This window comes from Aptenodytes patagonicus, chromosome 19 (assembly GCF_965638725.1).
Source record: "Aptenodytes patagonicus chromosome 19, bAptPat1.pri.cur, whole genome shotgun sequence".
Taxonomy (NCBI): Eukaryota; Metazoa; Chordata; class Aves; order Sphenisciformes; family Spheniscidae; genus Aptenodytes; species Aptenodytes patagonicus.
Genome location: NC_134967.1, coordinates 7,603,015 through 7,853,684, shown reverse-complemented (window position 1 = coordinate 7,853,684; position 250,670 = coordinate 7,603,015). Strand labels below are relative to the sequence as shown.

Sequence of the window (250,670 nt, the reverse complement as noted above, 5' to 3'; positions counted from 1 at the left end):
CTTGCTGCTTTGTCCCCAAGAAAATATACAGCTGCCAACTTCTTTATTATTAGCCAGAACTGAGATGTATTGTGTCCTTTATCAAATATATGATCAACTGCTATGTATTGACCAAAAGATACATCAAATCCTGTAATCAAAAAGGCTTCATCCTTCTCTGGACTTTCTAGATTTTCTCTCTTCATTTGCCCTCTGAAATATGCTTTTTAATGAGCAGAAAGCCTGGAGTATGAAGTCTTTGTACCAGTGGACCTTGTTAACCGGCCATTTGTGAAGTCTTTTTAGACTCCAGAATAATGAGCTACATTTCCTATTGATGTAATGGCAGCTTTCACTACGAAGAATCAGTCTTGTGCTTTCAGTTCACTTAATCAAGTTTTAACAGTAGGCCTTTTCTAGGTTAGCTAATTTTGAACTATATGCTCTAATGTGTCTTTTGGGACAATGAGAACTACACAAACTATGTCTCTTAGAAAAGCAGGATTCTCTTTTTCCCAGGCTATCTGTTTAGAAGTCTAATTTTCAGGCATGTTATTTAACCTTGCTAGGTCACTATCCCTTTCTCTGCTACCGTGCAGACACCAGCTCAATCAAACAAAGAAAACAGAAATTCCTGATAATTCTTTCCACAGTGACATTTGTTGGATCGTGTGTTTTGATTAGGGAAACTGTATATAAGGGCCAAGATCTCAAAATGTAACAATAAATGGGATGTTTTGCTATTTTGTAGTATTTCCATGTGGGTTTCCTCCTTGTGGAAACTGCATGCTGCTATGTGTTAAGTTTGAACACTTAGTGTGAGGGTGAAGGGGGAGTAACAAGAAGTTCTGCAAGACGAGAATATTTAGTGGCTTGGCCTTTCATGTACTAATTTACTATATGGCACTCTGTAAAACCCCTTTTTTGAAAATTACTAATGTGCAGACAATTTTAGCAACAAGATTTGGATTTTGTTTTCATGTAAAGCTTAGGCAGTTTGCTTAGAGTAATGTTCCAGGAGAGTCCCTGGTGGGAAGCAATTGCTAGCTGTTAGTTCTATATCAAGACAAATTTTAAAGTTAAATTTCTGAATCTCCTGCTGACTACCATCTTTCTTGAGATTGACAATACTCACAAGTAGCAAGTCTCTCCTTAGCGTGGTAGATGTGCAAAATGGATCATTATCACACAGTATGCTTTAAGACTCAGTACGAAACAGGAGAAAACTCAAACTGATGTAGGAGACACAGCTACATCACATTTAAAAATGTCCTTTAGAGCATCATAATGCAAACAGTCAATGTGTCTCTTAGCATCAATATACAATTTTTTATGTACAACTAAGTATTGTTTTTATTCCTCCTCCTTTGTTTAGTTTGTCATAGTTGAATGCAAAGTTGGGCCTGGGGGGGTTATACAACAAATAATCTGTGATGTTTAAAAAATGAATGACCTTCCTATTTTATAGTGATTTTATAGGATTACGGAATGTGCAATTGAAGACAAAGCCTCCTTTCATGTACACACCCCAGTGGTGGCAAAATAAGACCACAACTAGTGAGAGAATCACTTATTCTAATCTTGTAAAAAAACTCATGGGCTGTGGTGATCCAGAAATCATAGGTCATATTAGCTGCATTTTTATACCTTTAAAAGAAAGTTTATTACATCGTCTAGTGTATTTGGTGTAAATTCTCCAGACAACGATTGCTGTGTGAACTGTACTGCAGGTTTATAGTTTATTAAAATGTACTGGGCCAAACCCTGATGTCAATGAAATCTGTTAAATTCCTCCCAGATATATTTTTTTAAATAGATAATGTAAAACATCTGCTAAGTAATCTGTTTCTCATGTCAGTAATTATATTTGTATAGACATAGGTGAAATCTTAAATATGCCATCCTCAAGGAGCTGGCATATTTTTAGAAACAACTTAAATGACCTTTCATCTCATTGTTTTTGCTTTTTGTTCATGTTGTCTCCTTAGTTCCCCACTTGGAATTCTGTATTTCTGTATATGATTATCCTACTTAAAATGGGATCTTCATTCTTAATTTGAGTCTCTAAATACTACAGTATTACAAACAGCGTTTGACTGTTTTACTGTTTCTAACTTCTACTGTTTTTACCAACAAAAATTGTACTCTTAATGTGAAGAGTGCTCTTCAGTGTACTTGAGTGTAACTCTGTTCCCATTCTATCCCACAAACACTCCTCACAGATGACTTTTTCAGAGATTTTGAAGAGAATTGGTAATTTCAGTGTGTACACTTTGAACAGATACTTATTGTGATAAATTTAAAAAAAAATTATCTGTATATTCTATATTGATCAAATATTGAAGTAGGCATAGGGAATTATGGTTTCAGAATGCACATGCTTCCTCCATTGATTAAACTGATCGAATTTTACTGAAGTTAACAGCATTGTATGAAATCTTTTGTATTTGGAGCAAGGATTTGCCTCTTATTCATATGTAATAAGTTACTATTATATGATATTCAGTGGAACTACAGTAGTTTACATCTGCTGAGGATCTGACCTACCTATCTTAAATTCATGCAACATCCATGTCCTTTAACTCTCAGAAATGTTTTTTCAGCTTCAGATGAAAAAACTGAGGCAGGGAAAGATTACTAATTTTTTGATGGATAAAAATATAAAAATGGTAAAACTGAAACAGATACCTATAAGGGTGCTTTTTGGTTTTTTGGTGGTTGTTTTTTAACCATTTCCTACTTCTATTCCTAGAACATTTAATTTCTTTTTCTTCTATCTTTATCTTTTTTGTTCATTTTTCTTCAACAGAGTTGAAATTGGCTCCATTTTGTGTTCTTAGCACAAAGATTGTTCTGTTAAGAAAACAGAAAGGCAAGGAATTATGGCACAGTACTGGAAGTTACCCAAGCTAATCCATACTGGATGCTGAATATTTTTTCAATTCCAGCAAAGCTAGTACCAGTTCATTAATAGAAATACTCTGTGGGAGATGCAATAATCTGTGTTTAATCTTAAAGTAAATCAGTAACTAGCTGTATGTGTGTACTTTATGGCATTGCAATTCTCTAAATACTATTTCGAGAAATCAGTCACATCTAGGATAGTATTTCTTTGTACTCCATAATTTTAGTGGTAGTTGTATAGATTTGCAACAGAATAAGAAGGAGGGATTCTAGCAGGAAATTGTGATGAAGATGACCTTGAATTTGAAGTCTTTTTGCATTTTTATAAGCATTTTCCCCATCACTATGGGGCTCAGGAGTGAAGAAGAAAAGTGAAGGTAGTAAGAAAGAAGCCGTTCTCTTTGTTTTCCTGTGTACATGTGTTATAATGAAGGTGAACCGAGAAAGTTATGTTTAATGTTTTCCTGGCTTCTTCCAGATGTTGATTTTTACTCTTTCAAACCAAACTTTTATGGAGGAATGTCCTTATTTTATTACAGATAAATACAATTTATCCCCTAGCTATCAAGGTGACCAATTCTAATATGTTTAGAATTCCAGTTGCTTGGATCCCATTTGATTCTTCAGTCTTTGAAAAGGCCAGCAGGTAACAGTGTTCAGGTTTTTTACAAGAGTTTGATTTAAGGTTTTCTTAGTAGTTTAATGAAATACAGTTATTTTTCTTCCATAATAGAAATGTATTCTGTAGCCAGTCTCTCCCTAATTGTAGGTCTCAGCAGGGACATAAGGAACAGATGACACGGTTTGGCTTGCATGACAAATCGTGGCTAGGAGTATGAAAATACCTGAATAAGAGACCTCATTTGATCAGCAATCACCTAGTTTGAAAAGTAGTCTGTTAGCCTATAAATGGATTTACAATGGCCCAGTGTGGGGGATGATTCCATCTGTAACCCTGCAATCAATGACTGGAAATCTCAAATGAGTTAGTTCGGAAAGTAGGAATTTAAGAGTGTACAGATACCACTCTTTCCTGGCCATATGGGTAAGACACAGTGGCAACTCTAGATAGCATTTCAAGCCATCAGGTCAGAGGAGATACAATCAACTAATATATCTGTCATGGAAGAAGGGAAAATGAATATCTTGTTCTGAAAATCTTGATAAAGATAGGAGTCAGATGGCAGTTAATTCAGGAAATTAAGCCAATGAAAATCCAAATCTATACAGAAATGGTTTACAAGAGAATAGGCTGGGTTTTTTCTCTGGCAAAATTTTTCATTCAGTCATTTCCACAGTATTTCAACAAAACTTTTGCTTCTTTCCTCCCCTTGGCCAACTGTAGGCTACTGAGAATGTGACACCATTGAGCAATTTATCTGCTACTTGGACACTTCTTTAAGGATAAAGTCTTAATTTAAATGTCTCTTGAGAGTGATTCCCTTGATAGTGCATCAGGGATCTTCTGCACGTTGTTAACTTACAGTATCAGAAGCAATCCTCTTTTTTTGACCAAGAAAAACTTAGGACCAGAAGAACCCCAGCTCCTTCCATTACAATCCCAGAGCCAGAGGAAAGAGTATACAAGCCAAGAAATTACAGCATCTTTTCTATGAAGCTGTTTTTTCTCTGAATGTCCATGCATATTCCCTGTAGTCTTTGGACCTGGCACTGTCATTTCAGAATAAAATATTGTTTTATCAATGAGCTTCATTATGGTAGTAGAATCTGTAAAGGAGAGCTTAACTCTTCCTCAATTTTCTTTAGTCCTGCAGAATTTATTGAATACTGAGAGTCCTATAGTAGTATCTAGAAGACAGATTTCCATATATGACAAGATGGTTGTTGATTTGAGAATCTTATGTTCCAGCAGGATGATGTATTAAAAAACGATATAGTCCACAATTTTTGAAGTAACTGACAGCATCTGTGCACCCAGCCACGATGTCCATATAATCCAGAAAGATAATAGGAAGCATAGACACAATAATTGCCTCTTTATCCCTTTAAGGCACACAGGATTGGAAGAGATTTTTGAAGAGTTGGAGTGAAACCTTTAGCTAAGAAGTACTGGTGCATTGCACCTGCAGAATAAGGTTTTGTACAATGCCGTTGAATTAGAACATAGATAATATAATTATTGCTTAAGGCTCAGGAACGAGTGTATTAAATCTGGTAATTTTTCATTTTATACACATAAATAAGTTAGGATGTTCTGTTTTGGCGGTACCTAAATGCTGGAGTCCTCCATTACTTAGAGATGAGCATGAATAGTTATCCGGGCACTAACATGTGTGGGAGATGTGGTATCTTAATCCATTCTGGTGCTTGTAGAAGTGGTCAGGCTCAAACTGATTTTTTTAATGAAATCCCTGTGATCTCAGTGGAATAATAGAAAATATAAATCGGGAGTGAATAGGTGGTACTGATTGAACAGTACTAGCTGAAAGCAGTGTAGCTGTTTTTTGTTGTTTTATTAGGCACCCATTCATGAAGCATAGAATCTTTCAATTGAAACCAAGATTGTTCATCCTTAAATTTCTTACAGGCTGTAAAAGACAGTGTTAGCGTGCTACTGTTCTCCTACAGTAGCCTAAACTATGTTAATCAATTTAAATGTATGGGGAAGTTTTAGCATGCTGTTTGAATGACAGCCAGCCACCACAGAGGTAAGAAGCAAGAGGGAAACAAAAGGTACGAGTGGAGCAGGACAAACAAAGGGGAGTTTGCAAAGTACTTGGATGCTGCATCTGCCAACACACTTAGTGGCAGACTTGTCTCGTTTTATTCTTCCCCTTTTGGTTGCAGTCAACAGTAGGACTGTAGAAACTGGGGCAAAGTCTGGAATGGCATTTCTGATTGTGTTGATTTTGCTGCAAGGATATACTCTGCCCCAGAACAGCTTCTGTCTCACCCAGATCACAAGGCAAATCCCTGATGAGGAAATTGTCACTATCTTCTGGCTGTTTGGTTGAATAGAATTTTTTATCCATAGGGTTTTGTGAATGTGTTCTGAATTTCAAGTACTTACCTAAATAATAACTTATTCAGAAGTCTTGAAGAAGGTAAGGAAATACAGTGAATTTGGTGACTTTTGATCTGTTTTATTCTAGGTGGGGAAAAAAACCAAAAAGTTCTATCTTGTTTGCCAAATTCTGACATCCAGAACTACATAATACTATGAACCTGAATGTCAAATATTTGGAGACATCTCAGATTACAAAAGCAGAATTCTAAAAAAAAAACTAAGGTTAAAACAACCTAATAGAAGAAAATAGAAAAATAGCTTAAGATGAATGTCCAACACTGCAGCTGATTATATTGGCATAGTTCAGCTGACTTTAGTAGAGATGAGGCTATAGCACAAAAGTTTCAAAATACAAACCTCTCTTACTTATTAGGCTTTCTAGTACAGATAACCTTGTTAATTCATATTTGAAAATTACAATGGAAACCACCATCCTTTCTCTTCTGATCCTTTTCTGCTTCTATGAAAAAAATAAAAATAAGAGAAAAATATGTAACAGAGAAAAGCAATAAATACTGTTCCATAATGATTAATGATGAGGAATATGTGCTTGGAAACTGGGAAACAAACTGTTCCAGAAGCATGATTTGACACTGGTTAGTGCTTTTCTATAAGGCAATGCTTTTTGTCTCAGTGGTAGCACACGGGTGCTGTGGTTGCCATGGTAAGGTACATGTTTTGTTATGAATGCTATAAATAGTCACATCATTGGCCAGAAGCGTAAGCGAAGATCCTGCTCTGGTCATGTTTATTGTGAGTTTTGATCATGGTCACAGAGGCTTATGTGATGATTTACATGGTAAATTAAATGGGCATAAAGACAACCATCTTTGCGTGTTTCTGTGATGGAATCTGCCACATATGTAGTCATTCTCTCATAAATCATAAGTACTTCTGAACTTCTAATTTTAAGTGACTGTGAATGAGATTTTGGTATTGTCTTTCCAACATTCTGTCTCTCAGACTGTATCCCTGACCTAAGGAGAACAGACTGCTGCGTAGATGTACACAGACCAGAACTGAAATTTAGAATATGTGACCTTTGTACCTAGATCTGCCGCAGATGTGCTGCTGTTGGGTAATTCTCTATATTTGAGAAGCAAAAGCAGTAGAAAAGGGTAAAATATCCCTGTATTGAGATGGAAAAGCTTAAGTCTTCAATGTTTCTGTGCATTTTGAGATCTTTGGGAGAAGAATTCAAAAGATTACTATGGCACTTCTTGACATTGTGCATTTGGACTGTCCTTGTCATTGTGTACGTCAGGTTTTATAGTAGTATGGATATAAGGGTTAAACCAGGATTTTTTCAAAGTTTTATGCAAGTTGAACTGCACTTTAAAAGCAACTGTTGTCAGAGTAATTCCAAATCCACTTGTGTTAACAAATAGCACATAACACTGCAGTTTGATTGCTCTAAGCAATGGCAGAATTGCAGAGTGAGCCTTTCGAAACACTGCTACATTGCCTTATGCTATAGCCACACTCCTTTGATTATAAAGAATTGTATCAGTTTTCCTGTGTAATTCAGTCAATTTTTTAAAATTTGGCATCATCGCAACCTAGTGGGAGGAATTTTTCAGGACTGAAAAAGTATGATGATGGTAATGATGATAAAAATAAAAAAAATTTAAAAAACCCAATCCCACCCCAACCCTCTGTTCCCCAGTTAGAGCTTTTACTATCTAAGTTTTCCTGTGTCGTTTGGAAACATGGCAGACCTGGATTTTCTGTCTGTATGTCAGTGCTACAACTCCTGTAGGAAATTCTGTAAATGTTTGTTATGGAAACATTTGCCTAATCATCCCTGTAAAATTTTTGAAAAGCTAAGAAAACAGCCTGCCACTTAATGCATGACATGGCAATACAGACAGCCACACCAGGAGAGAGATCCTGTTCTCAGTAATTGAATTTCTGTTAGAAAACACATGCTCACTAGAAAACACACATGGAAAGATTATGTCCTCTTTGAGTCCTAGTGAACTTGGTGTAAAATTAACAGTTTGTGATGATTCATGGGGTACTTTGGAAAACCTTGGGGAAAAAAATTTCCTAAATACACAATCTTTTCTCAGTTACACCACCTTTAATTCCGAAGTAACTCCATTGTCTGTCAGGCTGTCATTTAGTATCAGAGAGCACAGTCCAGAGTTGTAAGAAATCTTTTTCCATTACTGTAAAGGAAAGTTGCATATAAAACAGTTCCCTGTGATTCAGTAGAGTAATTACTAAAAAATAAAAGCCCTCCTCGCAAGCTGTCAGTTGCTGGGTGCTCAAAGTAGAGCTTGAATGATAAGCTAAGGCTGAAGAGATCTTTGCATTCCTATAGGAGCAGTAACTGCATAGTGTCCTGGCTGCCTTACTATTACAAAATAGAATATACGTACAAAGTTAAAGAAAATGGAAAATGGAGCTGTGTGTGATTCCTGGGGACCTTGCTGAAGGAAAAGGGTGAGATAATTAACAGCTAGGCCAGAGCAGCACAGATTTAAAAAGGTTCTGAAGCAGTCATCAACACTCACTTTCTAGCCTAGTGAAACTTTCTAGTGATATTTCTCATTCTGATACGCCATGGTGAAAATTTGCCTGTAGAGGAGGTTTTACACTTCAACGGTGGAGAGTTTACTAACTGAGAAAATAAGATGGATGGACAGATTAATTCCTTACAGAAATAGGCATGTAGATCTGACATTGTTAGCAGCTTTGCAATCGTATGCTGTGGCAATAGTGTACCTAAGATAATGATCCCCAAGCAGTAGTCTTTCTCATTTTTCTCTTTGTTGCTGTGTATCAATGAGGTAAGTGACTTTTTCTTATTTGTCGAAGTATTTGGTATTGTTTCCCACACTACGTTCAGATTATTGCTTTACTAATTTCCTTGCCTTCCTTTCAATTTATTTCAAAATAAACCAACATCAAGTGAAATTTTTGATGTTTATAGCAATACAGAAAATGAATCAACATTTTTCAACTATATGCACTTAGCCTGAAAAAGCTGAAAGCACAGGAAACAATTGCAATATGAATGCACACATCTGTTCACAGAAACTGTCTTAATTGTTTATGGATTTGTAACTGCAGGAGTGCTCGGCAGTGTTACATGATGCATGCTCTCGGGTAATGCTGGTGTGACAGCTCCGGACACTCTTTCAAGATATTTCAAGAGCAGAAGCAGAATAAACTTGTTGTTGCCACCTTGGAAAGTTCACTTTGCTTTTGCTGTCGAGATTGCTAGCCAGACTGCTTACCAGTGCCAGTATGGTATAAACACCTCTTAATTAGCAGCTGGGTTGAGTTCTCTCAATCATTGTAAACAATCCACTGAATATCCAGCAGAAGCTAATCCATTTCATTTGTTACTGAATCTCTTTGGTTAACTAGCAGCAATACCCATTATCCAATTCTTACAGTCCTTTGGCTAGTAGAATCCAAGTCAACCTTCTGTCTCCTTTAATTCTGTGGCTACCAATAGCAGTTCCCTTTCTAACACAGGTGGAAGGAATGCATAGGAATTACAGTTTTAGGAGCTTCATAATCTGGAACCATCATCTTTCTGCCACAGTTACTACTCTGGCTCATGTCCCTCTTTTTCTGTCATACAGAGAGTGTATCATGTAGAACAGGTTATAGCTGAAGGCTTTCTGGTTTAGAATGAGATTTATGTACCTCTTAATATTAAGCTAGGCAATGAAGAGAAAGATTGGGAAATGTTACAACTGTGATACTAGTATTTTGAGAAGTGCAATGAAAGCTTTATCCATAACACTTCAAATATTGCCATTGTTAATATATTGTGAGGGAGAGCTGAATGCAGATAGAAAAAGTTTCTTGGGTGTACAACAGTAGAAATGCTGTCTGTCTGTTTTTCATTCTTTGCAGACAGGACGAGCAGTTGCTAAAGCAGTTGCTTTAAAAAAATGAGTTAACAGCCTATCTGGAATATATTTTTCAAAAGTTTGGAGTGTTTCCATTAGTAAGTAAGTACCAAGAAATATATCATAAAAGCCAGTTGGCCTCACAAACTTTGAATCTAATACCAGTTAATTGTATCAAGTTGCAGTTGTTTTAATGTTTTCTATGTAAGGGGTCAGAGTTCCAGCAAACATGTTTCTGGAGTTGTTGGCAGCTAAAAGAGAAAGGCTGCTTTATTGCTCTTTCATAACTGTTCTGATTTCCATAGCCAAGAAAGCACCATTAGAGTTTTTATTATTTTTAATTTTAAAAATGCTTTAGAAAATACATTACACAAGGACACCTGCAGGAGCAGAAAAGTTCTGAAATTTTGGAAACTAATTCTGCTTTGGAAAGAGACATTTTCTTTTATATGCTAAAGAAAACACAAAATTTCAAAACCTGTGTTTGTGGCATTGTAGCAATGCTAAACTTAATAAGCCATCTTTCTGTTTCATATCATCTGGTCACATCTTCACTGTGCTTTTAAACCAAGACTAATCTTTGCTTTCATTGCATCTTCATTCCTATTTATGGCTTTTAAGAAGTATTATTAACCCAAATTTGATACACATCCTCAATTCCTAATACACATGTGACGTTTTCCCCTTAAATTTTTGATCTATTCCATGGGTAGAGTCAATAACTTTTAAGAGAGACTGCAGATGTAACTGTCAACTCCTCTGGTCCCATATCAAGACGGAATTATGTAATCACAGAAATCAGAGATGGAAAAAACCTATTAGGTCATCTTGTCAATCTCTTCTGCCAGTTCATAATGACTCCCTGCAGTATGTTCTCCAATGAGTTCTTTAGCTTCGTTCTGGACAGTTCTTTTGAAAGGACTGCAAAGCCTTTCCTATGATTCTCAGTAAGTATTTTTCACTTCTCTGTTTTTAGTCTTATATGACAGGGCCAGATTGTATCCATATTACTCCTGTAATTCAAATATTATTAGTAATAATAAGAGCAATTGGCATTTCTGTTGAATAAATTATTTGGGTTTTAGGACCAAGCCTACATCTTCTGGTTTTGGTAACTGGCTGAGGAAGTAAACGGCAGCTAAGAACTTCTGCAGTAAATTTTGCCTGTTCTTGTATCTTCTACAAATAGTTCATGATTTCTGCACATTCACTGGCAATTTGCTGAATTGTTTCTAGGAATAGTTCTTGGTCTATGACTCTTTCACAAGCAGCTTTGAGTGACCCAGAACTGAAATGACAGCTGGTTTGGGTAAGTACCGAGCATGTGACATTTTATATGCCCTGATAGGTTAAAATTAACCCAATTTAAGTGACAAACATGGCAGCAGGGAAAGAGCGTGTCTGGCAACTAATGCAGGAAGCAAGTCTCACTTTTAACCCTGGCCACACTATTGAATCATAAGTAATTTCATCTCTTGTGACTCAGCTTGCAAGCTGATATGTGAGTACTGTCAGAGGATGAAATGACAGTGAAGTTACTTTTCTCAGTAGGCCTTTGTGAACGTGTAGGAGACACTGAAATTCCTGGATAGATGGTGCTAAAGAACAGTGATCGTCACCGTTGTCTGTAAGGATTATTTAATAACTTAAACTAATTGGATTTGAAAATTTCATCTCCACGTTCCACTCTGCTGCTTAAGTGCCATAGGAAAGACTTTATAACCAGTTGCGTGAGTACTGCTGCTCCCCAGACTGGCAAGTGATAGTTGTCCATTATGCAAATGTTCCCTTGTATGGAACTGCCTCTCTTTGCCTTCGCATTAAGCGACGTGTTTGCATTATCGTATTGTGTTGACCATGTAGAGGTCAGAGAGCAGAATGTAGAATTGCAGAGTCCCTCCTGTCCACTGGAAGGGGAAAGCAAGAGTGTGAGAGGAGGCCAGCAAAGGACTGCAGTGCAAACAGCTAGACATCGTTGTTAAATCAGATTTTGCAATACTTGACAGCTCTCCATACAAACCTACAGGACACTGAGCTCAAACAAGAACTGATAAAATTTTGTAGAGTTTGGTTCCAGTGTAGCAATTACATATTAGAAACAAGCAGACTGTGTGAGAAGACTCAAATGTAGCAGATTTTTGTAAGACATGGAGGAGTTGGGGTTTGTGACTTGGAGAAAACAGGCCTATGAATTCCCTTGTTTCGATCTGCAGCCATATGTTAATTTTCACATATTCTGTGAGTAGGGCAGAAATGCCTTCTTCATAGGGTATGCTAATTTCCTTCCTAGGGATCTTTGTGCATCACTTCTGTGAATGTAGGGTTCATCTGTCAGAATTTTTCAGACGGGAAAAAAAAATACAGCTTATGCTTTTGAGAGGCAACGGACACAAACTGAAATATTTTTTTCTTACGTGTAAGTAGAATTTCCTGTATTTTTACTGTGAGTGTCATCGAACAGTGGAACAGTTTGCCCAGAGAGCCTTCTTATGAAGTCTCTGTCCTTGGAGATACTGAAAATATGACTGGACAAGGCCCTGAGCAACCTCCCCTGTTTGATTCTGCTTTGAGCAGGGAGGTTGGACTAGAACTCCAGAGGTCCTTTCCAACTACAACGTTCCTGTGACTTTGTGATTATCAGAAAGGCCGCAAACTTGGAAAAACAGGGATTTTTCTCTCTGAAAGGGACAGAATTATCCAGATTTAAGACAGCTAACTTCAACTTTTGGATTCTCTATATCTGTCTTTCTGAAAAACATTCTGGCTAAGTCCTAGATTAAAATTTGGGGGTTCAAATAGAATGACACCCTCATTACATTGTTTTTACTCTTCAGTCTCATCACAAAACCTAGTCATTGCCACTCATCTTAATTTCATAAGTTTCCTTTAAATTTCTAGACAAAAGAAACAGGCATTGGCCACACAGCGCTGCAGTGAACCTGTTATCCCTGTATCAGCCACTCATTTCTCGAGAAGGTCCTCAGGATTGCTGGGTAATTGTTAATCTACGGGCGCCTGCTCTCCTCTCTGTGGTCCAACCAGTCATGAGAGACCACAATCAGCATTGCCTTTTTTTCTGTGAAACCACATGTACATAGTAAGAAAGCGAGGGAGGAAGAAAGTCTGATAAATCCAAACCTATGCTGCTGCTCAGCAGCAACTGCATTTTCATAAAGCTTGTGTGTCCATTATAGGCTACTGTAACATCTTGCAGAATGCAAGGCGATATATAAAGTAAATATTTATTTCATTAAAAATCCTTTATGTTCTCATTAAGCAGTCATTTTGAAGTAGTGAATTATACAGTCTTCATGGTCTGTTGGAAAGAGGAGACTTTCACTGTTTAAAAAACAAAAACAAAACTCTCCTATAGGGCATTGTGAAATGATAAATAAGTAGGTGAAAGCTTGCCCCAGGAGCTTAGCTTCTGGTTGGGCTTAATGTCAGTGCAATAGTCTCTGCAACAGGAAACAGGTTTTTCCCATAATGAACATTTTTCCAGTAGGAAGAAAATAAGACAAGTCTCAATCTTATGAACACTTGTAGACTTTTATGGCCAGAGTGCTTTAATTTTTTTCCTTTCCTTTCTTTTCCCTAAATATCTAATTTAAGTAGCATTATTCTGAAACGTAGTAAAGTACAAATGTGATGAATAGAAGAACTCTAAATGAGCACTCATAGTTCACCCGCAGAGAAATGAACAGCTGGTTTACTTTGGCCACTTTCCAAAACCCACAAAGAGTTAAATTGTATTAACTAACTTTACAAAGAACCAAGACATTTGTCTTCACTATGACTGCAGTGTCTTCTCTTGAAGAACTTACTATTTTAAGCCTCTCTATGCCTTTTGAGATACCTCTGGATCTCAGTTGGGGACGCTAGCCTAGTAAGAATGTAAGGAAGACATTGCGTGGGAATTGTGAAGAACAATAGGTGGTTCTGCTTCTGGAAGAAAAAAATTAAGAACAAACAAAACCCCCCTCTTCCTACTATAACTTTAATTCTGATTTATTTATATGTTTACCTAATAATGCAAATCAGAAAGGATTTAAAGAATTGATGGGGTTAAACTGGGAATGCTCTAATTACTGCCTGGAGGGGGAAGGAGAATAGACTAGTGTGAGTGTGTGTGAGAGCCATCTAGCATTTGGCTGCATCCCAACCAGAGGGTACAAGGCTCTTGCTGTGTTTCCTGCCTAGGGTGGGGTCACCTCACATGCCTTCTCTCTCTTCACTTTCCCTTCGTCTTGAAATTGCTTTCGGTTAACATCTGGAACTTTTTTTTTCTAATCAACATCATTTCCTTAGCTAGAGCAGAGCATTTTCGTGATTGGGGAATTCCTACAGTTTGAGATCAGCCAGAAAAAAGTCAGAGAGGTTTTGGCTTCACTTCCCTTCTCTCTCTTTTTTCTAATATGTGAAGAAGTGTGTCTGAAATTTGTATCATGCCTAGTCTTACTCCACTGAAAAATTTAAAATTCTGTAAAAGGAATACAGCAAGTTGAAGGTTTTACTAGGAACCTTTGTTTATCTTTGGGACTCTAAAAGCTATTACACCATACACTCTTAGGGACATCATAATATAGTTTAGTGTCTGTAGCAATTCAGATCTGAAAACATGAAGCATGTTGTGAACTCCACTTATGAGTCAGGACTCCTCTAGGAAAGTGTGTGAGAGGTATGCAGGGATCATCCACCGCTGAAGGGGAAGGCAAACTCTTTTTAACTTCAAACACAAATGTTTAAAACAGAGTGAAGAGTCTGTGGGCTTTGGGATTTCAATGGGAATGTAGGAAATGGAATGTTTGTTACATTTGGAATTGAATACTGAGCTGGAAACCCAAACTTTTCATGCTGTCACTTCTTTAATAACATCAACTGGTAATGAATTTTTTGTTCTTTGCACCCAGAAGGAAGCCTTCCCTAACCTAAGTTCCTGTGAGTATGACATACCACAGCAAGAAAGAGTGGCCTTTATTTAATAATACCATATCTTGTTCGGTCTGAAGACACTTTCGGTGCCTTCTCTGCTAGATATAAGCCAGTGTTCCATTAGTCGTGGTTACTCAGTTGTTATTTTCAGAGTGAAACATACTGTACTGTCTTGATAACAATCTTTTTCATGCTACCTTTTGGTGCAGTCCTCAAGTGTATATTCTTTCCACACAGAGAATTTTTGCTGCCCCAGACTCAACTTTGTTGCAGTTTTGCCCTCTTTGTGGTTGGCATATACAGTTGTTGGAATGTAGATGGCACAGAACTCTGAATACTTCTGAAAATTATGTCTGGGGTTTCTCAGCCATCATATATTCCTGGAAAGAGAGAATGGTCTGAGGTATATAACTGGGCTTCACTGATAAGGAAGGGATAGCCTTATTGGAAAAGTCTCAAGTAGAGAAGAAACCTCAGCAACTGCTCATCTCCCTCAAAACTGTATTTTAAAAACTGTCTCTTTTTGCTCACCCAAATTTCCCTGTTTCTTTAGCTAGTAATTTTATTTGTAGCTGTGCTGTTTGAAGTTCTGTAGCTATGAGATGCTGGGAGGTTTACACTGTTACTTGGCTTGTTCTGGGAGCAGAAGATGGTAGTCTCTGCAGTTGCTTAATAAAAATCAATTAAAGTAGATATACAGTGATACTCCATCCCACAGTACCTTTTCTTCAGCTTTGAGATAGCAGTTAACGTAGAAGTATTGAGATACAGACTAATTTTGTATGGGATCTGTTTTCTTATGTGAGCCTTTTCAAAGTCACTACATGGTTTTTAACTAAGCCTATTGCTAGTACCTTGAAAAATCTATTGCCCTCATTTTCTCCTTCACCTACATGCACATACACTTTTCAATTGTGGTGTTCTAGCAACCTACAAAAAGCAACGTATATACAGTCAGCTTGGAAACAGAGTTAAATACCAGCAGGGAACTGCCCCACACAGTATGCCACTCCAAACAAAATAATCCTCAACCTTGAAGTTGCACTTCTTATCATCAGTGTGCTATCGATACAGTAAGCTATTTGAGTATAAATAGCTCAATAAAAATAAATAAAATAAAAATTAAAAAATAAATAAAGGAATATTACGTAGCTTTTATAAACATGAAAGCAGCACAGGAGATGCAACATGGTATGTCTGAGGCTGCAGAGGGGACTTGGTAACAGAGCTGGTGCTGGAGTTCAGAGATTATTTCAGATGTTAGGAACTTCAGCATAGATTTGCCAAATCATACAAGGAGGTTGGGAGCATCAGTCAGGCATTCCATTTTGGTGACTTTTAGGTAAACCATCTCATGTCTTTGTGCTGTCTGTGAATAACACTAGCCATAGTACTGATGGGAGTACTAGTACACTTGTTACTGTTTCTGAGTGACCCTATTCTGTTTGACAGTCTTGATACTGTTAGTACTTTGACACTCTCTCTAAATCTTACAAGTAACTTAATAAATACCTGCACACTTCCAAAAGGAATTCAAATTCCTCTTGCTTCAATGATCTATTTCCTAAGAGTGAAATGATCTTAACATTTCTTTCCAAGTGCTTTTTAGACTCTGTTCCTCCTTGGCTTTCCTTCGTTGTGAAAAGCTGGTTTTGGTTTCTTGGCCTGCTTTTTCACTCACATAGTTAATCTTCCTCTGGCTTCTGATAAGCTGCCAAATGTTTAAAATCTGCTTTGGTATTCCCTTGTAAAAGACATTGGATTTACCAGAGTTCAGCACTGTAAGCTATTTCTCAATTTTCAGTGTTTATTTTGCTATAAGATCTTTCTAGCAAATGAACGAACAAACAAAACCCCCGTTTTACTGGTTACTCATCATCAGGCATATGAACTGTCATTGCACTTCTAATGAATTCCATCCTTTCCTCTAGCACAAACATTGCTCTCCGCATTTGTAATGATTTTGTCCAGACTCAGTAGGACTCCTGTCTCTGAGCTGTTGCAGCTATTGGCTGTTTTTGTAGCTCATCAGATGTTGCTAGACAGGCTACATGCTTTATGTAGATGGTTCTGGAAATACTTCAAATGAGCTTGCTTCGTATCTCAGTCAGGAAACTCTGCTCCTAACTTCAGACTAAGATTCAGAATTTCTTCACTGGAAGGGGTGCTTTCTACTTCTTTTACTGTACTGTTGCAGTACTCACACATTGCAGACATGGTTTACCCACTGTATATTAATTAGTACTTTGCCTTTTGCTATAGTAAATGAAACTCAAATTTATAGATCTGTACCTACAGGACACATTTATCATTGCCTGGTCTGACTTTCTGCAAAGCACAGGCCAGAGATTTATACCTAGGTACAGAATCAATTAGGAAGATACTTGATGAATAGGAATCTGGGCAAGAGGGGTAGATCCTTTCATTGGATTTCATTAAAAACCTGGTCATTTGTCACTTGTAATTTTGCAATAGTACTGATTTATAGGTGGAAAATACTGATGTTGGGATGATAGATTTTTGGGTCTTCTTTGTGAATGATAAGACTTCCCTAAGGCATATTTGTCAGTATGCTAAGTGAATATAGAGTATTGTAAGACTATTGATGCCCATGATACTTTCTGCGTGTTTCTTCTACGGGCTAAAAGATTTGACGACCAAGTCAGGAACTGGTCATTCTTATCCTATACCTGAATATTCCTATGATCATCCCATTTCATTTTTATAGTTCTTTGTGAAAAGCTTTCTTACTGTGTTCAGATGCATGGTCTTGCACTTACAGAAAAAGGTCCTGTTGCTGTCGGTTAATTTTTCTTGCATTATATATGGGTTTGTGCAAATGGGAGTTTGCTCAGCCTCTGTGCCTGCCAATGTATCCTGCCTCCTGTGGTGGTGACTATCTCTAACAACCAGCAGCACACATGCATGTGTAATTTGCCTGGACAGCAACTTGGCAATGCAATGATATAGTCCTTCTGTATACCTACAACATCTTTTATAGCTGGCATCGTGAAGTTACCATCATACTTGCAAAACATCTTTTTCACAATGATATGCTTCACTAGTTCCTACTGAGGACCCGTTTATTCTGTAGGCAAATTCATTAGAATAATTCCACCATTTGGGGAATATTCAGTTTTGTGAAACCTCCGGGGTACTTTTTTTTTTAAAGTGGCAAGCATTTGCAAACATTTTTAATGTATTATTTTTAACTTCAGTTTAACTTAAATTATTTAATTTGTGAAAGAATATTTTTTAGAAACACAAATCTAATTATAATAGAAGCCTGTGCTGTGCTATCAGTAAGATGTCTAGCTGGAATGCCACTGCTGAGTTGTCTCCTAGGAAAGTCCTATATTTTATGAAGCAAGCATATAGCAGGGAGCCTCCCTGGATGTCTTTAGTCACTGCAAATTGCACTTTTTTAGTCACTGCAAATTGCACTTGAACACCTGATACTTTTACATTTCTTTCCAAATCCTCTTTTCAGAGGCTTTTATATATCTATAGACCATTAATTTACCTTTATTCTCTGCAGTAGCGTTTTCTGTTTGAAAACATTGCATGTTTCTACATCTTTGCTGTCATATTTTTGTAATACAACATACTTGACTTTTACCATCACAACAGGTCAGTGCTGCTGTGCTAATGCACATGTAAATTGAAATTGTATACACAGAAATGGAGGACTGGCTCTGAAATGAAGGTCTGTGAGCTAGGTTTGGCATACAGTTCTGAGCTGGGTGAGAAGCGGCCTAGAAATAGTGTTTCATTAGGAACTAGTCCTGCTCATATGCAATTACCCATGTGAATAAAGGCTACTTAAATGAGTTTGCATTTGTGAGTTTGGACTTCGTGATAGCACAGGTTGGCCTGAGTGGATAAGCTAGAAAAGCGAGAAGTTCCCCTCCACTGGTTAAGGAGCATGTCTGTAGTGATAGTGCCCTGCTGCTTACTCAGAGGTCTTTGCCTACTTCATGTCTGTGGCAATAAGCTGCCTGCCTTTGCCAAAGCAATTGTGATTCATGAGTCTAATTAGTTTTCATTTTCTCTCCTCTTTGTATTATTGTCTATAGGATGATTTAAAGAAATGCACAGTCGACCAGTCAAGTGCATAATTCATTTTTATTTGGAGAATACCAAAGCTGGAATAAACCAAATAAAATTAAATGTCCTTCATGGCTCCGCAGGCATTGCTGCCTTCTCGAACAGCAAAGGTCTGACTGCATGTGCAAGTTACCATGGGATAGACTATAAATAAATCTGTGGGCAGTTATGATGGGTAGTAAACAAATAAGCTCATGTCTGATTTACTTTCAGTAATTTAGGTAATTGATCCTAAGAATTAAAAAGCAAAACACCTGCACCAGAACTGGTGTAATTGGCTTTGTTACATTGTTTACTTGTAACAGCCTGGGACCCTGAGTGGGATCAGGACCCGATCTCTTAGACACTGGAAAACTGCATTGCAAGAAACAGTTTTCTTGCATTTCTCCATGAACATAATACAAAGAACAAACGACATACTGTGCATCGTGAAATGAGGCTTCAGTGAAGTAATATTCCCTTAGAATAATGAGTAAATATTTGCAGAAAAAATAGGAGTAATGCAGCTTTCTAGGCACCCAGTAGGTATCCTGGCTCCTTCAGGGTATCCTGGAAGACTTTTTCTTGCTCTTTTAGAATGAAGGCATTACATACCCTCCTTAAACTGTTGTGGATATAAGATTTTTGTTTGTGTGTGGATGTATAAACTGTGCACAATGTCTGACTCTTACCATTATTTATTTGCACACAACATGATCCCAACTTCTTTAAGTATTTTCTAAGCACTTACAAAAACTGAGAAAATATCTGCTCTGTCCTCAGCGTTGTCCTTGTGCTGTGCATGTTCAGATATGGAGACAGTGGGAAGCTCAGTGCCTCTCTGATACCTTTAACCTTTCATTCTCAGGAAGACAGTCGGTCTCTATCGTCTTTAAAATATCCCTACGTTATCCCCATACGTAACTATGATGATACATCCTCTGGTTTTCATTAGCAACATATTCACTTACCAACTATTGTTTCTAAGGTTTTGAAATGGCCTAGATTGATGTTTATTATTAAGGCCTGCAAATATTGTTCAGCTCAATGCTATTCTTTATTGCAAAAGAAAATCAAGCGGTTTCATTTGGGAGTTCAGATTTCATGCACGTTCAAAAGCCTGTTTTTTAAGGTTTATGTTTGAAGAAGGTTTTTTGTCTTTCGTGGCACGTTTCCTTTCCTTTCCTCTTTATTTAGAATATTAGCTTTATTGGAAAGTTAAAGTTTTTAAAGTGCCTTTTTCAAGTGTCTGGGACCCAGTCATCAGCAAACAGTTGAGGTTCTGGTTTAAAATGTCTTTTGCTTCTGGGCTGAGAGAATAAAAGAAAAATTAGTGGTATTCTCAGAATTCATACTGCCAGAGCCAGCTGCTAGTGGATTTTTAACATTCCTTGTTTGGTTCTGAAATGTATAGTCATCCAGTGTCTAAGATTCTTTTTACCTATTAGTTTGTCAAGTAGCATTTTGAAAAGGCTTAGAGCAAAAAGAAAGTTGTGTGTAGGTAGAAAAAAAATTTGCCCTCTGCTTGCAGCGACATTTTAGGAACAGCCACCTAGCATTTCTTCTGTGTTGTTGCTTTTCAGTGTTCTTTTTGTGAGTCTTTCACATAGCAACAGGGTGATAAAAACATTTTTAATAGGCAAATGCAAATGTAAAATAATAAACTCCAGTTTCATCACCTGGTGCCAAATGAGAATATTTATTTCATTCAAATTTGAATACTGACAAAATGTCAAATCAATATTGGCCATTTTAATTTTGAAAATATTTAGTTGATATTCTGTTTGACTTCTGCACATATGGAAGTCATGTGGCCCTAGAAGCTAAAAATTAATATCTTATGGGAGAGTATAATCCTGTGTTTCCAGCATAAGACAAAAACAAGAAATACAGAAAATAACACCGAAGAAGAAAGACATTCAGGAAAATGAGAGAAACGTTAAGATCTCAGGATTTTCACTGTTGATTAAACCTGTAAGGTTTTTGAAGTTCATACAGCTGTAATTATACTGCATACTTATGAAAACAGTTTCTGCCACTAACAAATGTTTTTTCACCAGCACTTGATCCATGAGATGTGTCCGTTTTGCTATCTAACAAGAAAGAAGTGCTTATTAAGGGAATCTGTAAGATCCACCAAAGTACAGAAAAGTTTTAACTGATGCATAGGGTGTTGTGTTGATTCTTTTACATAAATGTCAAATTCAATCCATGACCTTTTTTGTTAACAATAATCTAAATTGCTAAGGGGAAAAATAGAACCCATGCAACAGTTTCCTCCTTTATTTATGATTTAAGAACAGTTTTATCAAATAGCCATGCTTGAAAATAAAAAACATCTGGTTGGCAGAAGTGCCCTGTCAGCAGACAGCAGCAATTACACTGAGGCCAAATAACATCTTAATTAGTTACAAGGCAGCCCAACTGACAAAGAGGGGAGTTGTTCAAAGCTAAATAAATCTGTGGCTAAATTCATCCTTTTATTTAACACATTCCCCTCCCACCCTTTTTTTTTTTTTTTTAATTTAAATCTCAGGCCAGAAGAGGTTTCACCAGAAGTGAAATCAAGGCTAAACTTTGACTACCAGAGTGGACTCCAACAGGAAATGTTAATCTGTATTAACATTTTTGCTTTTAATTTATCTTGCCATAACATATGCAGTGAGTCCCAGCTATTTGAGTGAATTTCGGTGAGGGGCACTGATGGGATGACAAACAAGAGAGTGTTTAAGCAAAAGGCTACTTACTTAGCCTGACAATCTTTCCATTTTCCTTTTCCTTTTCTGTCAATACCTAATATTTGTGGAAGAACTTTCGAGCTTGTTTGGCTCTTTCTCCAACTTACTATCATCTACCACAGCTATCTATACATATAGTCTAACTGCTGTTGTGTCAGAATATTGTTATGTCTGAGATGGCTTTTTTCTTTGCTGTGTCCCTGTCAAGACTCACCAAGTGGCTTCCAAAAAGTCACTCAGGATCTCCATGACAGAAACGTGTTTTCTGAACCACAAGCTAGCATGCAAACCAATGGACACTCCTCTCTCTTCATGGGGCGGTATCATCTTATTCTGCTATATTTTATATATATATATATAAAAAGAATACCATATATGTGTCAAAGATGAAAAGACCCAGATGGGCTTGACACATTCGTACCCATTGCCAAATTTCATTTTCAACAAAACCAATGGGGTTATTGTAATAAATTGCACACACAACGAATAGTGGTTTGCCAGGCACTGTGTCCATCAAGTCGCTGGTGCGGAGTCACAGATTTTATAGTTATTGACTCCCTCTTTGGTTTTGCTTCATCCAGCAAGGGAGTCTTGAAAGCTGTGGGAGTTTCTCCTCCCCTGGGACTTGCAACAAGTTCTGTATTTTCTATTAGTAATCAGGACATATGTTGGCCAGATAGTGAGTATAGTATTTTGTTCATGTTGTTAAGGCCCATATTCTTATAATAATTCAGATATCCAATTCATAGGTATTTCAATTCATATTAAGATATAAAAAGCATTAAAATTTTGGATCTGCACCCTCTTTATAACGAATACAGATGAAAACAACCTGTTGTTAGATGATTGTTATGAAGATAATAAAAGGCATCATTTAATGTTTGAAAAGATCAAATTAGCATCTAATATTTAGAATAAAAATCAACATTTTTATCTTGTATCTTTTGTCATCTTACATATTTGTACAGCACCAAATAATATAGGCTTTGATTTTTTTTGTTTAGGCAGTATTGCAACTGTAGAGACAGTAATCTAGAACCTGAATTCCATGAGTATCCTGGAGTGCAGCATCTTTCTTCCAATCCAGAAGATGAAAGCAATGACTTTTATCTTATCCTGTGTGTCTCTCCCCCGCCCTTTTTTTTTTTTTTAAATGATGCAGGAAGGGCAGGAACATAGCTTTTATTACATCTTAAAATATACAGGAAAAAATGAGTGGGATGTAGATATTGAGAGCACTCTTGCCAAAACGAACTGGAGGATGTAAGGGAACTGCATTCTGTTTCTAATGTTGCTGATGATTTCCTGCCCTTACCAGTGCTCTCACCAGACACTTAACCCCTAGCCACCAGAAATAGTCCTGATTTTCCCTTAATTCTGGAGTAAATGAGAAGTGACCCAAATCCAAACACTGTATTTCAAATTTTGAATTTTTCTGGCTTCAGCTTAAAGCCATTGCTTCTTCCTAGGCTCAGGAGTCATCTGATGCCTAATCTTTTTGTCTTGCATGCTGTATTTAAGCTGCCTGTCAATCTTCTTTTTGATATATTAAATAGCTTGCTTGGTCTAATAATTATCTTAGTACAAGCTATTTTCTCCAGACCTCAAATAATTTCATCCTGTGTTAGTTCTTTGTGTTGTTTCTAACTTTTCAAATATGGTTATTGGAAAGTTTTATAAGATATGCTAGTATTAACAGTGCTCCATATGAAGTTAAAATCATCCTTCTACTGCCTATTTCCGTATTTATACATGCAATAATCCCATTAGCTGTGTTTGCTAATGTTTTGTTACAGTAAAAAAAGAACGACATGAGAAAGGACTGAAAAGGGAAGTGCAACAACTGTTTTCCATTTAATCTTTATCAATGTGTCTTGAGAAATGAAATTTTAAATTTTATTGAAGACTTTTTGCAGAAAATGTTCATCACTTATAAGCCACTTGAATATTAAACTTAGTAAGTCCCTGTTGTCTTCACTTATCCATGCATTCAGTTATGTAGAACCCTTAAATGGCTTCACTGAACATGCTAGTGGGACAGACCTACACATGGCTGGAATCCGGATCATCCAGAGGCTCTGTAATTGACTTCAGTCTCTGTAATGCAAAAATTAATCAGAAGTGATATGTAGAAACCAGATCTGCTCTCAAATTCTGCTGATTCCAGCATATATGGAATGTAACATAGTGGCAGTTAGAAAGCATATAGTCATGAGTTTGTTATGATAATATCGCACGCTAAAGGAAGCCTAGTTCTCTAATAACAATGTAAAGCATCACTCCCTGTAATACATACGTGTGTCTGCTTGTGTTCCAAGTGTCACTGGGTGGGGCCATAAGGAAAACCAAGAGCAGCTGTGGTGGTGAAACAGAGTAAATAAAAGTTTGAATTATTGTTAACATATGTACAACTGTAATAAACCCCCAGTTTGATCACTTACATGAACACAGCATATTGCTGAATAAACCCCCTCTGGATACATTTGTATTCCAAAACATGTCATAAGGAAAGATTAACGGTTTTGGAAAGGGATCTTTTCTTTGGGATGAAGATTTCATTTCCTTGCCTGGTACTCTTGGAAACCTTTCAAAAAGCTGAAAGCAAAATAAAAAAAATCATAGGATGGTGTGTCAAAACCTGACCAATGTCTTGTTTAACTAGCATAGCAACCGAGACCCAGGGAGCAAACTGCAAGCAAGGCATAAGGTTGTGGTCTTGGAAAGGCCAATTTTTCCCTGTGAATTATGCTAAAAAAATTTAGGAGTTATTGCACTCTGGGAAGTCTGCAGTTTTGCAACAAAAAAAAAAAATGCTTTGGTCTTCTCAGAAAATTTTTTTCCTCTGCTATAAGGAAACGGTCTAAAACAATTTGCTCAAAATATTAAGAGGTTGTTTCTGTTGTACAGGATTGAAAGAATTTCCCTTTCATATCTGCCTTCTGCCCTTTTATTGCAATCCCTAGAGAAATGTTTAGGTCTTTCTGGTTTCATCTCTCAGTAATATCCCACTGCCCAAATCCTACCCCAACACTCATACCTTGCAAGTCATGAAGACAAACCTGCATCTAGTGACAATAGCCTGAATAATTTCAGGAGATGAATGAATGAGAACAACTTACGTCAGTGGGACTGCAGGATTTTTTAAACCAACTGAAAATCATGTTTAATCAGTTTCTCAGAAGGATATTTGAGACCCCAGTATGGCCTCTTTATTGAACCATATTGCTCTCCAATTCTTCCTCACTTACAGATCAAGTAACCACCTTCTCATCTACCTCGTTCTCACTAATGCTTAAGAAGAGCAAAGATAAATTACTGTTGTGGACTAGTTCTATAGAATGAACTGTAGCCAAAGGAGTAAAATGCAAAGTTAATTACTGTCTTACAGTCAAGCCGGTTTTCAAGGGCTCTTATAATGCTCCTATCAATCATAGTATAACCATGAACAATGCAGGAGAGATGTTTTCTTGTGAGTGGGCTTACCACAGCATGCTACATTTCAGATGCGTGACGTGGTATTTAAAAAAAGTGCGCCATGCTTAATTGCCATTAGAACTGAGGTATTGCATTAACCCTCATCCAGAATGCAGTGACACTCAGCAGATTTTAGTGCAGCCTTTTGAATGATAAAGGCTGAAGACTGCACTAAACGGACTAGCAGAGAGGATTTGGGCAGGCATGCTTGAACGCTAGCACTATTTGTGTACATTGCTCGTCCCATTTTCCAGTAATGATGCAGCTGCACTTTTGCTAGCAGCAGCATAGTCGGGCTAGCTACCTAGTAATTAATAGATATATGAATTTTAAGACCAGAAAAGACTGTTGTCATCATTTAATACGATCTGTTGTGTAATTTCTCTCCATTCATTCCTGCCTCAGATTTGGTAGTGATGCTGGAAGTGGAATGTGGTATTGCATTAAGAGCTCATCTCTTGCTGTTTCTCATTGTTTCTAAATATATAAGCCTATACTTGAATACAGTGAAAAATTTCTTTTTCTGTATAAACCTTACAGAGCAACTCCTATGTTTTTGTTATAGGTGATAAGTACTGTTCATTATTCTCCTTGTTTCCTTTTGTTTCCGTTCTAGATTCTCTACACTTTCTAACTCTTAATTTATAGTTGTTGCTATCAGTTTTTTATTTCATCTATGCTTTCTGTAGAATTAGCTGTGTGATTACTTTTGCATCCCTAGTGTTTTATAAATGGCTCTATCTGGTTTTAACTAACTTAGCTTTTTTTACTGTTAGTGAGATTACATTTTTTTCCCAATAAGTAAATGCTCTTACATAGTTTGCAAATATTATTCACATTTTTCTTTTATTTCCTCTAAGCTTTTTTGTCTTATAATTGTTTTTGTCATAGTGAAATTGTCCACTTTAAAGCAGCAAGTATGTGTGTTATTGATTCAGCCTTTATTTTCTCGAAGCAAACACAATCAAATAATATTCCAACACCACTAAATTTTTATTATTAAATAAATTTCATTTCTCAAAAATTCCACTATGCCAGATACAATAGTTGTTGAGGGAGAAAATGATTGGTATCATTTGTAAACAGGAATAATTTTTTGTTTGTGTGTTTCTGGCAGCATGAAACCTTCAGCAGACGGTACAAAGATTGAAATCACTCACTGTAATACATTTTTCCTACCCATTTCAAACAAATTATTAAGAAGTGGACATTTATTTCTTGGGTGTGAGGAACTGTGAGTTCTCTAGTGTGGGGAAACATGATACATGGGGTAACAATTCAAATATATGATGATGAGAAGGCAATGCTAGCATGATGGAAATCAGTGATGGGATCCTGTATAACAGCTCCTCCCTTGGGTCATAAATGGGATTGAGCTCTTGAGCTTCAGAGCTGAAAACCTAAATCCTTACCTCATGAATTAAAGAACTCTTGCCTCCATTATCAGTAGCAAAATCTTACCCCCCCATCAGCGAAGTAACAGTAAGGAAACTACAGGATGCACGTTGTATTAGAGCAGGAAGCATTTATATGAACAAGGTGCTTTTTCGGGAGTGTTATTCAAGAGTAGAAAATAGGAATCTGTTCAAAACGTAAGAGTGAATCAAAACTGAAATATGAAATTGAGAAATGAAAGAGGGGAAAGACAAAGGAACACACAATGTGTGTTATTTGTCATATAAGTAACTACTCAGAGCAGGCATGTTTGCATAAGCAGACTTACTCTTAGTTAAGTGCAAAGTGGGCAACAGAGGAAGCGGGGGGGAAAAGTAGAGAATCACTTCAGGATGAGTGTAGGAGCTGGCAATTGTTGTGGTAAAAGACAGGAAGGCAATACGAAAATGTAAGTTCAGAATTGGCGTCACACTGGATAAGCCTTGAAATATGACCTACTAGCTACATGGGCAGGATAACATTCTAAACAGAGAAAGCGTTATCAGTAGCTTCTGAATTTTGTCCAATATCCTTGAAAGTACCATACAAGGAAAGAGTCAGCAGTATCATGTTTGAAATGTGTATTATTTGTTCACCACCTCTCTGTCAAACACAGCCTACTTATAAAGGTGCCATCGGCATTCAACTGGATAATTTCTGTTCTTTTCGTTTATCACTGCTCAGAATGATCTCAGCCAAGAACTGTTTGTATATGGCTGTAGACACAGTATGTCTTTTGTTTTCTGTATATCACAGCTGAATACTGTACTTGTGGATAACTGGTTCATTTCCATAACTTACTGTATGTTCTTCTAAAAGAGAAACATATATATGGTCACTCTCCTACAAAGTGCTACTGGGATCTCTCTGGAGACTTTATGTCTACTTTACTGTCATTATTTTTCTTAGTCTAAAATAAGATATTTTTAATTGAAAAATGTGTATTTTGTTTTTTGCTGTGAAGGGAAACAAGTGGTCCAGTTATAAGGGAGGAAATAGTCTCACCGTTTCTTTGGATGGCTGTGATATTTGCATGTGGTACAGCAGAAATTCTGTTCATGGCCTTAAATCTCCTTCTGCTTGTGTACACACTTACATTGCACCTGCAGTCTGCAAGGCACCTTCCTGCTAGCTCCAGGGACTGACCTCAGTGCTGCTCCCATCAAGCAGGTCCTGAAGGACCTCAGTAAAACCACAGCTCTATTCTGCTTTACTGCCTACCCTGTCATGACGATGTTACTTCTGTAGGCATGATAGGCAAATAGGCATCCTAAAGAAGGGGACTAAGGCATTTCGTGCTAAAGAGACAGCTACTAGCTAAAGTCACGTTGTTGCCTGAAATGGAAAACTTCTGCTCAGTTTTCTCTTTGTTCCTTTGTTTGTTTGAAAGGGGGCTTAGCTGGTGGAGGCAGGTGAATGTAATGAATAAAGGAAGAAGGAGCACACTGAAGACAGAATGTAAGCAGGAAATAGCAGAAAAAGAGGATAGCAAGAGAGACTGCAAGAATAAGGATGAGGTGAAGAAATAGTAGTAGGGGAGGGTAACACATGGCTAATCTTAGGCTAGTCAAGCATGCATTGTGTGCTGCTACATGAGCACTGAACTGTCCCTGTGCTTGGAAACAGCTCAGTGTATTTAAAGGAGAAAAAGAAAAAGAGATCATAGGCTGGCCAATCCCTGATGAAACAGTGCATGTATTGTTTTTGTACCATTCTGAAGAGCAGTCTGTGTATTCTCTTGAAATGGAACAGCCTTTTTATTGACCGTAGTTCTGTGTGAACAGCAGCTCTTCCCCTACACTTGGTTTTCTCAGAATAATTTATGCTGCCGGCTGCAGTGAAGTGTAAAAACTCAATGTGCTTGTAAATAATGGAGTTTAGGTATTGGAAGACATCTAACCACATTACCACAATGCTCCACATGCGTTAGTTTTCCTAGCTTCTCAATGCTGTGCTTGTACACTGAACTCCAAGTGTGCTGTTTTGCAGCACTGACACACCCTTAGGAACGAAATTCATCCATTTTCTGGGTGCAGTGTATTTCATAATCAGCAGCAGTAATGTCCTGAAATTAGAATAATTAGAAAGTTAAAATAGTGTTGGACCTCATCAGTTCTTAGATGAGAAAACAGCCTTCAAGGGAAACTGCAGAGATTATTGATAACGGTGCTATTTTAACAGGCCATGCTCTTCCCTCCAAGGTTATAAAGTAGTCAATGCCCTAACGAGTTTGGGGGGAGTTTGTGGCAGACTGGTATATAGTATAACTGAGTGCTGTTAAAAGCTTCTGCTTTCTGTCCCAGAGGCAACTAAATATCAGTAATGGGAGAAATGATACCTCAAGTTTATAAAGCATGGGGTCTTCTTTTGGGATCAAAAAAGCAGTGAAATTCAATGCTCTTTCTTGGTCTATTTTTTTCTTTTTATTTTCTATCTATTTCCATGTATACTCGTCCCCCTCCTCTATCCATATAAATTGTTAGAAACCTGTTTGTCTGTCTGTCTATATATCTTCCTGCAGCGTATTGTACATTTAGAATGTCCTTTGCAACACTGACCTTTCTGAAGGAGCTGTGGATGTTTTACTAGGATTCTTTGAATCTGAACCTTGTGAGACAAGGAAGAGACAGCAAGCAGAAGCTTTCATGTGTCTCACAGCTGCCTTCCTATCAGAGTCAAGATCTGATTTCATTCCTGAAAGGTCCTATTGTTTTCAGTAAGGACTGTGAAATAGTTACTTGTTGAGTGACAGTGAATGGAAGGGCAGCTGGGCAAGCAGGGATGGTTCTCCCTGAACAACTCACAGCTGTGCACTAGGATGGCAGATGTAAGGATTTGACACCCCCTTTCCCCTCCAGGACAGAGTATGGGAAGCTGCTGTTGTCAGCCTAGATGAGACTTTGCATGGCAAATACCTTTCCAGATCTGAATAACCTCCACTTTCTCAAAGAGGTAGTCAGGTGCTCTTTCATACAAGTTATTCCCAAAAGAAATACGTGTCAGATTTTTGATCCAGGTTACTGACTAAAAAGAAAAATTTTATATAACATGGACAGAATAATGCAAACAGTTGTGGCTGAGAACGTGTGCACAAATCAGAGAGCTTTGATAAGCGAACGGCTGGTAGCACATGTACCTTCTACTTGTTTTTCTTGACTCTAGGAACCACACTTAGCATCTTCAACCTCTTTTTATGAAAGTAACTTCTGCACACAACTATAAGATTTCTAGCATTTATTAGTTTGTCCGTAGTTGTTCAAGTGACTAGTTCTTTGTCCTTTCCAATGGGAGACTGTTCTACTAGCTTCAAATACATTATTCCCAGTAGTCATACTGAGATTTCATATTGCTTTGTTTCATTTCATTGCTCCTGAATTTATCCTGTTACATTTTCATTGAGCAATACTACTCCTTTTTTTTTAAGACATTACACACTTACTAAGTTTATATCTTACGGTTTGTTTTCACGTCTCTCACATTATTTATTGGTTGGCTGAATAGCGAGCCAAAAGTTAAAGTTTGAGGCTTTTTGACATTTGGACTAATTAGTGGGAGGGTAAATATGTTAATGCACAAAGTAAAAGAGCTTCAAATATCACTCAAAACTCCTGCAACAAATAAGGAATAAATTTTAAGGGAACAGTTCAAAGTTCCAAGGTCTCACAATCAAAATTTAGAGACAGACAAGACAGGAACAGAAGAGAGACCGAAATTTATTTCACATCTGTTTTGGAAATGAACAAAGTGGTAGACAGCTGAGAGCTTCCTTAAGTTGCACTTCATATTTTTCTGGAGTTGGAGTTTGTGGGAAAAGAAGAGTTAGAAATTGAGCAGCTGCTAATGTCCCAGGCTAATGTCCCAGGCACGAAGGGCCTTTTGTCATGATCATCATGTTATACCCTATTGAGGGGTCTTGTGTTAGAAAAAGTGAGGAGTGAAAATTGCATTGCACGTTATAGAGCAGTCTTTCTGTTGTCCCCAAGCAAGTGGACGTATCTCATGCAATGTGTTACTTGAGAATGTAACACCTTCACCTACAGGAGCTTCACAATTCAGTGACCACACAGCTTGTTCTAGCCATAAATAGGGGTACAGTTCCAGACTATGACTAACCACAAGCTTCATACTTGAAAGAATCCTAGTGGTTCTAACTAAAGTGTGGAGGCCAACCATTGTGGAGTCAGAGGTAGAGGCAGATTCTGGAACTTATTTGATACTGCATTCTGTTGTGGACAGAGCTTTCTTTCTCTGTCATTTATAATTCAGGTGTACATACATGCACTGTAGTCAGTACAGTATGTAATAGCAATAGTGTTCTTCTGTAGCTTTTTTGAGTTCAAGTATCTCAAAGTAGTAAACATTATGTTGCACAAGTCTCTCTCCCACCACAGTAAATCCTTTCTCCATTTGACAGATGGGGAAATTTTGTTGAACAAAGATAAAATGGTTTTCATGTTCTACAGCACCTGGGTAGCAGACACGACAGAAGAATACTGATTCCCTGTGCTTTACTACTACACTCTGGGCTCTATACTCTGCCCTCTGCTAAGCAGTAGAACCTCCTATTATTTATGAGGCAAAGCTATTTTCTAGTAAACTTTCTCAGCCTAAACTGGTAAAAAGAAAAATAAGGCTGGTGCAAAAGAATAGGTGATTATAACAGTAAGTTAAACTGTGGGGCTCACGGTGGGAAGATCATCAAATCTTTCTTTCCCATAACGGCGTGTTCTTATACTTCAGCAATAGGATATTTGAGAAATGGTCTAAAGCAAAAAACTCCAGCTGCTCTCTCCTAGACAGAGGAATGCTCCAGAAATACAGCCAGTGGGTGGCCCAGATTCTGTCACTTGCGATACTGATGTTTTCAAGCAAGCAGGCTATGGCTAGCACCTACTGTGGTGACTCATATATTGCTAGGTATATAAAGACACCACAAATGGCAAGCCGCAGTCTCTAGACCTTGGGGGTTCAGGGAGAACTGGTAGGAGCAGCACAAGCTGTCATTTGGCTGGGAGTAGGAACAATTGCGTTTTCGGAAAGCTGGTCTTAGTTTTATAGGGAGGGAGTTCCCGTTGAGAATGAATGCCATTTGCATGCTACTTTACCCTGGCCATCAACAGCCCATGGTTATTTGAAGTCTATAAATAAAATAGGACAAAAGCAGCTACCTGCGTGGAGTCTGTAAGTGCTTTTAGGAAGGAGAGTAATTTGTCCTCTAGGCAGACAGACCTAACATCAGTATCCATCACCCCATCCCTATTCCCAAAGCCCTTGAGTCAAATAATCCGCAGATTCCCTGCCATAGTCCCAAGAGAGTTCTTGAAATCAGGAGGTTTAGATTTAGAGAGACTGAGATCAGGGCCAGACTTAGCTGTTCTTTTGAACCCAATTCTGAACTGCTTCCAGCAGGTTGTTATCTCCCTTCCTGGGCCTACAATAAGGGACATCAACTCCTATGGCCCAAGTAGCTGATTAGTTCAATGGCAGAACTTGAAGATCAGGTGTAGAATAGGTGTCCATAAAAAAGCACAAACCCTTTAAGAGATACAGTTCTACATGTACACACACATGCACACACTTCAAAATATTTGTCTGTACATAAAACTACATGCAGCAACTACATACAAATAATGCTAATTTTGCCCAAATAAAAACAAGTACATACCTGTAAATGAACACACACCGACACACACAGCACTGCATAAACATACCTGATTCCAGGCTCACAGTCCACATTCTCATTTGCTTTCCGCAAAGCCACTTCCAGCACACAAATAACCAAATCTCAAGCTGACACTCAAACATGTGTGTTCTTGTCAACAAAAATACTTCCACAAATAACTATATGAGCACATTCACATTCTGCAATAAAAACGCTCTTCAGCATATTTACACATACAAAATCTTACTGCTTGCAGGAACAAAAAAACACACAAGCAGTGCATACATACACACGCATACACAAAAGACAGGACTCACTCAGCAGCTATAGTGTTTATGCTGGCAGGAGAATGTCAGTCACTGAGCAGCCTGCCTCCAAACAGATGTTTGATTGTTTTTGGGTTGCGGTTTAATTGTTGGATAGTGTTCCAGCACTCAGAGGGGATCGAAAATACTCCAGGTCTGCAGCTGCAGCAAATGCCAGCCTTAAAACAAGGCGGATTCTGAAATCATTGCTTGGGGGGAAACTGCTTGCACAGGAAACCTTAGCCAAGCTCTGCATTAACACTACTTTGAAGTCAGAAAATTAATCTCTGCCATTTAAAAAAGTTCTGTTTTTTCAGGGCCTTTTGTAAGTTTATCTAAGACAAGCCAATTCCTTCTGGGCAACTGTGACAGTTATTGACTTGCCCAGGCTTAGAGACTTTATTGGGTCTCTCTTCGTTTTCCAGAAAATCTTTCCTGGATTCTGTCCTGCACTTCAAGGCTCCTGGTGGAAGTGAGAAGCAGCTTATTAGTCAGTCCCTTAGTTGCTAGTCAGTTTTTATTTCATTAAAAGACTTACTCAAAATAATTGACCTTTGTCAAGAAGAATGAGTATGGCAAGACTGCATCTCTGCTTCTCCAGCCACATAAAGTAGCAGGCTGCATTATCTGGATATGCCACTGGAAATAGATGCTGGGACTTTAAGATTGGTGGTAGATGAAGGAGTGTATGGGATACATGCTCCACATTTAGCTTAGATTTGTGGGAAGAAATAAACAGAAGGGAGCGTGTAGCTGTTCTCTTGGGGACTAGAAATGAGAGACATTGAGAAACTCAATGAGGGGTAAGGAGATATTCAGACGATCCCCCAAAGAAAACTTTACTGAGGATAATAAAAACAAAAATCAAAAGCGTGCATTTGATGAACCAGTTTGGATTCATTTAAAAGGATAGTTGCATCACTGACTCTCTTGACTCATAATATTCCTTAGGAACAGTTTCTTTGAAGTAGACAGGACAGTGTTGGGCCTGTCGTTGTGAGGTTTCTGGCATCCTTAAGAAGATCCTACGAGTGCCTGCTGCAAGAAAAGCAGATGGGATCTGTATCCAATAAGTGCTATGTCTTGCAAGTAGCTTAGGATTCGGAATGTTGTATAAGAACTCTGTTATCTACAGTGCAAATGTAGAGCAGGTAACTGTGGGTTCCTTTGGCATGAAAGACACTAAATACTTGCAAGTTCTTGTGACCATTGTAAATATGAATGAATCCTCTATGTGGCCTTTTAATAATATAAACATTGTAGAATTAAATATTTTTTCTCTATTCTTTTGAAATTAAGGGGATCTTTCCTGCAAGACTGCAGAGGAAAAGTATAGGCCCAAGCCCAGAAACCAGCTTTCCAGTTTCATCTGGCATTAAACAGTGCATACAGAGGACAGATAGTAAATTATTCCTTTTGGTTCTCTAAACCAATCCTAGAATATATGGAGGAAAAATATCCTGAAAAGACAGCCGAGCAAAGAGCTTCTGTGCAGGGTCTGCCTCATTCCCAAAAATCTACATAGATTCTGTTAGTGTCCAATGCAGTGCTACCTTGACAACTCCAAACTCAAAAGCTGTAGATTTAATAGGTGTCAGGAGCAAGGACTGGAGCAACAAACTAATTTGATGGCCCATCAGAGCAAAATATGACATCATGGAAGTTGTTTGGACAGCCCTAGGTTAGGTAAGCCTCAGCACAGCTGTCTCAACTAGATTCTCCATTGCAGACTTCCTCAGCTCTGAATTTTGGGCCGTATATGGTTTTCTTCACTGACATTTTTCCATTTCCGTTCCCCTCCTTCTCTTGGAAAAAAAGAACGACTATAATTCCAATATTTGTTCCAGTTTCTGTAAACTACCACTCCTGCTGAATTGACCTGTCCAGATGGTGTTCCTTTCAGCTCACACATGCTAGTCAGGAAAGTAAAGAATTTGAAGTTTAAACCTATTAAAAATCTATATGGTACAGTTTGTGGGACAGATGAAAGCAGTGGTGGGCCTGCCTCAGAGCCATGTTATTTTCCCACTGGATTTTTACTATAGCTTGCTTTATCTTCCTGTAGTCTGATATTAGATGATAATTTTTTAATCTTTTCTGAGGCAAAACCAATTTTCTTGTCGTATGTATGCACACTGTCAAACACAATGATATATTCACTTCCAGACTCGATTAGAATACAAAATAAATATATTCTTTATCTCTTTCCACTTCATCCAACATTCTTTCCAGGCCTTGTGACTCTCCCAAATCTTATTCTTGACCTCTGTGTTAAGTCCTTGTTATATTTCTTTTCCCACAGCTTTTCAACTAGGTTACTAAGTGTCTTCTTATTAGCATCCATTTGCTGCCTAACATCAGTTTCAAGATTTTCTGCAGAATGCTGAAGGCTCCTTCCTTGTTTCTTTCTCCTCAAACTGTTTTCCATGTTGTGTTAATTCTTCTCTGCCTTTCTGAAGCCCTTCTGGAAGTACTCTACCATACTATTTAAAACAGTCTCCTAAACCTTACTCCTCTAACAGTCACAATCTATGTAAATCTTCTAGTTTTACAAAGCCAACTATATTCATCCATAAAAAATATTTCACTGATTTAGTTTGTATGTGATGAGCTACCCTGGAATCACTCCAGTTTAGACGGCAACCTTCTTTGAGCAGAGACTACATTTTCTTCTCGCTGCATTGTGTTGAACAGAACCCCTAATACAGTATTGACTTGAACAAAAATGAAGTTTTGATTCAGGTAATGTTGGATGGGTTTTGATCCAAGCTGAGTTCTACTCCTATTATGCAGATACTGCCAACTTGATCAACACTGGAGGTTGCTCCAGTCTAAAAACAGGAGTCTTCCAGTTTGTACTAAATGAGAAGTCATTCAAGCAAAAAACTCTCATACACCCCAATTTTCTGTGGTGAAATTCAAAGTACACGGATATTTACTGGTAACAGTGGGTTACACTTCTTCAGACCACGATTAAGCTTTTTAATAAGAGCAATTAACTATGTAGGTAGATGCAACTGCCAAAGAAAGATCTAAAGTAACAAAGGTGTAAAACCAAACACAATAAAGCAGTCAAGTTATCTTAGCAGTCTTACTGGAAAACTTATGTAATGCAGAGATGGAAAGGCAGAGGAAAGATCATTGGTAACCAGGTAGAGCTAGTTATCTGCATGCGACAACAGATACTTGCGAACTTTGGTGCCAAAACCCAGCAACAGATAGAACTCAAAATGGAAAATTCCTGGCGTAAGAAGAATAATTCATTATCTACTTAGTACATTTTCTGAAAGGAGATTTCAAAACAAAAATGAGCAGTGGAGGAAAGGCTAATCCTATTGCATTGTCCCTCCTTGTGGGAAGAATGGAGTGATTCACTGATCTAGGACTCCAGCAGAAGAGAAGTCAAGTGGGTCTCAGCCCTGTTACCAGTATATTTTGTAATCACCTGGAAAAATATTATCACTTCTTCTGTGGCTTTTCAGTCAGGCAGTGTCCAAATACTGTATAATAAAAGCCAAATCTCTAGATAGATAGCTGGGTAGGTTAAGGTTGAATGGTCCACTAAGGTCAAGCTTCCCTTCTTCTCCTGTTCTTCCAGACAGAACTAGGTGGAAGGAGCCTGCTAATGCTCAGCCTGATCTGTGTTCAGAAGCTTCCTAAGGTTTTCAGTCTGTCACTTGTAGCAAACTTATAAAGCCCGTCTAATTAGGAAAAAAGCTGAAGGAGTTAGTACAGTTTACCTAATTTAGTTCTATTCCACCTCTTGAACTGAACTAAAGCTGCTAAACCATGATCCTAACGTTCAAGTGTTGGCTTTTGTTTAGTTAAACAAGTTCAATTGAGCTATAATTCTTGGAAAAAAACACCTTTTTTCTAGTCTAGACAAAACCTAAGGGCTTTAAAAACCAAGCACAAAAGGACCAAGTTAAGACAGGACAAAGTTAAGGCAGGACAGCTATGATTCAGGCATAATTACTATTTTTCCAACTGCTTTCCTTAGAGCATGCCTTAAGAATAATAATGAAAAAAAGTCAAACAACGTATGTGAGAATTCTGCTCTTTTCATGTGGCTGATTGTTTTGTTAAGCCAATCACTGAAAGGAAAGGAAAAATAGGAACCGCATTCTTTTCTGCACAAGCTCTCTATAGGTAGTTTTCCAGGAGCATATATGTTTTTTAAACAATTACTTCTAATCCTAGACTTGCTTTATGCTCTGACAAGCCATTTCAGACATGATTCCCTACATAACCAGGGTGTTTCTCCCCCCTCCCATTTTCTCCCTCCCTCCCCTCCGCTACCTAGTTCAGCTGTGCAGCACTGTTCTTTCAAAGTTTTCTTGAGGGAGTATCCTGCATCATCTTGCCAAGCGATGCTCTGCTGTGGTAACGTGATGGAGCATTAATGTGATCTGCCGTTCATGCCAAAGTCTCATCCAGAAGGGAGGTGGTGTGCATGTGCTGGCTGCAAGAGAGTTCAGGGAGGGGAAGAGCTGAATAATTTATGCCTTTTGCTTTACAGCCCTATCCAAGGCCCTTTTAATTCTTTCCTGTTTGTTTCTCTCCCTCCTGTGGCAGCATTTAGTCATCTCCTCACAGGGAAGGGAAGGGAAGGGGAAGGGAAGGGAAGGGAGGAGAAGGGGAAGGGGAAGGGGAAGGGGGACAAATGGAGTGTTTTCCAGGAAGACATACCATTCTTCCCAAAGCGGGTTATACAAATTACAGCTTAAGCAGGTCAAACCTCTGGGCTACTGAGAATGTTGCTTACAACAAATGCTGCTATAAGGGAAGGGATAAAGTCACAGCTAATCTCTGAGACTTTTTTCAGAAAATATAGTGTCAGCACATATAATTCTTTACTCCTTTGAGACATGTTTCCTTCACTTTATTTGAAATTGACTTGAGACAAACTAGTAATGCACAGAAATTTGGAGAACTGGATCTAGACTGTAAAGAAAGGAGTATGCATGAAGTAAACTTGGAACAGACTAGCAATTAATCCAAGCATTCATCCTGTCTTTAAAAAAATCACAACCACCCAGGAACGGGTGCTATGTGCAGTTCTTACTGGTAGTGACTTCTGCCAATAATATTAGGTCATATTTCTACTGTAATGTAGGGTCTGATCCTCCTTCTAGTGGTATAAAGATTCCCCTTGATATTTTAGTGTCCATGAGCTGAGGACTCCATCTGAACCTAATAAATAGGTACAAATTGTGCTGGAATTCAGTTTCCAATCACTTTTCTCCAACTCTTCTTATGCCATCCATGCCAGAACACCCAGTGAACCTAGCACCCATGATGGTTCAGACTTGCTTTAAAGCCACGTAAGTAAAACACAGTCTTTAGGGGAGACTAGTAAAACATTTTTTAAAAATAAACAAGAAATGTTCTCACTGATCTCAGATATAATTAACTGTGTTTGCATTGATACAAACATTCTGTCAGATTTAAATGAATATAAATGGTTGTTCAAAAATAAAGGAAAGGATTCTTTTTTAAAAGAGCATAGTCTGCTCTAATGGGATCTAATAACTCTTAATAGTGCTCCATAAAAGTAATAGTGTACTTAAATCTCCACTTGGCAATAATCCGGGGCAGAAAAAAGTGCATTTTAAAAATGGGAACAGCTCAAGGCTGCATGTTCCCAGCCAGCAACGACAAGCTGAAACAATACAAGGAATCCAGATAATGAAGCACATATGTCTTTCCAGTACCATGCGAGTCAACAGCTTCCTCATTTACGCAATCAAAAGGGGAAAAACAGTCCCCCATTAATCCCAACACCTGAGGTGAAGGGGTGAGGACTGCAACACTAAATAAGCTCTCATATCAGTATTGTCTAAGATTTACAGAAGTGAACTCACTTTGTGCTTTGATTTCTTTTCTCTTTTTCCTTCTCCTCTTTTATTTCCTCGTATATATGTTTTCAAACCTAGGGACTCTGGGAAAGCAGATTAAAGCCAGCCCTAGAGGTTAATATAAACTAAATGAGGCACATGGCAAGATGCCTGGCATGAAACATAGGGCCCGATTCATAAAATAGTTCAAAAGCGTGTATATAAAGTTTAAAATGGGGGGATCTCTTGGCCATAGTTGTAGCAGAGTTTCTCAATAGAGCGCAGGCTGCTGTGCCACTGAAAGAAGCCCTTGAGGCTTCTATTTACAAGGCAAATGTCACATTTTACACAGCTGGAAACTGAGGCCTAAGTGACAGTGTACTATATTAAGCAATCAGCGTAATGTGCCTAGAAAACAGAAGGAACCTGTATCCGTGGTTCTTTCAATACTTTGAAGTAACTCCCTCAAGGTTGTTTGTATTGATAGTGCCAACTATAGGGCTCAGACCTCTTGGCTCATAGCGTCCAACTGTAGCCTTTGGAGTGTGATATATTGCACCAGCATAAAGGTTTGATCTTTGCCTACTGTTGCAAATGGCTATAAGACTGCATTTTAATTTGCTAGCTGTCTGCCACACTGCACAATACCTCTTCTAACCCTGGATATAGAGGGGAGAGATAAAAGCAAAAAAATTGAGAAAAAAAAAGGTATTTCTTTTCAGGATGTACTTGAATGAAAATGACCACATTTTTCATTTTGAGTTTTAAAGTCATCTTTCATTTGTAATCAACTCAAAATACTCCCGAATCTGCTAGTCTAAAACAAAAGAGTAGCAACTTGTGGTCCTATATTTAGGAAAATGAATTCCATTTGAATTCAGAGTGATTTTTTTTTTCATAATCGGAATAAGAAATCCCCCCAGACTGACTAATAGCAGATCCCATTAACTGCGAAGGCCAAAGGGGAAATTGACAAGTGAATGATTTGGCCATGAAATGAGGTGAACTAATTTGCAGAGGAATGAGTATTTCTGAGCATCTGGTGGCTGGCCTGCCTATGATAGCATGGATAAACTGCACGCAAAAATGAGTATTTGGCTTGCTTGATAGTAGACAGCAATGGCCCCAGAACTCTCTAGTGATTTGGAGCTTACAGAAATTCTCTGCATTACCAAAGATTTTCATTTTTTTCAGCTAACCTCTTCTTTCCTACCCAAATGTGTTCATAGCTCTGTTCAAAGTAGTAGTGAAGAGAGACTATTTAGGCACACAGTCACAGATGTTTCCCCCATTTGTGTGATCTACCTGAAGCAGATATTATTCCATGCCATGTTATCTCAGAGATTAATGATGGACAAGTTTCAAAAGGTTTGAAAATTGCAAATAATTGATTTGGAGGAACTCCCACAACAGTGGAGCTTCTTTGGATCTTACCAAAACTCTCTGTACATAGTGGATCTGTACTAACAGCCAAAGATGACTGAAGCAGCAAAGGGAGCCTTCAACCCCCTGCCAGAGCAGAAGGGATACAAGTTAGTCAAGCAGATAAAGAAAAGGAAATCACTTCTGTGGAGGGAAACTGTTTCAGAGAATTATGTTCTCTAGGAACATGTGCTCATTTTCCAGAATCAATTTGGTTCTGATTTAGTGAATAAAAAATTGCAATTTAATCTTTCAAGCGTTGTCATTTTATTACCTGAAGTAGACTTGGATGACTACTGGATTTTTCAGGTGAGTGACCTTACCAAAAAGTCAGGAAAAATATCTCTTTTCTGTTGAGAAGATACAAGGAAATTCAGTGGAAATTTTGATGCTTTTTTATTAAAAATCCATCTTTGGAAAACTAACATTGTTTTTTTAACCAGTTATTTTAAAGCAAGTATGTACAATACACCTGCCGAAGACTCTTTCCTACTCTCAGGCAATAAAACATATTTGAAAGTAATAAAACCATATGGAAAGTGAAGTTTACATAGTGAGAATTACATAAAGAAGTAAATTGTGCATGATTCTTCCATATTTTTTAACCAGTAAGTGCTTTGCATCGTCGACAGGGAAGATGCTCTTTTAGTTTGTTTCTGTGTCAGGCTCTAACCTCCCAGAGAAAACTAGTGAATTTGGCAACACTCCCTCTCTTCTTGCATGTTGACAGATCTTGCTATTGAAGCCTTCCAGAAGGGACCTTCTCTCCAAAAGTGAGAAGTTATTTCCCTCTATTCTGTGAAAATACCTGAAGGCCCTCCCCACCGCTGATCCCTTTACCCACAGCTAAAGGAGGTCCTTTCAGTATTCTCTGAGAACAGTCAGGGAGCACATACCTCAGTTTCCGTGTAGCTGTACAACAGCTGAGTTGATGACACTCAACACAAAGAGTTGTTATGTGATGACTGAAGGACAAGTTGAGAGAGAATTAGGGATAATGTTGCTGAGTGACTCAGTTTCTGTGGCCATTACACAAGAGTTAAGGTTTGTAAGAATGAAGCCACAACAACATTGAGATTGCCAGTTGTGAACAGACTGATGGGAACGTTTCTTTCCAATTCTTTGCAACTCTCCATACCCTGACCTATTATTTAGAGTACGTGCTAAATTCCACTATGAAGACAAGGGCAATTTCTCAAATAACACCTGGATATTCACCCTTTGTGCTCATGGGGATTATTTGTTGCAGAACTTCAAAGCAGATGTCTGGACTCAAGCAGAGGGGTAAAATTATAACAGCAGAAGCTCACCCAGAGGAGTCTTTTAGAGATGTCCCTTGAATTAACAACGATGAGGACACAGAGCCTGCTAATTAGTTATACTGAAATGTTCTTCCTACATATTTTTGTTTTTGGAAAAGCAATGGAGTGGAATTATGAAATGTGTAGTCTTGTTTGCTAGAATCAGCTGCCTTCTTTCTGAAAGCATTTTATGAGAGAAGGGTTGAAGAACATGAGAAATAACAGGCTTTACACTGGGAGTGTTAATTGCCATTTCTCATTTGTTGCTATTCTCCTGCTAAATCAGCTTGCATACATAAAATCATAAAATCCACATTTTTAAAAGTTGTTGCCATTAACTTTTTGTTTTGTGGAGGTAGCTAAATGGCAAAAGATAGAATTCCGAAATAGCTGTTAAAAGAGAGAAGCAAGGTCTTTAAGGAGAACTATCTTTTATAGACCAAGTATCACAATCAGAAGCAGCAGCCAAGTGATTTGGTACAAGAGGACAGAGAACCAATTTGGTATTTGTATAAAATGGAAAAAAGGAGAGCCAGAGCAACTTCTCAAAGTGATGTAAAGCTGGGATAAACCTTTTGAGGCCAAGGAAGGTACAGCAAAATGGAGAAGATGAGAATGAAAACCATAGGATGTTTTATCTCAGCCAATCAGTTTCATTCATTATTACATACTTTTATCTCTTCTTTCCATTAAAACAGACTGTTTTCTTTGTCTTCCATGATTATAGAGGACACATTACTTGCTCAAACCCTTTTTTTGCCTCCAACCTCCATTGCTCTCCTGCTGCGTAATCTGTACAGTACTGGGTTGTGCTGCTGAAGAGCATCGTTGTTGTTGGAGTGCTGTAAAGTTTTTTTTCCTGTTCTCATTCTCAGTTGCATTGTAAACTGTACTCTGGAACCATGACAGAGAACTGCCGATTGCATGGTTGCTTTCTCCTTTCGCCAGTGAAACTATGTGACGCTGTCTTACGTCAACCAAATCTTGTTTGCAACATCGGCATCTACCAGCCCCCATGCAAAGCCTCTTTTTTTTCCCACAGCTAAGAACCAGATTCTCCAGTTCATTGGCCCAGCTTCATCCACCTCTTTGCAGGCAACCAGTTGGATGAAAAAGTGGATCTTTCACTGTCAGTAAACTTGATTACCAGTGGACCAACAGGAAGAATGAGTTACATAATTGCAAATGCATTTCCAAAGACTAAATGTATTAGGAAGATGAGTTTGTTTCTTTCAGCTGCTGTCATGAAGGAAAGCACTGTGTAGGAGGACAGGCAATGTCTTTGAAAACTGTTCAGCCTGTTTACGGCCCCTGTCAAAGTCAGATTAATGATTTTATATCAAAATGATACACAATAATTTTTCATTATCCTTGTAGTTCGTTTAGAAATAATAATCATGTTGAGCTCTGGGTTTGCGTGTCCTGGGGCCTTCGAAGGGAATAGTTGTGTTTCAGCGCCATGAGAGCTTTAGTAAAGCTTCGTGGATTTAATCGAATGTTATGTTATAATTTTACAGTGCATTTAAACTACTAAGTTTCACAAAAATTCAGACCTCTAATCCAAAAATGAAGAACTTTTTTTATGGCATATCTTGTGTAGTCATATTTTTTTTAGTCAAAGTAAATGCAAAATGCCACTCCTAATATGAATTCACATTTTTATTATTAATTTCTTATATCCCTTTTGTGCAATTGAAAATGATGAAACAAAGTGTATGGCAAAATACTGTGCAACCACATATTTGCGCCAGCCCAACAAAGCAGATCTGCTAATTTTGCACAGCTTTGGTCTATAGTCATGGAGAGGTATGTACAGTGAAGTGTGCCACGCTATGTCAGGCAGCCTCTCCCACAGTGATGCGCTGTGTCGTCTGAAGAAGTTTCTGAACGTGTTTAAGAATCACCAGCCTGAGGACCCTACCACACAATTTTTACATAAATTGCATCGGAAATAACAACCGCCTAAAACTCCACTGCATCTCCAATAAAGGCTCGAGTCCTGCAAGATCAGTGATCCTGGACTCCCACGGAGTCTGCTCGGATACTAGGGAAAGCGCCACTCCTCCTGATGGCTTCACTCCTTGTGCTCTTGGCAGCAGCACTGTTCAGGAAATTGTAACAAACCAGAGACATAACATAGACATTGCAAAGAGAACTGTTTACATTCCCGTAAAGAAAGCTGCAGCAAAAACTGTCAGGACCACTGATGAAGATACTACATAGCTCCTACATTTAAACTTTTGCTCGTCCATTTCATGCAGACATCAGGTGCTGCTGTGGTGGTGCATAGGTGCTCTCAGTTCAAGCATCCTAAGTGATGCCTTTTCACTACTGAAGTCTGTTATGTTATGTTATGTTATGTTATGTTATGTTTATGTTATGTTATGTTATGAAGTCTGGATATGTTCCAGACTTCGCAAGTTTTATAGGGCTCAAGTCAGACTTTGAAGTTTAGAGTGGTGTCTTCTAGAAGTGGAGCCATCTAAACCAGGAAGAAAATTCCTGAGACAAAAGCTAATTGAGGCTATGTCTGACTGTCATTATGTGATTTTACACGCTGTACTTTTCATATATAGGAGAAGATATATGTTATCAGCTGTATGCATCTCAAAAGTCTGATGGGGCTGCATCTTAGAAAAAAGTGTGGGTTGTTATGTTTATTATTTTATATCAAAGATTCTATTTTAAATGGGAAGGAGCACACACAACAGAGAATTGTTAGATTTCTACTTGCCATTCAGTATACCAAATATAACTGGTTGTTCAGAATTTTGTAAGGCCTATGATTGCTTCAGAATCATCCATGTAATATAGTGTTAGGAGTTGTTGTGTTTCCAAGAGACAGATTGGTGGGCTACAAAGTACAGTATAGAGAACTTTGAAACAACTCTCCTCCCACAAGTATTTTACTTACACATCTCGAGTACCTTGCAGAAGGTCTTGTGGGCCATGGTTATACATGTTGCTTAGGAAAAAAGTAGGGAGTTCTATCTTCTCAGCATGGTTAAATGTCCCTGTTCTCAGTGTAAAGTGGCTGGTGGTCCACTTTTAATAGTCCCTAGATGACATGGTTACCAACTGTAGATATATGGGTACAGACTTTACTGGTAGTGATTAAAGGCTATGCCGTACCTCTTTGCTGAGAGGTAAACCTCTCATTTCCCCATACACAGGCAAGGACTGTTCTAAAAACCATTCCCAGAGCTGTGAACAGCAGAAGTGGTGTGACATGCATGTGATAACATCCTCGTCTTTCCGCTCCTGAGACTTTACATAGGTCGTCGTGTGACAGGGATGTGTACATTCATGCAGCCAGGCTACAGGTGTGAGATGTCATAGCTGCATCAACAGGCTACATCCAGCAAGGACTCTCTGAATGCAGCCCCCCCACTAGTTAACACAATGTGAAATTGTTCCTTCACTACACCACAGCATCTATCCTGCTCGATAAGCTCTCCTGCCAGGGGCAACTGCCCATCAGGTTTAAGACAGGCGAAGTATTTGTCTCTGGTGAATGAGGTTACAGCAGGAGCATGGTCACGGCACTATCTTGCAGATGTAGGAAATACAGGTGACTATAGCAGTGGGATGTGATGTGTGGGCTAAAAGAATGTTGTGCAGAGGATGTATAATGTGTTTGTAACGTGTTTCAGTGGGTCTGACCATGTCAGAATGTGCAGTGGAATGCTTTGGACTCGTATTGATACAAATGCGATACAGAGACCAGAACATCATCTATTGTTCGCCTGTGAAGCTTTGTTAAAATTTCACAGAGTCTTCTCAATTTACAGCACCTAAGGATTTCACATTCTGTCCAGAAAACAGGCTCAGCTGTCCAAGGCTGAAAACAAATGCTTTAGGTCATGATGCCAGTTGCAGCAAATGAACTGCAACTTATAAAAGTCAGTAGTTATAGTAGTAATACCACTAAGCTGAAAGAAAATGGAATCTCTGAAGATCCATTTAGTGTCAAACAAAATCAAACAGATTTCTAAATTAATTTTTATTAATCCAGCTCAAATTCAAATGTTATCATCAATATATCACCTTTTAATCTTGACGCACTTGAGTTTTGTACTTTCTTTTCCTTCCTAGATTTATTTCCTTTAAATTTCACAAATTGAATGTAGATCTGAAGGCTTCCCATCCTCCATTGTCTCAAAAAGAGACAGAAGGAGTTTAATACATAAAATCATATTTGAAATTTTTTATAACTAAGATAAAGCAATGTGTGTGCTCATGGAAGTTCCCCTAAGCAGTCTCTGTGGGGGTTTTACCATAGGCATTAGTTGAAAAGGCTCAAAATCAAATTCTGAAGACTTGAACCTTAATTTTCTATTTAAATTAATTTAATTTTATATTTTTAGTCAAATTATTGCAGTATCTGGAAGTATAAGCCAAAGAACAATTACTCTGAGGTTCTTTTGTGAATTCCAGGCATGGGTTACATTTGTATAATGCTTGTCACAAGGAGGGCAGTCCATCAAGGACTGCTTCTACGGGTAGTTACAATATAAAGCATCACTTTCAACTGCTTTGTAATTTCTTTGTTTGCACTGTTAGCTTCTAGCTATTTATCCAAGATATGGTGGAGACAGTAAAGAGGTTGAGCTGAAATTGTGAGGAAATTCTGTCCTGGTTGCTGACTCCTGTACATCACAGATAATCAGAGTAAAAGTTTTAAAGCACTGAAAATTAGTAGCATATAACTTACAGACTGCACCAACTCTGTAACCTTGTTGTACTTACATAAAGTAATGTCATTTTAATTGCCTATTGAATAAGTCTGATTATTCTTTAAGAGTCACTTTGGAATGGAGCCTGAAGGTACAATATAAAATAATTGAATTGAGTGTAAAGTTCCAGCTGGTAACCTTGTCAGTAATTTGAACAAAGATCTTGCATCTGTAATTTAGAGAGCTGTAGATGTGAATGTGAAGTGGATTCTACTAATACTTAGGAAATTTACCCCCTCCTTTTTCCCCCCACCAGTGTAACTTCTGTTCTTACCAACAAGCTCATTTTAATCGAATTAACATACCAGTTGACGCCAGCACACTGGAATTAGAACTGTATGGTTGGCTCAGATTTATTTCATGCTATATCACAGTATGAACTTGAGGAATGATTTCCAGGAAACTAATTATCACATTGTACTGAACTGCACCGTAACTACAATAAGTAGAGCGACAGGATTCTGTTTTATCTTTTCTAAGCTATTTGTTGCAATTTTTGAGCCCCTTAGTGAAACTTTAAAAAAGAGGAATCCTAGAGCTGTAGCCAAATGTTCTTTAAGAATTGACAAAAAGTATTGCCACTGAGGTCCTGGAGTATAAAATCCAGACCCTCAGTACTTCTGAAAGTGGACTTGAGTGTGTTCATAATTTGAGTTTTGATAGCTGCTGTCCCTGGGCCACATTCTGTGCTGCTCTGTAATGAAGGTGCAATCATGAGGAATATAGGGCAGTGGATTGACTGTAAGACACTTCAAGTTTGTCTTGCCTGTAAATTTAATTCAGGGGCTCTTCAACAGTTGGTGATACTAGCCCTTCAGACTTGTCCTCGCAATACCCTCTCACTTTACAGGTGGTGTATTAAATCTGGACAAACTGGCCTCCAAGGATATAGGCAGGAGTTCAAGAGCTCTTCTACTTACTAGGACAGACTGTTTATTTCAAAGTGAAGCTAAAGATGAAATCACCTGGATGCTAACTGTTATCCAGTATTTTCTCACAATTTTATTTTGTGCATAAATGAATGAGAAATTTCTCTTGCAAATCCAAGCAGCTCCCTTTTCAAATTCTAAATTATTAATAACTGCAATAGTTATCTCATGGAGAAAACAATATACTGAGGAATTGAAATATAATGTGATTTAGCATATGAAAATCATGCACAATTTGTTTTGTGTTGCTTAAAATCTGTATTCAGCTAGAAGTAAGTTTATCAATCTTTTTCCAAAATTTAGGATGTACTTTTTTTTATTGCAGAGGCAGCTTCCTTAGTTAGACAAATCCAAACATGGAAATCAACTTTTTGCAAGCATCAGGATAAATGGTATGTTACTATGGCATTTTGGATGCCTTCTTATTTACTAAGCTTTTTAGCCCTGTGTTGCTAAGATGCAAGGCCGATGCACAAAACAATAGGCCATCCTAGTCTTCAGATAATAAGGTCAAACTACAAAGTCAGTAGGATGTAATTTTCCACAAATGGAATGTGTTCTAATTAGAAAGATTCGATTTTTTAAATACTATTTGAAGTAAATGCTTTAAATTTAAAAATTTAAATTTGCCAGCTTGAAACATGCTAAAAACACACACGTGTGTGTGTGTCTTTTGTACACTCCTTGGCCACCTGCCATGAGCCATAGCTAGTGACACCAACACCTTGATTTACCGTCTCTGAACTATGTCTCATTTCATGAAATGCCTTAAAGAAATGGTGCCAACCATTCCATGATGCTGTTATACCTCCCTCCTCTTTTGATAGCTCCCTTCTTATGTCCCAGCTGGTATTCCTTGGAGCTTTGCCTTTGGTAAACTGCCATATATTCTTTGCAAATATGCCACAGCTATTCACTTTTCCTTCTACAAATGACTCGCATTAGCTTCTATTGTTGTTGCATGTCAGTGAGAATATAGTTCCTTCAACTCACTAGCTGTTATTATTTTTCTCTAGCTATTTTCCATTAAGATGCATTTCCTCCCAAATGTTATGAAAATATATTTTTTTTTTCCTGTTTACTTAGAGTTTGTAAAGCTTTTCCCATAGATAAATATCTCCCACAGGACTGACTATAGAGAATGTGAGAGGTTGTTGTTGTTGTTGTTTTCCATCTGCAATGCATTTCCCCCCCTTAAATTTATGTACGCGCCTGCCCCCTCTTTATGGATATGTGTGGGAAGTAACTGTTACAGGAAAAAAAGGAGTGTCTAGTGATAGATACATATGTGTTTGCAGAGAAAAGGGATAGTTTTGGGAATATCTGTGGATAGTGCATTGTGGAGAAAGACTTGTCCGTGTATATGAGCAATGGGAGTGGGTAAAAGTATATGCGTTCCCATCAATTCTGATCTACACTGGTCTGATTCTTATCCCAGTTAACATCTATATCCCGTACACAATCATATGGGTTTCAGTTAATTTCCTTTGTGCTTTGCAATGATGCTTCTTTTTTTATGTCGCTGTGGAATTTCAAATATCAGAGGAGATGTACTTTTATATCTCCAGAAAGTCAGAGGTGTCTTTTCATCAGTATGAGAGGACAAGCGTTCTCACAGGATCTTGTTCAGTTTGGCATAGCATCTATACATTTGGATTGTGACGTGAATTATTTAACCCCTTTAAGTGTGCAAAACTGGGAATCTTACAAAACAAAATTGCCTTAGAATGAGTCATAAGTTTTCTTTTTATCAAAGTCCACAGATATTTCTATAAACTCGTATTTCTCAGAGGATTTAAACTTTTCTCTGTTAGCAAACAGATGTAAGAAGGTATATCCCAGCCATTTCACAGTGTGACAAACAGGGTAGCTTGGATCTGGGTCTACAGAAGGATAAAGGGTCCTTTTTGCCCAGCTAGTTGCCCTTTCTTTGTGACTGATGATCACTTTATAAGCGTTAACAACTTGAAGAGGTTGGGCAGTAAAAAATGAAGATTGGAGTTGATAGCTCAACAGCTGGGATATAATTTAGTGGAAGATCTGTTCATATTGTCTCCATCTAGCACTATTAAGAATTAGGGATAGTTAAAGAAAAAAGAAATAGTTAAAAGTATTTTTAAAATGTAAGTATTTTTTCCCAACAATGACTTTTTTTTTTAACACTCTTCATAAATTACATTTTAATGATGCAGAATTTTGTTGCTTTCTTTTTGTCAATAAACATGACTAAATAAAAATACCCTTTTTTTTAGCTTGCCCTTTTTCTTTCTGTTGTGCCCTAGATGACTTTGAAGGAATTTTACTTGAGTATGGATTGCAGTATCTGTCCTGCAGCATTTATGCTGTACTTTTAAAATCATATTCCAAGTTCTACAAGTTTGGAATTTAGACCATGATACCAAAAACAGAGTGGGAGATAGTAGATATCAAATAGTAGTGTGATATAGATACATAGCTTCAGCACTATAATCGGGTAATAACCTGACCCTCCCTCCTGCATAGCAAAGTCCAAGAAGTCTTAGCATTAATCTCTTCCATAGTATAAACAGACACACTAGGATTTTTTTTTTTTTAAGATTTGCTTAAGAGTAATCCAGCCAGTTCTACTAAAGATAAAAATTCCTTCTGAGGGAGTTGGAGAGGTGAGTTCCACACGGTGAAGGACTCTCAGGATTTCTTTCAAGCTGCAGGAAATAGACGATAACTACATTAAAGCTCAAGATTGTTTTCTGCACTGTGTGCTATCTGAGGTGTGCCAGAAGAGCTCTGATCCTCCACTGATACCAGTAATGCAGAAAACAAACCTCACACAAGAGTATGTTCTGAGGTAGTGAATCAAGTGAGAGTTTTCAGAGACAACTTATCTTAAGACTAACAATGGAATATGCCTTTTACCCCTGTGTGAATAAACAAGGATATAATGTATGTGCCATAACTTGGGCATAGTTTGTTGATTTAAAAACACATGCTTTTCACAAGGCTTATGAAAACATTTGCATTTTGGAGGAAAGATAATTTGTAGAGCGTTTTGCTGGAACCTAGGAGCTCTTAGTTTCAACTTCAGTTCTGGCACATACTACCTCTAGTACTGTATCAGTCTGCCGTAGCAATACAGCTTGTCTTTTGTATTCCATTCAAAGTAGAGGGAAGATATGATGGAAATAGAAGAGTTGCTCTTGAAAGACTTTAACACACTAGATAGCAGAAACAGTGGGAAATCAGTCTATCAAGTGAGATTTCTGCCATTTGGAGACCCAAATTTTTTCACATTGCTTCACAGCAAATCACTGCTGGTTGAACACTAGCCCTCAGAAAAAGATGTTGTAGCCAAAACTGGCCTTTGTAGCATAGCCTTGAATAGAGAGCCCATGCAGTGCACTTGTGGCATATAAATTCTACTGCAGTTTTGGCTGCATTGATTATTGGTGCTTGTGCTATGAGTCACCTAACTTTATGTTGTCACAGCAGTATGTATATTTTTAGGATGTGGAAAAAAATAATAAGAGCAAATATTTTATACAAATAGCATGATTTCAATTCCTGTCTTGAATATTCAATCATTACATTAGTCAGGTAAGAGGCACTGTTATTGCAGCTGAACAGTAAGGATAAAGCAGACCTCCTGGTAATGTAGCAAAAAAGATACATTCTCTACTTAGATTAAGCAGCCATAAATTGGAAGGGAGGGAGATGGAACGATTTTTCACATAACCATAATTGTGTGCTAATTATATCACAGAATGAAAGCAATTGCCCAATTATAAGACAATGTATCACTCTATCACAGGCAGCGCTTTGAAGGTTTATGTACTTTAAATTACCGTGACATTCCCAAGGCTCCTCTGTTTACACATTTGTCTCAACATCTTCTAGCAACAGCAGTACTATGACTAAAGCCATTAATTAATGTATTCCCTGTGTCTTTGCAGAAGTTACAGAGTCCTGTTCAGAATGAATTTATGCTGTTTTGTAAAGTAGCTTGATTTTCCTATTACACTGCTAATGACCACTCTGGGTTTGATAACTGAGGGTAGATGAGGTAGGTTTCCTGCTCTACTCTCCCTGCAAATGTTTTTCTGTCAGTGCACCCTCTATATTACTGAATTTTTGTTCCTCTCTGAATTTTAATATGATTGTACTCCCCCCATGACAGCAGATTCTCCAGTCATGACAGTATTACTTTCTTCATACCTATAATGAGTGAGAGGAAAATCTTGACCAGTAAATCTATTTTCTTCTTTTTTGCCATCAGTGGGAGAATACATTGTACGTTGACCAGTATTACCATTTTATTTTCAGTTAGTTATCAATAGGTGTTCGTCATTGCAGGCAGGTAAAATTGTATTATACGCAAGTCCATAACAGCATTAATCAAGCTAGACTGAATAACAACCACAGTGAACATTCAGTGACAGAGACTTCAGCGTGGTCTGTACAAACCTGACAAGAACCCCAAGTGTGTGGTCAGATACTGTACAGATACTGTACAGAAGCTTAAATGTTCGCATCATCCCAACTATTGTTGCTTATCCTTGCAAGATTAAACCTGATGTAAAACTGCCTGTAAAACTACATAGGAGGCAAGCCTTTATTTGCCATTAACGATTTGTTCATTAAATAGACAATGAAAAGCTGTCCCCAGAGCACTGGGATTTAGATTCTTTTTTATCCTTATCATGAAAAGACCCCATCCTTATCCATCATTTGAAATACATCCCACTGGTAAGTCACGTTGTATCTGCTAATACACCTTTCCTGTACACCAGCCTCTGAGCCCCAAAGCATAGAAAATCAGTGAGGGCACAGCAGCACTGCTTCCTCATACACTTTCACGCACCTTCTAATAACTAACCATATGACAAGTTAAACCTTACTCTACTAGGCATTGCAGCATGCCTAACAGGTCATCTAATGCCTATTACTTTGGACCCTGAAAGAGGATGGATCCTTCCGGGGAGTGGTCACCCCCAGAGCACCCTTATCTGTAGCAGCAGCATATGAAGAGACAGAATCTCTCAAGCAAACGGATATGAGGTTTTTCTGCATACTATTGGTCAAAACCAAATTGTCAAACCCCACATATAAATCAGTAGGCTGTCAACAGAGATCTTGGCGTGCTGGGAACCAGTTAATAAACAGGCTGCCGCATTCTATACCAGCTTCAGTTCACAGATAGATTTAAGGTGCAGCCCCAAGTACAGCACACTGCAATATGCCTTGCTGTCAAAGTAAAAACTAGGGAGTGTTGACTTATTCAGCAGTTTCACACAAGGACAGGCTTGACAGGTGGCACCAGAATGTGAGGTCTGTTTCAGATTGTTTCATTAATTTTTTGCAAACTTTAGTGGCTTTTGAAAGGAACCATATTGATAACACTAGAGGCTGCACTCTTCTGTTTATCTGTAAAATATAAATGGCAAGGGATAGTGCAAGCTTACCTGTTTGCTAATTTTCGTGACTGAAAAACATTAGCTCTTCTCTATGACGTTTTGTGGGAGTAAGAATGCAGTTGTCTCATTCATGAGGACATGTGCACAGAGCCACGTAGGGTAAAATGACCTTTTCTGGCCTGTAAGTGTTTCAGTGAGATGTAATGGGCTATGTGTCTCTATCACTGACTGCCCTGCTAGGGAGCCAGGCAGGGCCAATATATTTTTTTCATATAGGAACCCTTCCGCACAGAGAAGTGGGCTGAGACTGAAAAAAGTTATTTCACAACTAGCAGAGAGCACTGGTCATGATTTTTGGTAACTGAATACCAGCAACACTTGCCCCTCTTTAAAGGGGACAAAGAAACAAACTGAGGCCTGATGATCACCTTGCTCCTGAAACAACTTCCCAAATGCTTCAAAAACATTAGACTTCTGATTTGGTTAAGGACATTGAGATGCTCATCGCAGTTAAATAATACCACAGTCTACAAAACTGGGTTAGAACAGAAATGGAAGTTAGTCCTTGCTGACTGCAGAAATCATAGAAGACTTCTCCGGCTATTACAGCCATTACATGTCCAGGGCTCACAGAAGTCAACTGCATCAGTTGAAAAACTCCTGTGGACTTACAGGGGTTTAGAATCAAGCCTTAATAAGGATTACCAGAAAATACAGAGGCAGCTTCAAAAGGGTCAGTTGACAGGACCAACCCTTGTTCAAATTTCTGATATTCTCTTCAAATTATTTTCTCTGGTTAGGGGTTCATTAGGGGTTTCTGAACTGTTTCCTTTTATTAAAATACAAAAGGAGACTCGGATAATAATATCTATCATCTTCATTGGAACTGCTTGTCAACTATATGGCATCACTTTGTTCCATTTTTTTCTCTTGTTTTATTTTTAAAGGTATTGGTCTGGGTTTGTAGTTATTTATTTTGGATGTTTATCAAAACCTGTTGGTATCTTGCCATTTTTGCCATTCTTTGTGAAACGAGTTTTATGGATCTCGTTACAGTATTAAATGTATGGCTGTCTGGACCACAAAAGTCACCATTGAAAGTGCTGGTAATTGGCACCTTAACATATATTCCCAGCAGAGGCCAAGGCCCAGATAGTTTCAGAGATGGAATGACCATCTGCCTCTTCTTGGTGGTTCCTCATGGTTGACTGAGCAATGTCAGGAAGGCTTGTCTGCTTTACCTTTTTTGGGGACAAGTCAAGGATTTCTCTACTACCCATCTGGTACCTGATCTTGGCATTATATTCTTTATTATTTTTAAGATAATTTGTCTTCCTCCCCCCTCTTCCCCATGGCAAAGCATTTTAATCCCCTGCCATGCATATTTTTTTAAGTGGCACCTTAGGCGGTGGAGACAAATGCATGACTTGCTGTCCCCTATGTTTTGCTTCCACAGGTGATGCTAGTGGATAGCCTAGTTCCCTGATGCAGTACAGCTTAGGTGTTTAGCATCTCTAAGTACCCAAGAACTTGGTATCTTCCTTTCCTGCACTGTTCTGATATTAATGCTTTGGCACATAAAAAATGCCAACAGATGCCATCAAGTGTAAAGAGACAGGTGGTGTCAATGCGTCAGAGGAGGGACTTCCTCCAGAAAGATGGCACTTGCTGAGTTATGTAGGCTGCCCATGCAAATCCTTACCCATGTGACATCTATCTCCTTGTGAGACAGTCCTAATGTCCTTGTGAGCCGGCACAATGCCATTCGCAGCCCGTGAATAGAAACGTATTGTGGGTACTTCATAAAAAACAGATTTTACATGGTAGATTTGTAAGTGATGTTTCATGCTGCATCTGTGTATCACATGGAAGTCAGTATGACACAGTGGACTGGGTAAAAGTCTGCGAGCTAGGTAACAGTTTAGTCTTTGTCACTGCTGTATGCGTTTGGTAAAGTGGCTGCATCTTCAGGTTACCATCTGTAAAAAGTGTTGTGGCCAGATTTCATAAAGCCTTTCTTTTTTGTATTATGCAGCTGTAAGGACACTGTATTGTGTCAGAGATATCAGCCAAGAACTCTAAAGACTTTATGCATACACGTTTACTGTTCTCCCACAATTTTTTTCACTCTTGCCTTCATGCCAGAGGTTTTCTGTATTTCCTCTTACCTCTTTCATATTTTGCTTCATATTTCCAGTCATATAATGACTAGATGAACTACGAGCCCAGACCTTTTTTTTTGGCATCAAAATCCTTCGACAGATAATAGGCTTAATTCTCTAATATGGGCAGACAGCTTAATGAAATATCTAATCTCCAGACAACGAAAAAAATGGTTTGTCTGGTTTTTTGTTTTATGTCACTGCTGACCTTTTATATAACTCACTGTTTTATCACCATTCTCGTATGTTAGTTCAGGGTTCTGGAATCCAACATGGAAGGTATGGTTCTCTGTCTTTTGTATCCCTTATGGGTCAAGTGGCCCAAATGTCATCCTTTTAACAAAGCAATGCAGATGTAGTTGACCATACTTCCATTCTATACCTGTAAGTTATTACTATATGGCTATATTCTGTCATCTAGAAACCTCTTTCAGGATCAGGATGGTATTACTGCAAACACAGAAACATCATCCTTGTTTCTGGAGAGCTCACAGTCTAAAATGTATGACCTACTGAAATTGATTGGGAGAAGGCTAAAATCAAATAGCGTTGCTTTTACACAAATATTTGCCTTTCTAAAAATACTTTAAGGTGCCACTGAGCTCACCAGCCCATCAAGTCGTGATTAATTTTCTGACAGGATGTATCAAGGGTGCCAGTTCTATGACCTGCACGTCAGATATGCTCTGCCAAATCAGTCTTTGCATGTCCCATTATGCCTGCTAACTGAAATGCATCTTTTCGTAGGGTAGAGGGTTTATGACTTTGATTCCAGATATATGAGCTTCTAGTAAAATGACAGCAAAGGGCTGTGGTCTGTGGGCTGTGGTTTCCTTCCCTTTTGTACTTCCATAAGAGAGCTGTCCTGCCAGACATTTAGATACCAGTGGGTTGGTATCTAAACAGAATGAATTATTTACACCCCGCCATAACTGAGTGCTCAAATATGGGTCTGCATATTCTGTTTGGAAGCCAATCTGCTCTCAATCTTTCACTAACCCCACTTTGTCTTTTCTGAGTGCGAGGGGCAAACTCTGTGCTCGGTTTTTACATTCTTTCTTTACAACTACTGAATGCTTAAAGCTAAAGGGGGGGGGGGGCAGGTCAGGAAATATAATTAAAGGCAGAACTTGTCTGCTGTAGCTTTTCAGGGAGATAAAGGGCACTCCTCCTCTCCAGAAGGTCTCTATTCCTTTCCCAGTGATGCTGTAATCTGTTGCTAAGGCAGTGGCTGTGCTGTAACATAGTGTTCTCTCTCTCATTGTGTTTATGAGCAGGTGGAGCAGAAATTGCTTGGTTTCTACACAAATAGCTATAGAACAAATGTACCAAAGGAAATGGGGGGTGGGTGGAGAAGATCCACAACACGATTAACATGAAAATAAAAGATGTGAGAGCATGCCATATTTGAATGGTAAATATATAAATAAAGTTGATTGTTGAGCACCTTCTCAGTGTGAGGCAGTCCAATTCACAGAGGATCAGACTAAACATCGGGAAATCATAATTTTATTCTTAGCTCTTCCACTAGCCTGCTGAATGGTTTTAGCCAAGGTATTTTCTGATTCTGTGCTTCAGTTTTTCCATCCTCATAGAGAGTTGCTGATTCTTTGTAAAGACGTATGAAAGCTGGTGTAGAAAAATACTGGTTGACATCTGGATTTTACTGTCACAAGAAGTAGGAGTTTGGTGACGTACTAGGAAGGGCTATTGCTAAAGATGAGTTCAGAAGGACACTAGGAAAAGAAAAAAGTATGCACCAAAGAAAAATGATTCAGTGGGGAGGCTGTATTCCTGTTTTGTATAATTTTACAAGGCCAGAGAAGTGGAATCCAAACCCTCTCAAGTCCATTTACATCACTGTACTGTATCTGCAGACGTCGTTACCTTGACATTAATGTATAACCATTCACAGTGCTGGCGTTAGCACAGCACGTTTTGCCATGTATCAGACACATTGCACTGCAGAGGAAAACAAAGGCAGATGAAGTGAGAAGTGGGAGTCATGAATCATTTAAAAAGAAATAGCACACACAGAGCCCACTGTAAAAAGAATGACAGCGTCACCATTCGGAGCACTGCCAGCCGGTGAGAGTGCAGCCACCACAGCTCGGGGCGGGGGGAGAGGGAAGGCATGTGCTTTCTGAAGTTGAGACAGGCACCTTCTTTCATTAACCATCCTCATAACTTGAAATTAGGACTTCTGTAACATATTCAATTAACTTCTACCCACATCCTTCGCAAATGCTGAGTTTGTACAGGTACACTTGCACGTGCACACACAGACTTGTAATGCTCTGCTGCTATGTACCCTGTGCTGGAGCCACCCACACAGTGCTCCCAGGAGGTGGAGAGAATCCTCTTTTCTTAATGTTTTGTATCTACTTTGCATATTCTCTGGAGGCCTGATTCTTACTTCACTTTCATGAGTTTTACACTGGTATGACTTCGATGATTTACACGGTTGCGACTGTCATTGTAAAAGGGGGATAAACTTTAACATATGGTGACAGGTAGCATAGTTACATGCGTAGCTCTGAAATTCTCTGTCGGGCCCCAAGCGCACTAGCAGCCCCTGTCTCTGGGGCCTCCACCTGCACCCCTCACCCCTCTACCCATGAGCCCAGAGGCCCCATTTAAGCAGAGGGCCAAGCACCCAGTCCGTGCTTGAGCTACAGCGTAGGGGTACCTGGTTTTAGCTGTGTCGCAGGCTATGCCTGGCTATGGACCCACACGTACTCTTGTGTATCATGACTTCATATCGACTTCCTGGCTTGACCTCAGACCTGCCTCATCACCGTGAACCTGCCACCCTTGGGCCTGCCATGCTTCCTTGCTCGTGCACTGTGGGACTGGCCCTGGCTGGTGAGGCCCCTTGCCCTTGCAGGCTTGTTATTGTGCTTGGCTTACAAACCTGTAGGGAGCAGTGGGCTCTCATTGCTCTCTGGCACTCTTATTTACTGATAATGCAGGGTTAGCATTTTTGTCTTTCAGGTCTATACTCTGCTTGCTCTTTAGAAGAATTGCTGTTGTCCCATATCGCTTTGGTTTTGAACAAATAAGCTTTTCCCCTGGAAACATAGTGGTGCAATTCACAGATACACTAATGGCTTTTGATGATTATGTAGTCATCGTGCTCTGGGCTGGATGAAATAGTGAGTCCTGATAAAAGTGGGTCACTAAAATCAGTGGTTCTGTGACTCTCTCCTTTTGAAATCCTAGGCTATTAAAAGCTAATTCTTTCATCTATCCTTAATGAAAGAATTTAAAGTTCTTGATAGTCTGCGTTTCTGAACTTTGTTTTTTGTCCTGAAGTATGTCCTGGAGTTCCTGTTCATAGTATGGTAGCCTATACAGGTATCCTTTGGCTTTCCTCTCGCATAAATGCCTTCTCCTGAATGCTGAGTTACTCAAACTTTGCAGGTGATTGTAAAGCATTTTTTCCTTTTTATTAGCAGGGGGTTAATTCCAATTAGTGTTTTTGAATTGTTGCTGCTTTTCTATTGTAGCCTATCTGACATTTTCTCAGGTACTGAGCAAATCGTGAATTTCATTAAATTCACACCATATTAACTTCTGTAGAAATAATCATTCACTACCACCTGGGTCCACATAGGACTCTTTCACCAGAAGTGATGAATGTGCAATTGAAATTATGAATCAAGCACTGTTTTAGTTAGGAACGGTCTGGGCCATCAGAGAAAGCAAGTTCAGTGGTTTTTTAGAGGGTTTTAGAGACCATGAGCATAAAGTGAGTATTCTTGCATCATAAGTAGACTGTAAAGCTTTAGTCATTTAATGATTGTAATGAGTGAAAAGGTAAATTGGTGAAAGATCATTTAAAAGAACCTGACTTGAGTCATCACAAAGGGGACTTATCTCACAGACTGAAGTCTAGGGGAACTCTTAGGCTCAAATCTTTCATTCTAAATAAAACATGCGTCTATCTTGCTTTTGTATTTAATCCCACTTTAAAGCAATTTACTATATTTTACCAGCGATGACCATAAGTTTCAGCAAAAAACATGCTGAGTTTTGCAGAGTTTATATAGTTAAAATACAATTACTCTTTGAATTCATAGGTTAAGTGTTGGGTTTTATTTGAAGTGAAAGAAAAAAAGCAGGTTTGATTACTAAAATGATCCTGTTTCCTTGACATACTGTAGAAGCAAATAGAAAAAAATCAAGTCACTTAATGCAAAAAAAAAAAAAAAAAAAGCAAGTGCCAAGACAACATTTTTAACACTTACACCAGACAAACTGTTGGATTTCAAATTGGCAAACAGTCTGTTATGACAGGCCTTTGATGGAGCAATTCATAGAAAGAAAACTATCAGGAAAACTCCGCTCTAAGCAAGTGGGGCTTCTAATCAAGAAGATGATGCCACTCAAATCTAGATCAAAAAAGAGTCACAGAAATAAAAGACTTGATTCCACAATGAAGTTTGTGTGGGCAGAACCAATTGCAGGGTAGAATCCTAAAGGTAGCTGTGATGATGCAAAACAGTACTGAACTGCGCTGTGTGTGCAATCAGTTATACATTTTTATTGGCTCCTGGCTGAAGTGTTTTAGCACTATGCAACCTCCAGTTCTCTTAACAATGGTGGGAATACAGTCGTTTTAAGCAACCTTTGTTTTCTACCAGAATGATCCATCCTGCATTCTAGAACCCAGAGGACTTATTTGGGTAGCCTTGAATAGTTGCTTAACCTAAAGTAGCCCAAAGTAATAAGCATCACACAGAATTGCTGAAGGCTTCTGCTGCTCCTTGGTGCCACTTCTATATGCCCTCACTTGTGAGAGTCTGTGGCTTCGTTCCTGAACCTGTGTACAGTGGACTCTGCAGTGCAAGAGTTACGGGAAGAATCCTGTCACCCATTTCTTTCAAGCTTTCCCTTTTCTTAAAATACCTTCAGGTATTTTAGGATTTGGGCTTTTTTTAAGTTCAGTATTGCCAATCTTATACTAATAAAGGCATAAGCCTGTACTTCAAAATTATGAGTGGCGTAATTATGACTTTAAAAATAGAACACTTTTTCATAAAGGCTGAGGTATTCAGATGACATTCAAGCAGCTGCATCTTCAAGAGAAATAGCACATATTATGGTATTGCTAATAAAATTGTAAGTACTGGCAACACAGTACTTCATGTAATCACAGTCTTCAGAATTTGTATTCGCTACTTGAATTACTTTGAACTAACATATCACATTGCATGCAAGTACATCTAACACACAAAGCCTAGTTTGTGACCTGGCGGCCACCTAGTGATTATGACGCTAGGCTCCAATTTAGATCTGGCTCTTCTTTTTGTCATGGACTTTTGTTGTTACCTTGAGGAAAATCAACATTCAACCTCAACTGTAGAACCCATGTAAACTGGGAGGTACATCTTAACTCCTCAGTTAGATCAGTGTTATGGACAGAGTGTGCCATATCTCCCACTACACTGCCTGCTAGGGGCATAGAAAAACTTTCCCAAATTGCCCAAAATTATACAGATTCAGGTACTGTACTTCACAGCCCCAGCTTTAAAATAGGAGTAACAAGCACTGCCTTATATCACACAAACGTTCAGAAAATTAAAGACTTTGAAGCTCTTTGAGATCTAATCAGAAGTGCTACAAAGTGTTGTTAATTATGGTTAATTTGTTCTTTGACTGGCTGTACATAATTTGTAGCATGAGGTTCTCTGATACAATGATAATGAGGACTAAACAGGTATCTTCATATGATTTTCTGTGATTGTCAATATGAAATTCACTTGCCATGTATTTCCAGCAAAGTGTGCATAAAATTAACTATCACAGCAAAGAATATTCAACTAGACATATTGGAACAAAAGCTTTAACTAATGCTTGTAATTGTGGTATTTTCTTAATGAGTGACAGGTGCTCTTGTTTATGTGCCATTCTCACAAATGCTCCTTTTTCATTCAAGTAGGTTGATTCACAAAAACGTGCACTGTTTGTGTAATCAAACAAGTGGTTTAAGAAGAAAGAACTTTCCAGATTCCTGTTTGGCTCTGCTTTTCTCTTTAAACTTTTTTTGTTGCTGAACAGCAGCAAGACTGCTTAAACTTTAAATCACTTAAATGGATGTGTTACACCTACAGCTGAATGAATAATTCAGTTCCTAGTCACTGTCTGAATTTGATAGGAAGAAAAGGGGAGGGTCCCTAAGGGTCTGAATGTGTGAGCAGAGGGGGAAGGGGAAGGCTAATTAATTACACATTTACAGTGGGGAATACTTTAAAAAAAACCCACTTAAGTACTGGGTTTTTGTTACATATTGCTGATCACAGCTGAGAGCATAATACCAAGGCAACCATATTCTTGAAAACTTAACTCTTTAAGGGCTGTTAACAACAGATTGGAAAGAAGGGAAAAAAACCAATCCCAAACACCAGGGTTATGTTTCATTAGATAAATGCTTCAACTAAAGAATGATTCATCACCTGCTGATGTCAGATTCATTACTGATGCAATTGCAATGTGAATTTCTTTTCTTCTCCATGTTATTTTCAGAGATTTTCTTTCTGAAAGCAGCGCTGAGCTGGCTGCATCTCCCGGAGCGTTAAGGCAACATGGTAGTATTACCATTGACACCAGGGATGCAAATTTTTTTTCTCTTGGCACAAGAAAGATTTTTGCTGCCAAGAGAACTATCTCTAGATTAAGCTTTTTTTAAATACTGTAAACTATTTTGGTAGCAGCAAATTACTGTTACTTGGTGGTACGTGATCTCTGACTATTTTTAATGCCCCTGTGACAGAACTGCAACATGCTTTCCAGTGTACACGTACGGTCATTTTCTGAAGGAATCAAGGCCCCTTTTATAGCTAGACCATTTCCATTCTCTGCACAACAAACAAGAACTGCAGTTGGAATTGATTTTTTCAAATAGCTCTGGAATTATCTCTCTCTAACAAAAAACTACCAATTCAGAAGCAATTTTTAATGACTGCTTTTGTTTCATATTCCCATGTGGGTTTATTATTCTTTGTCATTTTCTTCTCTAAAAATTGAACAGACTTTGATCCTCCATTGCTCTGCATCTTTAGTAAAGCAATGTGCTTTCTAAAAACCTGCTTTATTTCATTCCAGAGTTGGTCATGACATAATATGTGTTTGGGAAGATGGTGATTATTGAATGTTTGTGCATTTTGAGGCATTCCTATATCCAGCAGGCAAAAACAGTTGGAAATTTACTGCCATAGGTCTGCTTCCTTTACACCATCAGTTGCCATGAGTATCTCCACAGATAGTTCAATGCAGTGCAGCCAACTAACAAGGGTGTAGGCTGCTATACTTGATCCGTGTTAGTTCATTGTGGAATTGTTTCCTTTCATAGTAAATGACAGATGATTGAAGTTTTGAACTACTAGAACTTACCACTACTGCCTGCTATCTACGAATATGGAGACGTGGTAGTTCTCATATCATTTCCCATTCTGTCTCCCAGGGTGGGGTCAGCAGTTCGTAAAATGTTTCAGAGTCCTTTGAGTGAAAAGTTCAAATGTTTTGGTTTGGATCCTCCAGTCCAACTGCATGATATTTATCGTAGGCATCAGGGAGAAGGAAAAGTCTAGGCCTTTAAGCCTTGTAGGAAAAAAGTCCACCTAAAGCACACTAGTTGCCAAACTTTTCTGTCCTCCTGAGACTTCTTTGTCATCTTTGAGGCATATCACATTCCTGTTGTACTCTTCTTGTTGGAAAACCATTCCCATCCATGCTCCTGCTTTACTCTCCCACCTTGTAAAAGGCAAAGTACGAGCAGTATAGAGCCTGGTACAGCACCCTTACACCCCTCTTCAGGTAGTAGGAATCCTGCGTAACTAAATCACGCTGGAAGGAAGACCTGCCTATTAAATACAACAAAGTTTAAAATATTCGAAAAGGAAAAACACTTTTTCCAGCAAAAGATTCCGTGGAAATTAGTACTCTTCTGGAAGGCATAGTGCTATGAGACCTTTTCAATTTAGCCTGAGTTCTAGCATCAGGAAAAACAAACGCATTATCAGCACATCCCCTAAACTTGCCTACCAACTCCAGTAACAGGTGGAGTAGAACAGACATTATGCTCTAGCATTAGTTGCTTCTGGAAAGAAATGGCATTTTGCTTGCAGATACCCTTTCCCCCCGTATCTTCCAGATTTGCCACTCTGAATGACAATCTTCTGTATCCAGCAACTCAGGAAAATTCTTGTTTAAAAACAAGAAAATTATTTCCAGTTTTAGCAGCCCCTCTTTTTGAAACATTTCAGGACTTTTCTACCTGTTAATCTTTATATCAAACCTGAATACTGGAGTTTAATGGCTAACTTTTGGAAAGTGGTATGGTCTTTTTAGACAGTGCATTCCTTTGCACTCTTTCTCCAGAGTACAAAGACATCTCAATTTAGCATGGCTCTTCACTTAATTGTCCATCCTTTTTCATCCTCAGTTATCAGTTGCATAATAATACCAGTGAAACCGGTGAATGAAAAATTCTGATTTGGTGGCACGTAACAGATTTATAACAGCTGTTTCCATCTTCTGCCTTTGACTTTTTATGGAACACTGAAGAAGATTATTCCACCCTCTGACTTGGTTTCCCCATCTGTAAAGTGGAGTCAATAGCATTTATTCAATACTGTTACCTTATTTTTAATTGTCTGATGTGATAGGATACTACTCTGCTGCAGTACAAAGTAATCCAAGTTGAGGATAATTATTAACTGGAGAACCACATCTATGAACTGAATTACAGGGTAGGGGTCTTTTTTGTTTCTCACATGCAATTTTTGCTCATTTAAATAAGCTTCTAAAAACTGGGAGAAAGTAGCTGTTTGCTTAAGGCACAAGGCTGTGATTGAAGAAATCTGGACTCTTCCTGGTACTGTCACAGACTCTGTGATCTTGGGCAAATTTTGGTGGATAATCATCCTTCTGGCTGTTTTAAGTGAGAACAGTATTTTTTAGTAGTGTCAACTGAGGTTTTAGGAGATGCTGTAACATAAAAGTTTATAAGAATGTTCAGAGTAATTTAGTTCTGGATTAAAATACAGCTGGCAGGAGAGATGGGCAATTACCTACTCTTTAATATAGAGAGGGAATGTATTCTTCCTTCCAGCTATTATTGTCCATACCTATTATTTCAGAACTACTGGACATGATCGTGCCTCACTGTGGCGCAGCTTCCACAATGAGGTCACCTGCAGCTTGGAAGTACAGCTGTTTCCCTTGCCTTCATTTTTAATTCATAGGCTTGTTGTGGGTGTTGGTTTTTTTTATCTGCTGTTTATTCTGCAAGGCCCTTTTGGGCACATTGATGCCTCCAGCAAGCTTTGTATGCCAGTGAATTATGGGTCCAGAGATTCTGCAAATCTGCATCCCAGCCAAAGCTTTTGAAAGCTGCTTCTTTTGAATGCCATGCATTTGGCTCGCACCCCTCCTTTCCTCTCTGTCTGTCTCTCTCTCGCTCTCTTCCTCCCTTTCCCCTCTCTTCCCTCCCTTCCCTCCTCTTTCTCTCCCTCTCTCCCCCTCTTACTCCTCTTTTTTCCCCATCTCCCTCTCTCTCCCGCCCCTTCCCCCTTTTTCCTCCTGCCCCCCTTCTCTCTTCCTCCCCTTTCCATTCTCCCTTTCCCTTGCTTTTTCCCCTCTTTCTCACCTAGTGATCCCCTCAGTAATGATGGGAAACTGTGCACCACATGGTGAACAACTTGGCTGGGAGGAGTAAAAGGGTGCTTTTCACTTCATAGAAGATGAGCTAGAAGCCTTTCTACACAATGATTGAGACTGTTCATTGCAGTCTGTGTGTGGACTAATGTCTGTAAGGTTGCATGTGCTCTACAAATTCCCACCTGAGCACCCCCAATATGTCAGATGGCTTGAGAAGGTGTTCTGATGTTCAGCTCCTCCATCACACCCCAACGATGTCTATCTCACTGCTCCATCAATAGGGATAACATCCTTTCCCTTCTAGTTCTTTTTTCCTGGCTCTCTCTTTTATTTTTAAATATTAAAGCGCTCTGGGTTTCCCTAGTAAATCAGTGTGTGTGTGAAGTGCTGGTTACTTGTAGCTGGAGGCTGTTTTCCCCCTCTGATGGACTGCAAGCATTTTTTCTGAAACTGTCTCTTCTTCCCATCGCTCCTCCCGTCCCCTCCTCCCCCGCCCAAGCCTCAGCAAGCTCAGCTGCACATAATGACATCCAATCTGTTCAGGAAAAGAAAAAAACAGGAGGGGGAGAATATTTCCCTTTGATTTATACAGAAGCTGAGTTGGCAGAGAACTCAGCTCAGGGGTGGGTGGAAGGGGAACCAAAAAGCAAATTTGTGATGCATGGGCATACTCTCCCCTGGGGTGGTGCCAGTCAGCACAGCAGCCAAAGCCGACAGAGAAGCTTTGCAGGTTTCATGTGTGCGCCCAAGGCATCCTCCTTCCCAACGCATTACTATCACCATGCAAACACACACCCACAGTCTGGGGTTAATTTAATTTTAAAATGACATTAGAGATAACGCAGGCCGGCTCATTAGCACTAGACAAAACACATAGATCCCTGTGTAAAGACAGACTCAGGAAGAGGGAGAGGTCAGCAACCAAATGCTTTTCTCATTCCAGCAGTCAGTCTTTGAGCCGGGGTCAATTCTTAAATGAGAAGGACATGGCTAGGTTCAGAGTGAAAGGATAATGAGAAAAAGGAAAGAGAATCTTGTACTGCAGTTCAGGCATTGCAGTGGGATCTTCTGGCAAAAATCACAATGTCAGGTCAATGAAATCATATTGATGTATGTCATATCATAGAGGATGCTCCCTAGAATTTCATACCCACATTTTTCATTCATATAAGACAACATACGAAAAGAAATCAAAAGAGGCCCTAGTTTTATATTTGGTTGCTTTGGGAGTGATTATGAGTGGAAAGGACAGCAAGACGTAGATGCAGGATTTGTAGGCTGGTTCCATCAAGTCCTGATCAAGTATATAGAATCTCCTACCTCCATTTTGAGCTACCACACAACTCTTCTGAAACACTTCAGCTCTGGTCTGTTATATCCTTATTACTCCATTTGAAACCTGCCTTAAACTCACACATATGGAACTTTATTAATGCACACAGATTTCGACCTGCAACAGTCCTGCACTCCCACACTTGTACACAGATGCTGCTATGTTTGCATCACAGATCTAACCATCTGCTTTTCCAGTATTTGTGCCCCTTCCTGGCCTTCCCATTGACCTAAGTCTTGTTGTTCACCTATTTTCAGCCTTCATCCCAGGTTGGAGTATTTCCTGCTGTTCTAGACCTTAGACCTGTTTTGATTGAAACCTATTAGTTACACTGAGGTGTGGTGATCTCTGTTCTAGACAGTATTATTATACAACAGTTAACTACCAGGATCAAACCACAGAATTCATGGGTGCCTCCAAAACAAAATTACTTTAGTCCACTGGATAAACCGATATCTGTGCACCATTTCATTACAATACTGGATGTATCTCATGGACAGAACAGAAAAAACTTAATGAACGCAACAATAATTTGCCATGCATAACCCTGTAGTGAAACTGATACTGGCTTGTCATTCAGTTAAGTTTTGCAACAAGGCAGGAGGTGTGGTACAGAAAATAGAAAGCGCTGCAGACCCCAGCAATGAATGAGAATGGGTGTCTATTTTATGGGGCAGTCTCCATCGATTCTGACTGATTGAACACATTCCAGCTAAAATGGTAATTCGGCCTAGTCTGAGGGCCATGGGGGGTGATAAACACTGGCAAGTGAACTTGATGTCGACAGCAGAATCCAGATTGCCATAGAAATTAACAGTGTGTGTCTGTTGTTATTAGAGATTTAACCAGATGACCTGACAATAATTAATGGAGAGCTAAATTGAGAAGGTCTGTCTCCCTTTAGAGAACCATCCCTGCAACCCAGCTATTCTCATCAAGTATACATATGCTGCATACTCTACACAGGAGAGAGCGTTTGCACTCCTTGCATTTAATACCCAAACTGATGTGAGAACTTGGTGGGATGTGACTTCATGTCTGCCCAGAGACGGTCTCCAGGGAAGGAGTAGGAATGCGTATGTTCCAGGAAACGATATGCATTGCAAGGTCATTTGTGACCAACTGTAAAGAGGTCATGCCAGAACAGTCTCATTGGCTGAGCTTTTCCTTGGCTCAGACCCACCTGCAGACACAAAGCCAAGCAAAAGCCAGGGCTGTCAGTTTGCAACAGGCTCATCTGTCCATAGTCACTGTTGAGTTTCCAGGTTAAAAGACTTTGTGCTGAACTGATCAGCAGTGGCTGCTCTGGCACAGGAACACAGTTCCTCTTGCATGCATAATCCTGATGTCTGTGTTCTCAGTGCCTCTGCTCCAAAGGACTCAGAAGATTCCACTGCATTTCAGTCATTTAATTCATAACCTCTAGAAAGATAGGTGAGCATTCTTATTCTCTAGATAGGTCGCCAAGGCATTCAAAGGTGACATGGTTTACCTAGGACATAAAAGACACAGAGTATGGACTAGAAGCCTGACTTCATGTCTTCTGGTGATGTTCAGAAATACCTATTCAATTAATTGTGATTTTAATGGCATTTGTAGAGCCATTAGCAAGTCAGGCCTCAAGAGCTTGGTGACTCTGCAGGTAAACACAGCCAAGCAGATGTTGTGTATTTAGTTCTGGACAGTTCTGGGCATTAAATTCTGTTTCACTGCAAGGTAGGGCAGGGGATCACACATGACAGACATGAATACATAGACTGATGTAGAATAATTGAGTCAACCCCATTTTATAGGTTCATTTAATTGTTAACAATATTAGAATATAAACTAAGGATCCAAAAAAGTCAAAACTGCTGTGCTGCTAAGTGCTAAACACACAGTGAAAGGCAGTCCCAGCCTCAACAAACTTGCAGTCTAACTAAATGTACAGTATAAGATAGAGGGCAGGAAAAGACGCAGATGTTCAGAGCTCTGCCCCCAAGGAAATGGAACCAGGCTTCCCTGGGTCTCTAGCCAGGACCACATGGCTTCTCAGCTTCCCTTTAAAATTCTCCTTTTTGTTTGTCTCTTTTCTCTAGCATGGTTTTGTTGGGTCAGGGTGGTTGGGGAATGGACATGGCTATAAGCCTGGCTTGCTTTTGAGAGAAGAGTAACCTGCAAGCTTAGTACTTAGTTTTTCAATTTCTGAATACCTCAGTTCCCATTTATGCCACGGTGGGCTGACACCTGTCCTGGGGACACTTTAGTTGTCATCTGCAATGTCCTGTGGGGACTCAAGCCAATCATAGCCAGATGGCCTGTGGCCAGAATTGCTGGAAAACTGAATCACTAAAACAATCCCCTTCTATTTTACTCCTCACAACAGGTATCTAGTCTCAGCACCCATCTGGATGATAATTAAAACCCTAGTCCTAAACTCTCCCTTCTACTCTCTCACAGCTCTTCCCCTGAATAAGATTTCAGTCTTCTGCTATCCCCTTCACTTGCAGGGTAAGAACAAATTAGTTTACAGTTTTCTACATAGGTTTGTGTGTGTTTGTGCATCTATAAATAAACAGACCAATATTCTGGTAACTGAATTGCTACCCTCCCCTTCCCTGCCTCAGGAGCATCTTGTTCCCATCTCCCTCCAGCAGAATAGTGAGCCAGAATGAAACGCCTGATTCCTAGTAAGTACTGTCAGCATAGCAGCTGGGGAGAAGAATATCTGAGGGAAATGCACAAGTGCACTGGCATTTATTTATTTCCTGGGGATATTTATATAGGACAGACCTCAGAGCACAAGTGCACTTGATTCTTCTGTCAACTAGGGAGGGGAAATGAGACTGTAACACAGGCTGTACTGTGCATTTTTTGCTCACAGAGCCCCCGTTAACTGCCATGGATGGACCCAAAGCTCTGAAGGCTACTATGATTGAATCATCATGTCTGACTACTGCTTGTGGGAGGCAACCATGCAAGGCTGACACTGTAGAACAAGATTAACTGTGATCACTGATTTGATTATTGTGCTAGTTCTCAGGTCCATAACTCTTGAGGACCACTTAGCTCATTGAGCCCTAATTCTATAACTGAGAAAAGATTAATAAGCAGCTTACCACAAACTACTACCCTTCCTCCTCTCTCCCTACAGTGTGCACAACCCTTTGAAGATGACAAGCACGGGGGAAACAGTGTGGTCTTCTGCTAAGACAAGGCAACTAGCAGTCTTGGGTCTGTTCAAAACTGCCACTGGTTCTTTTCATAGCCTTTAGTAAGTCATTTAGGGGCTTCAGCCTACCCAAGATGTGCTTTATGTGAGGTAATTAGCACTGGAAAACCTCTAAGGTTTAGAGAAGGCTACCAAGAAGTCCTTGTTTCCTTGTGCCTTTAATAGACTGTGTGTTATCAACGCAAAAACCAATTCTGATAGATGCTCAGAATCTCATAATCACTCTCTGAATGCCTCTCTGTAATTGTTTATGTTGCAGAGAGCTACTTACACTTTCTAGGACCCTGCATTTCTTGGCCCACTTGCTTATATCTGGACTTAATTTTCTTATGCTTGTACAGTGTTTCATATGTTGGATCTAAACCAGAACCACGCAGTTAATGTCACTTAATATTCCCATGATCTAGTAAATAGGAACTTTATCTGAACTGGCTTTTCTTTTATTCTGCAAAGTGAGTCTACAGCTGATGAAGTTTTGCATGAAATCAGCAGCCCAGTTTTACTTAGTCTGCTGCCATGCTATAGTTCCTCTATGGAGAGCTAGCTTGTCTGATGAAGATTTAGCGTGCTGGGATCACTCAGATATCTGCACCATCCTCCTGTTCCCTTGTTAGGATTATCAAAACTTGCCAGTGCTAATCCAGGATTACATATTAAAAGTTGAATATTGTTTAGCTGGTTATATACAAATGGCAGGGACCCTGTTTGGTTGTTCTAACTGCTTGGTTTCTATAACATTTCCTCCTTAAGGAATTAACACACAGTTCCTGGAAAATGAGATTTGTGTTTCTACCATCAGATGCAAACACCAAAGCAGTGAAGCTTCTTTTGTTTACAGTGATGAAAAAAATGTTTTGCTACTAGCTAACATGCAGAGGTGCATGTTAGGACACCTAGCTTTTTGTGGAGCCTTGGGGAAGTCATAGCACCTGGGTGTCTCAGTTTCTCTCTCTACAGAATGCACAAAAACCTCCCAGGAAACATTATTATTATTTACAGTGCGCTTTTCTCCTCTAGGAAAATTCCCTGCAAAAAGGTAGTGTCACCATTTGTCAAAGATACAGTTCTTTCTCCTTTACTAAGGCAGATTTGCCTTGACTTCTCTGGGAAGTTTGCCTGAGCAAACAGTGAGGAAAGCCTAAATCAGGTTTTAATTGTCCATGACTTGCAGTTTCTGGATTTTCCCAGCTCATTCCTCCCTAAACACTAAACATCCCCATGCTCCCATTTCCTGTAAACTTTTCAGAGTTTCTCTTTCCACTTAAACTTTCCATGTTCTAAAGAGTAAAGGTCCAATATTCAGAACTGGGTACATGACAGCAGCATGGATCCCACTATTTAATTGCAACTCCTTTTCCTGGGCAGACACCTGGCCCTGCACTCATAGGGCTAAAGACAACTGCTGCTGTACAGCGTTTCTACAGGAAATGAGCACCTACGTCTGTCATCTTGTCTCATTCTTGTTTCACACAGAAACCAAGCCTAATCCTACAGAGACCTCGCGACGGCTGCTGTCTGAGACACTGACTGCAGTTATTTCTTCTGTGTATGCACCTGGGCCCATGAACTCAGCATCTGTCTGCTGTGGGGGAAGAGGAAGAGGGAGGAAGAGGAAGGGCTGGGTTAGTGGTCATGCAAGAGGCTGGTTTGCTTCCCAACTTGCTGCCTTCATCAAAGTGATGGGCTGAGTAATTAACAGCCCCTTTCCACAGCTAGCAACACCAGGCAGGGGAGACCTTTGTTCCTGTTTGGAGGACGAGGGCTACAGGAGAAATTAGGAAACACAGAGATGAGAGCAATTTGGCATTGTTCCACCAGTACACACTGTTTTATTAATAGGAGTTGCACATGTTTCTGAGCCATGGAGCCAGCCAGACACTGCAGCAGCAGCAGCAAGCCGGGACTGTCTACTTACTGCTGTCGTGCAGTAACTTGCCACCAGTGCACAAAGCAAGTTGATGCCCTTCTATGAGGACGTAATGGAAATGAAAAAGGAACAACAGTCCTGAAGTTGTTCCAAGCAGGAATTTATTTACTAAGAACTGGTCTTTTAGGGTAGCTATTTCCTAAAGCTGTACTGACTTCAGTGGAGTTCTGGGCAGATGATTTGTCCCTGAGTTCATTTGCATAGTTGTAGTTGAATGGGCTATTATTTCTACCAGTGAAATACATACGATCTCTATTGACTTTGAAGCTCCAGAACCAAAAATACTAACCAATTGTGAAAAACTTCTGATATGTGAAATTGGACTTCTCAGACTTTATACAGCAAGCACATTCTGTTTGGTGGCATTAGAGCACAGAATGCTAGACTCTGATAACCTTATTCTGCCATTTCTTCAGTACATGCCCTTAAGCAAGTAAGACTCCCAGCCCATGTCAGGGGCTTTCATGATCCTCACCACTATAGTGCTTGACTGTCTCACAATCTATAATGTATTTACCTACTCCTTATCCTTGTTAAATAGGAGAGAATTGTTCTTTCAGCATTTTAGATAGGAATCTGACACCCTGGAAAGCTAAATCAGTTGGCAGAGCTTATATGGAAGATCTGTGTTGACAAAGGAGAGAGAATACAGCTTTCCCAGCTGCTGCATTAGTGTTGTAATCATTGCACCGGCCTTCACTGTGCTTTGCTAAGCAGCTCTCACACTTCAGCAGCAGAGATCTGAATTTTAAAAATGTTATGCTTTTTGAATGCTTCAGTTTGTCCATACAACATTCTCCATAGGTGATAATTTACAGCAAATATGGCATCTATACATATTGTTAGTTATTTATGTTTCAGTTATGTCAGCTTCTTTTTCACAAGTAAGTTTCATTTACACCAGAGTTTTTTTCCCAATAGGTTTTATTCTTCTACCTTTAGGTAGGTATTCAGATAGCCAGTCAATTGTTAAAATGAAGCAAGCTCATCTTCCTTCATTCATCTTTTTTCCTATTTGCTTTTTAGAAAAAGTTATGATAGGTAAAACTGCTAGCAGTATCCCTATGTAATTTATGTTAATTCTGTGCAATTTATGCATTCAGACAAGTTCAAAGGAGAAAAAGCCATCAGTAGCCCCCTTTATTTGTAAGGAATTTATCTTATTGATTAGTAGAAAAGGCAGGGGCATCCAACTGTTATTAAATTGCTCAGTATTCCTTCTTCTGTTTAGGAGCTGTTATTGTGGAAACAGCACTCCATATCCTAGTTGTTTTTTCTTCACAGCTGATATGCACCAAATTGTTTCTGTAATTGACATAATCTGTATTCTGTTCTCATTAGGTTATTCCCACCTACAAATATTCTTCATAGGTCTTCAACCATGAAATGACCTGTGATAATACAAGCTGTCCCAGTGAGCCCGCTGGAACTGGTACTTCCATGAGTAAGGCTTATAGCACTTGATCCCAAGCTATTTAGACTTTAGTCACTCAGTTACTGTCTAGTCCTACAGGGAGGCAGGATGGCTGTATACGACAGAGCAAGCTAGGAACATTTGGTTCACCATCACAGATTCTTTTGCCCATGTCTGCTTATTTGATTTAAAAATATATACATGCCAAGGGGCTTGATATGTCTCTTGTGCCCCATTTAGCATCTGCTGAGCATCCCGGAGCAGCCTGCAGTGTAACACAAGTCACTGGAGGATAGATTTGATAGAGGGAAAAAACAAAGCAATTGATACCCTCAGGCTCCAGAAGTCTTCAAACTGATTCTTGCTGACTACAGGCAACAAAGCAATTTATGGCAACATGGTTGAAAGTTCCTTTTATTTCAAAGCTGCTAAACCCTCCCTGGCACTTAAAGTCACTTTTCATAAGGCAAACCCAGTGAGCTTGCTGGGTTCCCAAGATCTCAGCCCCAGGAAGCTTTTAACAGGAGTCAAAAGAGACATTAAGCACTGGGGAGGAATCAGGGAGACATAAAACAGAAATTAGGGTTTAACACAGGGCCATGAGGAGCTCAGTAGAGAAGAGGCAATTTTTTCATGTGTTATTTCCTTTCTATGGCATTTCCCTTTTGGTCAGACCTTCAGTATAGCTTTTTCTGTGAAAGTGGCCCACTTTGTCCAATGAATGAAGTGCACTCTGCAGATGGAAGCTGGGGTGTTTGGAAGCGGGTGTTTGGAAAGTGGTAGCCAGATTATTTTATTTTAAGGCTCTATTGCAGCAAAAGGCAGGAAAACAGACAGGGGGAGAGTAGTGAGTGGTTCACTGGCACCGATTGTCTACCACAGCAGGTTCAGCACTTAAATTTGAGTGACTTCTCTCTCCAGATGGTTGGTGGGAGCTGACTACCCAGATCTTTGCATAGCATGCTCCATAATGAAAACGTATGGCATCACTTGCTATCTTTTATAAGCTTTTTTCTTCAACCCAAGTATAGCTCACTGTATTATGGATCCCTTCTTTGCCTGATGCGGAAAAAATGGGTATCTGTCATACGCCTAACCAGGGTATCTGAGCTAGGAGTTCCTTTATTTCAAGACAGACTAGCTCATGCTTTTACAACTGCATAATCCTACAATAATGTAAGTGTAATCTTCCTGTCCTTTTGATGCTGCCACTGCTGCTCTCTTCACTTCCACTTTAACTGAGGCTTGTTTCTCTCCTAAGTCATGTCATAAAGTTATTCTGAAAAATGCACAGGATTTACACTGATTAAAACCCCTGTTTTCTTAACATCCAGCTATACTGATTCTCAAAAAACAATAAACAATGTAGGAAGAATTACCAATTGGAAGCACCCTCAAGAAAAACATGTCACAGAGAAATTGATAGAATGCCCTTAATTTTACATACTATGTTGTCAGTTTGCATGCTTTTCTGACCTAAATATTCAGTATAACGGGTGATTCATATACAGTCGCTGATTCTATGAGAACTGAGAAATTCAAGTAATCTAAAGAATGTATCTTTGTATCCTCTCACAAAGCAACAGTTATTTTATGGAAGGCAAACAGACTTATAGAGGCGTCATCTTCAGAAATGCTGGATAGACAACATTTGCAGTTATTACAGGGTGCATACCAGTGTCTGGCTTTTCTAGAAGTGCAGTATAAAGTTACTTGCCCAATAGTACCTAGTGATTTTGCCTGAATGAGGAACAGAACTGTATTCTTCTAGGTTCTGGTGCCCAAACCAAACTACTTCCCTCAATATTGTAAAACAGAGAAAAAAGTCAAATAGGTTTTGCTCCAGTATAAACTACAAGCTGTAATTCATTGTAACTCAGGTTCAGATAAAATTATCATGTACAGACCTTTATATGTATCAATTCTCAGTGACACCTTGACTGCTATCTTGTCTGAAGCACCCAGGTCACTAAGCCCTGCCCATGTTCAATATAAAACTATTTCCACATTCTATAACTTCATTTTCTGCATATGAAAACCCACAAATCTGCCTTCTTTAATATGTCCGCAGAGTCTTTGGAGTAGTCCAGTGACCTTGTTTGTTTGTTGTTTCTCAATGGTGTCAGGATTTTGCATCTAAATCATTAGACGAAACTGGGTTAGACTGGATTCTGCTGACTCCTTTCCAGGCAAAAGTAAGTCTAAGTTCCTAGACAGCCATTCTCATGCTCCGGTTAACCTCAGCTTATGTGTTACACATAATATGTGTGACGCACTGGATTCCCTTTGTTTCCCCCACTTTTTATTTTCCATCCGAGATGTGGCATGAACTGGGAAATGCAATCAATGAGAAGAATATACAGGAAATGGAAGCCATAAACAAAAATGACTGGTTGAGTCTCACTGAGGTCTGGAGTACAGTTGTTGAAACAAACCACTGGTGACCCAGAAAGATCTGAAGCTAAACAGAATGCTTTCAAGATGGAAATGTGGGACAAAGATGGCATAGATGAGTTGGTAGTGGTCTCATCTTTTCTTTTGTAGGCTCTATTCCAGATGTAGCTTTAAAATAATAGCAGCATGTTGGACCCACAAAAGGGCAAGCCTGAGAGTTAGGAAACCTTCATCTATTGTGAGACTCACATTGTGACTTTGCCTTTCTAAACCTGGAGAACTATCTTTTAAAAGATCCCAATAGTCAGAGCTGGAGGCACATTATCAGAATAATTCAGCTTCGATTTCAGGACTTGTAAATACATACCTTTACAATCTATTTGTGGGACATATAAAAAGAAGAAAATACGTCATGCTAATGTCTGAGATATGCTACACAGGAGAGGCTCTTCTTCCCAGCCTTAAAAATCTATAAGCCTGTGTAAGTGTCCAGCTATTCAGCAACCAGAAGCTTCAGGCTTTATCCATTAGCACAAGGTGAACAGGGAAATTGTATTATTCTCAAGAAACAGGGTATAATGAGGGGATATTATGTGTTGTTCTCAATGGGAGATACTTGGTTTTGAACTTTGGAAAATCTGGATGCTTCTCACAGATGTTAAAAAGAAAACATAGGGCTTTGGATTCTGACTTATGGTGTAGATGCTAAGCCAGCTTGAAAATTTTGGCATCAGTTATCTCAGGTTTTAAACAAGGGCTAATGAGATTCTTCCTCTTTTTTTGAGGCTAAATGCCACTAAATGCCAAAGTTCACTACACCTAGTTAAATTAAAAGTTTATTATTTAAACAATAAAGGCAACAGCTAGAACATCCTTCATTGTTTCATGCTGGCCAAACCATACAGAAAAAGTTATCAAGCAGGTATTTGTAGTTTGCAGGAGGTTTGAAGCAGCCATACATCACAGTGACGATGTGTTTTCTAGGGTTTGTGTGACAGGCCTCCTAGGATCTGCTCGCAGTTCTGCCTTTCATTTTGCTGTTTGATCTTTGACAAGTTACATCGCTTTTCTGCCCCCATCTTCACAGCAGTGAAATGCAAAGTGTACATTTGTATCTGTGAGGATATCTGGGATCTGTGAGGCCTAAAATTAAATCAGCAAAGGGCTCTGATCATTATGATAGTATTCCAGAGTGGGATACTATATACAGGGACAGTGCCAAGTTTCAGTTATTTTCTTTAAGTAATAGACAGCATAATGGTAAAAATAATCTAGTTATGATAAATTGAGATGGATTGAAAACTGGCTGCATGGCTGGGCCTAGAGGTCAGTGGCACAAAGTCCAGTTGGAGCCAAATCTGTAGTGGTGTACCCCAGGGGTTGATACTGGGGCCAACAGCATTTATCATCTTCATTAGTAACCTGGAGGATGGGGCAGACTGCACCCTCAGTAACTTTGCAGATGATAACTAGGAGTGACTGGCACACCAAACAGTTGTGTTGCCATTCAGAGGGACCTTGACAGGCTGGAGATTTGGCAAAGAAGAACCTCATGAAGCTCAACAAAAGGAAATGCAAAGTCTTGCATCCAGAGAGGAGTAACCTCAGGCACCAGTACATGCTGTGGGCTGACTGGCTGGAAAGCAGCTTTGCAGAGAAGAATCTTGGGGTCCCAGTGGAAAACAAGCTGACCATGAGCCAGCAATGCATCCTCACAGGAAGGAAGGCCAACATCATTCTGGGCTACATTAGGAGGAGCGTTGCCAGCAGTTCAAGGAAGGTGATCCTTTCCCTCTACTCTACTCAGCACTGGTGAGACCACATCTGGAGTACTGTGTCAAGGTCTGGGCTCCCCAGTACAAGAAAGAAATATACTTCTTTTGTTCAGTCTAGACACAAGAAAAAGCTTTTTACTGTGAGGGTGGTCAAATGCTAGAACAGGTTGCTCAGGCAGGTTGTGGAGTCTCTATCCTTGGATATATTCAAAATCCGACTGGACATGCTGCTGAGCAAACTCCTGTAGCTGACCCTGCTTGATCCTTGTTTGCATCGTTATGAGGACTCGTATGTGACTCAAAAATCTTTCCGTTCTAAGAATTTGAGTCTTAACATTAATTTAAATGGGAGTGAGATCAGGTTCCAAGATGTCAGAATGGCAGAAAGCTCTTTATCTCATAAAGCTCCTGGGCCCCTTTTACTGGAACTAACTCTGGGCTTTTTTCCCTTCAGATATTCTCCAGCCTTTGCAAAGGAAACTGCAGTAACAAATCAGATTCTGCAGTAACACATTTTAAGTCCTGAAGCAAAATTCAGCAGTTTTAGAGGGACAGCATAAAAGGGAATGGGGTGGGGGAAGTGGGGTGGGAAGTATTTATAATCCCTTTAATATTTTAAAATTTAATTATTTCCAAATTGGGTTAGCGAGACTGACAAGAATACTGCATCTAAAGCATGGAGCCCAGAGGCAGCACTGGAAAATGAGAGGAGAAATTAATAATAAAAAAACCCCTATTGCTTCAAGGCAGCAGACTGGAACACTGACATTCCATTACTCCGTCTGTCTGCTGAATTCATTTAGCATCTGTGGCCTAAATAGGCTAGTTTTAAAGAGGCATGCTCCGGTTTTTATGTTGGAAGGGGGCGGGGGTTGTCAGAGGATTTTTCTTCATTGAAATCTGTCTCAAAAAGGCATATCAGATTGTAGTTAATAGGGTAGAGTAATGCTAACCTCTTAGCAGTTGTAGTTAAAATAGTATCTTGGAGTGTTTTGTAATGCCTTGCAGACTGGGGTCTGCATCTAGCATTTGGGCCACTGCAGTTAGATTTCTGAGGGCAAAGCTGGAGCAATAATGTTGTGTTGTAATTGAAGCACTAGGTCTAAATCTGTAAAGGCATGACATCAACCATCACTAAAGTACAGCCATTTCCAACATCTCTGTACTCAAGGTATTAAAAGTGCAGGTTGTCAAAATGCTCTCCTTACCTCTTCTCTGAAAAACACGGCATTGTCCAGCAGCACAGCACTCCTTGACAAAAACTGTTCTCTTTCAGGAGTGCCACCCCAGACATCATTGCAGCAATTGCTGCAACACACATTTTCTTCCTCAGGATGCTCCTTTTCAACTGCTAGCTCCATCCACCTTTGCATGGCTTTTGTAAGATCTAAGATCAAAAGCCTGAGGCAGGCTGTCTGCAGTATTACAGAGAACTTCTATGCATGTACTACAGGCTAGATAGATGGCTTGACAGCAGGCTGGAAAGGAAAGAAGAGAATGATTCTCCACTTTATTTCCTAGAAACCTACAAGTGTTTCACTTCTGGGTATTTTCTGAAACATCTGGATACCAGGAGTATAAAAGGTACCAGTGTAACCTCCCAGTAAGAACAATTGTTTAAAGCTTTCTGTGTATTTCCAGTCTTCTTTGGCTTCCTTCCCAAGATTATAGAAACAGGTCTGTGAATTTCCTTGGAGTAGAATATAATATATTCTGTATAGTTCTATTTTTTCTGTTTCCATTTAATGCAAATAATCTTTGATTCCCTTTCCCCTAATTTATCATCTTCAAGGTCTTTGTGTAAATTATGCAGAAAGGAAAACCATGGATTTTATGGAAAGTCATATATAAGCTGTTAAAATTGGCCCTTTCTCCTTCTTCTTATTGTTTTTTGCTCTCAGTGTGGATTTTATCAGAAGTTTTTGTCGAGTTTAATGGAGATTACCCAACAGACAGAAGGCACGATAAAAAATTTTACTGATGTAGTCTACCATGAAACACGGCCGTGCTTTTTGATTTCAAGCATATAGGGTCTTATCCAGCAAGCTTCTCAGAGCTACCAAGTCTTCAACTCTCATTAGCTAAGTGAATCCCTGTGGGCTCTTGGACCTTATTAACTGTCAGCTGGGAGAGAATGACTTTGTCCAGTCTTGAAGGAAAAAGGAAAGCTAGACCCTCTGATTTCTTTAGGCAGTGTGCTGGGAGTAAGACCTCATGAACTGCCCATAGTTGCTATCTAGTTTGCTATCAAGGAGATACTGCTGATTTCTGAGAAAATTTCATCTGGTTAATATTTTGGATCTGAAGAGAATCTTGTCTATTGTCATCCAGCCATAATCAACGCTGACACAGGCATCCTCCAGCAAAATCCATCCTCCTACCCTAAAAATGTATTGACAGTTTTATTCCTTTCACTGGCATTTTTTGCCATCACTGAATACCATCATTGTCTTCTCCTTTGGTCATCTTCTGCTTGATTCTGCAGATACTGAAGTCAGAGCTAAATTGGTTTAAGAATGTAGTTGCTAAGTGTAAAGATTGCATTAATGCTTCTTGATATCATCCTCTTACAGCCTCTACCTTGGCTGCTACTCAAACTGTGTACTCTGTAAACTTTTTTGCTTTGTCCTGAACTAGTTATTTATGCTTCCAGGAGGGCTATCTTTTTTTTTTTTTTTTTCATTTCAACATAACTGAAAATAAATACCTGGCTTGCATCTTCCCAAGCATGTGTGCTGCAGGGAAGTCTAACTAAGGGGAGCCAGCCTCTGGAGAGTTGCTTTTAAAAAATTGTATTATTCTTTCTTTCTCCCATTAGGCAGCAGTCCAGCCAAATTTACCTTTGCTTTTACTTAAACATAGTTCTTTTCTATCCTTTTTATACAGCAACAGTCTGGCCTTAGGCAAATCTCCTGGGAGACTTGGTTAAAATGCATCTGTGCTACACAGACAAACATACATTACAAAGTTGATGTTGCTCTCTCTTGGCTAAAACAGTAATATTTCACTATGGCTCACGCGCCTCCTCACAGTTCTTAAGGGATTCATCTCCATCACAAAGGAAATGTCCTGTAGTATTGAAAGAGGACTTAATTTCAGTTATCATTATTTCATAGAACGAGAACTGTACAGTTATAAATCACCAGAGAATTTTCTGCGGTTTTCATTGAATTCTTTCTGCTTTGTGCTCACAACTATGTCTTCCAACTCACAGCCTTTTCTACTAAGCTTCCTTCTTTCTTTCTTTAACCTCTCACCTCTGCCTTTCCTTTTTTTTTCTCCATGTAGATAAATAACTCCCAATTAGACCCATGCCCAAAATTATCCAAGGTTGCTTGTTATCTTCTTATTCCCTTTGCTTATGTATCTCAATGGCAGTGTCTACCTTGTCTGTGTTGATAACAAACAATTCTGTAATCATATCAAAACTAGCACAAGAAGACCTATTTTTGGTAAGCATATACATATTACTGTTAGAGATGTGATTATTAATGGTAATAATAAATCCTTGGTTGCAGTGATTTCACTGACTTGTATTTAACTTATATTTGACAGGTTCCATCTCTTTAAGAACTTTCCTTTAGGGAGTAGTTTAGTTCATTTTTCTGAAAAGAAGCAACGCCCTCCCCCAGGTTGTTTCTTGACTGAAGTAATTGCTGTGACTCCTCAGGTCCCAGGCAACCAACAGATAATTAGTTCCAATTAAGTTCTCTCACAGGTGCTTATGAAATTGCCATTTGAAAGCAGCAGTTTCTCCTGAAAGGTGAGCTGAACAGTCGGAAGGGAACACCAAAGATCAGAGCGAGATGAGAAACAGCAAAAGATCAATCCTGGTATGGTGTTGCTTTTTGTTTAAGCAGGGGTACGTATGAGGTATCTTTTTTACTTTTAGAGATGTGACTGCTCAGTGTGGGTCCTTGTGGGGCTTCTCTTCCTGTTTGTTTTTTTTTTTAAAAAAAAAAAAGAAAAAAGGCAATGAAGAAGTAATCTTAGAGTAACTGCTGCGTGAGCTATGCTGAAGAAAAGTCCAGTGAATACATAGCACTTCAGTTTTATCATGAAGTAAGCCAGGCAGGATCAGTCCTAGTAGGTTACTGACCTCACCTGGATCACCTCATAGTAAGTCTGAAGTGATGTGTTTTTCTTGTGGAGAGTTTGTGTGTGTGTTAGGTAAGTTGAGCTTGAGTTGCCTAAGAGCTCCTAAGTAAAGCATAGGGTGCGACCTTTTCTTATGTTGGCTTTTTACTGGTGTAACTCTGTGTTCGTCAAAGCTGCTTTTCATCCTTATCTGATGAAGAGCAGGATCATGTCTCTAACTAGCTTTAGCCTGTTGCTTTATGTGGGAGGCAGGAGGGAGTTACAGAATCTATATTTAAGGAGAAAAAGTATCTATAAACCTGACGTGACTAAAAGCACAAAAAAAGCTGCAGGTTTTAATCCCTCTCCCAGTTGTCATTATTTCTGTTTGTCTGCCCTTAGTGGTGGTGGTTGTTATGCTATCTTTCTAATTCTGTACTGGCACTTTTTTTTTTTAACAAAAATGCACTGTTTCAGATTTGCAGGTTGCAATGCATGCTGTTCTGTGCTTGCATTTAGTTATTGTAGGGCCTGTTGCACTTAATTTCAGTTTGTGGCAGTAGTTTGAGCCAAAATAGTGCTTTTTATTGTAGGCTGCAGAAAGTAAGTGTATGTAAAACACTAGCAATGTTAATCTCATCCCAAAATAGTGCCAGCATTGCTTCACCTGCTATCGTAGTTAAGCAATATGGACTCCTCCCCCCATACTGTTTTCAGGAAGGCTTGCTCATTTTCACTTACGCAGCTGCAAAGAGTAACTGCTTCAGTGGCAGTACTTACTGAGTGGAACTGCTGGGTTATATAGGAAAGAGGACTAAATGCCCTTGAAGATGCTCTCTAGACCTGTTATCTATGAACCTAGAAGGCCCCTTTGAGCTCTCTGTAGCTGCTATAGCCACAGCACTTTGTTTGGGCTATGCAAGTATACTGTATGCTGTGTTATGTAAGTGGACACCCTCTGGAAAGATCAGAAAGCTTCATGGCTGTATACTTCATGGATTCAAGTTTTCTTCTGTCTTTGTCATCCATAAGCTCCATCAAACCTTCCGTGGTTTGACACAAAAAGAAAAACTGAATATGTCTTCTGAACTTTGAAGGCAGGGCAAGCTCTGACAGCAGTTTGTCTCCCACTGCAATTGAAACCACGAACCCTACCAATATTCAACAAGTAACTGATGAAACCTCAGACAACTATAATCGTCAAAGCACTAAAACAAGTTTGGGGTTTTTTTAAATGTATTTCTAATTGGAAAATGCGTAGGAGTAGATTAACTAAAAGATATTAGTCTCTTTTAGAAAAGTTGCCATATCTGGCAGGATTTTTGAGACCACCTGGGATATCTTACTGTCCACTGATTTTTGGTGGCAGGTAGGTCCCTGTGTGCTCTTGAAAAATCTAAGTAGTATCTACAGGTTCAGATGTTTAAACACTTTTAAAAGCTACGCACTTAATCCTGTGCCACTTGCCTTGTACTCTGCCTCATTACAAAAGTGGAGGATTGCTACAACCCAATCAAAATACTCTGGTTTGCTTGAAGATTAGAATATTAAGATAGTGCTTATTTTAATCCAACTATTTATCTGTAATTTATTCTGCATCTATATTACATGCCTTCAAGGGTAGTAGCAAGTTAGCCCATGTAGTCAGTTTAGCTCAATTTATGCATCTTTCTTACGTACATTCAAAGAAATGGGTTTGTGATCCATATGGAAATATCTTCATGATATAGGGATTGTGTATGTTGCCTTTGCAACACAACATGCAGTGAAATCTGTAACAACAGATTTCTGTGGTGGGAGAGGAATGAAATGCCACCTATTCCAGTTGTTTGTGACATATGGTCTCTGAAAAGTGTTTATTTTTTCTGAGAAGAAGCATTGGACATATCTCTTACCTAGACGTAATACCCAGCTGTTATGCAATTATGTTTTCTTGCTTATGAGATCTTTAGTTTATTGAGGAGAAAAGAAAATGACACAACCTGTCTTGTGATTGCTAGTTTGTTCTTTTACTCTGCCTCAAACTGGCTGTATTCCTTAAAAGACAGTCTATATTGCATGGCTGAGATCAAGCAGGAATAGCAGATAGGTTGTTAGTAATGACTGAAGCTAAATGTGAATCAGCTGAGTAGAGGGTAAGTTCATTATATCATGCAAATGAAAGAGAGACCTAGTTTTATATGGTGGTTTTTGAGGCAGCAAACTGTTGCTAGAAATTGTATCCTATTCTGCCGCTCTTGTTTCTGTGTTGTGCTGCCTTCTCTTATGGTATAATATCCAGTTGTGAGAATGAGAAGGAAGACATACGGAGAATGCAGTTAGGCAATCTCACTCTCGGGTGAAAATTATACAACACTTTTTCCTGTTATTTGTATAATTAATTTCATATTACAGGCTTTACTTGTATGATTATTTCTACTGACTTCTGATACTTTATTCACTTGGTTAAAGACACATTGAGAAAATAAGTGTTTCAATTTACAGACTTTCTTAAAATTGTAGTGTACTTGAAATTGTTCCTCCATCTTTGTGTTCAGCATGACAAAGAATAGTAAACTTTGCCCAGGCAAGGACAGGCATATTTTGAATACTGTGCAACACTTTGTTCCATCTTATATTTTCTATATGCTACATCCTGCAAAAAAGAAAATATCTTTTAATAGCTGGAAGAATATTTACTAGTTTCCATCTTCTATCTATAAATCTAGAAACTTGATTACTGGGAGTCTAAGTATATGGGCTGCAGTGGCAAAGGAAATGTAAGTTGTTTTTTTTTTTTTTAAAAACTTCTGGGGAGGGGGGAAAAGTATATCACAATCTATTCTTAGCCCAAAAGAAAACCATTATTTTTCCTTTTTTTTTTTTTTAAACCCAGGAATATCTCTTTCTAGTGATATAACTCAGCCACTTCTCATCCCGACTGTGTGTAGATTTTTGGGCCTTAAACCTATCACTCTTCTTAGATTGCAAAATTCCTAACTTTATTCACAAAATGACACCGGCCTGAATACAAAGTGCCACGCTTTATGTGGGAGGAGGAAGATGGGGGGGGGGGGGGAATGTTGTGGCAAGTGGCTTAAAATAAATAAGAATAAACCAAGCTCTATTTGAAACTGCTTGGAGGTTTGAAATGTTTGAAGCAGTCTCTGTAAACCTGGGTTGCTTTGAGAGCACTTGTGAGAAGGTCAGTTGCAATTATCATACAGTTTTGCAATTTTTTTGCATGGATATTATTACGAACAACACAGTGTGTGCATTTGCATCCTAGGAGATACATAAACTAACCTCTAAATACCACACCAAGACCCTAGTTATAAATCCAGATATAGGGTACATATCATGGACCTTTATGTTAAATATAATGCACCTGAGACTAGGATTTGGCCTTAAAGCTATAGTTTTACTTAAGTTTTTCTCTGCCTGGATTATAATTTTAGTAATGTGAATAAGAAACTGTGCAGATGCTAACCAGATGCTAATATCAAACTGTAGTTCAACATGTTTCCATGTAATAACTACAGTGTTACTATGGTGATAACAGATTCACTAGAGGTTTGATTTAATAAAGCAGGATTGCATGTTAGTATCTGTACAGTTGCCATAGTTATAGCCAAACAATTGTGCTTCTTCTGACTGAATTGATGGTGTTGCCGCTGAGCTTAGTTTCTCTTGTAAATCTATTTTTCAGGAATAAATTTGCTATATAAGCAGGTTCTAGTGTATTGCTTTAATTGAGCTCTTTTCTTTTTTGCCATTGGAGAGAATAGTTTTGAATACGAGCACAAAAGCCATTTTGCTTAGAGGGTTTTTTTTTTCTTTCCCTCTTTTTTTTTTTTCCTTCCAAATGTTGCATTTGACTTCAACTTTAAAGATATTTGAGCCAACTGCCCAAGAAAGCCTAAGAAGTCAGAATAAGCAAAGAATCAAAATTGGCTTTCACATGAGATCACCTGTATTTGCAAGTGGCAGTAAAGGATGCTCAGTTTTATTGCCACCCATCCAAGAAACCAAGTGATAGGCACTTTTATATTGTTATTTTAAGCTAATAAACTGCAGTCTGATAGATACCGAAGGCCAAATTCTGCTGTAAGATCTGCAGTTACCAGCTCAACAGACTTGTGTTGTTGGCCTGAATGCACACCAGGAGAACTGCGTATGCTTTCATTCTTGCACCTTGGTGCGAGATCTTCCTTGCCTGGCATCCTGTCTAATCACTTGCAGATCTACAGGGCAACTATCAGCACTGTGAGAAGAGAAAGCAATAGAGTTTCCCCTCGCAGCGCTCTGTATAAGACACAGGAAAGTTAGGTCCAAATGAGTCAATTTCTTCCCTGACCTCAGACCGAGTGCTACTCCTTTTCTAACTAGCGGAAAGCTTTGTAGCTTTTTATGGTGCAGGATCTTCTTAACCCTCTGTAGCTCCACTTAACAGCGATATGGTTGCATGAAATGGAGGGCAGTGCGTGAGTCAGAACTGGGAACTCATCTGTTTTCTATGAGACCAAGAGGAGCTTTTGGCTTCTTTTATGTCTTAATAATAGAAGTAATAATAACAATAATTAATAACTATAATGATAGTGACAACCTTCCAGCTGAACATGTGCAATTTGTACTGCCTCAGCATTATTCCCAGGCAGAGCTTCATTGATATTCAGAGCATCGCCGTGTCTGTCACTGCTCTATGCACTTTGGGTCTGGAATCCTTGGGGAGCCTCGCAGCTGTCAGATTGACTTCCATCATTTCTCTCCGAGCTGAGAGACAAATTACCCAGCCAGCCATCAGACTAGACTTTGCAATCGAACTTGCAGTCTCTAAGTGATAAAATGCTGCCTCCCCGTTCAGACAAACAGTTTGGCCTGTGAGGAGGGGGGGGGCTGGCTGGGAGTATTGATGCAGTTTGTTTTTCGGTGTCCCTTCTTTATTCTTTAGAAGCTGCTATTGGGCTGCCTTTTTTTTTTTTTTTAAGAGGTATTCATGGTCTAATGATCCGGCAAGCGCCTGACTGAGTCACTGACATATGTCGGCTCAGAGCCCCGTTGGGAGCGACCGCTACTCCTGGGCACTGCTGGCACGGCTCGGAGGCTCCATCGGCAACTGCAAGAGCGCGCCTGCTTAACGGCTCCGCCGGGGCCGTAGGAAGACAAAATTCACCCCGTGGCGGGTCTGGGACAGTGGATTGGAAAGGCTTTCCCCGTTCTTCACTTGCTGTAACTGCAAAGAGGTGGTGGGGAAGTTTGCTCTAGTTCGTCAGAAAGCCGTTTGGGAAGAGCCTTAGTCCCCCTCCCCGCATCTGTGCTCGAAAGACGGGAGCCGTGGCTCGAGAGCTTTCGTCAGGGTGCCAGTCCTACAGAGCAAACACAGACCCGAGCTTTTCGAGGCTGAGCGATTTCTTCCGCACCCGTTTGTTTCTGAAAGGGGCAGGTGCTTAAGATGGAGGTGCGGCGTTTGGCGGTAGTGCCGGGGCCCGTGGGGTTTTAATGAGGGAAAAACCCGTGGGTTGGACTCGGCCGCCGTAAGAACCCCCGGAGGACCGCCGCTTCAACCGCGCGGAGCCCTGCCGCTGCAAGCGGGGAGAGGCTGCCGCCCCGCCCCGTCCCGGCAGCGGCTCCGCTCCGGGCGGCTCCGCGGGAGGCGGCAGCTGCCGCTCGCGCCCCGGCCCCGCAGCGCTTCCCGCAGGGACGTCACCCCGCGGCGCTCCCTCCGCCCGTCTGCGGCCGAGGCGGCGGCGCCGCCCGCCCCCCGGGTGCTGGCGCTGCCCCGGCTCCTCGCCGCCCCCAACGCCGGGGGAAGGCGGGCGGGGCACCGAGCAGCAGGCTACGGGAGGGGACGGGCGCCGCCCGCCAGGGGGCGCCGCCGAGGCTCTTAAAGGGGCCGTCCCTCCGCGCTGCCGGTGAGGGACGAGCCCCGGTGCGGGGCCCTGGGCAGGGGCACCTCCGGCGGCAGCGGCTCCGCTCCCCCTCTCGCCTCGCCTCGCCTCGCCCTTGGCGGGACCCCAGCCGCAGCGCGGGTTTCGCCGCTCCCCTCCCCAGCTGCGGCAGAGCGCGGGGCCGGGCTCCTCAAGCGCGTGAACGCCTGGCGCCTGAGGCGGCGCGAGCGCCGGCGGCCGCCATCTCGCCGCGGGCAGAGGCCGGCCGGAGGGCCGGCTGGGCCGACCGGAGAGCCGGCTGGGGAGCAGGTTCCGCATGTGTCGGTGCTCGTCGAAGGCCGCGCAGGGCCCGTTGTCCGCTGCTGCGGCGAGGCCCCTTCCCTGCAGGGCTGGGCCCGCCTGCACCCCGCACCGGGGAGGTGCTGGAGGAGCGATGTTTCCAGTGCTGCGCTTGGCGCTCTCGCCAGAAGCAGCGTCGCTTTGTTGTCTGCTGAGGGGCGTGAAGGTGGAGGAAAGACGGCAGCTGTGTTTGGAAACTGATTGTGCATGGAAAGATGTATGAAAGTAGCTGAGCGGTTAAAAAGGCCTTTCCCTAGGAGGGAATCTCAGTCGCACTTGGCGTTCGGTTGAGAGCTGGGAGAAGCCTACAGCGAAGCAGAGGACTTCCTTCTCTGAAAAATCTGCTGCGTGTGGTGCCGGGTTGAGAAGGAAGCACCGCTGAAGTGCCAGTGGCCCGTGCACCTGCTCATGCTCTCCCCACAAAGAGGCCGTATACTGAGGAATCTAGCTCAGGGCAGTGCTTTGACCCGTCCTTCCTCCTCAAGGCAGTTTATGGAAGTTTTTCATCATGAGAGGAGGAAGTGAATCGAGGTGAGGTTGACTGGAAGCGTACTATTGGAATCAACCTTTGGGTTGTTTTAGAGGCAGGCAGTGAGTTTTTATGTCTAGAGCAAGAGATAGCTCAGCAGTTCTCCAGCCACTTGCATTTTCCCCTAAAATAGAGGTTGCCCATGTACTTGAAGATCAGACATATCTCCTAAAGCATGACGTACTTCTCAGTTTATCTTCTTAACAACGTATGTGGATGTTCAACCTTTTAAGCAAGCTATCCAACATCAGTCCCCTATGCCCCTATCTCCTCATCCTCCTAGGTCTTTCTTAGATGTTCGGGTTCCAGAAAAACAAACATCTTTCAATCCCTAGGAGCTTGTTGTTGGGAGAGGAAGACAACATCTGGGTTTCTTAAGGTAGCAGTCCTCCTGGGGACAACATTACATGCCATTGATCAAGCTGCCTTTATCAGTGGAGCGTGCTTTTCCCTAGATCATGTCTCAGGTCAAGATTTGACCCGAAATAAAAAAGTCTATGAGAAAACAGCACCTCACAGAACTGACTTGTTTTCTTGGTGATCTCCCTAATGGTGTTCTTTTTCCTCTCCCTGTTCTCTGGGGATCTAGGTTAAAAACAAAACAACACAGTGCTTCCAAACCGTTTTCTCTTTAGCTTCTTGATTCTAAGTAGCTGCTTTTAAGGGCTGTTTTCTGTTCCATTGAAAAATTCTTGACATGAGTTAAAGTGTAAAAAAAAAAAAAAAAAAATTTTATTAGCATTCTACTTCTATGTGATAAAGAAGCAAAGTGTCAGCTCATCTGTTTCCTTATGGCCACATCATGGCCATAGCACATCCACTGGCTGCACGCAGGCTCCCAGATGGAGGTCGGTTTGACCTGTAAAGTCATAAGAGATGAGGATCTGCCTTGTAGTGATTCAGCTCTTTTTTTGTATGATCCCATTACTGTTACAATCAGCTGTGTTTGGGTGAAGCTGCAAGCAGATCTGCAGGCAGGCAGTTTCCTGGTGAGGATTTTCTTCGGCTCTTGAAATACAGCTTGCTCCTTCAAAATAGCTCAAGTTTTGTGCAACTAGAGATGCACTTTCAAGTCCGTGTTTCCTGATGGTTTTATTGTTTCTTTCCTCATTTTGCAGTTGGGATTGATTGCTGTTCTACCTTTTGGTTTTGTAATCATCATATGGCTATCTCTTGAAGATGGCCAGAGTTGGTGATAAAATACTTTGCATTTAAATCTGACATAAATATGCAGGAAGTTAAATAAGAATCTACAGTATTTCTTTTTCTTCAGAACATTCTGAAGTCAGTTAGCATTGGTATCAGGTCTAAAATGCATTCATTTTCTGCTTTCTACCACCTGAGCTTTTAATTATGGCTGTCAAATAGAGTACAAGCCAGACATGGCATTTAGCAACCTAATTCTACCATCCTTTTTCTCCGTTTCGTTTCCTTTCCTATAAGCATCCACAAATGCCTATACCAGTGGGTAACTGACATTTCCAAATTGCAATTTGACAGTGTCAGAAAGGTTCATGAATTATTAAAATGTCTCAGCATCATAGAGGTTGGAAAATTACATATAATTTGACAAAACAAGAACACACGGAAAAAGAAAACCCCACCCAGGCATTCCCAAATCAAGAGAGCACCTTTAAAACTTTCCTTTTAATTTGCTTAAAAGGCTTGAATAGTAGGAGAGATGCATGAGTCATTCTCTCTCCGTCTCTCTCTAGAACAGGAAAGCTAGCAGAGGGTGGAGGCATGTCAGCACATAGTGTGGTACGCTTTAAAATATCAGCTGAAATGACTAGGCTGAAGAAGTGGGAGGACTGATATTAGTCACACACTATTACACAGTTCAGAAGATGAAGGCAGAAGGAATTACTGGACAGGCATATGCCACTTGGCCCAACCTTTTAAAACATGTATCTTGACTTCAGATCTCTTCCTTCGTTCTTCAGAATGCCTCTGTTTGCCTTGCATTGTGAGTGAGATTCGTTATCATGGCCACACAGAGAACAGCTGACTGTTCTTAAGCTGAGATGTTAGAAAAATGGTCAAGTTTACCACATAGACAGTATCAGCAACTTACATTCATAATCATTTTGCTCAAGCCTTTTGTTCCTTGTCCCACTGGACAAGCACAGGAGCTGTTGCAATCTTCCAGCTCCGTGAGCATTAGCAGGGAGGATGAGGATCTGTGTGGGAGGCACCAAGATCATGGAGAAATCTTTGATACGGTTTCCTGCCCTGCTGCAAGCAATTCTGTGTTAGCTGTCTGCACAGTGAAGTAATATATTCTCCGTTTCTCAGGCCCTGTACCTTCGCCATTCTTGGCATTTACAACATTATGCAGAGTTGGCCTACCTTGCAGAGAAATAGACTGCATTTTTTCTGGTGACCACAATACATAGGCCAAGAACTTGGATGTAAGCACTACATCAGGCTTTGTGATTGCAGTAGTAACAGAAATGAATTTGGTTCAAGGAAAGGGGCAGTGTATCCTTTGGATGTGTGAATTTCCCAGTTACGATGGAAAAAAGCTTTTTGAACACCAGAATCTTTCTAATGTTGAATATTTACTTTTCTTCAGTGTCTGCAGCTGAAGGATTTTGAAGCACTTTACAAACCTCAGTTCACCTCTGTGTGCTCATCTTGCTCTCCCAATGCACCTGAAACTATTATTTAAATCAACTTTATATGCAGAAATTAGGGTAAGTGACCTGTCGAATTTTGCAAGAAACAGCCACAAATTGAGCTCAGGAGTTACCTTTTCCAGTTCATGTAAACTGTCCATGTTCACTTTTGATATACTGCAAAAAATCTTGACACCAAATAAATAATAGAAATGCAGATCACACAGCATGAGATCTTGTCTTGTCCTGGGTTGAGCGTGGATACTTCAAAACTTAACTACAAGGCTCTGCATGTCCCATCTTCCCCAAGCTATCTATTTTTGATAGTTTTTAAGTCTAGGCCATGTGCCTGGTGCAAGGCAATTAGTTGTGCTGAGCAGGTCTGGAGGTCAGTCTTTCTTGAGCTGAGTCATGAACTGCTTTTGGTAGTAGGACAGAGAGGTGATCCCTGTTTTGCCCAGGTCTTAGTGTAGTATGTCCCTCTGCTCCCGGTTTTATCCAAAGATGGGAAGAGGTTTGTACTTGGATAAACTCGTCAATAAATACAAACAACAGTTTGCTGGTCAGGCCCTCTGCTTGGGCCTGTAGAGGTTTGCAGGATACAGCCCTGTTATGTAGCTGAATTTTTAACAGAAGGTGTTTCATTAAATAGCCCAGATCTTGTCTCTGTTCTATACTGCTTTATCTCTCTGCGGTACATCTGATAATCTTATATAGCACATTTAACCAAGCCAAAAATAAAACCTGCAACAGACCTTCCTAGTTGTCTGTGACTGTCTTGAGAAGTACTTCCATCAGCCCTGTGAACCATTGTGGATTTGTTCTTACCCAGATTTCAGCCTGTTTGCCATGTGCAAACATTTCCTTAGTACCAATCCTCAAGAAATATTTTAGATGTCAGATATAATACCTTTTTCTTTAAAAGGCAAAAAAGAGTCATGATAATTTTCTCTAATTTTCTGACAAATTCTGAAATTAATTACTGGAATTGTACCATTCCTCTGCCCTAATTGGATAGCTGGAAAGTGTCTTAACAGCTGTCAAAAATTCTCAAGTGAGTAAAATACAGTGCTAAAGCTTATGAAAGTTTTGTAAGTGAGCTATACTAGCTGATGTTATTAAATCATTTCATTCGTTAGAACATCCAGAGTAGTTTACCTTTCCCTCTGGTTAATGCGCTCTGTAGGCTGGCCACACCTTTTTTTTATGGCATATATTGAAATATCCTTCCCAGAACCATTATTTTAAGGATAGTAAGGGCAATAGCAGGCAAAGAAAAAAGACCCTCTTGCTTTCACGGTGAAACTTGGCTTACTGAGTGCATTCGTTTGCTTTTTTGATTTATTTTCTTTTCATCAGAACCATCTGACCCTCGTGTTTAAAGGAATGTTCTTTGCAGGTTTGAAGTCTGCCCATTATAACATCAATTCTGCAACCTGCAGCGAAAGGAGCAGGCAGATGCATACTCAGCTGATACTTAACAAATCTGTCTCTCTTGGCATGCAGAATCCACACCTGGAGCATAGCGGCAGTGTCCCTGGTCCTTATACAGGGGGCAAAAATCCACGTTGCAGTTATAGATTCCCTCAATTTGTCAGAATTTTCTTACATGTGCAAAATACTGTACAGAGTTTTCTTGCATGAACCTTTCCTCTTAGTGTTTGGAATGGCAGCTTTCTTGCTCAGTTTGAAATACATTTTCCTCTCCTCTGCACGAAAAATATTCCCAGCCTCTCCATTACGCATGCTGTTTTTAAAGGCAAAATCAAAAATATTGGATGCTAAGAGAAGTGCACCCAGCAGCATAACAAAAATGTGCTAACAAGTCAGCCAGTATACACCCATTTCGTGCAGAGAACCAAGATCAGTGTTTTAGCAGTGAGATCATGCAGGCTTCAGGAGGAAACAAAGAGAACTGAGATGGGGATTGCTGTGATATGTGGGCTCCATATTTTATGTTCCTAGTCTCCGCTGTCAGAACAGAGCAGTAGACGGTTTGTGTTTGGTTTATTACAGAATGTCAGAGTAGAGAGCGAAGTAATTCCTTTCCTGGGGCCGTGTTTCTTGTTCTTTGAGAGTGCAGTTTTGTTTGTCAGCCAAGCTGGTCTAAATGGGCTTTGCCTCCAAATTCTATCATCTTGCCCCTTTCCTTTTGCAGGCAGTCATGATTGTGCAGTTGGTCACTGAGATGAGGAGGCCGAAATCTAAAGCTCTTTTTTTCCCTTGCCGTATCAGCTCCATGACCTGGCTGACTGCTATGTTAAGGCTCGTTTGGTTCAAGAAAGGAGGCAAAAGCAGGAGATGATGGGTCCACAGCTTTTGACAGCAGAACAAGTTACTGGTTTAGTAGATTGTGAAATAATACCTTCACTGCTAACTCCTGATTAGTGTTGAAAGAGTCTGTTTATGCTTAAAGTTTTATCGGCTTTCCAAATAGTAAGTTCTTATGAAAAACAAGTCATTGGAGTTGCATAAAGAGTCAGAAAGCACCGATTCCCTGTTTTCTGGCAAATGAGCTCTCCTTTTCTGTTGATGTGAAACCTCTTGGTTTTGCCAAAATACCATTTTCCTACGGACCAGAAGAAATCAGAATACAGTTTCAGACTAGATCTTGTCCCATGCTTTTTTGGTAATTCAGCCATCCCTTAGGTACCTAAATGGGGAGTTGAGCTCATTTGGAAAATTTGTCTTAATTTTTGGTAGTGAACCATGCAAATGTATTTTCTTCTTTGTGAAGAGGTTACTAGTCAGAAAGAATACACTTGTCACAAAAATTGCTGCTTTGGGTTGGAAATTCCTGGCTCTTAATTCAGAACTTAACCTCCTCTGAAAATTCCAGAAACTTTCCAGACAGCCATTCACGAGTTATTTAATTGTATAAATACACCCCTGGTTTAATTTCTGGTTTAAATTGTTCTTATTAAGGAGTTACTTTTGACTTACAGGAGTCTGAGGTTAGAAACTGACCCTGATAATGTTTATCCTTGTGTGGTTTGTGTCTGATTATTTGTGCTTTGTAAGTCTCTCCTGTAAACAAGTAATGTATTAAAAGTGAGCATGGTTGTGTGTTTAGCAAGTTTCTAACACAACCTTGTACAGGCAATACTAGAGAGGGCTGTGCTAACTACACAAAGATTTTACTGCAGTCAGTGACCAGATAATGGTCTGGAAATGATTCCTAGCATCTTATTTCATTATCAGACATAAAATAGGTCACTTTGTGGCTTTGAATTCTGTAGTGAGTCTGTTCAGGTGACCTCACAGCAGCATCCTACAATCTGCCATGGTGGGTTGGAGCAGCAACAATTTCTTCGCAGCATGAACCTGCCACTGCCCTTCCTGGTTTTTCTTTGAAGTAGGTCAAGTCTGTGAACTGCTAAGACTCTGTGGACCCCTCATTTATTTTACCATTCTAGCTTCCAGAATGCGGAGTAAAGAGATCACCTACTTCATTCTGTCTGAGCACTAGCAGCTTAGGTGCAGAAAACGCAGATAGCGCATGCTAGGCCTCAACCAGAAAGGCTCTCAGTAGCATCGTACTTCATCTTCAAGAGGATAATCTGGAAAGGGAAGCTCTTGATGGTTGGACTCGATGATCTTAGAGGTCTTTTCCAACCTTAATGATTCTATGATTCTATAAAAGAGTGGTTTCTGTTCAGTTGTTTACAAATTACTCTTTTCATCCCTGTTCTCTAACTTTTCTTTGGTTTTCTGGAAGCATTACTGTTGTATCATCTGTTTGAATAGATTTTGTAAGTTGCATAACCACATTTAAGGTTTTACTTTGGGCTATCTCGGTCTGCACAGCTTCAGGAGAAACCCTTATATCCAGGAGAGTCATCTGGGATGCCATGCTCAGAGAGGGCCTACTCAGAGCACAAAGGTGCCAGTGGAATTGTGTTGAGGGAGAGTGGGGCAAGAGACAGGGAGACTATTCCAGTATATTTTGGTCATGGGTAGACAAATCCTGTAAAGACTTGAATGACTGAAAATATCTCTGCCTTCATCTGCATATTTCTAACTGGGATACAGGGTGTCCAGCATCTCCTCACTAACTGACCTGGATGTACTACACCTGCCTTGTATTTGTCTCGTTGCAGTCTCACTTGAACCTGAGCGGGTTAGAAATCAATTCCAATTACCTAAACTTTACTCATTTTTTTCCCATAAATATCTAGCTTATATGTGTGGCAAGCTTTCCATTCTGGACATCATACAAACATGGTTTTCATAAGAAAATTACTTTTAGTAAACAGCAGTATCATTATTTAACGCAATTAAACAAAACAATATAGATTACCTTTTCCTTACCAATGAGAAATATAGAGTGCAGAGCTGTAGTGTAAGATCTTTATTAAATGTATTTGAGTGACCCATTTGAAGTGCTGAGGGTCCTTTGAGCATGTCCCTATTTGTCATATGTTTGTACAGCATCTAACACAATGACCTGTAAATTGTATGTCTTCTACCAGAATAAAATAACAACTACTAGATGGACCTCTACCTACCTTCCTCAAAAACTCATTAAAGCAAACTGTTCCTCCTCAAGACTTCCTTCAGTTTTACCTATCGTGCAGTGAAAAGCTTCAGTCTAGCTTTTGACTTACTGTTTCTTTTAGTAAATTGTTGACATTTGAGGAGGGTTGAGTATGAGCTTTGATTTTTAATTTTTTTTTTTTTTAACTTTTTTCCACATTCGTCTTCTAAATTCGCGCTTTAACTTCTTGCACGGCAACTTGTCATCTGCATCTTGGGTTTTTAGTTTGATTGTTTGGTAGTCTAGGTTCTGTCTGGATGGTAAGGATGGTCATTCATCCCTGAGTGGAAACAATGGATAGTCAAGCTGTGCCCATAGTTAGGATATGCTGTGCTCATTCTTATCTTCAGTTTCAATTAATTTTTGGATGAAGTCATGTTTTTCAAATTATTACTGTACATCTGTGAACCAATACTTACTCAGAACTTCAAACAATAAAATTGTAATACACTTTTCTCCTTTATAGATACTTCTAATTGGTTTCACTGCTGTCTTCAAACAATTCAAACATACAGTGTTTTATTCCCCTTTCAGCTGTGTAGTAGGGGATCGTTTTGATATTTTGTGGCAACAGTGGCCACAAGGGTAAAAATACATTCTTTCTGCTCTATTTTCGAATCGTTCTCTAAAATTAAAGAAGGGTAAGTGTTGTTGATAGTGCATCTTGTAAGACAAAAACCTTGTTTATTACTTTTAATTATGGATTAATCTTGGAGGACATCACCGTTTCATTAACTAAGCCAATCAAATAAACCATGTGATTAAGTATTAGTAATAAAATGGTACACTGTTGTTGCTACTTCAGGAACTTTGCCCTTTTCTTAGGAAAAATTTCAAGAATTTTGTTCCTACATACTGTGTTAGAATTGGTTTATAATTCACTATGCTTGATCGCCATCTAATAGTCCACTGTGTGCAACTGAAAAATTCCTGTCTAAACTTCAGGAAGCCTGACAGCAACTGCTGTTGTCTTCTCTAAAAATTACATCTGAACTTTTCCTGAAAAGTGCCAAACTTCTTTTTAGGAGTGTCTGTCTTGACTTGTTAATTTGTAGTTACCAACCATGTGGGAAAGTGATCTAACCAGGTAAATAATACTTTAACCTTACTATCATGAGCATGTTGCTTACTTTCACGCTCCATGTATGCTAAGTGATCAAATCCTATATTCTGCGTCTCATATAGGCATATTTAGCCTTTGATAGCATCAGTGATAGAATCATCTTCAGGTACCAAGAATGTATATGACAATCTTAGTTGCAGACAGAACAGAATTATAATGGAAATACATTTCATCTATATGATTTGGCATCACGCTGTCAGTTGAAGTAATTTTTATTTTATGTTAATAAATGTTGGGTCCTTTTTTCTATCTTTTGTCTGCATGTGTGTGTGCACACAAGTTTTGATCTCAAGCATATTGTTTGGGGAAATACAAGAACTTTCAGCAAAAATTGCTCAGACCCACTCCAAATAATAGACAGAATTTGAACTAGGACTCATGTTAGCGGTGATATTCTGTCTCTTACTTATGTCTGACAGGCTCAATCCTGAACCCTGACCCCAACACCTATTTGTACTTTGGGCATGTACTTCTCACATAGTGATCATCTTCATGTATAACTGTTTTCTATTGTTCTGACATGTTTGGGTTCACACATAACCCAAGGCTTTAGTAGGATTATGTACAATTACTTGAAATCATTGCCCATGTGTCCAGAAGATTAGCAGAAATAAAAAAGCAAAAGCTTTTTTTTCTTTTCCGTTTCCTTGATGTTTCATGGTTTGGCTATGACCTTTCTATTTTTTTTCCTTTGAGTTGCTACCGTACAGCTTTTTATGTAGACCTCTTTGGAACTGTTCTTTGATATCTAGGCTATTTAAGCCAAAATTCTGTTCATATTTTCCTGGCGGCAGCTACTTCACAGCAAGTACTTTAATTAAAATTTGTGCTTGTTAAAGACTATACCTTCAGGTTTTTTGCCTTAGTAGAACGAATCTTTTCTTTAGCCCAACTAGACTATCGCAGTACAGCCATAGAGACAGACAGTATGGATTCTGAGATGTAAAGAACAAAGTATCACCCTGGGAGCATCAATTTAAGCCTTATTGTGCTTCTATGCCCTTATATGGGCACCTGGTTTGTAATAGTGCTGTTCACCAACATCTGCCATATTGAACAGATTTGAGAAATTATTATTTTATACTCTAGATGGTACAAATACACATAGCTGTCAGAATTGTCCAAGTCATTTGCTATCAGTCTGACACATGAACTGAAAAGTTCCTCGTGCTAAAAGATAGTTGGGATGGAAAGGTGGGGAACATTCTGCTGCCCTCATGTTGAATGATCGTTCTATCCCACTGCCAAACTTTTCAAAATCCTCATTTACCTTTTTTTAATCTCTCTTTATACTGTTTCTTATTAAGATCCTGCTTGATACAAGCATTATTTCGTGGCTTTGAGTGGGTGATCTAAGGAAATCTGCACTCTACAAAGTTACTTTTAGAGCAAAATCCAGATGATATTTAACAGAAAATCCATGTGTAATTAAGTCTTGGGGCCTTACTGGAGTGTCTGTCACTGAGTTCTGGGGTTGGTTGGTTTGTTTGTTTGTTTTTTCAAAAAAAGAAAGGATTTTTCCTTATTTTTCTCAAAAATAAGGATTTTTCTTTTTCCTTATTTCTCAAATAAGGATTTTCTTTTCACATCTTTGAGTTGGATTTACAAGCTCGTAAAAACAAGTACTAAATGTTACCACTGTTTTGTTTCATTTTTTATTCATAGCAAGGGAAAGCAAAGTTTCCTGTTAGAACAGGTATTCTCAAGTTTCACTAGTGAGTATTGGATGAGAAACCTAAAGCAAACGTGTATAACTTTGTCACTGATATGGATGGGAATATGTCCCAAGATACTTGGCAGCTGGTCTCCTCCTTTATTAATGATATTGCGCGATTAGCTATTACATAAAGGTTTGTCATTAAATGCATTTCTAAGGAAAGTATATATAATTTTCCCCATTTTAGTGACTGAGGAAGTTAAGGTCTAGAGAAAGGAAGTGATTATTCACAGAGCCTGGAGAGGAAATTGAGTCCAGAATTCTGTATAATAGACCATGTAGACAATGTAACATGCCCTAAAATAACCACTGCATTTCAGATATGCCTGTCTTGCTCTGCATTCCAAAGAAATAAAATATCTGTTGCTCTTCTTTTTAACCAACTTTCCCTCTTTCTTTCTTTTTTCCAGCTAATATCTTGCAGGATGTGAAAACAGAGATGACTTGTGCCCAGCAAAATTCTTGGTAAGTCAATTAAATTTCAGACTTGAACAAAAGGGTATGATCAGTGATCCTGCTGTAAGGCTTTACTTACTAGTCAATTAGTTGCAGTAGAGCAGGAAGCATACAGCTGTTCAATCGGACATTACTGCTAACATGCTTGTGACAACAGGTGAAATTATGGCTTTCAACAGGCTAGTAGGGAAGACTTAGCCCACTGCAAGGAAGGTGCAGAGGAGGAAACAGTGCTGGGAAAATGGTGTCAGTGGAGCCAAGAATGCAGAAACCCCTTTATTTGCTCTGTGACTTCAGGTCTCAGCCCAGCTCTTTGAAACTGCGACTGTCAGTACTCGGCAGCAGAGTAATAATGTGTTGCCACAACAGCATTATTTGTCCCTGTTGATGTCCTTGTGCAAAACACAAATCTTAAAACAGCTTGGCTCAGAGCAGCTAAATGAAATCATTCTCCTCTGAAAGCTCTTGCCTCTGTGGGGCCCTTACACAGCATGGAGACGCTGAACCAGACGCTGACAGGTCTCTTGTTGTGCACAGTTTGTGTCTTTTTTTGTTTATCTGCCGTGAGTAAACTCAATGGTCCTCGTCTTGTTCTTGTCAGACTAATCCCGTCTGTGATGGGTATTCTCTGAGGTCAAGGGGAGTTGCCTGTGCCTAGTAGCCTTCAAAGCTTAGTCCACTGAATTCAGGGAGGTCTTTGCTGTCAACTGTTCTGGAATCAGGAGCTACAGCCTGATTTTGTTTACTGCTGTAGATAAATCTGAGTAGGGAATCCCCATATTCATTCATTCTTTCAATCCATGGGTACTAAAGCAGGCAGCATCAGCTGCAAAGCATTGGTTAAAAAGACAACTTACCATTGACTGTAAATCAAGATTGCCATGGTCAGTTAAAGTCAGAATATGGGACGGTTGGAGGAGGGGCGGAGAGGAGGAGGGCTTGCGGGGTCTTGCAGCTGTTTTCACATCCTCTCTCAAATAGAATTTCTTCAATTAGTAGCAAGGGTTTTATGCAGGAAAACTTGGAAGAAATCAGCTTGCACAAATGCTTTTTTTTTCAGGAGCTGCCATAAGTTGCATTACTGCATGTTATTTTATTCCTATTTTTTCTCTCTCTATGGAACTGCAAAAGTGACAGCGCTTTAAATGGAAAGATTTGCGGCAAGCCATCAGTCATTGTGCATGGAGGATATATCCCCTGGTTTAGTCTTGCTTGTGCTTCCATAAATCAGCATAGCTAAAATATTTGTGGTTGTCTGTAGGAGATTTATGCAGGTGGGAGATTAGAGTCAGTCTGTCATTTTTGTGGGGGAAGTGAGAGATGGAAGGGGCTGGGGAATGCTGGCTTGCAGGAAGGAAGGATTTATAATGTCGGTGGATATTTAGGGGTTCCATAGAGACAATTAGCAAAAAACCTGTGTGTGTACATGTGTACACATCTCTCTGATTTGGAAACAGGCTGTTGTTTCCCTGCATCGTTTTTTAGTTAGTCTAGTCAGAGAGAGACGTTATATGGAAGCATTCCTTTTCTCAGATCTGCCTTCAGACTTGGTTTTCTTTTTTCTTTTTTCTTCTCCTCCCCCCCCCCCCCCCTTAGGTCCAAATTGTTCTGTATATGGGTTATGCCTTACTTTTGCTGGCATCTGCCTATCTTGCAAATTGGCTGTATGAGTAATTGTGTCAGGTTAAAAAGATCTTATAGACTGCCTCTCGTCACACAATCACTGAATGTAAGCTTAGGTACCTTTGCTAATAATCGTGACTACGTAAGTTCGTCTGAGCAGGGGATGAAGAAGAAGGAGGGGCATGAGAAATATGTATTCTAATATTGGCAGCAGAATCCGGGTCACGTTTTCAGTTGCTGTAACATTGTATGACTCCACTGACCCTAATGTTTCACTAGTTCATAGCAGCTATGAATGTGTCCCCTGACTTCCGTGGAGATACACTGATTTACACCAGCTGATATTCCGACACTATTTCCGTACGACAGAAGCGGCCCACGAGGAGTGCTAAGGATGGAATAGCTGTAAGTGTCCTCCAGGCCTCTGCCAGTTAATCTTCTCTTTGCAGTCTCAGGCAAAGGCCAGGACTAAGCTGTGTGAAGGTCATCACTGTAGCTTCTCTTTCGCCTCATTACTGAGATCAACCTTGTTCCTAAGTGCTTGCTAGTTTAGGCAAGGTTCAGCAGGCAACGGGGGAGGCTGCAGAGCCCCAAAACCTTGTAAATACATTTTGGAAAGCTTAAAAAAAGTGCTGCATAAAATATGATACTCAAAAGTTCTCTAGCCTTCTTTCTCCTTTTCTCCAATAGCGGGTTTCTGATTTTCCAAATACCTCTGTTTTGCTCCCTCCGATTCTTTTTTTTTTTCTCCCCAGTTTTACTTCAGACTGAGCTGTAATACAATACAACCAGTCAGCAGCAGCCAGCCTGCCTTCAGAGCATAGCCTAGGGAGTCCTGCGTAATTCCAGCAGACAAGTCTGCATAGTCTGTCCGGAATACTTTTCTTCAGGATTTGAGGAAGGGGCAACTCCACCTGCAGGACTCCCAAAATCAACACACTTGACCAGTGGTACCAGGACATGACTAGGTGAAAAATTATCCCCTAGTTCGTTAAGCCAAAATGAAAGTCTCCAGTGCTTTACTAATAGAAGAGAGATGCTTTGCCGGTACTATTTGGGGCAGGGGGGGGAAATAATTAAAGGAAGTATTAACAGCTTTGTTGAAGTAGCATTGCTGTGCTGTGTCACTATCGTGTATTCCATTAAACTTAAGTAAAAATAATTTCCAGGGATGTGTGTAGTATGAAGGGACAGAGATACTAGTCTTAAACCATCTTTGCCAAGTCCCTATAAATCTTTGCAGTTGTAGAGACAGCCTAAAAAACTGCTAACATTTTCAACTACAGAGCATAACACTGAATAAGGATAGTTGAAAAATTTCTGTCAAAACTGTGTTTAATGGAAAATAGAGTTTTGATAAAATAGCATTTTCACCGAAAATAGCTGCTTTCCATGGAGAATGTTAGTTTTTCACTGCAATATTTTGACAGAAATTTTAAAATCTTGGGCTGAAATATGTACAGCTGTTCAAGTCCGTCTAGTGCCACTCATATTTCTTCACCTCTTCAAATTTGAGGTATTTTGCCAACTCTTTGGTTTTTAACATTGTGATACTTGGGAGGTTTTGTCAAGCTCACCTCTAGATTCATGTCATAGGACTATTAGCTTCATGTTTAAAAAGCTGAGTTTCCATGGCTTTTGAAGTTGGAGGAAAAAAAAACTCTTGAAAATGTGATCCAAGTACATCAAGAATCAAAGGAAGCAAATGAAAATTTTGTTTTCCTGTCTCAAATAACTCTCAAGATTTTTAAGCTATTTAAAAATATTTCTCTATATAAAGTGTTTCACAGTCTGATTAATTATTTTGAATACATTTCTCTGATAGTGTTTTTTTGCGTAAGTTTCAAATGTATGATTTGTTAACCAAATTATGTAAGGAATGTTAAAAAAACACAAAACGAAAACCACCATAATTTTCTGCTGTGAAGTGAATGATAATGATGTCTCCCTTACCAGGCTGTGGTAAAATTTATTGGAAGCATGTAAAACATAGTGTGATCTTAATAAGTCTGTGTATTAGTTGTGTTTTGTAGCACGGTTATGCAAGCATCAAACAGCTCCGTTCTAGCAGATCTGGATTAACTGCAGGGGTGGCATAGCAGGAGTTGGCATAGAGACCCATTGCGAGGGGGACAATGCACAGGATACTTACTCCATTCAGTAGGCTGTGAGGAAGCCTGTGATACCAGCTCCTTACCACTGTTTCTCTCCATGCTGGCTAAATTAAACCAACATGACAACAGATACACAGCATCAGGCAAAAGATTTGTCTAGCCTAATATCCTGCCTCAGAGAATTGCTCATGTCACATGCCCAGGGAAGAGTAGGAGAACAGAGCATATATGTAGTGATACCGACTCAGTATAGACTCCCAATCTCCGCGTTTCAAGGTCTTGAGCCAAAAGTGCTGCTTTTTTATGTAGGGTTTGTTGATGTTTCTTCTTCTGTTTGTCAAATTGCTTTTTGAATTTTAGCACCCGCAACATGCTGTGGCAAGGAGTTGCAGTTTACTTAACTGCTTTCTGCATAGAAATTGTTCTGTGTCTTTACCTATCCTTTGCTCTGTTTTCTGTACCTTCTCCAGTTCTACTATTGCGGGGAGAGGGCAGTACTGGATCTGAATGTGGGCATACTCATAAATTTTCCTAGTGATGTAAAAATGCTATCTGTTTTGTTTTCCCTTTCTAGCGATTGCTCACATTCTGGTTGCCTTTCTGAACGTCATTGAGTATTATGCTGTTTTCATAGAACTTTTTGTTACAAGCCAAAGATGTAGCTGCATGGCAGCTAGAGTTGGCTTCTCTCTGTGTTAAAATGACACCTTTGTTGTACTGATGAAAAAGGACTAAGAGGGTGAAAAGGAGGAAAAGGCAAGCCTCAGAGACTTGTGGGCAGGAAGCATTGTTTTGTTTGTGCTTTCATTAGCAGAGACACTTCTTAATGTTTCTCATTATAGCTGGTATTGATCAGTGCATTGAGATCCCTTTTTTAATTCCAAAGTTAAGATCTTCTGCCAGTGGTGTTTGAGTTGAATCTGCAAGCTGTCTGTCTAAAGTACTGTTGTCATTGTTTATTCCAGGACAATAGTAGAGTGAGGGTGTAGAATAAAGGTCTAATGAGCATACAACTTTCTGGCAAGTGCTAAATGGTGCTTGTTCCAAACTGGACCCGGAATCCCTTTTAGGAAGTCTTGTTAACCGTAATATTCATTTCTGCCATAATAAAGCCTTTTTTGTTTGTTTGTTTTGTTTTGCATGGGTTCTCTGTTCAGAAGATAGTGTCCAAGTAGCAAAACTTTATTCTAGTAAGCATCTGGAAATCTTAGGCTGTGTCCATACTAGTAAAATCAAGGATGCCTGGGAATGTTCCCAGGAATGTTCCTCAAACGTGGAACGTGATACTGTACTACTGAAGTGCTGGAATGTTTCTTGGCAGAATTTTGGCCCATGCCAGCTAGTATTTTTCTAAACTGTTCCCAGGTATGGTTTGAAGTTGGAGACCATTCCCAATAAGTAGTTTATATGCAGTCACCCTGTTTCACAGACTTAAGAGAGATTTCTAATGTAGGCGTGAGCCATTCTCTGTCAGCTGCCCTTAAAGTTTGGGAACATTCCAACACACATTTAACTTACTAGTGTAAGTATCTGTTACCCTAAGTTAAAATCTGACTAACCCCCCGCCCCCTTTTGCTTTTCTTGTTACCTTTGCTTTTTAAAGAATGTGATAGTACCACTGAACGTATTTCAGGAGGTTGTTTACATGGTGTTTATTTTAAATTATGCTCCAGCAGGTGTCATTGTAGCTGATTCTGTGTTCAGTAATTTCCTTTGATCAGGCAGAAATACTTATGGTGATTCAAAATGGTGTTCCTGGGCATGAACTTTATGCAGCGGTGTGTGTGTGAATATGTAATAAACTTTTGAACAATATTAATTATTTTGTGATGTGCTGTCTATAAAGAGAGATCAACGATGTACTTTTCTAGAGCTATGTTCATATGTAGTAGGAAGTTCCCACCTCCAAAATACTACAGTTTCAAGAGCTAATCTGCAAAAGAAGCATCTTAGGTTCAGCCTTTTGTTTATTTGAGGGTCCAGGAAACACAGGGTAGTGGCTAATGTAAAATTCAGGCATTTGTATGCTGTAAAAATGAACATGTGAAATAGGTATGGGCTCAATATATAGATTGCAGGTATCTTTTTTTTTTTTATGTGTTCATCAGAAACTAACAGTTACTGTGGCTCTTCATTTTACAATTGTTTAAATTTATTACCTTGATTATACATAGCTAGATTTACAGATAATATAATTGTAAGATATAGTCATATATAGCTTATAATTATAATAAATAAGATGATGATGATCAAGATTTTGCTTACACATTATGAATAATTTGAAATTTGTTTGATTTGTCAATAGGAATTAAAAATGAGTGCTTCTGTCTTTGGGTGCTGGGGTGTAAATTTGAGGGTTGACTCCATGTTAGTGTCTGGTAGAATCTTAACCCAGTAACAAAGAAGTGGTAGTCAATGGGCCTGAGTGATTCTGGTGAAGGAGAGCATTGGGTGCATTTAGAATAAACGATGTACCAGTAATAGAGCAAAGCTGGAAAGCAGAATGCGTAATTGAGACATGAAAGAAATAAATGCTCCAATGATGGGAGCTGCACGCTTGCAGGAGATTTTCCTACCCCAGTGCAAGCGGCTTCACAGCTCCTTTAAAACAAGACATCAAGCAGATGCCAGTTTACTGGTTTCCCTGGTGACTGTTACTCTTATGTGCAAATGCTGTGACCTCAGTGATCACTTGAGGACTAATACAAGTAAAATTGGTAAAGAGTTAGGTCCGACACTGTTGCACTGAGACCTGCACACCCTGTTTTTATCTGGCAGAAGGGAAGAAACTTCAGCCCCTGCGGAGTGGCTCATATGACATTTCACATAAAGTACCCCAGCCACTAACTCAGCTTCTGATCAGAGAGAGGATAGTTGTCCTCAACCTTAGCTCACAGAGTACTTTCCTACTGAGTCACTGGCAAAGTGACAGTCATTAGCAGTTTGAAAATTTGGAGCCCATGAACATTAATGTGAGTCCTTCCAGTTGCTTCAGTGGGCTCTAAAATCCAGCTCACAGATCAGAACTTTAAAGGCCAAGCTTCCATACCAAAATCACAGAGCTTGTAAAAGAAAATTTCCCAGACTTACTTGAAACCAAGTTTTTGCATTGTTTGAGATGAAACGCTTATGAAGGTTTACAAGCCTTCCTGGTAAATTTTACCCATGTGTCGGGGGAATTCCCTGCAGGGGGTGGTGGTAAATGTTGAGGAAAGAGCTATAATGTAATTGTGAAAGCATGAGAAACCATAGAGGGTTTTTCAAATGAATTTTCAGGTTCGTTCACAGCTTGGCTGAAGAGCAGCTGTGGGGAAACAAACCTCCTGAGAACTGAAACCACTGAGTCTAGCTCAGAGTTGCAATTCTTCTGTATAGCAGGGAATTTAAGCGTTTCAGTGTTGGGGAAGTGAAACTGGCCAGTGCTCTGTTTCACTAGGTGAGAAAGCAGGCCTTTCTGTATGGTTTGGACTTCATTACAGAGAAGTTTTCAAGATAGGAAGAGGAAAGAGTTATTTTAATTTCCTTTAGCCCTGACATGTCTGAGAAGGGAAATATTTTTGTTTAAAATTTCAGAACTAATCATTAGTAGCTTAATTTAGAGAGACGTTGAGCATTGTTTTTGAGAGCATTGGGTCCCTGTAGCTGCCACTGAGTAAGCTGGAGAGAGACATGGGTGTTCAATCATGTGATGAACGAACAAAGATGTCTTAACTGTTGTCACACTCCAAACTGATGGGCTTATATTCAGTGCTGGGATCCTGCTTGGAACTGGTATTCTATCATGGAAGCAAAAGTACATGAAGACTTTTCATACCTATCAGTGAAACTAGGGGATCCTGGGATAGAAAAAAGCCTGAAATATGATCTGGAAAACAAAATTAAATTGACCAAAGAAAGTTTGTAAAGCATTTTCATGATGTTACAGACACTTATTTAATCAACTTTGTTTTAACAAATGAGAGGAGGACTAGCCCTTTCCGTGTCTTTGCCCTGTTACACTAAGTTACACAGTGGTGTGAAACTGGAGATGTGCGTTATAAAATCTAAGATGTTTCTGTGCAGCATTCCATGGAAAGTAGCATTGTAGAGCTGAGCCTGCAGCTCCTGAACTGTACTTCTGTTTCCCCAATCATGTGCAGACCACTTCTAACAGAAGTCAAAGATAACTCTGAATTCTTCCCCTCTTTTAAAGCTCCTTGAGTAATCAAAGCTATCTTTGCATGGAGCAATGAATTCAAGGAAGACAGATGCCAATATGGTGCGTAATTGCATATTTGCAGTTTGTTCTTGAGCCCAGTGGCTTGTGAGATTAGCTTTCTTCACTAATTCATGCTCCAGCCTTGGACACTTGACAGCGCGTTCTTTCCCTGCATCACAGCTGAATTGCATCCTAGTGAAAGGGTCCATATGAGGAGCATTCAGAGAGATACGGTGCTTTGGATTTTTGTTACAAGAAATCTAACCTCAGGCAGCCACACAGCCATGCAGTGTCCTTTTTCTCAGATTGTATAGGATGTTTTTTCTAATGGACCTTTTACCAGACTAGCTTGTATTTTTGCTACTTATGCAGACTCCCCGAGCACATGTAAACAATTTCCTGAAATATGTCAGTGGCACTATCAAATTAAGGATTACAATATGCTTTCTAGCTGTTTTCTCTGTGTGTGGGACAATATGAAATATGGAGCATGCTTCCCTTATGATTCTTCCCTTTATAACCTAAATTTGCAGATTCATTTGTTCCAACAACTCCTGAAGAATTAACGTAGCACAGACAACTTTTTTGAAAAGTGTATTATAAATTTGATCGCACTTTAAAATCAGTGCCATTAGGATTCAGATTTTCAAAGGCTCTAAGTGCTTTACTGTCCAATGATTTAAATTGGAATGAGACACCTCTACATCTTTTGAAGGTCTGCAACTTTATCTTTTGATTGCCACTATAATAAAGAGGTGGGGTTTTTTTAAGTCTGCCTGTCGTTCTGATAACCTCATCTTCTAGCGTCCACCCTACAAGACCTCCCCAGCTTTTATCTCTAAAGCACCAAGTTCTTTGAATGAATTTTCATTTGTTCTCAGCTAGATAAGCGGTATCCTTGTAATATCCACTTGCTACACTGTCTTCGTTGACGCATATAGCCTGTGTGGTTAAGTCTTTATCAGATTAGCGCTTATCAGACTGCACAAATGCAGCCTGGACACACTTCTTGTATCTCCAGGGTTACATTAAAGACTAATCTGCCCTGTAGGTTAACACAGTCTCTATTCAGGAAAGTGTTTAAGCACTTGCTTAAGCAAGTGAATAGTCCCATTTAGTGGCAATACGGTTACTCTTTTGCTTTGTTAAGAATATGCTTAAACATTTCCTCGGATTAGAGCTTGAGGTTGGCTGATTTATCATATAAGTACTCATCTGTACGGGAGCAGAAAGAATATAATTGTCAAGATGGAAATAGGTTCTGATGTTGCATAATTAAATGTGAAAAGTATGCACCTATTGCAGGTGACATTATTGAAAGTATCAGTTTTCCTGGGAGTGCACAAGTAGTTTTGAAGCATGAAAAATGTTGGCAGAGGAAAACGTTGTGGTGAAGAAAGTGCTGTTGTGCAGACGCACTGTATTGTAAACTCTAACTAAATCAGATTTAATGCAAGAAGATCACTTATGTAATGGATAATTGAAATATGGCATAAGTGCACATGATTTGAATTCATGCTGAGGAAACAAAATCCACAGAAAAACCCAATCAATGGGCAGGTTGTTGCCAGGACAAAGTAATGTTGCTTTTAAAGTAAAGAGACATTTTATATTTCAGAATGCTCTTGGGTAGAAACCCAGAGATGACATCAATGCTCACTGCTAGCACAGGCTGTGCAGTTAGCAATCAAGGCATAACTTTAGTGGAAGGAATAGTAGGTCACCTGTTCTCTTGCCCTCCAACCTGAACTGCTCAATATTTCTGTAACCACTGATATAACTGGGACTGACAGCTAACCAACACCTCTGGAATTCTTACGAAGTTGTTCTTGCAGAGGTGACAGACATTCAGCCCCATGAGGGGAAAATTTCACTGCAGGATTTTTCCAATTTGTAATTGAGTTTGCTTTGGGGAAGACAAAGGGAAGAGAAAAAAGCCCTGGAACATTGGCAATGGTTGTAGGTCATGACCTGTGACAGTGAGTCAAAAACATGCCTTGGTGATTTCTGCCAGATGGCTTAGGGCTTTGGTTACCCAGAATTTCAGCTGCTTGCAAGAGATAAAACCAGGTCTTTGGTGAAAAGGGAGGAGAATTTTTTTTTTTCCCGAAAAATTTCCCTGGATAAGGTACCTGGCTTCATGGCTGGTTGGAACACAAGTCTCAGACAGATAATAAAAAGACACATGTGTGTCTGGTTTTGTACCCTGGCTTTAAAAGGTATCGTTCATGGCATAGAGAAGCATTTGAGGTGTCTGAAAATACTAGTACCTTCAGCAGTTTGAGTTCACTTACGACTTTCTTACTCATCCCACTAAAAGTGGCAAAGAAATAAAGCTATTCCTTTGTATCCTTCCAAAGTGGACAGGAAATACTCCCAGATGTTCAAGAAAAGCATCAATCATAACAGGATGCCCAAAATTCAGGGGACTTGAATATCCCTGCCTTTCTTCTATGAACTTCGGTGCAATCATTTATATCCGTACAAATGAGTGGTTAGCATCTGGTTGCTTTGGTCACCCAAACTGTAGATAATGAAAAATCAGGCCTGAGAAATTTGATATGTTCTTGAAGAAGTAACATTTTGGTTCTTTCAATGAGGAGTCTTAGTGAACTTCCCAGTATCGGTTGTAGTTTTGTGGAGCCAACCTGTGGTAGGCGTGAGCTGGTCACAGGTTCTTATTGGGACTCTTAGCTGTTTCTAACCTCAGGTGTATGGTTAGTCTTTGAACTGCAGAGATCCTTGGACTGATCTCCAGTGTGGCAGCCAAGATAACAGCCATTATACATAGTAATGAATTATACTGAGTTTCAATTCATATACATTTTGTAAGTGATTAATAGCTGCTTTAGTAAATAATTGTTAACCCTAGCATGTGTAGTGCCCCATCCTGTAAAATGTTTATAACATCTGTGAATAGTTTATTGCCTCCATATAAACTGCTTATAAATGGAAACTTAGTATGACATGTGACTAAGTGCAGGAACAGAGAAGGAGAGGACAGGGTGTTTGGCCTCTGTTATTAAGATCCACTGGATTCTCATGACTTGGCAGGGATGCGAGATCCTATGTAGCTCTGTGAGCAGAGGCAGAAAATCGTTTCCCTTAGCACTTGCTCTGTTTAGTGTACGTGAGCTAGAATTTGTCAGAGCCCTTTGGTCTCTAATGCATATGGGATTTATCTTGAGAATACGGATGAGAAGGTATTATGATGACTGGCAGCTGGAAGAAAATGGGGAAATGCTACCTGTTTCAGTGCTAGAAGGCACTGGATGGTTCTCAGAGGAGGTGCGTTGCATTTCCGTTGCTGACTTGTGTGGTGTTGGAAGAGTCAGTTCCTTCCTTTCACAATGCCTTTCTTTCTCTAACCACTTGTGTTTGACATACCTATCTACGTCACAAATCATTTGGGGCTGGGTCTGAATCTGATACTCAATTCGATCCTCCAAATTCTACCCAAATGTAAATAATCAACAAAACATAAGTAATAAAAATCACAAATATCTTTCAGTATAATTGTGATAAACGTGTTTTCCTTTATTTTCATTTTCATCTTTTGTGATGCGTTTGTATCTGGCTTGAATCACCCATGTTTCCTCCATTTGGATTGGCTTCTGGTGTGAAGTTTAGCAGCTGTACCTTTTTTTTATGTGTTCTCTCTCACTGCTGTAGTATGTGAAATTGCAGCTTTCTGTATGACAGACAGTTTCTTTCATGACTATGTTAGCCAGAAAACACTGCAATATCAAATAGACAGAAATCTGTACTGTTATTATCTGGGACTAGAAGACCCCTGCCCCACCCCTCTGAAACCCAAAGCTCTGAGGGAGCCCTAAGGATATAGTAGGGTTCAGTTAAATCTGAATTAACCCAAGCATCCTGGCATTTGTGTTTGTTTTTCATGAGCTCTTTTCCTTCCGCAGGCCCATTCATGGGGCTAAAATAACATAAATATAACATAGGCCTAAAAATAACATAGGATCTCTTCTCTTGATCCAGGCTTCAAAAATGAGATGAACATGTTACACAATCATGTGAAGGCCACATTAGTTTGGCCCTGCAAGTGACTCCCTGAGGCATATAAAAAAGCCTATGGAAAAACATAAACACAAATACTAGGAGTATCATAGAATGGTTTGGGTTGGAAGGGACCTTTAAAGATCATCTAGTCCAAACCCTAAATATATTTTTCCTCATGTTTTCTGCGCTAATCCAAGAGCTGGCATGTGGATTTAAGAGAGAGCAAGGTGAAGTCTCTTTTTCTGATGAGCATCCTATTAGAAAAGTGTGGAAATTTCTGATGTCACAGGTTGTTACAGTTGTGATGGTGGTAGACAAAGCAGACAGACTCTAGCTTCCAGGTCCAAAGGTAAAGTCTGATCAAAATGATAATGTGTTTTGAAAAAATGAAGCCAATTTAAAGTAATGGGTAAAATTCTGTGGTCTTTAATCAGTTCCGATTCATAGATGAAATTCCAGATTTACATTTAATCACACATGATTCTGAAAAGAAGTACTCCTATTGATAACTTGCATGAGTAAGACCTGTGCTACATAGCTGTATGTTACAGGTGCTGTTTTGAGGACTTCCCAAATTGGTTTTCTGTTTTTCTGTTACTATATATAATACAGATTATCGTGTCTACTTATGTTCTAACGAAATGGGATCTGAGTTCAGTCTGAAATAAAAGGGCAATATCTCTGGAAAACTTGGAAGTTGGGACCTGAATCGTTGGAGAAAGTGTGCAAATTCTTAGCTTCTCAAGCATTTCTAGAGTTCTTAAGTACAAAGCATTGTTGGGTTTAGTTTGGTTTGTTCTTCTGTGTGTCGTCCCCCCCAGGCCACCTTCTCTATCTTTCAGTCTAAGTAACTTCTGGGAGCTCACATGGATGTTTTGTGCTGCATCATATGCACAGTAGAATCTATGAGAAGCAGAGATGCCAAAATGACTTAGTATCTGTTTTTACTGGTTGGTTTACATTTGATAAATACCTGGATTGTTGTGCTGCTGAGTCTTTGGAGAATGGAGACTAGGAAGGAGGGAAGGGTTATGAGCAATTCTGTGCTTTTTTTTGGGTGCAGTTTATTTAGCACCTCTGCAAGATTTAACATGATAACTCTTTAAAACTTAGCACGCTACTCAGAGAGGTAAATGTCATAAAGGTGTCTGGTAAACAGATGTTCCAGTCTTTATAAGCTGCTGGGGAAGTGTGCATCATTCTGAATAAATATGGAAGCAGCTACAGCTCTGGAAGCTTTAGTTTCCTGAATAACTACTTTGGACATCTATTCCACTTTGGCAGTTGTGGCTGTGGTGATCTAAAGATACAAGTAAAGCATAGTTTACAGTAATAGACAATATATTCTATTAAACCAACTGATAACATTAGAAAAATAGATTAACTTTCGGGCAGTTAAGTCCTTCTTTGGATTTATTAATACTTCTTCAACTATTGCACCTAGCTAATAAATGTACATAATACAGAGGGAATCTTCTCTATTGTAGGTTTTTGACAGTTGAGTACGTTTTCTGGCATTCTCTTACTAGTTTAGCTCCTTTAAAAACCATTATGATAAACAAGAGTAGAAGTCGTCTTGGGAGGGTTTCATGAAAGTGTTGATGATACAAAATCCAGAAACTTACAGTAAAATCAGTAACTACCATATTGTCAAAACTGTCTGAAATTAGATTAGTGAAAATGAATGTGTATAACTCTCAATCTGACTTTTCTTTTTGGAAGGAAACCATTAGTACCTAGCAATAATAGATCAGGATAGTTTGCTGTCATTACTCTCTTTTTACTGGTAGTGAAGAGGAGTTACATGCTTTAATAATGGTGATATACATCTCATTGCTGCAAGATCACCATAAGATACCTAGAAGTAAGAGTTGCAAGGCTTAACAACAGAGTAATTCAGCAAGATTATTAGAGGAAGATGTTTTGTTTAGGGTATTCACTTTCTGGCTTTAACTTGAGACACTTTAGGCAGCTGGTTTTCAGAAAATCCGAGTGGCTGAAGCTCTTATCATTATGTTGGATAGCCAAAATTAGCACCTGTCTTTAAAGAATTTTTTTTAAAATAAAACTTGAAATGGGCATTCTGCCCAAAATCATGCTAGGAGTTTGCAAAATCCAAAACAGAACTCAAGACTCTTGCTTGAGCTCCCAAAACTGTTATGATGTTTAAATGAAAAATACGCAGGGAGGAAAGAAATGCCTTACTGGATGAGTCTTATGACATGTTCTGTGCCGCAACACATATGCTGAGCGGGGTGAGCTAAGTGGGGATTTCCACCATGAGTAAAACTCCTGCTTCTTGGAGGTACAATTCAGACTTTTTCATTATCTGATCTCTGGGTTGGTTCATCCTTTTTCCATGTAGCTGGCTATCTATCATATTTGACAGAGAAATTGCTATGACAAAATGCTAAAAGCTCTTGCTCTGGGCTATTTTTAAGCTACTGTAGGTGAAAGATCAGAACACATTTTTGGAAGATTTATGTGTCGTACCCTTGTGCTGTGCTGGATAGGATAAATGGGAGTTGACAAACTACAGGACACGAGTTTTAAACCATTGACCTCTGACATTAAGAGTCATCACAACTGTATGTTACCACATTTATGTTCAGGAGTTAAAGGCTTTGCTCTGAGGGAATCCCGTAAATGCTTAGCAGAGGTACAGAAACACAGTTCTTCTTCAGTCTTTAAGCTTTATTGTTGGTGATCAGTAGTTAAATCTCCTCTCGGACCATTGTGGATTTTAGTGCAGAATATTTGTAAGCAATCTGAGTCTTTGGGATTTTTGTGCAGAATAACACATCTCTGTTTCTTGAAAAGGGCGTAGCTACTTAATGACAGTTCAGCTTGAGCAGACTCATCACTTTTTGCTGATCCTTTAATAGTCCAGTTTTTCAAACTACTTTCCAACTCTAGGATCTCTGTTAACTGTGTCCATTTCTGAAACAAAAGCCCTACTAAAGCAAAAAGACTTTGGGATGTATTTTCAAATCAAGTATATACTTCAGTGTTCTGCTGAACTAAGCCCCAAATTTCTGCAGTGCATCATAATGCAAGAGAATAATAGGGGGAGGATGGATGCATGCAGCTGCTCCTCTGCCTGTATGACAGATGTCATCTAAAACACTATCAAACCTTTTTAGAAAAGAGGGAGGAGAGGAATGAAGAAGAGAGGGTGAAGCTGATGGAGTGGAAGGTGAGTTGAAAAGTGATGGCTGAAGGGAAGGACTGAGCTTACTGCAGGTTGAGGCACTGCTCTTGACAGTCACCCGGCTGGAACCTGTCCCATGTAGAAGATCACGGTATTTCATTGTCTTTATTGCTGTCTTGAGATTTTTCAGGCATGTGTTGCTGACTAGCTGACCCTCCAAGTTCAGATGTAGGCTCTACGCAATATTGAGTGCAGTTCACAATGTTCATCATGCAATGCGTGCTTCCTAAATTATACATCATTATGAGGGGCACATAACCAATTAGTATATGGATTTGTTCTGCATGTGCAAATCTTTTCTTGGGCTAAGGAAGAGTCATACAGAGACTTGGCTGAAGAAAAAAAGAAAACAGTTTAATCTTAAATTGTAATTGTCATCCTCTGGCTAATGATAAGCAATATTATGGCCTGCATATCAGCTGTAATTAAACAGTAAGACACAACAAGGTGTATGTTACAGAGAGATAACACAGTGCTTAAGAGCCAATGACCTGCAAAGCACATTATCTCCCAGCTGCACAAGCCCTACAGAGTCAGTTTGTACATGTGTGGTAGCAAATCCACTGTCCCCCTTCCCCCACCTTCATTCTGCATTTCCAGGTGCAAAAATTGTAAAGGATTTTCATATTACTTGTTGTGTCATATGATTTTTAAAAAAGCTCCCTTTTTATATTAGTCAACTTCTGCACATATAATAAGCCAGTATGAAACATTCTAAGTTATCATTCACTGGAGTTCTGGGAAATTAGTGTCACTTAAAATGAGGCCCTTGAGTGTTTTGTTAGACAAGGTAGGTATGGAGCATGCAGAGAAGGATTCTTGCTGATGATCCAAGCACCAAACTGACAGCAACTCTTCATTTGCTCCAAGAAAGGTTTCATGTTGTTTTCAAAGATAGCAGAGGGAGCTTTGAGCTGGAACATAGTGTTAGATGAAACTTGTTTCAAAGTAGAATTGATCTTTGGTTAGAATTAAAGATTGGAAGCGTGAAGCTTGTAGTGTTCGTACTAAACATGAAAACCTTTCCAATCAAGGTACCATTGCCCATGTAAATGTCCTATATAGACTGACCAAACTATGATACTGCATGAGTGACTGAATTAAAACCAGGGCTGACAGTGTGGCACAAGCACTAAAAAATTACACATGAAGAAAACGTAAGGGGATTAAAGTGTCTGAGTCCCGTTTCTTTGAGGAGAATGCACAGTTTCTGTTGTATGGGGTAGGAATCCTAATGTAAAACTTGTGTTAGAGGAAGAAACCCTAGTGAATGAGACCTGCCAAATAGTGACAGAAAATATAGAACAGGATCTGTTTTCCCTTGTTGAGTCCTATCAGGGTGTCTCTCCGATCAGGGGAGAAGGTCTGCTAAAGGAAAGGGAGGTGGTGATAGAGAGAGGCGTGTGACCCTTCCTTGCGGCATTCACCTCTCTGAAGAAACTCCTGGAAAGAGGGCCAAGTGCAAGTATCTATGTGCGAAGTTTTAATGGCGTATTCGTGGTGCAGGATGGATGTGTATCTATGATCATAGGCAGATACCGTGAATGTTTAATTTTTGAACAATCAGATACGTGTTTTGAGGCTTATTCCTTATGTTACCCCTAATGAAACTTTGCAGGGCAAAAAACTTTGTTGATGTTGATCAAATTTTCAGTTTAAGCATCATGGGCATGGATCTACTGCCTCTTGGTGTTGGGCAGCTACGTATAATTGTACAAAATTAATATAAAATACAGTAGAGGAAATTGCTTAATTTTGTTCCTATGTAACAATCTGTCTCACACTTACTTATTCATGTTTTTTGTCCCCCCAGCCATACAAATTGAATTCCAGATATCAAATTAGAATGTCACTGTGATCTTTGTAAACAAACTACTGACAATTTAGGCTAGGCAGAGTGAGAAAAGCAGCAGTAAGCTGAGGCAAGGAGAGAAGTGTCTTATTTAATGTCTTTTAGCCAATAATTGCCAGAACAGAATATGTATTTTTTAGTTTCCCAATTTTTTGGTAATGTCACCCATTGAAATGGGTGGATACTTATTTAGCCAAATGCCAGATTTTAGCAGTATGGAAGGACAATCCTCTTGTAGCCTGAGTTGTGCTGTACATTGTCAGAAGCAAAAATAGGTTTTTAGGGTTTGAATGGCACTTAGCCCATCTGGACCCTGATTTCAGTTGGATGTCCTAGATATTACTGTATTAAAAATATAAATAAATAAAGCCAGGCTTAATATAAGAATAGAAAGGCAAGGCAGAGGCAACAGAGACAGCTCTCTCTTCTGCAGAGTCCTTCTACTGGGTGAGACTGTTTCTGATTACAGCTGCCTGCTAGATGTCTGGTGATAATCCATTCAAAGCAATTACAAGGCATCCGTCACCAGCAGGGTCTGAGCCACAGGCTTCTTATCTGGGAAAATTGATGGAAGAGAAGGGGGGAGTGAGGGCAGAAATCAATGCCTTTCACCAATGTTATCTGCCAAATTGAATTAAGCAGCATGGGATCCCTGCTTTACACACTGTGAGAGTCAGAGCTTAAAGAATCTGTTTATAGTAAGCTCAGTTCATGGGCAAGGCAGGTGGGGGAGCTACGCTTTACTTCTACTCGCTTCCAATTTCTTGGGCATCCACTAACATCAGTGGGACTCGTGTGCAAAAGGAGCTCAGAACGTAGCAACATACAGAAGCTTTAACCTAATAGCACCAGTTCCAGTTGTGAACCTTGTGTCTGCTTGCTGTCTAATGTATCGTTCCATGTTCTTTTTCTTTTTTTGGTGTAGCCGAAAGTATCTCATTGCTCACCACATCCCAGTTTTTACATGCAAAGGATTGTAGAGAAAGCAACTATGATGACACAAGCAAAGATACAATAATTGCATACTTCAGAGGCAGTGCTAGTAAAACTGTTGCTTAAAAATGATGCATGTGTTGACTCTTTTGGCTATGCAGTCGTGCTGTATAGCGTGTAATCCAGTACTGAGATCTACTGAAGGTCAGTGGGTCTTGCGTTCCGGGGCAGGGGCAATGCCTACAGAGGTTTTGGGTAGGGTTTTTTAATATGCAAGGAAACGTAGCGTATTGCTGTGGGTTTTGGTGTTTTGCTTTCATTAGTATATCTGCTTCTCACTTCACTTACTTTATGGGTTGGAAAGGTAAGTAAAGTAAATTTGACTTCTGTATGTCTAAGTGGTTACTTTGCAAAGCAATGTTGAAATCCAGGAGCTAGATTTAGGAGTGCTTAGCAGTATTACCATCTGTAAAATGACAGTTTCCCTTACTGGGCCTGCAATCGACGTTGCAAAGGCCACCAGTACATCTATGGAGATGTTTGGTAGGTGCTTCCTACTTGGTATATGAACAAATAAGAAGGTAGATCCATATATGCAACAGCAGGGAGGTTGTCACTTGGGGTACTACAAAAGAAGAATCCATTTGTGCTGGTCAAATCTGTTTCATCTGTGGGCTGCGTGGCCAACAGCTTTGTTAATGCATTGTATAGTACCTGTTTTTATACCTTGGCCACATAAAGGTAGGGGTTTAATGACATTTTTTGACTCCAGTAAAGGAGTTCCTGCAGCTCAAGAGCATCTAGAGTTACAGGTCTTGGAATTGAGTCCTGCTGACAGCACATGTAGCTGCTCTTGTTTCGTGAACTCAAAACAAAATGTAGATAAACTGGGTTTATAAATGTCTGTTTGTAAGCTTTCTTCCCAAGATAACAATGATCACTCAAGTGTACAGTCTTTATGGTGTTTACAGAAATGAGCAGATTTTGGAACAAATCTGACCTCCTTTGAAGCAGCAAAACCTCATCTTCCTTTGTCCCATGTAGGTTGTCCTACCTCTTGTCCTGTGGGGTTTTCCTCCTACAATTCGTACATACAGGAGATAGAAGAGTAGTCATTTGGGATAAGTGGTAGAAGGGCAGAGGACTAGGATAGCTGGGCCAGAATAGGCTTTGGGGAAGTACTTAAAAGCATGAAATTCTCAAGGTTCCAGATTAAGGAGCTGACTCAGCAGAAAACAAATAAAAAAGTAAATTCAAAAAGATGATCCAGAAAACCCGCAGATGCCGTACAGAACAATTCAACTAAATCAGTTCAGTGCAGAGATCTGTGGAAACTTTTTTCCCTCCCAAATAAAAGTGTGTGGGAATCTGCATTCAGGTCAGGTATACTTAAAGTGCACATAAGCCATCTAATAAAAATTCCACTGGAGTGTACGTCATACAGCTGTGTTTTATTATATTTGCGCTCTCTTCCTACTGACAGTGCCTTTGTAACTGGATTACTCACATATCATCATTAACTCTGACACTCCTGGGTTTTTACTGCTTCCCTGGCTCCTATCATCTTCTGCAAGGTTTTTCCCTTCCTTGCAGATGTGCCAAGATGTATTTCTTTAACATCTTTTCAGCAAATGAACGTGGGAGCACGTAAAAAGTATGGTTTGGATACCATGGGCAGGAGCAAGGGCTCATAATTTCTACCGAAAATCCCTATCAAACCTCTACTCTGCTACGTATGTGTTAAGTTTTCCCTTTGCTCCATCTGTTAGGTATAAATAAGGGGTGCTGCTTACAGTGAAATGGAAATGACTGAGGTGCAGCACTGAGCTGTTGTTTAATCCTAGTTTTGATATTTTGTGGCCATTTCTTTCAGTTGTTCTCCATACAAGCATTATAATTTACTATGTATATACCATGTTCAGAATGAGCAGCTCTAGGAGTGTGTGTGTGGGGGCTTTGGTTTGGGGTTTTGGTGGTTTTTTTTTTTTCCCTGGTGGCTGAATAACATAAGCTATTGAATAAGACATGAAGATGTTTTACTTCAGGCCCCAGGAAATTTGATTTTTATTCCTGATCTCCAGCTGCTAGTTTGAGCTTGGGTCAGTTCAGCTCACTTTGCTGTTGATTCCCCCCCCCCCCTCATTCTTTGTTGGTCCCATTTGAATGAAAGTTCTTTGGGGCAGGGACTGTAACTCACTAAGCATTTGTACAGAACAGCACAAAGGGGGCTGGGGCCTCTATTAGACTTTTTAACTATTTCTACTTTGTGAAATTAAGTTGAACTCAAGGGGTACTTAAGCATACCAAGTTCTATGAGTCAGGTTTCTGTGAACATTGCCAGCTTGAGCTGAACTCAGAGTATCAAGTGATCTCAAAGTATTTTTATTGTGGTCGAGAAGAACGGATCCCTGGATTTTTGGTTGTGGACTGGGCTACAGCTTACTGAGCCATGCTCATTCTTAAGCCATTCAGATTCCCTGCTGGAGCTTGCCTGAGGTGCTCAACATACTCCAAGCTTCCCACTCGAGAATGCCCGGAGCTCTGCAGGAGCCTGCAAGCAAGTTTAGCGAGCTCTTGCTTCCATGTGAACAAGGATGGTGGCAGGTGGGTCAGGATGTGACAATAGGTTACAACCAATCGATTGACCGGTAGCGTACGTACCTGTAGGACTTCCTGCAATATGGAAAATCTATTTTAATTATAGCAACAACTTGACAGCCAGTATATGCAAAAACATTTCCTCCAGCGCTGTTCCTGTCACGTGGCTTACACTGAGAATGTAGAAAGAGAAAACATTGTGTTGATACTCAATGAATCAGTGCAGTGACAATGTGAATGCGCTTTTGGTTTTGGAGGTACTCAGAAGTGTTCGACTGAGTAGGTTCATATCTGATTCCTAGTATTTTGGTTCTTATATTAAGTAAATTAAAGTTATTCTGGCAGAATAACTAGAATTTTCAAAACCCAGTTACCCCCTTCATCATAAACACAAGACAACTTGACTGGTCTTTCTTACCACATGTGTCGTGGCACTCGGAGTTCCTTGGTGACAGAGTACATAATGTTTTCAGCCTCTGCTATTAAGACTTACCAATCAAAAAATACTCTGTTTCTGTAACAGGAATAGCATGAAAAGTCAGTCACTCTGAGAAGTAACACCAGGAGAGGTGGCTCATCTCTTCAGTTCAAAGTTCTGCTCTAGACATAGCCAGGTTCCTCGAATGGTCACAAGTGCCATGTGATTTAATATAACATGTTAGGCAATAAGAATTTCTACGGAACTAAATCCTCAAAACAGACTAAAGAATTCTTCATTAACTCTTGTTTAATTGTTGAACAAGCAATGCCAAAGGATTTGCTTCATTTTCCTGTGTTCACTATGTAATTTGCCCTGTATTTTAAAGAGCGGTTGTCTTGCTCTGGTTTGTCTGTGCAAATGGGCATTTCAGGCAATACATTGATGAAGGTAATAGGTAGTGATGACCTTTGCATGAACTGCAGCTGCATCGGTAGAGGCATGTTGCCAAAAGAAAGACTATAAAAGTCCAGAAAAGGTGAGGAAAATGGAGTAAAAGAAAAGCTTTTCATGAGTGACCATGAGTGTTTTGGACAACTCAATTTCTTGCTGCCCAGTGAGAAACTCTCTGACAGGCACCTGACTTAATGCCTTTGGAAAATACAACTCTTCTCAGTATGTCCCCAGCTCTCTGTTTAGACTCACAAACCACTTCTGAACACCTAATTTACAATGTCAAATTAAACTGGCGTCCTTGATACACAGCAGTAGCTGGCAAATTAGAAGCTCTGGGGTTTTTTTGTGTGATTTCTGGTTTTATATATGAGCCAGTTGGGGGGGGGGGGGGGAAGTAATTTTGTGGGTCTTTTCAAGTTTTGTCAAAATTTACCCCTAGCTCCGTGGGGATCCATGACAGTCGTCTCGAGTACATATCTCCCATCTGAAAGTCTTGAGTTTGGGACAGTGGAGGAGGCAAATGAAATAGACTTTTTTTTTTTTCCTTTGTGTGTTTGTGCTTGTAATCTAGGTCAGTTAAATCAGAGCTCCTAGAATACAGAGTAGCCAGATAAATTTGGGACAGCTGAAAAGGGATAGTCCGAGAATAAGGAAGGTGTCCAATAGGACTGGATAGCTGGATTCAGGCATCGGAGATTTCCGTATGTGAGGCCAAGCCTTATTTCCAAGTTAGCCTCAGCTAACTTTAAAAAGAAACTAAGACAAACAACGTTTACTCCTAAATTCTTTTGAAAACTCTAGAAGTGCTATGTCCTCCTTACCTGAGTTGGCAACTGGCAGTAACCCAGGGCTGATACAGATCTGGTTCTGTCTATAACGGCAAAAATACAACCCATCCTCATGGGGGGGAATCATCATTCTCCTACCAGGAAGGGCTTCTTTTGTACAAAAATGTTGGCCTACAACAGTACTGTTTTAGCACTGGGGGTCGAGGGAGCTTGAAGCCATTTTCGTGGTCTGGAAAAATTTGTGTCTTGTCTCTGTCTCCTTGCATAATAATCTTGAAGTGTTCTTTTATCAGTGTAGGGGTAGTAGGATCTGTATCTATGTGAATTTGAGTTAATTTACTGATTTGCAGTAGAATGGTAAATGCAATTTTCCCCCGTGTTCCTAGTTGAAGGAATTCTACTATTTCAAGTTAAGAAAATGAGCTGGTGAATTCTTTAAAGAGCTGGGAGCATGACTCCTGCCCCTTGTGATAGGAGAACATCTTCCTTTCTTTAAAGCCATTTTGCTTATACCCAAAATGGGGTATTTCTGAAGATAACTAAAAATTTCAAAGAAAACATCGATGTGATGTGCTGACAGAAACACAGCTGGTCTTCCTGAAACTAACTGGCAACCTGGTCTCTTCAGACCTATTTTTTGAGTACAAAATCTGTGGAACAAAGTTACTTGAAGTGTATTGCTTAAGTATATTAGAAAACTTAAAAGATTTGTCAGCTGTATACTTTAACTACAGAAGGTAATTGTCAATAGAGGAAAGTTATTTGAACTTTTGTTTTTAATTTTAGAAACCAAAATCATAGCAACAGATGTACAAGTGAAAGGACATGTATATGAATTGTATATGATATTTTTACAAGTGAAGGATGTGGACCTGCGTTTAGACTTAAAACCTTACTGATTCCACTCGGTACCAAAAATGGGCGAAAACACCACTTCCTTGCTAGTCATTTGGGGGCAGGAATTACTGATGCAGTTGCATCCCACTCTTTAAGGCTTTAGACACGCCAAACATATAAGCGTGAGTTGAAAAAGCTGGACAGCTTCTGTGCACTTACTTGGATACATTGGTTAGTGTTTGCAGATTCCAGCCTTAATCCCTGTTCACTTACGACCTCTGGGAGTTGAACCTGCATTGGTTCTAAATTTTTGGAAGTGTTAATGGGTCGATTCACCAATGGTCCTTCAGACAAAGTTCTTGGTATATATTCAAATTAATTGTGTCAGAAGACATTATATGCAATGTGTATAAAGTTAACTGGTAATGCTTTGTCATTATCTTATTGCTGTCTTCAGGTTTTTTCCAAGGTAAGTTTTTGTCGTCAGGCTATTACAGGAACCCTTTGCTCCACAACCGAATCAGTCCCCACAACACTTCTGGGCTGTTGAGGCCTGTACATGTCTCCACTTCCAGCAAATGCACTGGTTTTTGTTGGTTTTTTTAAATTTTATTTTATTTTAAGTTTTCCCCCTGTTGGGAGCAGGCAAATGAAATTATCTATTTGATTCCCAATACTCCTAAGTGTCCTTTGGAGTCACAGATAGGTGGGAAGCGTTTTTGGTAATGAACTCTGCTTTCACGGGCAGTTCTATGCTGCCCGTCGGCAGAAGGAATTAAGAATAGAGCATTGGAGAAAGCAATACAGGTGCCAGAAACTCATGGGCTGTAATTATGCTACAAAATTGAGGTTTCAGCAAAAGAGACTTTAGTGTAGGAACAGGAGGCCTACAGCAGAAAAGACAGAATCAAAGTCTTACCGTTTCAACAGTTTTCTTTTGGGCTGTAGGGTTTTAATGCTGAAGAGAAAGGGTCCGACTTTTCTGTGGTAAGCATTTTGAATTTAGGCTAAATTGTGATGTTGGGCCAATAGTGACGAAAATTAGGTGCTTTGCTGCAGTTTGTCCGTGTTGAAGAAAACTCATTCATAACGTGCAGTGATTGAACACCGTTAGCGGCAAGTTCTAGCAAAACCACGAGCAAGAGGGGCATCGCTCTGAACTCTCCATGCGGAATGCAGCGTATACTGATGTTTATCCAAGAGCCTGTTGTTAAGCAGGTGGCTTTAGACTTCAAGCCTATAGTTCCAGCATCGTTTGTGAGCAAAGTTCCCGTTGTTTCATTCGCGCAGAAGATAGCAAGAATAGTTGGATCAGTTTTCAGTCGCTAATACTTATGACAAAATAGCTTACAGGTTTTTATGTCTGTGCTCATTTTGTCAACAAGGGGACGGGGGAGAAGAAAAAGCCAACAGACAAGTGATACTCCGGGGTGTGTTGGAAGAATACAGCTATAGCTTTATATCAGTGTGACTGGCCAGGAATGTTTGTTTAACAACTTTCACCTTCTGTAGAGAAAGGGCAGCAGCTCAGCCTGGTTTTGCCCACTGTTAATATCCAGGTGGTAGAAACAGGAAATAAACCAAGCCCATAGAAAGCAAGGCTGCAATGAGGCAGAAATGTGAAGTAGAGATTTTTTTGGGTTTTTTTAAGCTGTCCGATCTTTTCCAGTGTTTTACAAGGGCATGTTAAGAAATGTACCAGAGCTGTGGAAATTCTGTAGCCATTTCTCAGAAAACCATGAGAGAATTACTTCAACATATGTTTCCATCTTCTGCTTTTTGCATTTTTCCCCTCTTGTATTTCTTTTCCTTTGACCTGCTACAAACTTTTATATGCTTACAATTCTCACTGTTCAGAAGAAATCTCACTTCACTGTTACAATTTCCCCACAAAGTGGTACGCATCACTTCCAATTAAATTCCTTTCTCCTTACAGTATTGTCACATGCAGACCTGAAAATGATTGTCTGTTTAAATGATGCCTTAGAGAGTCTTATTACTAGGCTGTCCAGGAAACAACGCGAAGAAGGTGCCGTTTTAACTCTCAGCCTCAGGTGGTTAGTGTGCCTCAGCACATCTAAGGTGATAAGGCAGATTTTTTTTGTTTGTTTGTTTGTTTTGGTCTGCCAGAAAAGCTAAAACATGGCAGGCAACCTGAGCTTCCCTCCAGCACCTAAGAGAATGTAATGCTGCTTCCACCTATAGACAAAATGGGGTTTGTTGTTATTAGCGGGGGGGGTGTTAAGAGGATGAATGTGTGGATAAGTCACACTTGCCCTGCAAGCTAAAATGGGCTGGACACTTTATAAAATATGACTTGGATATGCATGCCATAAATATGCATCTAGTAGTATTAGCATATAATAATAAATTGTTCTGTCGTCAGACTTCTGAGGTGGCACATGTCACGGGGAGATGTCTGACCAAGGCTAGCCTTAGTTTGTCTCTGCGTGTCTGCGTCAGCCAGCGGCCCGTTCACTCATCTGTCACCACTGGGCCACAGCAGGCTGAGCGGTCCCCGGCCTTAAACACCTTTTCTTGAGGTGGTTCGACAGTGTCCCAATTCCACCGGCCCACAACCTCATCTTCAGTCAACACGGCTGTTGCCCAGGAGCATCTTTTTAGGCTGCTGGGTGGAAGGCATTCCCGGAAGAAAGGGCAACTGGCACTGGATTTCTTTCCAGTGGGTTTTATTATTGTTCCTGTTACTGCTGCTGGCACTTCAGGTACAGATACATGTGCAACCTGGGAAATTAATATAAGGCAAGTAACGGTATCAGTCAGTTGTGTGCATGCATGTGCGTAGCGGATTTTCTCTAAGTTTGTGGTGTTTAACTTAAAAGTCTTGACTTTTCAAACAGAGGTACCTAGCACTTCTTCAGATCCCTGTACGGTCTCAGAAGTTTGCCTGGCCTGAACAATTAGGCCACAGCTGCAAGCACAGAAAACTCAAAAAAACATCCCATGTCTATTTATTTTTTTCTGGACAAACAATTTTATTTTAGGTAATGCGTCTATACACTGTACATTCAGTCACTGTGGTATATAAGCATAGCTATTTTCATACATAATCTCATAAAGTCCTTTATTTTACAATATTATCTGCTTCAAGGGGAGGGGATGTGGAAAAGGGGGTGGAAAAGGACTATCAAGGTACACAGCGAAATAGATAAATATGCCAAGCTTTTTTCTTATTTTTTTTTAAATCAGGCATTTATAAACAAGAAAGCATACATTACTTACATAAAAATAGTTCTAGAATAGTAGAGTAAGTCATAATATTGTCATTAGCAGCAGCATAGGAGAGACCAGGATAACAAAAATGTGCTGAAATGCTATTGGCTATTATAAATGTAAAGATTTATTTTTCTTCAATTGAAAAAATGTCATTTCTGTGAGTTCTTTTGATTTAAAAAAAAAAAAAACCAAAACAAAACAACAACCAAACCAACAAAAAACTTCTCTCTAAAACACATGGACTGGTGAGAGGGCAGAATGGAAAGAAAACCAACCTTTTGGTAATAAAATACTTTACAGTGAAAATGAGGACAAATAAAATGCAAACGATGGAGAAAGATTAACCCACATTTAAAACTTGCAAAAAGATTTTGTTTTGTTTTTCCTAACAGACAGCAAAGGTTCTTCTTAGTTAAAAACACAACTCATAAAACAAGACAACTACCAGGTAAGAAAGAGTTTTGAAAAAGTAAACACCATATACACTTATAATACAACAGTGTAAAATGAAAAAAAGTATTTACATGTTGAATTTACTTTTAACTTTTTTTTTTTACATTGGCTAGTTCTGTTTGAAAAGCAGAATATTCTGTATACTAGTTAGCTGCTCCATAGATATGAATGTTATTGCTGTTGGTTTTTTTTTTCCCTTCGTTAAGTCTTCTTTCAGTAATAGAAACGATGAGTAATTAAACTGAATATACAAGTATTAAGTAATATATTTTTAAGTACAGGGAGAGTCAACAGCCTGTATGAAACACCTCTTCTCCCTTTTAACTTCTTAAAGGAAACTAAAGAGCAGATGAAACGAGAAGATGTGACTTTACAATTCCTATGCTCGCAGGTCAGAGCGCAAATGGAATGCAGCGGGTCTCAATGATAAGTCAGAAGAAAAGCAATTCCACCTGAACGGGCTAACAATTGTTTTACTGAAGCGTTGCAGACACAGAAATTACACACAGAACTCCCTCACCTCAAGCACCTGCACAAATTTTTTTTCTCTGAAGACCCCCTCTGCTTTGACAGCCCTTGTCTAGAGTTAGTGTCTCTGCAGCTGTCTTCTGACAATTTTAAAATCAATTACATGCACAGAAATTCTGAATTAGAAATAAACTATACGTTCTGCAGAAATAATTAAGATTTTATTGTTAAAATGTATTTAGGAAAGACAAAATTCTTTAAGATAGACTCCTATCCTGTACACCTCTCCTGTTGACGAACTGCTGGTGTAGAACGTTTGTTCTCAGTCTTCTTGCACCTTATTTAACCACACTGATTTTAAACCTTAATTTATAGAAATGTTTTTACTAGGATGTTTTAACTCCTGAGGATCAAATACTGTTGAGTCTTAACCTCAAACATTCTGAAGTTCATTTGTCATATATTATGCTTTATAGAATTACCGTAACGCACGGCAAAAGAAACCACGGTTTTGTAACAATAGTTGCAAGTTCATTTTGGAGACTTCTTTCTTGCGAATCTTACGCCGTTTACCTGTGAAGCACAGGTGATGCTGGCGGTTTGATGGGACTATTTACTGTTCTATTTTTTGCCTTTGAAAAAAAAGAAGACGGCATTAATTTTGGAGGATAAAAGCATCGTATGCACAGGAGAAATTGTGCCAGCGAATCGGTATGCTTCCCTAGACACAAGGAAGAAAAAGGATGTCACGTGCTGCAGGTAAGTGGACTGCTTTTCCTGTAAAAAAAACATCTAGAGATGGACACGTTGCCCTTTTTTGCTGAGTCATAAGGGGGGAGACACAATCGAAGGTCAGGGGGAAAAACCCGAACAAACGCGATTTGCAAAGTAAGGCTTCAAAGAAGCTGAGAGTGGGGGTGGGAATACATTTGTTCTATGTGTAATTTCTTCACATGGCAGTAAAGCTTACCCTAATGAGACTTCTGAAATGCACAATGATCAACTAAAGCTAAAATTATTTAGTTTCCCTTGAAGAAATAAGTGAATAATACAGATCTGGAAATCATAAGGCTGAGAACATTTTTATGCATACTGCATAACAAAATAAACCCTTTACATAAGACAGTAATAATGCCCATTAATGAATATACGTATGGCAGAGATTTTAATTCCATGCATATGATTTAATAATCGCAGAAAAAAAACATACAAAGAAGCAAAAAAAAAACAAAAACAACAAAACACCACGTTAAAAAAAAAACCTGCTTAAGCATAATCAAAATTCCTTTTGCATTGCACTTTAGAAGAGGAGATCTGCATCTAGACTCAGTCTCCAGCATCCCAAACACACAAGGGCAAACCCCTGTATAAACGGACAGTTTCATGTAATTTACTTGGTTTAGCTGTTTCTTGCTCCCAACAGTTTTACATTGTCCCAGTAATTCTACTCCTTTTGTATTTCTTCTTTTTGTACCTAAAACATATATATGAACTTCTTTGTTAATGCTCACAGTTATTATAATGGTTATTATAATGGTTTCAAGCAAACAGCTCTTGTTTTAAAAAAAAAAAAAAATCTCTAATGTACTGTAAGTAAATACTGTAATTTTAGGATTGGAAGCCGCTTTCTGTCTACTGGGAAATAATTTTTAAGCTTACATAGTTTGCATTAATGTCCAAAAGCAAATACAGGTTACTGGAAATATGTTTCTTCGTTTAGAATAACTTCTGTGTATGATGATGCATAGGGTTTTCTTTTTTTTTTTCTTTTTATTCTTTAAGGTAAAAAAAGTGTCAGCATTGCCTATATAAGATGCTGAGAGGAAAAATGAGCTGGAAGGCACATCTGCAGCCCCAGATCAAATTTTCACTTCACGCTGATCAGCTTGAGTGTGTAAGAGGTGAGTGTTTACGGGTGAAAATCACTTTTCTCTTGTTCAGTAAAGCACCAACTCTATTGGTTGAGCACTTCCGGGAGCATCTGTACTGCTTCCCAACTTCTGTTAGATACAAAGCCACGCAAAACAGGTTTAAAACTCAACCAGCAGTGCACTGGTCTGGTGAATTCATATTTGGTAGCATTCTATACCTGCCGAATCCTCATTTTGTGTAAACGTAAATGATGATGCAAGGTGTTGCATGGTGGAACACTGGGTTGATGATTTTCACATCTATTAGGCAGGGTAGAATCTAGAATGCTCAACTTGTAAACTTTAGAAATCTGGAATAAAATGCAGAGTAAGATTCTGACAAAGTGCAGGTTTTAAAAAAAAAAAAAAAAATCAACACCACCACCAATAAGACAAAGTGATGATGGCATGCTGCATTTTTATTCCGGGGCTGCGGCTTGGATCCCAAAATTAAAGTAATTTCTTTTTTTAAAAACAAAAAAGTTTTTTTTAAAAAAGATGTAGGCTTATTCACAGCAGCAAAAACGTTGTTTTTCTTTTCTGTAGTATCCAACAATGCGATGTTGCACTCCCCTTGGGCACAGAAATCCTGACTGAGAGTTCATGATAAGAGCAGGTAAATACTGAATTTATGGTAAGATGGTGCAACAAAGATGAGTTTTCCAGAAAACTGAAAGCTGAAGTAAAGATTTTGGAAGGACTTCAAAACGCACACGTCTTCTGCTTTATTTCTCAGCCGACTTACAGAGCCTCCGTCTCCTTCCTTTCCTTCCTTTCTTTTCCTGAAGCTGAAGTGCTCTTGGATGAAGCGAGTCTTTTGAACACATCAATTAATGAAGATGTCTTTAGAAAAGATGGCATGATTTGCAAACACTGAAGTCTGTAAGGCTGGGTTTATAATTCTAAAGCGTACGTCTTCTCTTCCCATCCCCGCTCCCACCACCCACCCCTTTCCAATCCCGCATCTTCCTTTCTTCTTGTGTTCAGGACAGGAAATGAAGATAATTCTTTCCAAGGAAAAAATCAACTTTGAAAAGCACTCTGAAATTCTCATACAACCACGTGACAGGATTAAAACTGTGATGGCTTCCTAGATGGCTGGAAAACTGCTGATGAAATGGCATCATCACCAGAGGGCTTCTACGTTAAGAATCCCAAAGCCGATAACAAGTCATTAAAAATTGTGCATCGAAGGTTTTTTTTTTTGTTTTGCTTTTAAAGGTTCATTATAAAAATCTTGTTAATTTTTTAATACCGAGTCTGTGTAATGAATTATTTTAAATAGCTTATAAGAAAAGTTTGTTTGTTTTTAAATTCCAAAATGTTCCAACAGGCAGAAGGGCAACATAAAAACACGGCCATGCTTGCCTTTTACTCTGATTTTAGTTGGACGATGCTGCTTGCTTGGAGTTTGCCAGTAGAAAATTTGCTGTGGACTTAGAAGTATTTTGTTTATAAACACTTTGTGTTTTATAGGCACAGTAAGATGTTGTGCTATATGGATCGGAAAAAAACGAGGCGTAATTCAGTGCTTCTGTTATAAAGAGTAACATTTGCCTTCCAACTAATAAGAATCCATATTCATAGATCTGTGTGCCAAGACACAGCTACGCACACATGCACTTACACACGTACCCCACACATCCTCCCTTACTGTGCATATATGTCATTCTGTAGGTGTATTAGATGATGTGGTGTTTGTTTAGTTCTCAACGTTGCTCGTTGTGTTTTCACTGCTGGATTGACTGCTTGATTTAGGCCACAGTTGTTCCTGAAGTTCCTTGACTACTTTTTCCAAGTGTTCTCGAGCCTCCCGTTCATGCATCAGGTCAGCTCGGAGCTGCTCCCTGTCAGCCTCTGCATGCTGAAGCTTAACCTGTAGGTCCTCAATCTAGAGAAAAGCATATTAAGAAACATAATAAACTATTTTAATATTTCTGTTCCGTCATGATTTTGTAGACTTTGACACACACTAGCACCTTAGCACAAAGTGAGAAGAGTAATAAAACCATGTACGTCCAGACATAAGATTATCAAAGTTGATAATGAGGAAGGAATTCCCTTTTCCCTACTTTTTTCCATACACTAATGTACAATTATGCACATGTATTGCATGAACTGTTTAGCTTTGAGATTCTTAAATATTTCTATAAAAGTTCCAGCAAGGAGGGTGAAAAACAGAATAGCGAAGAGTGCCTTAGGGTAACAGAACTCTGGTCGCTGTGCTTAAACCATTACAATTACTTCTGTAGGCAGGCAGCAATTTGGCAAAGTCAACTACAAGTGAAGTTTGCACAGGTAGAGTAATTTGCTTTCCGATCTCTTACAACTGTTATTAATATGAGTGACCAGAAACATACCCAGTTGCCTACATCAAAGGCCCATGTCTCAGCTATAGCTTAATGATGTCCAACAAAAGCAACTGTAGTATCCTCTCGTATACAAGAACCGCTATATCCTTCATATCAAATATAAGGAACTGTAAGGAGGCAAGATGGGCACGGAGGATGTGGAGGTACAGTGTAGATGGGAAGGGGATTGTGAATATGGATGCCAGAAAGCTGGGATGCAGGGAGCCCTCTGAATGAGCAGAAACTCCCCAAGAAACAGTGAAAATTAGCACCATTTCAACTCACAAATAAGCTGGACTTTAGAGGGCAGGAATGGGACTGAGCAGGTCCTAACATGCAGCAACTTGGCGCAGAAATGGACTTAAAGAAATACATGTTCCAAATAGCCTTAGAAGAGATCACTTGCTGAGATCTAACAGTCTTTTTCCAAGTTACGGCAAGAGATGCAGATGGCCTCAGCCTCCCCAATGGCCTCAGCACTCAATCTTCCTATTTTTTTACTTACCGATAACCAAAGGCAGAGAAAAGCCCCAATATTCAAGGGTGTAAACACTAGAAAAACTGCACCCGTTTGAAATAATAGGCAATTTTAGGCCACAAACAGGTAAGATTAGCAGTTATCAAAAGATCGCCATTTAACAAAGGAAAGGAAAACCTGTATGTCTGGGGCTAAAATGGAGGCTACCCCACCACCCCATCCATATTTGGATCTCTGTATCAAGGTAAGAAAAAAGGCAGGCATAAACCACACTGATATTCAATAGGTATTAAGCATCTAATACTTTACGCTTACACAAAGACATTTACACCCCTGAATTTGTTGTATTATTCCCTCTCATGCTTGCCCAATGCTAGTTTTCTCAGACTAAGCCTGTCTAGAGAATTGTGGTTTCCTCAAAAATAAGAAGTGAACACAACGTAAGTAAGTGACAAACTTCCTGTGTGCACTCCAAAATAAAGACAAAAGGATGTATAAAGCTTTATTTTAAAATTTCTTACGTGACTGACTGACTTAAGAACTTACTTAAGTCTTGTAAAATTCAGACTTTGATGTTACTTAAAGGTATTTTTCTATTAAGTAAGTGCCATGCAGAAATCTCTGAGGTAGTTGCTAAATAAAGCGGCTATTCCAGACCCTGAGACATCAGTTGCCATGTGACATTTTGCCCAGGCACAGCAGTAATACTGCATTTGGGGCTTAATGAGCGTCCTCATGCTGCTGCACTGCACTCTGGTGCTGTAACAGCAAGCCTGAGTACATGCAACAGGACATTGCAGTTGCTGCTGCAAATGTGTCGTTAATGTCTTTAGAAAAGACAAACCTGCAGAATATTTGGCTACTTGAGTTCTTTTTGAGGTGATTTTAACCTTTCATATTAGGAAACCTCAGTTATTCCCTCCCAGGGAGGGAATTTATTAGGAGACTGAAAACCCACATCACTGTCAAAAACTTCATGCGCGTCACAAAGCAAGGGAGGACACACCTGCAGAGTTGGAAAGCTCTGTGTGGTACGTATGGCGCTGACTTTTATCTGCACTTGCTGTTGCCTTGCTTTTTTTTGCTCAAGTGGAAGCCAACTGCCGGCAACGCCCAGTGCAGCAGCTCTCAATCTGGTTATGTTTAGTCTGGACACCTCTTATCAGTGAGACATCCTGTGATGCTAGGGAGGAAGCCCACATCATTTCCTGCTTCTGGTCTCCTGGTTAGACATGTCTCATAGCAGTACAAGTGGACCGCTCCCCTTCCCGTTATTGAGAGCCTAGGGTTAGAAGAATTTCTGGTTGCTATTGCTTTTTCTCTTCCTCTCCCCCTGCCTCCCTTAAAGTAACCACGCCAAATATTTGCAGCTCATGCCTTAGGCTTAACACCACATTTATGAAGCGTGTGTTTAACAACATGCGTGGCAGAAAAGTTGCTATAGTAAACATGGTCTAGCAGAGTTCCCTTTAACATTAATTCAGGTATGTTACAACATGCAAGTTGATCTTGTGACTGTATGACACCTATGTGGCATTTCCATGCAAGTGATACATCTCTGCTCTAGGGGTTTAAATTCAGGCAAGCATGTCCGATTTTTCAGAGACTTTCTGTTGCTAATGCTTGCTGACCCTTGCCTTTATTTATGCATTTCCCAGCCAGGCTTTTAGCTTGGGAACCAGTGATGGGGACAGGGGTTTGGCAGAGGGATATTAGGTGGGAGCAGGTCAGGGCAAGACTACAGGGGAGGCAGCTGTGGCAAGGAAAGGAGTTAGCCTTAAGGAGAGGGGCCGTTTGGGAGCACCTCTCCATAGAGGAGGGGGGGTTTGAGGGGGTTAACAATGGGTGTGGGACCATGCCCTTTTCTAGGAAACGCATTACTGGACAACTGGGATTGTTTTATTGGAGGAAGGGGAAGGCAGGGCACGCAATGGATTGCTCTTCAGGGCTATTTCTCAGGGAAATCCAGGACGCTGCCATTCTGCTCTCAGCTCAGCCTGTTACGCTGGGTCGTTTCAGGGGGCTTGGAACAGAGGATGGCCTTGCATTCCACATGCCCTGCAACACCAAGATACAACGACTTAAGGATGTGCAGCCTGAGCTCTCGGTTCGCTTGGCTTTGGATGGTTTAATAAATAAACTTCAGAATCTTTTACTGCAAGAGAATCTGACGCGGAGAGGGCGGGGAGAGATTTTTAGTTCGGAAGCTTAAAGCATACGAGTTGCTTGTAACAACACGTTCCAGCATTCCTAGAACTTTCACCGAGATCAAACTGGAAGTCTTTTCTTAGACCTGACAGTTTGCTCATCTTGTGCTTTACAACTGTAAACATCACTCCTTCCCAGCACTGCAGTTTGCTTATTGATGGGCCTTGGTTTCTTCTCTTGTTTTAAATAGTTCCTGTAGGTCTAGCCTGATCTTCAAGGAAAAATACTATTAGAGAAAGTGGCTCTGCCTAATATTTACAGTATTGAAATGGATCCCTGTGCATTGGCAGTGCCAACAGAGTATTAGTGGAACTGAAATAATGACTAGCACTTGTCTTCGTTCTCTGTAAATGGTGATTTTCAACTGACAAACGTGCAAAGTTCTAGGCAGAACTGTGGGACTGATGTAGGTGGTCAGGTGGAGGCAAATCGGTAACACCTTGCATTAGGATTAGGGTTGTAAATTGACATGACAGGGGCACAGACATTCTATAGATAGCAGCTGGACTCATATCAAATTAGACAAAACAAGGCCACTGGCATTAGAGGACAGACAGACACTTGAAACTAACCCTGAAAACTGCAGAAATCGTGAGCTTACTTGCTATTATAGCTTTTGGCGGTCGGGTCTTACCTGGGCTGAGTACTTGGCCCGGAGCCTGCCTGCTTCACAGCCCTTGTCACAAACCCGGATCTGCCTGGCTTGTTCTAGTTCCCTCTTCAGTCGTATCCGAGACTCATTGGCTTCCTTCATTTTCTTCTCATTCTCAGCTCTCAGACGTTCAATCTCTTTCCTTAAGTTGCGCTTCGCCTCTGTTGCTTCTCTCAGTTTCTCCTTCTTAGCCACTCTTAGGAACTCCAGCTCCTAGAATACAAAAGCAGTTAACTTGTGAGAACTGAGGAGCAGAGACTAAATTAGTGCAAGGAAACAGAACTGTAAAGGAAGCGATCCAAACTAAATTCCCACCTTCTGTTGGTTATGACCAAGAAGGCTCATGTCTAAACCTCATTCTGAACTTTGTACAAGCTTTCCTCCTTTAAATCAGCATGAGATCCTACGCGCAAGATACCCTGAATTCTTGGATAATAAAAAGCTATATGCTACAGCCACATTTTGCTTTGTCAAGCAAAATAGCTGTGACCATCTGTGACTGAATAAAGATGAAGTGCAGTTGGAAACAACTACTAGCAATGTGCTCTACACTAGCTCGAAGTTTCAAACAAACCAACTGTAATGCCTGCACTTTAATTGAAGATGCTGAAGATACACTACGTTACGATAAATGCAGTTTGTGAGTGCCCTTTGTGTACAGCAAAGCTGAACAAGAAAATTTACTACTTGCTGAAGAAATCAGTAAGCAGTTCCATTTTATCAAGCCCCCAAATACCCACTTAAGGCAAGTATGAGAAAAACCAAATTGTGTGTCTTCTTTCTAACTCTAGGCAATTTTGCTTTGCTATAGGTAACTGGTGTGTAGCCCTAAGTCTCTTGGCAACCAGCCAACGGACTGCTCTGTCACAACATCTGGAAAACGGCAGGCTAAAACCTTAAGCTAAATCGAAACCATGCTTTGCTCTGGAAATTGCCACTCCCACTGTCCAGGTTCTTAATAGGAGCTGGTACCTTGAAATCTCAAATCCAAGAGAGAGCCATTAACTGAAGTGATAATGATAAGGAACCTAAAGGTACAAAGGAAGAAACTCGTAAGTTTTTAAAAAGCTGGTTAAAAGACATGTTCATCATAAGCACAAAAATGTGGCTCACTAAAGGTCTGTCTCCTAAATGGTTAAATTAGAAACTAAAGTTCGATCCGCACCCCCCCCACCCACCCCCCCCAGAAGCAGCATTTCCTCTCTGTCAGAGTCGAACCCTCACAGCAACGTGTTTCTGTTAAGTAACACTGCAGTCGGGTCATGGGAAATTCACTCTTTTGACAATCTCACTTCCCAGCCAGGCCATTGTTAGCTCAGCCTTGCCTTTGGAAGCATGCACACATGTACTTTCTCTGCATGTGGAACTGGAAACCCACAGCTGCCCAAATGGAAAATGATGGCCAGATACCATATTCCCTCTCACTTTGACATGTTGCTTGATTTAATGCTTCAACACTCAATTCTGCTTCATCAACTACTTCATGTAATTCCTGCTTTACTTTAAGTACACACTGTGTATTTAGTTTAGATATTTAAAACAGCTTGAAATATACATTGCTTGTATATGTTTACTTTTACTTTTAAATACATAAAATAAAACACGTATTTACTGAAACACAAGAGAATGAAGTGATTTGCTCAAGGTGACAACGAACAAGCAGCTCAGTTGAAAAGACAGCTCTCAGCCTCCCTCCTCTGGGACCTGGGTCTGCAGCTAGTACATAACAAGCCATCTTCACCCGAGAGGTGTGCACACAGAAACTGGCTCGCTATACTGCAGCTCTTGCAGAAATTTGAGTTTGCAAACTTCTGGTAGAATTCTAATTGTCTACGCACCTAATACAATCTCTCTTTCACCTCCTCCTGCCTGCTAGTAGAATACTTGAATCTCCTACTGGGGTTTTGAGGATTGGGGTTTTCTGGTGTTTTTTTAAAACACAGCAGTCACATCGTACCCAAATCACATCTGTGAGCTACTGTCCTTTGTTTCATTCCCCAAAGAAACAAAACGCATTGTGCCAGCTAACAAGACTGCATACCTGCTTCTGGCCAACAGTACAAGTACTGGTTTTCTCTCTCCCATGCTAGATGAAACAAGGCCCTTATTTTACAGCTGGCACCCCAGATACATCTAATGGATTACACTTCTAGCTTGGTTACAGCTCCACATGCAATAATCAAAGCGGACATGCAAACCTTCTACATTGGCTCCATCTTCCATTTCCATGTACTGCTTTTGCCCCAGCTCAAATAAAAAAGTTCACCCGCCATTCTGCTCAGCCACTGTGATTCGCTAATGGCCAGTACGTCTCCGCATTCAGTGAAGCACGGCTAATGGAAAGCTTAACAAAGATCTGCAGTTCAGCTCTTCATCAGAGCTTCAGCAAGTGTCTCCGTGTCCCAGGAATACCCGCCCTCAGCTGGGCAACGGCAGGATTTATACAAATCTTTTAGAACTGCAGATAAAGCCTCCGTAAGGACAGAAACGTTTCTAGTTCAGTGAAATTAAAACAAAATAAACCGTGCTGGACTAGAAGATTTTTTTCAGTAATGAAAAGATGTTGATTTTGGTAACCATGGATTTACACCCTAAGGCAAAAACAGGTGGCAAGCTTAAAAATGTAGGAATGGTTCCTGCATACTTTGGTTTCCCAGCTGAATTTACAAACAGTACCCCAGTAAAGGCTGTTGCTATTTGGGAAAAATGAGGCAATTCTTTTTTACATGACACTACCTAATCGTTTCTACCTGGAAGAGTATTTGCAGACAGTGGTAAGAGAAAGCTATTTTTCAACATTACCTGATGTAGACTGCGTTTGGCTTGCAAGGCAGCATTTAGCTTCTCTTCCTGCTTCACTCTCATTTTAACAACTTCATGGAGGAATTTTTCTTTGGCTTCTTTTGTATCTAGGCCACTGTCCAGGGCCTGCCTTAGGTGCTCCAGCTCGGCTTCCAACCCACTGCTGTGAGAGTCAGGATGTGTTGCAACCTCATATGAACTGTTGACTGTGACTGGGGCTTGCATCCCAGGTGAGCTCATGTCCTTTGCAGAGCTGGATGAAGTAAAGGATGGGGAGGAGAGCGAGGATAAGGAGGAGGTGACTGAAAAATAGAAAAATCAAAAATTAACAAAAAACGTCTAAAACTAATATAACTCAAAATACGCTGAGGCCCTTTTCTACAGAGGAGATTCTTCCCTTTTTTTCATTGAATATTGAGTAAGAAAATACTCGTTTTATACTTTGATACTTGAAATGTGATGAAAATGCAAAGCTGATTGACTTAAGGGACCAACTTACAATTCGCTTGAATTGTGACTTTGGGATTTATGTCACAAACAGTGTTTTCTCCATGGGTGTGAAGAAACTGATTTCTTCAGGGAAACCTACATGATCCTGCTGTTTTCAGTGGGTAACATTTCTTCTTTTTACATAAACTGCATGCGCTGAGTAAAGACTGAACATAGGGCAGCAGCAGAATTATCTAAGTGACATTAATGAGGTGATACCAGTGTCTTCCTTCATCTTTTGCTGAGAGGCCCAATATCGGAATACTGTTTAAGAATGTACTAGCTCTTGATCTCTGCTTTAGGTATTCAGCTCCATGGATGTGGTAGTGAAACTGTGTGACCACATTCTTTGTCTGACACAAAATTCCACACTTGCATGTGTGTGCGCTCTGGAATTTTTACGGGCTATTTGTGTGTATCCCACAAAGGCTTTTATAGAAGGCTCTTGATCAGATAGCAAACCATCAGTTTTTATTTTAACACCACATACATTTTGTCCTCTGCACAACACTTGCCTGCTCTAATAAAAGACTCTAGGTTAGTGGACACCTGTGGTTCAGGTGCTTCTTTCTGTCAATGCACGTTCCTTTCCCAGCAAAACGCACCCCCAACTTATGTTCCGTTCTTGGTTTTCATTATTACTTAAGGCTGTATTTTTACATCCCCTTGAGGTATTAGGCTTCCAGAATTATATTTCTGTTCAACAACAGAAGTTGAACAGCTAACTCCTGTGGATTACTGAGGAAAATGGAGCACAAATAAAACAAAATAAAGGCAGATGTAACTGTCACTTACATTCTTCCCTGGTTTCTACTTCAATTTCTGCTTCCGATTCCTTATCCTCTTCAGTGGCAGTAACAGTGGCCGCAACAGTGGCTGCTGCTTCTGGGATAGCTGTGTTCTCTGCAGCAAGTTTTCTTTTCCGTGGCTGGACAGTGCTGCTCAGTGGCTCACTGCTCCGTGATACTACTGTGGCACAGGGGGGGTTGCTGACAATTTTCTGTTGGGCTGGAGGTGCAAGTGCCACATTGGGGGCCACAGCATTCTCAAAGCTTTTGTAGGAGTAAAAACTGTTTTAGAGGGGGAGGCAAAAGGAAGGAGAAAATAGTCATATTCTTGGCTTTAAAATGCTTCCCAATCCATGTGTTACACTGAAACTACAAGACACTTACTGGAATGACAGGGTAAGTTCCACTGATTTACACCAGCCTATATATTTATGTATATATTTGCTTTGAGTGTTTTGCACTCATTTAAACATGGAGATGATTTATACAGCTAATCTCCATCCAGTTCAGAAGGGATCATATTCGAAGTGCCACATATTCTAAAAGCACCAAAGAGATGAGATCTCCCAGAATCTGAAAATTATAATGATGTTTCGTCATGATCTTCATGCATTATTGTTTTACCTAACTGCACAGTTTTACTTCTGTCTATCCACAAATGTTTCGTAAACTTGGAAACAGCACTTCCTTAAGAAAGGCCACGGGAGTGCAAAAAGCATTTAATTTTTTGACACAGCGTGCATCTGAGTGCATGTATGTAAAACCACAGTTAAAAAACCCAACAAACCTATGTTAAATGACAGTAATATTGTTACGTCAAATACACAGAATTTTGCAAAAAACATAGCAAAGACTGTCTTTGCAACTTCAATTCAGTATCTACTACATGATGTATCTTTAGTCATGTATTAAAATATATTAAAATTTCTCCTGAACCTGTTGGAAGGTGGTTTTTTTCCCAAGACTTAAATCGGCCAAATTTCTCACAGGGATACCAAGGGCATACTTTTACACCAGTTTAGCCTTTCTCTCCGTACCTAGCTGAAACGTCTGTTTAAAAGCAAGGATATGCTGGTATGCTTTCTTTTCTTTTCCTTTTTTTTCCCTTAATCAATCCCCAACAGCTTCTAAGAAACTTGTTCATAAGGGCAGCAAAATACATTCTCTATAATGCTCCCTAAAAACACCTGGCCACTTTAGTCAAACTTTCCAAAGAAACCATTACCCTTAGGCAGAAATCTGGCATGAAGATTTTTCAGACTGAACAGTTCAAGTCTGGCAAAGGAATGTATAATTGCTCTGACACTTTCCGTTCTAACCGTGACACCAGCGGTCCCACCTATTAGAAGTGGTGACTCATTCTTGTACCAGTTTAATTATGTTCCTATCCAAGAGCAGAATCTGGCCTATAACATCAGCTTTCTGATGGGTCTTACAAGCTGAGGAGTCTTCCGCAGGCTCTCCTGCCCAGTGTGCTCTGCCATGACCCCCCAGGACCACTGGCCATCAAGAGGGAATGGGGTAGCCTGTGCAGCCTATTCACTCCTTCATCTTCCAATGGTACTGTCCATACAGGAGGTAGCACGCAGCTGTGTTGGCAACATGCTGAGTGGCCAGTGTTACAGAGCTGCTGCAGTCACCCATTGGCAGTTGCCTGGAAATAGCTGGCTGGTCCCTGACCACCTGCCCTAAGAGAATAACTCAATCTTCCTTTAAACAGTGAAGCTCAAGAACTTCTGATGACTGTACCCCAAAATGATCATAGGTTCATAGAAGCAGCCTTCATTTCAGACTTTTATGGCATGTTTCACCTAAGAAAACCTATTTAATGAATGCACAAAATATCAGTACTTTTTATTTCCCTTCTGCAAATTAAAACACTGCAGCTGCAAATGCTTTTTAATCTGATACTAGTGGACTGACTGACTGAATTACAAAGCCACCAGTTAACAGTGCAAGGGAACAAACATAAAGCAACTTGCTGTCAAATAAATCTCCACGGCTGTTAACCCCATTCTCCCTTCAGTTCATGTCTCCTTACCTGTCTCGGATCAATGTGGGAAGATGGGTTGAGAGCTCTTTCTCATTTGCTGATACAGCAGGGGACCAGGGCCGGAAAGCTGAGAGACGCTGACGGGGATGGACACAGCCAATACTCTGGGAAGGAGGGGAAAGAAAAGTAAGTAAATACAAACAATTTTTAAACTATAAATCACAATGGAGTGCTAGTGATGCTTTTCAGTACACATTCTGCTATCTCTAAAACTGCTCCCCTGCTGGCTAGGACCTACTTACTTAGCAGATTCCACTGGAAGAGGTGAACTGTACTAATGTAAAACCTCACACGTTTTTTCTTTGCCAATAAGTTATATGTAGATGGCAGAGACCACAAAAGGCTCCTGAGTCTTTCGGGATACTTGTACCTCAAAGGCATGAAGGATTTGCTTACTTCATTGTCACAATCAAGGTCAGTGAACACTGGAAGATGGCAAAGAAACTGGGAGGACTGTATAGCTCAATGTTTACTAGAAAAAGGATAGAAATGTTATTAATTTAGAAAACCTGGGCAAGTTCTTTCTCTCATTTTCTCTTCTGGTTTCAGTAGAGGGATGCCACATGCTAATTTGACCTCCCTTTTGATTAGAAAATATTCAGCAATCACCTTATTAGATGAACTGGATAAGGACCGTAACCAACTGGACTGTTTTTCCTTCTCAGTAGAAGCTGGAGATTGGGAAGCAGAGTCATCTATTTTGGGCTTTTTGGAAGCGGGAGGATCTGAAGGGACCTGAAACAAAGACAGGCAGGAAAAATCAAAGACAGAATTACTCATTTTGCAATCAGCTTAGAAACAGGTTATATAAGGCAAAAGCAAATTTTGTATTTAAAAGAAAGAAACACTGGGTTTTTTCCTGCGTTTTTAAACCTAAGGAAAAACAAAGGAGTGAAAACAAGGGACAGACACAAACTATGACATAATGCAGCTTCATTCCTTCATTTAAAATACTTCGATAAAGTGTAGATGGTGCAGGAGTGATAGGCAGTAATGTAAGTGAGACATTCACACCATGTTGCAGAGAACTATCTGCGTTTTATTATTTTTGTATGCAGAAAGGTAAGGTTTAATGTGGTTGCTGAACTGGAAAGATTATTTTAAACGAGAACAGAACAGACTTTGTTATTCTGTTTGCAGTGGTTGTTATGCCGATGACTTCACTACCCCACAGCTGCAGTGGATTCTGGGGGTGCTGCCAAGAGCTGCTTTGCCTTTTCCACAAGTGGCTCAGCTTGGCCCATAAATCATCCTCAAGCATAAGAAAGCCCTTTGGCAAGCAAAACCCCTTTCCTTCAACACTGTGAAGGAATAAAATTCCTATAGTCCCAGCGTGGCTTGCAAAAAAATTGGTAACTACTGGTTTAACTGGTGCAGTGGGGATACCAGCTTGAAGACTTGCCAGTACAAACACGTCTATCAGCAGGGAGGGAGAAGGTTCTGGACCTTATGCTGCCATCGTGACTAGAAATAATAAGAGAAATATACCACCTCAGTTTCTGTTCTTTTTTTTTTTTTCCTTTTCTTTTTGCAGTTCCGAACTCTCTACCTTTCCATATTCCCATTCAACCTGGTTCTAAGCAAGGTGGCAGAACCATGCTGCAATAACTAGTAATAGCTCATATTTGCGTTAAATGTTTTCATCCTTACACCTTACTGTGATTTTTGTGGGCAAACAAGTATTTACACAGGTGTGTCTGTAAAACACAGGCATGGCAACATTTGGAGAGCCTGAAATGCTTCAAAACCAGGTCTATTTGCCAGTGAAAGAAAGGATCTTCTTTGCCAATGTCTTGTGTTCTGAAAATCAGTCCCCTTCAAGGCATCTTGAATTGGGAACGCAGAGACTGCTTCTCCAAATGATTATTCACTCCTGAAAATTGTGATCTAAATGACTTTACCTGAAGAGTACATGAGGAACTGAAAGCAGTATCATTAAAACGCACTTCTCCAGACTCCCAACTGACTTCCAGGCAAACCCAACAGCTATGTAACTAGAGCAATGCCATCCCTTTTGCACACCTTAATTAGGAGGAAATTATGACCTCATGTCCATGAACAGTCTACTACTTTCATGGAAGCAGGGCAGTAGTGTGGATCTACGGCTCAAGCTGCTGACTAGCTAGCTAATACCAGTTCATCTGGCAGCACCCACCACTTGTACCGCTTCTACAGCCCAGTGTACATAGTAACATAATCAAACCAAGTCTGGAGGTTTTAGTAAAACATTCCCTGGCACTCTGGAGCTTGGAGCAGCTTTCCACATGTAGCAGATGAAGAAGAATGACATGGGTGTGTATATGTGTAACTCCAAGTACAAAATCAGCCCGTGCCAGTGCCAAATGCCAGCTTCAATGGATTTGCAGAGGATGCTTCGGTACAGCTTCAGGCGTCCCTATGGTTGACTCTTGTAGTGGCTATGGCATGGTCCCTCCCATCTAACTCAACTAAGAAAAGGCATTTCTAAATGCTTTTTGTAGAAAACGCAGGACAATGCATTGGAAAAGATTTGTTTTTGCTTTCAGAGATGCTGTCTGTGCAGAATTAGTGACAGCATTAGAAAGGTATTTGGCAAGTGACTACTGATCCCAACCCTATCCACTGGGGATGGTGAGCTGTGTGGGGAGGGGAACTTGGGGTGGAGGGTGGGGAGGAAGGGGGGCTTGGAATGAAAAAGGCAACAGGTGGCAAGACTCAGCATGGAAACCCGTTCCTCCCCCCGACCATCCACACTCTGCTGTCTGCAGAACATTCTGTTCAGGCAGGCGTGGAGACGGCCATCCTGGGCCCGGTACCCTCTCTGCCACAGCGCTCACACAGCCAGAGTGGGATCACTACCACGGGGCACGCGTGAAAACAAGCAGCTTTGGGAAAAGGAGAGCAAGCGTTAGGTTTTAGAAAGGTCTGAGGAGAGATATTTCAGTAGAATGATCTCATTTGCATTTTTAAAGAAATCATTTCTCATCTCCAGCTTTCTCCACTGTCCCCCTTCTTTCCCCTTTAAATCAAGGCTGACACCTACGATCAGGAGGGCTCTGAACACAAAACATTTCAGCAGACCTGGGAAATGATGCTTAACCTTTTGTTGCCAGGAGCCATTATTGATCTGAAAACATGGCTGCTGCTAGAAAAAAACCCCGCAGTAAACAAGGTGTGTGCATGGGGGGAAATTGGCTTGCCTTCCCCACAAAGAGATGGAAATGGGGTGAAAAAAGGGGGAGAGAAAAACAGGTGCTAAATGGGGTGTGTGGATTTTTCTAACTTCAAGTCATCTCCCACCACAGGACTCTTCAGTATTCCTAACGAACTAGTGTGTCTAAACCAGTAAAGCACTTCAGCTGGACTTAAAAGGGGACTGCTGCCAACATAATTTTTGAACTGCTGTGATGACCTCCGCCAGTTTTCTTTCCATCCACTATTCCATTTTGTTTACACAGATCATCTGCTGGTTGAGGCAGGAATTGCCTCTCAGTACATGCTTAGAAAAACCCACCATGCATTTAGGTTCCATTTTAACACTGTAAAAATGTAGTTGTTCTGGTAGTTTCCCACCTGATCTATGAAATACTGAAACACTACATGTTGCTGTTAATCAAGAAATGTAGCTTCAGCTCTGAAACTCAAGAAACAGAAGGCTTCTGACTACAACTTGTAGTCATTTGATTAAATTTTTGCTCTTGTATTTTTCTATCTGCTTGGACATCCCACTGAAAATACTTTTGTCCCCCTCCACAGAAATACTGTGGCTGTGTCATAAACTCCTCAAAAATTCCACCTATGAATACCCAAAGCAGGTCAGTAATGTACTGTACTGCACTTCTCTTGTTTTGTGCAGCCTTCTGATGCTGAAAGAGGCAGAAGCAAATTTGCTCACAACTATAGGAAGATACTTAGATGCGGAACAAGACTAGATACTGAACACAAAATCATCTTCTCTTCGTATGATTCACCGATTACATCCCACTCTAGGACAGATTCCAGGCAACAATATACCCCACTCTGACACTTCCAACCCAGCCACAGCAGCCAGCAAACCTTGCTATTGGCTCAAATATGGATGATTTTATTTCATTTTCTCTCTTTGCCAAATAATGAAACATACAAAGTTGCAAAAGAAATACTGAAAATCTGATGGGTTTTGCCATCTTCATAAATGACTTACGAAAAACCTGAACCCCAACCCTCGAAGACTGAAATAAGTATTTCCTTATTTCCTATTCAGTTTTTCTTCCATTGCAGGCAACGTAATAATTTCTTGTCAAATGGGCTTTGCTCTGGGCAAAGTGATTTGCTAAAGTATACATTTTCTCCAATCCACAAATGTAAGAAACTTCATGATACAAAGTGGGCCCAGAAATGCTATGTGAAACATTTACTTAAGCTTTTCGACTGTTGTTTTCTGAGGCAATTGATTCTTGAGGAAAAACAGATACAGAAAGATTTATAAAGTTACTAAAAAAAGATTTTAAAAGTACATTCCAAAGGGAAGTTTGGGCACGTGAACTTTAATGTCAGCCATTTTAAGGCAAACTGAAATTAAGCAGCCCAATTTGGCCTCTAGCCAACCACGGCCACATTTGACATGTCAGATCAAATTGTCTACTTCAATTAAGTATTACAGCAACAAACCATGAGACCAGTAGAAAGAATTTTTGACCTTCTACTTCTCAAAAAGACAAGCTTTCCCCAGTGCTCAGTACCATGAACAGAACCAGCAGACCAAGCAGTACCAGGTCAGCATGATACCCGAACGTTACTTTTCGTTGCAACATAGAATGGAAAATGAACCCAGAAAAAATTCTTAAATTTTAAGATTTGGGAGCGCTCACAGATACGATTCTTGGTGCCTGAGGATCTACCAAAATACATTTCCTGAAGTATTTCACTTTCTTTTCCCTACCTTATTTCTAACACTATGTAACTGGGCTTTTGTTCTCTCCTCATTCTTTGCTTTGTTGCACCACACAATGACTGCTGTATCTTTACGACACTCTGTGATGTGAGCAGCTATCCACTAGGGGATAAGCTAAGACCACTACAAACAGGACAGCACTCCCTTTTGGAAGGACAGAACACTAGTACAGGCCAAATCCTGCAAAATGGTAAAGTCAATGGAACTGCAACCAGTTTTATACAATTGACAGTCTAAACCTACATAAAGGTGTGTATTGCCAAATGCGTGCACTTCCATCTTGTGTAAAAAACCAACCAGCACTATTGAACAGAGCTAAAACTCAGTGCAACCCCATGTTCACAAAAGACCAAGGACCCTGTTAAAATCCTGCAAACTTCAGTTTGCTCTTTGTCAACCCAGGTTTTACTATGTTGCTCAGCTAATGTGTAGTGATGCATGTGGTAGTGAAAAATGGGCTTCTTTTGCCTTGTTAAGAATGGAAAACATTTGGTGAAAGGAGTTCAAAATATTTAAGAGGTCTCCTTGCCTGTGGAACTTTTAGCTTAGAAATGTACCTTCAGAAAAGCAGCCCATGCTCCAAATTCTGATCTATCCTCTGCCGAGAAAACCTCCCCATAACTGGGTCTAAGTCTGGCATCAAATTCCAAAACCTAATTGAAAACACAGACCTCTGTTAAAACGGGGTAACGGCGTATGTTTATCTGTGTTTGTAACCTTTCCCAGGCTAGGTGTGAATGCATTTCCACTATGTGTGGTGAAGGATATGAGTGAAAGAATAAAAACTCCAAGCTTCTCTGCTCTTCAAATTCAGCGATGCAGTGCCAGCCTGGTGCTGTAGCGGCTACTGCAGCTTTGAGAACATCTGACAGGCTGGGAGCAGGTGCAGTGACCCACACTGCGTGGGGCTACTGATTCATCTCTGCGTAGCAGACTGTTCTTCAGCAGCTAGACAGTTAAAGGGACAGAGCATGCTCTGTGCAGATACTTTGATGAGGCTGGGGAATCCGTCCCTTGGCCCAGTCCACTCCTTTTAAAGATGGATTGGAAATGCTGATACCGTACCAGCAGAAATCATGGCATCCTATGTGGCATCTTTAGAAATGAAAGATTTAATGTCCCCAAAAGCTATCAAGCTACCCCAACACACAGACATCTGTATTTCAGTCTCTTAAAAGAATTAATTGGGAAAATACTGGGCGGCTGGAGAATTCAATTTCATATTCCTAACTCAGGTGTAAATCAGAAACGTCTCCATTGAAAACTCTGCAGCTAGAAAAGCATGTATAACCGGAGTAGGCAAAATAAAAAAAAAAAGGGCTGTAAATCTATAGATAGCATACTATCATTTTGTTCAAGCTGCTGCTTCTGCTGCTAGTTCATGCAAAGAGCTGAGGTCAGTTATACCATGAGAAAGGGTGGGGCTTCCTGTCTCATCTGATACCCCGTCTGGGTGTGAAAATTAAGCAGCTTTCTTATTAGGGGCACAAACCACAAAACCAGACACCGGTCTGATATAAGCATAGAGAAACCCCAGAGAGAGACTACTTGGGCCCAAAACGTGTCAGACATCAGAAGTTAAAAATACACTGAAAGAGCAAAAAGCTGATAGTGAGCACATTTTACCACTAGCATCAAATGCCCATGTTCAGTGCTAAAGCTGCAATCCAGGCTGTGCTGCAGTAGTACAGCACCACGGGCTCAACTGGTCTGCACTTGAGGTTCACTTAGGGTCCACTGGGTGAGCGGGGTCTTCCCAATAACTTAGTGAGCCTTTGATTAAAAATTATCTGGTTGTTATTTAATATGTTTTTCCTGTTAAAAACTATCATCTGACCATCTCAGCTCACATTTACTCATTTAATCCAAGGGAATCTGGAATTTATGCAAACACCTAAACCAGCAACTGTCCTACAGAGAGCGGTAAAGGTGCAAGACCCGGCTGGTGATGAACACATCTGCACCACAGGCCATGGAAATTCTGAAAGACTAGCCTAACACCTGTTCTCAATAAAACTTCCCTCCTTAGGTAAGCTGGGTAGGAAAGATGATTCTGTAGAGGACACAGGGGTGAAACACACAAACAAAAAAGGGCTTGTGACTCCAGGTTTTGCTACTGATTGATTTATAAGATCCTAAGCAAATAAATTTCCACTACTCTCCCCTAGGAAACTAACACTAATTCTGTTCTACTTCAAAAGATGTGTCAAGAATAAAACCCTCTGACACTACAGATATACCAGTAAAAACGTTACAAAAGTGCCTGAAGATTTTCACCTATTTCAATTTATGGATACCAAAAGTTTTCCAGAGCAGTGAAGAGCCATCTCTAGCAAATTCATGCCAGCCAGCAACAGGCTTGTTTTTCTTAGCTACTTTATACAGACCCATCCGTTAGGTCCTTGCTCGGTTACAAGGAATGGACTGGACAGGTACACATCTTATTGGGAAAACTCAGCATCAGTTTAACATACTCAGGGAAGTCAAGGACCAAGTGGGAGTTTAGTCAACAATCTTTCTCACCCTTCTGAGGTCTTCCTCTATGTCAGAACTTAGGTAGGACGGATGGCATTTTCAAAAGCTCGTAAGCTGTACCAGAGCAAAAGCACATTAAAAACCAGGAGGAGTCATGCTACTGAGATGCCCTATTTATTCTCCAGGTTTTGCCAAGCTTATTTTACCAACACTAGCTTGCTCGTAAGAATAAACTTATCCAATAGCCAAAAAAACCCTATACGCAATGAAAAAAATGGATTGGAACTACCTTTCCAGGCAACTGCACTGCATTCAGTTATGGCATCTGCAAATGAAGCATATGAGAATGCTGCTAGTGCTTCTTATTTGACTTGGCAACTTAGCTGCTAACCATTACTGGGACAAAGCTTTTAATATTCTATTAACGTTTCCTTGCAGAAAAGGTACTACAAAAAGTGAAATGTTGGGAGTCGAAGCACAGCAAGGGAACAAAAAATTGTGGAGATTATTATTCTCATTACCTGCACAACTATTCAATAAAATAAACTAAGTATGAGAAGCTCTGGAAGCATCTATCTATAGGAATTTATGGCTTTTCTTACTCAGTGATGAAAAGCAAATCTAAGCAACTACCCCAATCTGTATTTCATGCTACTAGTAATGCCTGAAGAGCCCTAGGAAAGTCTCAAGAAAATATTTGCATAGACCGTTGCTGAGAAATCAGAGTATATGAGTTCTGTTCCTACTCCATGAAGAGTGCATTGAGTAATACAAGTGGGAACTGAAAAACAGAACTTTTAGGTTCTACTCTAAATGGCTTTACTTGTTCACTTGTGTGACCGTGGACCAGTTACTTAAACTCAGCTGACCTGTAGATATAAAATGGGTAGTATCACTTACCCATTTTTAAAGGGTGCTATGAGGTTTATCTTCTACTTTTACTTGGAAGAAAAGGATGCAAAGTCTTATTTTAAGCACAATGAAGTCATGGCACTGTGTAGTAACTCCTCCTCTAGTAGTACCCATGTAATTTTTTTCTTCAGAGCCCTAAGACTGGTTCAGGCTCCTGCTGGCACAATGATGGTATTATGTTGCACAGCCTCGTAAAATGGCATTTCAGAAGAAATGTACCTTTACCAGTGACAAGTATTCAAAGCTACTTCTGGAGGTTACCGAGACCACAGTTCCTGAACTTGGGAACTGAACTTAGAATTCTCCACAGGGTGCTGTTATGAACCGCAGGCTTGAGTCTATCTAAGAACAGGCTGAACCACATGAGAACGGAGTGCGCTCTGTGCTCCTCTGGTTGTCTTAAGACTTCTTTCAGATTTCTACTTAAACTCCAACTAAAAAAATGCAAAATGAGAGGTATCTTCAATGTGGGAAGAAGGGCCCTTTATCTGCATCCTTTAAGCCTTCACAAGCACGTCAACTGTCAATGGATAGAACACTTGCTTCCTAAAGCCCCTTTGTGACGTGGTCCAGAAATGATTAATAAGGTATTAGAGGTCTTTATAAGGACTGCACTTTCACATGGATTAAAAAAATAAATATATTCAACTACAGATTGAAAGCAATGAAGGGTTGTCTCGATAATAAAAAAAGCTAAAAATAATGCTGCTCTACGGAGCTGTAAGAAGATTTACTGCTTGTCTACTGTACACATTTAAAAGAGAAAAAAACTATCACATTGCAGTGTCAGTTCTAGGGAGTGTATGTAGCATTTGTTTTATTTTTCTTTTTTACGATTTTGGTTTCATTGGGCAAGAGTCCAGACTTTCCATCTTCCCGTTTTTCACTGCTCTGGTAGAAGCATAAGTACTCATTTTACCCTGTCATTTTGGGACGTGTGATTACGGGAAGTATTTGCTTTCTATTCTTGCCTTCACAGCACACATGCTGGCTGCCAGTGTGTCCCCCAAGTCTGACCTGTGGGGAATCTTCACAAACCACAGTTGAGAGCGCTTCGGAGAGCGCCTGTTATGCACAGGCATAAAAAGGAGCTGTGAAAGAAAACCTCACTGGAACTAACCTGCTCTCCCTTCCTACTGATGAGCCTACAAGGACTCACTTTGTCTCTTCCTGAGAGGCTATCTTCTGGTTGTACAAAGGCTTGATTTTACTTCACCCATAGCAATGTAAATGCAACTTCCCAGCTAGTCTAAAAGAATGCTATGTAAAGGGGTAATGTCTTAGTCATATGGTAGTACAGGAAGTTCATCTTGAAAATTGGAAACTGAGTTTTTCCTTACACCTGTGCAAAAATCTTTAATTTCTATGGAATCACATCCAAAATTTACCACAGAAGAAGTGAAAAGGGACTGAACTATTTTATTTCAGACACTATCTCAGTGTAAAGCAAATTTCTACAGCCTACCCTTTGATGAATTAATTTTGAAAGACAAATTTAAATTATTTTCTAGAACACTCTACATAGCCCCTGGCATAAGTCATCATCCATTTTCAAAGTTTCTGGGCTAGCATAAAAGAAAGAAAACTTTCCTTTTATTCTTTTAGTACGAAAATTAGGCCAGATGACATCTGATGTTTGCACTTATCCTAAGGAGCAAACAGTAAGGCATTTCTAGTAAGTTGTGGTATAGCAAAACCAGCAACAACCTCCCAGGTAAACCCCAGATTCAGAAACCTGATTTTGAAATGGAGGGAGGAGATGCAAATAATCTCACCACTTTTCTATTTCACACAGATTGGTAAGCCTTCTGGGATTCTTCTGGGCCAGTGGAGACTTTACTGCAACTTGCTAACTTTCTCCTGGGTTCAGTATTAGTGAAGCTTGGTTAGCATGAAGATGCAGCTAGTGCTACCTGGAAACTTGCATTGAGAAAAAAATGCTCAGCCGGTTCAATTAGCTGTTTAATCTCCAATCTCAACAATTACTCTTTTATTTCACTGTTCTGTTTGTAAATCTATCGTATAAAACTACTCTTTGATACAGATCTGATCCTATAAATCCTTAAAACTCTCCAAATCTTCTACAAACATTGACTTTTTAATAGCCATTCTTCTAGTCTCAAAATTCTATGAATCTTTAGTAGTTGCTCAACAAAATCAGTATTTCCCATTCACAGTGATTCTGCTTCTCCGATTCTTCTAGTTGAAATCCCTCTGCTGTGGGCAAGCATAAGAAGCACAAAACCATCGTAGTATGATACCCACTGCACAGATGGGAAAACTGAAATAAGCCAGAAACAAAGTAAAAGCCATGCATAAATCTGGCTGTCAGCTATCTCAATGTCAGTATTAAATCCCTCAAATAGAGTATCCCCCTTATTTTTTTTATTTTTCTTTTAAAGAAACATCTGAAAAGATAGCTGATTATTTGTTACATGATGTACTTGCTTTTTGGCTCTTGGCTGATGCAACTGGAAGCCTCTTTTCCATTGGCTAAGAGTCTGTTTTGCCCTTCCAGTGGAAACTAAAAGTTACAGCTTGAAAAGAATTCCCTGCCCTGTTTAAAAAAAAACAAAACGAAAAAGTTCAACTCACACTTCCCACTGGTTGAGTAGAGCCAGTGATCGAGACCAGTATAAACCAGGTCAGAGGGGCTAAGAAGAAAGAATGGCCCCTTTTCCTTTGGTCGTTTTTATTGGCAACAGTTGCCTGAGAACTCTCTGATGCCCTGTCAATATGAAGGGAAGGAGAGTGCAACTGACTGAGGAAAACAAATGAAGCAGGCATTATGTGCCTGCACACACACGTGCATGGGTGTTCCAGGAAAACAGAAAGCAGGTTTGGCAGTTGGAAGCAACGAAGGGCTCGGCTCCTGTTGTAACTGAAGCTGAGGGAAGTTATGCCATCAGATTCATCAAGGAAAATCAAAATTTCTTCTATGAACAGATTTGCTTTGCCCAATCTTTGCTGAATTGTTTGTGGGGTCACGGTTCTGGTAATTAAAAAGCTGTTTGCGGTCAAAATTTTCTCCTCACATTTTCTTTGAAATGAAACCAGGCTCTCTTGCTGTAACTGCACTTAAGTTCCAGCTTCAAACTCTCTCCAAGGCATCAGTTCCTGTATTGTGGAGACACGTCCACTCTGCCAGCCAAGAATCTCATTTTAGTTTCAAATGTTACATAAAAGGACAAGTATCCCCCTTGTGATTTCCACTAGTATCAGCTCTCTACCAGGCATGGTGTTCTTCCCCAAGTACCAACTAATGCATAATGAACTTCAGCAGCCAGACAGTTTACGAAGTCAGGAAAGGGGAGAGGGGGCTCTAAATTGATGGAACACAGATGGGCTTTTGGTGCTCTTTTGTCACACTCTCCTGCAGTACCTGGGCAGGCAGCTGCCAAGCTCTTGACTGCCCTGATTTGGGTTCTTCCCCAACTCCTCTTGTGCCTGCAGAGCTCCCTAGGGCACAGAATCTGCCCTGGATTCAATAGGGTGATGCAACTATAAAGCTACCAGCACCCTACCTTTTTTTTTTTTTTAATTACAAGGACAGGCATTTGTTAATGGAGACCTTTTTGCTCTTCAGAACTTCTTCCTCTTGGGTTCATCTGACTTTCATCTCTCTTACTTTGGCATCTTTCCCAAGCACAAGCCATACTCACAAGTTTTATGACTATTAGGGTGACATATTATTTTACCACTACAGTTACAAAGTCCCACCCTCCTAGAATCTGTGTCTTCACAGCACATCTATGACAACATATTCGGTTTCTCCCAGACAAGTCCAAGAACTGTGCATATCTGAAGCCATGACACCTTCAGTGCAGTTAACAATCGCAATGGTGAGCTGTCAGGGCAACTGTCTCCCACCTATAGTCTTCTGTGCCAAAACTTCATTAGGCACCTTGATGTTAATCCAAAACCCTACCACTCTTACAGCAGTGCACATCAGGCAAAAATATGATCAAGATCATATGGATCAACTTCATGGATAGTTACCAGATCTATGGCTTCTTGAATAATTTTGTATATTTAGTTGACTGTGCAATTTTTAAGACAAAGCTCAAAGGTCTGTGCTTAGTTTTAAATCAGAGTAATTATGGCAGGAAAAGAAAATAGTATATAAAATAGCAAAGTTGATAAGCAGTGTATATTTAACAATCTCTCACAATTCAGTTGAAAAATAAGGCCTTCAGTCCTCGCCCCACCCTTCCTCTCAACACCTAATCTGACATTTGTGGCAGGTTGGTTTTCTTTCAAGACCTTTTCCAAAAGCCTGGCACATGTGTGTAAGCATGTGACACTGAGGGGTGAGGGCGATAGAACAGAGTCTTTGGTCAGCCTAAACCAGGGACAACAGTCTAAGGACACCATGATGAATTACTTCAAAGTCTGCAGAGCCAGTGGAGCATAGCAAATACAACCCCACTTGTCTGTGCTGTGATCCATACTTACCTGAATTTATTTATAGGGCTCTTTCTGACAACCTGCTCGGCATCCCCACCCATACTTAATGAAAATGCATTTTATCAGCAGATCTAGTTTGGTTGTAGTATCATTTTGGTAATCAACAATACACTAGAATAAATACTCTATGAAACAATTGGGATCCTCAAGGCTGCAAGAAAGGCAGCACTGCCCTAGAGCTGTGGTACATTTATTTTTCACTTGTGCTTAATTTACTTGAGATGACTACAAGAGAGCTTGAGGCTATTCTGGAAGATACGGCCTATGTGTCTCATGACAGGACTGGGAGCCAGGCTCTTTGCTTTGAAGCCCAGGTACAACAAGGTATAGGGAAACAATTGCAATTAGCTCAAATATACTCACAGTCACTGACTGAATACAATGCATCACCAGTGAGTCTGAATTTTCTGTTCTAACCAATGGACAATGCAGTTTTTAAACCCAAGACTGCTTTAAATATGTATCAGTGAAAGTATACTGTCAATACATTGATCGTGGATTAATAGTTACAAATCCTATTAAGGTTAAAAGAGAGTGCAATGGAAAACCCCTAGTCCCAGTGAAACAAAACGGTGCAAGGCCTCAGTTATCTATCCCGTTCTAGTGGAAACTACCACCTTGAGCCTTTTTATCAAAAGATGACTACATTTTTGGCTGAAGGAGAAGAGTAGTAACCATATAGTTAAGGATATTTTAGGTGCCAATAGCTTTAAGCAAGATACTGAGCAAATGTAATCGCATTAAAAGGAACTTGTTCTTCCTTCCTATCTTTTCAGTCAAGGCAGGCCATTTCTGTAAGAACACACTTTTTGAGGAGTAACTTCTCACTATCCATATATAGAAGACAGGAAAAACCTAAATTCTTTGCTTACAAAATGTTTTCAAAGCTACAGACAGGCAGATGCTTCCTTAAGCACCCGACAACTAATGTGCTCTACAATTCTAAGCAAGTCACAAGAAGCTCTCTACTTTAAGTAAGTTATTACTTCTGAAACCTTCCCAGAGCTCCAAGGATAAAGGCAGACAACCAATTACAGCCTTAGACTTTCAAAGCTTATTTTGCTGCCTTTAGAAATAAGCATCACATGCTCTTTCCACCAGATGCTGAGTTAAGGGCGGGGGATGTGGGAGGTGGCTTAAGAGGGGAGGGAGGGAGGAGGAGGAGGAATGAAGGAGAGGAGAGGGCCCTTTAGTTTACTCCTTCTGGCAAACCCATGCAGCAAATCAGTCCTCCTCTGTCAGAAAGGGTTTGCTTTGGAAGAACCTTTTACATTCCAGTGAGTGACTTGCCTAAATAGAACTAATTTTAGCTAGGACATTTACCATGCAGGAGTGATACACTTAGAAGAGGACTTTTGTCCTTCAAAAGGGCTAGTAACATTGAGAAAAGAGAAACATTTGCAACAGTTACAAAAAAAATTAAAATAACTGAGCAAAATATTACCCCCTACACTGGGACGATCAACATGAACACCAATACTAAAGAAGAAGCCTTTAGCAAATTGTCTCATTCAATATAAAAAAATTTGACAAAAAGCCCACCCATTTTTTCTTTTTTTCCAACGTAAACTCACTTTTTGTCTACAGGTAAGAGATCTAAGAGGAAACGCCCACAGAACGTATATGAAAATGTACAGAGAGAGTTACACAACATATTTCAAAAAAAACTATTTTGTGTAACATCAAATGAGGCAGCAAAGGATAATTTGAAGGGAAAACTGGAAGGAGAATGGGATGGACAGGAGGGGGAAATCTGGGACACTAGAAGCCTTTCAGTTCTTGTGTAACGTGATAGATTTTAAGCCTTTAGGGAGAGAACTGGCTAAGCAATATTACAGTGCAGCGTGACTGCGCAGCCACATGGGTTGTCTCTGCTACAACTCTATTAATAGGAGAGAAGATTAGAGAGGTTTTACTATATACAGTCTGTATCTACCAATGTAATTCCTGCTTTCTCTCCCCGCTGCATTTCTTCTCATTGCCACAGAGACTCCTAGGGACATTTGAATGTGAACATCACCCCAAAAGGGCCCACTGGAGCAAACTGCCACACAAGACTGGACCTTACTCAGTTGAGTATCCCCCTTGAGGTACTTGCTGGCCCCAGTTCAGCCTTCATACCTGACAAAGCATTCAAACTTTTGTTTACATCTATTCAAAATTAATAGGCTTTAAACACAGATTTAACTTTTAGTACATAAGTGAATTGCAGAATTTAGGCCTCAGTTGGTGTATGTATAATGAGTTATGTTTGTCGTGCCCAAATAATAAATATGAACACCCACCGGGCATGACATGTACTGGTTTTTTGCTCTTACTTCTCACTTTCTTGTTACAATGTGAGTTCTATTCCACATCCCCATTCTGTGTGTGTAATGTGCCTGACCCCTATAAAGATGGCCAAATAAATATCTGGTGACCTCACAAGTATGAAAATAAGCTTATTTGAAAGAAAAATTATATCTTCAGGGGGTTTGGCAGTAACTTTCAATTATTTTTAATTGCCTGGAAAATTAAAGTAAGAAAATAGTGTGGTATAAATGGTAGGGCACATTATTAAGCCGTTTTCATAATATCTTAGCCATAAGCTTAATAGACAAAAAGGGGTTTTTTTAAGCCTCGGTCATCTGTTCAATATGAATGGACTGTCTGTTCCCATACTTCCTCAAGGGGTAACTGAACTGAAATATTCATTGATAGAAACCAGATTCAGTTTGACCTGGTAGGCAACGAGAACTCTACAGAACCTTCAAAATTTGGGTTTAATTAGAAACCACCATGGAGTCTGGACTGCAGCCTGAGATCAGAAATACAAAGAAAGGAGTTGAGAGAAAGTCTGGAGCTATAAACGCCAACTTCCCTTCCCCCACTTTCCTTTTCTTAAACCATGGGATGGATTTTTTTCTTCTTATTGTCAACACAACTGACTTACAAACTGCAAAGTAAGCAAGATTTCCAGTCTAAGCCTGCCTTTCTTTCTTCTCGTGGAGTTATGGTATCACAACACTGACGCTGCATCAAATGCATCATGGGAATCAACACAGAATTGAAATTCAGCCCTGGTACCGTGATGACTTCAAAGTCTCATATTTTATTTTCTTGTTTTGTCTGAAACTTTGAAGCCTCAAAACCAGTTGTGAGTTGAACTTCTCTAATGAAGTCTATAATGCAGTGATTGAAACACACAAGACTTCAAGAAGTATTTATGTTAAAAACCATCATGAGCAGCCTAGCCAAAATGAAGCAAGCAAAACCTTACATAAGCATAGGTTTGTCGCCTTCCATATTCTGGGAAGAGAACTGTGCTGTATTTTTGCCAAAGCTGTGGTATAAATTAGCAGTAAGTGCCTGACCCAAAAGTCTTGGGTCAAGTAAAAGACTGAATCAGGCCCTCACTCCATGAAAGCAAACACCATACCGTCAGTATGAGCAGAAGGAAGAAGATCAGACTTGTGCGAAGGGAACATAACTGCTCAGTAACACAAACAGCTTCACAGGGTCTGCATTTCAATGTGGTTTTCATACATCCAGTATGCAACAAATTTAAAAAAAAAAGTATCAGAGAAAGAGATGGCGTGTATCCATCTAGAACAGGGACAGGAAATCTCTGTCTAATGACAGAAGCTGAAGTGAGGGTGGATCATGCACAGAAGGGAACTTAATAACCATAGGCTGAGTCCTGTACAGGAAATTGTGATAACATAGATGAAGGGCTTAGATCTGTGGGGTGGCATGAGAAATGTCAAACATCTGCATTCAGACACATGCTCCCTTGCGGGCGGAAGGAAGGAAGGAAGGAAGGAAGGAAGGAAGGAAGGAAGGAAGGAATCATAGAATCATTGAGGTTGGAAAAGACCTCTAAGATCATCAAGTCCAACCGTTGACCCAACACCACCACCCACTAAACCATGTCCCTAAGTGCCTCATCTACTCATCTTTTAAATACCTCCAGGGATAGGGACTCAACCACTTCCCTGGGCAGCCTGTTCCAATGTTTAACCACTCTTTCAGTAAAGAAATTTTTCCTTACATCCAATCTAAACCTCCTCTGGCGCTTCCTTCGGAAGGAAGGAAGGAAGGAAGGAGAGAACTACCGGTCATTTTCAAGAGGACAAATTTGGGCACGAGGTCCTGTGCTGCTGGTCTTTGCAGTACTATTGTGTATTCCTGGACAATTCAATATGTATGTGCACCACATACACCACACTAAGGCATTCAGTTAGATGCCTGCACTTGCTGCATACACATTTATTGTTACTATAGAGAGACAAGGACGAAGATCAGGAAGACGACTGTGTGGAAAAATGGCCTGACATCTTCCAAAAAGGACCAAAACCATTTTGCTTCTTGCGAAGAGAAATTCCTTCTCTTCTGTAGCTCTGGAAGACAATTTTCTTTATTCTCTCTCTACAATGTTACCATGAACACCACCGCCGCCCGCCCCCGCCCCCCCCCCCCCCCCCCCCCCCAAGGGAAACAAGTCCATAAGACTACTTGCTGTGTAACTTTCACCAATCTGACTTAAATGCAGCAGGTAACAGACTAATAATGAAAATCCAAGCAATCTATCCCAGTGTCACTCATCATGCCAGCACAGTCAGTCACATCTGATACAAAGAATCAAACAACAATGCAAGTCCTCCAGTACTGGAAGATGGGTAGTCCTATGGTTTGCTTTGATCTTTGAAGTTCCCCATAAGGATAATTTAACCACGTTGCCAGAGCTTTACTTGGTTTAAAGGATGTATAAAAGAAACACAAAACTGTGAGAATAAACCGGCGTAAGGACTTCATATATTTGCAAACCACCATACACTGAAGTGTCTTGTTGCACTGAAACACCAAAAGAAAAAAATGCACAACTCAAACACAAAAGAAAAATCCAAAATTAGACTGACCACACATTCACTTGTGCAACCCAACATAAAATGGAGAGCCTGGACAGACAAAGTTATGGTTCAGCTCTTACTGTTATAAGGTAGCAATAGGGGTGAAGAGATGTTCCAGCTAATGCTTTTTATTTATTTTATTCCCTGCTTAACCATGAGACTATATGTCACCAATTCCAATCCCTGAATCTTTACCTATCTCATATTAAGGATCTCCCTGTTCCGTTTTTCTGAGACTGGACATAAAAAAACCCAGGTTAACTTGAAGGTTTAATGGAATATACCTGTGTCAATTGAAGCCCCAAGACCTGCACTGGAAATAGAGCAATGAAATATTACACTGGTCACTATCCCAGCTGGATAAGGTGTGTAACTGGCTGAAAATCATTCATCTCTCTGTGCAAGGCACCAACCTCGCAGAAGGAGGCCTGAGAAGGTAACGTACCATACAGAAATCAAGCAAAAGTGGACAAGATGGGTTTGGTGGAGGGATGACTCCAGACAGGGTAGATTTTTGTCTCCCCGAGGAAAAAAACAACAGTCTGCTGGTGTAAATGCACTGTACTGTCTATGGTGTAAATTTAGCTTAGAAAGCGTGAATCAGAGGGAAGTTGACATTTCACCTAAAGAAACACTACTGAGGCTGAGAAAAATAGAAGTTCATCTCGAGGAGAATCTTGCCAGCCAACAATGGGAACAAAAATTATCACCTTTAGGTAGATATAAAACTAAACTTACCTGGTGCAACACCCAGAAGCTTCAAAGGCCTCAAACATATTAAGGCAAGAATCCTTCACAGTCATCTAAGCTCTCCCATACATGTGGCTTGAGGATTATTTTCCAAGAAATTTGGGCAGGTTCTCTGAACCACGATAGCAAGGCTTCTGCTTAAGAGGGAAAAGAACTGAACTATACTGCAAATTCACCACCTCTGCTAAACTCTCTCCGACAAACTTGCAATCCTGTTCTCAACAAGGCCAAGTTCAGTCAACTTCCACAAGAAACAGGCTGAGCTATTATTGTACAGAAACAAAATTCTGCAAATGGAACAGGGAATGGAGGAAAAGCAGCAAATTTCAGGAGGAAGGAAGGAAAATTTATTTGACATACCAAATAGAATCCCAAACCTTTATTAAAGAATACAGATTAATTTTGTGAGAGCGAAGTTTATAATTTCAACTGCTGCTGCTGCTGAAGTAGGAGGAACGAACTGCGGGAAACCAAGCAAATAATGCCTGGCTCAGCTGTTCAGGGTAGCAGCTGTCCTGAAATCCTCATTGGAGGGAACAAGCCAGGAGGTCATGGAAGTCATGATTATTTGGAATGAAGAAGGGAAACAATAGGTTGGGGCCCTCTGTCTTCTTGCCTTTCTCATGTCTTTTGTTAGCTGTTGCCTTCCCAGAATAGCTGGCTGGCTGTATTCTAGGCAGATCTGGGTTTGGTTTTGTACATGCCTTTTCGCCCCTGCAGCTTCATAATTAAAAAAAAAAAAGTGACACCTCCACCTCTCCCGTATTTATGCGTCTGACTCGCATGCACCTCTTCCAATTACCTTCAGTGACCAAGGAGGCAGTTAGAGGCTTTAAGTTCTTCAGCAAGAGGTAGTATAACTCAGCTCAAAACAGAGACAGTCCCTTGAAATTTAGTTTTCTCACATCCCTCTCCCCTGTTGAGTTTCTCTCCTAGGGCAAAGCTAATGCCATGCTGCAGGAGACATGACAACTAACAAACCTGTCAAAATCACTGCTTTGCCTGCAGGCAGGAATACTGCTGTTGCTGTAGTCATCACCGAGAAACTTTACAAAGAGGGGAAAAGGGTAGTGGAGACACTTGTTCTGTTTGTATACAGTATAACAGAGCTTGAAGCATCTTGAGGGCTAACAGGGCTTGTTAACAGTTCACAAAGTTTAGCGAACAAAAATGGCCAAAAATTGGTTTGTTAAAATTTTGGACACCATGGTAAAACATAATTCTTGTCCTGCCTCTCACACTGCAGACTTGGGCAAGTCACTTAACCCTGATCAAACTAATGCTTATGTCACCCAGGAATGCTGTGAAGCTGATTAATTTGCAGAAGAGCTTTAAAATGGCAATCCTTACATAATGGTATAGTCTAACTGTTCTGGCTTAGTAGAGCTAAAGTGAGAGCGTAAATATGGACCTAACTGCAAAATGCAGCTTCCTCAGAATTTCAGATAAAGACACAGGCAGAAAAGACTGAATTTTCTTGCAGAATTTTTATAACCAAGACTCACATATCCTGACTCCTACTGCATGTGAGTTTGGAGAGAAACAAGTCTTAATTTTCACTCTAGGATGAAACCGTTGTAGCCCTGCTAACTCAAAAGATCAGGTGAAACAATGTAAAAAAATGTAGTAACTTTAATTTAGGATTAGCGGTTAGTGGTAGATGTTCCTTGCGTAGTAGTAAGGGTGAACACAGAGCCTGCTGAAAGGCATTTAAAACATTTCTCTTTTTAAGTAAGTGGGGTTTCCCCCCCTTTTTTTTCTCCATACAGCTTTAATACTGATCCACAGATTAAGGATTTTTGTTGGGTGCCATCAGAATTGTTTAATGGGATACTTCTTGTGTTATAACCTTGGTAAAGGACCCATGTATGGATTTGAGTAACATCTTGAAAGGGTATTGAGTGTAGTAAGAAGGAAGACAGATTGAAAGAAGATTAAAACTTCATTTGATCCCCAACTCCCAGGCAAAGCATGATAACTCCTCCCCTTTCTCCATCCTACACATACCTGATTCCTGACACGATATTAAGAGGCAGAAAGCACAAGAATAAAAACCCAACAAAATCCAGAAGGTTGCATTTTATGTTCGGGACAGGTTTAATGTGTTTGCACAGGAGATGAAACCACAGTATAGTTAGGTGATTTTCATTTTGGATATCCAGCATCAGTAGACTTGAAATATCCTGTTGTAAAGCAGTGCTATGTGATTTACAACATCACCATACTATTTGTGAGAGCTAAAGCTTTTATTTTTTTCTAATGGTGTTTGGCTTGGCTTGGTTTTCTGAACTGCTGTTGCTCTCAGGTTCAACAGGAGACATGTTTCTCTAAGCTGATTTCTCTGTGGCTGAGGATTTAATCAGATCAAAGTAGCGATTAAAACATGGACTATAACCACAATCCTTAAAGGGACAGCTGCAACATTAAGCCCTCCCCCATTCCCCTCCAGAATGAGAAGTGAAGCAATATCTATCTCTGGCAACTGTACGCTTTTAAAATACCTTGAAAATTTGCTACCTTCTGGGTCACCTTTCCTCTAGATAGGGTGCAAAGCTATTGGTAAGTACCAAGAAACTAAGATATGCAAATGAATTAAGGGCTGCACTTAATGTGAATGCATTAACACCATCAAGACATCCTTGAAGGAGGGTTTTCTGACACTCACTTTACTCCAACACATACACTGTAAATTTCCAGAACAGCTACCTCAGACCCTGTCAGTGCTCTTGACATTCTTTCCTGCAGTTTTCCACTTGCTACTTTGTAGGTCTGTGGTTCTTTTAATCCATCCAAAGACAGCACGATAGCATGTTTAGAGTGGTGAGAAACAGGAGTATAAAAAATGTAAATGGAGCAGCATTTCCACAGCTTTATACAGAGTGAACCAAACATTAAGGCCAAAAATGCTTTTTAAGTGACAATTTCAGAAATTAGGCCTAATTTTACAGCAACTTCAATCATGACCTGTATGAAGAGCCAACAATCTGTGCCATCAAATGCATGAGCCCTGTTCCCATCTTCATACTGCACAACAAAAGCAGGCCAAGTGACTCACTCCAGTGAATGCCAGAGCTAAGGATGAAGGCTGCTGGATTCTGGCTCCTGATCCTATTCTCTAAACATGAGAAATCACTGGCAGTTTTGATGGGTATTATTTTCAAAGATGTAGAACAAGAACAGCTTCTCCTGAACTTCATGGAAGCTCTGCATCAGGAGTACCAAGGGATATTTTCAATTAATGGAGAAGGGCATGCTCCTTTGGAAGTCAATATTTATTTGGTAAGCCTACTTGGCAGTTTAGTCCTCTCCTCACTTCCATCACTGTGACACCTTTGAGATACCAACTCCTTGGTATGTGGGATAACATCTTCTTCCAAGCTATTCTTGACACTCTACTCCTACTCCTCTTCTATGCGTTTAACCATTTTAAAGCTGATTTGGGTCATGACTAATAGGATTAGATACTAAAATCATGTGCTGTTAGCAGTAGTCATTGTAGAGCTAACAGGACCCATGTGGAATGCAAGTTGAGGTAGCTTTTAGATGGGTGGGAAAGCATTCACGTTAATGTGTTCTTTCTTCCCCTTTTTAATTATAATTAATATTAAAGCTGGACAAAAATCCCACCAAAACCCCAAAACCTCAACTTCACTCTTTTTATAGTCCATTTCTTTAGTTTGCATATCAGTCTAAAACCAAAATTCCTAACAAGGGGTGATGAAGTGGTCTTCAAGCACTGCTAGGAGTGAGTAAGGACACTGAATAAATAAATGCCAACAGCCTAATTTTAAGATCCACTGAATTAAACCAGGCACACTTGTTTTTTAAATTTAGGGTCACAGACCTAGGTTTTGTGCAAAATTCACTGGTTCTAGCTACTTTCATCTCACTCTAGCTAACGTGAAGGGCACATGCCCTTCTCATGGATATTTCCTGTAACTGTTTCTTGTTTTCACAGAAAAAAAATATTAAAACAGAAGAGAACACCCCCCTCCTCCCCCTTCTGACGCTTGGAGAATGATCTGTTTATCTGCTTTAGGGCAAGGGTAATAGTTACAAAGGCCTGAAGGTCAGGATTACTGTATTTTATTCCTGGCTCTGCTACTGATGTTATTTGAATGGCTTTAGGTAAATCAAATAATGCATATGTTTCATTAAACTACATTAGTGTAAACAGTATCAGAATTTCTAAAGGAGTTTGAGTTTTTCAAATAAAAGGCACTACAGAAATGAGACTAATGTTTTTATAGAAAACAAAACCCAAAGAATCTAATTTTCCTAATTCTTTAATAGGGTTAAGCACCACTAATTCCAGCTGGGAAACAATTCAAGATGGAGCTCATGAGTTTTGTCTTCTACATGTTCAGCATTCAAACCTTTTTCTGCAACTTCCAAATAGTCGCAGAAAATGATTGCAGGACATAGTTGTGGAAACTCCCAACAACTTCAAACATCTCAGTTTATCACTCTGAACAAGAGCATGCAGTTGAATTAAAAAGAAGATTTAAGTTAGCCTACATTAATGTTCTCAAAAACTGGACATTCCCCAAGAGTTGCTCTTTTTTTGCTCCTTTTCCTGACACATCTCACTGTAAGATGCTGTACCAAATATATCTGTAGCCTGATCCAGTATGACAGATCTTTTCACTATGTTCTCGAACAGTAAGTTTATGTGCCAAGTTCTAACCTGAGTACTTATATGCAGAAAATGGCTATTTAAAATCAGGTTCACCGTGAGACATCATCTGCCTTTAGATGTTTACAATGGAGTTGTCTACATTTGAGTCAGTTGTCTAGATTCCCTTGCAGTCAACAGAAAGGCACTTTTAGACTGCAATTCATCCTATGCTTTCAAACATATCAGATAATCTATCAGCACAGTCTTAGATGCCTACACTGTAGGCAACCAGTAACTTTCCTAAATTTATTCAGGTTCACGGACAAGACTTCCACAGAGAGAAATAAGTGTCTAAATAGCCTCGAAAATCTGGTCGAAACCCTCTACAAGACTGGTCCCTGTTTAAAGGGGCAATGTTTAAGCATCTTTTCTCCCAGCTCACTTATGTCAGCTGACCAAGATTTGTTAACATCTTAGACAACACTTTTATGCCTCATGCATAAGTCAAATTCTTTTTTGTGGTGTTTTCTCCTCCACATGAAATAATGAGGCTAAAGAATTATTTTAATGAATGGCTCTCTTTTAATTGTTACGTTTTTCAGTAGGACAAAAATAACTTTCTGGTTCAGAACAGCAAAGAAACTGATGTACATTTCTCCCAATATACAAAAAGCCCTTGGGGTAGTAAACAGGTACTTCCTGTCGGCAAAGATGTTTCACCTGTAAACACCTGAAACTGCACCCAAAATGCAGATCACGAATAAACTAAGTTATTGTTGTGTAGAAGTGGTTTAGCTGTCATACACAAGTTACACAGTTTTGAAGGTTTTTACCACTCCAACCGTATGCCTGCATCATTTTACCTGCTATAGCTGTGATTTTACCCATTCTGACAGATTTATTTACAGCATTATTAAGAGGAGGTTACAATTCTGCAGGAATCATCAACAGTCTGACTAATGTCACCTTTGTACATACAGTCCTAGTAGGACACTGTGCAACTGAACTACACATACTCACTCCCTTGTTTTCTTTTTCCCTAGAAAGGATTCTACAAATTCGTCTCTGGGAGAGAAAGAGGACACCAATATATTCTATAACGTCAAAGTGCTTCTAATGTAGTGCTGAGGTTGCAGTTTTTCTCTGTCTTCTACTTCCACTTTCTCTTATGTCAGATCACATTAAAGTAACAATCAATTTTTCTGTCTGGCTCTTTCCCGCACACTGCAAGCGCCACCCCTCTTCTATCCCCTCCACCCACCCCAGATCTTTTAGAGGCTAGGGAAACTTGGCTTACAGCCCATGGTTCATCAATAAGCCAGCTACATGGCTGCTGGAATAACCTGGCAGCAGTTTGTCTTCTTTTTATTGGCTTATATTCAAGCCTCATGCCTAGTAAGTATGATTACTACAAAGATTAAAATTCGCAGAGGTGCAAAATAAAAATAGCAGACACACAACCTGGGCAAGGACATAGCTGTCTTACCAGTCAAGGTTTCACCTGAGTGACTGAACAAAGTTAACCCCTTCTTATGATTCCAGCATCATACTTGATTTTAAATAAAAATGTTTCAAATGGTCAAATAGGCACTGTACAGAACTGTCAACTGAGTATTCCAGCCCAAGTACAGTATCAGCTGTATAGTACTGAATTCTAATGTTCATTAGAAGTTGAACAAAATCCAGTTTTTGCGCAGAGATGAATCTTTGTTTAAGGAATGCACAAGCATGATGCTTTCATTGCACTTTTTACTTTACCACAGGTATGCCAGGTTCTCAGACAGAAAGATGTGACCAGTATTTAAACATCCAACTCTCTGAGCCTGTGTCTTGACTTAAATCTTGTGTGAACTGTAAAGTTTCAATTCCATCCTAAATTCATGCAAGATTCCAACAGGAAAGTTCCACAGTGCTAGAACCACTCAGTCATAGCAAAGTTACGGGGAGTTTGAATCCTGAGCTCTCCCACCACCCTGCTTGCTCAAAATGGACATCATTAGTGTCAGCTATGTAGGAAGAATCAGCGCAACTGAGAAAGGGGTTGCATCTAGAAGGCTAGGTCTCTAAAAGTTGTGCTCGCAGTGTTTTCCAGTATTGTTAAACACTGAATGTACATACAATAATAAGAACGACAATACAAAGGATGACCTGGAATTATGCACACACTCCTGTTGGGTCTGTGTGAAACCCAGGAGGTACAGTCTAGGTGACCATAACAGTCAGAACAAATATGCACAAAAGGTCCTGACTGCGCAAAATATACTGAGGCACAACAGGTAAAATTGTTGCACGCAGAATATAGAATAATCCCTGGAATCCAGTAACAACCAAAACTCTTTAATGCACATTACCATGCCCAATGCACCTCGGTTTCCCCTGAAGATGGCTAACGTGCTACTTGGTGCAGTTTGCATACTTTGTGTATATCAATACAAATTCATAGAAACACACCACCTTTCCAAATATTTTGTAAATCTGTAATTTTAAACAAAAACTATTCAATTTCTAGATTGGCTAGGAATTTTTGTAAAGAAAATAAAAATGAAATATAGTAAATTGAAATTTTCACTGTTACCACTGTACTGACAAAAATACATTTACTACATGCTTAAGGAAAACAAGTAATCTCATTTTCAGCCTTGACTTTTCACTCAGAGTAACAAACACATTTACCATGGCCACACATTCTCTATCCATCGCCTACCTACAGACAGGTGTCCAGAATAGATGTGCTCTGCCTGAATTATTACATCAGTGCTGACAGCCTTGTGCCTTAATACAGTTAACAGTCAATTTTGAAAAAGACTGCTGGGCTCAACAGGATTATTTCCCACTACCAAAATGGATTTTAGATCAGAGGAAAAGCACCAGACTCCCTGCTCTATAAACTAAAAGCCACTCTATCTATAAAACAAATGCTCCAGTAGCGCAAGTGCCATGCAAAATACCCTCAGCTACTCTTCTCAGAGCAAAAGAGGAAATCAATTTCCAAGGCTCATTTGGTCTTGGTCCCTCTCCTAAGCCTGCTCAGCAAGGCACTGTGTGTGTACCCAGAAGAGAGGGAAACCAGTGTCTCCAGGCTTTGCTGATGGACCAAAGCTGATTATTTTAGCTTCTGCCAGAAGCTCACAGGATTTTAGGGGATGAGTGCAGCAGTGCAGGTGTCTGTGAAAATAAAGAGAAACCACCAAGTCTCCTGGGAGGATGGACTGAGAGGAGGAGGGGAATTATTGTGGTTTAGAAAAGGGAAGGGGTTGGTCGAGAGAAATGCTATAAAAGCACCATGACGACAGAACAGGGTTGATGGAAAGGTCAGTCCCTCTCAATAATGCTCTTTTTTTCTTGTCCAAATGAAACACTTGGCCACGTCCATCGCCAGAGTTCAGTTGGAGGTAAATGACTAGACAGGGGGGCCCATAAACTGTCTAGAGATGTGATGCTGTTCTGCGACGGGTGGGGCCTGCCCTTCCAGCCCTTTTCCCCATTCTTCTACCAAGGCAGTTTCCACAGCAAAAGACTCCAGAACTGCACCAAACAAAAGGTGCTCTTGTGTACCTCACAGGCACAGAATTGGACTGTAACTCCTATTTACCTCAAGCAAACACCTTCTGATGCCTGGAGCCCATCATGACGGATTGCAGGAGTGAAAAAGAAGGTATTTTCAATAATGAAATAGTGATTAATCCTGATAGGCATGCATTACTTTTCAGCTGCTAGTGGTAGGTGGTCAAATTATACCTTTCCATCACATTCCCACTATACTGCACATCTCCTCAGTACATTTTCTCATGAAACACTGCAAGGATTCAGAACAATTAAACTTAACCACTGAGTAATTCCCACTCCTTTTTTCCCCCTAATATGAAATCACTCTTTCTAGTGCTTTAGGAAAATAAATATTAAGCTCTAGAGCTCCAACTCAGTATTAATGTACAAAAATGGTGCATTATAACAAGAGATGCAATACAAAGATGTATTGTTCCACAGTAGTGGGTGCTATGGCCAGCTGAGTAGTCATTTAAAGTTTTCATCTATGCATGACAGGTGGAAAAGGTTTCAGGGAAGAAAAAAAAAAAAAGTATTATTGTATAATGAATGTTTTTGATATTACACAAATGAGGCTATTTCCTGCCTATCACAACCTTCCTTAAGACTGGGAGTTTTTCTCTTTGTTATTTATTCACTGACAACTGATCCTTCTAATTTATTTCTTAAGAGCACAGGAGTGGTGGCACATAAGCAAGTATGTCAGGAAGCAAATATACAGTACTTGAGCTCCTCTACAGCAACAGACAGATTCCTGTAAAGCCAGAGTAAACCTTGGGTAGCTTTCCACTCAGTGATACAGCTTTCCCTTCACCACTAAAGGGTGAGCTACCATGTATTTACAGAAGTTTAAAGTCTTTTATCAAAGTAGCTAGTGTATGGCAAGTTCAAATCCCAGCTTACCTGCAGTAATGTGTTTGTGTGCCTGTTATTCCTTTAGTAGATCTGCTGACTGATTAGATCTGCTGACTGATTTTGCATACCATTCTTCATTTCTAAATCCCTCTACCTCAACACAAAGAGTTTGTTTGCTTTAAAAAAAGGGGAGGGGGCAGAACAATGCGATCATTTCTTACCTCCATTGAGCAAGTTGTTTTCTATTTTATTTATCGTTTCTTTTTTAATGCTGTCCCCTTCACACACTCCTTTGGAATAATAAAATGGAGTTCCTTCCATTCCATGTTAAATTTTAATATGCATCACCTGAGAATCTAAAGAGAATATGCAGAAAGACCCTTTTTTTCCCCCTAGATCCTAAAATTTCAGCTCCTCCCTGGCAAATTCTCTACCATACTTTTCCCTGGTGATATCAGTTCTCTCTTCATGGTCAATAACAATATCTGGCATTTCAGCTAGATGACTGGACTGAGCTGGTGTAGTGGAGGGAACTAAAGGGATGCTTGGTTCAGGACTCTGCTGCCATTAAGGATCAATAATCCAAAAAGATTTAACTCTTCCATCAAGAATTAGAGGAAACACTAAACATAAAAATGAAACACAGGGTGTTGTGGTTATTCTGCTTGGAAAATTTATTTACTAGGAATCTGAGTAAATAAAAAAGGAATATTTTATATTAATATTAAGTTTATATGGCTATGGTTACAGTTTCTTAGTTTACAACTTGTTCCTGGGCTCTTCTTAGTTTTGCCATTAAAAAGGCTTTATGAAATGGCTGACAGTTTTGCATCCCTTTATTTTTCATATGCTATCAGAGAGTTGCATTTTCATGCCTATTTTTCATCAATACAATTTTATAATCCAGGCTACAACCTCTGCAGAAGGAGCAGTGAGGCCCTAAAAGTATTTGAAGAACAGCATTAAAATGGAATGTTTGGATGTGCTGAGCAGAAAAAAAAGGGGAAAAAAAAAGTAGGGAATGAGCAGAACACTGCAGGCAATAATTATAACAATACTTTGCTGCCTTTCTAAGTGTTTCATAGCATGACTCATTAGATCCTAACAATGCCTGTAAGATAGGAAGTGTCATTATCACCATTTAGTAAGTGGGGGAAACTGAGGTAGAAAAATGGGAATGTACTTGCCCAAGGTCACATACCAAACTAGTACCAGAACAAACAGAATCATATCTTCTAACCCCCAGCCTTGTACTTTCCTCTGAAGCGGTTACCCTTCAGCCAACAAATTGCTAATGTTGAATAGGTTGATGATATCCTTTCAGTAGCATCCACTCTGTTACGACTTTGTGAAGAGATCACCAGAATGGAAAAGAATTTGAGCTGTTAAATTACATAAGTGTGTAGTCACCACCTAGCAATGGAGAAAAAAGGGCTGGATATTTTCAGTTACAACTAGATTTTCTAACCAGATGGCCAGAAGAACTGACGTCACTCACATTCCAAATTATAGAGCTGCTTGAAAGCTGCTCCAGCATTAAGGATGCAACCAGGCCTGCATTCTAAGTCATTTTTCCAAACCCCATTCTGCAAAGATATCAGGAGGGGTTTTGCCATCATTTTTGCTATGCTGTTGAAAATCTGCTTCTTCTGGGACACACCTGTCCCAACTCCCTCAGGGATGTTCACATCTCTTTTTCCTGGAATGAGGTCCCAATTCAGGCTTAGCATTTAACATAAGCTTCAGAATACGGCTTAACAAGGTCCTCAGAAATCCTTAACTTGGGAAGTTTTCTAACTTTCAATGAAAACTTCATAGAAGGAATTGTCCACTAACATTGACTGCTCATATTTAAATCACCTGATCGGCTAGCATTGCGCTGCAGAAGAAAACCCCAAGCAACGCACAGGAATCCAGGCAGTGCAGCAGGACAATGGGAAAAAGGAAGACAGAAAGTGGAAATCCACCTGTTCTGAAGTTTTAAATTTCAGCTTTGACACAGAATCAACTGAAATATTTCAGGTCTGCTGTCCCTTTTGCTCATTTTTTTCTCTCTTTTTTCTTTATAAATTTAAGAGCAAAAAGTCAGTAAGAATCCAGCAGGAGCTCTGCAGCACAGGGAATGCTGGATCAGATTCAAATGTAAGAACCCTCTCCATCCCAGCTAAGTAAAATGTCTGAACAAGTTCCAAAAAAACATCAGTCATTGGCTGGACATTTTCCCACCTTCAATGAAAGGAAATACATAACGGGCCTGCAAAACATTTTTAAACCAAGCCATTTCAGAGTTATGGGAGACCAACAGAGAAAAACAGAAAGATCTGAAACTACAATATGTTGTATTTTATACTACAGCACCTTAAGAATCAGAAAAGTAAAATTATGTATTATGAATGCTAATACTGACAGGCTGTAGAGTATATACAGTTGGTATATGTGGTACAGATGTACCACATCCAACTGTGACAGGACTAACATTTCTGTCTTAAGAAGCTATTCACCAGAGTAAGAGGACAACTTCTGGGTATTATACAATAATAGTTGAAGTCCGTACTATGAACAGGGCTTAAAAATGAGAGTAGAGTCATGCCCTGGATGGCATTACCATTATTTTTCTGTTCATTGCCGTAACATTTCAAGACCACCCATCACGAGTCTGTAATTAACGTATATTTGCAAAGTGTTCTGAGATCCATAGATAGAATTGCAAAGCACTATCACTATTTGCACACACAGAAAAAAGAGCAACAGGAAAGAGCTCTTTCCACTGGCTATTATCCTTACAGACATACAAAAGGAATGTTAGTAAAAGTAATCTGTTGCAAAATACACAATTTTGAAGGTGGTAAAGGAGAAGGAGTAACGAGAAGAAAATAAGTTTAGTATTTCTAGCAAGAGGCATACTTCTTTAAATCACCCCCCTGTGCAAAATAAGCCCAGTATTAGTTGTGTCTGGAAGCTGGCACATGAAAGCCTGCCAAGTTTCCATGCAAAATACAACCTTTTATTTGTTCAAATTTCTCCCTCCCTCCCCGAAAAGATTCATGGTTTGGCACAGAATGACGAATTATACATTATAGTTTAATTATGATGAAATATGCTAAGAAGGGATCAAAATTGGGGGGGGGAGGGGGGAGGAAGGAAAGAAGGAAGAGAACATTAGGTAAAGTAAGAAGAAAAGAGAAGGGAACTCAAGGAACTTTTGGAAAGCTGAGAAAGGGTAGGACGTGCTACTGCTCACAGTTTTAGAAGAAAAGCCAAATAAAACAGAATAGGGAATGAAAGATTTCAAAGATGTACAATACTAGCCCTCAGTTAGACATCAAAATGCATCCAGAGCCTTGCTCACCCTGCAGGTTACTGAATATTTGACAAGGAGAAATCCCATCCAGTTCGTTTGGGAGCATGTGCAAGTCCTAGGGAAGTAGCTGTGGTAACTTCATGACCAAACCACAATTTGCAATTATAAGTTATCTGCAGTGGGAGACGAAAACCCCAATTATAGTATTCCATTATTTCCTTTTCCATAGTAACTGTTTGCTGTAAAAGGCCATTGAAACGAAAGGCATGTGCCTCAACTATAAAAGTTTTGATCTATCCATGCAAGAAAGCTTAAGAAACACTCAGTAATGTCACTGTAGTCATTATGGCACTGAATGTTCTTCTCAACATGGATACTGCATGACATAATTGCCACTACACCAATTACCCAGGGCATGGGGAGTACGCGGGGTGGTTGATTTCTTCCTCCCACAAATGAATGTCTCATACAAAGATTCCCCTTCACAGATCTACTGCTTAGCTGCCAGGTTTTAACTATTTCATTTTCCAAAATGTCACATATCAGAAGCCACAGACAGCACACACAATTAGAGAAACTTCACAGGAAGGTAATATGACTCTCTGTGATATTCCAATAAAGCGTTGTCTTGTCTACTTCACCCCCAGAAAAGAAAAAAACCACAGCAGTAAAGAGGCAATCTCATTTTTACAGGTTGTCTTCAAAATGGTTTAGTGCTTTTGTTCAAATGGAGTTTTACCTAAAAAACAGATCAATTCATGTAATAGTTCATGTAATGAGAAAAGCTAATAGCAGCTGTCAGTTCACAAGATCTACAGCTCACAATTACGGGGGGGGGGGGGGGGGCTGTGTCACTGAAATACTAGAAAAGCATTGCTTACACTACTATTATTATTGGCTACTATTCTTGCACAGAAACATGTACACACACTTTCATTATTCATTACCCACAGTCCCGTGCTGCATGACTTGGAATATTCGGCTGTAATAATGCTTCATGACTGCCCTAGTCTTGAAAAGGTCAAGTCTCATTAGTGATCATTCTTTATGTTCACTGCTTACATTGGCTCAGAGAGCCCCAAGTCCCAACAGTAAATATGTAGTATACAACTCTCCGTGTGCTCCAGTAATCAGACCTAACTGCAACCTGCAGAACCATCAATCACTACCACAATATTACCAAGAAAATTTGGTCTAAGTACTTGTCAGAAATAAAACATAAACCAAGGTAATGCATTTACACTGAAAATAACTAGGAAAACATGTAAGCAACTGAGCAACTTTGTAGTGGAAAGCACACACAACATACACACTGTCCTGCAATCTTCCCAAAAGCTCCCGAAGTCCCACAGCTGACTGTGGAAAAATGCAGTAAGTGACAAACCAATCCACTAACTTTATGTATCTCAAATGTTACTTAATAAATGGCCTATATCAGGTGATCTGCAGTCTTTCAAATTATTATTCTTGGTAATGAGGAAAACTAACACTTTTACCCAATAAAGTCCTAGTGTCTAGGGGAGAATTTCCAAGACTGCACTCCTAAAAAAAGAAAGTACATTTTGCTCACCTCTGCCCCATCTCCACCAATGCAACACTAGAGACACTAGTAACTCCATGGCAAAAACACTACCCTTACTTATAAACACAAGATTTATAAGTAACACACACACATCTAAATTTACTAGTTGTGTTAAACAGTAATACTTGAGTCACTTTATAAATACTTTTAATCAGTGAAAAACAGCTATTAATTGCAAACCTCATGTATTGTAGACTGAGACGCTTCTATAAACTCAAGAACTCTCCAAGGAACATACAGGGATTAAACAATAGTCTTATAGTCATTAAAGGCTCTTTGTTTCTCCATGCATTGGGTTTTCTTGCACTAACTGCTATTTTATTACACATCAGTTGTCCTAGACAATTGATTATCTATCACGATCAAGGGAGGTGAAGAAGGGTTGTTTGACTACAGCTATTAAAGATCCGTAGGATTTGTTAAAAAAGGGAATAATTATTCCATTGCTTTTTTAATTTCTCTTCACTCTCCCTTTCTCAGTTATAAGAAAGTCCATTTTTATCAGGGATCACAGGCACAAGCCAGGATCTCCTGCAGCTTACTTCACTGACTGAGGTGCGCCAGACTGAATTCTCCAAGAACTACCACCCCACCCCCACCAAGTTGGTTGCTTTGTCAGCCTTGGAAGCTATCATAAATATTTACTTACGATCAATATGTTAATTATGAAACAAAAAACATACTACTAATAATGGAAGTTTTATTTTTTTAAAAAAACAAACCACAGTAAAACCCACCTCTTATTATCAGGCAATACAAACTCAACTGAGAAACTGCAGCTAATGCACTTGAAAGGATCTCCCTGAAATGTAACAGGCATGAAGTCAAGGCTAACACAAAAACTGGGGGTACTTGTACTGAATGGTTTGATACACAACTTTTGCAAGTGCTGTTCCAGCAAAGACATACATAGATTCTAGACGCTAAAATAATTTCCCACATGTGCTATGGGTAAAGGATTCAAGAACAATACAAAAGTCAAATATTTACCTCTGTCCTCTGTAACCACAACAACTTCTTGGTATGTGCATTGTATACAGAATTTATTTACTAGTGTGAAACCAAACTAAATTAATGTGGAAAATAAATTCAATCAGAGTAGGCAAAATGTTCTGAGTCCTGTTTGTAGAGAGTTAACTCAGTACAAACTCATCAAGCAATAGGAAAAAACATCCCGTGACAGTCTTCAAGAAAAGACTTCACAGCTTTCCTATGCAAGATCTACCACTATGAACTTTGAACTCTGAAACCCATGTTTTAAGTGCTCAGTAAAATGCCTGAGTTCCTCCATTATTTGCACCATAGTTTATTCGTTCAATGACAAAGATGATCATAGCTTGGCAAAGCAAGCTTAGTTCATTATTTTGCCAAATTTGGGCTTTATGTAAGAAAATCAGACCCAGAAGACATAGTAATGTAGGAATTGACTACAGGCATCTTAGTGTCCAGAAAAGGGAAATTATTCTCTATGAGCAGAATAATAGCACTTTCTTATCCATATATCTCAAGCCATTATACTAATAGGTAATTATTATCATCACTACCATTTTACACATGAGGCATGTAGATGAGTGAAGCAACCTGCCACGTGGCAGAGCCAGGAATAGAAGAATAGCGCTTGCAACCAAGCTTGGTAACATCATCTTCAAGGTTTTAACAAACACAAAACCCATTCCTCTCTAAATCATGTGCGGTCTATGGAGTTGAGTCAAGTCCTTGAAAGAGTGAGTATTCCAGACATACAGACAAAATAAACAGCCTTACAACCCAAACATCCAGCACAATTAGACTAAATTGTTGATCATTCCAACAGCCTGAAAAGAATAGATGATGAAGAAACATCTGTGTAAATTAAAAGGATACTTACAGCCAGAGGAGCCTTACTTGAGATTTCAGGATGCACTATAAACACTCAAAGCAATACTCCTATAGTTTGTGCTAACTTTGAGACAGCTGTTACACATTTATAAATTTTGTCAATATAGTTTACCGTTGCTATTCAGACTTACAGTAAGGTAGCAAATGCTTTTAGTATAAACAGTCTTTTTGAGAAGCAAATGTGTTTGCCCAAATTCATTGTGAACAGCTGGAATGATGGAATGCACAGATAACATGGGAAGTGAAAGAGGGCAAAGTAGATATTATTATTTTTACTACATAGCTGAGGTGCTTTGGAATTCATCTTTAAAACAAACAGCAGCAAAAATCCAAATGCCGAAAACTCTGACTCTCCCATCACTTCTGTTCTTTCCCAAATACGAACAACTTTATTTCACAAAGTATCTATTATAGAAAACATTTGAGGCACAATCTTCCAACCTGTGGAAGAAAATCTTTGCAGAAGATGACAGGACTGGTACATGCATACTGACACTGCACAGATGTGCCATCTTTGCATGCAAGAGCGTTCATTGGATGGAATTTTCCTGCTTGAGTTTACCCATGAAACCTCTATATTCCTCTATTTAGAACGCTTTTCTGCTCTCATACCTAATATGATTTCAGGTAAACTGAACGACTGTACTGGGTGAAGGGAGTTGATATGGTTTACATTTAGTATTGTGAGAAAACAATCAGGTTGCACAACAGCTATCTTGACTACTGCTACAACTAGTTATTACCTTTGTCTTCCTCTGAACAGTCTCATTCGTTTCATTTTCTGCTAAATTAGGTTTCAAGAAGCAAGGAAGTAAATGTCTCTCTATGCATTTATAGAGCACTAAGCACAGAAGGTCATGATTCTGGTTTTCAGCCTCCACTACAGTACGAATAATAATGAATCTGGTCTTGGTATTACCGTGAAATGGAGCCTCTAATCACAACATAAGATCAGAAAGGGACATACTACAGCATAGAAAGAAAGAAATGTCAACAAATGAATGCCAAGACGATGTCAATGGAGCCATTCCAGATTTACAGAACTGTCACAGAAAATAAAATCTGAAACTTGGGAGAAAAAAAAATTCAGACCATTCACTTGCACAGATTATCCTCCATAACCACAAATACTCAGAAGTGGGAGAGGATTCAACATAAATTCAATGCTTTCAATTGTCTATCCAACGTCCTAGTTTGACATAAAGCTGGAGTAATTCCAAAGTGTTGTTGGGAAGAAAGAGAAAAAAAAATAATTAAAAAGACTAGCTGAAACTCTTAAAAGTAACAAATTAACTAACGCAATAGGAAGACATTTCTTCTCTCAGGTCTTTTACAGAATGAAGCTTAATCTGGATGAGAAACTGCTTAAACTTAAGCTAAAATTCTGGATGGTTTTTTTCCTTTCTGAGGTCAGAACTGTCTATTTAACAAGGTCTCTGTTAATTGTATATGCACATGCAGTTTACAAACTGAGTCAAGAGAGACATTTTGTGCCATTTTTTATAACAATTCAGCAAAGACTTAAACACCTATTTAGCACTCAATCTATGAGTCAACACTTCAGCAACTGACTCTCTAAACTGCTATTTTTTTCCTATGGCAACCACCATAATCACTTAAATGAAAACATTCTAAAAAAAAAAGAAAAGGGGGAACGGGATTAAATCTTTGCCAGCTCAGTTTCTTCTATGATCAAATTAAAAGTACAAAATCATAGTTACTAGATGGTGCACAGTCGTCTGCAGATTTTTGTATAGGTCATACAGAAATGCATGGAGAGGAAGGAAGAGACAGAAGGCTGGGAAAGGACAAAATCTAGCTCAACTTATGTTCTCTATAATCTTTTCTTTTTTCATACCAGCGGTGGCTCAGAATGCTGATGCATGTGTCTTTTGAAAGTTAACATTTAACAGAGATTTCAGGTCTACCGAATTCCAAGAAATAAAAATAAACTCTTGCCCTGTTTTAGCTGCCAGCTGAGGCCAATGTTTACTGAGGGGAGTGCTAGGAACCAAGGAGATTTTAGGGTGGAAGAGTTCCAGCAGAACTGCTGGCCTGTGCCCCCCTACCACATACACAATTTCCAAGCAAGCAGCTTGGACCCACTGCTGCTTTCCTCTGCACATGCATGCCTCCTTATCAAACTTTTTCAGCTACACATTATTGGTGGAGTTATTACAAATAATCATATTTTTTGTGGTCATATACAAGGGTAAACTGAATAGCCTCCCTAGTGTGCTAGGCACTATTCAGATTCAACACCTCAGTCCCAAACACACCACCACTGAAGCATATCCTTCAGTGTGCAATGGCACAAGACCATTATGCCTTCATCTACTAGTCCAGGGCTAGGCTGTTGAAATAAGGAGGATTAAAACAGAAATGTCTCACCCTCCAGACCATGTTGCAATTAAGATATTTGAAACTGCCTTTCCTGCAGTCAATGTCTGAACTGTCAAAATGAAAGGGCAAATGTGGTTAAGTTTACTAAGTGTTCTAGGCTTTGTTCTAAAACCAACTACTATTTGGAGAAAATCCTAATTTCCTAGGCTCTTTTCAATGCTGACCTTTGGTCTGCAGCTAAAATGCTCTTCAAATTGACACTGTTCAAAAATGTCAGGACATCCTGCAGGACATCAGGACATCCAACAGGAATAGCCAGATTCTAAATAAGATATGTATGGACAATTCAAAACAACATTAACAATAACAAAATCCCATGCGAGCTAGTCCACCTTTTTCTTACCACAAAATTACTTTCCATTGTCGGCCAGACAGATGATGATCCACTGGCTATGTCTGTACCTTGTCCTGTACTTTCACCTGTCTTATCCCCAAGTAAAAATACCAGCATACAACAGGCAGATGCAACACTGAAAAGAAAATTATCTCTATTTAGTAAAAAAGAAAAGATACACTGGACTGCCTGAAGCAAGCATACACTTATCTTGAGATTGGCTTTAATGTGCAAGATTCTGATGGATTTCTTCTCTTTTTTTAAACAATCTTTTTTCTCTGTAAAAACAATATATAAAATAGAGCATGCTTTTTGAATATTTCTGAGAATATTATCTACCTGTAAGAGCAATTATGCTGAGCCCTAAGGTGCAAATAATTATGCCCACAGAGTACAGAATTTGTTCCCTGATTTGTCTTGATTTCTAATGTAAAATGTGGAAGTAAGAAGAGCCCAAAATGTGACACACTTTTATCAGCACTGGAAAGTTTACACAACCCAGAACTAATGATTTCTTTTAAAGGCAAAGATACCAAAGTTCTATGACTCAGCATTTCTGAGAGAGGTACCTTTAGGTCTTAAAAAGAGGGAAATTCCTTATAATGAGGAACAACTGAATATTCTACCGTGAGAAACTGCACTGATGGGGTTTTTTACTTGAGCTATATATGCCTGTATACGTCCTTTGACTATTTCTGAAGGCAATAAAAACAAAACTCGGGGGGAAAAAAACACAGAAATTCTGTCTAGTTTCTACACAAAACCATAAATTGCTCCCAGCTTCCCTGAAACCCAGCTCCAGATCTGGTCAGAAAACAAGTTTGCAAATCTCAACGACCTCAGTCCAAGTTTGAATTGTTATAATGACACCTGAAGACGCTAGAATTTCCTTCTAGTTTGAGGTCTGGGACACTGCAGAGAGAGAACGCTAGCTCTTATTTAGGACTGCTTCCATTTCTGTCATGAGTGAAATGAGGGGGGTCTCACCTAGAGGGTCTCACCTCTAGTTATACAGCAGCCCAAAACTACAAAATGGAGGATCAAATCCTGCAAGACTGCAGGATTCCCACTGAATACAAAAAACATGTAAAGGGTTTACAAGGAGAGGTTAGTATCAATGGCTGGCTGGAGTTCTTCTGTCTTAACAAGACTAGAGATGCAAACAGTTTCGGAAATCATCCAAAAAAACAACTATGAAGCGATATATTTAAAAATCGACATGTCTCAAGAGGATGGAGGCCAGAGTATTAATCTGAGGGCAGATAATTTCTTCTTGATTTGTTTTGGTTCCTTCTGCATCCCGATCAGAACACGTAATGCCTCGCCACTTTACAGGAAGCTACAAGAACTCCCTGGAGTCAAGATCTTACGAGACGTCTTCTATACCAGGCAGATGGAGAGCAAAATGATAAAACCCATTCACTTCCATTAACAGAAAAGTTGCAGGGGCTTTTATCTAATGCCAGAGGTTGTTACTGAAACACTTGAAACATGCCTACTGAAATGTAGCTTACAATGTAGATGGAAAGAGAGGGGTAGCAGTTTGAAACTACTCCTAAAAGAGCAGAGCACAAGAGCTTGCTGAGATGGACTTAAAAATCTAAGAAAGGCAAGGGAGACTTTGAAACCACTTGCATGAAACACTCACTCCATTAGTCTCTAATTCTGCAGATCATCCAGAGGCTTTGACAGAAATACAACCTAAAGCACCTCTGTGATCTACCATGGGTGAACCCTAATCTGTTTCCCACACCACTGGACATACCAGCTGGGTTCAGCTATCAACTAAATTGGCTTCAGGGTCAGAAACCACCCCTGCTGAAAGCACACCTCTGTTAAAGTTACGTATATTTCAGTTTGACTTTCCAAGCCTGGGAAGTCAAAAACCACCACGTACAATTCAAAAATGGGGGGAGAGGGGTGAAATCAAGATTTCACCTTCAGAGCACACGAGGATCGCATTTCATCTCCACCCCATACTCCCCTCACCACTCTCGCCCCCCCCCCTTCCTTCTTCTCCTTTTTTAATACTCTTCCAGGTCTGGCAACCCGTATGTTTTTTTTTCCTCCATAGAAACCGACATAACAGCAAGTTTGAGCCAGCCTCCAGCTCCACAAACACAGCCTGGCCCAAGGCAGACTCAAGAGAAACACGGAGACATGGAAAGAAATGTCCAGGATACCCAGAGGCTGCCAAGCACATCTGATCCTTCAAGGTATTGTTCTAAACTACTCAGGATAAAGGCAACAGTCCCATCTAGTACTGTGAGGCCTATCCAGGAAAGCAATAGAATGTTGTGCCCTCTACTCCACACCATAGATACAATTTTACAGCAACAAAAGTTTTGCTAGCTTCTTGCTTTTCATCTGCCTCCATTTTTTTCTCCAGCAGGTAGCAGGAGAATGAACACTTACAAAAGGAGAGGGATCAGGTATCCACACACAAACTGTACCAGGCTCAGAGGGTCTTCTAGAACACTAACCAGACTGCATAATCCTAAGACCCTTGAATAAAAATCGAACAGCTCATTCACATTTCTTTGCAAATAGTATTTGCACAAAAAATGGACCCAAATACATTCTGTTCCCTATTAAAAAATACATCTGTGACATGGGATAAATACAAAGACAACTCTCAAAAAGGTTATGCTGTTTCCAAAGAGAAGTAAAACTAGTGGCAATGGTAGACCAGCAAAGATTTCCAGTGTAAAGCTTGTCTAAAAGAAGTAACATTCCTTCTCACAAACTCTATTCCACACAACAACCCTTCTGAGCAACCACTAATTCACAGGTGTTCTCTTTCCTGGATATGAGTGCTAATGTGACCAAACCAAAATCACCACTGCCTTGGGGAAGCATCAACAGAGATCCATCCATCCATGAGCCATGTCTTCAGTCCTTTGGACTTCTGTGTCTTCCCATCTACAGCAAAAAAGCCCATGTTTCTGGAAAGGGATTATCAATGCCAGCAGCTCCAGAATGCTGTTTTGTACAGTGGTGAGCTAGTACAGTTACTTTAATTTGTTCTTCCTCTCTGATAGGGCAGGGCTGCCCAAATGGAACGGCCTTGAGAAGCCCTGGAAATTTCCCTAGAGCAGGCTGACTCCCTCTACCATGTAAAAAACTTACTGTTCATCTAGTTATGTTCACGTAACACTCTTGACATGCTTGCTCTTGCAAATGGGATGTTTCTTTGGAATTTTTTGTACGAACAAGCGATGAAAGAGGCCTTCTGCTGACAGGCACTGCCCTTGCTCTGGAAGATGCTTACACAGCTCTGAAGGTTCTATCTGAACTCCAACCACACTGTGGGCCAAGCCAAACATGGTAAATATTTATCTCTTATAGTAAATATTATCTTTTCCTTTCTCACTTTCCCTTAGAGTATGGAGGTGAACTTAATGAGAGAGGTCAAAGGTTTTAACGTGTATTGTACTCCACTGACACAAGCACAGTATCTTATTTTGGAACTTTTACTGCCTCAAGTCATCTTGAGATTAAGAACAGTTTTTCAATTAAAAGAAAAAGAAATGGTTCATCACCTTTCACACAATCATATACTTTTGCTATTCTAGCTTCACCAATCTCCGTGTGCAAATAAAAATAACAGCTCACCCTAAAATCAAGACAATATGGAAGAAAACTGAAAACAAAGTAAAACTAAGTCTTTTTGGCTATCTGCTGCTCCATTTTAGCTCTTCAGTGCTCACTGGCCCATGGTGAATTTCACAGCATATCCCACTAGACATCAGCACTCCATTGCCTTTGAAGCATTTCTGAAGCACCACTGTCAGAGCCTGTATACAGCATGACACATGCTGCCCCAGCCTTTCACAAACCTCTTTGTATCCAAGCCAAGTATCAAAAAGGACACTGTAAATCACCAACTGACCTTAAATTGTTGTTTTATTTGGGTCACATCCTTCTAATACAGCTTATAGTAATTCAATGGTTGCAGCTAACAAATAATAATAGAAGGGGCGGACACAGAAGACTTCTCACCTTAAACACAAAATTTTATGAGCAGAAACCGAGGATGCCCAGAAGGACATATGAAATGGTCCACTGTCTTCAGACTAGTACACAATACTGTGACTCAGGACTCTGGAGTTTTTTTTTCTACCCTGATGTATAAGGACAGATCCTTGAACCTATCCTAGCATGTTCTCATGCATATATAAAATAAGCCTAACAATATTATGAAACAGTACCTATCACAGATAATTAAGGACAAATTCAAACATGACAGAAAAAATAATGTGCACAGACTCGCACTAAATAAGCAACAATCTGTCATGACAGTTTACAATATTGCAGCATACGTCATTCATATATGACTTTGCAGACATCAAAACACATACAGATAAAACAGATGTTTTTAACTGACTTTCTGCAGTTGGAGAAACAGACATAAGAGGACACAATAATTTGCCGCAAAAAGCCAGGACAACTAAGAACAAAACCCAATTCCTCTAAAATTCTGTTCTGCGCCCCAATCCACCGTACAGAATAAGAACAGCTCAGCTGTGTGTCAAAAGCCACGTGTAACTATTAGACAGGTCTCCTTTATCTAAGCAACAAGGATTTGTGCTTGCAAGAGCAGAAGACTCTTTCCAATGTTAAAACAAAGTTCTGAGCAGACAGACTCTGAGGAAATACCTGGCTGGATACCGATTTGCTCTATTACTGTACAGCATTTCACTCAAAAAATCTTCATACAACAAACTGAGGCAAGAGAGAACAACGAAGTAGTAATAAATGGAAGAAATGATCTATCACAGTTTAGGGGTTTCTGTAGTATTTTTTGTTTGCCTTTCAACACAAGAAGCCTCAAACCTTTGAAGAAAAAGATTTCTGAAAGGTCAAAGTAAGTGAACTCCCAGCCTTGCAGTATTACAATTATTCTTCTGCAATGTTAGGTAAGAAAAACAGCATAGCCACAGAGTGTGGAAATGCCAAGTGAAAACAATTCCTGCTATCAAAAGAGGCAAGCTCAAAGCTCCCTTGCTGCTCTTTCCCTCCCAATCTGCAGGAAACACTAGCCTCCCTCGTGCACTCACTGGCCTCCCTCATGCACTCAGAAAGCAGTAAGGGACAACAGAACAGGCCACAGAAGGCTTGCAAGTAGAAAGCTAAAGGAATCCAGCTTTTTGGAGAGGAGAAGAAAAAGAGCAGAGACTGCTCGTAGCCAACAACATTACCCTGTAGGCTGTGAAAACAGCACGTGCCGGACAAGTTTGTTGACTCCTGCTTTTGTGGGGTCCCTCAGGGCAAATGGTGATTCAACCCTGGAAAGAAGGAAGTTCCAACACTCCCTCCCCTCTCCTCTCTTTAAGGATAGAGAGACAGAAGGCTGTAGAGCACCACCAGAGAAACTGGCATTATACTAGACCCCATCTGCTCCTCCATGCTGTCAGAGAAAGAATACGGTTATGTGGTAAATGCAGCAACTGCAGATTTTGGGGGAAAAAGCCCTGGGACTAACAGCTGGATTCTGTGAGATGCTACACCACGCCTGTAATTTAGGCAGGCCTGCAGCACATAGTGAAAACATGACGCATGTTTCTGATGCCAGTTAGAACGCTCACATGCATGAATAAGATGCTTATGCAGGTGATTGATTCAATTTCCCTTTTGGTGGTGACCTGAAACTTTGTGCCAGGGCATTAACCATGATCCACTGTGTAAAGCAGAGAGATGCAGACACACTCAAATGCAGAGAATTAAAAGACTGGACTCTCCATTCCCCCCATGCACTTCCTCAGGACATTCTGCTACCTCTGTGCACTCCTTTTAACCTTAACAACTGCAAAGATAAGAAGAATCAAACAACTCTTGTGTTTCAGTTAAGTCGTATTAGAAATTCCCATCAAAGTACTGCCACGTGACTTCCAGAAAGTCATCTCTGAATTACCCTAGCTCAAGAGAGATTGGGATCAATCCAGATGAGCTAAACTCCAGCTCTCATTCTGTAACTTCACCAGTATATCATCTCAACATCACAAGAGAGATCTCTACCCGCACCCTCATCAACCTGCTCCCACTTTTTCCTCTTGCCTGCTGCAGTTCCTCTGTGACCCTCACACAGTCACGCATTTGGTTTGAGCCCAGAATGCAACTGCACTAGCAATAAACAACTTTTCTCAGAATTTTATTCCCAACCCCCCTTCCCCATCCTATGTATTTTGTCTGAGGCTGTGGTTCAAAACACCCAGACAGAATTATTGCAACCCATCTTTTTTACACACTGTGCAGACTGTCTCCTCAGCATGATGCATTTTTAATAGGTTTTCTAAATGCAGACAACCAGGCTGCTAATAACAAGCTTCCCCCCTCCCCTTTCTTTCCTCCTCCTTTTAAAATTTTTTTTTCACAAGGTAAAGCTACTGCAGAGCTTTGATGCCTCACTGCACCTTACTCAAAGGAACACAGTTTATACGGCAAACAATTGCAAAATACACAGCACTTGAACTGTTAAGACTGTAACATTCACCATCGGAAAGATTCTAGTGCTTGCTTGCCACTTTTATTAGGTCCACCACAAATTTTACTCTCACAAGCCACAAAAACACTATTTGAACATGAATTGAACAGCAGATCTCAGGATGCTGGGCACTGAACCAATGAGAGACATAAACTCCAAATTTAGCATGCCACAGGCAACACTTGGGGAGAACTCCTCCTTCTTGCTGGACTGAGATGAAGAAAAGAAATCATGCTATCTGGTTAGAACACCTTTCATCCCCTGTTCTATCTACATCTCTCCCATTTCTTTACTTTGCAACTAACCCCTCTGCTTCCTTGGCACCTCATAAATTGTAAGGCTATCCTTGCACTGATCAATCCACAGTTACTTGAAGAAGGGCTGATCCTGCATTGCAATGTATTGCTTTAACGTATGTCCCAGGTATGACAGGGAAGTTACTAAATAGTAACACCGAGTAGAAGGATGGAAGGCATTAAAGCAGGAGGTTCTGGCACTGCACGTGGGTGGGTGGATGGATGGATAAACAAAGATGGATAGGCAGGCAGACAGTCCTTGCTATGAAAGAAAAAGGCATCACCCTTCTTAAGCTTTCCTAAACCAATTGCACTTTCAACCTTTAAAACTAAAGCTACAATTTAGCTTCACTTTTGCTGAAAAAAATTGCATATAAATAAAACCCAGGAGCACTGATGTCACTAACTTCTTTTCCCCCTGCTTTTCCAAAAACGGAACTTTAAAAACGGGCCAAAATTCAGGAGAAAACCCTCTACTGTCTCCAGAGCTAAAATGTACCAGTTTGGCTTGGCAGCTGAACAACTTTCCACTGATTTGATGCTTTCCCCCTCCTCGAATTCTCCCATCCAAATGCAGCTGGAAATGTCGTTAGAGAAAAGAAGAGGCATTTCCTGTGCGGTTCCCCCTTCCCCCACCACATTCTTGGCACAAAAGGCAAGGGAAAAGCTAGAGAGACAGAGTGTGCATAAGAGGGAGAAAAGAGAGGCAGTGTGCAGGGATTTCTGGCTACTCACCAGAAAACGTACAATAGGAATTGCACGACTCAAAAGAGGCAATCTACCCCCTTTCTCCAAGGCTCTAAAACCAAGTTGATGAAGCACTTGGTTCAGTATGGAATAGTGGTCAGAGACATGAGCATGGCACTACATCCTGGAAAGGATACTTTCCAGATACTGTAGAGTCCCTAGAGGAGAGATCAAGGATAATTCCCATAACCAGCCACACACAGCTTAGTTATTTACACCTTAAATCCAGCTGCATTAAAATCCTTCAGTGCTCCAAAAGTATAACCAATAAGGGGGGGGGGGAGGGGGGGGGAGGCAGCCAGGGCAGAGAAAAAGGCTTGGTTTAATGCTATGGTCTTTGACCATATTTGATAGACTTTTTTAATATGATTGGTTTGACATTTGAAAAACTGACCAAAGAGCACACATTTTGAAAACGGCAACAACCAAGGCTTTTCATATGACAAGTTCCCAGCGTCCTGTTTTTCAGAACACGTGTATTTAACACTTCGTGAAAATTAAATCCCTCTAAGGTATCCAAATCCAAGCACTCAAAGGGGCTGGCACTTCTAAAAACAGTCTGAAGAACCCCAAGCGTTTTGTGACACTGGCTGCTGCCCAGTCATTTTGCACTGTTGTGCACTGCAGAAAGCAGCCATTGTCCCAGCTCCAGAATTCACGATGCCACTCCCAAACTGCTTGTAACATTCACTGTGCTTTGTGAAAATGATCCTACAGCAAAAGCCATAAGCTGGGGTATTGCAAGCTGACTTCCCCTGGTTTCACTTAGTCGCTCTTCTCCAGAATGGATCAAAGCCTCCACAAAGGTTGAGTCAATTTAAACATTCAGTTTGCTTCTTGAGCTGTGAATTAAATGCATTCTTTAGTGGCTGGGTAGGGATGGGTGACTCAGTCTGTATAAACATTAACTGACTCTAAAGCTAATGGAAAAAAGAAATATGGAAAGAAGAAAAACAGAATCATACGTAACTTCTTGTTTCAGCTGGCAGCAAAACCAGATTAGGTTGGTGCACAACAGCTTGCATGGACTGTGTACCATTTAGTCTATTTTTTTCTACGTAAAAAGTACACCCCTAACTTTAAGATTCTTTAAGTCTCAGTCCAAAATTCACATCCGTGCAGGGGAAGGGAAACATATAAAGGGTGTGGCCTAATTACTTCCTTCTTTGTTCTGTAATCAAGTAACAGTACTAGGCTATCTATACCCTTGCTTCCTCCTTGGCAGAGGGGAAGAATTCTCAGTTCACTGACAAGACCTTGCTCTCTCTAAAAACTTTCAGTTGAACCCATTCTTCTGGTATGAACATTGTAAAAGTTTTTACATATCTCAAAACAAGAGCACAGTGCTACAAATACGTGCATATGCAAGCAGTTCCTATCCCAAAGAGTTTACAGCTCAAAGAAGAGGAAAAGAAAGGCCCCTTTTTACAGATCTGGATTAATACGATTTGGATCATGCTTACAGAGGATTTATGTGGCAAAGGAATTAAATTTACATATCCTTAGATGCAGCTTCCACTGGAGCAACTGCAAGACTCTTCACTATACTCTAATATCACAGGCACCACACTGAAAATTGTGTCTAGATACACACGATACAAGCACCATGTACGGGCCACCTACAACGCTCAAGACACACTGCCTGGCTGCCTGCCTCTGTCTGTTCAGGATAAGAGATGTTCTACCTGGAGCTGGACTGTCCCTTAAATACGAAAAAAAGGCAAAGAAACAGATACTGTATTGACTTGCTAAATTGGTACCGACACCTTTGTAAACACTATCCCACTCCTCTGAGGGCACTAACCTTTTCTTATCTGTAAATGGCTGCGCTACTCGGAGACGCAATGATAATATGCACTTGGCAGGCGGCATCAGGAACTGTTTAATGCTGTTTGACTTCAAGATGATTTAGAGGGTCAGCTCCTGCCGTTCTATTCTGCTACTGCATTTCACTATCATCTCTGTGTTCCATTAGAGTGGGGGAGAGGTGGTCCTCAGGAAATCAGCTACACTTGAAAACAGCTGTTAATTTTCCCATTTGTGTGCTTAGAAGCTGGTGACGGACTGTGCAGTGTGTTCTAAATTGCATTAAAACCTCTTTAGAGCAGCATAAAGAAGCCTCAAAGTAAACAAAAAGGCCCTGTAAGAATAGATCTTATACAAATGGTTTCTGTAATGGTGCAAGTTCTGCTTCAGCCCAATCACAGGTGTAACAACACACTGTGTTGGTGTTTGCACACTTCAAGAATATGGCTATTCCCAGAAACAATGAGACAGAGCAGCCCTGAGGCTGCTCTAAAGTTCTAATTGACCGAGAAAGCTTACCTTGGAATGACTACTAAGGATACTGCTTGTGGATGTCCACTTCTCCACATACGCAGGCATCTGAGCCCTCGCATCCATCACCTTCTGAATACTTAAAATGTTTTAAAATAAATTCAGAACTGAGAGGTGGGAGGCAAAAGCTACAAGCCAGATTACTGAGGGAGAGCTGAACAAGGGTCATCTTGGCCTCTTCCTTCCTCCACTAAATCCAGCAGTGTCCCAAACACTGGCAACTGGGCACTGTACCTGAAGAACAGTGCACATATTCCTTCATATAAGTAGTACAAACTATAGGAAAGCTCAGTAAGGCCTGCTTCCTGCATTTTCCTGACATCTCATGTAGGCATGCATTGAAGAAAATTCAAAGCCTCCCAGAGCATAAGGTAAAAGACAATTTCATATATTGCTCTATATATCAAAGTAACCATTAGAGCCTTATACATCAGAAAGGAATGTCCTGGAACCAAAGCAAAAGCAATTCATTCTCATTAAACTGAGGTGGTTTTCTTATCTCCCCCTTCTACAGATTCTCCCCACTGCTGCAGCACAGCTCTGTTTCTTAAAGCATGCGTATGGGGCATACAGGCAATAAGAACAGCATTTATCTACAGCTTGCTATTTTTCTAGAAAAGGAAGTGAAAATGCAGTAACATAGAAAGAAGCTTAAATTAATGCTGCAAATCAGCAAGAGCTACACCACACTGTCTGGGTGTCTCTTGTGGCCCCAGCATGCAGTATTATCAAGCAAACTCTTTGCAGACAGTCTCAGTCATGCCAAGACCATGTAAGCAACTTTTTTTCCTCCGGATGTCCTTCTCCTCCCTTTTCCTGCATGTTGAGAGGGAGAAGGTGTCCATCCACTAACCACCCACCAGGTGCTGAAATGAAATCCAGAGCTCCATTGCACAGCAAAAGAAAAATATTACAATGGAAAAAGGCTCCCCTGAGCTAACTGAGAAGCATCTCCTAACATGTGTCAGTGAAATTCTGGTCTTCAGGAACTTAGAATAGTTTAGGCCTGTGTATTTTCAGTGGCAGAAACGGATGGAGAACACTTCAGAAAGCTGCTGTGGGACAGTAAGGAATTGTAGGCCTCACTCAGAAGTGGAAAGCTTGCTCACTTTACAGCACAATACTGACGTGAATCTTGACTTTCCCAAGAATTAATTTGAGCCATACGAGCTATGTCTGTAACTCAGAGCCCATCTGCACAAAAAGTCCTTATTTCAAGTGTTCTGAGCCTTTAACTCCAGCTTGCTGTCCGGTGTACATGTGTAAACGAGAGAGAGAAATGATCTGTAAGGACAAAACTGCTGGAACAGATTGTTCTACACACACTTCACGAGGAGTGAGGGGGTTTTCCCTGTATGTCAATTCAGTGAACGACCTTGAGCTGTTCCCCTCTCTGCCTCAGTTTTCCTAGAGGAGACACAGGAATAATAGTGTGCTGCCATTATAAAACACTGATCTGTGCAATATATAAGGCTTTAAAATTATTACTAACAACTTAATTTTTTAACTCATTTCAGAGCCTGACATTCCACAATCTATAAAGTCACTTTTGAGTAATGAAACACACGGGCACTGTTCATAACTTACCCCAATGTGAGTACGGTGTGTTTCAAAGAAGTGCTCAGCTCACAAAACAGATCCACACGGGTTCTTTGTATTACTACAGATTTTTTCCTTCTGAAGTTGCTAGTCTTTACCACGGCTACCAGTGTGGTTAGATTAAGTTAAGAAACCATGGTTAAATATTTGTGGTCATACTAAGTAAGTGAAAAAAGGTGGTTGAACTCAGTAGAGGTGGGGGTGAACACAGACCAGAAGGAATGAAGCCTGTTAAGTATCAGCTTCTCAAACCTTCTTTACATGAGCAGCCACGCTCACTTTGTTCTGGGAGAAATGAGGCAAAACACCCTCCTTTTTATTGGCAAATCTCAGTGGTGATAACCAGATGCATTGGAATTTACCAAGCAGTGACATCCACATGCAAATAAACACTTCAGTTTTGTCGGGATGTTTATCCTTGGTGCATGGATATTACTGCCAACTACACTTGGATACTCCCAACTGTTATCACCATTATTTTGTGCTACAAAACTAGAAGGATGGAAACTTCCGAACCACGAGTCCAGTATCAAACGGCACTGGATCTTTCTTCCAAGTGTGAATTGCCACACATTTTACACCCAGTTACTGAGATTACTGGGCCCAGGTGGACAAGAAGCTGTACTGTGTCTTCACACGAAGTGACAGGCTATGGTACTTTGGCCAGTCACCGCCCCTTGATGACTGACAAGCCTGACATGAACCAGCCTGGCTTCTATATGAGTTGCTCTTTCGAAGTCCCTTTTGTTTCCCCACAACACTTTGCATACTCACTGTCTGTCTCTGCTTCCTCCTGCTTACCCTGCGGTCGGTGTGGGGAGCCAAGGGACTAGGGCCAATTAAATGTGGGAGCAGGTGGCAGCCAGGTGGAATTATGGGAAGGAGATATGAAATTTCCTCTATTCTCGAGGATCTGCTCTCTCTGCACTGAGATCATACTTACAAAACAGGTGCTGCTGCACCATATGTCTCAGAGAAAGTCACACTAAGCAAATTCTATCTTGCAACAGAAGAATCCCTTTTTCTTTTTTTTGATCCCTCAGGTATCAAAACCCTCTGGGAAGACTCTGGGTTGCTTAAGTAAAAGGTGCCAGGAGCATAATATGTATTGGTGAATCTTACAGTTGAATTTACGTGTAACAGTGTTTAGTCCATTGCTCCCTTTCTGTATAAAAGATAAAAAGAACTCAGACACTGTTGTAGCATCATATCAACACAGCAGAGAGACACACACAGAGGTCTTCTCATTTTGACTGCTTCTTTTTCATACCCTTTAGTGAATGAGTAGGAAAGCGGTCCAAAAAACCTCTCAGACATAATGATGTTACACTTTATTAGGAAGCCATTAAAGAATTATTGGGGTTGTCAGAAAGGCCTAATAGAAACACTTAAGTCATCTGCCTACTGTCCTCTCTTTCACCCTTATTCTTGGCCCTTCCTTTGGAGATGAGTATCTTGCACAAACAAAATTACCTTCGATTGCAACAGCTCAACTTTTGAGAGCAGTGAAAAGAAGCTTGCTGACTACAGGGAGTGGGCTGCCACAGACATAAACACGGGAGAGCAGACAAGAAAAACAAGTTTTAATTAAAGGCACTTCTAGATAATCAATTTTCCCTTTTGTATCATGAAGTTCTAATATATCTCTGAAGAGTGTGATACAGCCAACATGTTACACGAGCTGATTTGGTGATTGAGAGCAAGGTGGCAACGTGTGAAAAGCATGATCCTGCAAAGTGCTGAACACCTCCAAATCCAAGAGACCGCACAATGCAGCTATAGCAACAATATCTCTTACAACACTGAAAGATGGAGCAGCAAGAGTATTTCCACATTACTTTCAAAGCTCTAGGTGAAAATGCATGAGTGGTAATACTGCTACAGTAGCACTTCCAGAGGCCCCAGTAAGGGTTCAGGGGATGCCCTATGCTGACATTGGTCATAATCATCCCTCCCAGAAAAGCTTGTAATTTGACTTAATATTGCTGATAGAAGGTGGAAGAGTCAAGGTGGCTTGTTCAACGTCACACAGCTGGTCAGAAGCAAAATTACGTGTGGCTCCTGTGTCCCTAGCCCAGTGATTTCTACAGCCTGCACCACGGTGTCCCAGAACAACCAGTAATTCTTAAACAGAATTTAACAGCCCAACTTTTTACATCAAATGTTCTAAGCTTAATTGATGTAATCTGAGAGAAGAATTTGGGGTTATTTTTAGCCAGTGGCTGCTGCTGCTTTTTATGTATATATACTAAGTAGACAGCCATTACCAGTATCATTTTACATTATGTTCATGCATAACGGGATGTATGAACATTTTTATACATTCATATATATACACACACAGTGTCACTCTCCCTCTATTTTATGTATGTATTTTTTACATATATGCCGAAGAATAATTGTATGTGCAAGGAACCTAAGCATATAGTGTATCATCCTGCCATCATGTTGAAGAATTTCCTTTAAACCCATCAGTTACATCAATCGTTACAGACTTACAATTTGTCATACCATCAGAAGAGAGAAATTAATCTATAGCATTGTAAAAAAGAGCAAGCGCAATGAAATGAAATTTGCAATTCATGGGGCTCAGTGGTTTTCGTGTGGGGGGCGAGGTTGACAAGGGAAGCTGATGAGGTTTGGTTTTTAAACCAAAGGGACCAGCATGCCCCCTTCCCAGCTCCCTATTGACACCCCCCTAGCCCTTTTTCCAAGTGCACAGTGCCTGTAAAAATTCCTGTGCGCTATTTGCAGGCAAGGTCACTGTGAAAGGGCATGGCTGGGAGCCAGGGTGTTTTTCAGCCGAGCTGCAGGGAGGGGAGGGGAGGCTCAGGAACTCAATTATAAGTTTCTCCAGTCTAGCCAGGAGGCTGGGAGCCCAGACTGCGGCTGTTCCGTCCTGCGAGCGCACGCCCCGTCTGCCCGGCTCGCCGTCGCCGCGCCAGGACTGACGCATTTCGCAGGCATTCTCGAAGCCGCAGCAGGGAGGCCCGGGAAAGAGAGGCTGTTTTCCCTTGATGGCCTGGTAAATCCGTATGTGGTTTTCCGGCATGACATACCGGTATGCAAGATGCACGTCGCATATCCTTTAATAGGCATTTATGCTACATACAGTCAACATGAATATTGCTCTGTGTATGCATACCTGTAGACATGTTTAAGTAAATGCGATCTTTGATGGCAAGCCTGCTTAGAAATCCACAAACCTGACTGTGCATCTGACAGCACAGTCCTGTGCTGACAGCATTCACTTACCCACTCTGCAGACATAAGCCACTCCTTTGTCATTCAGAGACAAGCAGGGTCATCCCCAGCGAACAGATCATTAATTCTCTGAAGCCTTATTTGTCTCAAGGCAGAGGAGTAACACACACAGGCTCAGTAACGCGCACAGTATATTTGAAATACCGTCGAATGTCACCCAAGGGGAACCTTTGCCCTAAAATTGTCACACAATTTCCCTGGCTGGGACTAGGTCCAAGGCAAATCCATTCACCAGCACCGCATGACTTCCTCTTTATGCCTCCAGGACAGGCAACCCCCTACCAGTGGTTTAAAGAAGCATTTGCATGGAAGAAGCTTACTGCTTTCTGTATTTCTGTGTATGCAAGTGCACGTGTCCACTGCTCCACCCTAAACATTACCTTGAGCTTCTTTCAGATTTCTGACCTGAATTCTCAGCCTACGAACTAGCAGCAAAGGCTGTTAGACAGATAGTAAGGTTCTAGCACTAAAAACTGCCACCATAGTGCCTGGGAACAGAATATTAAAAAAGAGTGTTTGGATCCCATAAACGTAGCGCCTGCTACTTTTCAAAACACCATGAACAAACACTTCATGTGGAAAGGTTACTCACACTCAATATACTATAAATTCCCCTTCCCCCATGTTGGTTTTCTAGTTACATGTTCTAACTTGAATCAGTTTGGCACATCACCTGGGAAATGAAATAGTATCTTTAATCATCTATGGAGTATTTCATATATAGACGTTTTGAATACGTATCCATATACAGACATTGGCATCCTCTTAAGTATTCACTTTGCATGCTGAAATATGAGTTTAAAATTTCAAAACAACAGGGTTAATAGACCAGCAGGACCTTCTCTCTTGCCTGAAAACTGGGCAGCAATTCTGTAATTCCATAATTGCACAACAAATCCTCCGCTAACAGACACACAATAGTCCAGAAAATCCAGAAGCCTGAATTTGCTCTACAATGCAAGGGGCTTTTTTTGTGGACAGATTCCCATCTCAGTGAGGCTCGTATTGCTCCCCTGAAGCCAATGCATACCAGCGTATCTGAAATTAGAATCTATTTTCTGAAGTTTTTAAGGTCAACCTTAGATTTTTTTGATAAAGGCTGAGTAGTGCTTGCCTGAGAATAAATTCAGCCAGTCCTTAGAGGCGTTGTTGCATGTCAACTGGAGGAAGTGATTAAAAATTAATGCAAGCTAGGAGATAGAGAAACCTGAAAGGGTGTGCCCGTAAAATACACTTTCAATCTGTCTCGTCAGCAAAAGAGAAAAGAAATCAGATTCTTATAATACCAGACTCTTGGGAAGTGGTTGGGACATGAACTCAGTGTTCTTTTACAGATTCACGTCGAACAGTTAAGAACAAGAAACTCCACATTACCACAAAGATGTTTCTTTCTTACTTTCCGGGTGGGGATGCTGGAAGGAGGGGGAAGGGAGTGTGGGGGTGTGGAGGTACAGCTGTGGGTGGCAATTACACTGCTGGGATGTGTAATCTCACTAATTCTATAACATATGGGAGTGAGCTGTCCTTGTACTCTTCACTTCTGGCTGGTGGTTTTTTTTTTTTTTATTATTATTATTATTATTATTATTATTATTATCGTTGTGGTTTAAGATACATCATTAAACAACCCTGAAAGAATACAGAATCTGTCTCTCAAGGCTTCCCTATGTTTGAGCTGCCAGGGCACAGAAAGTAGAATACATGCATAGCAGGAAAAGGAAAGACAAATGTAACAGCTTTTCAGGATGCTGAAGTCGGGGGTAATTTCGTTGTTTTACACTACCTCCACGCACAAACCTATGTTTAAGATACTTAGTTTGGCTGGTAATGAAGATCTGATGTACCAGCAAAAGAGCAGAACCTTCCATTGTCCATTAAAGGAACAATTCCACTGTCCTCAAACTGGAAATGTACTAATTTTCCCCAGACTAAGCAATCCTGTTCGGAAGTTTCATGGCTATTTGGATTTTAGTAATTTAATTAGCAGATACATTTTTGTCTTCAGTGTCCGGAAAACAGCAGGATTCAACCTTATTCTCCTAAACAGACCGAACAGTTTATCTGGAAAAAAGTTAATTTCTGGTGTGGAAAAAAATGAGGTAGGAGAAGGCACCCAGTTCACTGGATTAGCAGCAATATTCACAATTAAGCTTCATGAGATTTCACAGAAAGCTTGGGCTGCTATTCTTTCCCAGTCTCCTCACTTTCTCTACCCAACACTAAAAATCCCAGCCATTTCATTAACAAGTTCAGACTGCTTCTGTTCTTCCCAGTAAAGGGTCTTAACCTGTGACCTTTGCCATTTTCAAGCCCTCTTGACTTCTCCATGCACCATCATCTACCCCTGGGACTTCCATTTTTTACTGCTCCCTCTCCATTACTGGTAGTATAATGAAAGATGGAAATGAAGCATAAAAAGGGGTAATACTAAATGCATGGCCTTTATATTATGACAGAGCTTGTATGTTGTGACAAGAATACCTTGCTATTGATACCATCACTGACTGGAAGGCCTTGGAAGAAGGCTAGCATCGGGCACTTGGGTCCAAGACCTTATTACCTAGCAGAGCTACATCCCAGCACTGCAGTTATTGAAATAAGTAAATAAATAAATAAATAACAAACAAACAAACTGATTCGGTATCACCAGCAGGCCACCTTATAAAACCACTCAGGGACAAAACGTTAAGGTCTCTAACAAACCTGCCATTGACCACTGTGAGAGTATTACCAGCGCTAAAAAACCCCCCGAACAACAGTAAATGTCACTTGGAGGGGGAGAATAATCAATAGAGAAACGGTCCCCTCATCATTTCTTCTCTTGAGCATAGAGCACACACTACTTTTCTTAATTATTCCTGATGTTCATTGTAGGTTGCATCATTTTGGAACACTGACGGTATCATTTTTAAAACTCTGGTTGCCATGGCAGCACAGAATGTGGCTCTTAAATGTACTCTGCTTGCACATTCCTCTGACGAGAGGCTGGGTGTTTTTTTTTTTTTAAGGAGAAAAAAAAAAAGCATCTCCACTGAGAAACATGATATAATGACAAAAAAAAAAAACTAGAGAACAAGCATAGGAAGAAAATGGTGGCTTAAAAAAATATATGGGGGCGAGGGGGCAGAAAAATATAGCCAAGAGGACACTTTTCTTTTAAAGGCAGAATCTAAGCAGTGCATTTTGGATTGTCTCAGGAAGGTTGTAAATTCAGACAAACCAAGCCACTTCCTTAGTGACAGCATTTATAGCACTGTATTCAGCCATTGTTTCCCTTTGTAAGGTCTTACGCTGGATGATTACTCAAACCCAGAACTTTAAACCTTGAGCAACCTTTCAAAGAAGTGGTGGCAGGTGATAAGGGACAGGTTTCTATGCAACCAAGCAGACACTCCCTTACCTCAACTGCTACCCCCTTCTAACCCTCAACTGTCTGCAAGAGCTCCTAAGGGCAAAGCAGGAAGTAGGCAGGGCAAAATAGCCACTGGGGCAACTTAGCCACTTGTAAAGCAGACTTTACCCACATCCCATAACATAGTAACTATGAACGTTGATTCCAGCGTGACATAGGAGTCTTCTCTGAAATATATAATTTGTAGAGGGGAATAGCGAACCTTAATATCACCACCAAGTCTGGCACTCAAAAGAAGTTGATCTCTTAACAACAGATTTTTCCATCTGACAATAAAGTTTTGCCACCACTGCCCTATACACTTTAAAGGTACTGTATAGTTTAGAGTCCTAAGGGTATTTTTTTCTGGTCCTGTCTCCACTTCAAAGTCTGATCTTTTCATTAGGAATCTTCTAAGCGAGAGCCTTAGCTCAAATTAGCAGGGTGCTGAGCAGTCCCTATTTGAAAAGGAATGGCAGAATAGAGTATTTTTTGCACCTCATAGAACTGTGTCCTTCAACACTAGTAGTAGGGTTTGAAACTTAGTTTAAATAAGAATGCAGTCTTGTCAGTGATCCTCCACCCTTATTCATTAAAAACATGGGTTGCACCTCTTTCATGGGAATTGCTGCACTTCCTGCTTTCCATGAGCCCTAAAAGAAAAAAAGCTAGTGAGACTTGCTTTTTGAAGTACTTCTTCCCTTCTGGCTTTCACTAGCAGCAAGAGTGAAAATTTAAATTAAAATCAATTTCTCCAAATGTTCAGTGCAGTCTAGTTTTGGCACAAGCACTCAAGCCATTTTATCCTTCCCTAACAAGCAGCCTATCAAAAAAGATAACCCTCTAAGTACTTCATATAAGTCTATAAGCAGCATTATCTCCATTTTTGCAGATAGGTTAACAGAGGCAAGGATTTTGAGTCCATCACTCAGCAACAGACAGAAATAGAAACCAATTGTTCTGACCTTCACGCCTGTGCCCAGTTCTTAAGATCACAACATACTCTGACCGTAAGAAAATAAATGACGTCCTAGGTCAGAAAATCAGATGGAATGATGTAAGAAGGAAAGATATTGAGTAAACAAGAACCAGAATGACATAGCAACCTCCTGATTTTAATAAGGCCATGAGATGTTGCTCCAGGTAGAATGACCAAATAACAGTTTGTTCTGCCTGTAGTACTGGTTTAAAATTTTGAGAACAAATTATGATTTTACATGCCTTCATTTCTGGGGGGCAAGAGTGAAGTTCAACTAAAATCAGGTCCTAAAATCAAGATAGATCTAATTTTCAACAGCTGCCCAGTCATTACGGTGTTAAAAATCAAGCCTCACAGGCTGTCTTTAGGTAGTCCACCCAAATTCACAAGCAACTTTTGGAAAAGAATGTAAATTCCTGGATTTAAAGTTTATGTAATTTCATTTTTTCTTGCAGATTTTCAAATAGCTAGTAATTCCGCATTTCAAATACCCCCTGGGTTCACTCTATGACCATTATAACCAAGCTATAACTATGACCCAAGAATAAGTCTCATCCTACTTCTGTGTTACAATCACGAATCATTTTTTCTATGTTCTAGAATCTCCTCAAAGAGGTTTTCCTCACATAAAATACTTAAGACTAGCAATCAGTCTTTTTCATATGTTTAAAGAATCAAAGTTTCGTGTCCAGGAAAATAAGACTTACACAAACCTACTTATTCCTATGTCTTTCTACATGGGCAACTTCTTCAGAACTTCACCGAGGGATGAAGTTCGGAGGAGGAAATCATGACAATCATGAAAAGGAGAGCATGTTAACATGCAAACTAAATAATAGGCCTCTACTGATAAAATATTGGACTTGCAGTCATGTCCAAGTCAGATTTTTACCATTTTGAAATTGAAGTATTTCCGAAAGAAAGCATAGCGGCAATCGATGTGTCTCTTCCCCCCTCTTCCTTGCTCACACAGAAGCAGGTAGCTCCTAAGTTGTTGCAATATAGCTGCACAATACAGTCACTGATAGAGTTCCCAATGACATCAGAAGTGCTTCTGTGGACACCTTGCATTGATTAGCTATTTCACAAGTCTATTTTGCTGCCTTTGACAACCTGTTGCTGGCTAGAGTAAAATGCATTGCCCAGTCACATTAAGCACAAACATTAAGTTAAAAAAAAAGTACCTGATTCTGTTCATGCAAATTTTAACACAACCGTTCATCCATCTGCAACACTGCAAATGCTGAGATATACAGGAACAGAAATGGGCAGGGGGGGAGCGGTGGTAGTGTCAGAGCAATGGTCTAATTAGAAAAACAAACAAACAAAAAACAACTCCCCTGCAAGAGGACTAAGTTTCATGAGATTGAACAGCCTATGCAACCTCAGAACACTTCCTCTATTTTTTTTTTTTACACTACTGCTTTATGCGCTTCAAAGCTCAAGAATAACACAATACACCTTCTTTGCCCTCTTCTCAGGTGTAATAGCCTACTTTCTTTATTTGAACAACTTAAACACGGAAGGAGCAGTGTCCTGATTCAGTCAGACAGCTGATGCTGCTTTTATTGGTGGAGATTAACTTATAAACTGGATTGTGCCCTGAGTTCAGGGTTCAGCCTTATCTACGAAATCCTTCCCCTCTTTACACATTCCAAGGGTTCTTACAACTTCAAGTCACTCAGGCCTGTAATATTAACCCCTAAACATGCTTTCACAGAACTGTTTGAAGGAAAAGCAGGTTTGGAAATTTTCTGACAACATATTTTTAAATGCACCAGTTTGCAGAAACAAAACAATTTTCACTTCCTTCAAAACAATCCATATGTCCATTTTTGTGTCTATGCTATCTAATGCAAATCATTCTGCTTTCAAGTTGTATACAAATACAGACCAGGCACTTGTCACTGGATACACCAAAAAAGCCAAGTCTTGTAACTAGTTATGCAGCCAACAGGGACACCTCCTTGTGACCCTTCCTTTTTCAGATTTCCTCTGAAAGTGCAGCTGGGAATCAGATCTATTCCATATTCAAACAGCGACAGGCAAATTTGATGTGATCTGAATGTTGCAATATCATTATTTCCTGGGACACAATGCCAGTGTGCTCACAATGGCATTTCTGCTTTTTGCAGTTCGTAAATTGCTCTAGCCTGATAATCAAGCAAATGGAAACTGGTGAGTATTTTTGGTTGTTTTTACGACACATATACCACAGAATACTGGGGAGTTAGGTTTTCTTCCTCCACCTATCTACTGCATCCAATTAGTCTTCTTTGGGCTTATGTACTATACTTCTCAGGAGTGGGAACATCTATTCTATCTTTAGTACCTCCAATTTCTACCATAATACAAATAAACTATGACTAAAAATATATGCGATGACCGAATAACATTTTGTGGAACACTGTATGACTTATCTACAAACCTACAAAAGTGCTCATTGCTTCCCAGAAATTGAACCCTTTTGAGGTAGATTTGGTTTCGACAACCAAAAACAAATATTCACTTCCTCACTTTCCACATTTTGTGACAAAAAGGGGAAAGTTCAATAGCAGCCAAGATGCTGCACTTTGGTTGTGAACTGCTAAGCAAAGACAGCAACTCATTCCACTAAAACACTATTAAGTAGCAGCTTGGAAGTTCTAGGATAGGTCTAGCTCAGCTCTGGGCCGACAAGCTACCAGCCTACAAATGAAAGGAAGACTTAAGGAGGGAAAGTTGAGATCTGACAAACTTTAAGTTGGCCTTATTTTCATTGGGGGGGGGAAAAAAGCGCATATTTTAAATTAGTGTCTTTAAAAATGTGAAATTCAAGCACGCAGAAAACAAAGCTTCATCTGGTAGTGGTAAACCCCAGAAAAGCCCATATTACAAGCCCTGTGGCCTGAAGTCAACCGACTTGAAGCTATGTTCCTCAAGAAAATGGGTTACAACGAAAAACCAAAATACCACAACACTAACGTTGTATGGACTAATATAGTATGTGCCTCTCTCCTCTCTTAGACGCTGCTTTTTAAACAGCATCTCAGCAAAACCTTTTATTTCAATGCCATCTGCAAAGCACAACTTCACTGAAAAAGAAAGCCAACATTTCTAATCAAGACAACTGAGGTTTCCCTAGAAGTATGAGAAGAGAAAGCAAAAATTAAAACCGAACTGCAGTATAATCCCTGTGCTTTTCTGTGCTGGTTTTGGCTGGGGTAGAGTTAATTTTCTTCCCAGTAGCTAGTATGGGGCTGTGTTTTGGATTTGTGCTGGAAACAGTGTTGATAACACAGGGGTGTTTTCATTATTGCTGAGCAGTGCTGACACAGAGTCAAGGCCTTTTCTGCTCCTCACCCCACCCCACCAGCGAGCAGGCTGGGGGGGGCACAAGACGCTGGGAGGGGACACAGCTGACCCCAACTGACCAAAGGGATGTCCCACACCATATGAGGTCATGCTCGGCATATAAAGCTGGGGGAGAAGGAAGAAGGAGGGGGACGTTCAGAGTGATGGCGTTTGTCTTCCCAAGTCACCGTTACGCATGATGGAGCCCTGCTTTCCTGGAGATGGCTGAACACCTGCCTGCCGACGGGAAGGAGTGAATGAATTCCTTGTTTTGCTTTGCCTGCGTGCACAACTTTTGCTTTGTTTATTAAACTGTCTTTATCTCAACCCATGAGTTTTCTCACTTTCACCCTTCCGATTCTCTCCCCCTTCCCACCAGGGGGGGAGTGAGCGAGCGGCTGTGTGGGGCTTAGTTGCCAGCTGGGGTTAAACCACGACATTTTCCTGTGGAGATCCTTATCTTAATTAAACACATCTTCATTTTTCTGCCTGTTCATAGCCTTAATTTTTTCACAACTTGATGAGCAAATGTTTCTTTTTGGGTCTTGTATTTTTTCATTTTTAAGGAAAAAACACTATTCCAAAACATCAGCCTGTTTTTAAGGTAGCATATGAAATTTAAAGACCTATTTCAATATTTAGGCTATTTTCCATTACGTATTTAGTTAGGCTACCTCAGCAGAAGACCAGGTCTCCTTCTACTAACTTTTCAGGGGTTTTCTCAGAAGGTAACTGTGATGGATTAGAAAAGGTACCAGTGAATTATGAAAGCTAATATGCAACTGGGGAACATGCACTTCTCAAGCAGTCCACCTGGGTAAAGTAATCAGTGCTCTTAGATATTTCTCTGAAGATACGTACAAATTCTCTAATAGAGAACAGCAGCTTTGCCGTACTTTTGCAGAAAAATGCCCTGTTACTGTCTCTTATCAACAAAGCCCTAAAGGAATCCATTTGGAAAATATTTTCCTATACTGTTTACAAGGAAATTAAAATGTAATTTGATTACAATGCATAGGAATGGTAAGACAGATGTCTTCTAACAAGAAAGAATAATACATAGCTCTGGTGTTCAGGTGCTTTAATGATAATATGTTTACATTCTGTTTGCTTGCTTGTTTTAAATAAATTGGGAGGGGCAGAACTAAACTAATTCTATTACAAAATAAGAGTCCCAAAACCACAAGGAATCCCCTGTGAAACAACAGCAGATATGCTCCACCTTTCAAAGGTCACGGTAAGGACAAAACACGTCTTCCAGTCAGAAAGCAAGACATTTATCTGGAAAGAATCTTCCATCACTAACATCACAATTTAAATACAAGACACAAAATATGCATTATTTACCTATTCCACCATCCAGCACAGACAGAGCAAGAAAAGGATGGCGGGGGGAAGTGTGATTCTTGCTCCTTGTCCCCAAGCCTGTTCATTTCTCATCACAATTTAGGTGTATTTTCTTTGTGCCTCTTGTCATAGCAAGTCACATTTCCCAGAATTAAGTTTCACATTTTCAAGGGGGAAAAAAAATCCTGAGGGCCCTTGAAACGGTTTATGAATGTACTGGGCATCAGTAAGCAGTAGTATACAAGTCCTTCACTGGGTAAAGGAAGGATTCCTGTTGTTAGAAGAGAGAGACAAAGAATGATGCATAGCTATTTCTCCCCTATTTTCAACCCCGCTATTTCTCCTATACTTGGGCTGTTATTCTAGGCAGCTGTGAAGTCTTGCAATTGCTTTGGGTTTTGCAGTTTTTGTCTTGTTTTAAAACTAAGGTAAACAGCTTCTCTAAAGAATAAAAATGTTTCAAACATTGATAGCCAACGTTACTTCTAGAACTTTCAAATGAGCTTGTAAGAAAGAGAAAGAATGACGACTACTCCTAAAAAAAACATTCAAGAGTCATAAAAAAAAAGAGATAACACCCCTGACCTGCCTGATGCCCTGGCCAGGACTGATGATGGTCATGAAATGGGACTCCTGAGAACTAAACGGAAGGTAATAAATACACACACACACAAGAGCTATGACCTTTTGAGCTTTGGATCTACACAAAGGTACTAGACACGACAGTTCCATGGGGGAAAGACTCCTGGTAGTTGCAGTGGCTGCAGCTCCTTACTCCCAGTGCTTGCAAGCCTTTTAAGAGATCCCTGGGTTTGAACCATTGAGCGACACAGGCAGAAAAAACAACAGCCCTGGACAACTAGGCTACAAACTGATGTTATGTTAATAAATTATACACAATTTAAATGTCAAGTTGGATGCCAAGACAATCAAAGAGGCAGGCATACACTAAAATGAACAGCCTGCAAACAAATGAATTAACAAAAAGGAAAAATTCATACTCAAGTCAATTATCCCCTAAATTATTTAAGTAGGATGCTAGTGGGTTATTTTAGCTATATTATGTGAAGTATCACCTGCATTCTTCTGCTGCCCTATACTATCATCCTATCAGTAACAACTATGCAAGCAGAGTTTGTAAGCAAGCAGATGGTCCCTGATGGTCCCTACAGCAATCAAGGAGGAACGGTTTCTTCCTGACCGCTTTCACACTCACTCCCAAGTGACAGGCACTAAATCCTGACATAAATCACTCATGCCTGCTTCATCTACCCACCTGCATGGCCGTTCCTAAATGCAAAATGTAGACGTGTCAGCCTATTTCCTACAGAACCACCCTTCTAGCCTCATGTTTTACAAGAAATCATGTGTCCTGTGCTTTTTAACATGCTTTAATAAACATTCAGACCAGCCTTTCATGCTTACCAGTTGATTGATAGCAATTAGTTGGCACTGACAAGGATATTGCTTGATGTGACAGACCAACAAAACACACCAATTTGTGCCAAGAAAATGTGTTCAAAAAAGGTGGTACATCTAAAGCTCTAACAGGGCTCCTGCAATAACAAAAAAAAAATTTAAATATAATGAGCAAGTTCAGTATAAATAAAGGGAAAGTAGCACCTCACTGCATGGATGTATATGGTTTTAATAAGCTGTACAAACTACTGTTACAGGACAGGGGTAATTTTTTTTTTTTTTTAAATCATCACTGTAATAAGAGTATCAGGGCAAAATCCAGTTTTATGCTAACAAGACTTCGTATTACCTTATTTTTATCTTTGCACCTAACCGCTTTCAGCTAGGCCAAGTAATTTGATTTAAGTGATTTTTATATGCCGATAGTGTTGTTAAATAGCCGGCAGAAAAAGACACAGTTCAATTGTCATGCATGTCAGGAGTCTGGCATACACTCAGTTGGAGATTTAAACTTCCTCTTTAAAGGAGAGCAATTAAACTGTGCATGAGGAAAGGAACACCAACATCATGCGCTAGTTTCAAACTAAACTGGTGTCAACAGCAATGGACTCATATTTTGTGTTCATTATACTTAATTTTAAGATGTTCCCAACTGACAAATCTAAACAGAAAGACCATTCTTATCAGGCCTGTTTGCACACATACCAAATACAGCTGCACTGACTTAGCTGTATAAGTTTAAATTCACCCATTAGGTTAAATATTACACAGATTTTCCATGTGGACACAGTATGTTGTGGATCCCAGATGTGTAAAATCTTAGGACCTGATTCTACAAACTGCTCACCACTTAATGTATACCCAGAGCCCACCCTGAGCTCCAGCATCCAGCTGGGATGCTTAACAATACTATTTTCTCCTCTTAGGTAAAAAAAGAAAAAATCTGAACCCTTTCTTTAAGGTAGTGTCCTGGTTTCAGCCGGGATATAGTTAATTTTCTTCTTAGTAGCTGGTAGAGTGCTGTGTTTTGGATTTGGGATGAGAATAATGTTGATAACATGCTGATGGTTTAGTTGTTGCTGAGCAGTGCTTACACTAGTCAAGGACTTTTCAGCTTCTCATGCCCTGCCAGCGAGAAGCTGGGAGGGGGCACAGCCAGGACAGCTGACCCAAACTGGCCAAAGGGATGTTCCATACCATACGACTCATGCTCAGTATATAAATCGGGGGGAGTTAGCCGGGGGGCAGTGACCGCTGCTCAGGAACTGGCTGGGCATCGGTCAGCGGGTGGTGTGCAACTGCATTGTGCATCACCTATTTTGTATATCCTTTTATCATCATCACCATTATTGTTTTCCCTTCCTTTTCTGTCCTATTAAACTGTCTTTATCTCAACCCACAAATTTTACTTATTTTTTCCCCATCCTCTCCCCCATTCCACTGGGGGTAAGGGGGAGTGAGTGAATGGCTGTGTGGTGTTTAGCTGCCTGCTGGGTTAAACCACAACAGGTAGGCTTCACAGGAGTTCTTGTTATCACAAGCTGTTAACGCTAAACAGCACACAATATACTTTCTTTTCCTTGCTTGCACTTCTTTTTTCCCATACAAGCATTAAAATTACTAAGTTGAAATATCTCAACCACCACTTTAAAACAATATTACAGAGCAGCTTTTATAAGCACAATAAGCAAGGGCCTGTAAATGCTACTTTTTGAAGAAAATACAGTGTAAAAGATAGCTTTTCTTTTATAAGGTTAAGGTGCCAGAAATTCCCTTACCTCTAGGTTCTCTGACACATCTGGGAAAATGGGTAAGAAACAAAAGGAGATGTTTTTCATATCTCAAATACAACTGGGGAATTCATTGCCACAAGATATGGTGGATACCAAAAGCTTGTAAAAGCTCCAAAAGCGATCAGAGGAATTTGTGAAAGAAAAATCCATCGAGACATAATAAAAAGGGCCAGGAAGTTCTGGATCTGCATGCAGTATCTGGGGAAGGTATACTAGGAAGGTATCACTGGATGTTTGCCTTTGTAATAACTGTACCTGCAGCATCTGCCTAGATACTCTTAGGAATGGACTACACTAAATCAACCTTAGATCTAGTCTACTAAGCCAGTTCTTAGGTCATCATTGCTGAAACAAGAAGAACACAGCAGTTTTGAAATGGCTTCTGTATCAAAGCATGTGTTTCCATATTTAGAGCGGGACTGTGACTTACTTAGTTGCCACAGAAAGCACTGCAGGCATTTTCCCCTAAGGCACAACTGAGTAACAGTAGGGTACCAGAGTGATGCCCTCCAAACACTTTACATGCCATATTCCAGTGTTGTTCAACCACAGATACTTTTGCCAAGTGACCAGAATGCAAGTCATGCGCTTCTAGATGCGCAGGAACATCTTGCATGCCCTGTGCCACTTCACCACCCATGCACACCTGTGCAAGTGAGCAGACAGAGCACCTGAAGATTAAACTGATTTCCAGGGTAGGGCAAACCTTTGTGTACTGGAACTGAAGGAAGTAGTCACACAAGTCACCACAGTGACAAAAACCATCAAGGATTGTCACATCTATTTGAAAAAAAAAATTCAATTTCTTCCAGCCAGTCTGGACAGGTACTGTGTAAGTTTTTCTTCATCTGCATGCAAATATGCCCCTATTGTGAAATGAAAGAAACGACACTGGAAGAAGATGAACCACCTGTAGCCTCTCTATCCATCAGAGTCTTTGCTCCTCTATGTAACAGCATGTTAAAACAAACTAAAACAAGACCATTTATGCCAGAGCAGGATATAAACTTGGACACATTCTGTAACAGCTCCAAGATCTCCCACTGGACACACTGGGTAAAAGAAAGTACTTTGTATGAGGACATGCAGAATTGCTGGACAGGAAAAAACCACTTGGCCAAAGTATGTTGTGACTGGACGTCTACATAGATTAAGGTAGGTTTCTGTGGTTTTCCGGTAGACAGTTGTGACTGACACAACACTAAGAAATCAGCCCTCCTTCTTCCCCTTCCTGTCTTATGACCTTTAGTGCCACTTGTTAAGGTTTACAAAGTATGCTTTTAGTTGGAAATGCAAAATAACATCCTTAAGCCAAGAGAGTCTCAGTTCTTGAAAAATGCTGTGGAAGCTTTCCTAATCTACCAAGAGTACCAACTCTTCTAACTCTTGCAGGATGGTAATAAAAGAAGTATAGAGTTTTGCTAATATTTATTTCTAACTTTCTACTACTAGACACCTCCCCAGTATGTCTAGATGAATATGCATTGTGTGTGAGAAGTTTCAGGGATATTTGTTAACCCAAATTTCACTGAGCCAAACTTCTGGATTTATAGTAACACTTTTAGACTCAAGTTCTCGAAAGCATTGCTAGTCAGGTCAGATCAGTATTCTAATGTGAAGCATCTTTAAAGCACATGGTAAATCTTAATCATTTTAAGTCCCTAAGAGAATTATCCTAAGTAACTTCTAAAATTATGTCCTGAGAATTGGGATTTCAAAGTAAGCATTTCTAATCTTCCATGCATCATTAGAAACCCTCCAGCCCTCAAAACTAACCCCTGCCATGCTCCCCTCGGCTACTATACATTTTGGTTTAATTCCCCACTTTTAGACTAAAGGTCCACCAGGAGTACTAGCTTAGTCTAGGTAGTGATATTTTAATTTCCATGTCATTCAGATCTGCTGCAGCATTCAGGCAAAATGGTGGTTATAATTCCAGCTTCCTTAGCAATCCACGATGACTTAGATAGGCAAGGCTGTCAAGATGGCAGCAACAACTAGATATTCCAAAAAGAAAAGTGTTAGTGTAGACAAAAACTCAGATAGCATTCACCCATTGGCTAGTACGCTGGTTACTCTCAGGCCCTGGAACTGTAACAATGGGAGTGAAGCTGTGCATAGATTTTCATGGTATTCTGAGCTCCTCAGCAGGACACTGTATTGAGCATAAACTGGCCGTTTTAATAAAAATTGCTTGGCAACAGGGGTTTTGTATAATACAAACATTTCTACATAAAAACCCAAGGTAGCTTTCTCCATGTGATTACAGCCGGGTCCACAGTAATGCAGACCAGATGTGCATTCTGCATTCCAGCATATTTGTTAATCTGGCAGTTCTGTGTTGTGCAGGGGGAAAAAACAGTTTACAGAATGATTCACATTAACCAGGTATGGCTGCTTTAAAATGGTTTTTATTATTCAGAAAAAGAAATTAATCGAGTTCTCTTATTTAGAAAAAGCTCATCTGTCGCCTTAAGAAATGTTCCATATTCACAGTTTAACCTCCCTCGTATTTTATATTTGCTCCTGGTTTCAGGCATTCTCTGAATTTTGTTGTTGTTGTTGTTATATCTTAAGCCTCATTCTGCCTGCCTACTGATTCTGCAGTGGGTGTAGCTGCATGCATTGATGCAGTTACTCATGCTCCTTATTTTCATTATGAGAAGGAGAATCAGGCCAAACTGTTATGGCATTCGTTTAATGCGCAAAGCATGCCATATCTGTCAGATGTTACTCCTGTCACATCTGGTAAACTGGAATCTTCACCCTTGAAGTGAGGGTGGCTACATCACCGGGTAAGTAGCTGAGTGGGAGGAGCTATAACCGTATACAACATGCAAGTCAGCAGAAGAGAAAACCTTATATAGTTATTCCAACTTTTACTTTCCTACGGTATAACTCGAAGAAGTATCAGATCTGCTGAATCACTGACCTGTTTTCCCCTTTAATGTCATCTGCTTCTGTGACAGTATTGCCCAGAAGTGCTCTACTGACAATGCATCATCTCTTTCGAAAAAATTTTGCGTGCTACTATAAACAGCAGTCTCCAAAATCTTCATCTTCTTGTTTTCCTCCAAGGTCTGATACAGCAGCATAACAGCCTTTTATAAGCTACTAATTGTGTTCAGGAAAAAAAAGAAAAGTAACCAAAAAGCCTGAACTTGCCAGTTCATTGTTTGGGAGGCTGCCTGGCGCTTCATCTAACTACAGCATTTTACAAAGTTCAAGCTGTGTTTAATTTCTCTGTTCTCCAAGTGCTCCAGCAATCTGAGCCTGCGTCGCCCAGCCTCCACCCACAACACGGGCAGCAACATACGGGAGAAGGAAAGAAAGGGGTAGGAGGGGCTAGCGAGGACAAGCCATTTTACAGTCTCCCGGCATTCCAGTCCCCTGCCTAATTCCCATCTTTGGAAGAAAAAAGAAGGGGGAGAGGACAGCCTGAACTTTTGACCCGTAGCGCAGACACCCAACCAGAACAGAGAAAAGCCATAAAGGTGTCTGTGCAGGGCCGTGATCTCACGACAATCGTCTGCAGCTTGTTTCCTCACCAGCCTCCTCAAAAAAATGTTGATTACTTGTTTTATGATTGCCAGATGGTGGACTCTACTGAGAACCTTCTTCCATCCACAGTGACTGCCTGACCCCACATAAAACTGGAAGGGGCCAAACCTTTTTCTACCCATCCCACCACGGGAGGCTGCAGAGACCTTCAAACCTTAAAAGACGCTGATCCCATTTGTACCAATGTGTTTCCAATTCTGTGCAAGGAATTCACGCCCAGATTTAGAATCAGCAGCAGGTTAGCTATTCGTAAAACATTTACGTTATACCGAAAGTATATAACATGTTTAAGAGGCAAACACAAGATGAGCTTCTCCTTGCCCTGAGAAATGGATTTAAACTTTGATACTGCCATGTAAACAAGGGTTAGAGACACTCTGCCTTAGGGAGCATTTTGCAACTACTTCTCGATTGCTGTTCAATGAGGGAACACAATCACCACAGGTAAAGCAAAACTGCAATTTTAAAGATACTGGCTTGTGGACACACAAAAAATTGCAACACCTATTCCAGAATGGCTCCCATGAGGATACAGCACTCTAGAATAAAAGACATTTTATGCCATAGTGACTAGTGAGCTTCCACAGCAGAGCTCTGAAATAGTCATTTTTATTCTAGAACAGAAAGCCCAGGCAGGGAGCTGTTGCGGAAGATACACTGGACTCTTAACTTTTCTTTCCGTTGCACTCAGTTTCCCCGCACAGACAGGCTCCGGGCTTCCAACCACACCTGCTTGTGCTAAGACTAAGCAATACTGCAGAGCCTAGGGCAGGGAGGGAAGATACTCCTATTTCTACTTCAGTTGCATACAACTCTTCATATCTTGTTTTGCCGTAACTGTCCAGATTCTTTTCCCTGAATCCTTTTTTCCTCTTGCTCTAACCCATCGCCATTCAACTTGTGAATACACGACAAAGATGATTTTCATCTCCCCCAAGCAGACACCAAAGAAATTGGAAAACCTCCCACCAAAACCCCAAAAAAATCTCATGGACTCATTTTCCAAAGAAGTAGGAATTGCCACTAGGGAGGCAGCAGATCCATCCATGACTCCATTTTAACAAATCTGGTTATTGATACATCCTAACCATGTTCCTCTGGACATTTCCTTGCCTAAACAGTGTCATATGCTGCTTCTACTTCAAGGGCTGTTGTAAATCAGCACAGCTTCTTTCAATTAATGCAGCTGCACAGATCTTTATTGCTAAAAAAGCATGGACACCAAGGGTTCTTCCTACAGGGACAGACAGGATTATGAAACTAAAGGAACTACCATCTCCAGTTAATCTGCACTGAAGTGGGTGGGTACACCACTATCCCATTGCAAATGCCATGAGGGTGATACAAGCAAATAGGTTTTGTTTAAGATCCACTTATAATAGGCTAAGACTACATATACCCACTTGCTTATCATAGCTCAGCTGATGATGAGGTATGGCAATTCAAATGCCAGTGATTGTTTGTATATAACTTGACTTTTCCAGTACTCAATCAGAATTAGCTTTTCACTGCAGACATCATCATTGATAAAATGGAGTACTGACACACTCAAGGAAGGAAAGTCCCTTAAGGCATTAAACACAAAGACGTAACTTCCAACTCAGGAAGCCCTTAAGCCTCACTTGGCTGGAGTATATATTGGGGAAAGTATCTCTGTATGCTTAGCCTAGTCTCTTCTCTTTCCTTCAGCATTTACTGTTGTCCACTTTCTGAGATGGGATACTGGGTTAGGTGGATGCGCAGAATGGTCATTCTTACATACCACAGTTAATGGAGTATTTTTTTCTTTCTAACTCCAGCCCACAAGCAGTTCACACTCAGAGCTGAGTCACTTGGCCTTATTTTCTGTTACTTCATTCCCTCCTTCTTCCATTGCTCCCTCTGCCATTTTAACTGATAAAACCCCAAAGTTCACAACCTCACTGTCCTAGGATTCCCCTCAGATATGGTATCCTCCCCCACATCAGTGATAAATAAGATTTACAGGGATGCTGACTGCATCATCCTCTAATCTCTCCCCCCCCCCCCAACATACCAACACGCCATAAAGTTTACTGTGACCCCCTTTCTGTTGTTGTTTACAATACAACCCTGCTTTAGCTTCTGTCTTGAATAGCTATCACGAAGGTCACTTGGACCTAATTGCTCTGGGTGCCTCCTAATGACCACAAATAGCACCTTTTTAACGAGCAGAGAAGGGGGAGAAAGAAAGAAAAAGAAAAAGAAAAGAATTCAGCCTTTCAAAACCAGAGAAAGCCTCAACTCCATGCTTCTCTCAATTATGCACATCTTTAACTTCTCATGAACTTTACTAGGAAATGCATAGACAGGAGCTCAGAAGGTATCTTACTTTCTACCACCTAGATTTAATTAGGGGATTGATTCTCCTCTCACATACTTCAGTTGGATTTTATTGCTCCCTCTTCTCCCTTAGGTGTTCTCTTTATTCAGCGTGGTACAGTACATGATTGTAACACAGTAGCACAGATTCACCAATGCTAGCAGGAAGCCACACAGTCACACAGGCAAAATGAGTACCTATGGTTGGTTCAGGTAGAATTTCTTATTTACATGCAGATTTGTTCAGGTTCAATCATCATTTAAGTTTTATTTTTCTTGTATGGATTCATACTGGTCTGATATAATTTGCTACACAAGAGACAGTCCCAGAAGACTTTACAGTACTCATTACTTCTCTTTTCCTTGTGATCCTGATCTTACTCTTGCTAAATAACAAGCCCAAATGTTAGCAGGCATCCTCAAGGATGAAGGACACATCAGAGTCCTTCACAGAACAAAACAAAACCAAACCAAAACAAACCCATACAGGTGCATAATATGTTAGATTAGACAACTTCAAACAAATTTCTGTAGGTTTGATACAACAGGATTAAAACTGTAAATAACTCATGAATGAGTCCCAAAAAGAAATCAGTTTAAGGGTCAATGTAGTCCAATGTTCAGTAACAACCAGAACCAAAGAATATTAACACGGTATCCCAATTGTTCCACTTGGGGATGAATACACTTTGCTAATCTCTTCTCTTAGAGGTATACATTGTTCTGGAAGGGAAAATTTCTTTGCCTTAAAAATGAGCCTTGAGTTCTTTGGGAAATTCAGCTTCATCTTTGTCGGCTCTTCCCCCTTCCCTACTTCCAGAAAAATTGAAGGGTTTCTAATTCTGTTCCCATGATGGAGTTCTTATTCACTCCTATGACAAAGGATACATTATTTTGGCCATACTAAGTTCTCTTGCTATTCGTTGTAAAACCTACATAGAGTTGAAAAGTAAATTCTTAGCACACCTTTTTTCTGCCATTTTTGGTTTAGGGTTTTGTATTTTGTTTTTCTTTTCATCTAACATCTGGTCAGCAGAAGGGCTGATACATCCCTCTTATTTACTGCATGCATGTAACTTACATCCCAACACTAAACAAAGACCACATGAATCCTTCCAATACTGCCAAAAAATCTGATACTTTTAAAATACTTATAAAAATGCAGGAAGTTATTTACTGAATTTATCATGTACTTCGCCTATAAATAAGTTAACACCAGGGGGGGAAAAAAGAGGGTTTTTTTATTAATTAACACTGTGCTGGGAAACATTTTGAGAAAGGGGTATGTGGAATGTGGATACCTTTTATAGTGGCGCCTGAACACAACTGGACTCACTGTCTTAAAAAAAAAATAGGAATTTACACATACACCCCTAATTTTTCTTCAACAAAGTGACAGATCATCCAGGAACCAGTCCAACCTAGAATGAACACTAGCCAATCAAACTATGTACAGCTGAACTATTAGAAAGGAACATGAATTCAAGGCTTACTATAAAGCAAGATACGTAAAGTTTTGGTTTATTTATAGTCAATTCTTGCAATAAGTAAGAGGTTCAGGTAAATAGTTAAGTATCTCCTTCAGCATCTTCTCTATAAAGTAACATACCATAAGCATCTTTCATTAAAATAAATATTAGTTTGCAAAGCATGTTTCTGCAGAAAGTTCTCCTAACATGCAATGCCAGATAGACACTTCTCCCACACAAATGTGGAATATAGGTGGGGGGGGGAACCAGAGCTAAACACAATTTCCATTTTACAGAGAAACACTGTATATGGGAAAGAGTATTGCGATGTGTCAATCTAGTGCTGTTTAATCTCCCCCCTCCCCACACAATTTATGCTCATAAGAAACTCTACTCTGAATGCAGCTCAGGGCATTTTGATAGTCATCCAAGCTTTTATCTTTCTTCTCCTACACTGAGGTTGGTTTCTGGGTTTTCTACTTCTTCAAAGAGGCACCATATTACCAAACAGGATCCTGCTTAATTTTTTTGTGTGTACAAAGGGCAACAATAAGTCTTTCCAAGATCTCACCAGGCCAAAGGCAGCATATGGATTTTCTTTAAGGCACATCTTTCTTCTGCTACTGACTAAAAGCTCCACTCAAAGCAGACTGTAACCCCTTGTTCCAGCTATCTGCTGAAGTGTTGGGGAAAGGAACATTCTGAACATTACATTTGCTATCTCACCTGTAAAGACAGTACAACATTGCCAAAGTCCATATGCATCCATTCAAATGGGTAGAAGAAAAACAAACAAGCAAAGCACCACCAAGAGCAGCACACAGATCAGGCACTTACTGGGAAAACTGAGGCAGGCTCAGAGGCAAGACATCAAATGTGCCACAGAGGGAGAGAAATTGCTGCATACAAAACCAGAGCTGTACATTGCCTGAAACTGACCAGATACACATTAACCTTTCATAATTTTTTGTTCGTGACGTTAATGAAATTCTGGATTTCTTGAGAATTTCGCTATCTGGTTAATAGTTTACTGGTTATAGCTGCGTGTCAGTCAATGCAAAGGCACACTAAGGGAGCACATGGAACAATACAGGCCTGAAGATTAAACTTTCCTAACTGTGGCCGAGGTATTAATGGAGTTATATTAAAGGTATCAGCCATTAAAAAAAAAAAAAAAAGAAAAAAATTTGACATAGAACTCCAACTGACATCAGTTCGACTTTCATGTGCCAATTTATATCGCAAGGAACCATAAGAGAGCTTGCAGAGCAGAGTTCTTATACTATTCATGTATAACCTGAAATTATATATGCATGGTATTTCATCCTAACTTTTGACCAGTCCCAATAGCCTTTTAAGAAAGAGCAGTAACTTAAAGTTTGTGGCCCATTAAGAGAAAAACCTACATCCCAACAGACAACATCTCAGACACCAAGCTTCCTTTATATCCTTGTTAATTGGGATCTCCAAAGTGAAATGGCGTAACATCTATTTTTATCCCTGGGAAATGACTGAGAGGAAGAAGGGAAGAAACAAAGACGAAACAGAGATTAGCTAAATTGCATCTAGTTATGCACTACAAAAAACACCTCTTAAAAATATCTGTTTTTTTCTTCTCCAGTCTTGTAAATTACAGTAAAGCATATATTTATCTAAAACAATGTAAATAGTATGTGTTCCCCCAGGTTCTCTTAATCTTAGTGAAGCTTTAAAGTGTTTGTGTATTTCATTTTCTATCAAAATTGTAGAATCCATACAAAGTTAGCACACAGAAATTAAGATGTAATTTTAAATTATTTAGATAGTTATCAAAAATATCAGCACAGACACATGAAGATGAGTTGAAAGTAACATTGCCTCCAACACAGAATCCCATCAAAAGCATGGAAATTATTTTAAAAGAAAAGCTTTTTGACATAAGCCTGGTATAAGTTTCCTTCTCACCTCCTTTTTAAGTGTCTCATCATCCTCCTAACCACAGTGATGACTGCTGTATAGCTGACTGTCCTAATCCATACCCTTAATGATACTCCTCCCACTATGCAGTCTTTCTCAAGTTAGCTAACACATTCATCAAGGCTTATCTGGGACATTCAATACAGGTGGTAAGACCATGCAATACCATCAACATGCTTATTTTCATTATATTTGATAATTTTCCAGGCACGCAAAGAGCACATAACAATTGCCTGATAGGAAAACCTAAGTGGGGTGAATGTAAAATAACTTCAGAAACAATCCAGATTTCCTAAAATGATGAATGATTTTGGGAACCTCTATGTTTGGATAGTCTCCTTGGGATATTTTAGTAGGCCTCTATTTTCACAGTGCAGGGCATACACCTTCTGAAAATCAGACCCCAAGGAAGTATCCCAAAGCTGAAAACCCAAAAATCGAAGGGGGAGGAGAAGGGAGAATATCTGTATTTATCTAGAGCAGTACTGATCAAAGCAATCCAAAAAGTTCTAGCAGTGTCTAGGGAGGGAATCAAGTTGCAGGGCAGCTACCAAGTCTACACTCAGTTAATCTAAGGCTGCAGTAGTTCAAATGGAAGCTGGCAGGTCAACCTCCTCATTCACTACACCGTTTCCTCTGGGCACTCATACTGCAGCTTGCTGCTTAAAACAAGCGACTGGTAGTCATGACACCCAGCTTTTATTCTCAGGTCTGGGGACACAATAGGAGGTCAGAACACCACACTGGAGGTGAAGACTTGCTGGTCCTAGGCTGCATGCCAGGAGGAAGAGCTTATCAAGTCATCAGAACACAGCAGAGCCTGGACTCTAGGGTTCTAATTGCGGGTCCACCAGATAACTTCTTGTGTGGCCACAGACAAGCCATCAGGTCTTTCTCTATCTCAGTTTACTCCTCGAAGGAGCAGATAAAATAAAACTGTCACAGGGTCACACAATGGCTGTTTAACATATGTAAATGATTCTAATAGTCTCAGGCAAACTAAGCAGGAAAGGCAAAGCACTGCTGGTGGTATTGCTGTAACTGCAGTCCTGACAGCCTGTGATGTCACTGGGGCAGCGAATCTGAATGCTGAGCACACAGAAGTTTCTTTAGATGCAAAAGCAAAGCACTGTGAAAGGATTGTATTCCTAATCACACTTCCTGTCACAGCCCTGGCTTCCATTAGCCCTTAAATCCCAATGCGGCAGCACCGTGTGCGTGTGCGAAAGTGCATGCACGCCTGGCCTCTCCTTCTGAAAAAAGAATCTAACAAATCCTTCCAGACAGCATTAGAGAGGAGAGGAGACACTACCAGATCAAAACAGCCACCTGAAGTGACCCCTCTTCTGCTTCAGAGACAGTTACATAAGCTTCGTGCAGGAGTGGGAACCGACAGGAATGCAGCACGACAGAAGGAGAAAGCTCTCTTGCCAACAGGTTCCTTTCAGCTGATCACAGGCAGGTGCTTCTCCAATACACCCTGATGCAACGGGCCTGCCCTTTAAAAGCAACGCTAGTTATCAACTGGCCACGCTACTTCGAAGAAGTGGCACCACAAATGTAAAAAGGGACACATTTCACAGAGAAGTAAAGTACAGCCTCTTCTGTATATTAGACCTGAGAAGTTACACCATAACAAAATATAGCCCACTAACTGTTGAGACACATTAGAAGTATCCCTCATTCACAGTCATCAGGAAGCCCCCAGGCAGAAAGAAAAGAAAAAAAAAAAATACCTACAGCATGTTTACTCCTGCTTGGCCCAGCTCCTTTGCCCACGTACAGTGTTTAAGAAATGTTGTCTGAGGGACTGAGATACACACTTAAGTTCTGTGGCTGATGAAGCATATGCTCCTGACTCGGGGAGTAAGAGAGCTACCTATCTGGAAAAACTGTATGCCAGGATCAAAATAAACTCGGGGGGGGAAGTAACACCTTTTGAACTCACCTATGCGAGTAAAAGTGAACAGGCTGGACTAAGATTTACCAAGAGTTTTGGTTTATTCATTTTGTTTTCTGAGTATCTCCACAGTCTTAATGGAAAGTGGCAAAGGGCATTCTGAAGATCTTAAACGCTCTTTATCCTGTTGCGACCCAAAATAGCATCTTGTGATGTACTTGTGAAATTCTAAAGAAGCCGCACAAAAGCCTGGAAGCCACAGGCAGTGGAAAATGGAGCACAGCAATGCAACTTATGATCACACAGACCACAGGAACATACATAAGAGGAGAAAAGAGACACATTCATTCTCTAAATGACTAGTGAATGGGAGCCTGGGAACTGCATGTTTGGGAGAACTTTAAAAGGGACTTTCAAAGAAGGGGCACAGGCTTTCCCAGCACTGACCCGCCACCAGTAAATCACTGAGTTTGCTGGCCTTTTACTACTACTAGTTTCACCCTGTTTGAGAGCCTCAACAGTTTTCATCAGTATCTGACTTTAATTGCAAGCTGCTCCCAGAAGATACTAGGGCACAGATGAAAGAGTGCTAAACACTTTTAAAGGCTTTAGCAAGGGACCTGTGCTGTGGGTAATTTAATTAACAGTTCAGCATCCAACACATGACCGCAGCCAATTCTGAGGCGGCAAGTCTTCAGTCCCTTAGAGAATGACCTATGAATATTCCAGAAGAGAGAATACATCTCCTCTTGCTTACTGATTGTTCCTAGTCAAGGTCACTAAGTGGAATACCACTGTGCTTCCTCTCCTCATTCTTCCTCTAACATTAAAAGTTTTTCCTTTATTACATGAAGGAAGTGTTCTCTCCCCAGAGATGTTCCTCAGAGGACTGAAAGCAACACTATACCACTGCCCATCCAGCTGCAGCCATCCAGCTCTATGATGTTAAATTAATACTTGATGTTACTCAGAGGGGCCCTGAAACATGGTTTAGAACACCACAGTGCTTCCAGAGATGTTCTAAAAGTTATTGCTGAACCAAGACTACTTACAGGAATGGACCCTGAAGTATTTCTCAATTTTTTCAAGTAGATTTCACTAGAACCTGCTGACCTCTCCTCTTAAAGAGGAAAGAGCAAAATACGCCAATAAAAGAGGGGGAGGAGAGATTCTTTCTTGCTAAATCCTTTTTCCGTGAAAGCAGAACTGGCTCTTTGAATCTGCATTCAGGTGGTTCTGCTTTTGCTCAGTTCAAATGGGAAACCAATAGAAAAAGACAGAGACAAACAATATGAACAGCCTCTGTGGCTCCATAGAAGAGCCACCTACCAAGCTCCTTCAAATATCCTTAGATGAACACCATGGATTTTGGCTCATTTAAAGCAAGATGTGAAGGAGAGTAGGTTGCTGGATATTTTGCTTTATCTCAGGAGAGCAGCAGAAGGCTGTATGTCTGAGAAACACAGAACAAAAGAAAGTTACCTTGTCTTCTCCAACTGGCTTTCCCACCCCGCCTTCCTTTTCTTCCAATACTCCTGGACAGAACCACCATGACTCAACTGCAGAAAACATGAACTTAACGCTCCCTGTTTCTCTATGGTCACACGGCTACAGATTTTCCAGAGGCTCGGTGGAATTTACCATTTCCAGTCTTGGATGGCAAGAAGAGATGAAACAGAACAGATTTTTCTTCAAAGGAACTACTGATGTGAAATTACTTTCATCATATCAAATTTTGGCATTAAGTGCAAAGAGATATCTAAAACTTCAACTGCATCGACATGCACAAATAGGAGTTGGAAGCTTCATTTCACTATCATCTTATTCAAACAGATGATGCCTTACCCCATCACAGCCACTTCAAAGAACAAAGCAATCCTGTAAAAAGAGGCTGAAAAACTTGATGGACCTTGTTCTATCCTCAGCTATCCATAAGCACGTCCATTCACACCAGCAGAAATAGAAGGTGTCAGAAAGGACAAATTTGGGCTATCACTGCTTACCAGCTGCATGTTGCATCTAGAAACAATTCTAAAGTTTTGAAAATTACTTGTATCTTTCAATATCAGTAATTTTAGAATGTATGTGTTTGATACTTTCTGAAAAGCAGGCCAATACCAGGCATGTCCAGATGTACACACAAACTCACCAGGGTCTTTTGAAAATCATAGGCAATGAGCAAATTATGCTCTAGTTATGTCAGCGTACATCCAAAATCAGTGGAGTTACACAGGCTTTTCACTGAGAGAAGTCTCTGCCCTATTTACTGTATCAACCACACACAAAGCACAACTGACATCTTACTGGCACCAAGCTAAATGAGAACATGCCTATCATAGCTAGCATTTAACACTATAGATACATGTGAATATGTATTTCAGAGTTACTATTGTTTTCTTTTCCCTCTAAAGAGAAGAGATTCCCCATCCCCCACCCCTCTGCAACCCTCTCCACCTCATTTCCATCTGGCTGACACCGCATTAATGCTAAACCTCCAGCTGGATCCCACAGTATTGTCTTGAACATTTTGTTCCAGCAGAGCTGAACTCTAGGAGACTCTCGGCTCTAAACACAAATCACAAGGCTTTATGTACATACAAGAGCAGCCTCTCAATAACAGATGTGCCCCTGGTACCGTGACGGACAGGCTAGAAATAGGGCTAGTTCATGGAAGGAGGCCAGTTGTTGTGCTATGGGTTTTTTTGTTTTGGTTTTTAGACACTGCCTCTTTTCACATAAAGCAGACAAACAGGGGAGACTCTCTCTCTCCCCTTCCCTAATGAGAGGGGGTTTACTCCATAACTCTTAAAGTCTTCCCAGACTGTGGTTTGAGGGTGGGAGCCACCCTCACACAGTGTTATAGTAACACAGTATTTTTAAAGCAGGATTCATTGAAATAGGTAAGTGAACTGAAAGAGCCCACAGCACTCAAGTCACAGTTCCATGTATTTGTATTCTTTCTCTCCTCCAGTGAAATATATGACCTCCACATCTCCAGCCCAGGTCAGATGCGTACCAGTAAAGATCAACTGGACCAGGCTCCCAGTTAAGTTACCAGAAAACATTTGTAACAGGCAGTACCTTGCATTTATGAGGGCAGGTAGTTTCCCCATGACTACTTCAGGCAGAAAGCGTAATGCCTTGCAACAAGAGTTAACAGAACTGGGCTGTTCTAATACTTTACCCTCATCAAACATGGTAAGAGGCCTCCCATGCTGGAAACTCCTATGACCCAGTTAAAAAAAGACAGTGACCCAATTCTGTTATGACAGGAATGAAGCCCTTCTAATTTTCTCAAACAAGAACTGTTTCAACTAAACAATTCAATTCCATTAAAAGCAGCCCTCTCACAGAACAGAAATTTGCAAAATTCCTTTTTTGTTGCCACAGACTTACCCTTTTATAGCACCATTCGTGCCAGTGTATCTTCAAGTGCTTTGCAAATTAAGAAAGCACATTTAATATAGAATAATTGCCCATATTCAAATTCCCCTCTCGCTTTCAAAGGTAAGAATTCCAACCTCAAACCAGAATGAGACCTCTCCAGTAACCATCTGTACTGTTATGAGTGGTGCTTTCAAGGCAATATTACTCCTAGTAAGAAATGTACAAACTATTTCTCATTTACACTAAACTCCCTTTGTCACTTGAGCAGAAAGGTAATGCAGAAGTGTCATGAAATGCATATAAGCATATTGGAAAGTATCTTTTGTACTTCACAAACAGATACTTTTGATGAAAGCTGTCTGACAAGACCTTTTCATAGGAGAATCAGGTGCTAAGTGACATACATATCTCCCTGCAAGTACGAATATGACAACGTGAAAAGTCAGCCACAAATACAGAGAGGAAGTGCTAATCAGTGCACTTGTGTTTAAAACAAGGAAACAAGGTATTTGCTTTATGTGAAACTTTTTTTACTATTGTGGAAAGTTCTGATTTACACAAATCCTCAACCTGAAGCCTACTGATGATGCAATTTTAAAATTAATTAGATACATAAAGACTTTTCAAACCTATCCTTACAATACAAAGCAGAGAACTGGGGGGGGAGTGGTGGACACCGACGACAAAGGAACAGGTTAAACGAAATTTCTTACTCCTTTATACAGTCACCACCAGCTATATAACATCTGGCTGTTTAGTACAGGTCACCCCACTGTGATCACACAACCTTTACAGGATCAGGGTTGCATCAGGGGTAAAAGAGCACACACAGCCATGACAAACAACAAAAATGTCCCGAACCTTAAGATGAAGGGAATTCAGCCAGCAACTTCTGCCTCTAGTGAAAAATCAACCAGAGTTTTCTCTATTGTATGTAGCACGTTGCTTGCAATCTGGGAAAGGTATGTTCTGTACCCAAGAAAGAGAGATCTATTCCCCTCAAAACAACAATTAACAAAAAGTTTGGATTTCATTCCATCTTTCACCACTGAAACTAATTTTTCTTTCTCCAAACAGTAATCTGAATAAGGGGCCAAAACTGTAAATAATGAGTTACAGAAAGAATTTTTTATAATTCACAAACCGTTGATACTAGAATGCTCATTTGCTTAAAAGGTAAAGCATATTCATTTTACAACACACATACAGAACTTTATAAGAACACATACACTTAGAAAAGCTCCACCCCTGCAAATGTTAACACACACAAAACTTAGAAACCCCATGCGAAATCTGTAAGTATGGTTCTGTGAATAAAGGTATGTATCTGCTTAGAAGTCACAAGAATAGAGTAAAAATACTATTGTTTCTTTCAAAGATTTCAACAAGACAAATATGGCTTAAGGAAATCAAGAAACCTAAGACACAAAGTGCACAAGGGATGGCCCTGCAAATGAGGCAATCACTGCACAGAGAAGCTAACTAGGAATGTTTCAGGGGATTCATTTGAAGACTGGACACTATCTGATCATATGAAACATTTCTAGTTTACAGCTCCTGTGACTAAGTTAAAACACAAAAGCGTTTCTGTAACCGAACTGAACAACCCCCCCAGCAGCCTTGATCATAAGTCTGGACTAAAAAACCCTGAGTGCACAGAACTCCTCTAAAAAGTCTCAGATGAGTTTGAGCTGAAATACAGTTGCAAGAATGAGTCCCAGAAAAGGGACAGGGAGATGGGTAGCCACACATGCCTGCGTATTTTCAGCTAGCATAGAAATCTACTCATGTAGGGGTTTCGGGAGGGTTTTTTGGGGAAGAGTGAGTACCCAATGTTTTACCAGTGTAATTAAACCCAATTATTTTATCACAGAACTCCCCTAAAATGTGTGAAAATCCATTGCATCTCTTGAGCCATTCAACTTGATAGGACTTGTGGAAGAGACAGGCCTATATAGCACTCTAGAAATTTCTAACAAATTGGTAAGAACAACAATGATGCTTAATCCATTCTACACCAGTTTATGTTTCTTCATGTCACAAGTTCACTTCTTAATTCATTATACCCACAATGTGTGCAGTGAATACGATGAGATTTTAGAAATGAGTGTTAACACCCTGGCCAAAAAGCACAAACTAAAAGACGTCAGAATAGGAGGAAGCACAGTTGTTTATTCAGATCAGAGCTTCTGACAGGTTTCTGTCTGACCTAAGCTTGCCTTGCCAACACAGTAGACTAAAATCTAAGATTGCTGGCTCTGAGCAGGGACAGAAGATGTTATCTGATAGCTGTCATTATACAATTGACTCATATCACCTGAGAAGACGTACAAACTACAAGGCTGGAACATTTATTATAAAGCACTTGGTACTCATGTACGTCTGTCTGTCAACAACTTCAACCCAAACATGAAGTCCTATGACAACTCAATGCAAAAAGGCACGCTTTTTTTTGCCTTTTTTTTTTTTTTAAATAGACAGGACAACTGAAACAGAATGAAATACTGGCAGAGCTCAAGAGTAACATCCATAAAACCTTAAAAAAATTTCAATAATTCTTCACGTGGCATCTGGGAACACACATAGATGAAAAAATAACCAGTGTTTGGCTGTATGGGCACCAGCACCACTACAAATCAGTACAGTAGTTCAAACTAAGGTCATGGCCATATCAAGTCACTCTGAGCCACGTTTCCATCCTCAGCACATTGTAGTTTGCAAGAAGAGCATATAAGGCAAGCTTATGGCCATATTTTTCAGTTTCTGCCAAAGAAAATTCTCCCTCAACAACACAGGTTTGCTGTGGTCACCTCTACAATGTTCCTGCCCTTTTTCCACTCTGTGTAAAAGATCAAATGAGATGAGGATCACATCCTTCTTTCCTTTACAAATTGGAAACCCTCCCAGCTATGACCACTCTTCCAAAGCAGCACAGCTGCACTGCAGTATTGATTAAAAGAGGAAGTTTTCCTTGACACCACAAGAGTGACACCCTGGAGGCAGGGCTTGTGCAACCTTCTCATGAGTCTCTGTGCTGTTGATACCCCTGTCAAAGCTCAGTTGTCAGGATTCAGAAATAAAACTACAGCACAATGTTTCATCATTATTTCTCCCCTTCTCCCTCAGCAATAAGAGCTCTATTGTAGGATCTCACAAAAAGGTCTACAGAAAAATAACACATACATAGTTTGACAGGAGCCTTCCTAGGCCGCATCCCCAAAATGCTACCAAAAGGACTGCATACTCAGAATAAATATATTTTTCTTTTAACACAGTGCTAATTAGAGAAGGAGAAATTGGGTTTGCCACTTTCTCTTCTGAGGACGTCAACAGCTTCTGAGGACAACACTCCTTGTCTCTTCCACTACCTAAATTCAGAGCAACCACAAGCCTGTAATGAGTTGTGTGTGAAGGCCAAGGTGAGGCAACATCTTAGTACCTTTCATACATATTCATAAAGAAACAACAATTCTCAGCAATAATACAATCCTGCATATATGTAAAATGCTTCACAAAAATCCTTTTAACACCCCTGTCGGGCAGGGAGGTAAACACTGTTGGTCCTGTTTCACAGAGAAGTGAAGTAACTTGCACAAGGTCACCCAGCTAAATAGTGTCAAGAGCTGGGACTATAAAAAAGTTCTCTTGACTCAATCTTCTGCCCTACCCACAAAAGCAGTATTAACTCCCTGCACCTTTGGTAATAACAAGGGGAGGACAGTTCGTTCCCCACCACCCATGAACAAGTTATACCTAGCAAACACCAAGTAATTTCAGAGGAGGAATGAATGAACTCCTATGTAGTTAATTCCAGGAGTTGATCCAGTCCAGGCCTGCCCACGAACAGAAGGAAATTCTTTCACATACACAGGAAGAAGAAGAAACAAAGAAAGAAAGAAGAGGAAGAAAGGCAAAAGTGAAGTGCTACATATAGAGTAAAGCTTCGTAATCTCTGAATAGGAGATAAAACAGTTTGGCCGCCCCAAGAACTGAGCTGCCTGAACAGGGATGCAATTTCTAAAGTACATAAATTTCTTGCTAACCTGACTTACCCTGCAAAGCCTCCAAGGTGTGCTTGTGGCTTTAAATATTTTCTTGTTGCTGCTTTGAAGGCAAGAACAGACATGAACTCCAAAGCATCCACTGATATGCAGTTGGGGGGGTAGGGGGGAGGAGGAGGCGAATACTGTAGCTAGCTGAGAACTGTCAGATTGTGTTTGCCATCAAGGAATGCCATTTCCCAATGCCTGAGTTTAACTCTGGAATGAGATGCACGCTGCTGCTGACCCCTCTGCTGACATTCTATAGACTCCCTTATCTCATCAGCCCCTGAGCATCCCATCCTCACTCCTCCGCGTTCATGTTCCCAAACTGTCAATCTCTCTGCAATGACTCACAAGGTTCTGAACCCACCATTCGCCTCTATGAGTCTTACTATTTTTTCATACACGTCCTTCTGGTTTAGATTGAGAGGCGTCTTATTCTTCTTAAACATTAAAAACAAAATTAAAAAAGAATCACTGAAAGCAATATGCCCTCAGCACAACAGCCTCCCTGAGAGCACTGCATACTTCAAAGAAAAACACAAGAATCTAATTCTGCTCTCCAGTCAGAGTGCTGTAAATTAGGAATAATTCTACTGAAGTCAATCAAGCCACAATCATTATAACCACCACTGTGAGCAAAAGCAAAGCGGGGCCTGCCTGTGGGCAGATTTCAGAAGTCACAACGGATTAGAAAATATATTGCAAGGATGTATTAAAGTTTAGGTCAGCTTTACAGATTCTCTATGTACTACCCTTACAACCCACTTAAAACTAGAATTTTCTTTACCTACATTATAATCCTCATCATTATATATGACAGTTGAGTTGTTTATGCATTTACTAGATCAGATATTCAGAAGCAGTGGTGCAACCACCACCTGTGCATTACTAACACAATACTGAGAAAGGTGGAGTGGTTCGAGATGGATGCCAACCAAAATTCCAACACAGGCTTCATTTGTCATACATACATGGCATGGATGTATCATCCATCATGGATGGCTTCAGTTCTTTACCTTCTGTCACCTCACAATTCGGATTGTCCTATATTAAACCAAAGGCTCACTTAAGACGGCATTTTTAAAACTGGTAGAGTTCAGCAATTGGTAATGGAACTGTTTTAATGCCTTCTCATCCAATCCCACTGCACAGAGCAGGAGGAAAAGAATGGAATAAAGACAGACAGATCTCCCCAAAACATTTATTTAGATGCTTTGATATTCCTTAAGCTACTGAGTAACTTGACCAAAATGGAAAGGTTTAAAGAAAACCTAGCATGCTTATTTTTCAGAGAGCATAGAACCAAACACAAACATGCACATCCATACATTATTGGATTTGCTGGTTTAATCAGCAAGTACCAGTGACTCAATTAGCCTCTTAGCAGTGCCTAAATGCCACTAATTCAGCCCGCTGGCTGCCGCAGCATACATATACAAGCTTGTCCCTTTAGATTTAGTGGTAACAGCACCACTATTCTTCTCATGACAGCACTAGGGGCCCAGACAGTCTCCTTCTCTCTCTCTTTTTCTCTGTTCTGCCAACCACACAGAAAGAAAAGACCCCAGGGCTGACTGTGTGTGAGCGTTGAGTAGGAGGAAAAAGGAAGAGGGAGACACTATTTCTATTCATTTTACAGCTTCATCCATCAAAAGCCTTTCTAAAAAAAATGAAAAATGCATTCCCAGAAGCTCATGGTTTAGAGCAACAGCCTAATAAGGTGTTAAAGAAAAGATACTGACCTAATCTTTAGCAGCCACATCTACTACACAAAAGTTTAACGAATTACAGAAGCTAGGGCTGAAGAAGTACTATTTGGTTCTATCTAATTCACACTCCCACCATTGCTAGTCTGTTCCTTATATTGTTTGTTTTTAGGATAAAGCACCAACATTCAAACCATACTTTTAACTGAAACTTTCATACCTTTGGCAATCTCAAATAATAATACATAATGCCAGTGAACAAACCAACCAACCCACCCCGACCTGCTTTTTCTGTACACTCAACAGCACATTTGTTCAGTTAATTTTTGTGACTCTCCCTTATATAATGACTAATTTTCAGGCAGATTGATTCCCTGGTGAGTTGTTGCACATTGTGCAGCCATAAAAGCACTAGTGACAGTCAAAGAAGGTGACAGGAACAGTAGGCTGGTGTTAGGGCAGAAGCCAAAAGGAGTTTTGGCAGCTACTAGGTGTATGTCAAATTAAAGTGACCAAGCAACTATGGCTTCAAAAGTATTGACTCAGTATGAACAAAATGTGCTGTCAAAACACAACGTGTTAGAACTGAGCCCATCAGATCTATTTTACTTGATGACTATACATAGAATTACAGGTCAGGAGAAACACAGGAGATCCCAGAGGAGGAAAAAACCTTTGCTAATTAACTTACAATGTGGAAAGCAGAGTATTCTTGCCCAGAAAACAGAGCAAAAGACACACGAGCTCTTCTCTCTCTTCCTCATAATCCTTCTCATCACTTAAAAATGAAGGCTCATTAAAAAATGGTCAAAGGTACATTCATTCTAGGTTTGAGAGCCACAACATTTGCAAAAGAGGCAATATTGCTTTAATTCCCTCCCAGCAGCTTCCTAGCTGACAATCACTTGGCATCCAAAGGCTAGGTAGGAACTTGGCAACCACACAGGATTTCTACAATATTTGCAACATAAAATGAAACAAACAAAAAAGAACACTCCTTTCAAGTACTAGACAGTAAACAGGCCTTGCACTCCCACTCCCCTTTCCTCATTAATATTCAACAGTTTAAAATAAAGATGTACCAAAAATCCACCAGGGAATCCAGGGAATTCATTAAGTCTTCAATATTTCAGTTCACCAGTCTCTGATTTCCAATGGGCTGAAACTGGAAAGTCATTACTTCAGCTGCAGCCCAGGTCAGAGGAAAGACTAATCTCACACTCACAAAGCTGCCAGATTTCAGGTTCAGGATGAATGCAGGGTGGTTTTGGAATTATAAGGGACCAAGGAGAATGCAGTATCTTAATTAAGGAAAACCAAACAACCTGTCCCCAACAAACAAAGACATATACTCAGCTAGCAGAAATCAGTGTTTCTTAGTAGAAGCCACTAGATCCACACAATATGAAAACTGTAAATAGCATGGCAAAAAAGAATGACCAAGTTTCCTATTCTTGTATGTATACTTGGATTTGATACCTCTCTCTGAGAGATGATCAGTGTATAAATTTTACATATCCTTCACATCTACCACCCAAAACCAATCATGAATACCCAGCTATCGTCTCAATACAAAGATACTGCCAAGACTACTCCTAGTGAACACTAGCACAGTTCATACTACAGAACTCCCCCCCTGCACAAAAGCCCACATCATCTTTCCTGCACAAAGTGAGAAGAAATTGTTGCCACTTCGGGCAACTCCATGGGAAGAGTGTGCAGAGACAATATCCTGCTTGGTGAATCCTAGAAGTCAAGCACAGCTTCTAAAAATGGTCACAGATTTGCACGGCAACTCCGTCTGTGTTGCTGTATCCACTGACCATATCCCTGCTCCTTTCACTGCCTGTCTGATAAATCCCTTTATACACGCATAAAGCCAGCTGCTCCCAGAGCACCCCATCTAGCAGAAACTGCTGCTCCTCTTGCAACTTTGGCTTTACAAAAACAGTAGAACAAGACAAGCATATCTTTGTAGCGTTTTTTTTTTGTTTGGGGGTTGGGGTTTGTTTGTTTGTTTTGGGTTGGTTTTGTTTTTTTTTTTTAATAATCAGAGCTCAACCACCCAGGGTGTAGGTAAACTTCAATGTGAGGATACTTTCTTTTTTGAAGGTGCCACAGATATTATAAATTGCAGCCTGATATTCGGTAAAAGCTGCATTTCCCTAAATGCTGTAGTGAGCAGGCCAGACAGAAGTTCTACCCAAATGAAGAGAGATCACAATCAGATAAAATGAAACTGAAGACTGTTCAAAAACGTTATCTTGAGTAGGTGATGTTACTGCAGCTTATGGACATTTTGTCTTCCCTTGTCAGAAAAGCTGGCTTGCTAATTTATGGGCAGAGTGGGAAAAGCAGAGGGATACAGACAGACACAGAATACTTAAAACAGGACTCAGAGTGGAGACAAAGCTCCCCTTTCACCTCCTGCTGCTATTTACCATCTGGGATCCTGAAAAGGGGGTGATGGGTAGTTTTGTGATAGGTTTGGCAAGGGGCAGGACATTTAGGATTTTCTATGTGTAACGAGGTCATGTGTCAGCGCCTTCGTAGCACATGGGAACACTATCCAAAAGAAGGTTCAACAAAAGGGTTGCCCTGGCTGAACTGGAAAGAAATTCTATTAAAAAAAAATCCTGGCACCAATGCAGGACCTTAATAAGATTAATAAAAATAATAAATTTGAAGAAATTGCCTCCGGAACCTAGCTTAAAAAAGCACAGAAAAAAAGAAGGAATGAACGCATCCAATTAAAAGGTGGATGCTATTTATTATTACATTTTGAGAAGTCGCATGATATTTAAAAGTAAAATGAAAATTCTGAATCACAGCATTTACACTTCTATTTGAAAACCAAACAGGTCCATTGACTCCAGGTGTTTTCTTAACTTTTGCTTTCTTGATCCCCTTACATTGCGATCAGGAAGCAAGACCTCAACAGGATTATCTAAAATGTACTGCAACTCTGTGGAAAGGGAGAAGTACTTTGTATTACAGTATTCTTTGACATTTCCACTAATATTTGGGGTTGGGATGGTGGAGATAGAGCAAGGACTGAAATCCTAAGTGTAAGAAGTGTAGTGTTTTTTTCTTTCTTTCTTTCTTTCTAACATAGCTTTGTTTCACAAAAGCAATTTACAAAAAGCAGTTACATGAAATGAAAAGTTCTGGTTTAGAAATGTTTCTTCTGTTTTCATAAGAAGAATTATTAATAGGGTGAATTTCCCATCATACGGTGCTACAGTAAATCTTCAAACAGGATCCTTTAATCAAAGGACCTGAAGGAAACATGAGCATCCTAGCCTTTTGCCCAGACTGGATGTCTGCTGACTAAAGTGATTCTAACACCACTACTACTGCAGACTAATCTGTGCATTAAATTATTTAAAATCTATACTCTACAAGATGCACAGATGCGAGAACTAGTCACTAGAACTAATGCAGTACTTTCTTATCCATGTGTCTCAAACTCCTGGTTGGTATCCGCCATTTTCAAGTCTAAAAGCTTTAAACTGAGGATGTCACTAGTACACTATCAACTATCCAGTGAAGTTTGTGTGTTGTGGAAGACAAATGAGCAAAATTTCTAACTGTACTGATGGAAAATCAAAAAGTTATGTCAGATCCTAAAGAACAGATCCTTTAAAACAATCACTGGATAATACCTGTAAGTCTGTGGTGCAGTGGACTGTAAGCGAAAAATGTTGTTCTTGTTCCTCCCCAGCCTTTCCTCCATGCACGTACATGCACACATGCACCAATCCAAAACTGGCGCCAACAAGCAGTAAAAGGAATCACAATCAGCATATTGCTATGAGACAAAAACAGATGGACACTTTCAGTCCATCAGAGAAAGGCTCTTCAACGTATCAGAGTTCACGATGGCTCAGTCCTACAGCAATGGAGTCAGGCTGCAATAAAAACCCTTCTACCATAAAAGCCATACTACCTATCATCCTAAGAAACTACTGGTGAAGCCGTACAGCACCAGATGTACTCCTGAGCGTTCATTTAGGCAAACCCTGCTCAGCATCCTGCCACCCACCACTCTTCTTCCCTGACTTCCAGAGTATTCCTATTGTGTCATCTTCAAATTGCAGAAATGAGCAGTGGTTGACCATAATGAGAATGGGGTCCTTTAGCAAACCATGGGATCACTGACTGCATACTACAGTTGCTCGCAGGAGCAAGCTTCGTTTCTGCTTAATAACGGCAGATTTGCATATATAACATCAGCATACAATGTAAGCAGACTATGCAGACTCTTAAACCCCTTCACTTATCACCTGACTACTGCCTAGAGATACTTTTAAAGACAAAGGAGGCAGCTGTTGCTCTGAACTTTTATGTAAAGTGCAACATTTAAAATAATGCAGCTGGGAGGTCAGGGGAAGCTCTTTGTACCAAAACAGCACCTTCCAAACCAAATGCTGCATTATAGCATGGTGCTTCATGGCTAAACGTCCTACAGACCTTTCATGACTTATCACTCCTATTTGTTCGCATTCATTTATAGTGGCATCCTGGTATTTGGCAATTTCAGGAGAGGAGGTGGGGAGCAAGGAAGAGAGAAATACCTACAGGCTTAGTGCATGAAAGTTAGCCAGGTTCTTCTCTAGAGCCAGTATGCTGGAATGGCAACAGATGATAAACTTTGCTTTGCAATTCATATCTGGCTTTGACGTATCTGCTATCATAGGGATAAATACTATCTGTTGATGAAAAAGGGTATCAAAACAGCAGAACTGCACCGAGTTATACTAAAAATTGCGATGTGCCAGGAGTCTTAGTAGCTAGACTATCTGCTGTGCTGAGCCAGAGAAAGGGAGGGTCACATATTCGTATCTGTCCTGGGATACATTCAAATGTGATTCAGGGTTATTAAGGGAGGAATTTATAGAAATTAATCTCATTTCCTCTGTCTCCTAGGTTTTTGCCTTAATTCTACCATTCCCAGAGATTCTCACATTGGGGGCAGGGAGAGGGGGGAATTAGAGAAAGGGAGGAAGAGAAGAACCAACATCTAGCTGGAGTCTAGATGTTTTAAATCAGATGTCCTGGGCCAGACTACGGAGGGATCCATTTGAACTCTAAGTATTTTTCCTGTGATTTCCCAATCTAAAAAACATACTGGGCCTTTTGAACAAAGTATTTTCTCAAAAATAGTCCTCTTGCTTTGGTTATCAGCTCAAGAATACAAAGCAACCATCAATATAAAACTAAGAAGTAATAAAATATGAAGCTACAGCAATTGATAATCTGTCTTACAGTCTTGATGTATTTATAATTCATATGAGTGGCGATACAGTAATGGGTGATACCACATCGTTCCACAGCACATTTCCCCACCCTTAATGTTTTAAGAAACCAAACACAAGGCCACAAGACAGCACCATCCTGATACATAAATCAGAATGGCAGGGGTGGCTTTCTGAGTGTCACAGAATTAAATGGTGCCCCTCTCACATGCTCAAATATTCCAAATGAGAAGATGTGAAACAAAAAACCACCACGTTTTACACCAGCACAAAAGTGTTCTTGTTTGTATTGAGTTACTTGCATCACTGCAACCTCACTGACACAGCAACATACTGACGTTCTGCAGTGGTGTAGAAAAGCAACTTGTCCAGACAGCAACCATTTAATATAACGCATGACAACCATATTAGGCCCTTACACAGATACTACTATAATGGTGTCACCTAGCTTCAAAGAACAACAACTAAATGGCCTTTCATTCCAAATTTTAAGTACAAAAATCCTTAATTTTTTTCTTTTTTTAACATATTGTTCTACTCTGAGACAACAAACATAGTTTTGTTTTGTCCCCACAGGTTTGAAAAGAGCTTTATAAATAGAGGGACGCACATACACAGCAGCAGTACAAAGGTCAAACGCACTGGGCAATACTCAGTATTTGAAAATGTTACAAAGAAAAAAAAATCACAGTTTTGATAGTTCTGTGGGGAAAAAAAAAAACTTAGCAAATTTGCAACAAAACTGTTAAGTAATTAAGGCAAGACACTTCACACATGAACTTAAACTGCTAATTAAATCCCCCCTGCTTAATTGACTAGATTTGCATATCATTCAGTGAGGAATGGGAATGGCTTGGGCACTACACAAGTGCTTCCTTGTGCGGAAGGCAGCTAACTAAAATAAACTAAGGGTAATAAGAAAAAGCAATGACAGTTTCCGAATGAAATAGAAATTTTCAAGTGAGATTTTCAACATTTTTTTGTTAAGAACATTAGAACATAACTGATTCCAATCAGTTACTACTCCAATAGCAATATTCATAACTACAGCAAATGTTTTAAATCCATGCTATTCCCTTACTTTAACCTGTGATCACTACTGTCTGCTCATGTATACAGCTCTCAATTACTCTCAAAAATGGTTTTATGTCCAAGAGAATCCATTTCTGCTTAAAAAACCCAAATACCTTCATTTCAATAACTGTAGGAGAGAAAGTATCAATGTCTGCCCCTCTCTGCCACTAAACTTAGTGTGAATTTAAAGAAAGGTTTGAGAAAACTTTCAGACCTGTAGCAGGAAAAAAAACTGCTTTGACTCTAAGATCAACTAGAGTCAAGGAAAACATGCAATTATCTGCCAGCTACATTGTTCATAAATGACCCAAGTGTGCAGGATGAAACTAGTCTGTCAAAAGCCCTGCTCCAAGGATGTCAGATTATGATTTTTTTATTTAAGTGGATTATTTAAGAGTCAAGAACACAACCTCCCCACAACATAAAATGGACTCATTGTTTCAGGCTGATTAACAGACACAGGCAGACACTACAGCAAAAGTTAATACCTGCTCACATTTGGAAGGTTACCACTGCAGAAATGATGCTAACACACTTCCCTTTTTAAAAGATGAGATCCTGTAGCATTTGAAAATGTTGTGCAAGAAAGTAAGTTCAGCATACAAACCAGAAATCTGCTACGCCTGCAGTAGAGCACTTCCTTCTATCTCTGAATGTTGTACTTGTGTGACAGAGAGACTTTCGCGGTTGAAAAGTGTTATTATTACATTATCAATTTCTATCATTTTATTTTTCTAATTTAGAAGATCAGAAAACAAAAGACATTTAGCTTATTCATCTCGAGGCAAAAAGATTTTATATACAGCCACTGATAAAAACATCAGAACACTTCCGATGCCCAGAGTTGCACCACTACTTAAACAGGATTACATGAGATCACCATCAAGCTTACTACTTGTAAAATATCCTGAAAAAAAAAGGTCAGTTCTATGCGTTGTTCCTTTTAATAGCCTGCTTTTTCAAGTGAGGCTGCTTATACCAATAACCCAACAACAGACTTTTTAATCTAATAGCAGCCCCCATTTATCCCAGAAATTGAAACAATTGTGTCTTTTAATACGTACAATCTTACAAACAGCAAGAGGAATGACCACAGGTTAGCCTCATATTGTTCATGCCAAGAACATAGATGATGGGGATACCACTTCCACACTATCATCAACTACAACAGAAACACTGCAGCCTTAAGCCAGTATAATGCTCTGCATTAGTATTTGCTTTGACAAATACGACTGAGTAATAAAATGGTAAGAGCTGGGGGGGTTGCATCTGCACTATACATTAAACGGGATTTAACACTAATCATTATTATGATATCTTTAATAAGACAAATACAAGCAAGGGTTTGGGTTTTTTGTTTGTTTGGTTGGTTTTTTACCTTAAACTTTTTTTTAAATTGATCTCCTGCTGACCTGACCAGGAAGGGGAATGAGGACTGCACACAACTGAGTAAAGTATAGTTGCCCTCCATACTTTGAGTGTTACGGAAACTTTCCCATCTGATTCTTGATGAACAATCACTGATGCAAAAAAAAGAAAAATTTTCAACACTGGACTCCTCATTTGTTGCACAGATTTTACTGCTCCCAGATGAAGCAACGTTCTGTTAAGATCAGAAAAGCTACTTTTTTCTTTTGCTAGATCACTTATTAGGCCAAGCAAGAGAAACTTAACTGCAGTCAAATTACACGCAGCTAGTATTGATGTGAACAACTGAAGAATCAGGGCCATTTTTACATTCAAATCTCACAAAGAAGAGAGTAGATCGTAACAACCTATCTCGCTGAGCTCATGACTCTGTTGTGGAAGTTTATATCACATCAGTTGATAGCACATTCCATTCACAGATATTGATACAGAGATTTTTTTTTTACCTCAGCTTGTATCTAAAAAAAAAAAAAAATCCCTCCTTTATGTCATTTTTAAAAGGTTCTGTAAGTCTTTGAAACATTAATATTCTCCCTAACAAAGCCAGCAGCTGCTCTGCCAGTCTGTGACATGGATGGTTTTGTTAAAAGGTTTTCATGTGTTGGGTTTGGGTTTTTTTTTTTTTTTTTTCAGTTCAGTGTGCTTTGCATATGAAACAGGACATTTCCCCACCCTCCACCCCCATCCCCTCCTAATCCAGAAGGGACCTTACTTCCTCCCTCTCAAACAAGCAGCTCATTCAGCAAAAGGGAAATCCCAAGATGCACTCGGGCAAGAAGCCTACAGAAGGCGCTTGGGGGGGGGGGGGGGAACCAACAACAACGCACAAAAAACCAAACCAACAAACAAAAACACCCCGCCCCACCCACCCCTAAAAAAAAAAAAAAAAAAAAAAAAAGAGCTACCAGCATGTCCAAAGCAGCAGGAAGAGGAGCAACTGAGCCGGTAATTAGGAACGAACTTCTGCAAACTACTACTTTAGGACATGGATCTGCCATGCCAGTCGTTTAAAAAGTTTTTCCAGGGTAGCAATTCAGTTTTGGCCCTACAGTAATATAACCCACAGAACTGCAGTTCTCCCCTGCCAAAACAGAAATTACAGAAAGCCAGTTTTTTTGGAGAATCTTTTACATGACTACTGAGGTAGATTTAGTGGGGTGAATTTGGAGCAACTCAATCGTTACTTTGCAATTATAATCTAAAACAAAATTTGATTCTATTTTTAAAATTAGAACAAAAATCAAGCAACCTTTTCTTAGTTAAGAAATTTGTTTGAAACAGGATCTATGTGTCTCCATACTTCTCTTCCCCGAGACCTAATGCTCACTTTGTGACATCCAAACTGTCTACAGCAATTAATTCTGATGTCACAGGGGATTATGATTTTGACTGAGGGAGTAAAAAAGTTCAAAAGAGAGGGGGGTCTAATTAATAAAAGAGATTTTTTCAAGAAAAAAACCCACAAAAAAATACAGCAACTTCAATGTAAGGATTTTCACATCTGTCGAGATGGGATCCAGCTGCTCTTTAAGGAGAACATGAATGAACATCCTTCTCAGAAACAAAGAAATATATGAAGTTTAGTGTGAATCTACTGAAATCAAATCAAGTTATAATAAGAGAAAAATGCACCAATAAATTAGTCCAGCTAATGAGGGCAAATTTGATAAATTTTTAGAAACCTAAATTATAACTTTGCATGTAAATTTGTAAGAGTAGAATTTAAATGTAGATATAGACTTCTGAAAAGATAACCTCCACTGAAATCCCACGAATTACTCACATCTTCACTTGTAAAATCTCAGCAGAATTCGACCCTCAAATTATAACCAGTGAGGAAAAACTGGCTACATTCAGAAGCTATGACAAGTGATTTCCACTCTAAGATACATTTTGATAAACTTGGACGAAGTCCATTGACTTCACTGGAGTCAAACCACAGAGCAAAACGTTGCCTCAACGACCTTCCCTGAATCAAAGCACAGCATTAGGTCCAATTATGACTGTACTTCAGGGTCTTTTTCAAAGAAGCTCCTATTTCTTCCATTTACTTGGATCAGTTCCTGGCATGGTTTGCATGACAGCACAGCTACATTGATGTCAAGTGGATTATTCTTACTGCATACAAGGCAAAAGAAACTGATTAAAGACCCTCAAGGTCTAGACCACAGAGTCATTTAAAATATTATCTCTTTTGTATAATGGTAAAACTTAAACCTCATCTATGCATCTAGAAATAATATATGTACAACCCTACACAGTAAAGCAATTCAGTAATGTAACACAAGCTATGGTTGTTTACACAATGCTCGGCAATGATACCAGGGAAGATATTCCTGCTGTTAACTTCCCCACATACTGTCCCCTCCGTTTGCGTTAGTATAGCTTCTCCTATAGCTACATTTGAACTGATGAAGCTTTACAAACTAAACCAGAATCAACTGAAACAAAGAGAACACTGCAACTCTTGCTTAGCAATTTCTGTCTCATTGACTCATTTTGGTTTTTAAAGAGTGGACTGTCCTCTGGTTCATAGAATTAGAAGCTGCTGTCAGAAAAAAAACCGAGTCAGCTGTGCACCACAGCATGGAAACTACAGGTGGGGCAATAATCCATAGGTCGTTATTACTAGTAATCTGGTTGAAATGTGAAGCCACAGCTCATACTCCAGCTCCTTCCTACTCTTCCAGTGCAGTATGTGCATGTCGCGTCACTGGGAAAAAGATATGTAACATTTTTCATCCTGAGCACTGAACTGCTAAACTCAAAGTGAAGCGTGACGATCTGTACAAATGCAAATGTCCCAAATGCCAAGACTAACATTTCTAAAACCTAATTCAACTCTTTCATTTCTTAGCTGCAGGCCGTTTACTGCCACTCCTTTTTTCCACCCAAACAAAAGACGAAAGGGATGACTCAAAGCAACTTGAATTTCAAGCTAAAGCCACAAAGCACTGAATGCCTGATCTTTAATATTAAACAGGTGTGCAGATGATATTCATTCAAGCCTCATCACGGCTAGGTTAATTGTTAAAAAAACCGGCAAAAAAACCAAATTTACTTAAAAGACACACGGGTAAGTTAAACAATGCTATAAATAATGATGCAAGTCATATGGTAAACACAAGCAAATAGTAATTACAGCACTGCCAACTCCCTCTACCCCTTTTTCCCCTCCAAATCACTAATTCTTTTTTTTTTTTTTGCAGTCACAATTTTATATAATAAAATTATATAATAATTTAAAATACAAAATTATACAGTAATTAAAATATAATTTAAATTTTTTTCCTTCAGCATTTAGTAATATTATACACACAATCTTTGCTGTAGAATCAGCAGGGCTAAAGAAGATCAAATAATCCATAATAAAAAAGATTTTCACATAAGTATGTTTCTAAAAATTAAGTTTTTAGAAAAGGAACTCCTAATTTGCTATGCTGTGAGGGCCAAGGCCTTTGAACAGTAGTTCTGCATATCCACTGCACAGTATAATAGAGCACTTCACACCACTTCACCACTTATATCACTATCTACTGCTGAATATGGTCCAAAGATTATTTGGCTTCACCGGTTTTGCAAAAAACTACACTGTTGTGGCAAAAAAAGAAAAAGCCAAAAAGCCAAACAAAACTGAATCTTTGGATATATTAGTGCAAGGACTCATTGTATGGCATGTTTCTTATTAGTGAATGAATGGGAACAAAGAAATATCAATAACGGACCTAATGCTGCAGTCTGTACTCTTTTGAATCTGATTTACTTCTCACAGCAGCTCTGCACCACTCTAAATACATTTATTTCAAAGGAATATTTCTAAATCATACCAGCATGGGTGAGATAATTCACACCCACTGAATAAACTGAAACTGCTAGTGGGGAGTTAAGAATGGCGAATTCTTTTTTTTTTTTTTTTTTCCCCCTTGAATGACACTCCATTATCTTTCAACTCAGATAAGTTTTTCAACTGTGGAATGATGGTACTTTAGAAAAGCATACTTATTAAGAAATTTCTCATGAAATTATATGTTAACAAAAGTGTAAATCTGAAATCCATTACATCAACGAAGGTTACTGAAATCAGACCACACAGTAGCTTTAATATTGTCTATTTTCTGCCTTTCTAGCCCATCACTGTATAAAAGCTATAAAACTTATTTTACTGCTATAAATATGTAAACCTGAACAACCTTGAGGATTTTTTTTTAAAGGTACTTGTAAAAAAAATAGGACCTAGAGAAATTTAATACTTAGAGGGTTTTTTAATTATTTAAAGTAATTCACTGCTTCTAATTAGTACTACTACAATCTCTGTTTTAGTAAGCAGCAGGATCCCCGTGCAACCGGTATTTTTTAATACTCAGCAGAATTAATTTTGTTACCTAGATCCTGGGAACAGCACCTACAAACACTATGTATGCAGTCCAAGATACACAGCACTCCAGTATTACATAGTAATAGAAAGAAAATTACTGTCCTGATCCCATTTCTGCCATCTGAACTGCATGGACAGCTCTTTAGATCTGTGCAGCTCCCCCACTGAAATTGATAAGGGTTGTGTGCATAGGTCAGCTACCAGATTTTGGACTGCAGGATACAGTCACACAAATAGCCTCATGCAGAAGTTCACATTTAAGCAAGAAGTTACTTTGGCCTCTTCAAGTTCAATAAACGCACTTGACTGCAGTAGCTTTCTTCTCCTGTGTTAAGTGACAGAAAACAGCTTAGTTTTGCTGAAAAGCAGCAGGAAAGTTTTTACTAAATGGTCAAAGATTACTAAGAGCAGCACTACAGAAATATTTTAGACTCTTCACTGACAGAATTGGGAAGCCTCACCGTCATTATCTTCTGTTTAATGGTAATAAAGCCAACAACTTCTTATAAAAGGAGAAAAATCTAAAAATTGAAAGAAAACAGGTGGTATTATTGCTGATTTTAACAGTATCACTGGCACATAACACTAATGCAGATACGCATTAAAAAATTCTGCAGACGCCTCCCCAGGAGAGTGTCCAACTTGAGTGCCTGGCTGATTCTACTTGGGCACGAAGAATCAGAGCCTGTAACACAGGTAATGTAGGAAGTGGAGGGGGTAGGGGACTTCATAAAAATGCAGGATATGACAGTGAAAAGATATGAAATGGTTTTTCTTCCAACCCTAACAGATGTTGTCCAATTAAGGATGCAAATAAATCACCCTCTGCATTGCGAGTCAGAAAACACATACATAAAAGCTTTCTAAATACATTTCAGTTTAAACTTGCATAATTCTCCCAGTGGAGAAATCATCTTCAACTTATGTAATCCTTAGAAAGAGACACTATTACATACAATTCTGTGCCACTAAGAAACAAGGAAGACACATCTCTAGAAAAGAGGTGCACCCACACACGATTAATTATATGGGTGTGGAGGGAATAGAGGGGAAAAGCTGTAACAGGGATGCAAAGACCAGAGCCTGCTGTTTCCAGAGAGACTGATCTGTAACCAAGCTCAAGGGGCTGCTCCCCTTTCACCAGCCAGAACTGTCTGTTATACTTAACCCAGACTTCCTAACACTTGATATCCTGTCTGCTATTTCAATGCCCTTACTCAATGTTTCAGACAGACATTACACAAACTGGCTGGTGAAAAGGGTTGAGAAACCAAGAAGCAATCCAAGTCAATGACCTTATTCTATAAAACGATACCATTGACTAAACAGAGGATGAAGAACAAAGCACAGGGGTGCATGTCTTCTGCATATATCACTGACATCTTTCGTAGGAAAAGACAAGCACTAGGTTGTATCTTATTTTGTTAATGTTGCTGCTGTCTTTTAATCCTTAAAGCCTAAGCAATTCTTGTGCTTCCAGTGCAACTGATTCTCATACCAAAACAGAAACAGCTGCAATTAAAAAAAAAAACCACGCAAAAAAACCCAACAGAAAATCGAACATAAAAGTCACATTTTCTATAAAGCATGTGCAAAGGTAACTGTACATAAATCAATAAACAACAAAGCCAGAAACCAAGTTATTGATTAGCTCCTTTGCTGTTTTTCTCCAGTATACAGAGTGATGCTGCAATTTTTACATACATACAGAATCTCTATCCTCATGTATGTTTTCCCTGACTTTTTAAATGACTTAAAACAAGTAAAGACTGCTTAACATGAGTAAGGGTGGCAGGACCTGTGTCATTTAACAGAATATACAACTATGCAGCTTATCAGGTGGTTTTAATATGCATCCACTGCTTGGAGAAGCCCAATTTTACGTGATAGCAACCAAACCATAGATGGAGCCAATGATAAGAGCTCCACACATGGGAATTCCCATTGGCTTCCAGAAGAGCTCTGTCCATGAAACACAGACAGGATCAGAGCTTGAGTTTGTATTAGTGTTTTTGTTACCTCATCCACCCAAAATAATTAGCTCAGTGCAGAGAGGACAATCTCTATCAGCCAGAAGGCTTGCCCAATACTGACAAAATAGGCACACTCAAAGAACTGCACCTGATACAATTCTGAGGCTAAGTTTATGGTCCTTGAATTTGCATCAGAAAAAAAGGCTGGCCATTATCCTAGCTTTACACATATTTCCTCATCAGTAAAAAAATAAAATAATAATTAAAAAAAAAATTGACAAATCCTGAGTACAGGAACAAAAAATCCCACCCTGTTAGATATCTACCGCAACCTTAAAACCCAATCTTGCATGTAGCGACCAGCAGACAAAATCCTTTCAGTCTGAAGCCAGCTCCCAGTTGCAGAAACTATTGCCCCATTCAGTAAGATCCATCAGGATCAGAGCACCATTAAACGTCTATGAAACCAAAACCTCATTAATGAGCAAAATGAAAATACTGCAGTAGCAGAACTACAGGTTCTGCTCTCAACTTTAGCACAGTCCTGTAAATGGCAGGTAAGGCCACAAACTTAGTGAAGCTACTTTGTCTCAACACCAGTATATTCTGGTTCAGAATCTCTCCCTCTATTCTATGACTGCAAGTACTGCCAGTCAACACACAGGAAGAAGTCTGATACATACACAAGTCTTCTGTGGTTTGTGGGTGAACTGGTTCCAATTACTATGCCGGCTGATTGCTTGAGTGGGAACTGCAGAACTAGCCCCAAAGCCCCAAACCTTCAAATTAACCTCGTATGTTCCAGAAGATATGGGAACAGGTGATTTTAGTAATAATCCAAGTTTGAATCTCTACACTGACAATGAAATGTGAGAGACATACAAGACTACACAAGGTGTAAATGAGGAAGGTAAGGGACCAGAGCACAGCTTTTCAGAGCAAACTTGCTTCTCTAATTATTTTCCAAGAACACATACTGACTGTATTAGAGACTGAGAGAGTGGAATAGCATTAAAAAAAGTGGTGCAGATTTATTAATGAGTATTACCCAAATTCAGAAAACACATGCAAACAAATCAGATATTATCTAATAAAATGTATCATTAACACACATACTATAGTTGACAAATTTAAAACAAAACCATGCTATATTACTACACTTTAAAGTAATGCTTCCTGTACGCGAAGATCAATTTGAATCAAGTGCTCTATGGCCACTCAGCTAAAATAGATTAGCCTAGTAATTGACAGTATTCTATCGATAGATTATCTGCAATTCAGTCTAAGTTACTTTTGTCTAAGCTCTAATTTCTTTCCAAGACCCCCCTGTTGGATTTAGCATAACTGTTCCATGACAGTTCCCTCTAAATAAGACTTACAGTGTCAAGTTCAAAGTTCGCTTTAAAAAAAAAAGAAAAAAAAAGATCTGAGAATTAAAATATTTTCTGGGTCTAAGTACTGCACACATTGAGACACAATTATTCGTGCGATGGCAAAGCAGTTTGGCCAGCTAAGCCAGCAACATGAGTTCCAATCATCAGTTATCACCAGTAACAGAGAGCCAGCCCACTCCTTACTGTAGTCAGTACCATTCAAACCCCTTAACTTTGGCAAAATAACTTTGCTAATAGACAAAAATAACATGAGTTTTCAATAAGAATGGACAATGCATCTCTTTAGATACCCAAATCTTGCTTGGGCTCAACCACCTAGACGTAGCCCCAAAGTTCCCCCTGTTCTAGCAGCACTGAGAATCAAGGAAGGTGTAGATAAGGTACAAGTGGCTGCCAGAATTTTAACCGCTGTGTTGTCTAGACATGCTCTGAGCAGCCTCATACAGACGCCTCCAGATGCTTTTACAACACTGATCTAAACGCGCCTCTCAGCAAGTGAAAACACACCCTCATTGGTCAGTCAGCTCAAGCTAGTGATAACCATGTTCATATCCTGGCCTAGAGACCAGGTGTTAGGCTCCTAACACATCCAAAAAATAAACTGTGTTTACATGCATCTTCAAAGCATGCTACTGTTTGAGCAGAACATACGCCCAAGCCTGAAACCACAGAAATGGAGAGGCAAGTGAGACAGCCCAGACAATGAAGGGAGAGGCAGATGTTTAAATATTTTAGGCAGTGATTTTCAAAAGAAGAGACTGCATGTAATTCCCTCCCTAATTCAAGAGGACTGAATTCAGGAACTATTCTGGGGCAATAAAGAGCCATAGTTGACTCAACATCATTAGATCATTACTTGCAGCATATTCTTTGTCTAACACACATGCACGTACCTGCTTTTTTGTTCTCGATCTACAACATCTGTAAAACTGTTTGCATGCTTGGGAAAAAAATGCTGATGTCTGCTTAAACACTGACATCTCCTCAGGTACGCAGGATTTTGTTTAAGCGTGGTATTGTTTTTGAAGTTCAACTTTTAAGCTGTAAAAGGATTCTGAACTAAACTACTGCCTCAAGACTTCAACATTTTTGGTTTAGGTACTTCAAAATTTTTACTGGAGAATCTCTAACATAATCCTTGAACATCAGGTAAGAGAACAAATTATTTCATTGCTCCATGGAAAAACAATTGAACCCTCAGTTCTTAGGCAAAATTTTCCAAGAGTATTTATCAAGTCAGTTTGTACCAAAAAGAATAAATCCATCCAGCGGTCTGAACACCACTGCCTGTGAATAAAACCAGAATCTCTCTGCTATCCCTACCATAGGATATATACTATTAACAAGTAAAGAAGATTACTACTGCCAGGAGGCAGGACTTTAGGATACAGAAAGAGAAAGATACACATTCTAGCTCTATTACTGCAGCATTTCAGGTGGCCATAAAGCGCAGCACAGCACAGTGCAGCACCTAGAAGTCCACAGCTACCCTACAACTCAGACAGTACTGCACTATTTCACTTTCAGCGATTTTTGTTCTTTGATTTGGCTGCACACTTGACCTGGTTAAACCTTACTCCAGCTGAGAAAGCTGCATGTTGTGGCAGCACTGGGTTGGTAGGCATTGTGAAATAAAGTGGGAGGCCTTATGTGCTCATTTGTGTGTCAGTACCCAGAATGCTGCTTCTAGCTTCCAGCTACTTCATAGAAGTGCTGCTGGGACTTGAACCGTGGGAACACTGCAGTGCTAGCGTGTGTGGGTGTGTTCACACGTGTGCAAGGAAAGCTCTCTTATTCTCTTAGTGTCTGATCACATACAGTTTTGCTAAAAGTACAGATGTCTGGCACGCAGGTAGGAAATACGAAAGCATTGTCAAACGTTGCTTGGTTCAATATTTAAAAAAGAAAAAAAAGGGTTCAAAAGAGAGAAGAGTCGAACCCACCCTCCTTTACTGGAAATAGCAACCAACAGAGCCTTCAGGCCTGCTTTTTGAACTAATTCAATCATAATGGAGGCATACTGATGTTAAGAAAGCAGAGAGCTGTCTGTCACACAGAAGTGGAGAGCGTGAGAGACACACCAAGGCCATATCTATACCAGCAAGTGAACACTCAACATGCACCAGCTGCTGAGCTCAAGAAAAAGGCTTTGGCACTGATGATGGATTTCTAGGACCCTGTTTTGCAACTCTGTCAGGTTATTCACATTTTAAATTTCTAGAAATACCCCAGAATGTAATGGTTATGCTCCATGCCAGTCATGGTGGATGAAGTCATAGATGGGTAGGGAAACAGGACACCCACTCAAGTAAAAGCCGTGTTGGTGCATGGGGACTCTGAAAGACCAGAGAGAAAACAAAGCAGGAAAAAAAAAAAAAATGCATGAGCATGTGAGAAGGTGGAAGACCCAGTGAAGGATACAAACAAAGGAAAGTAGAGATGTTATCATACAGCTCAAGAAAAGAGTGAGCTTTGGGAAGTGGCAGGAAGATGAAGCAGCTTATGGGAGGTCAATCACTCATCCAAGGATGAACAGGGAGGATATAAAAATCAAAATTTTGGAAGAGGGTAAGGAAAGTGGCTGAGGCCTCTATGGTTCCTGCTCTAGCGGGGCCTCAAACTGTCACAATTCCCTCCAGTTTTTGGTTAGGACCCTTTGCTGACTTCATACAGATCTAGACGAAAGCTTCTTCTGCAAGTGGCAAGACCAGGCAACACGCATCTTGTTCAACCAACCAGGCTGACTGAGAGACGATATATCTGCATGTATGTATCCACCTCTCAATATAGACAGATAGATAGGCACAATGGTTACTTGATGCATATAGAAATATATGTTGGGAATGAAGCATCTAGGTAAAGCTATGCCTTGTAGCAATGCTTTAAAACCACACAAAGGAAAAAAAGGGAAAGGGAGAAGAAAAAGAAAAAAAGGAAAAGAGAGAGAGAGGGGGGGGGGGGGGGGGAAGGCAGTTTTGCCAGTATGCTGAATCTGCAATGGGGGCTTGTGCCAACCCAGCTCCTCCATTTAAGTCAGACCCTTAAAAGGCAGAGCTGTGCTGGCAGAAATCTACATACCTCATCACATAAACCTCATGAAGACACACAAAAAGGTCAAAAAACTCACCGCTTCTTAAACAGCCATAAAAATGGTCATATGCATTGCATGCTACCAACATACTAACAGAGCCCCAGGGAAAACACAACACACAATGTGTACACACACACACCTAAATAAATAAATCAGGACACTGATAAAAAGCCCACTCTGGAAAGTAGGAGACCGAATATCTGACACAGCAGATTATGGCACCCAAAACACACAAACACCTCTGTAGAAAACAGAACAAAGCAATGCAGAGATCTACATCAAAAAAGACGACCACCACAAAGACACATATGCTTCACCCTTTCATCCACAGAGACAGACAGACACAGAGCCCAACAGACACACAAAACCCACACAGACTGACAGTAATTAACACAAACACACAGACATGGGACCATTCCTTCATTTCCTTACTAGGCATCTAAACTCTACTACAATGTTACTTGCCCCTGGCCACAGTCTACAATCTTACAGCCTGATTAAATCTCTCCGTAATTATCTGCACACACTGCTACAACACAAATGACCTTAGCATATGATATCCGTTGGCTAAGCCCAATGGAAAAAGACTTCAGAAAAAGGAAGGATAAGCATACAAAACTCTGCCAGCACTGTCAGGGTCTCCTCAAGACTACACCACATTAATAGGAGAGCCCTGAAGACAGCTGAAAAGCCTTGAAACTTAAGCCCAGTTCTGCATAGGATATATGATAAAGCGTTCTTTTTTCTCTACCCCATCGTCTGAGCACATGCTTACCACTCTACCCCATCAAACTCCTCGCCACCTCCCAAATGAACCTATGCAGGAGACTTAACATTTTATGATGATGGAATTTTAGCAATTTTTTCTAAAAAATAGATGGCCACGATTTCCTTACGTAATTTTTGGCATCCGCTATTAGGTATCTCGAATTCACTCTGCAAGAAGTGCTGCACTGCATGCAGATTTTGGAGGGTGGGGGAAGAGTGCTTGCCGTGTTCTGAACTAGGACCTATTAAAGGGTCACCAAAAGAGTCAGGCAAAGCCAAGACTTAGTGGTCTTTTCTTGTTCTCCACCTGCAGCCTCACCTGGGGTGTTGGATAAATCATACAATTGATTAGAATGCCATAAGAGCCTTGTAAGAAAAGGCTCATTTTAATTAAACTCTGGAAATGACAAAGCTAGGGACACAGTACCTTTCTGGAGCAAGAACGTGGAGATTTCTTAATTTTGCTTCCCAAACGAAGCATGCCCTAGAAAATTCATTTCCCAACGCGAAAAATGCCTCCACTTTCAGAGCCGTATTCTCCTCTCACAGACATTCATATACATCTATCCCACCATTCCATCTTAGCACATGACTGACAGAGAATAGACAAGCCATTAAAAACACATCCACCTCCAACCACGGAGATAATGTGGCTCATTACAGCCTAGCTTTGTCACAGCGGTTCTGACACTCAAGAGGGAGAAAAAGGAGGGGTGACGACAAGGATTGAAACGGGGGCTAAGCACAAGACCAGGAGAGAAACTGGAACTTGAACGAGCGAGACTCTACTCCTTCATCAAAAAATGCAGAGGCCAATCAAATGGGTTAACTAGGCCTCTTAGGCTAGCTGTAGGAATTACTGCATTGTTTGCGCAGGATATTTTAAAAACCCTGGGGTTTGTTTGGGTATTTTTGTGGCGTTTTTTATAAATAAAAGCTCTATTTAAGTCTGACTGTGTGTCTGCCCCTTTAAACAGGTATTTGGTAAATTAATTAAGAATTTTACTGAACATTCTCAATGGGCTTTAAATGTTGCTTCTCTTTTTGAGGCTTGTGTCATTGCTCTTCCACTCCACACACATAAAACCAAAGAAAAGTTCGGAAATCTCTGACAGATGAGGCAGAATCCAACCAACAAACCTGCAGTGTAAAACTCATTAGGCAAGAGTTTGCTTTAACCTTATATTGGGGGGGAAGGAGCGGGAAGCGAATTGCTCATCCCACAGCTAATTGCGCCATCGCCAGCTAGCCAGACATCCTGGTGTCTGTGAGCAAGTTCTCAAGGCCTTGTGGCACTGCTGCCCATTGATCAGGGCTGGTGCCAGATGCCAAGGCAGCCTCCCACCCACACACCAGGGATTCTGGGATCTAAAGGCAGCTCAGACTGAAAGAAAAACAAAAGACACCTAAAAAAATGTGCTTTAGCTGTCTAGCTCAGCACGGCATGGCATACCTTAAGAAGCTGCCGCAGCTGGCCCTAGACAGATTCATTTACTGACTATGTATACATAATCCAATATAAAAAAGCCTGTCTGGTGGGGAGATTCAGACTCCACAGGGATACTCTAAAAGCAGGGACTTCTCCATTCACGTTCCGCGCACTTAATCCGAACACCAGTAGCCTGTGTTACTGTCAGGATTTTTTCTTAGCAGCCACATTTTATCCCAATACAAGCCTTTAGACAATTTAGCCTCCACCCCCACCCCTGGCGGCATGCAGTTGAGCAGAAAATTGTATATATTTGCGTCTGGAGCAATCAGTAACTGTTATTTTTTTCTGGCTTCTTCCTTGTCTTGGCCCCTAACTGAAGCTCTTAAGACCCGAAATCACATACTTCCTGCTGAAGTCTAGGGTAGTGTGATGGGTTTCAAAGACCAAGTTCCATGTACAGCAAGATATGCAAACACACATATATAATTTAAACAAACTCCAACTACCGGGTTCAGAACACAACCGGAGAAAAAAAGGTGCCATCTCAAACACTGCTCGTCTACGTTAACACACACGTGGTGAGAATTAAGAACACGATTACATTGCTAAATGACTCAAAGGAAAAGCAGCTGGCAACAAATTGGGTATATCAATGCATGTCACCGAAATTACAGAAAATTCCTCTCCTCTTTCCCCCCCCACTCCCTTTAAAATTAAAGGCATCACTTACCCTGGGGGCTTTCCTCTTGTATTTGTTGTTATAGTCAAATTTTTCTTTCATTTCATCTAAGAGCTGGCCCAGTCTAGCTTTCTCCTCTTTCCCAGTGTAATCCTGGCTGAGGAGGATATAGGATCTCCAGTTTGCAGAGTCAAAGCCCCAGTGGCAAGTCCTGTTTTCCAGAGATTTGTGAGAGTGGACCACAAATTTGTGAGGTGGGTACATAAGCCTGCAGTCCAAGCACTGGATGCAGGCTGCGCTGGGGTTACTGTAAAGCTCTGGCACCAAGAGTCCCTTACACTTCCCAAAGCACTCATGATACACCTTGAAGCTCTTCTCTGTAAGCTCCAGCTCAATTGTGCTAGAGAATTCCTTCTTGCAGTGGGGAGGATAGGTGCCACCATAAAGCAAGGCGTTACAAAGCCTCTCAGCATCAGTTTTAGTGATGAGCCCGCAGGAAGGAGCGGAGAAGGGCAGGATGCCCATGACTTTGAGGATTTCCAGCTGGTCAGCAGTGCATCTGGAGCAGTAAATATGTAGCTCATCACACACCGAATTAATCTGCTGCAGGGAGAAGTCCCTGAGCACCGAGTTCAGGATCTGGGGCAAGCAAAGCCGCTTTTCTCCACCCACCACGAAGCAGGAGATGGTTTCCCCTTCCAGGATGGTCTCGCATCTCTCTGTGGATCTGTCCGAGGGCATGAAGAACGGACCAGGCATTACCGGAGGAGGCTGGATAGGGGGCAGATGCAGTACAGGTTCTGCCGGGTCTTTGCCATTGTCTTTCTTGTACATCTCCTGTGCCCATCGTGCTGAGAAAGCAGCAGGGCCACCCAGGGAGCTCATAGAGCTCAGATGAAACTGTTCCAAGGTCTTCTGCAGTCCTGGATGAGGCTGGAAGCTGCTTCTACTTACAGTCTCCATTTTTTAGTTTCTATTCCCAAAACAAACAACAAAAATCCCCAGTTATCTTCCACCCTGGTACAAATCCACTTAAGGGATTTTTTCTAAGAAAAAAATTATGAACAAAATAAAACAACCCACCCTTGTTTCTTTCTCCTTCCCACTCAGGTTTAACAATCCACTAACGAATAGGAAATAAATCCTTTTGTATGCGTCTCTCTCTTCTTTCTTTTCTCTTGGATCGCTACAATTTCAAAACCTCCAAGTCTCCAAGCTGCCCCGATGGAGCAGAGAGTCACGGCAAAAAGAGGTCTTCATCCGAGCACTCACCCCCTCAGCCAATCCCCCAGGCAAACCAATCCCGCCTCCCACACCTCCACCACACACACTCTCGCACACACACACACGCCACCCACAGAAATACAAAAAGTCTGTGCCACGCTCCGAGAGCACCAGGGGCTCAAATGTGTTCTGGCGGCTGCTGCTTCTCTGCAGTAATCACCCTTCTGTCCATATCCACCGAAAGGAAGGCGCGGGGGAGGAAAGTAAAAAGCAGGAGGAGGAAGAAAGCTTGGTCTGTGGAAGGGAACAACGCAGAAGAAAAGGAAAAGGCCCAAATCTCTGGCACTTCCAAAACGGCGCGGGGGCTTCGGACGGGCAATAAGCAGGCTCCCTTCCCCCTCGTGGTCCCTCAGCTTGATCTGGGAGGACTCCTCGTCTCTCGGTTCGCCTTCCTTCCCTTATTTCTCTCGGTCTTCTCGGCGTGCCGTGGGGAGCCGCGGTAACAGAGCGCACATCCTCCCAGCTCCTCTTTCCAGCAGAGACTGAGAGTGCCTGAGAGCTGAGCTAATGCAGGCTGGCTCAGCCTCCCTCACTCCTCCTCCTCCTCCCCCCCTCTGTTTGTTGGTGTCTGCCTCAGTCATTGAATCCCAGCCAAGAATGTGACCAACTCCCCAGGCCGGGCTCTTCCAGGAACAGCGGCCGCCTCCCCCCTCCGCTCTGCGCCGAGCTTCTGCACAGGCAGGCGCGCAGCACGGCCCCGGGCGGCAGCGCCGGGGAGGGAGGGTAAACTGCCGGGTTCACAGACCGCCGCGCCGCAAAGGAGGGGCGGTAGGGCGAGGGCTTTTTTTTCCTCTTGCCGCTTTCTTTCTGGACAGCGGTAAAAAGGGATCAAGCGAAAACACGTCTGCCTCACGCTCGCACGCACGCAAAGTGCAAGCACCCCGCAAAAAACCTGTCCGTCGCAAAACCTGCTTACAACGCCTAAGTTCAACTTTGAGCACACGCCCCTCCGTGAGCAGAAATCGCACGCGTGCAAACACGTTTTATGGCCGAAAACAGCGCGCCCCGGTAGCACGTCCTCAGATGCTCAACGCGGCGAGCCACGCACCAAATTTACCCCGCGCTACGTGCACACGTGTCCCCTGCTCTCGACACGCGTGTCACACGTGGAAGGAGCGTGAGGCACAACTGCAACACAGGTGTGCAGGTGGTAGGCGAGCTACCCAAGCCCCCGCTGAGGCAGCAACGCGGAGTCAGGCGAGAAGAACCACGTTTGCCGCAGGCGCGGGCCGGCCGGTAGCCCGGCGTCAACACAAGGCGAGGGGGGATCGCCGAGGACGGCGGGCACGCGGACCCGGCGCCGCACGCCACCGCGGACCCAGAGACGAGCGCCCTCTACCGAGCGAGGCGCGCCGGCGGCTCAGAGGCCAGGATTCCCCGGCGCGGCGCCGGCGGCTGGGGAGAGCGGCCGGCCGAGCGCTGAGCCCCGCTGCGCACCGGCGCTGCCGAGCTTATGGTGACTTTATTGTTCTGATCGGGAGCGAGGTGCTCTCCAGTCTCCATTAACATCACATTTCGAAGCAAAAAATTTGGCTGCTCCCTTTTTTCCATGGGCTGCGTAACGAGAATTCTGAGAAATATTTCAACCAGCGCCAAGTACAAACGTAAGAAACAAGCTTAAAAGGTCACGTCTGTTATCTCCGAACTCTGTCAACTGGGTGTCCAAAAAAAGGCTGGACAGCAGTTTCACACCAGTGCAATTGTTAAAATATTATTTGTAATGCAACAGTGACTTTAAGCACTATTCATAGCATAGGATCTTGCCACACGGAGTGACGCAGAAATTGAGCATTTGGATAGTCTCCTCTGAAAGAGTTTACCATTACAGTATAAAAGCAGAAAAAACAGGTAGATCAAGACAAAAGAGGAGGAGGAAATAGACAAATATCCAAACGCTGCTCAAAAGACCAAGCAGAAAACAAAAAGGTTGCTATTTACTCAGGATCAATGTAATGGGGCAGGGAACACAGCAAGCTCTCATATTTTATTTGTATATTTATATTCTGAAATCCCATTCAGAGTAAAGGGAAGAGGTGTCAGAGTTGCAAAAGAGCTTTGATCTTGCAACTAAATCAGCATTTCTCCAGAGAGGAACCCACTCTCACATACCCAACTTAGACATCAAGCCTTGAAGTATTAAAGGGGAGTTCAGAGAAGGCAAGAACCGAGTACACTGGTCCAAATCATCAGCTGTGTCTTCATGTGCTGAGAGAAGACACTTAGAGAACCTTTACCAAATTGCTTTATTACAGAAAGCCATTGGTGGTAAGAAGTACCCTTTGAGTTTCAGTTTATACAATGCATCGCACATGGATTTACTGATCCACGAGTGGAATTTTTAGATATTACCACAATACCAAGGTCTAAAGACGTGATCTAACAATCTAGGCTATACAGTCCTTGTTGATTCCTGATGCTAAAGAGGTTACCACATTAAGAAAAAGCAGGGCTAGGAATATTCTTCACTCACAGGGGTATCTAAAAGGTTTTAGTTAAGAATAATTTTCAATAATATTCTTCAGAAACTATGTATGGCACCTTTTGATGATATGAAGGACATCTATGATGTTCCATCCACTCCATCATTTCCAAAGGGTGTGCTTTACTAGAAAGAAAACCCTTCCCACCATTCAGCCTCATCTTAGAAAAGTTCTGACTATGACAAGGGAGAAGTACCAGATACACCATGAAGTCCATTAGGGATATGGCAATCGAACTGACTGTCATTGAAGGTGCTCTGATACAATGGTGAACAGCAGCAGAATAATTCCCTAGATGGATTTAGTCCAGTTTCAGTCATTTTTTTTTTTAACTCACTGAAATATAAACGGCCAGATATACTCAAACATCATGTATGGAGTTCCTGATTCTTTTAAAGAACAAAATGAATGCTTGCAGGAAGTTTGGATAGCAATGGAGACGCTTCTTAGCTCTGGAAGGTGGTTTTTTTGCACTCCCTCTCCTTTACCCCTTAGAAAGAAAGGACAGTCGTAACTGCGGTTCATTTTAAGAGAGGTGCCATTTTCCCTTCCCAATGACTCTTTTATGCAAGTAAATCACCGGATCGTGCAACAGATTGTTTATGGGTGGAATTCATAAACAGAATTCCTAAAGCAGAGGGGACTACCAAAAAGACAGGAAGGATGGTCTTGCGGTTAAGACAGAAAACTCAGGACATCTGGGGTCTATTCCCAGATCTCCCACAGACTTCCTGTTGCCTTGGGCAAGTTGTTTAGTCTCTCTGTGCCTCAGTTTCTGTATCTGCAATATCCAGATGGTGACCAAGTAGAGTGGCAGCTGCTGAACCTAAATTCATGATGGGACAGACGCCAATCTTCAACTCCTGCAGTAACAATACAGTAAAACTTCCATTTCTTTATATCCCACAGACTCTGCAGAATTAAACAGCAGCATGGCAGAAGAAGGGGGAGCAACGAGAGCTGTCATTTGGGATTAAGGTGGCAGTGGCTTCTGAAGTCTCTGCCTCCCCTAATAATGGACCGTGAGCGCTGCACATCTTAAAATCATATTAATCTTTCCCCCAGTAACTGTTTGTCTTGCTCCAGTTCCAAAGCCCTCTGGCTGGAGAAAGGAGAGGGGAAAAATATCTCCGAGGAAGGGCCCTAACACCACAGTGTTTTTCTCACTCTCTCCCTCTTCTCCTCCCCCTCTCCATTGGCTTCAAGGCCAACAGCTCCTGGAACACAAACACTCTTGTAAACTTCTGAACCACACAGCCCTATGGTGGGTGGGTGTTTGCTCCCTGCCTGCCAGTTCCAATCCACCCACAGATTCCAAAGGCCCAGAACAAAAAGCAGACTCCATTTTCCATATTTAACAGGCAGTTCATTTCCCTCCCCATCGCCTTCATTTGCAGAACTTGGTGCCTCTCACAAGTATCGCATCCCACCTTTTACACATTCCCCAAGTGGAGGGTATCATGTTTATGCATATGTTTATATAGGCATATGAAAAGTATATTCTAAACGAATTCACCCCAGTCCCCTTCTGGTTTTAGATGCCTCCTTAGTCAGGAAGAACTGGGGATTATCAAGGACTGTGCTGCATATTGCAGCTATTTGACAAAACGTTTGGGAAGGGCCGATTGTGAAGATGGAAAGTAAGTGAAAAATAAAAGCATGGGTGCAAATGTGACACATCAAAATTCCTACTGTAGCTCACATTAGACAGTAAATTCTTTATATACCAGCAAACATCTAATTTCTCCGTGTTTGTAGCATACATATTCATTTCTAATTGTGACATTCCGGTACTGAAGTAAAACAATTTCTGCATGACCAGGATATTTCCTTCCCTCCTTTCCTTTACAGACCATCTGCTAAATCTCATCATTTTCATCGATCATTTCCCTCACAGTGAAACTGGGGAATCCCAAACTATCCAGAACCTGCAGAATAAGGTTTCAAACTCTCTGTTGAAAAGGACATATCTGAGAGTCAGGCAGTCTTTTTCAATCAAATATTTCAATTTTTCATCAACACACAGAATCCGCTTACAGAAAATTATTTCACAAATGTGTAACAACTTCTTATCTCTGGCTAAAACAAATATTGAAATGTTTATTTTTAAAGAGACCACAATTTTTTGTACATATTTCTCTTAGATATGTACCGAAATAAGTGAATTTTAAAACATCTAAAAAGTCACAAGGAAAAAAAAGCTTCATGAATCAGTCATATTTAAGGTGAACCAAACAAAAAATTTCAGTGTCTGAGTCAGCAATGGAGTCACGTCAACAAAAATGTTCTCTTTTGTTAATTAATGGAAAAAATCAACTATTTACACAACGTCTTTCAGGCCAAAGAGCTCTGTGAGGTGGCTGGGACTTCTATGGTATTTACCACCTATCAAGTCCTACCATTTTCTAGGTGAGCTTTGGGATGCTGCACAGCCTTGAAAATCTACCCCCTATACTACACTTCATACAGACTGGTTATAGGTTTGATTTACACACTAATAGCTCGTTTATAAGGTTATTTTAGGCTTTTACTGTGCTCCAAGTAGTGGCAAGATCTATTCTGAGAGCAGTAAAAACAAAATTGGTAATTATGAGACTGTAAGAGGGGAGGTGGTATTTAGGTAGATGTAAAACTTTCTGAAATTTCTGAGTTACATGAGTTGGCAGTTGGCGAAAATTTCTTAAGATAACCTTGGATAACAGGATAAGTGGGAGGTCATTCCAGCAGGGAATTCCACCCTCAAAAAAGCACATGGGAAGCAGAGCTGGAACTGAACCTGGGTTCTTGTGGCGTTCCCCTCTATGAATCTTACTGCAGTGTTCTGGCTATAGGGAAAATCAGTCGTCACCATTTGGATCAATAAGCTAATGAGCTCAGGGTTTAGTGATCGTTTTCTCTTCATAAAGCCGTTCAGTATTTAGAAAGTTACTAACAGATAAAACAAGAGAACAGCAGCGCATTTCACTTACTGTCTCTAGCCTGATTCAAACAGCAGCAAAAGCAAGTAAGTGGAATTTTTTCACTTGCCTGATGGCACAGAACAATATGCA

The 250,670-nt window shown here is 40.2% G+C and overlaps 1 protein-coding gene across 2 annotated transcripts; it reads right to left on the bottom strand.

Annotated features, from left to right (window-relative positions):
- Positions 1-123,230: 123,230 nt before the first annotated feature.
- SKI (SKI proto-oncogene) lies at positions 123,231-245,631 on the bottom strand. Of its 2 annotated transcripts, XM_076355868.1 has the most exons (8): positions 244,940-245,631; positions 243,908-244,829; positions 138,718-138,843; positions 138,097-138,212; positions 136,063-136,337; positions 134,779-135,080; positions 131,959-132,189; positions 123,231-128,178 (listed from the first exon to the last, which is right to left on the bottom strand). In XM_076355868.1, the coding sequence occupies exons 2-8, from the start codon at positions 244,817-244,819 to the stop codon at positions 127,990-127,992; spliced, it is 2,151 nt and encodes a 716-aa protein (XP_076211983.1). In that variant the 5' UTR covers positions 244,820-244,829; positions 244,940-245,631; the 3' UTR covers positions 123,231-127,989. The 2 variants fall into 2 exon arrangements, with proteins under 2 accessions (XP_076211983.1, XP_076211982.1); XM_076355867.1 differs by having other exon boundaries at positions 243,908-245,631.
- Positions 245,632-250,670: the final 5,039 nt, after the last annotated feature.

Excerpts from the sequence above, each read along its gene's own strand:
- SKI (XM_076355867.1), bottom strand. The coding sequence starts at position 244,819 with ATGGAGACTGTAAGTAGAAGCAGCTTCCAGCCTCATCCAGGACTGCAG. Across the intron at positions 138,213-138,717 it reads TATCCAGTTCATCTAATAAG|AGTATTGGCTGTGTCCATCC; the intron begins GTGATTGCTGAA and ends CCTCCTTCCCAG. Across the intron at positions 128,179-131,958 it reads GGGCCAAGTACTCAGCCCAG|ATTGAGGACCTACAGGTTAA; the intron begins GTAAGACCCGAC and ends GCTTTTCTCTAG.